Genomic DNA, 253871 nt, shown 5'->3' on the forward strand with positions numbered 1-253871 from the left:
TAAACTTTTATATACTGGTAATTTTTACTCCATTCTTGAAGAAACATAGAAACATAAAATCATGGGGCTGGAAGGGATATTGCAGATCTTCAGGTCCAACCGCATGCCCATTGCAGGTGGCCTTATACCATTGCGGACAAATGGATATCTAATCTTTTCTTGAAAACTGATTTTACCTTGAAAGCTCTAACTCAAGATTAGGTCCTCTTTCAAGAGACCCTGGCTCCATTTCTTCCAGAATAGGGTTAGGACAGTGTAGTTCTGCTCAACATTATCACTGGACATTATCACTGGAAGCTGGACAGGTGCGAAAGTTTTGCAGTTCCCTCCATGTGTGGTCATTTGTTTTTCTTCAAGAAAAGTGAAAACACAATGCTTAATTCAGATGAGTTGACTGCTGATTGTTTTCACTTGGTTGATTAGTTGGCAAGAAGCACATGACTAGTTTATAGACTATGAGGTGCTAAGAATCAGTTTTGGATGGTTGGGGAGTAAAACCTGTGTGGATGTGACTTTATTTTACTCAGGCACAATGGCACAATCAGGTTCTTCTGCTGGCAAAGTGCCGCTATGACTGGGGTAATTAAATGTTTAAGGCACAAGGTATTTGGGTCAACTTGCCACCATATCATAATGTCTTCTCAGAAACAGAACTCGGTGAGACAAATTTCCAAGTGTTGATCTGCCCCCTAATAGTGTAATTCAGCCCTATTTATACCTAATACAAAGATGAAAGTTCAGTAGTTCAATGGAACTTACTTTCTATATTACAGCCCTCATCCCCAAATTAGGCATAATACTGACTTGAAAATGATTTTGTCGTTGATTTGCTTGTTGACTGAAACTGAAGCTATTCTTCTCACCCAAAGTTCTACTTTCATTGCAAAAGGACCCATTGACATGTTTGCAAACTGGACTAAAAGGACAAACTTCTAAGAATGTTCTGATTAAGCGTTTAATTAGGGAAGGGTGGATGGTCTCTCAGGGCCTTCAGACCGAAATGCAAATGAGCAGTTCAAATGGCACTTTTCCCTTTGTGGAAGTGAATATGAAATAGGATATGGAGAAAAGAGGAAGACCATGAATGTGATTTACAGATTTGGTTTCTGTTCTTCTTCTTATTGATACCTGGCTTTGACCTTAGACCTTAGATACCTTAGAACAGGGTTGTCAAATTCGATTTCATTGAGGGCCACATCAGGGTTGTGTTTGACCTTGAGAAGGGGGTGGTGGTGGCCAGGGTGGGCGTGGCCAGTTGACGTCACTTGTGTCAGAGCGCCTGTGGCCCATGCACTCCCAATTTCTTTTTTCAGCTGGGACAGCCTCCTGCAACCCTCTGCCGGTGAAAACGGAGTTTGGAAGGGCCGCGCACCACCCTGACAAGCTCAGTTTTCAGGTGCAATGGCCTCCTGCAACCTTCTGCCAGCAAAAACAATTTGTTTTTGCTGATAGAGACACCATGGGATGGTCATTTCCTGTTTCCAGGGTGCCCCATGGGCCAGATCTAAGCACCCTGCAGGCTGGATCGGACCCGTGGGCCTTGAGTTTGAGACCCCTGGCTTAGAAGGAATGGAGCACACAGTAAAAGAGGATTCCTTGCCCCCTGATTAAAGAGTAAATGACAATACAAAAAAAAAGTTCAGCCTAAAGAACTCCATCCAGAGAGGCTCTTTCTGTTTAAATAATCACAGAACAAATCCTACATTTAATATGCTTTATCAAAATAATAAAGACATTGGGGGGGAAAAAAGAACCACTCACCCTCTCCTTCTCAAATTATCTTTGGCAACTATACGGTCTCAATAATAGAGAGTTGTGATTAAAAATGCATAGACTTTTTCAGAAGTAAATCGATGCCCTAGACAATATGATAGTGGTGAAAGAAAACAAATAAATATAGGCGGCGGCAGCATCCTGTTTGTTTTATATTTATCTTGTAGAATGATAACTGCACTGCTAAATTGATCTAAAGATGGAACATGTCCAGTGATGTCTATTCTGATAGCTAGCAGAGACCTAGGGTTTCAGGTAAGGCCTTTGGTGAATTGCCTGAGATTCTTCCACTTGTAAATGCCCAGGCTGAGCTGAGGTCATCCCAGTTACAAAACATCTGGTTTACAGCTCACTTTTAGTCTTTTCTTGTGTAGCTTGGGATCACATTGAAAGTTCACAAATAGAACAATATGGAAGAAGTCCTTTCTTGTTGCTCATTGCAGCATTTGATTATAGGTTTGTTTTTCTGGTGAAGAAAACAACGCTAGAAAATTATGGAGAAATGATAAAAATATAGAGCAACATAATTTACCTCATCAGAGTCTCTGCATCAATACCAAAACAGGGATGATAGAAATTTGAAAGAAATTCAAAGGCATCTTGAGAAGAAGTTTGAAAAGCAGAAGCCGTCTCTTCAGTGATAGCAAACATTTGGAACGTGAGGGCAGATTTAAAAGCAGTATGCAGTATCAACAAATCTGTTTTTAAAAGCAAAAGATCAAAAAGAGACTACAGACTATTATAACTCTGCAGATATTTTGTTTCATGGAACATATAAAGAGATTAGAAAGTAGTTTTTTGCTTTTTCTTGTAAAGTCAGAATGAGGAAATACTAAATCCAGACCGAGGGCCTTTATTAGATCAGCTGAAAATATATAAAATAACTGCAAGCTTTTGAGTTTCCATAATGCTGTATCATGCAAAATATTTCATGAGCCTAATATAACCGTGTTGTGCGGGGGCAATGGAAGCAAAATAGCAAGTGAGGAGGTTACATCTTCAGCCATTTACAATTCTAGATGAATTGTGGGACTAATTTGGAGACAGATAGTTTTGGTCCCATTCATTTCATCTGTATCATCTAGCAAAGATAGTTCCCCCCATTTTTGAAAATATAAATCTAATTATTATTTCCATGTTATTTAATTGCAATGTCGGAGAGATTACAATGCATTTTGATGTATTTTTACTTCTTCTCTATGGTCCAATCTTTATAGTAATAATTTTCTGGATATGCATATATTTGTTACATTCTTTTATAGTAAGATGAAAAAGACGAGTCCCATGTGTTTATATGTGTTCAAATCTTATTTGTGCACAACTAGTCTTTGGCTTAATAATCATTTGTTTAGTAGCCTTACAAAGGAAAAAAATGACAACCAGTTTCACACTTATGGCCATCATGGCATTCCGTGGTGGCGCAGTGGTTAGAATGCAGTACTGCAGGCTACTTCTGCTGACTGCCAGCTGCCTGCAATTTGGCAGTTCAAATCTCACCAGGCACAAAGTTGACTCAGCCCTCCATCCTTTCAAGGTCAGTAAAAATGAGGATCCAGATTGTTGGGGGCAATAGGCTGACTCTGTAAACCACTTAGAGAGGGCTGTAAAAGCACTGTGAAGCCATATATAAGTCTAAGTGCTATTGCTATTCCCACGGTCACATGATCAAAATTTGGGCCCTTGGCAACCAGCATGTATTTACAATAGTTGCAGTGTCCCAGGGTCATGTGGTCACCATTTATGACCTTCCCAGTGGGCTTCCGGGAAACAAAGTCAATGGAGGAAGTCAGATTTTCTTAATGACCACATGATTCATTTAACAACTACATTGAGTCACCTAACAATCAGGGCAAAAAGATTGTAAAATTGGACGTGGGTCGCCTAACAATTACCTTGTTTAGCAATGGAAATTCTACTCCCGACTGTAAGTCACCTGTATGTATGTAGGTGAGTTGTCTTACAGTGGAAAGACCAGAAAAATAAAAGTCTTCTGGTGATAAAGTTTTGAAGGGAAGGGAGAAGGGCTGTTGTGAGTAATGTGTGATGTAAAGTAGGTGAAGTTGTAACACACACATAAGTAATTGGTTTTCAGTTTGGGGAAGGGCAGCTTTTAATTATTTTTAAGTCTCTTTTGGAGCTTCAGTTTTCATGTGTTTCCACCTCAAAATGATCTGAAACTTTCAGAAATTGTCATCTTATCACCTGCTCAGAAAACTCTGGGATTCTAAAGGTGGCAGCTCTAAAACTAAAGGACCCTTCTTTGGTTTATGTGAGTGAGTCTATTTGCAAAATGTTTATAAAACTTAAACTTTTAAAAAGTGACAGATTAGTCCTCCATTCTGTAATAGTCCTCCAAAACCTAGCGATTGATCAAAAATATAAGAAAATGGAATTACATAGAAGGCACTGATTGCTCTGATACAAAAACACTAAAAATAAAATGCTAGCAAAATGCTTCAGCAAACTCTTCAGCTCAAGATGAAATTGATTCAGTAGCAAAAACAAAAAAGCCAGGAAATTGGATAAATGAGAAAGTAATGTTGGTTTACTTACCTGTTCTAAAAAGCTACTTTCAGTTTTCTAAAAGTAGCACTAAATTTGATTCTCCAAAAATAGCTGGATTTTGTTTACCATTTCATTTTACATGTATTTTCGCAAGAAGCCCAGACCAGTATTTTAGCACACAAGAGCCCCATGTAGGTGGGTTACCCAGCCAATGTCATACTTGACTTCAGTGCAAATTTCCCCATGGCAAAGTACCCACCTGCACTGCCAGGGCTCCATGGAAACTACAGTAACAGAATGGTGGGGTCTGGAGAGAACAGCAGGCATGAAGACAGTGTAAACAGTCAACCATCAACAACAAATGAAACTTGGGGGCAGCAGAAGAGGAAGGTTTCTGTGCGTAGGACACAAGAAAACTATGTATAGGGTTTGTATTGTCTTCCTACCCATTCACAGATTGTCAGCTGTTTAATATTGCTAATATTCCAGAATCAGAACAGTGATTTGGTTCAATATCTATGGAGATTCTCAATCATCCAAATCATTGTTGTTCCAAAAGTGCTTTTTGCAAAAGGCAACTGGACTTTGATTTTTTTTTTCCTTGAAGACATTTCACTTCTAATCCCAGAAGTTTCTTCAATTCAGAGAACTGAAGTTCAGAGAACTGAAAAAGCTTCTTGGATGAGAAGCAAAATATCTTCAAGGGGGGAAAACCAAGTCCAGTTGCCTTTTGAAAAAACACAGTGATTTGGTTCATGCTTGCATGAATCCAAATCCTTAGGTAGTTACATCCTAGGGTCAGGGAAATCTCTGCATTTTACAGAGATATTCTGCTTTGTCTCTTTGAGAAACAAGAGTGCCAATGCCCACAACAGTCACATCTGTGTCTGGGCCATTGAAGAACAATCAGCTTTGCACTGGGAGCAACTCATTGATGCCATATCTGTGTTTCTGTGTCTTTGCTTCCTGACTTTCAGCTCTTTGACTTGGAGCAGCTGATTAATCTGCTTGTCATTTGACTCTAGGACTGTCACTGACTAAATTGCTTCATGGAACCTATGCACTGTCTGAACTCTCAGCCAAGACTTTGCTCTTTTCCAGAGCATGTATGCTCATGCACAGTGACTCTGCCTGCCTGTTAGACTACTTCTTACTCACCAGTAAACCTTTTGAAAATCTGTCTGGATCTATGTGTACTAACATCAGTACAAACAGTACTGGGGGAGGGGTGTTTTTGTAAAATTGAGGTGGTGCCTGTCTGTTCAAGCCCTGGCATATTTTTAAGTGCATGTATTTATTCATCAAATTTAGATCCCACTTATCTCACTCCTTGTGACATCCTTGTAGATGCTCCTGGCTCATTTTATTTTGTTTTTTTCTCCAACAAAAATAATATCAATGTTATGTGGCCATGGAGATGGAATATGAAGTATTGGAGATAATTATTAATTTTTATCATTAGGGCAGCATCCCCAACCATTATGGCTTGGTTGCCTGGCAGGGTGAGGAGAAGGGAACAGGCACAAGTGTGATGCATTTGCCAGCCAGCCACTTGCATAGCCTGGTCCTGAACAGGGTCATGGCCCAAGAATAGACCATGGGCTGGAGGGTTGGAGACCCTTGCTTGGGGGGGGGGGAGATTTTATATGCTCCATAATTATGGGGTTACCTTTAGTCTGCATATAATTGCTCTTGAATGTTGCTAGTACTGATTTGACTACATAAGAAACAGACATTGCATCATGCATTACTAGAAAAGGAATGAATGAAGCTTCTAATAATATATTATTCTGGTTCAGAATCATAATTTAACTAGCAATGTCCTCATATAATTACTTCTATCCTTCCTGGAGCTTAAATGCTGCTGTAATCCAGCAGGACTTTGAGTGGCTTACATTCTCTTCTTACAGTATTAGGGTTAAAATAAAAAAACATTATGTAACATAAAGTAATCAAATCACCAGAATGGTGTAATAGTAATGATGTGACAAGGTACAGTGTGGTAATTTAGTATAGAGCCAGATTGAACAAGTAGATATATGTCTAGTCATTGGTTCTTATTTACTTTATTTTTTAATTACTTCATTAAATGTATGAGCCACCTAATTCTATTGCAACAGTGAAACGTAGGAAATATTGGAAGAATTTTCTTTTGCTATATCCATTTGTCGTTGTGATGTACACAATCTTGTAGCATCTTTGTGTCATCACTTTACTGATAGATCAGCTACAAAAACAAGATTTATATAATCACAGGGATGACTGGATAATGCTGTAGGACAGTATAAACTACAATTTGGGGTTGGCCCAGGTCTTTGGGCGCTGGTTTATTAGATGGCCTGCTCTTTGTACTTGCCAGCAGGTTTTCATAAAATAAGTACCAATATGGTATATGAGGAAGAAATGAACGATTTAAATACTTGTAATTTAAATATTGTTCCTCAGCCATGAAGAGTTTCATTTTCTCTAAATGGGCAATCCAGATATTTTAAGATGTGAGAGTATTTTAAAGAAAAGCACCTTCTCTCGCATACATCCAAATCCACATACAAACCCAAAGATTCATGCAATCTGTATATTTAGATTCACACATTTATAAACATTTACTTACTTCCTAGGGATGCAGTGGCTCAGTGGCTAAGATGCTGAGCTTATCGATCAGAAAAGTCAGCAGATCGGCAGTTCGAATCCCTAGCACCGCATAATGGAGTGAGTTCCCGTTACTTGTCCCAGCTTTTGCCAACCTAGCAGTTCGAAAGCATATGGAAATGCAAGTAGAAAAATTGGGACCACTTTGGTGGGAAGGTAACAGCGTTCCATGTGCCTTTGGTGTTAGACATGCTGGCCACATGACCACAGAGATGTCTTCGGACAGCGCTGGCTCTTCGGCTTTGTAACGGAGATGAGCACTGCCCCCTAGAGCCGGAAACGACTAGCACGTATGTATGAGGGATGCCTTTACCTTACTTACTTCCAGGTAATCCACGACTAATCACTGTGCATTCTGTATGCTTGGCAACTGGCCTGCATATGTAGCTATTTGCAGCATCCTGTGGTCACAGAAACACAATTTACAACACTTTTTCTTGGAAACTGGCCTTTATTTCCAGTTTTTTTGCAAAAAATGCCCATTGCAGACAATGGGTTTGCTTAATGACCTCCACAAGAAAAGGCCATAAAATCGGTCATAGTCACATAATCACCCGCTTAACAATCGACACAACTTACAACTGTAATTCTGAGCTCAGTTACGATTTTAAGTGGAGGATTACCTTTACTTATTTATCTATTCATTTATTTAGGCCTCTCTAAAAGAATAGAGACTGGATGGCTTAGAATACCTAAACATAATATCAACACAACAATCCCTCTTTTAAATTTGCAATTTATTTTTATTTTATTTATACCCTTCCGCTGTGAATCTGCTTTAATGAATCATATTAAATGCAATGTTGGTACCCTATTAATAATGCATGTGAATAACTATTAATCAAAGTAACATGCTAGGATTTTTTAAAATTAGTCCTATGATAATGAAGGTTAAGATAGCCATTAACTGGGTTTCTGTAAAATGTTCTCCAGTAAGTTAAATTTAGTTCTACACATTTCCGAAAACAGTAATGACTGCTGTCTTTAGGAAATGAGTTGGAAATTAGCCCTCAAATGTTTTATATGTCTGTTTTCTCTTTTGAGCAACACTGGATGATTTGGCAGACAGGGATAATAGAAAATTCCTGTGTTTCCCCAAAATTATAGCAAGCTCTTAACACAAATTGCTGACAGCCCATACAATTATCATCAACTGAGGAAAAATTAAACAATTGAAGCCAAACCTCCAATGCCACCCTGATAGTGTTAGATCACCCGTGCTTTGAGTTATTTCTATTTCCAGCTGAGCAATAAAGAGAGATCTTGATCTTTCCCCTCTGGCTCACCCAGATTGTGACCAGACCGCCTCTAATTAGGGACAGAAGCTTCAAAGTGTGTGTCTCCTTTTGCCAAATTTAGGGCAGTGTAAACAATCTGCAAGATGGGAGACCGGGGCTGAACTTTGTGTAAGAACAAATCCATCATGTTATGTAAATAGAAATGAATCTGGTAATTGGCTTTGGGTAGGTATTTTGCATAGATATTCAGTGGGGTTAATCAGAAGGATATGCAGAGGGCATCTGAAGACAATCCCAAACCAAAGCACTCCTGGGGCAGATATAAAGGTAAGTGGGGCTGGAACGTAAAGGAGCAATCAATTTGGTTTTCTTCAGTTTTGCTCAAAGCTGTGGCAGCTTTGATAAGTAAAAGGTGCTTTTAGGTGGCCAGGTAAGAAGGTGCGATATAATGGAAAAGTGTGGGTTCAAAAACATATTTCAGACCACCAATTCATTGCAATTAAATGATTAATCTCCCACTCATAACCATCCTACATCCTTGAATAGACCAAAATAAATTAGCATGTAATTTTTCTTTGTTTAGTCAGTCCTAGAGACATGTGGAATGGAGTGGTTTTAGAATAAAATTTCCTCAAATATTTGTAGTCTCAGTGTGCCATTTCTAAAAGACAGATAGAGAAGCATATTATTCACATGTAATCCCCTATCAAACCACAAAAAATGAGAAAAAAGATGCCTAAAGAGTTAATTATTATTCCAATAGTTCATCTCGAAAGGACCTCCATAAAAACTTTTCCAGCTATGAGGATTCTAATCAAAGATTCTGCTTTTCCCTGTCTTCCAGGGAAAGCCAACCTTTCCCCCAGTGTGACAATCAAGCTTCTAAATGCTCAAAGTCCTGTCTGTTCATTGTCTTATTACTGCCTTTTTAGTTTCTTTCTTCATACATTGCAGAATTAAAGGATGGTATACTAATAATAAACATACTGAAGGTTCCTAGTGGGTATTAGGTAAGTTATCAGGAACTCAGTTATAGTTTATTAATCATATCTGAAGCAAGTTTGTCGCATCAGAGACAGAATACCTACCAACTATGGAAGAATAAGAACGCAAAAGTGTTATTTAGTTCTTGTCTTATTGTTGATTTTAGTTTACAGATATTTTTTGCCCACTTTAAGAATTGAACTCTATATGCTAGACCCGTGATGCCAAACCTATGGCATGTGTGCCGGAAGTGGCACGCAGAGCCATTTCTGCCAGCACGCAAGCCATCGCCCGGAACAGACCTACTGCGCATGCATGCGCCCCCTGCCAGCCAGCTGATTGTTGGATATCTGCCACGCATGCACAGGGGGTGCACGGGGGTGCATGCACAGGGGGATGGGTGCACACAGGGAAGCATGTACAGAGGCACGGGGGCCGTGCACGCATGCGCAGGGGGCAGGGGTTGTGCATGCATTGCATTATGGGATACGTGCACACATGCATGCCTTTTCGGCACATGATGATGAAAAGGTTAGCCATCACTGTGCTAGACAGTTCTTATATGTATTCCAGCATAGCCTTTATTATACAGTCATAAACATTTTTTAAATACCAATTCTTGTTTCTTTTAAACATATGATGGGCTCTTTACTATGTCTATACTTATTCCCAGACCCATCATTTGTTCCATCTACATCAAATTTTATCAGTGTTGTTGTTTCATTGTTTAGAGAAAAACAGTATTTATCTTGGATGGTGATTTCTTTTTCGTGCTATGAAAATGGAAATTGTTTTAAAAATTCATGATTCTCATTTTATCCAGAAAATGCTCTTTACTATGCTAGCATGTTTAAAGCTTTAGTTTCATTGAATTAAAATCAATCAAATAAATAAATGTTATCTCAAAGTAAATGAGATTGTAAAGCTATTTAGTCATGATAATTCTGGGCTAAGGTTGTTTCACGATGAGGTATGTGATAGCTTTATTCATATACTTTAACAGGATCTGATTCCAACTGATATTGTCTTTTAGTTTAATTCTTCTACATTTTCTTGGGGGGGGGAAATAAACATCTTTGGTAGCAGTTTCTCATTTATCCTTGTTAGACTAACTTAAATGACATTTTTGAACAAGGATATATATACATAGCTAAAAGATATGCTATTGGCACCAAACTGTCTTTCATAGGAGCACTTCCATTTAAAACCTACATTTTAAAGATTTATCTTGGAAAATAATTTATTGATCAATTTCTATGTGTTTTTATTTTTACTTTTATCTTTCAGCCCCATTTTTCCAAGTATAATAGCTGCAGGCGTCTTTATAAATTGTCTTAACAGAAATCTCTTATTTTCTCATTTCATTTCCTGTAAATCTGTTTCTAGCACCTTCTCTCTCTGGAGAGACTTTATACCTTTTTTCTCACGTTATGAAAATAATGAAACTTTTGTGGGGGAATTAAGAACATAAATAAATCTTGCAGTTCTATATTAAATTCTCCTTCTCCCTCCTAACATTCACCTTTAAAGGCAAACCCAAAAAACAACTGACGGGCATAATACATCATTCTCCCCCAAAAACACAAATCACCCATGACTTAACACAATTTTAGAATTGAAGGGTCTTTGTTCTTCCCTGCACCAGAAATTACATATGCGTTAAGGTAATAATTCAATTCAACAATATTGGATATCTAACATTGCTACAGTTGGAAGACTAGTGCACATCACTAACTGGGCTTTAAGTAATATATAAGTGGGCAAAACTCTCCAAGGGCCACAGATAATTGCAGTCTTATTTTTGTGGCCCCACAAGTTCTCCAGAATTGATATTCACATTCACTGATGAATTAATCATGAAACCTTTATTTTATTTATTTTTTATTTATTGATTTGATTTGTCAATCGCTTACAAGTTAATAGGTATAAGTATAAACATGAGTAAGAATACAGGAAATAGGTACGAATAAATGGGGACAATAGGACAGGGACGGGAGGCAGGATGGTGCACTTATGCACACCCCTTACAGACATCTTAGGAATGGAGTGAGGTCAAAAGTGGATAGTTTGAGGTTAAAGGAGTGGGGGTTAGAGGATGTAATAACAGAGTCAGGTAGTGCATTCCAGGCATTGACCACTCTGTACTTTCTGCAATCGTAGTTTGCAATCGGTTAGCGGTTAACATTGAGTTTGTATCTGTTGTGTGCTCTTGTATTGTGGTTGAAGCTGAAGTAGTCATTGACTGGTAGGACATTGTAGCAAATAATTTTGTGTGCTACGCTTAAGTCTAACCGTAGGCGGCATAGTTCAAGGTTGTCCAAGCCCAAAATCTCAAGCCTGGTGATATAGGGTATTCTGTTGCGAGCAGAGGAGTGTAGTACTCTTCCCGTGAAATACTTCTGGACTCGCTCGATTGTATTAATGTCTGATATGCAGTGTGGATTCCAGACTGATGAGCTGTATTTGAGTATTGGTCTGGCAAAAGTTTTGTATGCTCTAGTTAGCAATTCAATATTTCTGGAGGAGAACCTTATTTGTTTGTTTATTGTCCTTGTCCTGACTCTGAAACAACTGAAAACATTTTGTCATTATCACATTTCTTGTAGAGGCTGAAAATTAACATTTTAAAAGAAGGACATCTCTTTTTCTAGGAAAGCAACTTACTGACAGTACAAACTGATTATAGTAGCTCTGTTAAATGATAGAGGCCATTTCCTTTAAAACAAAACAAACCCCCTCCAAAAAAACACAATTGCACCATTTTACATAGCCAAACCAGTAGAGGGCAGCTCCACCATATTTTAAAAACATAAAGAATAATTGTTTATGGAGCAACAGCTATTTACAGCAGGTTCCAAATCAGGTTAAACCTCTTTTAATAGGATTAAATGGAAGTAGTTATTCCAATGAAGGAGATGACCTGTGTTGACCTGTTACAGACATGACCTGTGTTGCCAGTCAGAAGATCAACAGTTGTTCTATTCTTCTCACCTTAAAAGAGTTTATTATGAAAGGGTGGGGGGATACAGATACAGCTATAGAAAAATTTAGGTGTGTTACATCTGGAAGTCAACACTGTCTGGGCTTCTCATGTCATTCTGTGAATGAGGCAGGACATTGGTTCATTAAAGCTTCACTTAGAAATAGTTGCAAACTTGTTAGCTTCAGCAGCTCACATTTTATATTCCCCTTTTGCGTACACTAAGCTAAATGCAGATATACACATGCACTATGTCAGAGTCATGGTTTTCAGGGTGTGGATTTCTAATTTCCCTGTTTCTGAATGCTTTCCTATGTAAAATTACCTGGATATTATAAATTGGCATGTTATGGAAGAATCTGTAGGACTTCCATTTCTCTGTGCTGTGTTAAATAGCTCCTACCACAGGTAACATATGTTGTGGTTTGACATGGAAGTTTTGTTTGCAACAGAATTTAATATCTGTGGGAGAATAAGTACTGAAGTGAGTAAATAAGATTTATAAGACTTGGAGAACAGGGAAAGAGGCTAGGGGTCAGAATCAGGCTGGAACCAGAATGTGAAAGAAAAAATGGAAAAGCAGAAAAATACACGACTATGTTGGAGAAAAAGAAGGAACAGAAAGTAGCACTAGAATGGTAAGATGATAGAATGTTTTGAAATGTAGCTGAAGTCTTCAAAAGGAACTAAACTATGATGTGAGAAGGCAAAAAAGAATATTGCTAAAAATGTGGAGATACATGTAAAATAAAAGATGAAAAGAAGGATGTATAAGATTGTTGTTAGAAGTGGAAGGAGTGGTTCGATAGAAGTAGGTTGGAAAGAATTTCATTGTTTGAGTATGATCCTATTCTCCTTGAAGGAAAGGGGAATACTTCTTGAAGAAGCATAGAGTACTTTGTAACGCTATACCATTCTGAAGTGCTCAGCCAAGAACTGTTTTCTTTCAACTATGTTTGATTTACCAACTTTTTTTCTTCCTCCATTATTTACTTACTGGCTACTTTCTGAATATATTACTGCAGTAAGTTTTACATGACGGTGTCCTTTATAGGAAATTCCGAAACTCCACTGGATCTAGAATGTGATAGTTTGGCTTCTGATCAATGTGATGTTTCTCATTGGGAATATACTTTGCCTCATTTTCCATGGTTTTCCAAGTCAAAATCAGTGTTTGTTGTACTATATAAATCCTTTTATTGCTTGAGTCTGTATTCCTCAAAGAATATCTTCCCTAGTGTCTTACCAATCAGAAGCTCTGTTTACCTTCTATGGCAGGGTTCTCCAAACTTGGTAACTTTGAGACTTGTGGACTTCAATTCCCAGAATTCCCCAGCCAGCATGCCTGGCTGAGGAATTCTGGGAGTTGAAGTCCGCAAGTCTTAAAGTTGCCAAGTTTGGAGACATCTGCTTTATGGCTTTGGTAATGGTGCCAGCTAGAAATAATTAGGGTCAAGACTTTTTCAGCTGTGCCCTTGTATCTATGGAACAATCCCCCTTGAGGTGCAGACATGACCCTCCTTAGCCAATTTTAAGAGAAATCTGAAGCCTCCTCAATTGCTTTCTATTATTGATTAATATTCGTTTGGTATTGGATTCCATACAGTTTTCTAGTTCATTTGCCAGGGAATTCACAAGTGGGACATCTTTCCTCAAAGCCCAGAATGGAAGTCCAGTTAGTAGCACCAGATGTTATTTTGTAAACTTGGGTTATAATATACACATGGATCAGTGGGATAGGTGGTTGAAAGGATTGAAATTTACACTATGTTATAATCTTAAAGAGAATTTTAATGTAACCAATGTCATTGGGGGTCAATCATCCTCTAAACTGGATGGATAGATGGATGGATAGAAGAAAGAGAGGAAGAACAAGTAGTCCTCCTTATCAATGATTTTGTTATCTATCATTGTAAATGTCTGTAGCTAATATGGATGACACCTCAATTTCTGTGCTAAAGGATTTTGCATATCTGCAGTTAGGAACACATGTTTTGTTATAGCTGCCATTTGTGTCTGCATAAAAGTGTAAATCAAACACACAACCTATTTTCTCAATGATCTGCTTCCAATCTGTCCATCCGCCCACTCAGCCTTGCTCTTCCTACTGTTTACCTACCAATCCTTAAACACTTCTCTTTCTTCCTTCCCTTTAGCTCATCTATCCTTATAGTCTTCACACTATGTCCATTCTTCTTCACAGTGCCTTTTTCCAGGGCTCTGGATTCTAACCCCAATTCCTCACAGACTCTAGGTCTCATAATCTATGGTTATATTATTCACAATAGCAGATAGTGGACTGGAATGCACAGAAAAAATGAAGGTCACTTGTTTATTTTACATATATGATCCGCTTGATGTAGGGAGCAAGTCCATTCCTGATTTTTTGGCTTTCTGAACCTAATATAAAACCTATTACCAGTACCAAAGTAAACAATGTCTATGTATTTGTTTACCCCAATATGATTTATAAAAGTATAAATCCTTTTATAAACCTACTGAGAATTAAGGATAAATGAAAGGACTTCCGAATAGGTTTCTGTAGGATTGTAATATGTTCCTGGGTTTTTAAATGGAATTTAGAAATAATCACATAGTGTGAAAATCTTTCTCAGCTTAATTTAAACAAATAAATATGGTAAAGCAGAGCATTTGGATTAATGTGAAAAGAAAATCTATCCTGATACAAACTTCCTTTTGTTCTTCTCTGATCCAGCATTAGATGAGAAGGGTCATATTGAACAGTGTCTCTGGGCCCCCTAAGTATACTTGTATGTACTAAAATAAGATTAAATTGGACTTATGTATATGGAATAGCAGTAGCAATAGCACTTACACTTATATACCACTTCACAGTCTTTTACAGCCCCCTCTAAGCGGTTTACAGAGTCAGCCTATTGCCCCCAACAATCTAGCTCCTCCTTTTATCGACCTCAGAAGGATGGAAGGCTGAGTCAAGCTTGAGCCTGGTGGGATTCAAACTGCCAAACTGCTGGCAGCTGGTGATCAGCAAAACCTGCAGAACTGCATTCTAACCACTGAGCCACTATGGCTCGAACCACCAAATAGGTTGAAATGCTGTCTTTATTTTGTCTGGGGCAACAAATATTGAGTCAGAACTATTAACATGTTATAATTACTTTGTTTTCTTTTTTCCTAAGCTAATTATAATTGTATCGTTGTGCTTAGTCACACAGTCAGAAGTTTAGAATGGATTTGACATTTTTGTCCACTTACTGACTCCTTTCCAAAGACCTGAGATAGGTAGATGTTATTCTTCTTGTTGTTGATGATGTTATTATTTGGAATGTTATACTTTAGAATAGATTCTAAAATACTGTTGCAAAATAATTCAACAATAATTGAGGAACTTCTGAGCACAACAGAGATAAATCCAACAATTTACTTCTGTAGGTGACAAGGATCTTCTGCACTTCAGATCCAAAAACAAAAAGGTGTTTTGGAGTGGCCCATGCCATACATGTCAGCACCTGCTTTAAAGAAACAGGATTTACCCCCAGTTCAAACGGTAGCCATACACTCCTACAAAAATATGTATTTCAAAGAGATGCCAGCAGTGGACCAATACTCTCCAGAGAGCACCTTATCGCTTGCTGTCAGCACCTTCACACAGCTGAATGTAATACTCTATATAAACCACTTGTGCTCTCTTGAGTTTTATGATGCTATCACCTTTTCACAGAAAAACATCTTCAATTGTCATGACAACCTACAAGAGAGAAAGTAAATAGCAGAAACCAGTACATTAGCCCGGATAGCAAAAACTGTACAGAGGAAGAAGGACATATTAATATTTTTAGATTTCATCTTTGGGGATTTAAAACCCATATTAAAATTCAACTGAATCAGTTTTCTATCACAAATGAAGATATAAATGAAATGCTACCTTGCCACTATGCCATTGTTACATTATTCCTATTGATACAGGAACTTTGTTCTCTTGCTGATTAATCAGGGAGGTGACCAAACTGTATTATATGGGTGCTCAGTTAAGCACTTTTAAATATTTTTACATAAAATTGACAAACCACTTCACATTAAGAGAATTCTGAAGATAACATATGTGCCCCCTTTAGCAACTAGTTTCAACTGTAGCCACATTTTGAACTGAACCAAATTGGTTCCAACCATCAACTTTCTGTCATGCCGGCAAATAGCCAAGTGATTTAATTTTTGCCCTTTCAGTGCCCCAATAGCAACAATAGCAGTTTAGAAAAGCTCTCACCAACTCCCAATTTTGATAACTTCCATTTGCCTGTTCTAGATTCAGAAATTATAGTGATCAGCCAATGTGTCATGCCCGTCGGAATCTGAGGAAAGGCAAAGTCCAGCTGGGCAGAGCAGGGGAGAGGTAGAGCAAGGCAGAGGGAATTCAGAGGAAGACCCAGGCCCACCTCCTCTTCATCCTAGGGCACGCAGGGAGGAACGGAGAAGGGAGCAATGTGAGTTGTGTGGCTTATGGGGAAGGAAAGGGCCCTGATTCCCTTCATTAGCTGCAGCTGGGAACACAGTGTTTAAAAAGGGAAGTTGTGCACAGCCAACTGTTGAGAGCAAATTGTGAATTATCTGGTATTGTTGAAGCTTATCTGGGTTCCTGGCATCTTCCCAACTGTGTGTGTTTTGCTAGCCTCACAAGTCTACAATTCCTTCTCCTGCCCTGTCAAGTTCATTGCTTCAGCATGGTTTGTGTGGATTTTTATTTACAGTTTGTATGTACTTTGTTTTCGGACTGAATTTCCTCCACTTAAAGATTCTTCTTGGGAGAGTTTTTTTCTCCAGTCGAAGGTAACCTAGACATTGGGAACAAAATTGGAGGTACTAAAGGGACTCTTTTTACTTATGTGACTGTGTTGCCTTTGTGCCAAAGCCCAGGTCATCACACAACATATCAAAGATTGGTTCCATACTTCATTTATTCTTTGAGACTACAAATGTCAGTAATGCCAAGCCCACCAAATACAATCCTTTAAAGTAAGGGTGAGCAATTAATTTTCCCAAGGAGCCATATAAAAAACTAGGACCATCCCCATAGGCTGAACAGGGACAATCAAAGGGACAGTTGTGGCCTGTGGGCTGTAAAATGTCCAGGTCCACCTTGAAGCCTGTAACTGCCCTCAAATTAGCCAGCCAAAGGAAGTATTGTGTACCTAGCCTAGTCCTGGTCTCCTAGATATTACCTGATCCCTCTTCTAAAATTTGAGACTGGAAGCAATTGTTTCAAGAATTGGAGAATATGAATTATGATACACCCTGAGGGGTGGGGGGAAACCAGAGTCAAGGGTGACAGTGAATTATGTGTCTCAGAATTAGCTTGCTGTCAGGATTCCAGCAGTTGCCCTAATTAAACCATGAGCCTCGAGCCAAGCTTCAAAAACTTCAAAGAATTTATTAGGAGCGAACATGTCAGTATGATCTGTATGAAGCCGATTCTGAGACATGTAATTCACTGTCACCCTTAATTCACTGTCACCCTCTGGGTGTATCTTAATTCATATTCTCCAACAAAACACGTTCATAGCCAAGAGTCATCAATCACATTCTCCAATTAGAGATTTGTGCAGCAGAGATTCTGGTAGCTTAGTTATAATCTCTGCAATTTAAGAATGGAATGCACTTTCGGTTCCAAACTGCTGCATTGCTTTTTCAAATTTCTCCCCTCCTGATAGTGTCCCTTGAAGATAGCTTGTGTTCATAAGCCATGGAAACCTGACCAATGTACATCATGCTGTCAATGACTAAAATGATGAAACAAGTCCTACTGATTGATGCTTTATCTTTTCCTCATAAGTACTCAAGATAAATTACAATGGGAAGAAATACATATCCAATATCTACGCAAACTCTGAGTGCTTTCTTAAAAGCAGAAAAAGTGATGGCAAAGCATAACTGGGTCTGTGTAACATAAATTGAGAGCAGTGGAGAAGTCCCAATTAATAGATTTTAATTATTGCTCCCTAGAAAGCAAGAATCAGTAGAGCTGGATAAAAGGCTCCAGTCATTTTGATACAACAAAGAATCAATACGTTCAATCTCAAAAGAGTTAGATAATTCCATTCTGCTGCATTTATGAACTCATGCACAGCAAAACATTCATATCAGGCCCGCCCTACCATGAAGCAGAGTGAAGTAGTTGCCTAGATTTCAATGGCGGGATGGAAGGAGCACTGGCAAGGGATTGTATGTTCCATACAGCATCTCTTCCATCCCTCACAGGTTGCCTCTACCGCCTTGGCTGTCCCCTTCCAGTTTTATTGAGAAGCAATTGTTGACATTTGCAAGTGAACATTTCCAAGGAGATAGCTTTGGGAAAATATGAGATATAAAAATATGAGACATTACAAGATCCTGGCTGCTTCTGAAAAGAAACCAACCGATTCATTTAGAGCCAACAGCCATTAAAACATCTGTTTGTATCATTTGCTGTAGAAGAGTATTATCAGATAATACGAGATTCTGGTGCTTTACATCTTAATTGTCATAGCATTAATCTTCACAATATGAAGATTCCTCAACACTTAAGACTTGCATGTGTGCTCAATGGAACCGAATGAATCAGAGTTAATTAATTGGACAAGGTAAGAAATTTTGTGACCTTAAAAAAACAATTATCAAATGACAGACATACTTTGAAGGTTAGATTCCCTTCCATGTGTACTTGGAAATATCTTACATATAACTGGTTTACACATCACATGAATCAGTGGTGGGGTGCAATTTTTTTTACTACCGGTTCTGTGGGTGTGGCTTGGTGGGCATGGCAGGGGAAGGATACTGTAAAATCTCCAGTCAGAGGTGGTATTGGCTGGTTCTCCGATCTACTCAAAATTTCCACTACCGATTCTCCAAAACTGGTTAGAACCTGCTGAATACCACCTCTGACATAAATTGAGGACCTTAAGTCTGTCTGCCCGATCTGGTCTATTGGGTTGAGCTGTGATTATATTACTAGACGATAGAGAAATGATTTAAGTGTATCAATGCATTTAATACAATTTTATTAAACATGCAAACAGTAGGAATTCTAAGCTACTGCTCAGCAGAAACGCTTCCAATTATTCAACCCAAGTCTGCTAAAGTATATACTACTATGTTATTTCTGAATAATATTAATAGGAAAACAACTATTTCAAGAAAGCCCCTGGGATATGATGTGGAAAATATGAATGAACACAGCCAGAAATCAGCATGTGGTTTCTGCCTTTACAATAGAGACATACTCATTATGAAGAGCGTTTGGCAGCAAACATCGTATTTATTCATGTAATAGTTTTAAATATTGCTCTGAAAATATGTATTTCACAACATAATACCATGTGTGTGTATATATATATGTGTATGTGTGTGTAGTCATAATGTATGCCTCAACAACAATGAGCTGTTTCTGTGCTGTTGCATCTATTCTGGAAAATCCCTAGATGATTTATATGCCACTGTCATTATAATCTTTTCAAACTTTTCCACAGTGCATGTATTTTGCCGCAGTGTTTCAGCATCCAGTCACTTTATTGTATTGTTCCCAGAATAAATATTCAGATGATGGTTATCTTTAGACCCCAACAGGTTTACAGACATTTACAACCTGTGGGATCCATAAAATATTAAAGAAAAAAATCAAACTAAAATCTGAACGAAAGTTTTCCACAGCAAAATTTCCTCAGGATTTTGGTTCTGACTGTCATCCCAAACGTAGTAGAGGAGGACATCCTTTGGAAGTGATGGGTTCCATAATGGCAGTGATGAAAAAGGGTGAAAGCAGAAAACGCTGGGCTCTAGCACACCCTGGCTCTGATCTCAACAGGGACAAGAATGTTCTGTGCTTTTTTTAGCCATTGTATTAGATTTGTTTCAAAAAAATAAATTAAATAAAATTAATAGATCATTCTGGACTTTTTGCATGAAACGGGGGGGAATAAATGTATGACATATGGATTTGATGATTCTGAAAAATTAGTATATAATAGAAAAAAAGAAAGTTATAGTGTAACAGTTTAATGTCAATTTTTACTTATATCTGTGGTAAAAGAAAAAGTCAGAAGTCATTTCTTTATATTTCTTTCTGTCTCCGCATTTTTGGCTTTCTTTTTTATTCTTTCTTCTCTTCTCTTTTCTATCTTAATTATTCGTTTTGTTAGGGCTTTTTATCTTTATATTTGAAAATAGGGGTAGGAATTCTCCATATGCCCCTCTTGACTTAACCTTCCAGATGATTCTCCCTTTAAAAAAGACAATCATTTAGATACTTCATGCCAAGCCATTAAAGGCTTTATAGCATAAAACCTGCTTATGTTTGATTTTTAGCGTCATTTTGTTGCAACTGGAGTGGGGTGTGTGTGGAATTCATTTGAGATCAAACGTTTCTGGGGAAAGTAAAAAAACCCAAACAGTTCAGTGGTGGGATTCAAATTTTTTACTACCGGTTCTGTGGGCGTGGCTTGGTGGGCGTGGCAGGGGAAGGATACTGTAAAATCTCCAGTCAGAGGTGGTATTTGCCGGTTCTCCAAATTTCCGCTACCGGTTCTCCAGAACTGGTCAGAACCTGCTGAATACCACGTCTGGAATAGTTCCAAGGTAGAATATCTAGTTTAAAATGTACTAACTTCAGTCCTCCACAACTAGACTTAAAAGGTAGGGAAATTAGGCAGATACTGGCTCCTGAGGTCTTTTTTTTTTATAACGCCTTCACAGGTAGTCCATGACTTACAACAGTTCATTTAGTGACTGTTCAAAGTTACGACACTGAAAAAAGCGACGTATAAACTGTTTTTTACACTTACAATCCTTGCAAATATCCCCCTGGTCACAAGATCGAAATTTGGATGATATTTATGATGGTTGCAGTGTCCTGGGGTCCTGTGATCCCCTTTTGCGACCTTCTGATAAGCAAAGTCAATGAGGAAGCCAGAATCACTCAACAACTAATTTAACAATTGGGAACTATTCACGTAACAACTCTGGCAAGAAAGGTCGTAAAATGGGGCAAACCTCACTTAACAAATGTTTCAATTAGCAACATAAATTTTGAGCTCCATTATAGTCATAACTCGAGAACTACTTGAAATGGTCATGAGGCTTCTGTATTTCCCCCCACCCTGCATAACCAAGTAACATTTGTGTCTATGTTTCTGTCCTTTTCTACCCAGGAACTAATCTGGATGTGGGTATATAAACACACTGTATTTGCTCTATGTATGAGAGCGAGAGAGACTCTAATCTGAGCAGGTGGATATTCTGATGCATTTCTGCTGTCCTATCATGGGGCACCTAAGCTTACCTGTGTAGGGGCACACTAGGAAACACAGCACAGGTTACACACATCTGTTCTGGATCACAGGACCAGGATTGGGAGGGGGGGAAGCTTAGAATGGCACAGATCACAACATTCAAGCTGCTATCTCTCCCACAATATTTTTGAGGATTATTATTTTTCTGAAATATTTTTCTCTAAAACTCCCATCAGATCTGGTTTATCTAAAAAATATGATGGGTTCTTCTGCTCAATTTCCCTACCCAAAAACCAAATTCATTCAGTTACCCTTCTTATAGATCAGGGGTGTCAAACTCATGGCCTGCGGGCCGGATGTGTCACGTGCTGGCCCCGCCCCCGCCCAGTTTACAAAGTGGGGGGAAGTCCCAATAGGTCACGTTTGAACACCCTGTTATAGATGGATAGACAGGGTCTCCATCCCCTTAATTTCTTTCCATCATTTCATTGGGTTAGAAAGAATAAAGAGAAACTTGGGAAAGGAGAGGTTCCTAACCTGAGATTCTGAACCGGGGTCAGAATAACATTTGGTCCCACGGAGATTGCTGGATTAAAACTGTCAGCATCCTTACTTTAGTGATCCTTCCAGAAATATTCATTCAGCAACTTCCTGAGACTTCATCTCTACATTTGAGAACCTCTCTCGAGGAGAAAATATGCCAGCCTAAAGGAAGAAATTGCCTGATTTTTGGCAATTTTCTTTGAGCAGAAAAACTGTCTCTAACTCTTCAGTATCTAATGTTGGCAAACCTTAGCAAGAGACAAGGGAATTTCTGCCTGTTTCTCTGGAAAGTACCTTGGGGATGTATTATGACTCAGCTCTCATAATTTCCAATCAATATTCCAATGGGAATTGTGAGAATTGATGAACGTCCAAAATTCTAGGGAGTATCAGATTGACTGAAACAAAAGACATATTTTTTTAAACACAAGATAGGACTATTCATGGGCATACTATTGTGTGATTTCTTAGCTTGGATACTGCTATGTTGCCCAGAAGTCCTTTGTGTAATTTATTTAGTTCAAATGACTTATATTTATAACTCTTTCTTAGGGTTGCTATGGTTTCCGTTACATTCATCGCCAGCTAATTTTCCTTTATCTCCATCACTACAATCTTAGTGTGATTTCTTTTTAGTTATAATTTGTGTCATTCCAGACCAGTATGGACTAAAAATCCCCATTAAGCCAAGGATTGCAGAAAGCATTACAACAGAAAAGCAGTAAAACCATTAAAATAGTAATTTCAGGCAGCCATAATGAGAAAGGGCAGCATTCTTACCCATTCATTGACCAAACCTAGTAAAGTTAAAGGGATTGGTTTCTTCTAATTAAAACAATGTCTTTAGAGATTTATGTATCATTATAAGCTGCAGCAAAGTAATACACTGCAATTGCATCTCCTTTATTAGATAATTGAAAAGCTTAAGTAATTCCTAAACTTTGTAAAATATTATTGAAAATATATTTGAGAATATCTATGTTAAGAGAAAGTTAAAGAAAAAGAAGTATTAGCTGAAAAAAAATCTAGAACAGATACTCACCTCCCCTGGGAGTGCAAGATGATATTCCAGGCAGTGTGAAAACTTGAGTTTAGAAGTTTCAAAATTATAGAATATATGTATAATTATATGCATATAATTATTTATTTTTTTAAGGGGTGCGATATCAGAAGCGTTCCAGGGATGTGGGGTATAGAAAAGGTTGGGAACCCCTGATCTAGAGCTTTAAAAAATACAAGAAGAAAAAGTATTTTGTAAATACTTGAAAAAGTATACAAGAAGAAAAAGTATTTTGACGGTAACTTGAAGGGAGTGATCCAAATTTAATGAGTTAATTGGAGTTAGCTAGAATTTTATTGTATGTATGCTAAGAGAAAGTTAAAAATAAGATGCATTCGAATATTTTAATTTTAGAAATGTTTTTAAAGAAAAGCTTAGTGTTTTAAAATGGATAAAAATATTTTTCCTTTTAAGGTTAAAGAAATACAGTGAATTTTGTTAATATAGTGATAGTTTGTAAAGATCATTAAGTACAAATAGAAATACATATTATTTCAGTAGCAAGGAAGATAAAAGCAGTAATGGTTAAATTGATAGAAATGGCTAGTTATATACGAATGTGTACAAGTAAAAAGTTGAGATGAGTTGTACTGTGCTAAAGGTTGACTCAGCCTTCCATCTTTCTGTGGTTTGTAAAATGAGGATGCAGATTATTATTGTAGATCTGCTGGGTAAGATTGATTGGAATGAGAATTAAGCACCAACCAAAAAACTAAAATTATAATGCATGTTTAACATATCTGTACATGGTTTATTCAAAATCAAACACAATTAACACCTTTTTCAACACCTTTTTCTTTCTTCCCTTGTACTACATTTTCTTTCCCTCTTTCTTTTTTATCTTCCCATAATTTCTATTTTTCTTTGTATTTTACTCATTTGCTCAGTAATTTACTCATTAGTAATTTTAGGCATATTGTTTATCAGCTGAACTTCATTATCTGTATAAAATAGAATTAATTATAAACCAAGAAGAAAGGGGAGAACAGGAGTGAACAATTCTAAACATATTGAATAAATGTTTAGTAATTCTAAATGATACTATATGTTTTAAAAAATTAGATATGTTTTATAAAAATCTTGAAAGTACAAATAAGGAAATATTATTCTTGGCAGTTAATAATATTAAACATTGTTCTATAATGTTTCACAATAAAAAAAAACCTAGTACTATGGTAATATTTAAATTATTCTTTCCATTCCACACTGATACATTTTGAAATTGTCCTCAAAACTGTGTTGAAAATGCAAATAAAAATAATAAAAAATAAGTAAAACAATTTAAAAAGAAAGCAAATATTAGTTCTATTGGTACTAATAGGTGACTTGGGTGCAATCCCAAAACTGGAGCACCTCTTAAACTCCATCAGAATTGACAAAAGCACCAATCATCAATTGCAAAAGATAGCTTTATTTGGAACATCTTACATCCTTGGTCATCTTTAACACTAGATCAAGCATCAACATCTGCCTATCCCAGATCCTTGGGAAGGACTTCACGGATAAAAAATGCCAAATCCAGTCCAAATATCTGGCTGATTGTGCAACCAACCATAATAATAAGGCCCAGATTCTAGATGGTTCAGCACTCCTCCAGGAGTTGGTGTGCAATTCAATGAGTCCTCCTAACACTCATAGGTGGCAACTATGGCTAGGAGGGGCCTTTGGATAGATCTATCTGATTTACCAATTGGGCCCTTTCCTTGACTGGGAAGCCTTGTTCAGAATCACTCATGCCTTGGTCACCTGCAATGAACTCTACATGGGGCTGCCCTTGAAGACCACCTGGAAACTACAACTGATCCAGAACATGATGGTGCACACTGTGATGTGTGCTTCTAGGTTTACCTGTGTAACACTGCCATTGCATGAGCCGCACTGGCTGCTGGTTCCCTTCCAGGTGCAATTCCAGGTGCAAAATGCCGGTTCAAGATGACATTTAAAGGACAGAGTTATCTGTGGGACCAGCTTTCCCTAAAGACATATACTTGTCTTACCAGGTTTTACCAATATGAGCCAGCAGTGTGTGCATCAGCAGCCAAAAAAACTAATGCAATCCTAAGTTGCATTAACAGAAGGATACAATCAAGATCAAGGGAAGTACTAATACCACTCTATAAAGCCTTAGTAAGACCACACCAAGAATACTGCATCCAGTTTTGGTCACCACATTATAAAAAAGATGTTGAGACTCTAGAAAAAGTACAGAGAAGAGCAACCAGGATGATTACGGGACTGGAGACTAAAACATTTGAAGAACAGTTACAGGAACTGGGCATGGCTAGTCTAGTGAAGAGAAGGACCAGGGGAGACATGATAGCAGTCTTCCAATATTTGAGGGGCTGCCACAGAGAGGAAGGGGTCAAGCTATTTTCTAAAGCGCCTGTAAGCCAGACAAGGAACAATGGATGGAAACTGAACAAGGAGAGATTTAACCTGGAAATAAGGAGAAACTTTCTGACAGTGAGAACAATCAACCAATGAAACAGCTTGCCCTCGGAAGTTGTGGGAGTGCCATCACTTGAGACTTTCAAGGAGATTGGACTGCCATTTGTCAGAAATGGTGTAGGGTCTCCTGCTTGGGCGGGGGGTTGGAATAGATGACCTATCAGATCCCTTACAACTCTGATCATCTGTTATCTGTTACAGGTTAGATAGGGGTGGGCATGGTTCAAATGCCTTCCCTTAAAGATTGCCACTTTATGGGAGTTAGGAAGCATGCCTTTTCCGTGGCAGGCCCTGCACGAAGGAACATTCTTCCCCCTGAAGTTCAACAGGCTTCTCTACCTTCTTAGCCTTCCAAAAAACACTGAAAACATGGCTTCCCCTCCACCCCCAAGTGCTGGGATAGGATGAGGTGACTGCATGTTGGAAACTAAACCTTGGTGCCAGGTTTTTGTTTATGATTTTATTGCCAATATTTTAATTCTTGATTAGGAGCCATATAGAGGTAGTCTGTGACTTACAACAGTTCATTTAGTGTTCGTTTAGTGTTACGACGAAGTTACGACACTGAAGAAAAGTGACTTGCAACCGTTTTTCACACTTCCTACCATTGCAGCATCCCCATGGTCACGAGATCAAAATTCAGGCGCTTGGCAACTGACTCATAGTTATGACGGTTGCAGTGTTGCGGAGTCATCTGATCCCATTTTGCAACTCTGCAAGCAAACTCAATGGGGAAGCCAGATTCACTTAACAACCGTGCTATTAATTTAAGAACTGCAGGGATTCACTTAGCAACTTGTAGCAAGGAAAGTTGTAAAATGGGGCAAAACTCAACAAATTTCTCACTCAGCAACATAAATTCCAGAGACAATTGTAGTTGTAAGTCGAAGACTACCTATACAAATGTTTTAAATAAATAAATAAAAATAAAAATAAAAATATGAGGTTTGATTAGATGTTCCCTACTACAGGATCAGGGTAAAAATTGTCTAGTTTTCAGATTGAAGTATCTTCAGAATTAGAATCAGAATTAGAACAGTTGCAATGAGCCCTGCAAAGAAACATTTACATCTGTGTTAAATCAGTATTTAGTGTTCCTGTCCCAGTATTTCCATCAAAGAAATACTGATAGCTAACTCCTCCTATCGTTCCTTTAGCAAGGGACTAAAGTGGTAATCCAGAACATCTGGAGTACACAATTGATTTTCCAGAAGATGAAACAAAATAGAGCAATCCAAATCAACTGGGAGAAACTAGCAAAGATGCCAAATCCAGGAAATAGATAGGCAGGTAAAATTTTAAGTATTATTTTTACTTTTCACATACAAGGTCTTTATTTTCAACTTATTTATTGTACTATGTTTTCCAAAAAATATTTATGTGTACATATTCTCAATAAATTATCATGGTGATATTTTAGAAAGATTTCAAAGATTTCCTCTATCTGTTTTTTTTCTCCTTCTAAGTACAGAAAACGTGAGCGCAAAAAAGCAATGCAAATTCTTTTTTAAAAAAACAGCAGAAGTTCCTAAAAGAATTTTATGTTTCCTATGAGAGTCCTTAGTTTCCTTGCAAATTACAATGCCAGGCCAAAGGAAAACAATGAATGGATTTAATAGAGATAATGTTGTTAAAACTGGAAAATTTATGAGTTACTGATTTCCTCATATGTTTTCAGAGCATCACTTGGCAACTAAGCTACAGCAGGAGTACAAAATCTGTCACAGAACAAAAACTGCCACATGAAGTGAGTCATCATTAGGATATTTATTATGACTTCTGTTCAAGGTAAAAACTGTCTTTTGTTGGAAATGAACACAATGCACTATTCACAGTCCTAATACCAGATGACTTCAACTGCATTTAAATTGGAAAAAAAATCTGGCTTGAACTGATCCATCCTGTAAATGCTTATGCTGCTTGATCATTCCTACTTGGCTCCTCCCCCAAGTGGGTGTGGCTAAACAAAACAAGAAATCCATTTTGGGTGGCTTAGCATTATGTTTGTTTAGCACTGATTGGGTTCTTTTTTCTAACAAGCCAAAGAAGTAAGTTTGAAAATGTTTGGGTTATGCTAATGAATTTTAAGGGAGAGAGAAAACGACAACTCTCAGTTCTCATGTACAGATCGGACATTCTGATTTGTTTACCTGATTCTACTGGTAGAAGGAGCAAAACACCAACAAACATTCTAGATTACTTACATTTAATGTTAGGTGGGAATTGGTGCAATATCTTGTAAACACAACCTGCATAATTTGTCATATATAGTGTAACAGGTCTCTGCCATTGGATCACTGGTCTTTCTCTTCCCTACTGAGCCAAACCAAATTTGTCTCAGCTATTTTATTATCTCTTTCCTGGGTGGAATAGCACTGTACAAATAAAATTATTAATACTGATCTATAACCGTAGACATGACCAAAGATTCTGCCAAAAAAATGGTTATATAAGCAATGACACATGACATCATTGTAAAGCAAATAAAGGCTAAGGGTTAACTGAAATTAAACTAAAACTGAACCTAAAGTACATCAATAAAGAAGAGATGTCAGCTAATTCTTAATATATGCTAAAGAGGGCAGAAAGGCTGACAGGGATCTATTTCCATTTTGTTGCTGGTATAAAAATGACAAAAAAGAGCAGCTTTGGGGTGCTTTACATCCAAGTGAAAAAAACACCTGGAGAAGCAGAACAGAGTATCTAAATAGTGTTCTGACAACAAAACCTTAAGCTTGGATATTCATAGCATCTGAAACAAACAGGATGCGATCCCCTGACATGTAGACAGTTTGGTTTGGAAATTCCAATCCATGTTAACTTTTCTAGAGCCACATTCAAAATCAGAATCTGCCAGGAATTTTTATCACACATCTTTCTTCAACAATAAATAAATAAATAAACCAGAACCACTCATTCAGAGGATCACTTCAAGATCTCATCCGTACTTCATGTCTACATAGACCTCACAGATGATTTGTTTTGTAACTTCCCATGTACATCATTAAAAAAAATATTTAGACATGAATATACATTGCTACATCTGAGAACAGCATAATGTTATACAAAACCAATGACAAATATTAAAATATTTTTTTCTAAAAAAGGAGAAGGAACAGAGTACTTCTGGATTTCAAGAACAACAATTCTATAGCTTCAAGTTTGGAGCGTCACTGTGCTCCAGTTCAATATTGTATATTGTAAACACAAATATAAATTAAAGTAAGTTAAATCAGTAGCCATTGGAATATAAACACATACAGTCTTAGAATGACTAAGATAGTTGAAGAATTAATATTTTCCTCACTCACAGTGGTATGCAGAAATTGCTATAGTTTTATATCAGTGTAATGCAGAAATAAGAGCAACAGTGGTTCTGAAATTTCAAATAACAAAAGTATAAAGCAAATTGTCAAAACCCAGTGCTTCCAATTTTGATGCAGCAATTGAGCTAATTGCATTTAATCTGCTGCTGGCTACAGTAAACATGCACAGATCAAAATTGTTTTTCAACTTCCCACAAGTGATGGGTACGATGTCAAGAGCTGTCTTTGGAGACATATATCTTCTTTCCCTTATAACTTACCTCTTCCTGAATTTTGTATCCTCCCAATATGCTTGGAATTCAATTACCAGAATTCCCAGTCTTTCCCAAACGTTTCTGGAAATTCTGGGGGCTATAGTCCTGATATATCAAGAGGACAGCAGATAGGGGAAACTAAAACAGTTTTGCTTTATTACTGAATTCTAGCAAATATCATTGTAACCATAGCAACCTGAATGCAGCATAAAATGATCCCCAATATTTTTGGTCGAGATCATACTGATAATCTCTGCATAAAGGAGGAAAAGACAAAATTAAAATCTTCCACCCACATTCAAGTTAGTCAGGTTCTGATGTTAATCTTACAAATATAGCCTAATATTAAGAATGCAGTATTATCTATTTTAAGTTCTTCCCATCCAATCTCATGTCTGATTAGCAGATGAAACAAAAATAGGACACAGGCATTCACTGTTAAAGTGCAGAACACCAAAACTAGACAAGGATTTCTCAGTTTCAACATTCTTCTATGGAATACTATGATCTCATTATATTACATTTCATATGTTCCCCATAAAGTGCAAAAAAGAAAAAAAGGGGGGGGTGGGGAATATTGTCCATAAGAAAACCGCAAGCCTACAAGGTTTCAAAATCCTTCCAACATTTTATAATTAAAAATCTAAAATCCTTCATAAAGAGATATCTCCAGGATTAAGCAGAGCCAAACTCTGACATCCACTTCTCGTACTTCTCCAGATCTGCGGCTGAAACCGATTTGGAGATTTTCTTCAGAGCCAAGTCAAAGTCCCCCTTGGTGACAGGCATCTGGAGCTCTTCTTTAGAGAGGGCCCGGATCTCTTCTGGTGACAAGCCGTTAATGCGTCGCCTCATCGCCATCAGTGAGGCATCCCTAAAAATAAAATCCAAAAGCGCTACATATTAGTTCTGACGCATAACAGCAAGGCTAAAATACCATTTTACTTATTTATAACCTCCGCAAGTCTGGAAATGTTGTTTAATGGTATGCATGTGTATGTGTCTGTTTGTAAACATTTCCAAACCTGGAGGGAGGATGAGACCCTCTAATAATAGTACGCAAAAAGTTATTTAGAAAATGGAGCTCGTTGGCTTGTGAAAAAGTTCCCTGACCTAATTATAATGATTGGTTTGCATGGAGAAAGCATGAGATGGAATTTTTGTAAGTGAAATTGTTTACACAAGCAGTCTCACTGCAGTACAAATGTGTAAGTATGTTGATGGTAAAAAGTTGGTGTGAATGCCCGTGTGTTCACCCCCACCACCAGACTGAAACAGTAAGTTGCAATGTTGTTGTTGTTGTGAAGTAAGTGGAAAGGCAGTAGCAAGTATGTAAGTGGTAGTAGCAAATTTGCTTAAATCTATAAAGAGAGACTATAATGCCATCTCTATATAGGCCGGTTTTTTTGCTTGCACATTATCAATAATCCAATTTGTGTTCCAATATAGTGCATCCAGGTCTCCAGTTTAAATGAAGTCTCAAGGGAAACTATTTTTACTGCACTGGGAGCAGGCAGACATCATACTGCCCAGCTTGTAAATAAGCATAGTAAGTGGAACTACAATTAACATAAATGCAAGAAATATATAGATGACTGAATATCTTTAAGCAGAAAATAACACTTTTTCACGAGGTGCATATTAAGAAATTTTATCTTGGAACAAATCGTAGAAGTAGACTAAAACTAATGATTTCAATGGGAACAATCTTTTTTCTAATCCTTACTCAGTAATTTACTTATCACTCTGACAAAAATATGCCAAATCTTCATTCGTTAGTTCTAAAACATACCACTTTGCAAAATGTCAATCTCAACAGTTTCAATGACTTTCAGAAACCATTTTATAATTAAAAACATAAAAACAAATTTATATTACCAAGATCAAACCATTTGGCTTTAGTCATAAAATACTGTTAATCTGATTATTCTTTCATTTTCAACCTTGAAAAGTAGTATGAATAGTAAAAACTATTTAACCTATTACTCTTCCACAGTTTTTGCAAATATTGAATTTTACAGAATTCAATATTTCACTAAATAAATCTGCAGATTTATTAAAGATATATTATTTTTAATTGAATCCAACCAATATGTTGGTGAGTTCTGTTTCCTCAAAAATATCTTAGAGAGCCCTCAATTAGAAGAGAAATGCAGAGAAATATGAATATACTTCACTAACTGTTCATAATAAGCCATAATAAGCAAGAATAGCACTTGGTAAACTTGCTCAATTTCCTTTGTGTAGAAAGTGAATATCCTAAAAAAATCCCAAAGATTTTCTTTACAACTATTCCAAAGATTTTCTGTTTTTTTATATTATATAATATTATATTATGTAAAAAACATACTTGTTCCTGGACAAAAAGTGAGAGGGCAGGAATTACCAGAAAAGTATGAAAAAATGTAAATTCTGAAAAATTCAGAGTTTAGCAATGTTCTTGGAAAAGGTGTATTCTGACTGGTCTAGACAGGAAAACAGGGTACCTGCAGACATTAGTGATATCAGCACCAGAGTAGCCTTCAATCTTCTCAGCAATTTCTTCCAGACTAATGTCAGGATCCAGTTCAACTTCCCGGAGATTAATCTTAAGCAGCTCCACTCTGCCTTTTGCTGTAAAAATAAATGTCATCTGATTAGAGGCAAGTGACAAATAAGTCAATATTTCTACCACATCTAAAGTTATAATTTGGTTTTCTCTGCAGGGAAAAGAGTCTCTTGATTAAAGGAGTTCTGAAAGCAATTTTGTTAATGGCTCTAGAATTCTCTTCCCTAAATTGGTGCTCGTGATGTTGCTTCGGAAGCCACAATGGTTGCATGTTCCAAGAGTAAGCCCCAAATCCAAAGTGAGGAGATTGGATGGGAGGTTCTAACTCTCTTAAAACTGTGAAGTATGTTTAACAGTTTTTTTCAGCAAGAAATAACAAGTAGATTTGTGGATTAACCTAGAGTTCTCTAACAACAGGTAAGTTCTTTTTTTCTTTTTAAAAATTTATTAAAATGTATTATTAACTAACATTATAGAAATGTAAACACATATAACTTTATTTCATTAGAAACAAAAGATATATAATCTTATTTCATTATATTACCTAGGAACCTAGAAAAACCAGATGAAATAAAAACCATCTTCAATGTTACTATGTGATTTAGTTTTGGGGATATCAGCTTTTCCATCAAAACTATTTTCCAGCATATTTGCCACCAAATTGAATAATTCAAATTTTCCAGTATCTTGCTACTACCTTTCTGGCTTCAAGCATTAAGAAAACTATCAACTTTTATTGTGTGTTTCAATATGATGTTGGAATTATTTAAAAAAAACTTAATAAGACCAATTTAGGATTTAATATAATGGCCTGTGTGCTGATCTATCCAATTTGAGTAAGGTTTTGGACAATTTTACAAGATCCAACATACAACATATGATAATATGTTTCTCCAAACATGGGACTTTTACTAGAATTTATTGTGTTAAATTTTCTTGGTGTTAAGTAAAATTCTTTTATTATGGTTTCCTCAATTTTGGCTGAAAGCAATGTCAATAGTTTTCTGTGTCAGTTGGTTTACCATAAAGTCAATGGTAAACGGGGCTTTTATATTTTATTCTTATATGGAAGTTTTTCTTCTCTTCTAATAAATACACTACTGTAACTTTTTGAAAATTGTTTTTCTTCTTGTTAGGTGATGAATTTAGCTTAACTTCAGCTTCTGCAATTGTTGTTGTATTAGTTTCTAGAACTGCGGTTAAATGTATTTGACATCATGAATGAGTCAAACATTCTAAAAACTTATAATTACTCTCTAATTTTTGAGTTGTCCCCATCATATACATCTTTTAAATAACAAAGTTCCTTACCAACAGTCCTTGTCTAAAAGCATAATGAAATATAAAAGGTTGAAACAGTAAAAAATTCCAAGTTTTGAAAATATTCATAACAAATGATTTCTGAGTAAGTTCCAATTCTTAATAAATATTTCTGAGAAAAAGAAGTGCCCTAATTTTCACTGATGTTATATTTATACATTCCATTTCTAGTCATGATGTTAATTTGTCTGAATTTTTCAGCCTACAAATGTTTGTGATTAACATTCTAAAATTATTTAACATTTGGAATTCCAAGTCTACCTTCACTGACATATTTATAGAGAATATTTGAATTCTTGTTTTTTTGCCCAGCACATATCCTTATTATCTATTTTCGGTCATATTTTTCAGGGATATATATGTACACATCAGGGAGGAAGGTGTTTAAGAAAGAAGTACGAATTTAAAAAGTAATGACATTTTACTGCTTTTATTTAACCAAGCATTGTAATTTTAATTTTGACCACTCTTTCAAGTAATGGTTTCAAGTTTAACTTGAAGTTCATATTTTTAGGAATGTGGACTTCTAAATATGTAAAAGAGCATTTGCAGTATTTAATTCCTAAATTATATAATTTTTGCACTATCATAGGTGTATTTATACACATAAGTTCTTAGAAAAATTAATAAAGTTGCTAATTTGCAAAAACAGCAAAATATTCTAGAAATTATCTTAAGGGGATTTGAAACGATCAATGTAAATCAGTGCAGTAACATACAAATGCAGGAATTTATGAATACATAAGAATAATTTATCATCTATCAAGATGGATACAGAATTCCTCACTCCATTAAACAGTAACAAATGTGAAATGGAGTAGGGAAATTCACTTCAAAATCCTTCTGTGGAAAATGACGGATTTTTGTTCTTTTGTGCTTTATAGCTAGTGAAATTGCAGAGCCAAGACCAGGTGATAAGAGAAGCAGTTCAGGATGACCAATCCCAAACTGACAGACTCATTATCCACTTTCTGCCTGTTCTTTGTTGTGTTTACTTCTAATTGCACAAGGGCTATCGGTCTCTCTGAATTTGACCAGGACTTTGACATATTTTCTAGGTTGCCCAATTCTGTAGTCTTAAGGTAAAAAAAAAAAAGGGGGACAATGCACTTGTTTTAGCTTCTCATTGTTCCCTACTTGAAACACTCTTAGGTGCGTTTTTTTTCATTAGAACCAAATGGGAACATTTCAATGGAATGTAAGGTTTTTTGTTCAAACCTTGAAACAAACTGATTTTTTTTTTCATTAAATGCACACCCTTAACAAGCAGGAAAAATAACGCATCAAGGTTAAGACAGTTCTCCTTTCCACCAAATTTCATTAAAACCACTGTCACGCTGTGTTCTTATTTAGAGTCAAGTGGTAAAAAGCAGGTAGTATACTACCCTAAATCAAGAGAAGAGACAGCTTAAAAGCAAACCTAAGATGATACAGAATCTTGAAGTTAATAGCAGTTCTGACTGACAACCTGGAGAGTCATTCTGCAATGAGGTTTCCTCAAGCAGGGAACTAATCAGCCAACCGCTCTATGAAGAGCTCAAAATCTAGTCATAAAGTTCAGGCAGGAGTTGATTTACAACATGGCAAGCTTGAAAGTTAAAATTAATGGTCTCACTTTTCTGTATTCAGCAATAGGCACGTAGGAAAATGCATTGGCAATAATTCTTTAAAGATGTCTACAAGGCTCAATCTATGCTTGTTTAAGGAATGCCTTTTAAACATTCAAAAAAGTTTACAAGTTCATTAAAAAGCTTGATTCCCTCATTGAGTCTACATTGAAAGACTGCTACAGCTCTTTCATTCTGCAATCGCCAGCAACTTTTTTACTTTCTTCCCCAATGATCAAGATAATTATTAAAGCCTGAAAATCCAATGTTGTTGCATAAATTTCAATGTGTTCTTTAACAGCTCCCTGAGGAAGTGTCAAATAACAAGTGCCAGACAAGCACATTTAAAAAGAAAACCTACCTGTTGGCAAAGGTATATAAATTCTTTTTTCCAGTCTTCTTCTCAAAGCTTCATCAATATCCCAGGGAAAATTTGTAGCAGCAAGCACCATCACCATTCTTGAAGGGTCATCATTCTCCAGAGCTCCACCTACACCTAAAGGAGCAATAACAAAGCTAGAGTACATGGTGCTTTTCTATTGTTGTTCACTTTAATTTGAGGTTTTACATGTACTATACTTTACTCTGAATCTTGGAAGCAAAAAAAGTGTAACATCTTAATGTCAGCAACACCACATATTTTAGTGGTAGAAATGGATGAGAGACACCACACGTTTAGAAGGGACAAAGAAATCTCAGAGGCCAATCCTAAATACAGTAGGAAAGAAGAGACTTCCTGTAATATCTATTACTGTCAATGCTTTATTATCTCCTATGCTGTGTATGAGATCCCTACATTTTTCCTGCCTTTTCAAGCTACTTTCTGGTTCTAGACATAGCTGGCTGGGTGACTTTGAACTAGTGTCTCTGTCTCTGTCTGTCTCCTTGTCTGTCTCCTTGTCTGTCTCCTTCCCTCTCTCCCCTCTCTTTCTCTCTCTTATATATGTTCAATGACCCAAGTTACTTAGGTGGGATAAAAATCTAAATAAAGAAAATAATAGGGAAAAGAACATACAATAGCCTGAAGATCATGTACTTAAAATGCCCTGGATCTGAGAAAGATGGAGCAAAACCCACCTTCATTTGAAAACACCCCTCCCAACTGCAAGAAGAGGGACTGGCCGAACATTTTCCATTGAAGAATTATCTGTTGTCCTTACTTTCTAATTGCCAGGAGGGTGTTGTTTTATATGATTAACCCATTGGTATCCTTTTGCAGTCTAACTTATGTTCAAAAAGCCACTGTAACTGCCATTATCTATTGCAGGGGTCCCCAACCGCCGGGCCGCGGACCGGTACCGGGCCGCGGAACAAGTCTTACCGGGCCGCTGGTTGCTGGGCGCCGCCATCTTTTTGGTAAAAATGCTTCCGGTGAGCTTTTCGGGTAGAAAGCTCACCGGAAGCACTTTTCATCAAAAAGATGGCGGCGCTAGCGCTCGTGAGCTTTTCGGGTAGAAAGCCATTTCTACCCGAAAAAGCTCACGGAAGCTAGTGCCGCTTTTTTGACGAAAAAGTGCTTCCGTGAGGTCACTGGAAGCACTTTTTCGTCAAAAAAGATGGCGGCGCCAGTTGATCGTACCGGACGGGCGCCAGCTGATACCGGTACCGGGCCGTGGCGTCAAAAAGGTTGGGGATCCCTGATCTATTGGATTCAGATGCTGAGTTTTGGAACGAAAAAGTCATCATGAATTATTGTACGTTGTTAAAATATAAATCAAAAAATAGTATGTGGCAAATATCAGAATTTGTCTCAAAAACACATTAAGAACTGTAATATTAACTTTCAACAAAATGCAAGTAATTATGATTGAAAATATGCGATTAAATCATCTGTGATTTCTAAAAAAAAATCATATAAGCCTCAGAGGTCACTGAGCAATTCTAGCAGCTTTGGGAAATATCACAAGAGGAGCTAAACCTGACTATTATCCTTCCCCTTCTCTCCCATCTCCAATCTGATCTTCAGAGCAACCTCTTGAGCTTCTTAATTATAGAACAGGCATAGGAAAACTTAACCATATGCTTTCTGCATCATGTTCACTGCAGTCTTTATGATGATTTTCATGCATACTTCAGATATCATTTTTCAAATTTCTCTAAAACTGTATGGGTCTTCATTTTTCCAACTTCTGCATTTATTGACATTATTCTTACACCATTCAAGACTGTAACTCCAGGTGTTATAAGTACTACCCAAATCTCAGCCACTATGCCTCTCTGCCACTGTCCAGTAAACTTAAAAGAACAATGGGCAACCTGGGAGAGACATGTAAGTTTTCTGGAACTCCTGAGGGCCCTTCACATGATGTCCTCAGCTTTGTATCTGTTGGGATGGACATACACTCCTGATATCTGCTTGTGTTCCTAATATTGGAAAATGGACATATAATTCAAAACTGAAATAACAATATTGCAAGAGCTACATTAAATATAGGTAGTCCTTGGGTTACAAACAGTCATTTAACAAAAAGTTAGAAAGGTGCTGAAAGAGGGGGACTTATGTCAGGGCGCTGAAGTTCTGCCCATTGCCATAACTTTGTGATCACATGCCTGTTATTTGGATGCTTGGCAACCAGCTTGCAATTGCGATTGCAGCATCCCACAGTCACATGATTGCCTTTTTCAACCTTTCCCACAAAACAACAGGGAAGCCAGCAGGAGCTTGCATGTCACTCAGATTTCTGCTGATTTTACGCCCGCCTACCCACCCACTCACACTTCGTACCACTTGCCGGTGCTACCCATTCACCTGCTCACAGTTCTTACCCACAGTTCTCACCTACTGATCTGCTAACCTGAGACTCCCTCTTCTTCCCACGTCAGTCACATGAAGTGTTTGCTTAATGTCAGCATGGTCCTGGGATTACGACAGTTTAATGGCTGCATGGTTTAGCAACAGAAATCCCAGTCCCAATTGCCATCATAACTCAATGACTACCTGCATGTTAAACATTTTGAAAATTATGCCACCAGAAGGGCGACATTTTCAGCCCATTCCTTCAGGGAACTCCACAATTCCTGCAGTTCTCAGAATCCCCAAAGGTCAGTTTTTTAAAAGTGGGCTCTGGATACACAGGTTGCCTGAACCAAGTTTAAAGAATGAGCATATGGAGCATTTTCTTTCAAGTCCTTCCCTCCTTCACTGAGTCTATTCTACAACAATGTATGAAAGAGGAAAAAGACTCCCCAATGCAGGCAGGACAAACCCTATTTACCATCCATCTGAACCAGCAGCTCTGACTTGACTCGGCGGCTTGCCTCGTGTTCATCCACAGTGCCTCTGCGACTACAGATAGAGTCTATTTCATCAATGAAAACGGTCGTAGGTGCATAAAACTTGGCCTTAAAATGAAGACAAGCATTTCTTATGTGACTTAGGGATTCAGAAGGGTTTTTTCAATCATATACAACATCCCTCAGCATTACAGTCATATTTAACAAAGATAGATACCAATACATTTTCTTAAAGACCCTGTATGTTTCTTGCTAAATCAAGGTGATTGTGAATTTAAGGAATTTCCTATGGATGCACAAAAACAAATAGTACATCAAGTTAAGACATAGATACACAGGAAATTGGTGATGTTGTCCATTTAAACCATCAGCTCCAAACCAATTCAGTATGCACGTTTGTAGTATGTATTGTATGTATGTAGTATTTGTAGGACATTTGTAATACACTCACTGTAATGTATATTGATTGCCCTGAAATCATTTTACAAGGAAAGGGAACCAGGAAGAAATTATGCAAATAAGAGTTTAATATCTGAGGGAATCAACAATACCTACCATTTCAAACAGCAAACGAACTAATTTTTCCGACTCGCCTCGATATTTTGATGTTAGAGTGGAGGAAGACACATTGAAAAATGTAGTTCCACATTCTGTAGCGACCGCTTTTGCTAGCATGGTTTTACCAGTCCCAGGAGGGCCAACCATAAGCACTCCCTGAAATTAAAATCCAAACAGCTGAAGAAACCACAAGTCTGATGCAAGCATATAACAACCTAGTGCAATTAAATTCATCTAAATATAACTTAGATTGTAGCTCTTCAGACTTAGGCTTTCTCAAACAAGGATATGATGAGGCTTGACTATCTACAAATTCTGTATATCCTGGATCTTTTGGTGACTTTCGCTACCATCAGCCACAGTATCTTTCTGGCCTGGCTGCAGGGATTGGAAGGAAGAAGCAGTTTTGCAGTGGTTCTTTTCCTTCCTATGTAGCCAGTTGGTGTTGGTGGGAAGGGAGAGGTCCAGCCCTAAGCCCCTATAATGTTGAGCACCTATACCCAAAACCTGTGGGTGGAGCCATCCAATGGAATGGAATGGAATTCAACATTCAAACAGCAAATTATACCCAGTAATGATACCCAAGTGATGTCATCACAGTGCTCACCCAGTGTCCAGAGGTTGTGAGGGTCTGGAGGCTGAGCTTCTTTCTGAGTACAATACAAGGTGCCGATAATCTTTTAAAGCCCTTTATGACACGGGGCCAGGTGATTTGAGGAACTACTTCTTTTTGAGGGTATCTGCCTGCCTCACTAGATTGGATAAAGTGGGCGTACTCCAGGTCCCTTCCCTTAAATATTGGTCTTTACTGCAGCTTTCCAGTTTGGCAGACCAGTGGGGATGGTGAGGGGATGGTTCAATGCGAGCAGCCATTTGAGTAAGCGCTGGGCGTGCGCACCTGCCTCTCACAAAAAAAATGGAGCTTTGCACACGAGCACACCTACTGCTTGTGTGGCCCAGTTCTGAACAGACCGCAGCCCAGTAGTGGGCATGGCCCAGGGGTTGTGGGACTCCTACCTTAGTGGACCTAGGAAGCCTGAATTTGTCATAGCGGCCTCTGCCCAGTGAACACCCTTCCCTTTGAGATCTAGTAGGATCCCCACCTTTTTAACCTTCCAGAAAGCTATTTAGAGGTGGCTTTAATCCCAGGTATTCAGATAGCAAGGATAGAGCCTGGAAACTACATTGCGAGGGGGATATAATTATTGGACCAGGTGTATGATTTTTCTTCTTTATGTTGTCTTGTTTTTAATGTATTTTCATTACTTTGTTAGCAACTCACAGTTGTGTCTCACAAAATGGGCAGCTATATAAATCTTTTTAAAAGTCACTCATTCACACTCCTGTATCCTGGGGTTTCCATTTGCCTTGTGAATAATTAAAGATAATTAAACACTGGGCCAAATTGTGTTTCTTTGATTATTACTGCTCACTAATAAAATTATTTTCAATAATTTGTTTCATTTATAAAACATCTTTCTGTAAAAATTGAATGTTTCAACTAAGCGTTTCTGGCACTGAAAGCATTTTATATTTAATTTATATTGATTTATTTTTATCCCATCATTATTTTTTTTATAAATAACTCAAAGTGGCAAACAAACTAATATTCCTTCCTCTTCATATTTTTTCTTCAACAACCTTGTGAGGTGGAGAGTGACTGGTCCAAAATCATTCAGGTGGCTTTCATGTCTAAAGCATGGCTAGAATTCAGAGTCTCCTGGTTTCTAGCCTGGTGTCTTAACCACCAGACCAATTGGACTAAACCTTTAGACAAAGCAGAATATTTTATCTACTTATTAATATAAGAACTAGATGTGCTTAACAACAATGGGAATCTGAAGCCTTGAAACGGGAGAGAAAGCTATATCAGTTTTTAAGAAGGGATTGGACAACCATTTATCTGGAATGGCATAGGGCAGGGGTACCCAAACTTGGCAACCCAGAATCCTAGGAGTTGAAGTCCACAAGCCTTAAAGATGCCAAGTTTGGAGACCTCTGGTATAGGGTCTCCTGCCTGAGCCAGGGGTTGGATTAAAAGACCTCCAAAGTCCCTTTCAACTCTGTTATTCCATTAAAAATCATTTGACCTGGCAGTTTCTAAATTTTACAGAGCTCTTTCTTCAGATGTCGAACTATATGCACCTTATAATTTTAAAAGAAATGTCAACTAAAATCCTATTTATGCACTGGCTGCCCTCCTATCAGGCAGGATCCCTACTCAGGCTCCTGAATTTAATCTCAAGTCTAGTGTTGAAGTTCCTTCATCTTTGAAGGTTGGGTGACTTTAATCTCCATGCACCAGCTAGAACCAGGACAGCTGGGATTTCATAGCCTCCACCCATGACGATCAAGTAACCATGAGTAATCTTTGGCACAGCATACTCAGGCTGTTATATTTTTAACCTCATTTTGCTTCAAAGCGCTTGTTACATCATCTTGATATGGCTAGCATTTCTTTTACCCCACTGGTATGCTTAAATAATCTAAATAAAATTCTCATCCAGGTCAGGGGTGTCAAACTCAAGGCCTGCGGACCGTATCCGGTCTTCAGGGGCTCTGCCAACGAAAACAGAGCTCGGGAGGGCCACCCCGAGCTCCATTTTTGCTGGCAGAAGGTTGCACGGGGCCGTAACAACCAAAAACAGAGCCTGGGAGCCCGTTTTCGCTGGCAGAGAACTCAGGCCGCCACAGAAACCCCCGACATGAATAATGTCGAGCTGGCTACACCCTCTAGCACCCCCAAGGTCAAACACAACCCTGATGCAGGGTTGTGAAATCGAGTTTGACACCCCTGATCCAAGTGACCAGGCAGATTAAGATAAACCACATCATGCATATTATGGAAAAGAATGTATTCAAGCAAAGTGTCAGGAAAGTTCCCAGGAACCAGGGCCTATTCTGTTCAATGCCTGGTGAATTGAAAGCAACAGGAGGTGACATAGGCTCTTGACACTGATCGCTCCCAACCGGCCTTGACTCTTGGTTTGTCTTTTCATGGGCATGGTCTGTTGTAGAGGCAGGGGAACATTTTGCAACATTAGCTAGATTCTGTTGAGGTTATGGATTCTGACGAAATGTAGAGGATGTAATCTTCCAGGCCCTCTGCCATTTACAGGCTAGATATATGCCTTAACTGAGTCCTCCTGGGGAAGAATAAATACAACTGGCTGGTGTAATACTGTGTTTCTCCAACAATACGACCTCCACCAATAGGAAGGCCTAGCATGATTTCTAGGCATGAGGTGAAATTAAGCCCCACCCCCAAAATTTAGGCCTATTTAATCCATGCGTTTCCCCGCCATTTCTCACATCATTCGTTAGAACTACACAAGGTGAAGAGAAATGGGGGGAAGGGCAGGGGGGAGAAAACTTGCCTTTAGGAGTGCCCTGCAGGTAGCCTAGGCTAGAATACCCCGATCTACTGATAGAACATCAGCCGATAGAAGCTCCCCGAAGGCAGAATCCCCAGCCGCTTCGGGGTGAGGCATGGCTGCCCGTGTCCCCTCGCCATTAGGCAGTGTCTTTTGGGCAATGGAAGCTCCCCAAGGGCAATCACCAGCCACTTCGATCTGCCAGTAGAAGCGGCCTCGGGGCGAGCACACACACACACTCCCCTTGCCACGGGGCCACTTCTACCAGCCGATCGAAGTGGCTGGTGATTGCCCTTGGGGAGCTTTCATCGCCCGAAAGACACTGCCTAATGGTGAGGGGACACGGCAGCCATGCCTCGCCCTGAAGCGGCTAGGGACTCTGCCTTCAGGGAGCTTTCGTCAGCCGATAGAAACAGCCTTGTGGAGAGGTATGTGCGTATGGGCTGCTCTAGGTGGGGGAGGAAATTAAGTCACCCCCGAAAAGACGGCCTAGCCGTTTTTTCGGGGGTCAAAAAAAAATAAGGCCTGGCCTTATTTTGTGAGAAACACGGTAGTTTCCCTCCTGGTTTACAATAAATGGGCAGATCCTAACTGTATTTAGGTTTCTGGGACAATTCTATCTGGTCTATGCCTGTCTTGGGAAGCTTCACAATTATATATCTTAAATGATAAGTCCACAAGACAGCACCAGTGTGCCTTAGTTCTCTCCAGACCCCACAGATCATCTGATTTTATTGTTTTGTTTAGACTTCTTTTAAATAGCTGGTGGTTGCCAAAAAAGGAATAGAGAATATATTGAGAGAAAGATTTATCTTTTGCTAAATGTTTTGCTAAGCCCACCACGCTAATCATTTTATGAGGTGCCCACAAAAGATTTTGAAAAATTCCAAATATACCCAATGGTTCCAAAAGTTAAAACTCCTGATTTAAACTTCTCTTCTTCTTTTGCACCCAACTTGTAAAGAATTTAGAATTTACTCTGGAGAAAGTATGAAAGAGACATTGATGGGGGAAGAAAGGACAAAGCCATTAAGGAAGGACTTGAAAAAGAGACTGCACACTCTAGAGACTGAAATAAGTGTGAGAAAGAAACTCAAAATAATCCCATTTTGATTTTGTTTATATAAAATGAGACAGAGAAAAGCTTGGATATATTCCTTAAATCCCTGAGGTATCTATTTCTTGATCTTGTCAATCTCAAAGAGCTAATTCTATTTGTCCTTCTGCCTGGTGCTCTAACCATAATCATTAAAGTTTTGCTGTTCTGACTGTGCAAGGTAAATTTTCCATCTTGGTCTGTTGTGAAATGTGACTCATGAATGCTTAGAATGAGCATTTCATGATCTTTTATCTTTTTTTCATTCACACTATTCATTAATGCATATTCAGAGCTGTTGAAAAGTCACATATAATTCATGTAGCAAAGATTAACTGAGTCTGTGTAAAACCAGGTTCTTAATTACAGACATTGTATTATTTCATAAAAGGAAAGCAATGAATAAAGACAATACACACTTATCAGTTTTGCTACTGTTACTGAATATCTTTTATCCAGCGGAAAATTACTATCAAAAGATTTCTAAAGGAAAATGGTACTTTTAGGATAATCACACCAGACATCAAAATGAACTTTACACCATTAACATCTTAAATATTTTCACAATAAAAGAGCTAATAAAAACTAAAACAAACAAATTTTGCAAAATGTGTCCTTCTTAAGAGTGAAAATTATTCAAAATTATTTTTTGAATTATAAAAATAAATATAACAAAATCAATTATTTAAAAAAAAAACCATATTCCTTCATAATATGTTGTATTCTCCTTAAGAAACTCCTAAACCAGTATCTTTCCAAACTAGTAAAAGTTAACCACCAATGCTATCTCTATCCTGGAACCCTATCTACATCAGGACTTTGCAAATCAAGGCAACAAACCCATATCTCAGGGGGGGATTTCCAGGCATCTCTAAAAAACCACTATAATGGGGAGGTTCCACAGACCTACCAGAACATCAGTCCAGTCATATGCTCAGCCAAGCTGAAGAATTCGTGCTGAATTCTTGCATGAGGCTTAAGAACTCACAGAAAATATACTTTTCTGTGCAAACACTGAAGATTTTTTTCTCCACTTCAGACTTATGAAATACTCTCAAAGCAAGAAACAAGACAAGCTATTTTAGCGTATTTGCCACATCCTGGGAAAGCATACAACTGCAGATCACTTTTTAAAAAACCACATTGATATGTGATTACATCATACCATGTCAACACAGCACAAAACACAACATGCTTTGCTATTGGACTCTGTGTCCGTGTACTCACTCATAACAACTTCACCATTGGCATAACATATAACTGCAGATTAGTGGCAAAACTGTAGACACATTCATGGCTCCCAGATATTCAAACATCTTCAAAGCTATCTAGAACAATACTTTCTCAATTATTAACTCTCAAAGTAATCCTTTATTTGAGATTCCTTGATGACATTTAATCTTCTGGATCTATGAAAATGAGTACCTTGCTAAAATCCTTCATTATTTCAACAACTTCTACCTCACAATAGTCTTCAGCCTCAATCTAGCTACAGAACAAGCCCACTTCCATGATATCATGGCAAAACTAGAAATTGGGCACATAAACACCATGGCATACAGGAAACCTACAGATCAAAACAGTCAAAACAGGAAAAAGCCTTAGCAAACGCCTACCTTACTATTTAAGCTTAAGTGGAGGTAAGTTGCATTTGCTTAGATTTAGCAAAATGATCCTCATAGGCTTATCCAACTAGCGGTAGAATGGATTACTTTATAGGTCAGCTGTGTGTTCACTCAGATACATTAGGGATATCTAGAAGCTTGGCCTGCTGGAGGTGTCCATTACAGAATCAGATAATAAAGCAGTAATTTAAAAAGTCTGAAAATTAGACTGGCAGGTGTCTGAGAAATGAATGATAGCTACATCTAAAACAGGATTGGTTAGCTAACATTGTATAAAAAGAAAGATATTCAGTGACACAATAATTTAATTTAAAATGAAAACAAAGGGGTAGAGGGAGCAATATGCAGCCATAGACTTAAAGCTTTAAAAATAGTTTTCCTAAGAAAATTACTAATTGATAATAACCATATTCTCAACTATATTCTTCATTTCAACACAAGACAGATAGTGAACTTGTTTCAAATAAAAACATTTGAACCATAACATGTCCCATAATTTCAATCACCTCTACAAACTTGTACTCCCTAAATAAAATCAAACATGAGTAATTTTATCAGTAAAAATCTTGCAAATTCATCCGCAATAAAGATACCTCATATTTTAGAAATGGTTTGGAGGGAGGGTATAGTACGTTTTACTTGGAATATATCCACTGAATGAGATTTGCTAGATAAATGGCAATGGAGAAGCTGTTAATACTATTACAGCAACAAGATAATCTGATGCTATCTTAGAAATAGCCATTCTGGTGACCTTATCATATGACTTCTGCCCGGGCCATCACACAGCTCAGCTCTATTATGTGTAGTAATCACGACTTCTTCACTCATGGTTCACTCTCTTGCTTGGACCTATACAAGCACTTTAAATGAGCTATTCTTAAAAAACATTTGGAAGTTACAGATGATTCAGAATGCAGCAACTTGGGTAGTCATGGGCACACCTTAACTCAGTCATATAATTCCATTACTTTGGGATTCAATTTTAGATGCAATTTCAGGTTCTGGTTGGACCTTTAAAGTCTTGTATAGCTCAGGACCAGGTATCTTTGGGACCATCTGTGTATCTACCCATCCAATAATATCTCTCTATGTCTGCATTCTGGGAATGTCACAAAAAGACATCACAGAAGTGAGCTTTGTCAATTACTGCCCCCCCCCCCATACAACACCATACCCCCTGAAATCCAAAATGAAAAAAGAGAAAAGAGAAAACAGGAAAAGACAAGACAAGACTGACAGAAAAGAAAAGAAAAAAAATAATTTTAGAGTTTTAGGAAGGCCATTAAAATGTGGCTTTTCCGGAAGACCTTGGGAGTTGGGATATCCTAATGTTATTACCTCTGGTTTTGGAATATTTGTTCAGTGTAATTGACATTTCTAGAGTGCATATTTATAGACATATTCTATTTTTTATTTTGGAATTTTGTTAGTTTTAACCTTGTTAGGAATGATAGTCACCTAACAGTTGGGTTGGAAATATATAAACCAGGATAGTCATTTAATACTGTATCTTTAAGAGAATGCTGAGTGTGATTGGTTGAGATTCCTCCAACGGCCATAAGATGGAGGAAATAAACCTGGTTTCTTTCTTCTTGTTTCCTGTTTTGCCGTATTGCCTGATCGTTGTTCTGCTTGGATTGCTGTGAGTCTTGCAACTGTTAGCAAACTCCGTTTACTGAACTTTGTTTATGATATTTGACCGTTTTTGGATTATCCCTGGACTAATACTAACTGCTTTAACCATGTATGATTTGCACTGTTTGTTGGACTTGTTTACCCGTTTACTGGAAGTAAAACCTACATTTTACTATTCAGTGTATCTGTATGCTGGTTGTGTGTTATTCAACATCACTCTCACTATGTTTCCCTGAGTGCACTCATTCTCCTAACGGGGAATACCTCAACAAACCTGATTTACAGAGGACATGCATGATGCTCAGAGTCATCAGTAACTAGAATGAAATAAGCACAGTAAATAAATAAATGAACAAAATTCTAGCCTTATGTCCTGTACAGGAAGAACAGGAGCCTCAAACAGATTTCCTTCCATGGTTTAGCATCACCTGATCATATCTAATAAGTAGATTCAATTCTTTATATCAAAAGACATACTCCTCAACTTATAAACAGAATTATGGTTGTAAGTCATGTGGGTCATTAATTTTACAAACAATTTTTCCAGTGGTCCTTCAGTGAATCACTAGTCGCTAAGTGAATATGTGACCGTTAAGCAAACTCATTGTCTGCAATAGGTATTTTGCTTTTTTTTAATTGGAAACCAGAAACAGACACCATTTTCCAGCAAAAAAAAAATCATAAATCAAGGTCATTTGATGACAGGACACTGCAAACAGCCATAAATGTGAGCCAGTTGCCAAGTACTCAAAATAGGAATACATGACTGTGGGGAGGAAAGAATCAGAACTTCAGATCCGGATTGTAACTCCCATTTTTTGGATCCATGTTAACTAAGAAGTCAAGGACTCTATTCAGAATATTTCATTTCCATTTTTTAAAGTAATACAAAAGATTACATTTCATATACACCCCCAAATTGGTAGATGCATTGCAAGAGAAAACGTTTGTATATACTATAATGTTATACATGAGTATATTTTCATAGAGACAGCACACGCATATAATAGCTAGAGGGCTCTTACTTTCCAAGGTCTTCTGATTCCTTTGAAAAAATCTGGCATCCATAGTGGAAGAACAACAGCTTCTCTTAATAGTTTTTTGGCTTCTTCTAAATCTGCGATATCATCCCTATGGAAAATAAAACTCAGTTTTGGAAGGATAATATACTTTTTTTTTCAACAACAAATATATAAATAAATGTTAAATGCTTGCACTTCATTGATAAAATATATAATGACAAGTTCTTGCACAGGATGCTAGCACAATTCAGTGTTCTGAAAAATGACCTTCCATTTAAAAGGCATGCGGAAAATGACTTGCAGCTAATTGCGGAACAGAATGTTCAGTTTAAAAATAGGTTTCTTGAAAACATGATAATCAAGGCAACACCTAAAAAGCTTTTCAGCATTATTGCACATTTTAATGAGTGTCTGTAAAGAGCCTTTTGTTTGTGGTACTATTTAGACATGAAGTGTGCTTCGTAAGCAAAACAGCACTCACAATTAGCTCAAGAAGTTTTTCTGCTGTAACAGAACTGGAACGAACTCTAGTCTGATATGGATCTGCCATATGGACTTGCTTCATGTCTGCTTTCAACCGTCTAGATTTGGCTACCATCTCCAAACTCTAGGGTGACACTCAAAGCTGGCCCATCTACTGAGCACTTGAAAAATCTATATCTCCTTAGTCTTTCAATAATTCCCTGCTTTAATCATAATAGCTATTTTAGTCAAGGACAGGAAATCTGCATAGCTCTGAAACCCAGGACCCAGTGTATGAGTAAAGTAAACTGGCAATGGTTTTGCACAATAAAGATAATTAAGATGATATTGTTATTTTAGAGACAGGCAGAATGAATAGGAGGAAACCCTATTCAAATGGCAGAATTGCTACTGTTCAGGAAGCTCCTTAAAACATTACAAAGTCCAGTTCCCTGTGATTCACAGAGAAAATGAATAATATGGGAAATGATAACGAAAGATTAAGTTTTTAGGTGCTCACATAGCTCACCTGCTAACTTTGACAGAAACACAATGGCTGCTAAAATAACTTGAGAACTAAAGATATTTCTGGAAATCTTATTTGAGCTATTTTCAACCCTTTTTCAGTTTCACATGTTTATGATCCCATCTAAACTTAACAGTAATTATTGTACTATTATGGGTGCCTTGTGAACAGCTATAATGCTTTAAGGCTAAAGTATCTCCATATGGTGTCTGTAACTTGCAGATTTCTCCAAGTAGATATTTATAGCTGTATAAACAGCTTCTAACAGCACAATCTTTCATAAAACAATATGCAATAATATATTTAAAATGTAACATCATCACACTTTTATATAACGATATAGAAAAATATTGGTAATTATCCGTTTTTCAAATCTCAAAATTCTATTATGCATGCTTCTCTCAGAAGGCAAGATTTTCAGAACATACTCAATATACAAACTGCCCAAAGGATTTTAACTGATAAAAAGACTATTCCTATTTGATCTTCTCTTGACAATAATTTGCTATTTTAAATGTCATGCATCTATGAAAGATTATTCTATCCTTTTAAAACAGAAAAAATACTGCAAAGATATCCAAAGTGTTATCCAAAATAACCACAGCAAGAAATAATTGTTATTATGTATTATACTCTCAATTTATTGTTTTGCATTTGAACTAATCCATCAAGCTTTACAAAACCATTAATCTTTAATGTGCAACAAATCTCTTGAGTTTTTCCTAATATCAGCAGTTACTACAAAATAAGCACAATTGTTGCCCAAATGTTAACATCTTCTGGATATGTATCCTCAATAAATGTTAATATATCTCATTTTACAGAAGAATTACTATACCAATGAATACTTAGATTTCTTGACACAATATCTCTCTCAAGAGCTTCAACCAGATCTTTATCATATCCTGTTCCATCAAATTTCTGAATTTCACTGTCACCACCACCATCCTGAGGGATCTTCTTTCCCTGGATAAAAGAGTTAGAAGCACGTAAGTATTCATCTACATTTCTTTTTCTTCTCTTAAACAATTACCAGAGTTCTACTCAGATAAATTTGATGAATTGTAGTTGTGGGATGAAGGAACCAAAACTAGTAACCAGACATCATAAATACCAGGGATTTCGAATATTATCTTTCATAAAAAATGGAAATTTGAAAGATGGCCAGATGACCATTATGGGAAGGACAGAATAAGTAGCACTCAGGAGTTGTTTAGATATTCCCAGTTTAATCAGAACAGAACAGAATTATTTTCTGAGTAATACTTTTTTCTTCTTCTTCTGAGGACTGTATTTCCTTTGAGTTACTTTCAAAACATAAATGCCTATTATATGCAAGACCGAATCCACCCAATGTTGACAAATACATTATTAGGGGAAGGAAGGAAGGAAGGAAGGAAGGAAGGAAGGAAGGAAGGAAGGAAGGAAGGAAGGAAGGAAGGAAGGAAGGAAGGAAGGAAGGAAGGAAGGAAGGAAGGAAGGAAGTCCATTTCACTTGTTTCTGGACTATTTATAAATTAAATATAGCATACTGGGATGATGATAGGATAGTAGCTATAAAGAGCTGACTCTACCCCTTGCCCTGTCTATGATACTTCTTGGTTTACCCATTCTGAGAGCCTCAGTCCCAATTTCTTCTCAGTCTAGAGCCAATGGTCTTAGTATCTATGATGAACCAATGAACTCAGTTTTACAATCTGTGCCAATGCCTGGCTGAACTTGGCAAATAGCTGCCCTAATTTCAGCAGTTGCTCTCTTGGTGTGTGTGCAGTGATTGTGGTGTTTTCTATTGTTCTGGACTACATTCCAGGTGGCACCCTTTCTTGTCTGTTGCCCATCTGTTTAGTCTGCTTTCCCCTCACGTCATTTTCACAACAAATGGGCAGAGAGCAATGCCTCCTTCTGTTGACCTTGATCTCACCAGTGAATAAACATAAGCCTGTATGGCTTATTCTTTCATTCTTGTGAGTTACAGAAAATGCCTTCAGGGTGCCGCAGGATGTAAGTTGGAAACCTCTGCTCTAGACCCTTACCTTATCATCTTTCCCTTTTCCTTTAGATTCCCTCTCTCGACTACTAGCAGGTTTTTCATTTTTTGATATTGGTTGAGCTCTGCCCACAGGTCCCCGTTGTAATCCTGGCAATTCTCTCCGCAGAGGTTTCACTTCTCGATTGGGTCGTTTTATCTGAGGTGGGACTCTGTGTCACGTAAGGAAGCACACAAGAAACTGCTAAGATGAGTAAAATTATTTCCATCTTGCACTGCTATTCAATTTTAATCTTCTCAACAATGTCCTCCAGATACATATATACTATATCCAGAATTTCAAAACAGCACAGCCACTACTGAAAACTCTTTATGAATTCAGTTTTGCAACTGAGGAAAGCTTCTCAACTCTGGGAGAAAGCTAATGTTCAAATTGCATTGATAATGCATATCTTGATCTCTAAGGAGCCAGGTATGGCTAAGCTTTGGGACGGAGGGTATGCTACCTCACAGCTACACAGTTCTTTGTATCCACATAATCCCTTTCATTGCTGTGCGGATGATGATGATAGAAATTAAGTGAAGACAAATGGAGCAGGAACTAGGAAATTGGAGAGATTGTAGAGACAGAGACAGAGACAGGTGCTGGGGGGGGGGAAGTAGAAAGATGAAAAAAAATAAGGCTGAGGAGTTAGCAATACAGTCTGATGACAACAGCTCCAAGAAAAAAATGGACTAGAATTCAGGCATTGCACCAAACTGCAATTTAGGAATCTTAGCTACAATTCTGTGTGAACTCCAAACTAAATTAAGGTTTTCAACAGTCCAGCATACTGGAATCTAGGAACTGTGGTTAGAAGTGGTTTTGAAAAGAATGGTATTTTGGCAAAGTCTTCCATGAAAATCTGTAATTATAACTGAAGTTCCATTTTTAGCAACTATCATACTAACATCAAGTCAGCAGAAAAAAAACAGACCTTAACATTATATTTGTAATGCAAACTAACATACTAGGTTATCAATAATAGTTCAAATGTTTGATGTAATTTTATAGTCAATGCTCACATTTTAAAAGGGGAAAAGGAGGAATAAGGTAAAACAGCTCTTATCTCAATCATTATACTACTTTCTCTCTCAAAAATGTAGTTGCTACTGCCTGCAAGTAAACCTGCCATCCTATTTAAACCCAATTACCTGTGCTCAGCTGGAACAGGAGGTGGCCACACAATTGGATCTCTAAAATGTTCATCTTGATAAGATACAGGAATATCTGTAGGCTTGTCTATTTTAAAACTCTCTAAGGTGTTGACAATGCTCTTTACTTGTTCAAATTCTTCTAATAATTCTTGCCGAACCTGAAAAACAAATAAATGTGAAGCCGTTCAAAAATTAAATTGCAAGGTATTATAGCAAGCAGTTTAAAGTAGAGCAGATAAAACTGCTGTTGACATAAACAAAAGCCAATTTGGAGGAGAACTGTTGATTTCTGGTATTCTTTGCACAAGGCAAACAAAACTGGATAAAACTCAAGTCAGTCTAATACAAGGGCTGGGCCAGTCTAAGATCTGTATCATACCTGTGTTTTATACACCTTATATGAGCAACTGGACAGGACTTCCCATTTGCTTGTTGTTTTGTTTTAACCAGCAGAGCTGGAAGGTTTAAAACATAAAGTGAATTTTACAATTCTGCTAGATAAAACATTTCCTTAATTTTCAATTAGAAACACAACTCCCCAGGCCCCTGTAAGTACCCCAAAAACTCCACCTCCCTCAGTTTTGCTTCTTTTTGCCAGAAGATCAAAATTGCCAGAGCACTGCTGCCAATCACAGTAAAATAGAGAGTTTCTCCCACTTCCCAAGAAGAGGGGAAAAATGAGCCCATAACTTTATTCTTATTTTAGAGCAGAGGTTCTAGAAATGTCTTGCTTTACTGCCAATGGTACAAAGAGTCGCAGAAAAGAAGATTCTTATCAAGTTATCACATAAATTTCTTTGCAATTTTTTTGCAAGGAAAAAGATTCAGTTACAAAGATCTCAAGATTCCTTTCATGTAGCCCCTATTGCAGGGGTGTCACATTCAAGGCCTGTGGGCCGATGCGTAGATCTGGCCCACGGGGCCACCCTGGAACAGCGAAGGACTGGTCCACAGTGCCTCTCCCAGTGAAAAGGGAGCTTGGGAGGGCCACGTATGGCCTTCTCAAGCTTCATTTTCACTGGGAGAGGGTTGCAGGAGGCCATTGCAGCTGAAGACGGAACTCGGGAGCCTGTTTTCGCTGGCAGAGCACTTGTGCCATCACATCCCCCACCTTGGCCATGCCCACCCTGACCCCCCAAGGTCAAACATCACTCTGATGCGGCCTCAATGAAATTGAGTTTGACACACCTGCCCTATTGTTAAAGTGCTGTAGAACTTAGTCCTTCCTTCTAACTATTTGAGATATGGAGAGGTATCTTAGCATTTTCCTGAATATTCAGATGTTTTAACTGGATATTGGAAAGCATAACTTGCTTTCTCAGGTTTCAAAAAGTCTGTAAAATGGGCTGTTTGTGTAAAAACCTGGGTGTATAAATATATGACTATATATCTGCAGCATATACATTTTTTAATTTCCATGTATATTAACATGTAGGGAAGTTACACATTTTAGGTTATACTTTAGGCTATAGGCTATACTTTTTAAATGTGTACCCATTTTAAATATACCAGCATATGCATTCATTTGTTGAGCTCAGTGGCAGGTGTGCCTATTCTCTGTACCCCATAGGGTACAGAGCATGATTTGATGTCAATTCCTTGAAAAGACTGCCTTAAACCTTTAATTCTCACTTCTAATCAAAGCAATTGTAATCAAAGCAATCAATTGCATTTTCTCTTAACTTATGTTCATCCCTGCATTGCATTGCTATTTCTTTCCGGCATTTAACTCTTGACTTTATTGAATTTATATTTAGAGGTATACACAAAAAGGAGAATATATTTTGTTTCAAAACCAGAAGAAATCGTTACATCCTTGTTTTGTCAGGCTATTTTTGGGCAACCATTATAGTTTGTTCACTAGAGCTGGGAGGCTAATAAATTCAAATAAAGATATAAATAAATTCAGGTCAGTAGGCTTAAATCCCCAAGTATATTTGTTGTTCCAGAGAAATCCTTGCATGATTTCATGAGGCAGATGCCAGCCTTCAGGCAGCAACCTGGACTGAAATTGATTACTGTAATTCCAACAAGTTTGACTTGAAATGAATACAATTGTTAAGGAGGTTGAAATAAAAAGAATTCTGGTTTTCCCGTAAGGATTTTAAAAGAGGGGGGGGACTCATCTTTTTTGTGAAGGAGAGGCAGCCCACACTTACTGGCTTGGAGAACCATTTTTACAGCAAGTAGGCTGATGTGCACCTTCACCTCTCTCTCTTCTCTTTAAGCAGCTCCCAGAGAAGCAATCCCAACCCGTCTGTCAATCCCCTTAGACTTCCCAATGCATTCCCTTCCCTCCCATCAGCCGCTGCCAATGTCTCAGATAACATTGCTCCCAATATCCCAAGTGCCTTCTTTTTTCTCTGGTCCTTCAGCCTTTTACCCACGGCAACCATTGATGTCAGAGCACAGTTGTCAGATCTTTGCTAGCTGCCTGAACGGAGGGTTTTTCTTCCCCAAACACAAATTATTGTGGTGTTTTTTTTCAAGCTTTATTCAAATGAAAGCAGCACTGATACGTGAATTCCAACAAGTGAATTAATTATCTTCAATTTAGAACCAATATCTCTGTGTACATCTGGACAAAAGATTTCCTGGGTCATTTTTTCTTTACTCTCTGTACACAGGGAGGAGACAAGTCTCTTCTGCAGCCATTCTTGCCAGTCAAGAGAAGCAGTATTTTTAATTTATTCTGCTTTGATGAGACCCCACTTCGAATACTGTATCCTTCTGGCACGTCAGTTTAAGAAGGATTCAGAGAAGGACAATGGGGATGAAAAGAGGACGAGACATAAATCCTATGAAGAAAAATTGAATGAATTGTGATTGTTTAGTTTTAAGAAAAGCGAGGGGAGATATTACAATACCTGAAGAACCTGAAAGCAGAACACAAAAAATACTGTAATGTTAACTTGCAAGTAAGAGGACTCTAGTGGATTTGTTAGAAATTTTTTGTAACAATAGGAGGTTTTAACTATCCAAACAGATGCTGGATCCCCCTTCCCGTGATGTATTTAAGCAGAAGTTAGACAGTTTTCTAATTTACTGTGTTTGCCTTTTGGATTTTTGCAACAAGCAAGGGCTTGGACTCTGTGGCTTTGAAACTCTTTACTGTAAGTATATTATTCCATGATGGCATCTCAGTGGGGCCGTTCCATGCTTGAGATGGCTAGTGAATTAGGAGACAATTCTGCTTCCACCATTTTGTATATCACTTGCTTCTTTAGCCATCTTTATTAATTTTAATTTCAACATTTATAATTGTAATATTTTGATGTTTTATACTGTCATTTTTATGTTGCTGTAAGCTGCCTTGAAGAGATGGGCAGCATATAAATGTAACAAACAAATAAATAAAGTTATCACGATTCTAGAACAGATATTTATTAAGAAGCATGATTGGTCTACTGTTTAGGGCACCAGATTAGAAACTAGGAGATTGAGAGTTCTATTCCTGCTTCATGCATGAAAGACAGCAGAGTGAGTTTAGGCCAGCCACTCTCCCGTAGACCAACTCATCTCACAGTGTTGATATTATTGTAAAAACAGAAGGAAGGTGTTTTAGGTATGCTTGCCACTTTCAGTTATTTTCAATTAGTAGCTATGATACCAAGCAAATAGTCATTTTAAAACATTTGTACAGGAATCTAGATGCAGTCTAGATTCCTGAACAGAACATACAATTGGACTCAGTCTCATAAAGTTCAGGTGGGAATTCAGTCACCAAATGCCTAAGAATGTCCTGAGTAGCTTTCAATTGTGGTTCAAGCATGGCAAGGAACAGGAACAGAACTGATAATATTGGGGGATGAACCCTAGGAGGACTTAAAGGACTTAAAGCTTTTGGCCATATTGGATTTCTCGATAGCCTTCAATTCCATCAATCACTGTGTATCACTCCTTCCTTCGTATGCAGTTTCAGTTGGCCTAGTAAACCTTAGGGAGGTACCACAGGATTACGTTAGTTCACCACCACCCCAGCTCTTTTTTAACATCTGCATAAAGCCACTGTCAATTCATGATGAGGTCATCAATGTGCTGATGATAGTCATGCTGCTATGGAAATCTTGTCCTAGTATCAAGAGGGCATAAGGGTCCAATTGGGGCAAAAAAGGCTGAATATAACCCAAATAAGATGGAGTTACATTTCATTCATCAAGGTTCTTGGTCGGCTCCAGTACTGCCTCTTGAGGAGAAGCACTACACCAAAAGCTCTGGTTTGCCACTGGGGGATTCTCCTGGACTCATGTTTACAACTGAAGGAAAGGTAAAAAATGTTGTCAGAAGGATCTTTTTCCAGCTTTGGCTGATACGCCATTTGCAAGCCCATGGATCACAAAGATCTCACAACTATGACTCATGTCCTCATTACAAACCAGTTGGACTACCACAATGCACTCTACTTAGGGCTGTCTTTGCAAACCACTTGGAAATTGGTTCAAAATGTGGCAGTCCATTTATTGGTAGATATCAATCTCCAACTGCCAACAAATATTTCAAAGTACTGGAACCGACCTATATAGCTTGGTGCCCTCCTGCAGGATGGCTTGGTGCCCACCTGCTTGGTGCACACTTGCAGGATGCCTTCTCCAACCAAAATCGCTCTGTATTGTAAGTTGAGCTTAGAAGAAGCACTTGGTTGGTTGCTTCCCATAGGTACTGTTCTCCTGTTGGAATTGTCTGTCTTACAGAAGAGAGGCTCCTTGAAAGTTAAGTATGGCCCTACTGTTACAGGTTCCAGAAGTTATTTCAGATGGATGGCATTCAGCAATTAGCATTTTGTTGCCATATTTGGTATCTTTATTATGTGTTATTTTTTAATAATGATTATACAAAATAATAAGCGTGGTCATTATTTCATTATCGTTCTGATTTTTACTGGTTATTGATTATCGTGCATGTGTCAATTGCTTTTATTGACATTTACCATGATATATTAATTACTTATTTATTTATGATTATTAACTTCTGAATGTCTGTGGCAGGTTTGGCAACACATAAATGGGATAAATAAATGAATCCTTCCAACCCCACATTTCCATAATTTGCATAATTCTTGAAGAGATCAACAGCAATACTATCAAATAATGTTGGAAAATAAAACAACATTATTTATAAGAAAAAGAAGTTGGAGAACAAACAACATAAACAGATAAAAGCGCCTAGAACAAACTGGTGTTAGATTCTGGCATATCATAAAGATGTCATTCTGCACAGAGCAGGCATCACTATGGAAAAAGTTCAACTCTACATCATTGCTAAATGAAAGCCTGCTTTCTAATTTTGGATGCAGAACAGCTGAAAGGGCACCTTCTACAAATGTCCTCCTCAGCTTATGTAATATATAAGGACCTGTATATTCCAAGTAACACTTCCTGTTCAGAGAGATTCCTTATTAGGCAAGGCAAATCTAGCGAGCTCAGATAAGAAATAAAATCTATTTTTTCTGTTAAGAAAAACTTTAATTTGACTGATGGTCAAGGACATTTAATAACTGAAGTGACATGTTCTGCTCTTAGTTTGTTAACATTATACAGGGTCATATTTTCTTTCAGTGAGTTCAATTTTCATATTGTTATTCTGCTACATAAGAAACATTAGCAGCAATTAAACATTTGCATTTAAACCTTTTGTTATTATACCTGCTGCCATTTGCTTTTTAATGTTGGGTCTCTGATCGATTGACCATGCCGTTGAATTTGCTGGATGACACCCTGGTAATAAACCATGGAAGAGTCATAATTTCCAAGAAGGGCATATTCTCTTCCTTTTTTAGCATTATCACAAATCTCAGCCAAATTCATCTTCTTTGAAAAACCTATAATACAATGTGAAACAACACAGTAAAAATTAAATTACCCTTTGTCACAAAAAAACTTTCTTTCACTTAGAATCATAACTGAATATTTTTATTAAATTGTGTGTTATTGTTTTGTTATACTAGTTATGAAACATATCAATCATTCTGGATAAGCTATGCAATCATTTTTTCTACTTTTGAAATTTCAGTAAGAACTCTCCACATTTCTGCTACTACAGAACTAGAAATCTGATATTCTGAAATAAAAATGACAGCTAAGTTCTTAGCACTATATATTATACTTTTTCTTCACTTTCCCACTTCCAAATTGCAATGCACACAATACATCCTTAAGAAATGGGGTTTTCAGCTCACTACAGAAACATCATGGGTTTATAACTAGGAAATCTGGCAAACAGCCATAGTGAGTTCTAGCTCTCTGATTTCCCTATTTCTTTTCATTCACTATTAGCTTTGGTTTTTTATATTTTTGTACTAATTGTAAAAGGTTAACATTTCTAGAGAATCACTTTGAATTTTTTTCATGAAAATGCTAAATACTAGCAACACAGTTTCTGATGGGGGATAGATAATGTTCATAAATAAAATATGTGAATGACCTACATATATAAACAATGTATTACATCACCAGGAAATGCAGCTGTAGCATTCATACATAAATGGAGCTGAATGACAAAGACTATTAGCTTCCTTCCGAAATTTAACTGTCCATAAAAACAATCTTCATCTCCTCTAATCCCAGATGTTTTTTTTAAAAATCCTCACAATCTCAAAAGCCAAGAAGTTTGTCCTATTTTGTTTGTATATGCTTTAGTTTTCCCAAAAAAAGTCTCGAAACATGAGCTACATGATATTGCAAACAAAGCTGTTTCATTTGAATGTACCGAACTATTAATTGCTGGTAGCTGGCGTCTGTTCAGAACATAATCCAAACAAATTAATTCACTTGAGATACAACAAATCCATATAGATAATTTCTCAGTGCATGGCTGAAGAACTGCTGATGTCACCCAATTATATTTGGTATTTGGCGACGCAATTCAACATTACAACTGATGTGATACAAAAGGAAATATGTCCTTACATTTTTGTACAGTTCAAGAACCATCAATCAATACATTCCAGCAAAATAAAAATATTCTCTGTCTCAAAAAGAATATTATCCATATCAAGAAATGTTCTAGGTCAGGCTGAGGACCCCATTAACCTTTGAGGAATGTGTCAGGGCTTCCCTTCAACAAACAGCACTAAGACAAAATTAAATTGGGGTTATTTTATTTATTTACCGGATTACTTTATTTACTGCCAAGGGGGTTTACAATAATAAGTACAAAAAAATAAATAAAACAACTACAGCAAATAAATAAATACATTTACAAAATTGTAACATCATAAAACCATAATTACATCTTAGGCATCAGACCCAACAGAGTGCAGACAGTTACAGTACAGGTAATCCTCGACTTACAACAGATCATTTAGTAACCATTCAAAGTTACAACAGTATTGAGAAAAAATTACATATGACCACTTTTCACTCTTACAACCACTGTAGTAAGTTTTGATCATGGTCACATGATCAAAATTAAAATGCTTCGCAACTGGCTCATATTTATGACAGTTGCAAGTGTCCTGAGGTCTTGTGATTACCTCTTTTGTGACCTTCTGACAAAGTCAGTGGGCAAACCAGATTCACTTAACAACCGTATCTCTAACTTAAGAACTGCAGTGATTCACTTAACAACTGTGGCAAGAAATATGTAATATGATTCTTCTCTCTATATTTTCTAGGCTTCTTTTCTATGACAATAAATGTTGCATTTCAGTTGATATGGGGTTTATTCCCTAGAGCCCTCAGGAACTAGGGGGGAGTAAATGTATGCTTGGAACCTCAAAATGTAGTTCCCTAAAATCTCAAACCACGGAAGCAAACTATCTCCTTGCACAATGGCTACTTTGACCCGTGTTTGCTAATACTGAGGTCAGGTTTATTTCTAACAGTCGTTACATCTCTTCAAATTGGCATAACAGAATTTAAAAGTAGATAGCTCTCAGTTTGTTAGTGGATAAATTACATGCATATTCCATGTTAGTACCTTAAATCAACCAACTTAGACCAAAGACTTGATAAATCACACATGGCAATAAGATCCATGTCAAAAATCCCTCTATCAGTGGAGTTGCATTAAGAGAGTTGTACCAGTTAATTGCATTCCCTGTCACTAGTTCCCATCTGTTTCTATTTCTTTACATACAATTAAGCCCCCGTTAGCACCTTTTTCAATAATTAAATCATGCAAATCAAAACACCAAAATCCTTGTTTGAAAATGAAACTTTTAAGTTTTTGAGATTATGGATCTAAACTGCAGAACATTATGCCACCCGTTTTCAGCACACACCACAGAATCTTGACAGTGTGATTTGAAAAAAAGATGTGGGATGACTCCCTCGGTTGCCAGTTCAGATGATGAGGATCTGGTAGGGCTTATGGGGAGCACCAGGGGGATTTCAGAACCCAGGAAAATTCATCATAACTTCAAACTGTCACTAAGTGACTAGTCACAAGTCGAAGATTATCTGTATCAGAAAGGACACACGACCAGATGAGCTAATTCTACTTTATTATAAGGCTACATTAACAAAATCTAGCAAGTCTGATAGTACAAACCTACCATCATCTCTTTTTCAGCCTAAGAAATCAGGGAGGTTCCTAAGTTTCTTTCTCTTCCCATTATGCAGCTATGGGCTATGCCCTCTCTTATCTGTTCCCTACTGTGAAGCTTCTAAACTGGTACAACGGTAGTTTACACTGTTTTCTCTAAATATTAGGTACAGGGAATCACTGATTTACAACCACAAATGAGCCCAAAATTTCTATTGCTAAACAAGGCAGTTGTTAAGTGAGCCATACCCCATTTTACAACCTTTTTGCCATACGTGTTAAGCAAGTCGCTACAGTTTTTAAGTGAATCATGCGCTTGCTAAGTGAATCTGGCTTTCCCCATTGATTCTGCCTGTCAGAGGTTCCTTAGGAAGGTTGCAAACAACAACCCTAGGAACCCAGATTACAACATCAAAAGACTATGTAAATATGATTTGGAATCTTGTTAGGACTCAGGATGAGAAAAGGAATACTGGCAAATTTTGCTTTAGGGTGTCACAGTACTGGACACAACAAAAGAGAAAATTCACATAAACATCAAATTAACATTCAAATTCAATTGTGGGATATAAATCCAAAATTTCTGTGATAATTTCAGTGGAACAGCAAGATCATACAATAAGAAATGACTCTTCATAACCAGATCACAAGCTATGTAGAATTTTAAATTTCCAAAGAAAAAAAAGAAAATTTTTTGAGGAACTCCCCATTCATTGATCATGGGTATAAGATTTGTTTACTTTGAATGTATAAAAAGATACTAATCCAATCTGATTTTTTAAAAAACAGCATTAAACCATCCACGGGGAACAAAATTTATCAATCTTCATTGTTTATAAAATACATGAAGATCCCCTTTAATTAAGCTGGAAAGAAACTGGTATCTCCTGATTGTAAACAATACTAATAAATGTTAAGTAGCACTAACGCTACAAATCGAAAAGATTTTCCTTCTTTGCATTATCTTCTCAAGTCTCTTTTATTTTAGAAACTTTCAAAAACATTGTATTATGTATACTATCTCAATTCCTGTTTCTACTCATCTAGTTTCCATTATCAGATTTTCTAATATGAACATAAATACACATGCTAATGAGGATCTTATTCAGCCTACATAACTAGTTCATTTTACTTAGTTTTCCATTATTTTTTCTTCTACGCACATAAAAACACATTAGTTACAATTTGCCATACATTAATAATTAAACTATTAAGAAATAAAGCAGTTCTCTTCAAGACATGCTGATTTGATATTAAACCCCACATGAATCTAGAGATCTTTTAAATATTTACATTAGATGTTAGAGAAAAAGCAACACAAAGTGAATTACCATATACAATTATAATATTAACTATCAGGTTTTTTAAGATGATATCTGAGAAATAATAATTTTAAGATAGTTTTGAGAAATTGAGTCATGAACAATGAACTCTAACAATGTACTTAAATTGTATGTTTGATTGTAATGTCTTCTGTCCCATGACATTTAGCAAGTTTTATCTGAGAAAGAAATTATATGGTACTGTACATATATACATACCCATCAGGCTTTCCTTTTGGGAATAAATCATAATATAAGTATAGAAATGAATAAAAAATAAGCCAAAGAAATTAAAGACATCAGATAAATGAAAGGATTCTAGCTAAAGAAAAATGAAGGATTTAACTATACCGCTCCTTATCTTTCGACCACTGCAAACCATCTTTGCATCCATTCCACCACATCTGTTTATACAGTCTTGAATCTCTTTATGAGCTCATTAATTTCTTTTAACCACAATTTTCTTCTCTTTCCTAGAACACATGAGCTACTTGGGGTAAAACTAGGATGGGCTGCACTTGTAGCATACTAGCCAGAATGCACCAAAACTGACCAGTATAGTATTTTTAGTTTTAGCAGAGATTGCTACCGAGTGGGCAGGTATACAAGTAAAACTGATAGTCTATACCTTCTCTACCTTCCTAAAATACATTATGTGAAAAATATGTTATGTTTGTTGACTTAGATATTAAGAAAGTAAATAGGTTCAAATTATGATATTTATGCTATTTGTCAAAATAGCAAATTGAAATTTGAATGCCAAATACAAAATAAACAGTATGTGATAAATATAAAACACTTCTGTTAATAAATATATGCACACACCTATATACATACGCACACACATATATACACACACACATATACATGTTATAGAAATGAGTCAAGAAACTAGAACAAGTAAAATGCTGTTGATCTGTTGTGTGTTGTTGAAAGAGACAAGTTCTTGTGTGCAAGAAAGTGCTTTTGTCAACTGTGCTACATACAACTTCTGCCCACTCTGTTCCATGGAAGTGAAAGTTGGATATATCAAGAGAAACATAAAAGAAAATTGAGTGCAGTGGGAATAGAATATTTAAGTTATAGTAAAACAATAAAACATAGGCTCAATAATGAATGGGGGATGAATGGATACACTAGTGAGCAAGCAAGCAAGCATGAAAGAAATGTATTGAAGAAAAGTCCAAATTGTAAACTTAAGAATAAGTAAACACGTCAAGGGAAAGAAGACACAAAATAATAAGATGGCGTTCATAATATCCTCAAAGAGATAAGACTTTTACAGAACAAAAGGCAGTGTATAAAGTTGTATAGATATGGTGAAATTAATTGATTGTTGGATTACCTGGCATCAAATCATTTCAGACACCTAGCAACCCATGGGCAGAAATAAAGGATGGCTGCAAAGGCTGAAAAACATGGAGCCTATGTTTTCGTGAGATGAGTCACCATATAAATAGGATACATAAATTAATAAAAACCAGAATTTCCTTCCTTATCTCATGCCTACAATTTCTTTTGCTGGTTATTTTTACTCCTTTACTTACTGCTTCATATAGCCTTGTTTTATCATGAAAGTGAGCATGATGACTGGTATGTAATTCCTCTTGTCCCCACTATTCCTTTCGATTTGCAGCCATTGCAATACTGCTCATTAACTTTCTGTCTCCTCACTATCACTGTATAACATATTTATCCTGAAGCCTCTAATCCTGCAGCCTCCCTGAAAGGTGCTGCATTGGCAGCCCCATCACCCTGTGTATCCTGTGCCACTAGCTGAGAATGGAGGGAACTGAGCTCCATAGATCTATAAGGAAATCCCAAACTTAAAACTGACGACCCTCCCCACCCCCCATCATTAAAGAGGGGCTTCTCTGCGCCGTTATACTTGGGATTCAATCCTAGTTACAACCGACTCGCGCCGAACTCCATCCATTGCACAGGTTAAAAAAAAAAAAAGCATCTTTTTCCTCACCCTCCCTTAGAATAAGCAACTGAGCATCCCAAACCTGATTCCCCCCCAACCCCTTCCCCAAAAGGCAGATGGGAATCGCCGGCATCTGTAGTCCTTAAAAGCTCGCTCTCTTCCAGCAGCCAGACAAATCGATCGCCAGCGAGACTACAACTCCCATCATGCTTCTCGAAAAGAAAATATTTTCTTTCCAAGCTCCCCCCCCACCCGCGCCCCCGCCAACTTGCTCACCTGGGGAGGAAAACGCCTGTTACGAATTCCGGGGGCTCGCGATTCCGAGCGGGGAGGGCGGGTATTGCATCCTCCGTCTTCGAAGCTAATCTTTGGGTCTAAAAACGCAAAAAAAAAAAAAAAAGGGATGCAGCTGCTGGGCCTACGGCAGGGAGGGGCCACCGCCTTCGCGTGCTCGTGCGCGCAGGGCGCGGAAAGAGTGGGGGGGCACCGCCTTCTGGGTCCCTCGGCCCGTTGGCGCGCGTGCGGGACAGTTAGCGGCGGCGAATTGGTTACCATGGTGGCAGAGGGAAGGCGGGTTGAAACCTCCTGACGCTCCTCCCCCTATTGGCGGGAGGGAGACCCGAATCTTTGCTGTGGAGGCGCTTCACGGCACCGTCCAACGTTGGTCGTTCCCGGGTTTTTGTTTTTCTTCCCCCTCGTCAGGGCTTTCTTTCTTCAACTTGAAGTGAATACTGTCAATTTTATCAAGCCACCACCACGTTTTTCCGCCTGTATAGAGAAAATTGCTCCTTTTTATTGGTGTGTGAATATACACTACCTCAAACCATTTGGTGTTTTTTTTGTGTGTGTGTGTGGACCTAGTCAGTTGGAACTCCTTCATATTAAAATAAACTACTGTATAACTAGGCGTAATAAGGGGATGACATCAGTGGGGCCAAGTTTTCCCTCATGGTTTCTTGAAAATAATTCCTAGTTGGCTGAGTTCATATGGTATCTCAAACTAGGAAGAAATGTGAACCTGGGGCCCCATTCAGATAAATAGCTTGGATAGCATAAAATCCTTCTCAGTCGTCCATGGGGTGGCATCTGCAGCAAACCAGAATGAGCAAATGCATGAACCCTGCAACAGTTAAACTCATCTTGACACCTAACACAAGTACGCCCCCATTCTTTCAGCATTTGAAGACGACTGTACACATAAATCCTCTTAATACATTGAGGCATACATTCACTGCTGGTTCTGTTCTGCAGTATTGGGCTTCAGGGTTTAGTGAACAGATTTCCTGATGTTTTGCCGACAGCGATGATTGGCATCTTCAAAGGATGATCCCAGCCACAGTTGTTGGCGAAATATCAAGAAATCTGTTTTTTAAATCAAGGTCACTAAACCCTGAAATACAACCGGGGTCAAACTCCTTAATTTTCTTTACCTGTTCACTGCTTCTACTATCTGTTTCCTGGAACAGTGGCGACTAATAAATACAAAGTAAATATGTAAAACCAAAAGTGGGATTTCCTCTTTTTTGGCTAGTAGCTACCCCAACCTTTGAACAGATGGTCACAAAATGCCTAGTATGTAATGAAAGTTTCACACTTTGCATCAGATGTTAATAATCCCACAAGTTTGGGATCACACAGGACGCAAAACAAAACTCAAATTCAAACAAACCACATGATGATTAGTATACCCATTTAACTTCAACATCAAATCTGCCTCCTAATAGGATCCTCAGAATTTTGTTAAACATTCCATGTGATTATTGTATAAACACAGGAGAAACATTTTCTTTATAGAACTATGTCAATTCTGTGCATGAATAATTAATTCATTAACCATTATTACTTAAATTTCCCCTGAAGCAGAGAATGGATTCCTGCATTTAATAATTTTAAATGTCTTTACAAATTATAATCATGCACTTTTTAATATAATTTTAATTGCTTTTTTAAATAATAAAAGTATACTCATGCACTTAATAATTACAAATATACCCACTAATTGAAAATAAAATAATAAAATTCTAGACATGTTTACCCAGAAATAAGTCCCACTGATTTCAGAAATGTCTACACAGCCCTCATTCACATATCATGCAAGTCATGGTTTGTATTTACCCTAAGGTTTTCAATAAAATACAATTGCCTAGATTGAAATACAGCGCCAAGCCATAGATCAGATGCAGGCATTTTTTTCAGCTTTGGGCTGTGCTGTGCTTCCTCTTTCTTCCTTGTCTAGGAACCTCAGGGAATATGACTGGTAATGTTATCATATTATCAAACTGGACAGAAATATTAAATGGTTTCCAGACTGGGAGAAATGAAAAGGGTAAAATTGTTTCTCCTTTTGGTCTTTAAAATCTCTCCAGAACAGAAAATCATTCCAATTTAGGGCAGAGTAATTCGTAAAACATCTGTTATCTGGGACTTAATCCTAGATACTTGTGTTGTAGTGCATATCATGGATCTGGCTGGCAGAAGAAGAAGAATTTAACTTTTCACAGATCTTCCTTTAAGTTTCTACCTGGTTCAGCAAGTTAGGACTGGAGGAGAGAGAGGTATGCCACTTGAGAATCAGCCAGTTTTGAGTAAATAGAGCTATGTTTAGGTTGCCAAGACAATTTTAGCTGTTGCAGTGCTATCTGCTCTGTTGCCTAATGGCCGCTGTTCCTGAACTGCCTGAGCTTTGGCATTACAAGACAATTCTTGTCTGAAGGACAATTCAATGTCTATGCTGAGCTTGTCCAGAGAGGAAGGGCCAAGAACTTTTTGTATTCCGTGAAGACCACAAACTTATCCTAATTAGTTGATGATCCCCTCCCCACCCCTTGTAGCAGGGCCCAGGCAATGGACACATTAGTCCCTGGTCAGTTTTAGCCCGACAACTGTTAAGACACCTTTGCAAAAGAGATGTCCCATTAAAGTGATCTCAACCCATTAATTGCTTCCTGACTCATGTCCCCCTGCCTCCACTGGAATTCAGTGACACCCCACATCTGAGACAGCTTAAAATACCACACTCTGAAGTGGTATGTTCCCTAATAACTCACCTTAAAAAACACTATGTGCTAGTAATTGATGAATGTGTATCAGAGAAGCAGTGAGGCCTAAAATGGTATGGTTTGTGCATGAAATGTTGAGATTCTAGGTGGTTCTGCTAATTTACTTCAGTCTGGTCCCACACAAATTCACTTACCACTGTAGAACCAGCTTCCACAGTCACTTTTATAACAACCAGGGCGATGATGATGATGATGATCTGTGAAGCCTTGAAATTGAGTAATCCCTGCCTGACTTAATGCACGTAATTGAAAGTGTGATTTTAAAAAATCAATTTTTATATTTCTGTAGCTTGTCTGCCTACATGCAATTCTATTTCCAGTGGCTTAGAAAAGCCCTGGATCCTCATGTTGTCTGTTCACATTGTGTTCTTAGGGGAACCTATAGCTGTCACACAAATCCCCACAGAGATTTTTCATCGAAGCAGTTATGCACTGAATTATAACTTAGATATATAAATCCAGACAATCTCTAGATAACAATAGCACTTATACTTATATAACGCTTCATAGTGCTTTAGAGCCCTCTCTAGACGGTTTACAGATGGCAGCCAAAAGTCATAATTCTTTGCAGTCTCATAGTCTTTGATGTATACTGTAATTAAGCCCAGAATTATAGTCATAAGTTCTTCGTTTGTTAAGTGGGGGCATCATCTAACTGGACCCAATTTTGTAACATTTTTTGCAGTGATCCTTGAGCCAACACCATGGTTGTTAAACATTGGTCTTTAAGTAAATCCATTATACCAATGGTTTTTCTGTCAAAAATCAGAAGTAAATGCGAGAAACTGGCAACAAACATCAAAAATCATGGTTATGTAATGCAGGTCACTGCAATTACTGTAAAAGTGCCAAAATGCAATCATGTGACTGCTAGTGTGTGTGTGTGCAGCTGTTGTAACTTCAAAATCAGGTCATTAAGTAACAACCATTGGTTGAGGACTACCTGTAATTCCATGAAATATGAGAAAGAAGAAAAGAGGGAAAGTTATAGTAATCAGACCATTGATCATTCCATTGGAATAGGGTTTTTATATGTTGAATAATGTTGGCTGGAGTTGTAATTTCAACAAAGAGAACTCCAAAGCACAGATGCTACATGGTAAAGCTATAGAGACATATGTTCTGGCTATGTGTAAAGCCACACTGAAGGGGTAGCAAAATCTAGGGTGGCATTTGCTTTTGCGGTCTAGCATGAAACAAATAGTCAAAGCAGCTGTGTGTGTGTGTGTGTGTGTGTGTCCTAAATCCTTTGTGTGTGTTTATGTGCCTTTAGATCAGTGCTAACACCTGGAGATTGGATCAATCCCTGCAGTTTTCTTGGCAAGGTTTCAGAAGTGGCTTGCCATTACTTATTTCCTAGGGCTGTAAGAAATTGACTGATCCAAGGTCACTTAACTGGTTTTGTGGTTAAGGCAGGGTTAGAACTCATGGTTTCCTGGTTACTAGCATGGTGCCTTAACCACTACATCATACTGGCTTTCTGAGTTTCCTTACTGCACTTGAGGAATTTCTCACACTGCCTGTCAGCGATGCTGTCAGCACCCTGACTGAACTGTAAAATACAGAGACATCTGAGCAGTTTTCATAATGTATTGGCCTCTCACTAAAACAAGGAAGATCACAGCTAAAAACAATTTCTTTACTGTATTCCAGAAAACAAGAAATAAGGACAGCAATTTCTGTATGAAGAGAATGGTAGTTCAGAAGTTGGACAGGTCTCAAATTGTCGTCGTCTTGTAGCAGCATCCCACAGAATGAGAGACTTGGATTTCCTATTTCTAATCCTCATGGTGTTCATTTATCAGAAAAATCTGATGCAAGGATTTCTGGCTTTCCACACCTTTCCCTCCAGGCAGTCTCTGGACCATAATAGTTCTCTGCCTGCTATCACTACTATCCCTGGATCCAAATTAGCTTGCCTATCCTGGATAAGCTGACAATCACCCTCATTTCTGCTTCCTTCCCTGCATAGTAGTCTGGATGTACAAGGTCAGGCTAACAGGACATTGAGCTATGATGGCAGCTGTTACTATAAAGATAGGGCAGCCAGAGAAAAGCACTCCACTCTGGAAGCAATTGCTATGAATCTGTGGAAGCATAATGTCCTGCCTGCCTGCCAAAGTGTGTGACCAGAGCTGACCCTCCTTCTCAAGGCCCATTGCAACTCAGAGCTGCCCCAGCCAAGCCACTACCCGGCCATTCCACTCCTGCCATTCATTCTACTACCATCATACATTGCTCCAGACTGAATCCTTCCTTACCACCTATTATGATTGAAGAAAGAATGCAAGAAGGAAGGATGGAACATGCTATCATGCCATCCTGGGCTGCCAACAAATGCCATCCAGGCCAAGCAAGACCCTTGTCCTTTCTCATTTGCTGTCTGGTACCTGAAGAGGGAGAGGAGAATTAGATAATGTAAATACTTGGTAGTCCTGATTTAGCAACCACAGTTAGAACCGGCAACTCAAGTCACCAAACACCAAGGTTGCTAAGTGGAAAATCACATGACTGCAACGGGCTTTTGACTTTATTTGCTCCCTGGTTCTTAAGCAAAGTGCCACACTCACTGAGCAAAAACTCACTTGACTGTAACTTATTATTTTACTTCCGCCTGTTTCATTAACTCTGCTTGTTACAAGCTAGTTGCAAAGCAAGCAAATGGTGGTCACTTGACTGTGGGATACTGCAACTGTTGTCAATGCAAGGATTGGTCACAAAGGTATTTTTCAGCACTATAGTAATTTGAAATGGTTGCTGCACCATGCAGTTGGTAAATGAGGACTACCTATAGATGTACAGATAGAAGTAATCAGGTTCTTGGTTATAAATAAATGAACACAAATATAGCACAAACAAAACATATAGACAAGAAGAAGTTGAAGAGTGACTGCAAAAGGCTGAAGACAAAAATATCAGAGGGAGATGTAAATTAATTAGAGGAAGAAATTATAGAATTGTCATGCATGATGCCCAAAGAAGTAAATAACTGTCTTTTTATACTCTGGATAAAATTGCTCATTTACATTTGAAACTGTAATCACTATAGTCAGAATTTTCTTGTGCATGTCTGTTTCAGTTGCTGTGACAAATCAAGGTTTTTCAAAACTGAAACTAATTAAAAAATTGTCTGAAATCTGCGATGAGTCAAGAAAAGTGATTGATCTGCCAGGAATTGCTATTGAAAATTACATCACTTATACTATAAAACTGGTAGTCTTTCTGAGACGGACAGCAAGGAAAATAGGTTTTAAAAAATAACAGCAATGTATCTCTCATTGCCAAAGTCGATACTTCTCTAAAAGGAATTTAAATTTAAATTTTAAATTAAAGGCATGGTTGAAGTTTTGTTTAGGTTCTACTATTTAGGACTATTTTCAACTTGTGGATCCAAGGATGTGAGCAGAAGGTGTGGAGGGAACCCTCTGCTGTCAACCAGTGTGCGGATCCAACAGTTGCAGATGCAACCCTGGGGTTGGCTGGTGACTTGAGGATTATCTCTCCATCTTTTTAAACATTGTTTATTTTTGTACAGATTTTTGTGTGGATTTTAATGTTTTTTAGGTGTAAACCACCCAGAGTCACTTAACTAGTGAGATGGGTGATATATACATTTGAATGAACGAGTGAGTTAATTAATTAATGATGTATATTCTTGCTTATTGCCTTGTCCTTCCTACTTATTTAAATTAGCTGGCATAAGGTTAGCTTTATGTGAAGAGAAATGGCATGTTAAGCATTCCCCAATGACCTAAGGAGATAGTTACAAGATTGTTTATTTTAAAAAGATTTCTCTACCTTACAAGAACTATACAATTATAGACATATCTCCAATACTGCATTTTGGGAAAATATAATTGGAAAGATACTAGCCTTACAGTTTCTGGGATATCTGAATTATACTAATTATCTGGACCTTTGTCAATTAAGCTTTCAGACAGAATACAGTACTAAAACTGATTTGATTGCCTTAGTAGATAACCTATTCCAGAAAGTGAATGAGAAGAGTTCAGCACAGCTAGTTCTCCTGCTCTCTTGGCAGTTTTCAGTACCATCCACATCTGCACTTAGGTCAGAATTGTGCCTTCAGGGTGCAATTCTACAGTGACTCCAGTCCTTCCTGTTTAGATTTGTTCAGAAAGTGATGCCATTTCAGTTTTGCTGGAAGCTGAAGCTTTTTATACGCGTATGTGAATGTTATTTCGAGCATGAATCTAACCTGAAGAAGGATCAGTGAAGCAGGTTTTAAGAGAAAGGAGATGTATGGACAGACAATGTATTGTAGCAATAGGGAAACTCTAGCTAACAACATCCTACAAGATAAAGGTTTCTATGTGCTCTGTGCATGAATGCTTAAATAAAAAGGCAGAAGAAAGTGACCTCAAATTAATTACCATCTTTTAGATAAAGAGCAAGTATAGAGTAGACAAAGAGGGGACCCAGGGTAAATCCTTAATCTAACTACATCTTTATGTACCATGACGGTCAGGAGACCATGAAGTGCTGAAAAGTCAGTGCTGTTTGCTTTGTAACCTCTAATGTGTTTCATAGGGCTCTGTCAACATCTAGATAAAATTGCTGGGTTTTGGAATGGAATCTCTTCAATATCAGCTCTATTGCGTCTTATCTCCAAGGATGCACCATATTTTTAGCACTATATGATGCACTTTTCCCCCTCAAAAAAGTGGGTGGAAATGTCTGTGCGTCTTATTGGGTGAATGTTGCCAAAGCCCCGCCCACCCGCCGGCCCCCACACTTTGGCCTCCTCTCCCAGCAATTTCCTCCAGGCAGCAAAAAGCAAACAGCCTGGTCAGCTTCAGCACAGCCTGATTTAGCACAAGCAGCTGATTGGCAGTTGGATCGGCTTCCTGGAATACTGCCGATCAGCTGTTCCAGGATGTGGGGATTGCCTTCACCCATCGCCACCATCACTTTCCATCACCACTGCCACCTATCATTGTCTCTGCATGCCCCATTTCCTGCCTCCATGCACCACATTTTCAGCCTCTGCGCATCCCATTTTCTGCCCATTCCAGGCAGGGATCGCCGCCACCACCTATCGCCACTGAACAATGGCGGTGGCAATTGGCAGTGATAGGCGGTGGCGATCCCCACTGCCTGGAATGGGCTGAAAACGGAACGCGTGGAGGCCAAAAATAGGGCACTTGGAGGCTGAAAATGGGGCGTGCGGAGGCGGCGATAGGCGGCAGTGGCGATAGGAGGCAATGGCAGTGATGGGTGGCAGTGATCCCTGCGGCCTGGAACAGCTGATCAGCGGTATTCTGGGAAGCCGATCCAACCACCAATCAGCTGCTCATGCTAATTAAATCAGGCTGTGCTGAAGCTGACCAGGCTGTTTGCTCTTTGCTGCAAGGAGGCAAATTGCTGGAAGACAGAGGCAGATGTTTTTTCTTGTTTTCCTCCCCTAAATCTAGGTGCGTCTTACGGTCTGGAGCGTCTTATAGTCAAAAAATACTGTAGTATGTAGGTACCCTCGAAGATTAGTGATGTTTGATAATGACCTAGATGAATAAACTGATATTAAATCCAAATAAGATGGAGATCCTGTTAACAAACAAGAATCTGGGCCCAGAGACTGAGGTTCATGTTTTGGATAAAGCTCCATTTGTCCTAAGGAACAGGGCTCAGTGGAAATCTCCTTGATACATGGCAGATGTGGCAAGGCATCTTTTTCCTTAATTATATATGTTGTGCCAGCTAATCATTTGGCAATAATTATTCACACATTGCTTTTATCCTGTCTTAACACAGGGGTCCCCAACCACCCAGGCCGCAGCCCAATGTTGGCCTACTTGGAACCAGCCCCTGTGAGAGGTGGGCCAGTGTGCATGCCCACTCACGTGGGCAGCAGGACAGTGCGCACACACATGCATGCATAGTTCCACTTTCATGAGCAGAGGGTCGGCATGCACATGCATGCACACACAGCTCCACTCACACAACTGGCAGTCCGGCACATATATGCATAGGGACTGCTGCTGTAGCAATATGTTCTGCATGAAAAGTATTTGAAACCAGCACCTCGTATAAAATGCAAGACTAGGGTGGTAACCCATGTAAGTAACAGTAGCCACATGATGTCTCTACTTAAAGATCTGTATTGGTTGCCAGTTCTTACCAGGCACAACTTAATGGGCTAAATTTTTCAGCCCTTAGCAATTTAGATCCTGACTATCTAAAAGTGAGTCTCTCCTGTTACCAATCCATCCATCTGGCTGTCCTGAAGTGCAGGAGGAGCCATTCTATAGATGCTCAGTGGCTTGTTCTTCTGGCACAAGGGAAGGAATCTAAAGTAGCAATTGACTTCCATTTTCATTCAGATATCTGTAAAGACAGTTTAGTAAAACATGCCAAAGACATACATCTTTGGCTAAATCTTTAACTATTAATTAGTTTTATTGTCCATATTATGTTTTTATCTTCGCATGTTCTGTTGTAGTCTTTATCGGATGACACAATGAGACAAATACTATCAGGACCAACTCTCTGCAAAGGCCGTTATTCATCAACATTTTGCCAGGCTCTAGAAAATACAAGGAAAACACTATCAGACTAAATTCAAGAATTGAGACACAAAACTGGTTTCTTAGAGAGGCAAAATAGAAATTCTAGCAACCAGCAAATATTTAAGGGCTAAAGGTTCCCTGAAGGAAAAGAGAAATGACCCAAAAAGAATGCAGCAGAGTCAGACAAGGTGTGAAGGTCATTCCATATGCCCAGCTAAAGCAAGCTGGCATTTATATAAGGCAGCAGCAATAGAGGAAGATGCTAGAGGCAGATGATCACATTAACGTCAACTGCAAAGTATCATTTCATATTGTGCAAGAAAATACACTGGAAAACCATGCCTGTATTTTACTAAGAAAACAGCATGACTAGAGACAAGATAAAGTGGTTGTTGATATAATGCCAAGTTATTGGCCTCTCAGGTCAGTTGTTCCTTAACATCCTTAAAAGCCATGGTGGCATAGTGGTTAGAATGCAGCTTTCAGGGTAATTCTGCTGATTGCCAGGGGTTCAATCCTCACTGGCTCAAGGTTGACTCAGGCTTCCATCCTTCTGAGGTCAGTAAAATGAGGACCCAGATTGTTGGGGGCAATAGGCTGACTCTGTAAAATGCTTAGAGAGGGCTGTGAAGCTCTGTGAAGTGGTCTATAAGTCTAAGTGCTATTGCTATTGCTATCCTGTTAAGAAACAACGGAAGAACAGTCTTTCACAATACTCGTTGTGCTAACGGCACAGCTATATTAAAGCCCCTGGATGGATGCAAGGATGGATGGATCGATGGATTATATGATGTAGAAAAAGAAAAGCTAAAAAGGGACAGCTTTTTTGGAAGAATGGAATCCAAGGATTATGAACATGGGGAAGCTCTCAACACAGTGAAATATGAAATCAATCGATTATGTATTGTTGTCTTAGGTATCAGAGAATTGAAATGGGCTAGAATTCAACATTGTCAGATCTTTGTGGTAGAGCAGATCACAAACAACCATTCTCATAACTACTGGAACTTTATTGTTACAGAGTATAATAGCAGAATTATACCACAGAGATTCAAGCTGGAGTAGTCATGAGTTTCTTCCTTGCCCACTCTTGTCTTTCCTGATTAAGTTGATATTTTTTGTAACAGCTGCCACATAACCTTCTCCAGACACTTTCAGTCAGAACATCCTACAAAGGACACGAAAAACAAAAAGGATAGTCAGAAAAAACAATGCAGTAAAATATAGTCAATGACCAAATAATATTAATTAGATTTTGTGAACAATTATTTAATATGATAGTTATCCACGTCAATTCTACAACCATTGATGCAGAAGAAAAAAGTGTTGAGGAGTTCATTCTGAAATTGACAGAACATGTAAGAGGATGTGGATGATTATGTTTTTCTGTATTTTTTTAGAGTAGAAAAAAATGTTATTTTTGTTACTTATAGATCTCCTCAGAACTGAAAATAGTATTATATTTTTTAATATTCCAAGTCAGTAAACTGCATCTATGCTGATATACAGAAAGAAATCAAAGTTAAGCCTTAATAAGTTCAAGTGCCATTTTTTTCATTAAGAAAATTAAAGTGTGATTTAAGAGAAAATACAGGAAAAGCCTGAGATTTATATCGTTTCAGAAAACAGTGGGAGAAAATGATCTGATCAGTAAATGCCTGAGGGATACACAAGTGTGCTGTAACTTAATAAAAAATAAGCAGACCATCTTCCTACATCAGGGATTGGCAACTTAAGGTACATACTCTACTCTTGACTGTGTTGACTGGGATTGAAGGAAGCTAAGGTCCCCAAAATAAGAAGGGCAGGGTGCCTATCCAAAACCTATGTTTGTACATTTTTCACAGAAAAAGTGTTCAGAAACAGAAAAGACTTGGGAAGAGGTAATGTTTGACAAATTATCTTCCAGCCAAAGTCAGAAGCTCCTATATATGCATTTTGCAGGAAGTTCCCACTGGTTTCTAACACTTCCTCCCTTCCCCACTAATGGTACTGAGAGAACTGCTATTTGCAGTTGCTATTTTGATAATGCACTTTAATGGCATTCAGTCAAACTTGTCTTTTTTGGCTCTGACTTCCATACAGAAGAATATGCAGTAGGATTGGGTATCCCTGTCATCTTTCAATTACATCGCAAAGTTATGTACCACCTAGTGGTGTGAACAAGAAATGCAGCTTGAGAAGAATGCTTATCCTACAATATACAGTATTTTTTTAAAGTGCCTTTCAGACAGTCTTGACTTCTGGCAACTGCTTGGACAAGACTTTGCAGTTTTATTTGCAACGTTTTAGAAAATGGCTTGCTATTGCCATCTTCCTAGGGTGAGAGGGGGTACTGACCCAAAGATACTTTAGCCTTGTGCCTAAGGCATATTTAGAATTCATGGTGTCCTGCCTGGTGCCTTAACTAACCACGACAACAAACTGGCTTATACACTATACTACAAATTACTTTATTTATTTACTTATTCATTTACTTACTTATCAAGTTATTAAATATATAGATCATCTCAATCTATTTCATCACACAGGACAACCAGTCTGAATGGTTCTTTTTTAATTTTAATTTTATTCAGAAAATTAAAATAAAAATCCTTTTGTATTAAGCTTGTATTAACAAGCAAAACTAGACAAGAATATTACAAATATAAATTAAAAAGAACAAAAGAAAAAACACATATTATCCCTCCTAATTGAACACTGACAAATTTATTGCAACAATAATAGCTCATCTCCTTGCAAAGGAAGTTCAAAATTATTAGCTTCTACATTTATTTGTAACCTAATTGATCTGTTATTAAGAGCCAAAGGAGGGTATTTGATCTGGACAGATCATCAGAGATAATGATTGGGACAATTTTTGGTAAATAAAAAACCATGTAGACTTTCAATAAAAGTAAATTATATAACAGACTATTAACAAATGCCTTGAACTTTAACTTGGCTGTTGTTTAACCTGTTAACTATATTTCTTTCATATATGCAATGTATGGATGACTTTTCATTGCCATGTATTTCACTTATATGTTTCATTAAATTCTATACTTTTGCAATGACCAACATTTCTGTTCTATGAAAAAGTAATTAGATATATTTATCTGACTTTAAGACAGGATTCGATATTTTCAGATATCCATATTATTTTACATGAAAAATGATGCTGAACAACATCTGCCCCGTTCAGATTGCTAAGAGACTCGTTTTTCAATATAAATTTATGGCCCAGTTACATAGTGGATTAAAGACCTGATATAGCATGCAACATATACATGAATTGTATAGATTTAGGTTATGTATGGATACTTACAATGAAATATGCTCATCCTTTGTTAGAATGATATGTAAATATAGAGACCCCTTTATATTTTTATAAACTTATTGTTATTCCTTGCTGTTTTTTTTCTTTTTCAATATTTTCCTGTTTTATTTTCTGAAATAAAAGTCAACAATATCTAAGATTTGTTTTATGTTGACTGTTCTCTCTCCTTTTTTTACTCTATCTTCACATATTTGCAGTAGACAATTGCATATAAAGGAATGATAAAAAGCAAGAGAGGTCTGCACTGCAGTGGATGACATCAGACAGCATCTTCTCACATATATCAAAGATATGGTGTGCATATTTGAGTGGGGGAAAGCTTGTTAAATAATTACCTCACATCAGAGGTGGTATTCAGCAGGTTCTGACCAGTTCTGGAGAACTGGTAGTGGGAATTTTGAGTAGTTCAGAGAACTGGCAAATCCCACCTCTGACTGGAGATTTTATAGTATCCTTCCCCTGCCACGCCCACCAAGCCACGCCCACAGAACCGGTAGTAAAAATTAGGTAAGACTGGCTGATATATGGCACTGAATGCCGAAGTAGTAACTGGTCTCAGCCTCCATGTGAAGACAATTTGACTACTACCCATATCAGAGGTGGTATTCAGCAAGTTCTGACCAGTTCTGGAGAACCGGTAGCGGAAATTTTGAGTAGTTCGGAGAACCGGCAAATACCACCTCTGACTGGAGATTTTACAGTATCCTTCCCCTGCCACACCCATCAAGCCATGCCCCCAGAACCACTAGTAAAAATATTTGAATCCCACCATTGAGTGTGGCAGGGAGGGAATGGGATTTTGCAGTAACCTTCCCCTGCTAGGCCCACCAAGTCACGCCCACCAAGCCACACCATGCCCACCAAGCCATGCCCACAGAACTGGTAGTAAAAACCATTTGAATCCCACCATCAACTGAGTCTCCACCCAAGCCAATGATCACAATGGAGAGAATTGATCAAACTAACTGTGCTTAGGGACTTACTTGGGCAAGAAAGCCTGAGAGTCCTGTCAAAACATGGCACCCCTTGCTGGGCAGAACATCAAGTTTGAGCCACAGACAGCTATCACTACTGGAGAAACACCAACCACAGTATGTCCAGACCCCTAATAACACTTAAGCTGCACCCTTGCGCGCCCCCCCCCACTTTAAGTCCAGTGAACACAGAACTGCATCCCACATTCAGATATTATTAATTTCATTTCATTCATTTAAATCTAGACAAGGTTTCATCCAAATGAGCCTGGAACTGATCATCCTCCATCTGCTCAAGCTTCTTGCCAAGAAAGGGAATATCCGTCACCAACCTAGAGCTGTTTTTATCCAGGTTAACTTTCTCCCAAAGCAGCCTGATCACGGACTTTTTTTAAAACAAAGACTAAAACAGCCCCTCTCTCAATGAGGCGTTTATGACTTTTTGGATCCCTAGACAGTTTCTCCCAACTGAATTTAATAAGCCAAGACTAGCAACGGTTGAGTACACAAGCGGCACACAAAGTGGTAAATCAAGCACTCTTCAGGCCTCAACTACTGAAATTCATGACCCAACAAAATAGGACAAGACAGTTTTTGCCAGTTCTCCGAACTATTCAAAATTTCTGCTACCGGTTCTCCAGAACTGGTCAGAACCTGCTGAATGCCACCTCTAGTACAACAGCATCTTTCTTTGGGCCAGGTTGCAACAGGCCCTTTATCACTTGACAAAGCTCCACCAGACTAGACAACCCTGAGAAGATGCAATGGAGGTGGAGAAGAAAAGTTTTTTTCACAACTGTTGCACCACCATCACATACAAATGATAATGGGTGCTAAACAGTGCTTAATTGTATTCAGCATAAATATTCCCCCACTTGTTTTCTCCCTGGCATTCTACTTCCTTCACAGCCCTCAACTCAGACATATGCCTGTAATGCTCAGGCTTTGCAGGCAGGGACAGAGTCAGGGGTAGGATTCTACCTGGTCGGACTGGTTCTATAGAACCGGTTGTTATGATTCTGCCCAGTTCGGAGAACCAGCAAATCGCACCACTGGCTGACCCCTCCTCGCCACGCACTCCTTACCTGGCATACATACCATCAAACTTGCCTGCTAAGTTGCTATTTTTCCTCCCCCCGCAAATCAGCTGTTTTGCTGTGCCAGGAGATTTATATTAGCTGGAAAGCAGGAAATCATTATATTTCTTGCTTTCTAGCTGATCTAAAAGCAGAGCTGAACCTTCCTTAGGACTGAACGTTCTATTTTTCAGTGAAGACTTAGGTAGCAGATTGCAGAAAGATATATCTCTGAATGAATCTGTGATTCTGTGAGCAACTCAATCTGCCTGCCTGCTTTGCCTGATTTTGGGTAAAAGTTGCTCTTTTTTTATAAAAAATTCAATATTTACATAAATATTTATAATATTTACATACAAGCCATGCCCAATCAGTCACGTGACCACCAGGCCACACCCACAAGTTAGGCCATGCCCACAGAATTGATTGTTAAGAAATTTGAATCCCACCCCTGGACAGAGTGTTTATGAGTGATCATGACTAGGAAATCTTTGTATCTGTATTCCACAGAGCAACCAGGGCTTTAAGAGAAGCACCCAACTATACCAGTAGAAAACTCTCCCAGATCCCTATGTAATTTAGAAGAATCTGTGAGACTCCAGGGTCAGATAATCTTAATAGATTCCCTTCTCCCCCTCCCCAACTTGCAGAGAGGATTAATTGCTAACACTCTAAATTTCACCGGAAAAGATCTGACCATGACATCCAGGTAATTATTAGGTTCCCCCCACATTCAGATCACCTTCTTTCTGACTGGTCAAAACCCCCGCATGCAAACTGTAACCTTAATCTGTGTTGGACTAATACTGGTAACATGTCATTGGACTGAACTGGATTCAGCTTCAACACCAGCAAACCCAAGGACAAGCTGGTATGGCAACCAGTTGGATGAGGGGAGGAGGGAACCTGAAGAAAAAGAATAAGCAAAAATGTCGAATCCTCCTTCTTCGCACTTCTTCTCCTCACCTGGCTAGTTGTCACTTCAAGTTATAACTTCCTCTACCATTGCTGTAGAGGAATCCATGTCTTCCCCAGGTTCTCCTACATATTTCTGATAATAATAGAATAGAATAGAATAGAATAGAATAGAATAACATGTTTCCAAATCCTTAGATATCAAATTAATCTTAATATTATACAGCATCAGCAAACCAAATTGTCTAAACCAGGGGTGTTAAACTCAAGGCCCATGGGCAGGATCTGGCCCACGGGGTGCTTAGATCTGGCCCATGGGGCTGCCTTGGAAACAGCAGACCAGCCTGTGGTGCCTCTGCCAGCGCCCTCCCGAGCTCTGTTTTCGCTGGCAGAGAGTTGCAGGAGGCCATTGCAGCCAAAAACGGAGCTCAGGACCCTGTTTTCGCTGGCAAAGCACTTGAGCCACCATAGGCACCCCTGACATGAGTGACGTCGAGCTGGCCATGCCCACCCCAGCTCCCTGAGGTCAAACACAACCCTGATGCGGCCCTCAATGAAATCGAGTTTGACACCCCTGGAACTGGACAGCTGACACTGTAAATTATTATTCATAATATAAAGTTATATGTGAAAAGAACTGTGAAAAGAGTGAAACAGCTGCATAAATAGGTGTACCACAAATAAAACAATTCATGAAAATGCAATCAGATTGCTCAAAAGTCTTTTTCTTTGCTTTCTGTCAGAAAAATAATAATACATGTGGACAACTGACATATACCTCTTGTTCACATACAATTCAAAGGGATATTTCTCCTATCAGAGCTATATAATAATATTTAATCAAATAATAAATCATGAAAAATCCATTAATTCTCAATTCCTTATATACTTTCAAATTATTTAGGATGTAACCAAGAATACTGCCTTTGATATGTAGCAATTGCCTTAAAGAGACATTGGCCATTCTGTTTAAAAAAAAGTGATAATAGTAGGGAAGTCCTGCTCATATTTTTGATATTCCATTTTTTCCTAAATTTATATATGATAAAGTGTGATTCCTTCTGCTAAGAATAATCTGGTGTGTACTGAATTATTTATTTATTTATTTATTACATTTGCCATAATTCGGCAAGAGGAGACTCTGGGTAGCTTACAACTACTAAACAGATATACAGTAGCTTATGAAAACTAGTCTTCAGAAATCATACATCTTTTCAGAGGCTATACAAAAGGCTGCCATGATTAATAGATAATTAATTACTTTGATTATTAATAGATTAAAATTTTAATCATTTGAACATTATTAGTTTAATAGTATATTATTAATAGAGTAATAATTAATTTAAACATTAATAATTAATTTCCATGTCTGTCAGTCTTTGTTACTTTTTGTGCGAAATGGAGACATACTATCTTTTTGCAAATGTGAAGTTATTTCAACATAGAGCAGAAAACTTTGACAGATTTCACATTTCCATGGGTTTGTTTTTACCGAATAAAAACCAAGTTTGCCCTTTCACATAGGCTCCATAAGCATAGCAAACCACCCCCGGTGTTCAGATATTATTTTTGATAATCATCTATCTGTAAACCTAAAGAATTAAAAAAAACAGAATTTCAACAGTGTAGTTTACTATACTACACCCCGTTGAATCTAGAGTTTTGAAAAATAAGTTTCACAAACAAGTTTTACAAACCTTCTTCGGTTGTTTTTTTTTTTTTTTAACAGTTTCCTGACTATACAAACAGTAGCCAAAGTGTATTGTGTAGTGTGGAAAAGCTGCGTGAAACAGTTACCAGCCCAACAGGAAAGAATCTTCACCCTTGGTAACCTCACTGTACAAATATAACAGTGCAAAGTCTGAGCAGGCGAGCTTCAATGAACAGGAGCCTGGGTGCTTCCCTACCACAAAGGGCCCGAAGTCGTAAAACAACACTAAAAAAAAAAAATTGCAGAGGGGGGAAAGACTGACTTTCTGATTTCATGCCTGGCTTCAGAACTACCACCAAACCAGATGTTTGCTTGAAAAAAACCTTTGCACCTGCCAAACCAGCAGCCTGGAGCTTCCTCCTTTGTCTTTTCTTTCCCTCCCTTTTAAAGTCTCAAACTACAAGCGGAAGTTTTGAGCAACGGCAAAGTGCTTTGTGGTGGTTGTTTTATTTCCTGAAGGCACACAATCCAACCTCTTTGGAGCAAAAATAAATAAATAAATCAGACAACGAAGTTTTCTGAGGCAAAGGAGCAGGATTTTGTTCAGAGGCTTTTATTTCATAATGGAAAAGAATTTGGGAAAAGAGAAAAGTGGGTGTTTCTGAGTATATAATTAATTTTACAGTCGAAATAGGGCTTTCTCGTTCTTCTTTCTTTTCCAGAGGGGTGATGTGTATCCCTGTTACTGGATCAGAACATTTATTTGTTCAAGATTTTGAATTCAATAACAAAGTCTCTGGTCCTGATAATAAATAGTTAATCATATTACCCGAGGGTATTAGGTAAATCTAATTCAATTTCAGATAGGGAACGTCACAACTTTGAATATGTGTTAATTAGCAGCTGGACAACAATTACAATAGTACAAAGACAGGACTTTTATTTAACTGATAGGCGTTTACAAATTTTTCAGGAGTCCTGAGCTTTCCTTTTCACCTCCAACAGACCCAATGTCTTTCACAATTCTCTGACCCCACCAAAATATCTTTTGGAAGAGTAGGGCTCCCAGATCTGGACTGCCGACATATGTATGACTTAATCTAATAATAATAATAATAATCTAATAATAATATGTTTTGCTGAGATCTGATGGTCATCCAGGCAATTGCAGCCCAGAATAGGTAGCCCTACAAGAAAAAAAAATTACAAGAAGTAACAATTGGAATGCAAGGTACTGTTACAATGGGCTCTTCCAGCCAACCACATCAGTGTTGTCACTCCTTGAAATGCAAAAAAAGAAGGGTAACACAAATGGTGCTGCCCCTGTTTTCTCATAGCGATGAGGCCAATCACTACAGATTTAATGCAGCCCAATTTCAGGAAAGTCCTTGACTTACAACCGTTCATGTAGCAATTGTTCAAAGTTACAACATCATTGAAAAAAGTGACATGACCATTTTTCATACTTACAACTATTGCAGCATCCCCGTGGCCACATGATCAAAACTGGGATGCTGAGCAACTGGTTCATATTTACGACGGCTTGCAGTGTTCCAGGGTCACGTGATCTCCTTTTGCGACTTTCTGACAAGCAAAGTCAATGGGGAAGCCGGAGTCACTTAATAACCAGGTTACTTCAGTAAATTAACAATTGAAGCGCTTCACTTAACAACTGTAGCAAGAAAGGTCATAAAAGGGGGCAAATCTGACTTAACAAATGTCTCACTTAGCAACAGAAATGTTGGGCTCAATTCTGGACATGGCTAATCTAGTAAAGAAAAGGACCAGGAGACACATGATAGCAGTTTTCCAATATTTTAGGGGCTGCCACAGAGAGGAAGGGATCAAGCTATTTTCTAAAGCACCCGAAGGCCAGACAAGGAATAATGGATGGAAACTGAACAAGGAGAGATTTAACCTGGAAATAAGGAGAAACTTTCTGACAGTGAGAACAATCAACCAATGGAACAGAAGTTGTTCTCAGAAGTTGTGGGAGCACCATCACTTGAGACCTTCAAGAAGAGATTGGACTACCATTTGTCAGAAATGGTGTAGGGTCTCCCGCTTGGGCCAGGGATTGGACTAGATGACCTACAAGGTCTCTTCCAACTCTGATTATCTGTTATCTGTAGTTGTAAATTGAGAACTACTTATAATGGATTGCATTGGTTTTGTTTTCCTACCCATCAAACATCATAACAGATAACAGATATCATCTGCCAGTGAGGGATAGGAGTACATCAGTACTGTACCATTTGTTCTGTCCACTAGGCAGTGGGTAGGGATAGACAACTGGACAACTGTGGATGACAGGTTCAATTATCTGTCAAGTGTCTGGTTAATAACTAGCTGGCACAAGGAGGAGCAATGGGGTAAAGTGGGGGAGAGCTTTCCCAGCATTCTTGCTCAGCACAAATCTTCTCTGTTCCTGTTATCTGTCTATTGGGCTATTTTTGGTTAGCACTCTTCTGAAAGAGCACCAAATCCTTGTTATAAAGAAACCTGTTTAACAGGTTGCGGGCACAGAAGAATAGCATGGCTAAGATGGGAGAGAGCTCACTTGAGGTTCCTGCTTGGTGCAACCCTTGCCCTGCCACAGGAGAAAGCAAGAGTATGATTGACGAGTAAACTCCAACAAGAAAAAAAAAATGCACCAGAATGCCGATTCGGTTAGTGGGTTATTAAGAGGTCTAGTTCAGGCCACATAAGCAGCAATTGTGACTGTGTTTTATGTAACAACAATAGTCATCAAGTCATCACCGTGGAACCTCCTGCAGCTGAAACCAGAGCGGAGTATACAAATGCTGCTGTTTTGCCATGGTGCATTGCACAGCTAGGAACTACGATTGCACGCTGCTAGTCCAAGCAGCATTGATCAATCTATGAAGCAGTTATAGCACCTGAGAGACCTCAGAAATAATAGAAGTAATTAAAAAGAACCACCCTTCCTGGCAGAAGCTGTGGAAAATCTGTAATGCACTCAACAATGACAGAGCTATAGCAAATACATAGCAAGCAGAATCTGACTCACTTTCCTGGTTTAAGTCAACCTTCCGTACAGCACAGATTATTCAAAGAGCACCAAATCTGTGTTTGAAAAGCACGCTTAGTACTCTTTCTTGCCAAACTCTTGGTAATAGAAAACAGTTTTTTACAAAGGCCTCGATAATTAGATTTAGTAAAAGAGAAAAGGGATTAAATTATAGAAAGCCTGATGAGTACTTACTTTCATTGTTAGAACTTAATTTATCTCAGAGTTGCTGGGTGAAGCTTTCTTCATTCTCTTGCTCACCTCCTCTGTACTGTATTGGTTCAGCTGCCACAGCCTCATGCAAAAGCATCAGGCCATCTTTTAAATCAACTTTTGTACACACTCCCTTCATAGCAACCAGATTTTTTTTCAAAGCCACCTGACGCTGTTCTTCACATGAACCAAAGATACAGAATGATGGAGTTATATAACTGGAAGGAGCTTTTTAGGCTGAGTTCAACTCATGCTGGCTGTCAGCGTTCCAAGTAATGCACCCATAGAAAATAAAACTCTGAGGCATTCCTCAAAGAACAGTTTACTGGATACATCATATTGGCACAACTGGTGAAAGCTGACTCTGAAATTTCCTGTGGCTTTCACCTGATTAAAAGTAAATGTTTTTCTCCCTCCCCACCCCCAAGTCACTGGTCACTTTATCCAATCCAAGTGCTGGCCAGTCTCTGAGCTACTGGCTCCTCCTCTGACTAGCTACCTGTGGGAATATCTTTGGTTCCCACAGGAAAACTTTATTGTTTTGTCTACAAAACCCCATCTATCTATTTCCCATCATTGTGTGGCAACCCTGGACCCTCCAAGATGGCTTCAGCCAGTCTCACTTCAGGGTTGACAATGGCTGGAGAATTCTGGAAGTTGAATGTTGCCAAGTTTGAGAAACATTGAATTAAATATATCATTAATTATTTATTCAATATATAGGTTTACAATCATTGTAGTTCACAATAAAACTAATTAGGAGTATACCTTTTTAGGTTTCAGTCAATTGAGAGTGATGTAAATTAACTGCAGAGTTAATATGAAAAATGATAACGAATTAAGGTTAGGGTTAAGGTTACTGAAGTGAGCAAAGGAATTCACATTGTAGAGAGTGTGTTTTTCTTCCAATATTTTTTTTAAAAAACAAAAACGTTCTGCAGTAGTAAAATCACCTGCAAAATAAAACAAACAAGCCCCAGGCAAATTATAAGTGAGTGGCATACTGCACACTAGTTATAAAATAAGGAAGCAACTTTTGCTTGAATTGCAGTGTTACCGTTTTTCATTGCTGCTTGTGCCATTGTGGCTTGATCAAGCTGTTCCTACTTGCTTTCAGACAGAATGATGAAATCTATAGCATCTGGAACATATCTAGGTAACATGTAGGCACAATTCACTGCCCTGGCATGCTTGATGTCGCCTGCAGGAAGCTTTACATGTCCGTGTTTCATTTTACAAAATCATTCTAAGAAAGAGTTGCTTTAGAAAATCTCCCAGCTCCAACGATCTTTGCAGCTGTTAAGAAATTAACTTCTCTCTTTTCATTTTTTTTTTCCTATTTTAAAATTCTTCATTTTGAAAAGGGATGGATTTAAACTTTTAAAAATCTGGTTGGCTAGATATAATAAAAGAGATGTTTAATACTTTACTTTGTATCCAATGTACTTAATAGGATCTGGACTTAAGGCTTGTTGTTAAGGCATCCTTCCTCCTCATCCCATCCAAAGCACTGGCGTAGATAGGCACATTTTTACCAGTACATTCATAAACTATACCAAAATATTCTGCAATAGTTTCTAGAAAGAGTTGGTTATCAGTTAAGAAACTGAGATCAAATTATGGCTGAAGAAGCTCACTAACTGTTGAATAACAACATGAGAGTCAATTTCTGTGAGATAGTTTATTTCATGACTATCATCATTAATTTATTGTTACCAAGGTATTTGGGCCACCTGCTGGGGGTGGATTATAAGCAGTGGAGGATATCATACCCTACCAAAATATTAGAATGATGTTGAGAAGTCTCTGCTCTCGATAAGAATCGGAAAGGGAGGAAGAAAAGGCATTTGATCCTGCCAAACTTCTGTGCAGCTACTGTGGAGTCATGATGGCGCACTGGTTAGAATGCAGTATTGCAGGCTCTCGATCAAGGGTGTCAAAATGCCTGGGGGGCAGATCCAGCCCGGGAGGGGGTGCTTAGATCTGGCCCGTGAGGCTGCCCTGGAAACAGTGAAGGAGTGGCCTGTGGGGCCTCTGCCAGTGAAAACAGAGTTCAGAAGGGCCACACGCAGCCCTCCCGAGCTCGTTTTTGCTGGCAGAGGGTTGCAGGAGGCCATCATAGCTGAAAACGGAGCTTGGGAGCCCGTTTTCACTGGCAGAGCACTCAAGCCTCCACAGGTGCCCCCAACATGAGTGATGTTGAGCTGGCCATGCCCACCCTGGCCATGCCCACCACAGCCCCCCCCCGAGGTCAAACACAACCCTGATGCAGCCCTCAATGAATTCGAGTTTGACACTCCTGCTCTAGATAGTAGGCTCTCTGCCTACTGTCAGGAATTCGATCCTGACTGGCTCAAAGTTGACTCAGCCTTCTATATTTCCAAGACTGATAAAATGAGGACCAGATTACTGGGTACAATTTGCTGACGCTGTACATTGCTTAGAGATGCTATTGCTATTCCAAGACTACCCTGTGTTGGATTATGTGGTTTTATATTATGAAGAGGGGTTTTTAAAAACGGGATCTAGGAATTGTGGGTTGGGTTGTGGGGAGTGTGGTGGATGGGATCAGATCTTCTCTGGCTGAGAGCCAGGTGTGAGGGCTGATGGAGTGAGTCCCTACTGGGTAGTGAGAGTGATCAGGTAGAGTGGTCCTCTGGCTGGCTGGAGTTGTGGGGGCGGGGTTGACTCAATGGCCCTGAGAGCTGTTACTGTACTATAGTACCTATTAGGAGCTACCTCTATCTTGTTATATGTTATTTTGGAATGGGATTCCTTAAGAGTAAGAGGGGAAGTTGAAGATGGGGAATGTAGAGACTGATGGGTGAATAAGGTAGAACATTGCATATCAGTAATAATGTGTATGAGGAGATATAATGGTGGGAAACGGCCAGGGTATTTCAGAGTTTATGGAGTTTATGGTATTTCAGAGTTCTATGGGCCCATCCCAATTATTCATGATGACCCAACAAGGAATAGCGGTCACAAACTCAATTTCATGTTCTTGTCAGAGTAGTGCCTTTAAAATCAGGAATTGATGGGCCTATTTTTGGTTCCTTTGTTATAATCACATTACAGTCTGCTGGCTATGAGCTTCTCTATGGCTACAACTCTTTGCTGGAAGGTGAACCTATTAGATGATCAGTTCACTCCTGGGAACTGATGGACCTTGCTGGGTTTCAGAGGGAGCTGATAGATAGAAGAGAGAGAGAGGGAGAGAGGGAGAGAGAGAGATTAGAGTTTTAGATAGGATTGTATCCAAGTGATCTCTCCTGCCATGTGGATCTAATGGTATACATTCCCTCCAGTGGTGGGATTAAAAAAAATTATTACCGGTTCTGTGCGTGTGGCTTGGTAGGTGTGGCTTGGTGAGCGTGGCAGGGGAAGGATACTGCAAAATACCATTACCTCCCCACTCCTGAGGGAAGGTTACTGCAAAATCTCATTCTGTCCCCACCCCGCCAACCTGCTTTCCAGCTCCGTACTCCTATGCAGGGCAACAAAATAAGACCCAGCTGATCAGCTGGGACCGAGAGGCAGAGAATAGATGGAGGAGGGGCCAGTCAGAGATGGTATTTGCCGGTTCTCTGAACTACTCAAAATTTCCGCTACCGGTTCTCCAGAACTGGTCACAACCTGCTGAACACCACCTCTGATTCCTTCTGTAGGGAATGGGATGGGGTTAGTGTCAATATTGATCAGGAATGAGTCTGACCCTCATCCTCTGCTTAGGAGGGTTCCACAGCGGTTAGGGTTCTCTTTGCTTCTATTTAGCATCTACGTAAAGCCACTAGCTTTACCATGATTATCACCACTGCATGAGGTATCATCAGTATGTTGATGTCACTCAGTTGTACATCTCTGCCTGTGTTGAGTTAAGCAATGTTGTGGCTGCTCTTTTATAGTGCCTGGAGGCTGTGGAAATCTGGATAAGGAACAACAGGCTAAAACTGAACCCTGGCAACATAGAGTGACTTTTGGTTTGAGGCTCCTTGGTTCTTGAAGAATGACCATTGTTGGTTGTGGATGGGCTTGTACTGCCCCAAACTAATTCAATATGTAATCTGGGAGTTCTTCTGGACTCTCAACTCCTGTTCAAAAAAAGTAATTACACCCTAGTCACCTGCCATTTAGGCTACTGGAATGTGTTCTACGTGGGATTGCCTTTGAAGCTTCTGTTGGTTCAAACTGCAGTGGTCTGCATAGTTCTACATAAGTAGAGATTTGTGCATGTGACAGCACTTATCCTGAAGCTGCATTGATTACCAATCTGCTTCACGGTACAATTCAATGTGCTAGTTATCACCTTTAAAGGTCTACATGACTTTGGGTTAGGTTATTTAAGATACTGTCTACTAGGCCTGTCAGAATAGAAAGATGGGGTACATTATAGATCCTGTCCATTAAGAAGATACATCTTCTAGGATCAAGGAAAAGGGTTTTTCCTGTGGTGACTCCCTCCCGTTGGAATATCATTCCCCAAGAGATAAGATTTTATCCTACCTTGTTACTTTTCCAGAGGTCCTGAAGACATGATTTTGGCAGCAGGCCTAGTAACCCCTTACTGATATGGAGCCAATCAAATGACTAAAGTGAGTATGTGGTCCCTGGGACAAGTAGTGAGTTTGTGGATTTTATACTGTGATATGTTGTCAGCCACCCAGAGTCACTGTGTATGAACAGGGTCATCGTGCATGAATTGGGTAGCCACAAAAAAATTGTTTAATGGCAAAGAAGAAGATTCCACTAGAACAGGGGTGTCAAATTCGATTTCATTGAGGGCCACATCAGGGTTGTGTCAGACCTTGGAGCGCCAAGGTAGGTGTGGCCACAGTGAGTGTGGCCAGCTTTATGTCATTTGTGTTGGGGTGCCTGAGAGCTCGGCCAGTGAAAAGAGGCTCCTGGGCTCCATTTTTGGCTGCAACGGCCATTGCAACCCTCTGCCAGCAAAAACAGCTTGGGAGGGCCACCTGTGGGGCTTGCATGCTCCATTTTTGGCTGTGATTGCCTCCTGCAACCCTCTGCCAGCAAAAACGGAGCTCAGGAGGACCGCCTGCGACTCTCCTGAGCTCTGTTTTCGCTGGCAGAGGCACCGCAGGCCAGTCCTTCTCTATTTCCAGGGCAGCCTCACGGGCCATATCTAAGCACCCCACAGGCCGGATCTGGTTCCCAGGCCTTGAGTTTGACACCGCTGCATTAGAACAAAAGTTTGTTGACTGATAACTGTTTATCCCTGGGATGGCTTTGATGAGACAGGGCTGCAGATAGAAGACCACAAAAAATTCAAAGAAGGTGGGGTGGCAACCTAAACTTTTAATGGCTTCAGGTTGTTGTTTTGTTTTTAGATGAATTGCTGTCCTTAGAAAACATGCTTTAAAGAGTCCAAAGTCACTTTAGAAACATGTTGATTGAATCAATCTCAAAATGCTCTTTGATTTACCATTTGAAATGGAAAATCAAAATCCTTATCTTTTAGGAGAAATACTCATTTCCTGAGGTGGCTTTGCTGGCGATTTATACAATTAAGTCTCCAACATTTATACTTAAATATGGTAAATATACCTTTAGAACCAATTCTGTGCTAGCATTTTGTGCTGGATAAAAACACTTATATAAGAAGAGAAAGCAGTGTACTTTGGATGACAATAGCTTCAAAGACTCGTGCATTATGACTCAGCTACATTCCAACTGAAAGGTCTTAAATGTGTTTTTTTTCTCTCTCTCTCCTACAGTAATGTTTACTAATGGCTGATTTTATCTGATATATATTCTGCAATCTGGCACAAAAACTAGCAATGCGTTTAGCTATATTAGTAATTAAACTAAACCGTTGGCAAGCTATAAACATGACTTTTTTGATCAAGTCCAACTTCAAAAGTCCTCAAACAAATCATTTCAAAGAAAGATAAAAATGCAAATTAACAAAAAGAAAAAAGATTAAAAGAAAGGGCGAGAGGATCAATGGGGGGAATTAAAACGTGTCAAGAAAAGAAAAACAAAAACAAAAAGAATGACTTCTGACTTTCTTCAGCGACATGTAATCAAGTAACCTCTTTAAATTAAAACAAGCGTTTGTCTTTCTTTCATGATGCTCAGTTCTCGAAGTATAATCCAAAGTCAGCGTAGGAAACACAAATATGTCACAGTACTTCTTATATCTTGAAAGACAGAAAAAAGAGCATTTATTTCTATAGGCAAACAATTAGCAACAACTTCCCAACAACTTCACTAAGAAAAGTTTCAAGAAGCTAGGCATTTGGATTTTATTCCTGCTACGGGAAATTAGTAATTTTGCTTGCAAAACTCTAGCAAAAACTAAAGAAAGTTCCAGTTCTTCATGGATCACACAAGGGGAAAATTGGTATATGAATGTAATGATATACAATGTCATAATCTCAAAATGGATTTTAACATGGTTTTTATAATAATCCAATGCTAGCGGGTGGTTTGTTTGGGTTTTTTTGCCATCTTAACTTTTTAGAAATTTTAATTCTCCATTGTCCATGCAGACCATCTTTTAGAGCCCTTCCAATCATGAGATAAAATAAAATTATTATAATCTAGAGCAGGGGTGTCGAACTTGCATCATCATGGCGGTGTCATATGATGTATCGCAACTTTTCCCCCTCACTAAACCAGGCAGGGGCATGACCAGCGCGTGACCCATCCGGTCCGGGGCCGTGAGTTTGACAGCCCTGATCTAGAGGTTAACTAAGTTATGAGTATCAATGGGTTTGTCCCAGGTCATGCCACCGCAGAAGTCTCATACTCAATTTATCAATGTGTGCCACCTCATTAGTTCTGTGAGGTGCTCGATACTTTATACCAGTGGTTCCCAAAGTGGGCGGTACCGCCCTAGGGGGCGGTGGGATGCCTTAGGGGGCGGTAAGAGGCAAGGGGGCCGGAAGGGAGGCGCTAAGAGGCGGCAGGGGGGTGCTGGAGGTGGGCCCCACACAGGGCACAATTCAGGGGTGAGATTTTACCAGTTCGCAAGAACTGTTGTTACTGTTCCAGTTGGTTGAAGAACTGGCAAAAAGGGCCCCTGGCTGGCCCTGCCCCCTCCTCCATTTTCTGCTGTCAGTCCTTATTGCGCATGCATGACATTGCGCACATGCGCAACAATCGCTGACAGCATTTCCCGCCTGCCCCGCCCAGTCACTCCTAATGCAGCGCATGTGCGCTCTTTTCCTATTTTCCCGCCCGCCATCGCTACCAGCACCAGCCAGCCAGCCCGCCTTGCCTTCCTACCACCATCTGATCTAAGTGAGTTACACTTGGTAAGCCCACTCCGGCTTTCCTCCACTTTCCCGACGTGCCTGCCTTGAACGCAATGGTGGCAGAAGTGGAGGAAAGCCAGAGTGGGTTTGCTCTCCTTTTCAAATGTCCCGCCTCTGCTGCATTCAAGGCAAGGCCCCGCAGGTCACCCCATTGAGCCCCATGCATTGGAGTGTGCAGCAGTCAATTGGGTGAACCTGCAGGGCCTCTCCTCGAATGTAAGGGCGGCAGGATGTTTGAAAACGGGAGCAAACCCACTCTGGCTTTCCTCCGCTTTCCCGACGTGCCTTCTGGATTTTCTCCGCTTTCCCGATATGCCTGCCTTGAATGCAGTGGCGGCGGGAAGTTTGAAAAGGGGAGGAAAGCCAGAGTGGCTTTGCTCTCCTTTTTAAACATCCCACCGCAGCTGCATTCAAGGTGAGGCCCCACAAGCTCACCCCATTCAGCCCCTTGCACCGGAGCGTGCAGCAGTCAATGGGGTGAACCTGAGAGAGGGAAAGAGAGAGAGAGAGAGAGAAAGAAAGAAAAGAAAGAGAAAAGGGACAGAAAGAAAATGGGACAGACAAAGAAAGAAGGGGGGGATGGAAGGAAGGGACAGAAAGAAAAAGAAATAAAGAAGGAGGAAAGGAGAAGAAAGATAATGAGATATTTATTCTAGTCCAATCACCTGCTCCATCAGGGTTAGAAGGGTGTGTGTGTGTTTGTGTGTGTTCTTGTAATTTACCAGTACATTTTGGTTTTGCCTTCTTCAGAATTGGCACTGTAATACATTGAGGAAAAGTAATTGTTTTAGGGTGAAGGTCTGCTCCAATGGATCCTGTTTAAGTCTTGGCCATGTTTCGTCCACAAAACCTTTAATTAATAGAAGCCAAAGATGTTTCAATGTGCTGGCAAAGATGTTTCAATGTGGGAAAGGGCCTCTAAACTAGGCCTCATTTCAATCTGATGCTTCAGCTCTCTCTGTCTCTTTCTCTGTCTCTCTCTCTCTCCCCCACCCCTCCCTCCCTCCCTCCCCCACTCTTTCTTTGTCCCTTTTCTTTCTTTCCCTTTTCCCTTTTCTTCCTTCTTTCTTTTCTCTCTCTCTCTTTACCTCTCTCTTTCTTTTCTCTCTTTCTCTTTCCTTCTCTCAGACTCACCCAATTGATTTGGTGCACCGCTCCGCTCGGACATAAAACAAATGAACAAGAATCAGCAAAGCATCTCTGGTTAGATTCTATTCACTACTAGAATCTAATCAGAGATGCTTTGCCGATTCTAGTCCAATGACCTGCTCCAGCAGGGTTAGAAGGGAGTGTGTGTGCATGTGTGTGCAGGGCTGTCAAGACTCCAAAACAGGTCAAGTAGCTCTGGGGAGGTCAGTCACAAATATTAGGACACGTGCCAAGCAACTGGCCATTAAGCAAGGACCACTTGTATTTGGTTTTAAAAAGCAGGTTTCTACTAAACCTCCCCCCTGTAACTGTAACTCTTTTCAAACCAGATGGGAACATACACATATTGTAAATATTCTGATTTTCAGAGCAGAAATGACAGAAGCAGAAAAATCAACGAAGAAATGTAGACAATATAGTGTGGAGTATCTGAAGTATGGATTTATACCAGCATCATCAAACCAGCAGCTGCCACAGTGCCTAATATGTGGGAAAGTATTTTCTAATGAGGCAATGAAGCTTTCCAGACTGAACGAACATTTGAAGAAGGCACATCCTGACAAGGCAGACAAGAATCTAACTTTTTTTCAATCACTTCGTGACAATTTCAAAAGCGCCCCACACTGTCTCACATGTTTTCTAATACTTCCCAACAAAACACTGACGGTTTGCGTGCATCATACAACATTTCATTGCTGATTGCTAAGTCTGGAAAGCCACATACTATTGGTGAAGAACTCATCCTACCAGCCATTAGTGAGGTTCTGAGTACTGTTTTGCATAAGTCACCACATGATATAATTAAGACAATTCCTCTCAGCAACAATTCAGTTCAAAGAGGCATAGATGAAATGGCTGAGAATGTGGAAGATGTATCGTGCAGCATACTACGGACAACAGACTTTGCATTACAGCTGGATGAATCAACTTTGCCAGGCAATGAATCTTTGCTTCTTACTTATGTGCGCTTTATTGAAGACGAAAGTTTGACTCAAGAGTTATTTGCGAGGCAACTAAATACAGATACTAAAGGGGAGTCAATATTTCATGTTGTTGAGCAGTTCTTCAAAGACAAGGAAATTCCACAAACCAACATACTTGCTTGTGCAACTGATGGAGTACCATCAATGACTGGTCACTACCGTGGGTGTGTTGCTTACTTGAAAAAAGCAGTGCCAAATGTCTTTATCATTCACTGTGTCATTCATCGCCAACATCTGGTTGCAAAAAACCTCAGTGATCGCTTGAATAAGTCATTACACACTGTCATTACAGCAGTGAACAAAATTAAAGTACCGTGTTTCTCATATAATAAGGCCGGGTCTTATTTTTTTTTTTGAGCCCCGAAAAAATGGCTAGGCCGTCTTTTCGGGGGTGACTTAATTCCCCCCCCCCTTGCATCTTCGGACGGGCGGCGACGGCTTGGATGTTGACCTCGGCGTTGGTGGGGCACTTCGTATCGGGGTCAACGCAGGCAGCACCATATCCGAGTGTGCAACGAAAGTACTTCCTAATGGCAAGCCCCCCCCACCATTCCCCCCATTTCGCATGTTTTAATATAGGCCTTAATTTGGGGGGAGGGGCTTAATTTCATTTCATGCCTATAAAACATGCTGGGACTTCCTATTGGGGGAGGCCGTATTGTTGGAGAAACAGGGTACATGTTCTCAATGATTGACTATTCCGAGAGCTCTGTGTTGAGAATGATGAAAATTTTGATCGTTTGCTGCATCATACAGAAGTTTGTTGGCTATCAAAAGGCAACTGTTTGAGACGCTTTTACAATCTTTTTGACACTGTTGTGGAGTTTTTTGAAGGCAAGAATGCTTTGCTAAGTGATGAACTCAAAGAGATCAGGCATGACATTGCTTATTTATCAGAACTGTTTACAAAGTTTAATGAAGTGAATTTGCAGTTGCAAGGAAATGAAGTCAATCTTATTAAGGCCAAATCTGTCATCTCTACATTTATTTCGAAGTTAGCTCTATTCAAGCGCAATATAGGCCGTTGCAAGCTATACCAATTTCCAAGCTTGTCTGAGCTAGAAAAGAAAGGTGGGATACAAGATGATGATCTGCATGTTTTTTGTGACCATTTGGACATGCTGCATAAAGATATGTCTGAGTGGTATCAGGATCTTCTTTTGATGGAAATTCCAGATTGGGTGATAAATCCATAAATGGGGTAGTGGAGGAACAACTAATAGAACCGGAAAATGACATTGAGCTGAAGCCAAAGTTTAAGAAATCGTACCAGGAGTTTTGGTTACAGAAGGAAATTTCTGATCGCTATCCTACACTATGGACAATAGTTAAGAAGCTCCTTGTTGCATTTCCAACATCATATTTGATGGAACGTGGTTTCAGTGTGGTCATCCAACTTCTCTCCAAGCAAAGAAATCGACTCCAGATTACTGAACATGGTGATTTAAGACTCCTGCTGAGTGACTTAAAACCAGACATTAGGAAACTGGTATCAACTAGTAACTGCTTCACTGTTCAGTAAATTCTTAAATTGATAAATGACTATCAGACTTTGAAAACCTGGTATCACTGGATCCTGTTCAACCATTTTGTTGAATTAACATTAACTTAAAAGATTTTTAAATTGGATTTTGAATAAATGTGCAATTAATTGTTACAATTTTGAATTGTACTGTTACTATCTTCTTTGGTGGGTCGTGCAAACCGCTATTCCGAATAATGCTGTTTATAGGGGGTGGGGGTGGGGAGCACTGAGGATGAGTTTGTAGCACCAAGAGGGAGGTGGACTGAAAAGAAAAGAAAGAGAGGGAGGGAGGAGAAAGTGAATGAGATATCTTGTCCAACCAGCTGGGTTAGAAGGGAGAGTGAGTGTGTGTGTGTCTGTGTGTGTGTGTGTGTGTGTGTGTGCATGGCTTCAAAACTCCAAAAACAGGTCAAGTAGCTCTGGGGAGGCCGGTCATAAATTAGAACACTTGCTAAGCAACCTGCCATTAAGTGAGGACCACTTGTATTTGGTTTGCTAGTCACCAAACCATGCCCACCCAGTCACGTGACCAGCAAGCCATGCCTACCCAGTCACATGACCAGCAAGCCACGCCCACCCAGTCACGTGACCAGCAGGCCACGCCCACCCAGTCACGTGACCGGCAGGCCACGCCCACCCAGTCACATGACCAGCAGGCCACTCCCACCCAATCACATGACCAGCAGGCCATGCCCCCAAATTAGGCCACACCCACAGAAATTTGAATCTGGGGGGGCACTGAGGATGAGTTTGTAGCACCAAGGGGGCGGTGGATTGAAAAAGTTTGGGAACCATTGCTTTATACAATGAAAAAAAATTATAGAAGCATTGGACCTGTTGGCTCTGCCACAAGAAACTCAAGGAACTCTGTGGTAATGTGGTATCACTGAAGCTCCAGATTAAGATGCTTTCCCATTTCTACTTCATCAAGTTCTTTCCTGGAAGGGCAAAGGAATAAAGCCATCTCAGCCAGAACAAGGGCTGAGTGTGGCTTCAGGCCTGAACAGGCTAGGTCCTTCTGTGGTACTTTAATGTAGAGCTAGAAAGGCAGATACTCTCAGCTGCCCTGCCCAGTGCAAAGTCATCTTTTCTTCTCCGTCTAAAGCAGTGGTGGTATTCTACCAGTTTGGCCCAGCTCTACCTAGCTGGTAGCAGGGGTAGGATTCTACCAGTTCACACCTATTCGCTAGAACTGGTTGTTAACATTCTAAGAAGTTCGGAGAACCAGTTGTTAGAAGAAATTACTGGCCTAATCCTGTAAGGAAGGCAGGAAGGAAACATTCTGGTGTTGCTTACAGAAACTGCCTCTCCATCAATCCTTATTACATTCTTGGCAGGACTAGACTTCCTGTCTCTGGAACTTCTCTGGAGTATTTTTCCCTCCTTTGCTGGTACTTTGTTGTTAAAAAATTTGAATCCCACCCCTGGCCAGTAGCGGTGATAAGCAGCAGAGACCGAACCAGTTTTCTCCACCACTCTGCTGTTGGGCCCACCCGCCCGGGCTCTCATACTCCCCTTTATCCTGTGCTTTTGAAGTGCAGCTGCTTTGCACAGCACAGCAGAGTGGTACGCGGCAGCTGCTGAAGCTACCGGGAGAGTGCAGGCTTGAAGAAGGTGAATTTGGCACGCATGCGCATGAAAAGTGTGTGCACGCGTGCAAAGCATGCCCACCAAGCCACGCCCACTGAACCAGTGGTAAAACTTTTTGAATCCCATCACCGATCTAAAGCCATGCCAAGGACCAGCCATAATTTTGGCAGGGAGAACAGGCCTGACTTGTCTCAATTGCTATCTCTATGTAGGCCTAGGAGTGCAACTATCCCTCTCCTCTGGGCACTGTTCGTTATCAGCCTAAGAGATGTACTATAGCCAAAGACAACCATTTTCACATTTGCTCTCCTGCTATGGTATTCTAGGCCCTCTTGCTTTCTATTATTCTAGGCCCTCTTTCTTTCTTCTCCCTCCTGTGTTTAATATGCTTTGCCTCGCTTGTTACATCAGTTAAAATGGGCAGGGAGCACTCCTGTCTTCTTTTGAGGTAACCTCAGCAGCTGAGAAACTGACACCCAGTAGGCCTCACTTCCTCTTAATATTATTGTAGCCTTGAAGAAAATGAGTCAGAAAGCCATAGAGGGCAGGCAGGGCCTGCATTGAGGCCCTGCATTAAATCATAGTGCAGTTTGGTTTTGATTTGGCATATTAGTATTAAAAGTGAACCAGACAGCTATAGATTCTTCAAGGACTACAGTTTGAAAGTCCTGTATTGGCATTTAGCGTGACTCCTACCTAATGTCTAAATTATTCAGAAAGGCTTTGACCTGCAGGAGAAAAGATTTGGGAAATCTTGAAAGTAAACTCTACTTTCTATCCTTTTCACTCCGCAGTTGTGCTACGGTCTTTCAATATAAATAAATGCATCAAATCAATCTATATTTGATAAATCAATAAAAAGGAAATATAATTACTTATATGTACAACCACTTAGCAGAATTGTTTCAGGAATGTCATAGCCTATCCAAGAAATATATATTTAAGAAATAAACTGGCATTGTACAGAGAACATTAATGAGGACTGGAGATGTAGATAGCTTTGTATGATGCCTAAGAAGGCATTGAATCTATTGTTAGAGAATTCTGGACGCTGAATTCCTGGTATACCTCCAAAGAGGGTAAAAGATTGAGGAAGACAAGAAATAATGAGAGCACCTTAAGGAATTAGATGGCCGGTTTTACAGTCTGTCTAATGCCCACAGAGCCAAATGGAAAGGTGATTCTTTCTGCTGCTGAAAATCGCAATTTCCCTTTTTCTCACACTAAAACGTATCTGCATTTTCCCAGAGGAATGATGATTTCACTTGGGGTTGCAGATATTAACACAGGAGACAATCGTTACTCCATGCCCTTGGTGTGTGCCAGGCAGATAATAATTTCTTCTATTACCTGAATGTACTTTTAAAAGATAGAGGAATCTGTATTTCCCCGGAAGTAGTATATACAACTGCTGATGCAAATATGAGAAACTTGCTTTACAAAATAAACTTCAGCTTCTTCTCAACACTTATCATGTACACATTCAGAAATAGAAGACTTTATTATCATATCTGTACCAAGTTAATTATGCTCCAGGAAACATGTTTGGTCAATAAACAAAATCACATAAGAGATGTTTTTATAAAGATTTGAAGAGAGGCAGAAGAGGGCTGATGCATAGAGGGTTAAAAATCTAATTTAAATATTTCAATTGAGTTCAGGTGTACTACTGAAAGAAGTCCACATAATTGCTGGTTAAGAAACTTAACTGGTCTGAAAAGTTTGGAATGCTTTCTCCTAGGTTACTTACCACACTGAAATCATGAAATCAAATAGTATTGTTTACTCTTGTTTTAGTTAATAGTCTTTAGCTGTGCGGACAGGCAGAAGATCCAATGTCTGTTGTATATATTTGATGTTCCTGTTCAGTTCCTATGTCACTGATAATTAAGTGGCCACTGGTTGTTACACCCAAAGTAATACTTTTGGGTCAAAAGGGAAGGAAACAATGAAGGAGAAAATGGTACAGGAACGAATCCAAATTAGTAGCCTGAAGATTAGGGTCCTTAGGTTTTTTTCCTTCATGTCAAAAAAACACATTTAAAGTAATAAATATATAAGGGAGCAGACTATGAAGTATCCATTGTAGATGCAAATGTTCATTATAGACGAAGAACTGACTTTGGAGCTTTTACAGAGTGTTTTTCAAATTTGGCAACTTTAAAATGGATGGACTTCAATTCCCAGAATTCTCCAGCAAGCTAGCTGCAGGTTTCTCGGAGTTGAAATCCACACATCTTAAAGTTGCCAAGTTTGAATATATTTTTTTGAAACATATTTTTCAATTAGTACCCCAAATATTTTGCCAGACTCTCAAAAATTCAGCAACAACTCAAATGTGCAACCTGGGATTTCTGGAACTTTATTCCAAATATAATATAAGGTTGGGAAGAATTGGGGGAGGGGGGCAAGAGAGGCAAAACATTAAAGCAAAACATTAAGCAAGGGAGGAATTACATAAACAGAGGTGACACTTTATAACATTGAAGCCTGAAACCAATCTCTAAATCAGTGTTCTTGTACTGATCTATTAGGACTTTTGGAATTCCTTAGTTCTGAATTCTGGGAGATCTAAACATTTCTGATGAGTGCCAGTTAGAGAAGACAGGTCAAAATCATGTTTTTAAAAAGTAAGGAATATTTCACAGAGAAGCAGTTGCATTCTGATGTCCAACAGAGAGTCAGCTATCTGTCTTTCCACATTTCTCACTCCTAGACCTAATTCAACCACAAAGATAAACATTGGAATAACCATTGCTTACATTCAGCTCAGATTTCTGGAAATGGAACAAACTTCTCTGAAATCCCAATTGCTTGCCAAATGATCAAGCATCTGGGAATATTTTCTGATACTGCCTGAAATAGATCGTTGCTCTCCCAAGAGAAAGTGGAGTTTCTCATTGCCCTTCAGGATAGGAAAGCTATTTAAACCAGCATAATCCCCGGAGACACTAATCCCCCTCCACTCCACTTCCTATTTCTGCAGTATCATAAACACATTTGTGGTACAAAGATAGACTGCTAAAACATACAATTTTCTACTTTGCTAATAACTCTTTTATCCCCAAGTCAAGGCAATTTTTACTTGTGCAATGTAATCAATAATTTATTTGCCCTCCCAGGGTAAGTTGCCCCCCAAATTAGAAAAAAAAAGTCTTCCAATTTTTTTTTTCAATGGAATGCTTTTCTTAAACTTAATTGCTGTAGGGAAGAGCTGTAGCAGAGATCATGTAAGGAGAAAATTAATGCTCACTTCACTAACTTGTTAAACCCCACCCCCTTATATAGCAATTCCACTTCCGAGGAAAAGTAAACTTTCAAATGAAACCAGATGACACTTACAGCACTTACTGGTTATAGATGTGAGACCTTGAAAAATAAATTCCCGGGTTCATGCCTGGAGTGCAGGACAAGCAATACCTCTGCTTGTGATTTTCTGTTCCCAATCTGTATAAAAAGCAGCAATGAAGGCAGAGGGGGGTGGGGGGAAATGAATGGAAACTATGAAGCTTGCCATACCATAAGCCATTCCCAAATGCTCTGGAAATGCCTCCTGTTTTTTGTTTGCTTTGTCATCACCAACATCAGATCACAGATGTTTTCAGGAGTTGACTCCACTGGATGAATGGATGTGAAATCTGAGCCGGGATTGGGGGACGGGCAGCCCCCCCACTCCCGTGGCAAGCAGGCAGTCTCCCAATGAAAACAAAACAAAAACGGTTGCTGCTGGCAAGGGGCCAACACCACCGATTGACTGCCAGCTCCATGCAGTTTGCCCGGGAGCGAACACAAGGAAAATCCTTGGTGGCAAGTCTCATTTATACTGCATTGGATTAGCCATGCATTCAAACCCATATTGTGGGTCACATTATAGATAGCTTAATGATCTTCAATCATGAGTTGTTGTTGTTTTTGTGTATCGTTACATGTCCTCATGTCAGTCTTGACTCCTGGACAAGTCCCTGCAGTTTTCTTGAAGTAGTTTGTCATTGCCTGCTAACTAGGGCTGAGAGAGAGTGACTGGTCCAAAGTCATCCAGTTGGCTTTGCAGGCAGGATTAGAACTCACTTTTTCCCAGTTTCTAAACTGGGGCCTTAACTGCTACGCAAAACTATCTCTCTTTGATGTCATAAATCCAGATTAAAGGCCAATCTACAGTTAATTTTTAATGCAGAAAAAAACACCCTGAGGTGATTCTCTCATATATATATGAGGGGATATGTACATCAGGCAGATGAAGGAGATGAAAGGGAAAACTAGCTTCTTCCTCTCCTGTATGTAGTGCCACTGATTCTGATCCAGGCTGCTGCAGGGGCTTTATGTTTCAAAAAGAAATAAAATGTCAATTGACAAGTCACCGTAATGCTGCTAGAAAATGGATATGGGGAATGGCAAAGCACAGCAAGCTCTGGTTTGCCATCTGGTATAGCAGGCATTTGTTGTAGCTCCTTGATCAGTGGTGGGATTCATCCCACTCTGGGTTTCCCAGGCCCACTGACAGAACCACGTCTTGTTCAACTATACGAACAAGCAACATTGTGATGCATGCTTTTCCTTTTTGAGGGGTAAAAACAAAGGGATTTTATTACTCTAGTGATGATGGAGGGAAGATGGTTGATTCTTTGCAGTCTGATTAACTCCTTTGTGGTAGACATGAAGACATTTAAAACTGCTTTTGAGAGAGGGGAAAGCAAAAATTGGGGCGGTTAGGGTTAGAGTTAGGGTTAGGGTTAGGTAGTATGATAACAGTCCAAACTGAAGTTCCAATCTTAACTGCAATTACAGAGAGCAAGTTTTGCTTTCAATATAATTCCCTGTTTTGTTTTGTTGTCTAGTTTTATAAATTCACTATACTGTTTAATGGCTTTTTAAAACAACAACTTCATTTTTGCTTTGAAGCTGCAGGCAAGAATATGTTGTTCAACGCTAAATACTTGTGCAATAACTACAAGCAGATGTATGAGATATGCTTTAAGGCAACATTTTGCCCTGTAGATTCTAGGTAAAAAACACCCAGAAAGAATATACAGAGGTTGGATGCTTAGGCAGGGATCCAAAGTACAGATATGCAGCAGAGCTGTGTACTGACATGCAATTCATATACTTTACTATTATACTGCTGACTAAATGATTCTCCTCCCAACCAGGGCCATTGGCCATTTTTACAGCTAGAAAAGAAGAAAAGATCAGTCTTCCCCTTGTGGGGAAGGAATGACATCCTGTCCTCAACAACTCAAGTGTCTGAACTCACAAACATAATCTAGCAGTAAAGGATAAATGTCTTCAGCTATTTGGCCGCCATACTGCACAGGAAGGGCAGGGTAGCATAAATCTATCAAATGTAGGAGTTGATCAAAGACACTGTTACCTTCTGCTTCATCAGTGGTACTGGATGATCATATCTTAAGAAGCACAGTGGCCTAAAAGAAGCACTCAAGGAGAACTGGCTAGCTTATGAAATGCAAGACAGGCTGGAAACTCAAACCATTTTTATTCTTGTAGTATGCTGGCTTCTTTCAATAACTTCTACTTCACGCCGCTACTCACTTTGAATAATGGTAGGTCAGCTCTGGAAGAAAATATGGATCCCTGTGTGCATTTTGAATTAAAAATAAAAATGGAGAAGGAGAAATAAATTTAGAGTTTAGGCTACATGGAGCAAAACATCTCAAGATGGTCCGGGTGGGTGGGTGATTGATTGGTTTTTATTATTGTTGTGAGCCACACAGAATTGTGTTTCATGAGGCGGTGGCCCTATAAGTCTTTTAATCAAATAAATAAATGATATGGCCTACAGGAATTTTTTATTTTATGATTTTCTAAAATACAGTACTGTAGATGCCACACCCGGGGTGGGGGACATCTTGTTTTTAGTGTATCTGAAATATCTGAAAGACGTGAGGCATATAATTTGCTACTTAAATCTGCCCTAAAGCCCTCAAAACACAAGTGAATATGTACACCTGGCTAGTCATGAAGTAAACTTTATGTAGCCCGAAAGTGGCTTTTTTTTTTTTTTTTTGGATCCCTGTGCTGATTTGTATTGTGGTATATCTGTTTTTACTGTAGGTAATGGAAAACTTGCAAGCCACATATGTCTTTTAAGCTAATTTCATGACGAATGTCAAGATATCAGTAAGATGCCTGGTAAAAGGGATCTACAGCTTGGGTTAGAGTGAAGAGACTATCAAAAAGAGGTGTCCGAAAAAGTATGTTGTCCCCCACACTTTTGATTGTAATCCGGCCACAGGTAGAGGTTATTTTTTTCACCAGCCTTGAAGTAATTGTGGCCATTGTAAACTCAATGCATTAATGGTGGTAGTAAGAAAGTCCTTCCATAGAAATTACTATCTTGAACTATATTTTGGGCAAGGTGGATTTTAATAGTTAGTATTTTGGGGCAGGGCTTGTACCTCAAAGTAAGACAAAATGTGATCAGGCATTGGTTTAGCGTGTAGGACAGTGGTGGGATTCAATTTTTTTTACTAGCAGGTCTATGGGCCTGCCTTGGTGGGTGTCGCATGGCTTGGTGGGTGTGGTTGGTGGGCGTGGCAGGGAAAAGATACTGTAAAATCTCCATTCCCTCCCCACCCCACTAACCTGCTTTCCAGCTACGTTCTCCTGTGCAGGGCAACCAAAGAAGACCCAGCCGATCAGCTGGGACTTGAGAAGTAGAGAATAGATGGGAGCAGGGCCAGTCAAAGGTGGAATTTGACGGCTCTCCGAACTACTCAAAATTTCTGCTACTGGTTCTCCAGAACTGGTCAGAACCTGCTGAATACCACCTCTGATATAGGGTGAACTGAGCCAGTGTGGCTTATTACATAATTCCTTGCTAAGAAGCCAAGCTATAGTATTATATGTGAACGCAGCATTTGTGTTAAAGTATTGGCTCCTTATCCATAAGAGAAGAATAAAGCCAGGACATACTGTGAAAACAGATGGTTTTGAAGGCCACATAGATTCTGTTTTCTAAAATAAAATGACCACAAATATTTTTAAAGTGATTTTTTAAAAAAATAATTAATACAAGCCTTAAGATAAATGCTGACTTCCTGCTTTGTCTTTTAATCCCCCAATGGGGATAGTTCATTTAATTATAATTAGAATTGCATTATTTAATATACAATTGGTGCGATTATAGCATTTTCAAATATTGCTTCTGGCCAAGACATACTTTCCACAAATTATTTTGTGATTAAAATCTGAACTCTGAAAAACTGCTACATCTATTCATATATCAAAAATGGATGCAGCAAATATTTAGAAGTATCTGGATATTGACTCGTGGAGTGTAAGAGTTGGGAAAGGATAGATGGAGGTCAGCTAATTCAATCTCCTGTCTGATGTTGGATTCCATTACTACTCTAGAAAGTTAGCACCCATCCTTCTCCTAGAAGGATAAAATATTCTAGGAAATATTAAAAAGGCAGATTATTATACCTTCCTGGATGAGAAAAGGAGAAACATTCTCTTGGAAACCAACCCCCACCTTTGTTAATAGCCCCAGAAAGACTGAGCCACCCTATCTACAAGACAAAAGGCCTTCAGTTCCAGGGTGATAGGATTAGCTCAAGATCCAAACCGAGACAAAGCCATTAAGCCATAATAGGAATTACCCAACACCCTTTCAGAACACAAGCCTCTTCATTACATCATCACCCAGAAAGACTCAACCAAGCCTGGGACACAGACAGCCTACAAGATTAGCTGGGCCCCCACATAGCCCCCTGGGAGTCTGACAACCAATAAGATACATTTCTTGCAAGGCCCAAGAGAGGGTATAAATATATCTCACTCTCCACTCCATGTGGTCATCTACCTAGAATCACACATGCTTGATGGTTCTGCTTCACCATTAAACCATCCTTCCAAGCAGCCTCCATGTTTCCAGTGTCTTTCTTCCCACATGGAACTGAAGTCAGATGGACATTTCTTCCAACACTACATTGTCTTGTGGAAAAAATGTTTAGCACCAGTACTCTAATTTCTGTGTAGCTGCCCATCAGATATTTGATATACCTACAGTAATGGCTCATAGCTTAGGGTCCACCAGTACATCTAGAAGTGTTGTTTTTTTCTTGTACTATTGTCTTGCATAGCTGTCTTCCCAACCTATATAGTACTTATGCCTTATACACTTGTAAGACAATAGCTGTATTACTATTATGGAATCTGCCAATCCCTGCCCTGAAGTTCTCTCATAGTAAAGATGTAAGCGTAACGCCTCTTGCAAGCCTCCTTACTGGGACAATTTGGAGTCTGGCCTTAAAAGTAGCACAAATTATGCTATCATAATTTTATCTGTTGACTCAAAGACTACATACTAGCACTATTATAAGGAGAACTAAAATTATGTTCATCTTCCTATCTTAAGAGCATATTAAGAACATCCGATTCAGAAGTAAACACAGGTGTGATCTGGTCCACCACTTCAGATTTTCTCCTCTTTCAAATAACTGATAGAAAGGAATGTGCTTTGCTCCCATCAGTGTTCTCCTGGCATTGTTAAAACTTAAGGTTTCCTTCCTTCTAAATACACCAAAGATGTATTTAGTCATTCAAATAATAAATATTTGATGGATGACCATTGTTTGCACAAAATATAATAGACACCATCTTGGAGGAAAATTTAAAAAACTCAAATTCATGGAAGACATTTATTAGCAATTAGTTGTGATGTCAAAAGAGATCTTGTATCTTCAGAAACTATATACATATATATCTTTGAATACTTGCTTAGTTATTCTGCTAGGGAAGACTGGCCTTCAGATTAAGGATTTTCTGAAAGCTTTTTTCTGGCTTCTCTGCTTGTGCTGATCTGGCAAGCATCTTCTAACAAAGTTTTTATCAACACCTCACCAATTCCCGGAGCTACACCATACAATCTGGTTTTCCCTTACTTTCACTTAGAATGCCATACACCTACCTTTCCCCAATCTGGAATCTTCTAAAAGTACCCAGTCATCACACCATGGCTGCTGTAATCTGTAATCTTGACCTCTGAAAGCTGGAGAAAGTGGTCACAGACAATATTATGGTTATGGTTGCTGAGCTGGCTTTGTGCCAAAGGTGGGACTCTAACAGACTCCTTGATTCAAGCTTGTGCTTTAACCATTACACTACACTGGGTCTTGACAGATGAGACTATAGTAATTCAAGTCAAATAACAATAGAGTTTAGAATAAGGACCATGCTAAGTAAATATATACTTAGACTTTTCATGTTTGAATTATGCTCAAAGACAAATGCTCATAGACAATACTTTTAAGGTCATTATTTTAAAATGTAATATATGTTATGCTTTTTCAATCGATGTTAATGTTCATGGATTAATATATATTATGTTTTAACTGAAATTAATCTAATTATGTAATTTGGATCCAATCTTTATGGCATTTTGAGTCAAAGATGGGTTATAAAGGGTACAGTAAAATTCCCAACAAAATTCCCAACAAAGTGCAAATTAATATTGTATAGTCTTTTAAAAGCACATTTTACAAAACCATTGTTATTATGTTACTGTCTTCCCTTTGTAGGTATAATTAAGCAAAAACAGTATAATTTAACAGAAGATTTGTAAAAGTACTTGCTTGAAAACAAGATCTTCATATTCTTTGAGAAGCTTAAGGTAAAAAAATCAAAAAGTATGCAGAAGTTAAAAGAAGGTTGAAAAGCACTAATAAAAGTTGTTTATTTGGGGTGAAGGAGAGAGAAAGAAGTTGCAAGAAGTTCTGTTTCTTAAACCATTTTCAAAAGTGTGAAGAAAATTCTTGACTCTAACAATCCTATAGCTGCTTGCACAATAAAAACAGATCACTCAAAGAGCCATTCTTGTTTCTCCACAGCCTGACGTAAGGCAAAATGAACTCCCTGCATTCAAAACAAATTAAAATACTTGGAAATGTCTTTTAAAAGCCACAAAAGCAAAACAAAACTTAGTAACTCAAAGCAACAGCATCTTGTGTATGTACTGCTTGTCCTTGCCCTGCTTACAGCTGGATAACTTTTACAACAAAATAAAAGCAAAAAAACCAACACCGTCACTGACAGAGGAGCATGGTTTTTTAAAATATTCTCTTCCTCCACAGTTCCCCTCCCCCTCCCCCGCAGTGCTTATTATTAATCTATGTTGCCTTCCTTATTCAAGCTGCTGAATTAGGGTGGCACAAACTTGCCCTACCTGACATGGGCAGATCAATTTTGAATTTGTGAAACACCAGAAAAACTTGGTTCAGGCCTGCCCTGAGGATAAACATTTTTTTCTCCTTTGAGACAGCTTCATTGTACGCCTGCTGCGGAAGAAACATCCTCTCTAATGACATATTTTGCAATATCCTTATTGGCATACAAGTGGGTGTTACCAGCACTCTTGTTTTTCCAGCACTGCTACTGCTTTTGTTTTGCTATTTGACCGGGGCCTGAGCTTTACAGGGAAAAATCAAGCCTCCAAAGTGAACATGAGCCTTTCCACACTTGCATTTAACCGTGACACAAATATGACCCACCAACCTATTTTTTCCTGTCCTCCCGTGGCCTCATGACATTGCCTTCATGTGATTCCCCAGCCCATTTCTGTGATATCCTTAAGTCAGCCAAAGTTGTTCTTATGTGGAAGGACTGTTCTTCTTATTCTACTGTACTTACTGCTATGAATATAATCAAACATGTTTCACCTCATGCCACCTCTGTAACATAATACGTGGGCCCCTTTGGTTGAGATTAGCCCAACAAGGACAAATAGGCTGAAAAACAGCTTCTATCCCAGGGCAGTAACTCTATGGAATTCTACTGTATAGTGCAATATTACTGCAATATCAGGGGTTTTCAATTCAATGCATAGAATGTGAAGGATGTGTGTTCGTGTTTATTTTCATAGTCATAATGTTTTATTTGTTTATTTTGTCAAGCAATTATAAGATAATAGGTATAAGTATAAACATAGTTATGGATACATGAAATGGATACATATAAGAAAAATAAAAAAGAAACAATAAGACATGGACGGTAGGCACATTGGTGCGCTTATGCACACCCTCTACAAACCTCTTAGGAAAGGGGTGACATCAATAGTAGACAGTCTAAGGTTAAAGTTTTTGGGGTTTGGGGAAGAAAGCACAGAGTCAAGTAGAGTATTCCAGACATTGACCACTCTGTTGCTGAAGTCGTATTTCCTGCAATCAAGTTTGGTGCGATTAACCTTGAGTTTGTATCTATTGTTTGCTCTTGTGTTGTTATGGTTGAAACTGAAGTATTCATTGACAGGTAGGACATTGCAACGTATAATTTTATATACTATACTTAGATCGGACCAAAGGCGGCGTAGTTCTAGGTTTTCTAGGTCTAGAATTTCAAGTCTGGTGGCATAAGGTATTCTGCAAGAAGTAGCAGATGATTTAGTGATACCATCACTGAAGATGGTATTTAATTTCATTATACGAAGTGCAATGACAATAAAGTAAAGTAAACTAAACTTCTATGGGCTCCTTCTCGTCACTGGATAATGTGCTTGAGGCCACTGTGGCTTTGGTGGCAAGACAGTATGAATCTTCCAACCAGCTCTCTTCCTGCTCCCTCTAGATTAGAACAACGTTTCTCAACCTCAACAACTTTAAGGTATGTGGACTTCAACTCCCAGAATTTCCCAGCCAGCACTGGCTGGAGAATTCAATGAGTTGATTGAAGTTCACACATGTTGTGGTTGCTGTTAAGTTCTGGGCGAAGAATGGAGACGGTGTCAGAGTGATTTCTAACAGCTCTTTATTCAATACTGCCTGTGAGGCTACTGAACTCCCTGGCTAACACAGCTCCTTTTATAGGAAACTGATCAGCCAAACAACCAATCAGGAGAAAGTATTTTCTCACTCCAATAAAGGACCAGAATGAGAACTTCAACTGACAACTATATATACAATACATAACAATTGCCAGAGTTGAGAAGCACTTCTGTAGAAAGCAATGACAAGACATATCATGAGTGCTTCCCTAGAAAATAGCAGGAATACTTCTGCATGGTCAGCAGGAGATTGGTTTGGGAGTATTTGCATAATCTTTTTTCTTGGATGAGGCAAACGAATAAGTACTCTTTAAAAAGAAGCGGCAGGATGAAATGACTTCTGAGTTAGCAGCAAACTCTTGGCAGAATATGACCCTCTGCAGTGAACCAGAAATATTAAATACTGAATCTATATCAGTGTTTGTCAGCCTTGGCAATTTTAACACAGGTGGACTTCAACTCCCCAAATTCTAGGAGTTGAAGTCTTCCCTTCTTAAAGTTGCCAAAGGCTGAGAAACATTGCACTAGACTAAATCCTGTTCTTTAAGGGTATGGTACTTTTGGTTTTCAATGAAACTGCCCACCATAATATACATTGGCTAAAGTGAGGATGAGCTAAGTTCAGGAAACACTGCTTTAGACCAGTGGACCCCAACCTTTTTTGTGCCACGGCCCGGTACCGGCATCACAAAATGATCCGTGGCCCGGTACCGGCATCAGCACGCATGACAAGGCAAGGCGAGCTGAGCGACCGGCCAGCCAGCCGTCCCCCGCTTCTCCCCGCCACCTTCAACTCCTCCTTTGTACCTTTTTTGTGCTTTCTTAATCTCCTCCGCCATCGGGACGGCTCTTTGTTCGAAGCCGCCCCCCCCTTCGATGAAACTAAGGCGCGAGGATTCCTTCAGGACCGAAACGCCACTTTCCAACCGGAAAAGCTCACGCGGAAGCACTTTCTCGTCGAAACAAGATTGCGCCGCCCAGCAAACCGGCGGCCGGTAGAAAATGATCCACGGACCGGTACTGGTCTGGGGCCCAGTGGTTGGGGACCCCTGCTTTAGACCATTGAACAGCAAGTAATCCTCAACTTAAATCCACAACTGAGCCCAAAATTTCCGCTGCTAAGCAAGACTGTTGTTAACTGAGTTTCGCCCCGTTTTACGACCTTTCTTGCCACTGAAATTGTTAAGTTAGTAAGATGGCTGTTAAGTAAATCTGGTTTCGCCATTGACTTTGCTTGTAGGAAGTCACAATAGATGATCACGTGGCCCTGGGACATTGCAACCATCATAAATGCATGCCACTTGCCAAGCACTCAAATTTTGATCATGTGACCATAGAGATGCTGCAATAGTCATAAGTGTGAAAAATGCTCGTTAGTCAGTGTTGTAACTTCAAATAGTCACTAAACAATAAGTTGTTAAATTTTTATGCTTGCTGGGAAACAAGGGCAATACTTGGTTTTTTTTCTTGTTTTTTACTTTTACTTTTTTCTCTTTTGTAGTTTGTATTTGTTTTATCTCTATAATGCAATTTTTAATAAAAGGTGCACATTTTTTGCTGGACTGTATCACATAAGAGCACCAAATATGTTTGATGAGCTCATCCTACAATGGTGGACACTAAATATTGCACATGACCAGTGCCCAGGAGTAATTATCAGCCAGTGAGACATATTCCTACAGGGTTTGTAGGATTTACCAGGATTTCTGAGGGCGCTTCACAACAATTGCAGGCGCTATCAGGATTTTTGAGGGGGACCTTTGAGGCTTGATAAAATCCTTTCTCCCCATTTTAAAATAGGAACAGCAAAGAATGGAGGAGGAAGCCTGAAAAAAGTGAAGTCATCTTTGAAAAGCTTACAGCAGGGGTGTCCAACCTTGGCAACTTTAAGCCTGGAGGACTTCAACTCCCAGAATTCCCCAGCCAGCTTTGCTGGCTGGGGAATTCTGGGAGTTGAAGTCCTCCAGGCTTAAAGTTGCCAAGGTTGGACACCCCTGGCTTACAGGCTGTTCCTCCTACAGCTCTCTAGGAAATACTTTTGAAGAGCAGCTGCTTCTTTCAATCAGATGTGAGACTATTAAAATCACACAGATATTTCCCTAGCTTTACAGATGCTTTGGTTTTATTTTAATTGCAGTATTTCATTAACTTTGCAACATAGAACAAAATAAGTTGAGGCAAAACATGCTGGAAGCTCTTCAGTCTTTTCAGTCAGGCTTGAAATTCACCATCAATAGTTAGCATCTGGATAGAAGGTCAGGCAAGCTCCTGAGATTGTAACTTTTTTTTCTTCTCATTGCTTCTGGACCAACACTCAGGACATTTAAAAGAAAAAGATGTAGATGTATTTACTTATCAAAGGAAATCTTATTTGCTTACCTAAGGAAATATTTAGATATTGCATAAATTTATCTTCATTATTACTGTTAGTTCATATACATGGTAAAAATGATTAACTAAAATTTCAGTTGTCATGTAAATACTGTAGTTTTAATCACTTAAACCCACTTTGGCTTTGATGTATTGTAATGGAGACTGAAACTGAAAATATTTTTAAAATGACCATTGCTTTCCAAATTGATTATTCAGATTATTCAGTTATTTTTTACAATATTGATAATTTGGTTGCGTACAAACATGTACTATACATTCCCTTAATAATAAACTCAAATCATGAATGACAAAGGATATGGAGTCAATATATAACCCCTAGGCAATATAATACAAACAAATAGAGAAGAGTTTAATGAAGTAGTTATTTTAAATGGTTACGGCCAGCAAACTATTTGAAGTATTTTATAATCTCAGAGGAGGTTTGACTGACCATAACGCTGAACAGAAGTTCTCCTATTAAAAAAAAGAAAAGAAAATGTAAAACTACAAAACACTTGGTTGCAATTGCTTCATTATTAATTAAATTTATTATTGTAGTTCAAAATGAACTGATATAAGTATTAATATGTTCCCAGTTCTAATTCAGAGCAACATGACTGCTCTTGAGTTAGCCACCTTACTTTACATTACAAGAATAATGTGGTAAAAATAAATACAATCTGATTTTCAATCTTCCTAACAGCCTGGTTAAGATTGCAGCTGTTTTTTCACAAGTAATTAAAGTAAACAACTGAAGCATATGCTGAAAGTATTAACGATTTCCTTTTACAGAGCATGCAGGAAAGCCAGTTTAATAATATCCCTCTCTCACGTTGACTTTAAGTCTATTCACCGGAAGGTTAAAAACAAACTGGACTATTTATATTCTTTACTCTCTTTTTTAATTACTAAAACATTCAATCCAAAAAATTAAAAAGTACATTTATAGAACACTATGCATGTCTTCTATGTTTCATTATTTTACAATAGAAGAAGAAAAAGAAAAAAATGACACATCAAAAAGCATATTCAGATAGATTGACAAATAGTAATGATGGAGTGTCAGTTGGTAACTAGAAAGTGAATATATAAAGTCAGAATAGTTCTGACTTTGCAATGTTGTATGATTGTCTTTATTCTTGCAAATAATTAAAAAAAAATGTTCCTCACACAACCCACAGATATTTACGTGTTTCTTTGATGTATGGAATTCTTTACTGAGATATTCTTAAGTATATGTAACTTTTGCTAATTCCAAATCATTTGCAGCAGCCAATATCAGCTAATGTATATATAAGCAGGAAACATGCTTGCTTTTCTTTCAGAAAGTTCACACACTGTGCATCATTTTACAAATTAGATAACAATCAGTACCAATTTGTTACTGATGTTTCCTCAGGAAGGAGAACTGAGCCAAAGCCAGTTCCTTGATTACAGTAGTATATTTGCAGAACATGTTATCAAATATTTGCTAGGACTTACACTTTAGGGCAGGGGTCTCCAACCTTGGCAACTTTAAGACTAGCGGACTTCAACTCCCAGAGTTCCTCAGCCAGCTTTAGGGTGTTAGGCATACATTTTACATTTGAAGCAATCTATATATAAGGAGGTTGATGCTGTAATGTACATTGCTTGGGGGGGGGCTTTTTAAACACAAATCTGAAACATCGTTAATCTCATCATGAAATTTCTTGACTTGTGCCTTTTGACCTTCATTAGTCATCTCCTTTTGTTATATCTTTATATTCCTCCGTCTCCCATATACTGTTTTCTCTTCACCTTCTACTGTGTGCTTCTTACAATTTGGGTGTCCTGGGCAAATACTGTTGTGCGTCTCCTGTGATTTACTACCCCGCAAAAAGCTCTATTCCTGTCCTGGGAATGTTCTTATACTCTTTCCCCCATCTTGTTACAACTTCCTGCTCTTCTCAGAAAATGAATAGTGAAAGTGAAAGTAGCAACTTCCTTTTACTTTATACACTCTCCTTTTGTCTACACAAACCCCCAGAGCCCTCCTGGAATAGGAGTGTCTAAAATTATAGGAGCTTTTAAAAAGAAAATTTCAAGCATCCATCTCACCTTTAGCACCCCTGAATCTGCCTACCACAAGGGGCTGTGACTGCACCTACTTTTGAAGTGGAGCATTCAAATGTGCAATTTTTGAGATAAAGGAAATTTCATACCCCTGCCTTATGTTGTCACTCTAAGTGGCTGCATGGTTAGAGTCCAAAGGAGAAAACGAGCAATAAGAAAGCCAGAGAGGCAAATCTGCTTAACAAGGTTCCACTATCAGCATTTTAGCCATGATTTTCTCAACACATTTCCTCCGTCTCTCTCGTCTTCCAAGATCCTCATCATTAAATTTTTCAGTCTACCTGCTTTTCCACTATAATTGATTTCCAAATAGGTGAGCCAAATGTTACGTTCCACGCTCCTTTATTTGAAAGTGTCCTCTTTGAAGGAACCTTCAAAATCTGCCTTAAGAAGGGATTCTGAATTTATCAATCAGCATTCTGAATCTTGGCAGTGGAATGAATAAACTACCTGGCCACAGTGAGATACTTTATATTTTTATTTCCACTATAATCATCTCATCCATATCTGCAATCCATATATAAAACAGCAAAGCATATTTTTATTTTTTAAGATAATGATTGTTTAGTTTTGGGGGGAATTGTTTTTGCTCTCCTAATTTTGCCAATTCTTTTGGTATTCTCTGATTACTGTTCCAGATTTGTTCATATAAACAGTGAGGTAAATCTTCAAGAGAAGGATAAATTCAGGCGACTTTGATTTATTTATACTTCATCTGTAATTATGTATATTACTATTCACTGAATAGTACTTTAAAGCAACTCAAATGAATTTGTTGAATTCTAAAACATATGTATTTGAGTTCTCTCTTTTATTATTTAGATATTTTATTTCTTGAATTGAATTTGGAGAAGATTGCTCCCACAAATACTGTTTCAATTACCACTGGCTGTCTCATTATTTGGATATCCTTTTTTTTGGTTTAGGATTAGGACCAAGAGATAGACAAATATTTTTTTTAATTTATTTTATTTAAAACAGTTATAGGGATACCCATCTTTAGCACTTCTGGGGGGCTCACAATAACCATGTTATGATTATATAAATGTTACATTGTTGCAATTATACAAATTATTGTATGTTTATTTGTTGCTATTTAGTAGGGAAACTCTGGAATTCCAAATATGTTGCTCCAAATAACAAAAGGACCAACATGGGTCATCTCATCCAACCTTCTGCTCATCACAACAATTGACTAAATCATTAGAAATGGTGGAAAAAGCAGTCCCAACATATGGCCATTTAGCTCACATCCAAAAACCTTCACTAAAGAAGAATCCATAACAGTCTCATGAAGATTATTCCATTGTTCAACAGCTCTTATCATCAGGCAACTACTCCTAATATCTTACCTTTTTCTTTAATTCAATGCCTTTGACTTGCCCTTAATTTTTAAGTCAGAACTCATACTTTCAAATGGATTGCCTATTACTAAAAATGGCAGACACCATCCTCCTTCCTTTCTTAAATCGCTGAAAACTGCTGAAAACAGGCCGTATATTTAAAATGTGCAACTTCAGAAGGACATGAAAACATGGGGTGGTTTCAGCAGTTTGTCTTCTCAAAGAAGGAGTATGCTGTCCATCATTTTTAGTAATAGCAATAGTTAGTCTGTTAGTAAGTACAAGTTGTTCTTAAATTCTTAACTCAGGGACTGCCTGTAGCAATTAGTTAAGAATACAGTATAGGACTGCTCTTTCCTGCAATCTGGGCACAGTTCTTCTCTTAATTTATCCCAAACTAGCCGATAGCCCAGCATTGCCCAGGTATTTGTTTATCCCAATCCTCTATTAGACAGGAAAATCCTGTAGTCAGGACTCACGCTATTGTACTGTCTCTCGCATAGCGTCACAAGTCTTCTATTCCTCTCGGGAGTTTTTTGTCTATGCTGGTGTTTCTTTTTTTTTTTATTGCACTTGGCCAATCGCCTGACGTTTCCTTGGAGAGCTGAGAGGGAGCCCCTTGTGGAGTACTGTTGTATTGTGAAGCCGTTACCATGGTAAGTCCACTGTGCTGTACAGTGGAAGCCATTTTAAGGCACACACCCCCAAGGGGTGTCAGGGGCATCTTACCCCCACAGTATTTGTTTTCAGAGGGTAAGTCATCTGTGTACCAAGTTTGGTTGAAATTGCTCGATGTGTTCCAGAGTATGCTGGAACATACACACACAGCCCTTTTTATATAAATATAAGTATAAGTATAAATATAAATATAAATATAAATAAGATTTGCATTGGATTTTTAAGCAACTACATCATATCACTCTATAGTCCCCTAGAATGCCCACTTTCATCTCACATGCACTTTTGCAAGCCAAATCAATATTTACTTACACATTTTATTTTTCTTTCCAATGAAAACTTGGTGATTATTATACTTGTCACCCATTCATCCTATTGAATTTGGCCCTTTACTCAAACTTTCACTGGAAAGAAGCACTTCAAATAAGTTAAATCCAGGTTTTAATTATACAAAAGTGTTATGAATGATTTTTAACTGAATTAAATAGAATTTAGTTTGGCTTCTTCTGTTTAGATATTTAGGAATAAATTGACCAAAACTATAATTATGACTTCTTAAAGATTAGGCAGTATGAGAAATCCAGAAAAAATATTGTATCATATTGTTCTTTTTTTCATTGTGAATTTTCTCTGCTCAATTAGCAGCTGTCCTTTTTTGTAAAAGATGTGGCAGAAAATTCAATCGTGACTAAGAGATTTTTTTTTTAAGTACTTTAGTTGCATTAAACAGTGCAAGGTCATTCTGCTCTCTTGCTATTTCCTTCTGCATTTCCTGCAAGCTTCCTGCAGTTCTTCTATGTATTTGAAAACTTATTTTTCATGTGTGATACAGTAAATTATACAACAAATAGTAACCTCCCTTCTATAATCTAAATGTGTTTTATCCATTAGCTATGGATTTACAGCTGTTAAAAGTTCTGGAATTTACTATTACAGAATTCTTATTTATTTATTATAATATACTGGTCACATTTCAAATGCAAAATACATTTACCAAAACAGGCCCTGTTACCAGGAGGCTGGTAGGTATGCGAGTGAATAGAAAGATAAATAACAAATTATAATGTAGATAAAATATATTGTGATACCCTGGAAAATTCATCCTGTTTTTTCCCTAATATTCTTTCATAAAAACTTGCTATAGAACTCCAAATTCAGCACTTTATGTAAGCAAATTCAATATAAATGTTATATTTGCTCCAAGTTGGACCAAGCTATTCTAAATTCTATGAGTCAATCCATTTAATAGGCAGCTTCTGATACTCAGAAAAATTGTTTTAAGAGACAAGGCAATATTTTCATATATTAGGGATTAGCAACATGTTGTCCAAAGTCATTTAGAAGTCATGAAACCCTTAACTGTGCTTAAAATAAAACAACAACATTAATAATAAGAGGTCAAGAGAGCTAAATCTTGATCCCACCCATGAAATGTTATAAGACGAAGGTCCTTTCAATTAAAACAAATATATTTTATTTATTTGTATACACGCTGGTATCCCATCTTTATTAAATATATTTAATTGTAAAGTATAATTCATACAGTATATGGTTGCCTGCAGCAATGATGAAATTGCATATGACGCTTCCCACATAAAAAGATTGCTGATCCTATCATAAATTTGGATATAAAATCTGAAATGATAGAATTTGAAAGCTGTGGATGAACATTTCATCTTAGATGTTAGTTCAATGCAGTGGTGGGATTCAACATTTTTTACTACCAGTTCTGTGGGTGTGGCTTGGTGGGCATGGCATTGCTTGGTGGGCATTACTTGGTGGGCTTGGCAGGGGAAGATTACTGCAAAATCCCATTCCCTTCCCACCCCACTAACCTGCTTTCCAGCTCCATTCTCCTATGCAGGGCAACAAAAGACCCAGCCGATCAGCTGGGACTCGTTAGGCAGAGAATAGATGGGGGTGGGGCCAGTCAGAGATGGTATTTGCCGGTCTCCAAACTACTTAAAATTTCCGCTAATGGTTCTCCAGGACTGGTTAGAACCTGCTGAATACCACCTCTGGTTTAATGCATGACTTAGTGGCTTTTATTTTGAAAGTCTTTAACGTTTATCAGAGCAATAAACACAGCAGAGAAGACTTTGACACTTAGAAAAAACACAGATTATTGTTATTTGCCAGTGACTCTGGTTCTAATGATCAAACCATGGGTTGCAATACATACTACTGATTCCTTATGACATAAGCTCTTACTTTTTATACACAGTATATTACTCAGGCTAATTTGTCACTACAATCATAAATGGATTTGTAGGCTTTTGATGACTGAAGTCTACAGAGAAGATTGTTTAGGGTGCTGTATTTCGCCCCCCCCCCCAACATTTTTATTTGGAAAGATTAAACAGCTACCTTTCTGCAAATTGCTTGGAACTTTGCCTGTTTTATACACAAAGCAGAAAGAAATGGCTTGAGGTGAGCTAGACAAGACCAGACCATTTCAGACAGCCATTTCTAAATTCTTCCATACATGAAAAACTTTATACAAATAAAAAAGTAAGACAGCCAAGGTTAGAATCTTTCTCTTTGCTTCTCAATCTTTATTTGTGGGGAAATAGCCACTTCAAGATTTCTCTCGATGCCTAGACAAAAATACTTCTGATCAACAGAGAGTGAACCCCTGAGTATATATGAGCAAGCTGAGATGGTATAAATTGAATGTGTAAATTCAGATACAGATGTGGGATTTCATTTTTGAATGCTGTACGTGAACAACCAGAACTAACTAGAGCATACAAAACATTTGCTAGACCAATAATCGAATACAGCTCATCAGTCTGGAACCCACATTATGTATCTGATATTAACACAGTTGAGAAAGTCCAGAAATATTTCTCCACTCTTCTACTTGTTGCAGAATACCTTATACCACCAGACTTGAAATTCTAGACCTAGAAAACCTAGAAATGCAATGTCCTACCTGTCAATGAATACTTCAGCTTCAACCATAACAACACAAGAGCAAACAATAGATACAAACTCAAGGTTAATCGCACCAAACCTAATTGCAGGACATAAGACTTCAGCAACAGAGTGGTCAATGTCTGGAATACTCTACCTGACTCTGTGCTTTCTTCCCCAAACCCCAAAAACATTAACCTTAGACTTTCTACTATTCACCTCACCCCTTTCCTAAGAGGTCTGTAGGGGGCGTGCATAAGCACACCAACGTGCCTACCGTCCCTGTCCTATTGTTTCTTTTTATTTTTCTTATATGTATTCATTTCACGTATCCATAACTATGTTTTTACTTATACCTATTATCTTGTAAGCAATTGACAAACTAAATAAATAAATAAAAAACCAGCACGGTCAACAAAGAAACTGAAAGAATTTTTACTGAGATTTTGTTGCATCCTATAAGTATGACGTTTCTATAGAAAACTGGCGTCTATCACTTATATATTATGCAGCAATTTTATTCTGTTGGCATGCTATTTTTCAGCCATTCTTTTGAATAGGCAGCCAAATGCTTACATCTATCAACCTTTTAAACTTTACACGTCTCTTGTAAGTCAACTAGTTCCTATAGGTCCATGCTGGGGAACCTATGGCACATGCGCCGAAAGTGGCAGAGCCATTACTGCTGGCACACGAGCACTTGCCCAGAAAAGGTGTACTGCACATACGCGCACACCGCTCGCCCATCAGCTGATTGTCGGGTATCTGGCGTGCATGTGTGGGGGGTGGCAGTGCGCAGGACACACTCGCGCATGCACAGAAGCCCGCAGCAAGCCTTGGGGGGTCATGCGCAAATGCACAGAAGCGCTGGTCACGCGGGTCGTGTGCGCATGCTCTGGAGGCATGGGGGGCCCTGCGCGCATTACCTTCTGGGTGATGGCACATGAGTACGAGCAGGCAAGTGCACATGCAATTATCGGCACGGGAGCCCAAAAAGGTTAGCCACCACTGCTATAGGTTTCCTTGTCCAGTTGTGTCCGAAGACATTTTACATGGTGCTCATCTCCATTTCTTGGCTAAAGGAGCCAGCATTGTCTGAAGACATTTTACATGGCCATGTGGCCAGAATGTCTACATGCATAGTTCCTGTGCATATTTCTTATAATGGACATTTTCAAAGGATGGTTCATTTTATTGAAGTTGGGCAAAATCAAATCAAAAGGAATGAATGAATGAATGAGTGAGTGAGTGAGTGAGTGAGTGAGTGAGTGAGTGAATGATTCTAGATTTAACATTTAACTAGGGGACAAATCTTTATATTGTGAAAGTAAATGTATGACAACTGCCTCTTCTGTAAGTAACTTATGTTTCCTCGAAAATAAGCCACTGTCTTATTTATTTCTTTTTTTGCCACCAGAAAAAAGGCACCAGGTCTTATTTTGGGGGTATGTCATCCAATGACTAACTTCACTTGCACGCATCATCCCCGGCCTCCTTTTTGCTTTCAGAGGCGTTCAGGAGCTTCTTCTGACGCTGGCAAGACTTTCCTGAAGGCCTCTGCAGCCAATAACAGAGTTCCAGATCGATCTGGAGCTCTGTTATCAGCTACAGAGGCCTTTAGGAAAGTCTTGTTGGCTGCAAAAGAAATGGGCCGGCAAGGCAGGTGTTGGGGTGTGCAAGGCCTGGCTACAACTGTCCAAAGGTAAGTAGTAGGGCGACTTCACACACACACCCCATTCTCACCCTAGCTTAATTTTTACCCATGCACTTTGGAGTGGGCAGGATCTTAATTAGGGCTTATATTGGGTGCATGTGTAAAAATCAAGCTAGGACTTACTTTCAGGGTAGGTTGTATTTTTGGGGAAACGGGGTATATATGCATAGACATATTAAGTTTACAAGGAAATCAATATTACCTACTTTTAACCACCAACTTTTCCTGCAAGCAGGCTCAGTTAAAAAGCATGCCATATTTTATAGAAATTATTTAGAATGCCTTAATGTTGTAATGCATTTTTTTCCAGACAGAGAACCACGAGAAGCAAACAAAAACAAATCATAGCTTTATTTTATTGCTTTATTAAATATGGCACATGAATACAAGGTGGAAATCTTTTATTTGGAAGAATGTGTTATATTTCTCTTGCTTTGTGTTTCCTAAGAATTTTCTGAACTAAGCCTCAACTTGAATTGGCACCTGCACTCAGAATGTGTTACAGTTCACGTGTGTGCATTAAACAAAGACAAAAAGAACCCTGTTGCCACGATATCAAGAGTAAGGGTTAGGAGTGGAGCTTTTAACTTACAACCTTTGGGTGATATGCAGCCCTCCGAATAGGTTGCTACTACTCACAACAATACTTAGGAAACAATATTTAGGAAACTTTGCAAAATTCAATCTCTTTAGTGGTAAGGAGTACACGAAAGGAGAGCAGCGGTATTCCTGTCTATTGCCATGAGGGTAACCAATGAGGTGAGAGCAAGCCAGACTGACTGAGTCAAGAAGGAGCAGCTTACAAGTAACCAGGCACTATAGATCCGTCTTTAGACCGAGAAGATGATCTCCACATCTGCACAGGGCAAACCAAGGAATTTTTAAGGCCGGGGGCCTAATCATCCCCACATGACTACTACTCCTTCCACCATCATGGGTTTTCCTTGCTCTAACTTTAGACTGCAGAGAAGTCTGAAGCCTGCATCCAAATGGGTCAGGCCGAAAAGTGTTTGCCGTTAGCCCTGCATCAAGGCACTCAGTTAAGACTGTAGGAGTGACTAAAGTGACTAAATTAGGAGACCAGCAAAATACTGTGGACATAATATATTTAGCAAGGCATTCGACAAAGTAGACCACAACCTACTTCTTAGTAAGCAAGAAAAAAGTGGAATAGATAGCACCACCATCAGATGGACTCGTAACTGGCTGACAAACTGTACTCAACGAGTAGTCCTTAATGGGTCTAAGTCTACATGGAGGGAAGTAAGCAGTGGGATGCCACAAGGTTCTGTCTTAGGCCCAGTACTCTTCAATATCTTCATGAACAACTTAGGTGAGGGAATAGAAGGGGAACTTACCAAATTTGCAGATGATACAAAGCTGGCAGGAATAGCTAACACCCAAGAAGATAGGCTCAAGATCCAGATGGATCTTGACAGACTAGAACACTGGGCCATATCTAATAAAATTAAATTCAGTGTAGAGAAAAGTAAAGCCCTACACTTAGGCAAGAAAAACCAAAAGTACACATATAGTCTGGGTGAAACCAGACTCAATAGCAGTAACCGTGAGAGGGATCTTGGAGTCTTAGTGGACAATCAGCTAAATATGAGCCAGCAGTGTGCAGCAGCAGCCAAAAAAAGCTAATGCAATCCTAAGTTGCATTAACAAAAGGGATACAATCAAGATCAAGGGATGTACTAATACCACTCTATAAAGCCTTAGTAAGACCACACCTAAAGTACTGCACCCAGTTTTGGTCACCACGTTATAAAAAAAATGTTGAGACTCTAGAACAAGTGCAGAGAAGAGCAACCAGGATGATTAGGGGACTGAAGACTAAAACATATGAACGGTTACAGGATGGCTACTCTAGTGAAGGACCAGGGGAGACATGACAGCGGTCTTCCAATATTTGGGGGGCTGCCAGAGAGAGGAAGGGGTCAAGCTATTTTCTAAAGCGCCTGAAGGCCAGACAAGGAATAATGGATGGAAACTGAACAAGGAGAGATTTAACCTGGAAATAAGGAAAAACTTTCTACAATGAGAACAATCAACCAATGGAACAGCTTGCCCTCGGAAGTTGTGGGAGTGCCATCACTTGAGCCTTTCAAGAAGAGATTGGACTGCCATTTGTCAGAAATGGTGTAGGGTCTCCCGCTTGGGCGGGGGGTTGGACTAGATGACCTACAAGGTCCCTTCCAACTGATTATGTTATCTGAGTTCTTGATCTGGTTTATGGACAAAGAGCTCCATTTTCTTCAGTCTAAATCCCTAAGTTATGGGGGAGCATGCAAACAGGAAAAGGCACCTCAGCTCTTGCCCAGTCTGGGATGGTCTTTCATGCCCCTGGTACCTCAGGAAAAGAGATACTGCATGTTGGAATCTATATGCCCAGGGTGCAACAGTGAGCCCAGTGGCTGTCCAGGGCCAGTTATTAATGTATCAAAGGTGTTACGTCTCTTGGGCTAATAAACTGATTCTCGTGCACTGTTTGTGACCAATTGAGAGACATCTGGTCTGGGAGATTAAACAGAAATGCTGTAACACAAGAAGCTACCTCTTGAAACTAGCAAATTGATTCAAAATATGCAGAAAATATTGAAAAATCCACTGGATTCCCTCATCTCCTTTTGTAAAATTCTCTCATCTCTGGTTTCCTCAGTTTAAAGATTTTTTCACTAAAAAGTATATTTTAATTTTAACAGAACTAAAGTATTCAGGTTTATAAAATCACAAGAGCTCTAGAAGTATCACTGTGATAATAAGTACGAAAAAGACAAGTGCAGTGTCCAGTATGTGGTTAAAGTCAAGATGGTGCAGATCAAAGCTCCACCTGGTTACTTTGTATGTGCATGTGTGCGTTTCAAGACATGAACATTTTAAAGTTATCGGGTCACTTTGTAGCACTGAGGAAAAATGGCAGAAAATGGTAACAAGAGATAATTAATATTTGGAACTATTCAGACCGAAAAGGAACTTTTTCAGACCAAAGAGAAAACATTGTTTTTTCCCAATGAATACTACAATTTATGGTCATGTAATGAATTCAGATTCAGGATAGAAAAATAATTGTGCACTTATTAAGTCTAAATTACGGCCTCACAACAAAATTATGTAAGATAATGGCATTACTATCATAATGGCAAAACTTTTCATGTTGGGAGACAAGATGTCTCTCAAAACTTCTTTCCAAGGATATACAGGCAGGTGCTTTTGTCACAAGTATTCAGCTGCTGCCTGAGAAAGGTGCTTAGTTTTTACCGCTTACATTACAGATGGCTAAAATATTACTGTAAATTTGAAATCTTTACAAAAATCTTTTGAAACTTTAATTTGAAAATCAATTTTAGATTTTTGAAATTGAAGACTTGACATTTGTTCATTAAGACACTAAGAGCATACATTTCCAAATACCTAATCTGACCAAAGGTATTTTACAAATGCCTGGTGCTACTTTTTGTGTCAGAAAATAAGCACTTTGAAAAGACTGGATTCTCATCCTAGAGGTATTTGCAAGGTACACCTAGAATAATGGTTTATTCTGTATCATTTTGGGGGAACAGTAAAATCCAGGTAGGATTCTCACTTTAGACTATTATGCAAATACAGCTCTTTCTATCAACTTATTACATGAAGTGCCTTACCTCCAACATTTTATAACTAAAAACTTGTTATAGGTCTCTTAATCCTTTAAACAATTTATCCTTTCACTTCAGTATGAGTTTTCTATACTTTGTCTGCATAACTGGGATAATTACATTACAAAATCTTGGAAATAAAAATGGTGCTTCATTTCACAATATTCTTAAGTGGGTTACTTATTTACATTACTTGATTAGCAAGTACCACTATTATTACTTATGCCAGTATTTATAAGAGCTGGTGGCTCTCCTAAATGTGCAATAAACAAACTGCTAGGGCAAAGAGAAATTACGTAGAATTAAGCTTGGTTTTAAAAGTTAACAGGGAATGAAATTTGTAGCTATCTGGAGAAATGTTGACTTGAGTTTTATTTCTTATCCGATATTCATAGGCTTACATTGTCTACAAATTACATAAAAATATTTTTTTTGTCCCTTCCACAACAGACTTAGTATAAACTGCAGACCCACTGAAACAATTTTATGGAGTCATGAAACGCCTTCCTTGAACATTTTTTTGTATTTCTGAAGGTTAATAATACTATTGCATGTTAAGTGACAAATATTGCTGCTTATGGAATTTCAATAGTGTAGGTATATATATACTGGAGTGGTTTAAATCAGTGAAAATTATTTTAAGTAAAATAACTTAACTAAATATATAAACCTCTGTAATTATTATTTTATTAGTATCAACCAGGAAATCAGATGTTCAATATTCTCCTGAGGTTATACATAAACAAATGCAAAATTGAAGTAAGAATTTTAAGTCAAAATTGTATAACAAAACAATACTCCATCAAAAAAGTGTGTAAAATTACAAGAATGCTATTTTTTAAACACTGGCACCATTATTTCATAACTACAGAATTCTCAATCAATCCCCAGATTATTCCGCCGAGTTTATAACTGCCAGCATTTTTATTGAAAATGCAAAAAATTTAACTTTGGTTTTCAAAGCAATCTATATTTTATCAAATCAGAGCTTGGAATACCATGTTATATTTCACAGCTAAATGGAAAAAAAACGTACTTTCCCCCTACTGCTATTTTAACTTACAAAATGGGCAGACATCAAAAATGTTATAAAAGGTAACAGAAAAAGATACATCTCATTTTAATCTGAGACAATACAAAATTTTGAAAATGGGCTAAAACTAGTAGTGGATTGAAAACATGAATTTATACAAATCAATCAATGGTATCACTTATAAAAAACATTAGCAAAGTAAAGTATTTTATTGTGGGATGTTTACTACCAGGAGTATCCATGGCATAAAGCCCACAATCACTTGACATGGTATCCTAAAAGGATTACAGTAATTTAGTATTTAACTTTACCTGCTTAGATAAGAGTACTCTCCTCTGTATTAAAGTATTTGCAAATTCAACTTACTACTAGCCAATGAAGTCATACATGTAAATTCCTTGCAGATCAACTTGAGTATACTTAGTGGTCTCAGAAGCATCCTAAATTATTTTTCACCTAGACGTACTTCATGCCACAGAAATGGTATTTTAATTCTCATCCTTCCAAAACTGGCAAATTTATACAACTCAGTAGAATATTGTACATAGCAAAAGCTGAGCAAATACAAATTGGTTAAGAACATTTTTTTATTGTGACCAGTTACATGGGGAAAAGCATGTTTTGCATATTCCGGTATATATTTATTTCTTACCCTATCATGATTATATAGGGCATGTTGCTCAAAGCTCTTGTTATCATTCCATCAACTTATTACATGAAGAGACAAAATTCTGACGTGATCCCAAAAGGGCAAAAACGTAACAAGTTAAGGTTTCCAGAGGGAAAAAAGGGAAATGTTGACTTTACAAGGGCACCTATTAAAAGGACAACAATACTAAATTTTTTAAAAATGTATTTACTTAGAAGCAATCAGAATGTCAACAGCTACAACTTTTTTTTCTTTTTCAATTACAGAGTGGTATTTAGTTAACAGAACAACTATTTTATGAGGCAGACAACTCAAGATGAATAATAAACTACATCTGCATGTATAACTAATTTGTGCTGTGCACCAACAAGAACCTTGCTTTAAACTTCCATGCCAATTTACAACCCCCATTCTGTACTAGGCAACATTAGTGGCCACTGTGATACCACTAAAGGACAAGTCTACCAAAAGACATATTTGGTAGTTTGGAACTATACAAAAAAAAGAAAAAGGAAAAAAGACACTGTACAGTTTAAAAACAAATCTTACACAGCCTTATGCTTAATTTTTTTCCTTTCTTTAAAAGGAGTGAGTTGTGTACAGGGGGGTTAAATGCTTTTATAGACAAGAAAATCTGATCGAAAAGACTTATTCATCATCTTCTTCTTCCTCCTCCTCCTCTTCTTCTTCCTCCTCTTCCTCGTCGTCCTCATCATCATCATCATCATCATCTTCCTCTTCTTTCTTTTTCTTGCTTTTCTCAGGCTTAGGAGCTACCTTTTTGGCTGTATCAGGCTTTCCCTTAGCTCGGTATGCAGCAATATCCTTGGTTTGAAAAGAAAAAAGAATTTTGTTTACACAAAAAAAACTCTTGTTTATAATGGGATCAATAGTTATTCAGTTTAAATGCAGATCAGTCAAAATTGTAATTCCGAATGTAAAAAATGTTTGGATGTCACAGAAGGCTGGTTGTGATTACACTTAATAGTTTAAATGAAAGAATTCAACTTTTCACACTTCACTTAGAGTAGATGGTGCCACCTTCAGCATGTATAAACTATATTCCTTTGAACTGCATAGTAAAACCCAGTAAGCCAATCCTCCAGTAATTAATTTTTACTTCATCTGTTTTTAAAAACTTTTTTCCACTGCCAAGTCTGTGTTTTCATATTCTAAATTGTGTTTTATATTTGAGAAATATTCAGAGTGCTCTAAAGTGTTGATGTTCAACTCAAATTCATCATGCTAATACAAAGCCATCATTCATGTTATTCAGTCCTTCCCTAGTCCCTATCCCCAGTTGAAACCATGTGTTATAATCCCACAACTTAAAGTGGTCTTATATAGTATATTTTGGCAGTACCACAATTTACGTTCCAAATTTATAAAATTCCTATTATGGTTGTGACAATTCCATAAATACTTCTTTCACATTTTCTAAAATGGGATCCTAATATTTTATATGAATCCATATGCAGTAAAGCCATAATTATGAATTTATTAAAGTTGTTTACAAGATGCAATTATTAACCCAAATTACTTTTAAAAATTACTAGAGTCTTCCTAATATTCCAGCTTCCACATTTAAAAATATATTTTTATTTAAATTCTGCCTTCATATATTTTTACAAATAACTCAAGATGGCAAGCATCCTTCCTCATATTTTCGGCACAACAACCCTGAGGTGAGAGGTTGAGAGAGAAGAACTGGCCCAGCTGGCTTTCACGACTAAGGTGGGATTTGAACTCACATGCCACTAAAAGCATACAAGACTACATGCACTGATTTCATTTTTTATCCAAATTGGAATTTTAATATGAAAAGAGAAAATAAGCATTTAATACTCTGAGGAAAAATGCATAAACATATGGCCATACTGCTAATGAATGTCTGGAATTTATTATTCCGATCTAATTATGTTAAAATGGATTTGTAATTTACCTTTTCATATTTCTCCTTCAGTTTAGCAGCCTTCTTTTCAAAGGGCAGTTTATCCTCTCCAGATGTATTATTCCACATCTCTCCAAGTTTCTTTGCAACATCCCCAATGGAAAGACCAGGATGTTCTCCTTTGATTTTTGGACGATACTCAGAACAAAATAAGAAAAATGCTGAACTGAAAATAGATTTACAGAACAAATAAGGTTTAACAAATGGATTTTGCATAGCAAAATACTAAAATAATTAAGTGTTATTCACAAATAGTACATTATAACAGGACACAAAATAAGCATAGCATTATTTTCCAATTGTTAAATCTTCTGTGTGTGCATAAGTGTAATACTACTACATATATACAAACTATAAAAATCTACTTACGGAGGCCTCTTTGGTGCATTTGGATCCTTGAATTTCTTTTTTGACTCTCCTTTTGGGGGTACATAAGTTTTCATTTCTCTTTCATAACGAACCTTGTCAGCTCGTGCCATATCTTCAAATTTCCCCTTTTCCTTAGCGGACATTGTCTATGTATAAAAAAACATAACCAGAAAGCATCCTTAATGAACGTTTATCCCCTTCTAGTTTGGATAAAAATATTTTTAAATGACATTTAAATAATCAAAAATGATATATGTGTGCTTTGTATTATTATTTTAGCAAGCAGTACCTTCCACCTTTCTGAACATTTCTTTGAGAACTCTGAGAAATTCACTGACGCTTCTGGATGTTTCTTCTTGTGCTCTTCCCGGCAGGTTTGCACAAAATAGGCATATGAGGACATTTTACCTCTTGGCTTTTTAGGATCACCTTTGCCCATTTTTGAAGATTTCTAAAAGACAAATTGAAATTCCTGACAAACTATTTTGGATTTCATAGTAAGCAATTTAATTAAGAATGCTAAAATTTACATTCTGAGATAAAGCTGCACTCTTATCTAACTTTGGGGACAACTATTTATTTTAAAAGTTATAATCAAACCATATCTGACTATGTAGTCTAGAAATGCATTAACTCCTTAAGTATGTGCAAAACCCCAAAACCCTCCCCTCCGACAAGACCAGAGAATGAATGAATGTGTGTGTATATGTATATATATGCGTATATATGTATATGTATATATGTGTATTATATATTATAGTATATGTATATATTATATATATATATATATATATATATATATATATATATATATATATATGTATATATATATATGTGTCCTTGAAATGTGGCCTTAGCCTGAACGTTTAGAATAGAATACTTTATTGGCCAAATGTGATTGGACAAACAAGGAATCCAACAGTTATAACAATATATGCAAATCTGTAACAAATATTGGGAAATCCTCTGGAGACATAAGGACAGCAGAATCTCAGAAGTCTGCATATGCTGTATAGTACAGTTGAACCTCTGGTCACCACCACAATTCGTTCCATAACTTTGGTTGCAACCCGATTTGGTCGTGACCCAAACCTAATTTTGGCACTTACCAAAAAAAAAAAAAAAAAATGGTGCGAAAGGGGAAATGAATTTTTTGGTTGGAACTTGATTTGGTCATGGTCAGAGATGTTCGTGACCAGAGGTTCTGCTGTATTAGGTTCCTGGTACTGTAGTTGCCAGCACATTAGGAGATGAATAGTGACAAATGCTCCATTTACAAAAAATGTTACAGGTGAATGTTTTAGTGATAATTCAAAAACAGTCTGGGCTTATACAAATTATCACAAAATGTTACACTAGTTTCAAAGTGTATTTTCCTTAACTGCAAGGAATGTGTATACATAACATATATCTATAAATTTTATGACACATAACATAAATTGATACTAAATCCTAGAGAAAAATTTTTTTCTACTTATTTGGCCAGAAGTCAAAAAGTCTGTAACGTTTGAATTTTGTTTCTTTCAAATTAAATTCAAACACACCTTGTTTATTGTATAACCCAACTACCCTCCATGCACAGGCATGTATATACATTTACCTGAATCAAAGATTTTCTTTGCCATGTTACTTTGCAATTTTTCATGAGACCTCTCCAGATGATATTCATGCAGCATTGTCCTTTACTCAACCTTCTTATGGTGTAGTACTTAATCACAAATACTAAATTGGTACTAAATTATCCAATTTTCATGTGCAACAACCAATTTCACCAACAGATGGAAACAGGTCTCAGCCTGTGAAGGGGCATGCCACATTTTAGAATGCCAGAACATTTTTGGCAGATTAAGGCCAGACACAACATTTCTGGAGATGTTTTGAAACCAGACTGACAATTCTTCACCAATTCACTGGATTATGTGAATATAATTTTTCTGAGTTCTACAATATTGTGACAGAGGAATGCATGCATCATGGACTTTTCCAGGCACATAAGCACACAGTGAGCATATTCATAGACAGAATTTCCATACTTCAAAACAAGTTTATAAGGAATATTAAATCTGGTTAAGAAAACTGTGGATTTAAAATAAAGGTTTGTGAAGAGTTCTGTCATTATTTTTACATAATAGGCAATAAAATAAAGCTGTAGTTCTGCAGGCTTTTATAACTGAATCAAAAAGAGAAGTCCTGCCTCTTAAAAGCAATTGAGTTCTGAGCTGCCACTAACAGACAGAAAAAGATGTTGGTAAAGCAATAAAAAACTGTCCCAGTGTGAATTAGACAAGGGCTTAAAATATAACTACAGTAGTTTCCTACTAGATACTTAAATTTGATCCAGCAATATTCAAGTTAATGTCTATAACTTAAATATTTTGTTTTTTCAAGTGTTTAAATGGTTTTCCTTATTTGTATTAAACTTGTTTTTTAAGAAACAAAAATACTGTTTCTGACTTTTCTTAGGTATTCAGGAAGTATTTCTGCCTTAATTGGCACAATTTAAATATGGAAATATGTTACAGTTCTGGCCAGTGTTGCCATAAAAGCAATTTTCTACCAGTTGGCCTGTGGACACAAAAATATTTTTCCCCCTCACTAAACATGTCCAGTTTGAAGTTTCTGTCAGGTAAACAAGACTCAAAAATCAAGTACTCATATCTATATGGAAACAGAGGTCAGAAAAACTCCCAGGAATAAATAAGGATATATGAGTAATTGGACTCTATAATAAAAAACATAAGGAAAAAGATAAACCTATAAGGAACATGTTACTATATTTAATTTGCCTTACCCTAAGAAAATATTATTTTAAATAAATTTAATTTCCAAACGTACAATATGAAAAATGTAATACATCTTAAACTTTGTTAATTTACATTCTATAATAGAGCATTTTTAAAAGTACAACAGAAAAATAATCACACCATAGTAAACATTTTAACGTGCTTTATTAAGTGTTTCCAACGTAGGCAGGCAGGTAATTTTAGAAAAGCTGTGGGAAAAAGTAACGCGAAGTCCTCATTATGGGTAAGTGAAGTTATCACGTGCGAGTTGTTTTTTTTAAGGTTGAAAAATTTACCTAATAACTAACAGACATTCTTTTACAAGGACGCAGCCGCCATAGCTAAAACCGTCCAACTGAGGGAATCCTTCTAATTCCATGTGCTTCAGTATTATATGAAGAAGCGGGTCGGATATTTTTTTTTTTTTTTGGTACAATGGCGCAGGCTTCTGCTTAAGAAGGTCACCACCGGCAGCAGCGATTCTCCTTCCATTTTGTGCGAACGCCTTGTTGATGAGAGAAAGTCCCCTTGAAATGCGATTCGCGGAAGCTCCGCTACGGCGGAAAAGCTCGGCTGGCAGCCGGTGCGCGGGACCCGAGCCCTGCCCGCTGCGTGGCGGCGCCTCTACATAAGCGAGAGCGCTGCTGCCCGTCCATTGCCTTTGCAGCGAGCCGTTCAGCAGGAAGAGAGGCCGCTTCTCGGAATGGCCGCTGCTTCTGAGAGAATATGGCTCCTTCCTTCCGCGCGCGCGTGTGTGTGTGTGCGCGCTCTGTTAGTCTGGCGCACACACTCAGCCATTTGTGTGTGTGTGTGTGTGTGTCGGTGCGCTCTGTACTCTGGCGCACACACTCAGCCATTGCAAGCAATGCGAACGCGGGGGGGTGGGGGGGGAAGTGTCTCATTTCTCCTAAAGCCCGCCAGAACATTTCCTTTCAGTTTTTTTTTTTTTAAAGCCCCGATTAAGTCCTTGGCGGGGGAAGGGGAGCGGTTGCCGAGAGGAAGGGGGGGAAAAAAAAGGCAAAAATTCACCTGCGGCCGATGTGGACTTTTAAACGGTCGCCGGCGCTCTTTCTCGCCCAGGGAGAAAAGGCGCCTTGAAAAAGTTCTCCTGAACTGCGCCCCCGCCCGCCCGCCCGCCCGCGCCTCCCCCTTCTGCCTTGCGCGCAAGCCAGCCCTCCTCTCGCCTTGTTTTCTCTTGCTCTACACACGGCTCTCGTCAGCCATGTTACAGCAGGCGCAGTTCCCGAGGTGATTTATCGCCCCGAGGCCAGCAACGCCCAGAAACGCTCCTGCAATTCAGCATCGCGGGGCTTCCTGCGGGCGAGGCGACCCCCACACACACACAAACACCGCGCCCACTCCCCGTTTTTGCCTCGTTTTCCCCTCTCCTCGTTCGACCGACCACGGCGTCCGTGTGGAGAGTCCGCCGCTTTCTCCTCCTCTTCCCCCCCACCACCACCAACCCTTCACAGACGCTGCAGCAATGGCTTAGATGGCTCTGTATCGCCGTGCTATGTAAGCAGCTTATTCACACTTGGACCGCTTTCCGCCGCCCCGCTTGCCGGGCTAAAACGGATTCGAGTCCTCGTCCTCCTCCATTTACACGGATCGTGACTGTGGGGATCTTGGGGCACGACGGGGAGGGGGGGTCCCAGGATTTACGGTCTCTTTTCCCCCACTTCTCGAAACTCCCCAGGCGGCTTTATTTTATTTTTTTTAACGACTTAACCGCCTTCCCGCCACCCTCCTCCTCCTCCGAGGTGACGAGGGAAAGTGTTTACTCGGTCCCAGCCCGATTTCCCCCCTTTGTGTGTGTGGCTGTGAGGAACGAATCCTGCCCCTCGCACCCCATAGCCTCACCGTTGCCAGGCTGGGAGCGTCGGCCTCCTCAACTCCGCCTGGCTTCTTAGCCGAGGACCCCGCAATATACTTACCCTGTGCCACACTCTCGTACACTCAAGAACCGCAGTTCAAACAAGTCGCAAACACGCTCACACTGGCCACCAAGGCTGCCTGAATCTAGTATGTAGTCCAATTCACTGCAATGGCTGTGAGCTGGATCGATACGCAGCCTCCTCACTCTTCTCGGCACTGGTAACATTACTCTCAACACAGGCTTCTTCTTATTGGCTGCCGCCGAGGCAGGAGCTAAGCGGGTTGGAGGAACACCTTCCATTGTCCTGACCAGAAGAGACTGCTGATTGGTCGCGGCGGGAGATACGTCACTTGGGATTGAAAGGGCGCGCAAATGCAAAAATGAGTGGAAGAGAGATGGCTGAGGCGGGATGTACAGCTCTGAGGCTGAAACTGCTGCTCTAGTACAGTGTATGAAGTGAGCGGTTCATAGGCAATGGCATAACTTTCAGTGCAGGCAAAAGGAGCCTTACTGCTTTAGCCGCACCGTTATCCGCACCGTCAAATAAACCTTTTTGCAGCCTGAGTAAAGGGTTCTAAAAACACTCCTAACACCAATCCAGCCCTTGTTATTAAATACAGAAAACAACAACCAGGGAATCTTTAGTGTGATGCCCTTGTACTAACTTTAACCAAGCGGCTCATGGATCTTAAGTATACATAACTTGCCAGCTAAATACATTTGGTAATTTACCTCATTAGATCCAAAAGAATTGACCCAATCTTACAAAATAATCCCATTTTCTATATGAATAAACTGAGGTCTAGTTATAAACTCTGGTGGAACACATCCACACACTAAATGTATATTGTTACTATAAAACCCTGGTCTTAATACTTTTTGAAAACTACTTTTTATACAAATATCCTCTGATTTACATAAGCTTTATTTAGGTAGACAGCACATAATATGACCTAAATAGGAAATCTCTGAAATCCTTATATTTTACAGTCATTCAAATTCTCTGTGGACCTGCAGCTCAGCTGTGGATTTAAAGAACTCTTATTCACAGAGGGTACACTGAGATTCCACTGCAAGTCTTATTTTAAAGTGATTAAAACTTGCTATATGGGTACTTGCTTTTTTTCATAAACAATGAAAACGAAGTTATATCTTAATTTTATACTATAAAGACTTCCAGTTTTCAAAATTTGGGCTCAAAATGCAAAATGCAGTAGTTCTAGCATGACTTTTTGATGGATTTGACTTTCCACATTTCCCACTTGCTTATAATAGCTAACATGTTTCCATATGCAGAACCCAAGATCCTTGTAGTAGTTTGGATAGGTAATCCAAAGCCCTACATATTATTTTAACCATTTATTCTAATCTCACTTCATCCACGTCCATGGCATTATGGCTGAATAGATCCAATATTTTAAATATGGGAGATGGGGGAGTTTTCAATGCTCCAAGCAAGACAGTCCAAGTTCAAATGGAGATAACACAGAAATGTGCTTCAAGTATCTTGCATTTCTTCCGGGTAAAAAGGGAAAGCTTTGTACTTGTGACTATCTAATTATTTGAAGCTAAATCCTACAGTATATGAAAAAATGTTAGATCTAAATCCTTAATATTATCCTTGGAAAGGTTCAAGGTAAATTCGTGAGGACAGTGCTCCAAATCTCCAAGTATGTCCCAAATGCCATCCTCTAGGTGAAAGCTGGTTTATTTAAAGAACCTAGTGATTGTTGGCAATTTTAATTTTTTTAAGTGAAGTTAAACTTTATCCAATGTCCCTGGTTCCCTTAATAATTTCTGGCTAATTCCTATTTATCTGGAACCAGAACCTGTTGGATAAACTGTCTCCCAACACCATAAAGCTAAAGATTTTCCTGTCCATGGGTTCTGATCAAACTATGATACCTCTTAAACTAGAAATCCTGGAAATGAAAAGGCAAACTAAGCTTAATTTAGCTCCTAACAGTACTAGGCCTTGGAGTTAGAATCTGAAGCAAAGTCTGTAGCCATTCATATATTTTATCATTTTGGAATTACCTAACCTAGGAAGAACAGACACTCAGGCCTAAATTAACATCTTTTCATCTGCATCCTTGCCCAGGAAGCTCGGGGATAGTCAAAATGGTTGAGCAAAATGGATAAATACAGTATAGTACAGTATATAGAGATCTATATAGTAAACTGTTATACTCCAGTTGGTAATCTTCCCTGGCTACCAAGATGAATTCTTCCTTATTTGTGGACAGGCAACCTACTAAGAACTACTGAATTCAAGCACAACAGTCACAGCTAAGAGAAGGAAGACTGGGGAGACAAACATATGTGAGGCTGCTACAGGGAAGAAAGATGAGAAGGACAAATGGACTGGGCAGGCATATGGCAACTAAAGGAAAGGATCAGTAGTGGTATGTGTTAGGAATATAAGTCACCTAACAGGTATTTGGGTTAGAAATATATAAACCAGGATAAACATTTTAGTACTATGTCTTTAAGAGATTGCAAAAACTGCAATTGGGTGTGGTTTTTCAAACAGCCATAAGATGGAGCCAGAAACTTGGGTTGTTTAATCTTAGTCTCAGAAGAGAGTGTGTCTGAGTGAGTGTCTCTGTTTCCTTCTGTTGGAAAGTATTGCTGTTGCTCCATTTCTTCTAATTGACTGATATTACTGGATTTAATGTAAGTCTGATACTGAACTGTTTCTGACACTGGAATTTGATATTTGGATTATCCCTGGATTGAAAAACTGATTGATTTTACCTGTGAATGACTTTGGATTGCTTATTTTGGACTTTGCTTAAACCTTTTTGGAAGTAAAAACCTACATTTCCTGTACAGTGTATCTGTGTGCTCTGTGTGTATTATTCCAACACTACTCTCAAATACGTCTCCCTGTATGCACTCATTCTCCTAACGGGGAATTACCTCAACAGTATGCTGCACTTGAATTCAGGTACAATGGCAACAAATGGGAAGGGAAAGCAGACTGACACACTGGAAATGTGTGAGGAGGAGTTAGGAGCAGTACTACTTGCATCAGCCTTATCCTCATCATCTTGCACTACTCTTCCAGATTCTTTCTCAGACAAAGCCTGGAATCAAAATGATCCAGGTTTTGTTTTGGCTGAAGAGCAACTATTCCAGAAATGTTTTCAGAATTCCAAGATAAATCACACTATTTAATGCACCAATTTCTTAAAAAATTTCATAGACACCTATATCTAAATGCTAACAATATTGGGGTCATATGCAGCAATAATAAGTCACCAGCAAAACTGCTGTGCTCTCTTCATTTGTGGAGTTTTTATGTTACTATTGGGTATAGTAATTCATTAATAGGTTTTATTTACTATAACTTCTATGACACATCAATCAAACCAAGTTAAAAGATAGAGGAAATTTCAGCAAAACAATAATATTGTATATAATCATAATAAAAAATTTCCAAAAATCTTGCATTATTTCATATTTTATTATATATTTTCTATCATTATTATATCATTATTATATCATCTGGTATTATTATTATACCAGAAGGCTCTCTGAAATAGCCAACTGTTTACAAGTGTCTTATCAGGGAAGGAGTTTAAATTACTATTGGGCAAATTATTTCACAGGAGGAAGAGGGGCTTCAAAAAGAATGCTTATTTTTGAGCTTCCTTCCCACCAGAATTCCTAGTGATTGGGATTACCAAACATATCTGATTAGTGCAGATTGTTCAGGTAGTCTTTGACATATGGTTGGTCACTTAGTCATCATATAAAGTTATGACAGACTCCAAAAGGGATTTATGAGCCAAATTTGAAGTTCTGACATCTACCCTCTAGTCAGGGTATTTAGGGCATTTGGCAACCAGCCTGCATTACAGCCATTTGCAGTGTTCAATGATCATATCACCACAATTTACAATGTTTTGCTGGAAATTGGTGCTTCCATCAAAACCCACTACATGGTGAATAATGTGTTCACTTAATGACTGTGGCTTTCGCTTAATGACAAGTGCAAAAAAAAGGTAATAAAATCAGGTGTGGTCATGTGTGGCCAACTATATGATCATAACTAATGGCAAAAATTGTGGGCTCAAGTGTGGTCATAATTTGAGGGCTACCTGTATTTGGAGTGTACAGCATCAAAGATATCCAAGTTCCAAGCCACACAGAACTATATAGACAATAACCAGCACCTTTAATTGTATCCAGAAATAAACTGGTAGACAAGTACAGCTTACATTAAATAGGGATTAAAAGGTTGTACATGGTTTAATCCATTAGTTACAGGCAATCATATTCTGTACTATCTGAAATTTCTAGGTGGGCCTCATATGCAATATGCTGCAATAGGCCAATTAAGAAATGTCAAAAGTATGAGTGACTGTCACCAGAATCCCCACTCCAGGAAAGTCTCTTTTGCACAATCATTGACTGGCATTCCTAGGAAAGAAGAAATGGAACCATAACTGAACAGAATCACAGCAATTTGGAAGGTTGATAATACTGAAAACTGAAGGATTCAATAATATGAAGATAATCATGCTCCCACCACCCAATTCTATAAGAGGGCACCCATGAGACTAAACAATATGATTTTTATCACATGCCTAGGCTTCCTGGCTCAAAAGTCTTTATGTAATCCATTTCCTTCAGAATTGTTTGTAGCTACCATAACACAACTTTCTCTAGAAAAGAAAATTTGCAGACTGGACAACAATAATCTAAGATAGCTAGGTGCAAAGATGTCCTCTTAAAGATGGACAATAAATTCTTCTTTTAAAATTAATACTTGGTTTCCTTCCCACATCCATGAGGAAAAGTGGAGAGCAGTACAAGCAGTGATAGAGGGCAAAACCAATGTGATATCTAATTATCTGCATATTGAGTTGAGATTAGGAAGCTAGAAGTGGGAAATGATCATACATGACAATCTCTTTTTTCCTGTAACAGCTCATCCTTCCATACCCCCCTCAGTAATAATCTATTACTGCTTTTCATACTTTCCTACGTTCATCTAATACAACTCCCTCAACTTTACTTTTTTATAGCACACAACTCTAAACCTTCTTTTCCAATGAATTTTAATCTCATTCCAAAATTGGGAGCCCTCCCTGTTCTCTCCCTTTGAGTGGGAGCCTTTCTTCTCTATTCCCCATCTTCCACCAAAGAAATGAAACTGTCCTTTTCATCACTTTCTCTGCCATTCCTCCAATGTTCCCTTTACTAAGTCCTCACACCAAGCTATCATCCTGGAATAAAATGAAGCTGAATGGAGTCCATTCAATTACCTCCACATTTAGTACCCAGTTAATTCCCAGTCACAATTTTTCACTCCTTGTTCCTTCTATTTATTAATTCTATCTACTTTATTTATTAAATTTATACGCCACCCATCTTCTTGTCAAGATGTGCTGCTTGTCATTTCCTCTACTGCTCATGCTGGCTTCCACTTTCCCTCATGATGGATGCCAACTAACCTCCACCCACAAATACACTTATCTTTGGACACAGCAGTCACTGCCACTGAAAGCCCAATTTCTGGCCTCTCCAATCAGTGCTACCAGCCCACAGTTTGCAAAACTGATAAAATTTCCAGGGCATGTACCTGCTTTCTTCCTGTCAGCTAGACAGAACAGGTATACATGTTATTGATTATTCACTCTCTGGACTTTTAAATACTTGTTGCTGGCCCTACTCTTATGTCTGCAGAAATTCCTAATGCTAATAGAAACACCTTATATCCAAACATTAAAGACCTGAAAATATTTAACATAAAATATGTTATATTGGACAGCAAAAAAAAATGCAATAAATATCCATTGCTGGCATTCACAAAAAAAGCAGGCTTGAATGAAACAATAGATTTTCATGAACACATCTAGAATATCAGAGGAAAACCAGAAGAGAACACAAAACTTAAACCATGAAATATTTGATAACCCACCCAAATCTCAAATTCAGTAATGTTTTAGAAATATATCTAAAACCTATCCTGTGTATACATTGTTTTTCAAAACAGGATGTCCACATTGTGGCCATCTGTTGCCTGAGGATGTAAAGCTGTTTTGATCTTAAATTATTTCTCTAAACATGCATATCAAAAAACATGTCCCATTGTAGCCAGTGGTACACATATCACTAAGTCACCATATCAGTGTCTGAGATTACTATATACTGTAAAAATTCACAAGAATTTTGTGTTGCATTAATCCTAAAAGGCTTGGGCAATTTGTTTATAACTTTTAACCTATTACCAAAGACAAAGTAGTTTGTTTTATAACTTTTGGGCTATAAAACAAGCTCTTTCAAATTATACTTAAAAGAGTACTTTCTGGGAATCTTAGATAAGTTTTCAAAAATAGTCTGTCAAACTGAACAGATTTATTACAATAGATTAATAAATTATAAACACCACCATACTTTCCATATATTGTGTTTCTTTTTCAAGTTGTGTTTTGTCATTAAATGAAAACCCAGGCTTTCATAATTTTGTTATATTTAATAAAACTAATATTTAGTTTTATTAGATTTTTATCTCATCTTTATTACTTTATAAGCAACTCACATTGATGTACATACATAAGAATAGTTCTTCCACTTCCTCTTTTTTCCAGTAACAACAACCCTGTGAGGAGGGCTGGTTTGAGAGAGAGTGACTGGCCCAAAGTCATCCAGCTGCTTTTTCATGCGTAAAGTGGGACTACAACTCCAGTGTCTTGTTGCTTCTAGGCCAGCACATTAATCACCACTCCAAACTGGCACGTGTGCATTCAGTTAATTTGATTTTGTTAAAATCCATATGCAAAAGCAAACATCAATGTCAGAATAATAACAGGGAAATGTATTTTGTCAACATGTTTGCTGAAAAATCTTTATACCGGCAAATTGTTTTAGATTTTAAATTCTTCAGTAGTTTAAAGCTTGGCTATCTGAGGGACAAAAAATAGAGAGGTTTATCACAGATGCTTATTTTTGGGGCACACAGGATGAAGTCTCTGGCAGAATTTATCCCGGATGGAAATGAATTTCTTTTAGAGTTACTGTAACTCTCCATTCAGCCTTCACTCAAGAAGAATATCAAGATACATTTTAAATCTACTTTTTGAACAATTTTAATGTGTTACTATAGGTACTGTTTTATGTTTGTGTTGTTACTTTGATTAAGTGCAGTTAAACATAGTTGTTTTGTTATGTTTCCTGAGTTTGGGTTGTAAGGTAAAAAGATAGAATACAAATTGAACTAATAATAGTTTAGACCTACAAACATGTATGTCTGAAGGAACCTATTCTCTGCTTTCTAACAAACATAACACTGAGATTTATATACAGTACTTAGATTTAGTGTTTTTCAGCCCTGTGACAAGTGGTTTACAGAGTCAGCATATTGCTCCCAACAATCTGGTTCCTCAGTTTACCAACCTTGGAAGGGTAAGAATTGGGGCTAGAATTTCCATTGCTAATAGATGTCATTTATGAGTTCTTGCCAGCTGTCTCACTGACTGCTTATAGGGAATCAGCAAAGAAGGTTGCAAATGGTGCTCACATAACCTCGGGAAACTGTGAAGAGCAGAAGCGGTTGTAGGTACCACTCATTCAGCGCTGTTGCAAATTTGAATACACACTGAAAAAGTGGTCATTAAAGCAAAGACCACCTGTACTGACATTTATAAAAATATTCAAAGGCAGCCTTCTAAACACAGGAATGGATATAATGAGTCTACACTGTGCATTAATTTTTGTTTCTTTTACATGGATTATTGAAAAAGCTATGGGCCCTAGATTCATAAATTACATTAAGTCTACAGATCAGATTTTCTAAATGATAGTATCTGGATTCATACAATACACTTGGATAAATCCAAACAAGCTACATTATGATTTAACACAATTTCTGAAATTGATCAGTATTACAACATATTGTGGCAAGTAGTATTACAACAAAGGAGACAAAAACATTTCACATTACATACATATCAATAAGCAAAAGTGGCTTTAGAAGTACAACCACCTTTCAAATAGATTTATTTACTTTTATATGTATTTATTTTTGGGGCTCTTAAGCTGCTTTAACCATAGTAGACTGCGACTGCATACATACCTGATACAGCAATCAAATTAAAATAATGCATATAATAAAGAACCAAAATATTTCTGTACTACTAACAAATATCTCACATATAGATATCCCTTTGGAGAGAAGAGTAAGTTAACATATCAAGCTCCAAGTGCCAAGCATATACAACTTCTCAAAAACTCTGAACCATGGGTACATCAAATTTCATATCCAGTACAAATCAAGTATTACATGCACGATCCCATAAGCTTCTTATTCCTAGATCTTCTGTTTTATCTACGTTATTGTTTAGCTTATTAGCTTTATCCAGTCCATTATTACCTTTCTAAAGACTTTGTTACTATTTTTACCATCAACTACATAATATTATGAAACATTGTATTAAATATTCATGAATTTTATGTAATTCATGTGGCTATTTAATAATTTATTTTATGCAATACCTGTACTGAAAATCTCACAAAACTCAAGAAGACTAATAGCAGTAATTGAAGAAAAAAATCTCAAATTAGGAAGAGAAAACACTCCAAATTATATGAGAAGTCTGAACTGCTTTTGGTGACCTAAACTTCTGTTAGAACGGGGGTCTTCAAACTTGACAGCTTTAAGACTTCTGGACTTCAACTCCCAGAATTCCTCCTCCAGTCATGTTAGCTCAGGAATTCTGGGAGTTGAAGTCCACAAGTCTTAAACTTGCCAAGTTTGAAGACCCTTGTGTTAAGAGTTTTATTCTGTTCAACTTTCAAGTTTTCAGTCAAATGTATGTTTAAATTTTCCCAGTTTTCTAATGACATAAAATCCACAAATACAATAGACCACTATAGTTATTTATTTATCCAATTTATTGGCCACCCATCTTACCACAAGGTAACTCTGGGGGGCTTTTATTATTGTAATATTATTGTATTATTGTACGGTAGTGTTAACAGTAAGAAAAGTTGATATTTCAAATAGTTCTTTTTGCAAAATTTCTTAAAACCATCTTTCCATGTAGGAATAATTCCATATTATGTCACAATGAAAACATCAAAGTGAGCAGTTTTAGGTATTTTTTGTCCCTAATCAAACTTTAATTTAATAAAATATTATTTTTAAGTGACTAATGCCACACTTTTATAGCCAGTGATCTTAATTGTTCCTGCTCCTAAATTATTTTGGTCATTCTTTTTGGCATTTTCTCCAGTTCTATAATACTGTGTTTCCTTGAAAATAAGACCCTGTCTTATCTTTTCTTTGCCACTAAAAAAGGCACCAGGTCTTATTTTTTGAGGTGTGTGTGTGTGAGGATGTTGTCCACTGACTCACTTCACTTGTGTGCGTCGCCCCCAGCCTCCTTTTTGCTGTCAGAAGCCTTACGGAACTTCTTTAGCTTTGGATGATTGCAGCCAGACCTCACACCTTGGCCCATTTCTTTTGCAGCCAGCAAGGCTTTATTGAAGGCTTCCGTAGCCGATAACAGAGCTCTAGATCAATCCAGGAAATCAAGCTAGGATTTACTTTCTGTGTGGGCCATATTTTCAGGGAAACACAGTATTATTTCTGAGGTTAGTGAACTGATCTATACATATTATTCCAAGGACAGCTGCATAATAAATTTGTACACAGGCTCTAGCAGCTTCTTTTTTTACCTTTTTCTTAACAAGCCAAATATTAAATGTACTGTTGAACAGCAGTTATAGTTTTTAATTAAACTATGTACCAGAACTTCATTACTTCTTTTCTAGTCAGTCATTGACAAATCAGATCCTATCTGTATATATTTAAATTAGGGAAAGTTGTGTGTGTGCTTAAAATACACATTCCCTAAATTTTGAAAGAGCCTTTTGAGACTGCTTGAACTATCTTTCATTTTTAGTTATTTTAAATAATGTATCATATGACCAGAAAACCCAGAAAAAAAACCATTAATTCATGAATTTGAAAAGGACTGCTTCCAAAACAGTTCCTACATGGGAAGGGGTTACTTTTTTTGTCAACTGGCAGAACCTTCCATTATTACTATTCGTTGCTTTCTATTATTAATCAGGTATTAATCTGCATGTATTTTATTTATTATACCCAATTCTATCACCACTATGTATTTGTACTGCATATCTTCTTTTTCATGTAAAAATAATTACAGTAAAATTGCAAAAAACTTTTACTTCAAACTTAAATCTTTCTATCTATAAATAAACATAATACAAATTGAAAACTATAAAAAATGTACGGGAGATAAACCTGATTCAATGATATTGTACTGTATAACTTAAATTTGATTATTTTTCTAGACACTGAAATAACACACACCTGTTAACCTCTCATGAAGGAATAGATTCCAGAATGTAAAAATTATAATTATATATGTTTACTACTGCTGTTTGTTTTAGCAGGGCATTGTGTGATTTTGGTTAAAAAACATTGATGACTAGCTTCTGTTAATCCTTATTCAAGAGTCAATACTATCCATCCAAAGATGGAAAACAGAAATTGGCAACCTACAATTCATATTTGGTCCTTGACATAAAAATAATTCAACTATTTACCATGGTTTCTGTAGCCATGTACCTCAACAAGTGACTCTAAGCATCCTACATCATAGATATATATCTCACTGCTTTGGTTTTCTATTTTACTTTAAAAAAAACATTGAAGACAACTGTATAATCAGTTTGCACAGCAGAATTATTGAAGAAGAAAGCAAGAAGTAACTCAAGAGAATTTAGAAGATATAACCACCCAAGCTCTACCTATGGCTCCTAATCCTCCCCAATGCATTTATTTAATGCATTAGATGCATTACTGATTTCAGAATAATTGTTAAGGATTACAAAAGAAAGGAAGTATACACAATTTTTTTTTTTGAAAGATCAAGTTTTTTAAAGCAACATTTGTAAATTTGAAAGTTATAAATAATCAATCATCATCAAATAATCATCAAATAAGTAAATAGAGGATTACTTTTAAAGTTATCTTCCTAGATCCATTTAGATTCCCTATTGATAAATCTGCAAAACTATTAAAAAATTCTTATCAATCTTTTTTGTCTTCTTAGTAAGTATGGCATAAATCCCTCAGGAATGGAATGTGTCATCCAACTTTTTCAGGACAAATTGACCTATTTGATTCTATTTTGGAATAAGTAGTAGTTAATAAATGAATACATATAAAATTGAAGACCCGAAATACCAAAATACAATGTCTGTCTGTCTGTCTACCTAGAATTTCCCCCCCCCAAAACAGTGAATTTGGAGGGGAGGGAATGTCATGTTAAATTTACTAAGAGGGCAATGTTGAAAACAAGGGAGTGGCCTGAGGTATAAATGGCTACCTGCTAAAAAGCATGGATACCTTTGAAAGTGAACTAGAAGATCAGCTGTTCCTTGAAACAGGTATATGTCTGGTGAATGTAACCTTTTTGTTATACTTTTGTTTTTGTTATTGTCTCTATTTTCTTTCTTTTACCTTTAAAAAATTACCTCTTTACCTTAAAAGAATTACCTTTTTTCTTACCTCCCATTCATCTGGCTTTACTCCTAATTTCCTTTTTCCATTTGTGTTCTATATAGAAATCTATAGAGGAAAGATTGAGCAATTTATTTGTATATATCCCAATGGAAACAAAGACATTTCAAGATATTACTTTCAAGTACAGAGTCTTGTGACATCTTATTGACTGATACTTGTATTACAGCAAACACCTTCATGGATTACAGTCCACCTCACCAGACATTTGTTATGATAAAGTTATCAACTTATTAAAGAAATATGAATCTTTAAAATAAAACAACTGATTTACATATTAACAATTTATAATACATTTCTTTACTGCACTTTGTTGCAGCACTTTGTATCTGTATAAATTAGTTATACAATACTTAGTTAGCTTATTGTAATTTAAAATCTTATGGTCTTCTGGTTTCTAACCTGATATCTTAGCCTTAGCCACTATATCATACTGGGTTTTACATACGATTCATTTAGTGACCATTCAACATTTCAACAGTACTGGAAAAAATGGCTTATAACTGGTCCTTATACTTACAACAATCACAGCATGCCTATGGCTGCGATCAAAATTTGGACACTAGACAACTGGCATATATTTACAATGGTTACAGCATCCTAGGGTCACAACCTGCATTTGTAACCTTCCCAGAAGCTTCTAGCAAGCATCTAATGGGGAACTGGATGCATTTTACAACTGCATGATTTGCTTAACAACCCAGTGGTTTGCTTAACAATTATGACAAAAAAGTTGTAAAATTGCTCAAGACTCACTTAACTGCCTTAGGAATGGAAATTCTGGTCCCAAATATGGTTGTAAGTCAAGGACTAACTGTAATAATAAAACAATTGCAGATAAATAACAACATTACTACTCTGTCCTATTTTAGTTGGACAGATCCAGACAAAGACTATAACTGTATATTTATGCTAAACTCAGTGGCACTTCTAAATAAAAAGGTGTCAGCAAATCTGGGAAGATCAGAATCCACTAAATTAGAGATTGATTACTTAATGTCTTTTCTAGATGAACTAGTGAATTACTATTGAAATAGATGAATAAAGGTATAAATTATCAAGCACAAAAAGGAAATTTTCCTGATAAGCAACATGATTTTTGTATACATACAGATAGCCCTCAACTTACAGCCACAATCGGACCAGAATGTCTATTGCTAAATAGTTGTTGAGTGAGTCATCCAATTTTACAACTTTTTGCTGCAGTTGTTAAATAAACCATTGTAGCTAAGTGAATCATGTCATTATTAAATTAATCAGGTTTCCCTATTGACTTTGCTCTTCAGAAGCACCGAGGAAGGTTAGAATGGCGATCACGTGCCTCCTGGAGGATGCAATTGTTGTAAATACATGTCAAGTTTCCAAGCGTCCAAATTTTGATCACATGACCACTGTGACCATTGTAAATGCAAAGACTAGTTGTAAAATGTCATTTTTTCATTGTAATCTTAAACAGTTGTTAAACAAATGGATGTAAATTGAGGGCAAATAGAAATCCTTTTACAATTCACAACTTTAAAACTTCCTTTATTATATATTTATTTACTGAAAAAAGTATAAATTGGCTGATTTCATACATCCTACTGGATCAATGTTATCAAACCACTGTGGCCAGATACAAAGATACACAAAGCCATGACTCATATAATTCCATGTGAATACTGGAGTTGGGTAGCCAGTAAATTTAAATAAATGACTTATTGAACAAAGCACAGTGAATGGGATTCATATGATACTCTTAAGACATTGACCATGGTTTATAAACCATAATCTCTGTAGTTACCCAATATACAAAACTAAAAACCAAACAAATTACATTTTGTCTTAGCACAACACTTGAATTGGGATACAGAAATAAGCAATGAGATGACTAAGTTTGCAGACAACATCAGCTTATAAAGAATAAGAATTAGTGAAAGAATAAGCAAACATAAAATGAGTGTATTAGAGCAAAATTCTGACTTCACGTACATACATACTGAAATAAGAATAACTGACCACAAAAGGGATTTTGAGTTTATGGCAGATAGATCAACAAAAAAATGTTGCTTCACTTGTGCTCCTGATGTGAAAAAGACACAATACAAGAGCTTGGAGGTCATTGTGAATTAAAACCGAATCTGTCAATATCATAATGCTTTTTTACAAATCTATGATACATCCACACTTGGACAATATCTACAAGTTTGCTACAAGTAGCACAAAAAGGATACTATATAACTGGAGAAATTGCAAGTTGTCCAAGAAACTGGAACAACTACTCTGTGACAATATGACAATTAAGCGTCCTCACAATTCTTTAAATATTTTCTTCTCACAATTCAAACTCTAAATCTTAAAGTTGAACGCCCCAATAGCTTAGACACTGTAAGCTTCATAAACAGTCTATCTTGATATGAACAATAGTAGGAGAGTTCCTCTTGAAAATGCCTTCACTTTCTAAGGTCCATTTCTTGTACAAATAAGCCTTCTCTATGCCTGTCCCAATGTAAAGTAACTCTTTTTCAGTCTGTTTTTCTAATTTCAGAAAAAGCACCTGGATAATTTTCGTCAGTCAGAGCCTTAGAGTTTCAATTCAGTTTGATAATGACAATTTTGTAGTTTATATTTTAAGTGATAGTGCCTTCACTTTTGAGCATCTAAAAAAAAGGGATATGTATATTGTAAAAATAAGTAACAGAATCAAAGATGATTTAGAAGATTCAGCAATAAAAACGGGAAATGTTTCATGCAGATCTTAACTACAATGAGAAATTTTGTGTTTTCATGAGGGATGGGCAAACAACTTTTAAAAAAGTACAGAGAAATTCAAGAAGGATAAAGATTCCCAGTTGCAAAACAGTACTCATGCTATGCAGTCTTGTGTGCTGCATGCCCATTTCCCCAAACAACTAATTTTAACAGTTTATTGTTCTTAAGAATGACTGATTACTAGACCTAATATATTTAAAGTCCTCAAACTCTTGTCTCTTCCAAATAGCCTTTTATCTGAACAGCCAACTTTTTAATGAACAATTCCTGCACACAAGTCTTAAACACAGGGTATGCATAAAGCCTAGCACAAAAGGGGTCAGTCTTAAATTGTTATTTAAAATTCATTTGTTTACAATTAGTTTGCTTATCTAGTTCTTAACAAAACGAAATACCGAGCAGATAAACCATATTTAGGAATGCAGAATACCTCCGTTTCCTCTCGGCAAACATATGGAATGAATCAGTTTTGATACCATAAAATGACAATGAAAGAAACCCAACCACCAAGCAAAAGTTTAGAGGAAAAATACCTCGGGAGTTACTTTGCAGAAGATTATCCCCTCGGAGGCTCAACGGGATTTATTTTTAAAGAATTGCATCTAGGACTCATGCATGCCTCAAAGAAGCATACAGTATTTAGTAAGGAAAATTCTCCTGTGGAGGAATGAATCTGGAACCACGGCTTAAATCGGGAGTTTTAAATTCCTCACGCCCCAAAACTAAGAGGGGGGGGGAATCTTTTTTTAAAATCCCGCAGAATAACTTCCGCATTAGCGGACTCAACTTCCCCGCACCCTCAGTGGGCGTTTCCCAAGGAAAAAGAAAATTCAAACCCCCGTTATCTTCCAGAGGGCCTTTTTTCCCCCCTCCCCTTCGCTACCACCCAGCACCCGCCCCGCGCATAGGCTCGGAAGAGAAGGCGGGGCAGTTCGGGGCGAGGACTCTTTTTTCGCAGGGGACGGTTTCAAGAGGACTCGCCGGAAGTTGCACCAGGGCCCAGTCGGCCTAAACGCGCTGCGAACGTCGTCAGGGAAGCGCAGCGGAGGCTTGACCCGGCGTGGTTTTCGCGGGCTACACGCGTGGAGACCCAAGAAGGTGAGCTGAGGCCTTAAATCGTGCCCGGGTTACAGGTTTCCTTAAGGGGGGGGGGAGCCCGTGCTCCGGTTTTGCTTGCGTGGTCTGGCATCACCACGAATAATAAATAGCGTGTTATATGTGGTGTAAGTAATTCCTTTGCCTGCGGTCCTCCGCAGGTAGAGAAACCGGGCTTGGGGCATGCTTGAACACGAGTCTCACTGTTTTCTTGCACTCTCGTGTATGCACGTATGCATACGGGGCTAGGACGGGGAAGACGTTTGCACGAGCATCAGTGTTCAAGATAATGCCCTTCAGAACTGTCCGACTGCAACTTCCAGATGTTTCTAAGATCAGCTGGGTCTCGGAGTTGTAATTCAGTGCACCTGGAGTTCATCAGATGGGTGAAAACTCACCTGTCTTCTTTTCCTAATGGAAACCAGGTATTGAGTTGAATCTTAAGGGAGAGCCTGGAATTCCCTCAAAGAAAAGTCGATTGAACTCCATGGGATTTACTTCTGCACACCTGGTTTATACATGAGACAGAATTCCACTGTTCTGCCAATTCCACGGTGGATATCCAGTATATATTTAAAACCAACACTATCCCAGTTAAATGTTTAAGGAGATTTTCAATCTTCCAGGTCATTGTTGTCTTAAAGGTGCTTTTTCAAAAGGCATCTGGACTTTCTTTGTTTTTCCTTGAAGACCTTTTGCTTCTCATACAAGAAGCTTCATCAGTTCTAACTGGATGGCGGGGTGGGGGAATGGGAAGGATTAATTCTGTCGACAGATCTGACAGCATCTATTAGAACTAATCCTTCCATCCTCCCACCACCATCCAGTTAGAACTGATGAAGTTTCTTGGATGAGTAGCAAAACATCTTAAAAGGAAAAATATAGTCCATTTGCCTTTAAAAAAACAAAATGTTTGAGACTGTCCTGGTTAAATTATTTGTAAGTTTTAAGCAACTATTTCTATCCCAGGATGCAGATTTTAGCTAAACATATTGGGTTTAAAGATTTTACTTTTTTCAACGCTAAGGATTGTAGGGACACTAGTAAGATAACTAAAATTCCCTTTTAAAAGTGTGTCATCGATTTATAGTAAAATACCATTTTTATGTGGGGAGCATTCCAGTCATCTAGATTATATAAACATGATTATAGTGACCTTGCATCAGATACTTCCAGAAGAATGTCTAGTTTCACTTATATGGGGGACTTCAATAAAAAATGATTATAATAGACTTCCACTATATGGCGCATAGACATGTTGAAGAATACCTTCCCCCCTTGCTTTGTTTTTAGCATATGACTGGTATGCATTGTTTTTACTAAATCATGATACTAGTACTTACTGCTATTTTTATTCAATACTATATCCTTTAGTTTGGAACACTTTACTAAGGGTATAAAATCTATATATATAAAAGCAAAATACCACTCATGCATTCTCACAAAATCTCCATAACCGTAAAGCCTACAAACTTGAATTTTGGTACGTATGTTCCTCTTGGCTTCTAGGTGCTCGCTAAGAAAGGATTTTTTCGAAATGACCATCAGAGTATTAGTATTTCATACATATTATTATTAACATGCTCTGATGCTAAGGAGTTCTACTTCCCCTCCCCACCTGAAAAGAAATCTGTTCCAAATACAAAACACAAGCAGAGGAGAGGAGTTTCAGTTTTAATTTCACAGCAGCAACCAGCTTTAGTACAGAACAGTTGAGCTAAGCCACTCTCAGGCTCCTTGCTGTCTCCTTGCTCACACAGCAAATACTGTTTCAGTTTCCATGTTTCAGTTTCCAAACAGCCCTCAACTCTCACACACTGACAGATGAATACCAATGGATGCTAGTAGGCAGAGGCAGAATTTTCCTCCCTTATTTTCCTCCCCAAAAACTAAAGCTGACCATATAGTTTCGTAGCAAAGCACGGGTATCGAGCTAGTATTTTCTAAAGGCAATTTCAACATTGTGTATTTACTGCATGTTTCTTGGTTATCATTGGGCTAATATAACAGTAACGAGGACAGACATCATATTGCTTCAGTGATGGTTAGACAATGCTTTTAAGGGATTAAGTGGTAAATGCTGTAGCACAAAGGAGGCTGGAAACAGGTACAAATAGTGTTTTGTGTTATACAATTTTAATGGTATAAAATTGAATTCTTTGAATGCTGATTTATTCAATATGCAGGATGTCTTCAACTTACAACCACAGTTGAATCTAAAATTTATGTTGCTAAGCGAGATAGTTAAGTTTGTCCCATTTTGCAACCTTTCTTGCAACATTTAGTGAATCACTGCAGTTGCTAAGTTAGTAGCATGATTGTTAAATTAATCTGGCTTTCCCATTTGATTGCTTGTCAAGTTCGCAAAAGGGGATCACATGACCCTGGGACATAAATATGAACCAGTTGCCAAGTGTCCAAATTTTGATCATGTGATCATGAGGATGCTACAACAGTTGTAAGTATAAAAAATGTTCATAAGTACCATTGTAACTTTGGTCACTAAACAAATGGTTATAAGTCGAGGAATACCTGTAATTGCTATTTATGTGTTTATGGACTACATTCCTTTTCAGTTGCATAGTACTAATTAATCTGAATTGCAGGAAGCTTTCAAGGAAATGTAATACCTTTCAGTATGTCTTCTATCAACGTACATACAGAATAATTGTACTTAATCTATGAAAATTTATAGCACCATGTAGCCATATTCATTAATCCATAATACTTTCATATTGTTTAGTACTGAATAGGATTAATAGTACAGTTGTGATTCTTTGTCATCAGGGACATAGGCAAATATATTTGCTGTTTTGTGTCATGTATATGTTCTCATGGTATTTATTTGTATAAGTGCTTTATGTGGTAATAAAGTACATTATTATTTTAAATTGAGTGGAACCATTTCAGATAGCAACTGTAATACTGAAATTGATTAAACATATCTGAAAATGGCATTTCTTAACATGCATCCCAAACATCATTACAGTGGAGCAGTGACATTCTAACTCATATTTGTGTATAGCTAATACTAAATTCTGTTATCCTTCCCATGCCAGAAAGTGTATGAAAAGTAATTAGACTTTTAATATTTCGTAGCATTCTTCATGAAACTATTGTGCAAAAAATTGCTTTTGCTTTTCATATCCAACATCACTGTTTTTCACTTCCTTTAATTGTTCATTGTGTTCCACTGTGATAGGCTGCCAACGTAGTATTAAGAAGTTCCAGTATAGCCATGTTGTCTAACTTATTGTCAACCCCCACCACACACACAATATACTATAATATAAAAGAAATCGCTATAGTTCAATATGTACAAGATAGATATTTGTCATTGTTTCAGATAGGTGTTTTGTTTAATCTACAGTGATGATGATATTAGTAGTATTTTCCGTCAGAAGTTCACAAAGAAAGAATTGTAGCCCATGAGTTGGAGATAAATAGTGCTAATTGTAATCAAAATGTTTTTCCCCAAACTGTAGCTTTATATCTCAACCTTCCAGCTTCCACGACTAGCACTGATGATGTTACCTAGTTAAAATGAAACCTCTGCAATAAAACAAGCAAGGACCCCTCGTTTCAACCCTGAGCTACACATATTCTCCTTTATCTTTCAGCTTTGCCCAGTTTCTATAATAATAAAGTGTAGAGACAATACTCTTATACATACTTTTTTAACATAGTGATAGAGTTGTAACATTGGAACATAAAAAGTATAGCTCCTCTTATTTGAATTCTTAAGTCAATATGGCACAGAATAATCTTTGATGAAGATCAAAAGAATCAGAATCTTCTCAATAGACTTATAGTTTAAAGAGTCTTACCTTGTCCATTAGTTTGGATTTCTTGGAACTGTAACCACTCCTCAGGAGAAATGAACATTGATCTCCCACACAGACATAATTCAAGGTCATGCTTGCCGTTAAACATTGTGTTATGAATTATGGTATCCTTGCATGGAGCACCTTAGTGTTACGTTTTTATTTGCTCTGCATTGTGTGTACTTTTTGCACTATGTAAACATCTTGCAACAAAGTTATTGCAAATGCACCAGTAGATGAAAGAACCATTGTGATATTAATTTACTTATGTAGCTATGTAGGAACGATTGATAGTTTTATATATTTTTTCAATTTACATTTTTTATTTCATTGAACACCAATCCCCAGTTTCTTGAATAACTTTCATTTTTATCCAGTTGATTATATCAAGTGATGTCATTTGTTTTGATCATGATAATTTTATATTTATACACTTGTCACTTCCTGTGGGTTTTTTTTTTTGTGCAAAATATATACATGTGAGGTTTTTTTTAGAACAATTGTTCCTTCCCATATTCCTGATTTATGATGAACCTTTCATAAGTTCCATGAATATGGAACCAATTGAAATAAGAAATAACGCATTTAGATTTAGTATCCTGATGCAGAATAGGGCAACATTGCACCTATATTATAATATATAATAATATAATATATAATATTTCCATATTATAATGCCTGGCATTGTGTATACATATACTGCATTTCTGAGTGCCATAGCACCAAGAACTTCAAAACCTCAACCACATATTTCAAGTTCATCTAGATCTGATGCTTACATGAGTGTATATATTAATACACATCTTATCCTCTGTCTTTATCTTTTCAAATGTGCACAGAATTTGGAAGTTAATTTGGATAAGGCAAATTATGCAAATATGAAGGTTCCTATTTGCATTTTTCTCCTATATAATTATTTTTAAGTTTAATGTTTTCTTTACAAATAGTGTATTGAAATCTGTAAGATTTCCTTGGAAATAAAAATAAAAAGTGCATGTGTATGTACATCAGGAGAAGTGGAGGAGGCCGTAGGAGGGCTATAACCCAGCATCAGGACCGCTACCTCCGCCTTTGTGCAAGGAGGGACAGGAGGAGCACTGCTAGAGCCCTGCAAAATGACCTCCAGCGGGCCACAAATGTGCATGTGGCTGCTCAAACGGTCAGAAACAGACTCCATGAGGGTGGTATGAGGGCCCGACGTCCACAGGTGGGGGTTGTGCTTACAGCCCCAAACCGTGCAGGACGTTCGGCATTTGCCAGAGAACAACAATATTGGCAAATTCGCCACTGGCGCCCTGTGCTCTTCACAGATGAAAGCAGGTTCACACTGAGCACATGTGACAGACGTGACAGGGTCTGGAGATGCCGTGGAGAATGTTCTGCCTACAACATTCTCCAGCATGACAGGTTTGGCAGTGGGTCAGTAATGGTGTGGGGTGGCATTTCTTTAGGGGGTCGCACAGCCCTCCATGTGCTCGCCAGAGGTAGCCTGACTGCCATTAGGTACCGAGATGAGATCCTCAGACCCCTTGTGAGACCATATGCTGGTGCGGTTGGCCCTGGGTTCCTCCTAATGCAAGACAATGCTAGACCTCATGTGGCTGGAGTGTGTCAGCAGTTCCTGCAAGTCAAAGGCATTGATGCTATGGACTGGCCCACCCATTCCCCAGACCTGAATCCAATTGAGCACATCTGGGACATGTCTTGCTCCATCCACCAACGCCACATTGCACCACAGACTGTCCAGGAGTTGGGGGATGCTTTAGTCCAGGTGTGGGAGGAGTTCCCTCAGGAGACCATCCGCCACCTCATCAGGAGCATGCCCAGGCGTTGTAGGGAGGTCAAACAGGCACGTGGAGGCCACACACACTACTGAGCCTCATTTTGACTTGTTTGAAGGACATTACATCAAAGTTGGATCAGCATGTAGTGTTGTTTTTCACTTTAATTTTGAGTGTAACTCCAAATCCAGACCTCCATGGGTTGCTGAATTTGATTTCCATTGATCACTTTTGTGTGATTTTGTTGTCAGCACATTCAACTATGTAATGAACAAAGTATTTAATAAGAATATTTCATTCATTCAAATCTAGGATGTCTTTGTGTTCCCTTTATTTTTTTGAGTAGTGTATATGAAACAGGAAATAGATAAAGCTGGTTAAGGATTTGTGTACATTCTTTCATGTTTACATGCACAACCTAAGTATACATTTTATTCAAAATTGTTGAATACAACAAATGTGGCAGTGGCATTTAGACACATTAATTAATGTGGCAGTATATGATAGTTCTGCATGCAGTTAGTGTGTTGTACCAAAGACAGGTTGATTTATATAAGTAAACATGTCTCATGAGAAGAACACTTACAGAATAGAGTTTTAGTAGTAATAATAAAATAATGAGCTCTAAAGCTTCCAAATTAATTTAGATATTTTAAGTAGTTTTCTCAGTTTTACAGGACTGAGGGAAATATTACCTCAATGTGAATGTACTGTCTTGGGTTCCTAGTCCCTCTTACGTTTAATTTTCGGGATACATTTGCTGTTTTCTTGATTATTTTATAGTCCTCCATTATTCTACAGCCTCCCTATCTGTGTCCCTCTCTCTTTCTCATTTCTTATAGTTGTACTGCATTATATAATTCTTAAAGTTACCTTCTAAATCAGATGTTGAAATCATAATCATATTGGGGCTCTTGTAATGCTACACCATAATTAACATTCATTAAAGCTAACAAAAAAAAGGATATGAAGCTAAAAATGTGACCACAAACATAGTTCTAAAAAGCTGGTAGTATTGTGTGCCATCATGCATAATTATATCACATATTCCTAGGATAAGCAGCTGGAACTGGATCAGCTGTCACTTGCTTATTAGGAGTCTTAAGGAATGAAAATGTCATCCTGATGTAATTAAGTTTCTTATAGAGAGAAAAACATCACGCTCCTTCTAGATGAGACGAGCTCTGCACTGAACAAAGAACTGAGGCCAGTTCCCCCTGTGATGCCCTGTCTGATGTTTTCTGATTTACACAGAAAGATTTATGCCATCTCCACCTTTCCTAGTTGGTGGAAGTGCAGGACAGCAGGTTCTCCCTACACCCTTCTTGATCATCAGGGATTTTTTTCTTAAATAGCAGAATGCTCTGCCTGCTTGTATTTAGCTGGAGTTTGCTGGGGTTCTTGCAAAGAGGATTGATTATAGGAGGGATGGGTCTCAAAAAAAGGAGTGGAGGTATTACTCAAATGCCTGTGAGTTAGAGGAACAGCGCTATTGGGCCACATGAAGTCTAGCATAAAATGTAGGTTATTCTTTCTGCCTAAACTTAGTGGCATTGCATTAGTAAAACAAAATGTGAAGTTGTAATCTGTCATGCATTGGATCTGATAAAGAGCATAAGTAGATTGAAATATTTGCTTGTAAACACAGACCAAATGCAGCAATATTTTAAAGAGCGTTGAGGTGATTAATTCACCTGTTTTGTAAGAGATGTACGTTTCTAAATTTAGTTAAGTGGCATAATATCTCCATTGTAGTGTATTTCCTACATTATTCTTTGTTTTTATTTTGATATACAATAATTAAGCACTGTCCTCTTATCCCATTTCTACACATTTCTTCTAAACTATACTTTCTAAGAAATGAGAAAAATGCTTACATAACTTTTTTTCTGTCCACTTTTTATTTTTCAGGATATGTGGAAAAAAATCCTTAGGACTTGAAAATGTTACAAGTGACATGGTAATTTAGCCATTGCCTGAGAATGATGGATTCCCAGAAGATTGGAAATGGTTTGCAAGTGACTGGTGTAGGGACATCTGCACTCCACATGGTGGGGTATTTGGGAAAAGTCAGTTCAGTTCCTTTTCACATTGTGCAAAATTCCTTTTTATTCCTTCTCAATTTTGAGAATTTAAAAAAAAAAAGATTTTACAGGTCTAATTTTAATATATGACCTCTTAATTTCTTATAAAATTATTTTTTCCACGGAAATCTTACTGAAATGGCGAAAGATTTACTATTTTCAGATCTTAGTACATGAAAATATTTGTTCTAGTTCATGAAATATACATGGAGTTCAGAACTATAGTAATGTGTTATGCTTTATATAAATACAAGTGAACATTCTGTAAAGGTCAAATGATCAATGATATAACTTGTTCTAATTATTTGTTTTAATGTTATTTTGTTGATGTCAAATTCAGCTTTGCATTTTATAAAAATTATTTTGCAGTGTTTTGATCTTTCAGCTCAATACATTTGTTGTCTGGTATTAATCTTTTTAGAATTGTAATTCTGCTGAAGAAACTCCAGATGGATGCTGCCCAGTCTGTAAAAGGATGGGTTTGATGCGACACCTAAGAAAATACCACATCAATTTTGAAGAATCTCTTTTTCTGTGTGAAAATCCACAGGTATTTCAGTAGTTTGGGAGGTTATTGACTTAAAGTTTGTGTAACATTTCTATATTCTGTCCTCCTTAATCTGGATACCTTTTGTGATATGCCAGTTATTATTCTACTTCATCACTTAGTAGTTCTTTAACACAGAAAATAATATCAACTATCTAGGGCCGTGATGGCGAACCTATGCCACGCGTGCCGGAAGTGGCACGCAGAGCCATTTCCCCCAGCACGCGAGAGCTCGCCTGGAAGAGCCCCACTGCACATTTGTGCACACCGCCGCCGCCCAACAGCTGATTGTCGGGTATCTGGTGGGGGTGCGCGGGAGACATGTGAGCATGCGCAGAGACATGCAGCGTGCTGGGGGGGGTCACATGCGCAGAGACACGCGGAGGGGTCACGGGCACAAATAGATGGCGTGCAGGAGTGATCGTGTGCACATGCACAGATGCGCAGCGCTGCAAGGGGGTCACGTGCGCAGGGGATGGGGGGCAGCACGCATTGCCTTCTGGGTGCTGGCACGCAAGCGCACAAGCACACGCGCAATTATCGGCACAGGAGCTGAAAAAGATTTGCCACCACTGAAATTGGGTCTATTAAGGTCAAGCAGAATATCTTTCAGCAAAATGGTTTTCAAGAAAATCTACATATTTGAGTTATATGATGTACAATATGAAAGGAAACCGATTAGAAAGAAAAGTACCCATTCCACTCCCGTTATCTCTAGCATTCTTAGACTTCATAGATAATTTATAGAGCAGTCTGCTTTAGGATACCTAAAGTTATAACATCCCTATTGATTTTTAAATGTAAAATAGTGTAGCTAATTTCTAGACATATTTTTATATTAGAATTAGCATTGGTAAATCTCTGGATTTGTGCAGTTCCCCAACACATTTTGTAAGTCCCAGAATCACTTTCCCCAATTTGCATAGATGGTATATAAAATAAAAACTAAAACTGATGTTTAAACTTAAGATAAATTTAATGTGCTTATGTTGAGTTTAATTTCCCTAGACCACTCATAATACAAAAAAAGTTGGCCCTTTTCCTTAAGTGAAGGAATCCCCAGCTTCCCTCCCTCCACAGATTTAAACCCCTCGTGTAGTTAAACATCGCTTCAATTATGGATATTAAGTGTCTGCTTCAGTCCCTGCTTACCTCAGGTATATCTGTGAACATGAATCCTGCCTTTTAGTACTCACACCCTAATGTTTTATAGATTAAAAAAAGTTTACCAGAGAAAGAAGAATCCTTTATGGAGCCTTCACAATGTTCTGAATTGTAGAGACAAAAAATAAATTGCAGGAAGAAGAAGGAAGAACCTGTAAAGAAGGAAGTGTTGGCTCTTCTAATATTAAACCCATTCTCATCTTTTACTTGTCAGAGTAGGCTGGAACACTCAGTGAGAAAGAAGCAACAGGTACTACTTTGGCTGTGAATAAAGACATGAAAAAAGATTGCAGCAATGAAAGGGAAGGCTGGTTAATCAGTAGAAAAGAAAAAAAAAGAGAGCAGCTGGAGCCTACAGTCAGTAAAGTGTAACCTTGATTCAAGGAAACTAGAAATACCCTTCATTTATGTGGAGCACAGGAAGGAACCAGTAGCAGAATTGTATTTCTAAGCACAGAAATGTCTAGAAAAGTAACGCTTAAAAATAACCTTCAAAAACATGCTACCCCCCCATCTCATAAATAATTTTAAACAGACACTCCATGCAAAGGAAATACTTTTATAGATTTGTTGCTGTGCAGTATGAGGGATACTTTTTTTGAAAAAAATATTGTATCAGAGAACAGTACTGTTTAAAATAGACTGGGATTTTAATAGTTTTTAATTGGACGCCTAATTTCTGAACAGGAAGTTCTCTACTTTTAGTAACTCTTCAAAGTTACACAGCACTGAAAAAAGTGACTTATGACTGGTCCGCACACTTACAACCATTGCAGAATCCCTCTGATCACATGATTAAAATTTGGGCACTTGGCAACCATATTTTTATGATAGTTGCAGTGCCCCAGGGTCAGTGTGATCACCATTTGTAGCCTTCTCACCTTCTGACAAGCAAATCAATGGGGGGGACCTGGATACTGACCATGTGATTCACTTAACAACTTCAGCAATTTGCTTTAAAAGTGTGGCAGAAAAGGCCATAAAATCAGATGTGACTCACTTAACAACTGTCTTGCTTAACAAAATAAATTCTAGTCCAAATTGTGGTAGCAAGTTGATGACTATGGCTGTAGTTAATATTTCTGTGACTGTTTCTCCATTTCATTTGTGAAATGTGCTTATGTTGTTAATTACTCAGACTAAATGTAAGCGTAATGTCTTTGTTTTTTGTTTTTTTCCCAGTGCGTTTATCCTCTAGGGTCTGCACCACTAAGCACTATTATAATTCCCAGGGATGCAAAAGGTTATTCATCTCAGAGCACTTGTGGGAAAAGAAAGTTATCTGGCACAAACCTATTGACCTCTTCTATTGAACCATGCTTAAAATGGATTAGGACTGATGACTTGATGGACACTGAGGAGACATTCAGATCTGCTCTTATTCCCAACTGCAATGCAAATAATCTGATTAGGACTCAGTCAGGGCAGTCTGATTTTTCAGAAGCCAAGCAGGCAGCTTTTTCTGATGAAGCTGAATCCATCAGCCAGAAAATGGGCTTGGGAGCTCAAGAAAACTCGGCAGAAGTGCTCAGTGTGAAAACCCAGCTGTTATCAACCCCTGAGATGGTTCCATCAGAGTCTCAAGATCTGCAACAAAGCAAATCGTCTCTGCGAGAGCCTTTGTGGCTTCAATGGAGAAATACACATGCTCTCTGCTGGTTAGATTGCATTCTGTCAATACTGGTACATTTGGAAACATTAAGAATTCTGACTGGACTCTCCAAAAACACGTCGGTAATCCAGAGTCTGCTCACAAAGTATAACGAAGCTGCTGTACTTGTGAACACTTGCCAAAGGGGTAAGCCCAATCTGGGGGGGGTGTTTATTTTGAAGACATGTTATTTATATATTGTGGTATATGTAAAAAGTACATATAAAAAGTAAAAATCGTTGTAGTAGGGCTTAGGGTATCCTTGTTTCTCTCTGGAATCAGATTTGTTTGTAGAATGTACAGCAACCTTTAATACTGGAAATGAAAACTTAGGGTTCTTAAAAACCTTAGAATATTCAAATCAGCTCTAATGAAAGCTAGTCAATTAAAAAGCTGTCAAGCTTTACTTTTTTGTGGGTCTCATTTCCACTTTCAAATGCTATTCATACCATCTCTATCCTGCTCCCTATATAAACATTTATTCCTAAAGCTACATGTTTGCTGATAACTTCCCATGCAATATTAGCATCCAGATGTGACCAGATAAAATACAAATATAATGGTAGTTTGATATTGAAGATAATTTTCATTGAATATTGTCATGACCTTGAATTAGTCCAATGTAGCACATATGTTTGGCATATAATTTTGAGATTGATCTTTTGGAAATCCTTCCTACATCTATTTATCTGCTAAAGAGCCCCTAAATGTTTGATAAAGAAATCCAGGCACATTAGAATGGATTCTGGGATATGTTTCAGGTATCTTTGAACAAGAGTGAGGACAAAACATTGCAACTCTGTCTGGCTTCCTCATCTTATAGAGCCGTGATGGTGAACCTATGGCACACATGCCATAGGTGGCACACACAGCCATTTTTGTCAACATGCGAGCTGCAGGCAAACTTACCTCACTGGGCATGCGCACGCCTCACAGCTGATTTTCAGCCGATTTGAGGCCTTTTTTGGCCTCCCAAAGGCTTGAGGAAGGCTTCTGCAGGCTTTGCAGGCCAAAAATTAGTCCTGTTTCATCATTTCCTGTTTTTCCGAAAATACCGGAAATGACAAAACGGGGCTAGTTTTCGGCCTGCAGAAACCTTCCTGAAGCCTTTGGGAGGCTGAAAAAGGCCTCAAACTGGCCGAAAATCAGCTGTGAGGCGCAGTGCAAGTAAGGGTGGGGTGGGGGGGTGAGAATTACATGCGCATGCATAGGCGGTGTGGGGGCACATTGCCTTCTTGGTGCTGGCATGCGAGTGCAAGCATGCAAGTGCACGCACAATTTTTGGCATAGGAGCCCAAAAAGGTTAGCCACCACTGTTATAGAGAGTGATTATTAGTATTTGTAAACATTTTTCAAGAATGTTAATATATCAGTAATTCTGTTTTTCTAGTGGGTAACTAGGGAAATATTGGATCAATTTTTGAAGGATCCTAAGTTTCCTCAGAGTGCTGTTTAAAAAGCATTTCACAAGAGCAGAATACAAATTTGGCTTTGGCAAGCAGTATTAACTAATAGTTCTTAAGCAGCTTCCAGTCAGCATATTTTCTGATGGCTGTGGGAACCGAATTAAATCACACGCTATTTTCCATCTATCTATCTATCTATCTATCTATCTATCTATCTATCTATCTATCTATCTATCTATCTGGCATGCTGAACTGTACCTAGTTCATTGCTGAAATGAGGTGTTTTTTTGGGGGGGAAAGGTTATTGATTATCAAACTGTTTTGTACAGATGAACTTGCTTCAGAACTTCCTTTGGATGTTTTGTCAAGAGCTGAATCCCATTTAAATGAAATGAGGAATACTATATTTCTCCAACTTCAGCCATTGCTTGGGTGTAAATTTGGTAAGTAATTACTCAATGTGTATGTCTGTGTGGGGTTTTAGTTTGTTTTTGCAAATTTGGGAGAACAACAATTAAACAATGAACTGCATTTTTAACCACTGCAGTTTGCTTTCTTACATGTTCCTTTTCCCCCCAATTCTTTTGAAAGAGCAGCAGAAGAAACATATATGTGTACATATATATATATATATATATATATATATATATATATTTATATATATATATATATATATATATATATATATATATATATATATATATATATATTATATATATATATATATTATATATATATGTGTGTACATTATATATGTACATTATATATCAGAATCTTTCTTCTTATTGTTATATACACACACACACACACACTATAACTTGCTAAACTTGATCTTTTTGTTAGCTGGAAACTTGATTATATTTGTCATTAATTTATAAGGTTAGTGTTTATATTCTTCTACTTTTTGAGCCATGAGTACTTATCTAAATCAGTCCACACAGCCTATTTTCTTCATCTCATGGAAGTCAACCATTTGGTTCTGGGAAACACTCAAACTCAGCATGAAAACATGAGCTAATATTTTAGTAGCTAGTGTCTAATATCTGAATATTTAGCGGTATACTTCCTTTGAATATAAAGAATTTCTGGGGTTTTCAGATGAGTCTTTTTTCCTGGCTCTATATAAAAATGGTAGGGATTAATTCTGAAACATTTTTGAAAACAAACCTTGTGTTTTTACAAGACTGAATGGGGGGAAATCCTGGATAATGAAAAGAAAGTAATGAACTATGGCATTTGCCACCAGTCATCACACTGCCATCTTAGACTAGATGACAATTGACAGGTTTATGAAAAACAAAGGTGCTAGTCATGATAACCGTATATTACCTCCACTTTCAGAAGCACTGTTCCTCTGGATATCAGTTGCTAGGGAATCTGAAGAGAAAGGTGCACAAGCACTAAAGTTTCTGGGCTTCTTGAAGGGAATAGACTTTTTTTTTTTCACTCAATGCAGCATAGGTGCTTTAAGCATTGATAAAAAAGGAGGAGAAATCATTTGAATGTTGAAATAGTAAACAGGAACTGATAGTATTATCCTGCCTGGCTACGTAGTTTTGCACTTTAAGAGCTCAAGACACTTCATTCTTCCCAGACCCTAGGCATAAGACAGACTGTAAAGCAGCGTTGTTTGAGATAGCAAAGTATGGTTGCTGCTACGTCTACAAAACAATGTCAAACGTCACAGAGATTAGTTTGCTACTGTGTTCAACCTGACAAAGAAAGAAAAGGAAGAAGGAACTGTTCAAGGCAAGGAAAGAAAGAAAAATTATCGAACGTGAGCCCCACGAGCCCTTTATATTTAATTCTTGTAGCACCATATAACTTTGGCATTAGTTGTACCAGCATTGTATTAATATAAAATAAAGTATGTAGTTCATGAATTCCCAGAATGTTGGTTAACGTTAGCAAGTAATTTTCTGTTTAGTAAGCTAGTCAGTTTCGTACTTTTTATTCTGCATCAGCAATAGTATGTATGTGAACAGTAGAATTAGATCTTTTAAGTATCTGGTGGTTGTTTTTTTGTTGTTGTTCTCTTTTTATCAGAATTTCCTGCACCCTTCTATAAAGCAAGACTCACATTTCTTTCATATGGAGGTCTCCAATTCATACTTAAATCAGTATTCCTAGATAATTAAGGATAGGATTGGAGCCTTAAATACATACATACACACACACACATACACACACACACTATACTATTACTATTACTACGGTATTACTATTACTATACATCTGTAAAGCAGTGTGAAGCTACAACTTTATAAGAATTTGGCAGGATTTCTCCAACTCAAGAAGTTTGTTTAATTTATTTGCCACCCATCTTGCCATGGGGCTACTCTGGGCATCTTACAACAATAAAACGGGAGGGGGGAAGAGATGATAACAAAATGTAAACATTTTGACAATAGCAAAGGAATAAATAAAAATATTGGAAGTACAATAATATGAAATTAAAAAGATGGACTGAGGGAGAGCAGGAAGCACGGGGGAGGTGGGGTCAGTTAATTAGTCCAGTAGCCACCACCCTCACGATGTACTCCCCTATTTACATAATTTAAAGTTTATAGTGTTACTTAGTTTCTGAAAAATATTAAATATATTAGTTTTTCAACACTAGGAAACGATGTATAATCTGTAGTGTGAAAGTATACTTGCAGATCTTCCTAACTAGAAAGATTTATATTGTATAGATGTATCAATGCCTTTGATCCTTTCACCTCTTATCCTTTTATTATATGAACGATCAGCAATATATTCTATGCACGTTACAGTAATACAAACTGGTACACAAATACTTGTTAAAAAAAGAATTGGCTTTTACAATTTCTTAATATTTAAAATACATTTTTAGAGAATAGAGTATAAGTATATTTAGAATTATATACTTCACATCTCATTTCTTTGAAATAATCAACATTACATGTATTATAGCCACATTTTTGTCGTGTTTTTCTTCAAAGGGGAGGAAGAAAGTCCAGTTTTTGCTTTTCCTTTACTTCTACGGAAAGATCGTCCAATAGAGAATCTCTTTCTCCATTCATTCTCCTGGAAGTTTGAATGTTTGCAGTGTGGCTACCACATCAACAATAGGTTAGTTTCTTTAAGTTCTGAGCTTCCTTCCTCCTTGGTATAACCATGCATTTTAATCAGTGTTTAGCAAATAATAAATTATACAGGCAGGAGGGGGCAGCTGTGAGCATATGATTTCCTTACTGGGTATCTTGAGTCACGGCTCTGAAACAGCACAACCCTCTGCTGTAATATTTGAGAGGCTGAGGTTTTTATTCTTGCCATTCAGGATTTATCCTACCTGTTGTAATTGTATGCATTGAGACATAAACATAATTTTTTTAAAGTGTCATAGTATATGTTTTCTTTGAGCATAAAATAGGAAGCCAATTACAGGCTTCCCTTCAATATTAGCCTAAATTTACATCTTGGTTCAATCATTTTATCTACGATGTCAAATCAATTCTTACTACCCCAAATTAACATTCATATTTAGCTCTGCTGGATTTGTATTTGTTCTGCTCTTTAAACTAAAGCAAAACATGAAGGATGGAGAAAAAATAAGGAATAAAATAGCAGGGGAGGAAACAAAATAAGACAAATAAGTTGAGACTACATATACATAAAAATACAGTAATTTTCAGAAAAATCAAATGTCTTAACCATCCATATTCAATATTTTGATGCAGAAAAGCCCATTTGAATGAGGGCATCTATTAAAAACTTAAATTTTCAAACAGGTAGTTTGTACCAATTTGATTATAACCCATCTAAAATCTAAAGTAGTCCTAACTGATATGAGATTTATACAGTATTGTATCTTGATGGTTAAATTTTTATGTGTTTCTGAAATAGAAGTAAAATACCTTTATTTTACAAAAATTTTCAGGTGCATTTATTGAGTTCAATCTCAAATTATTCCTCCAGAGTTTAAATTTTCCAGAAGATACAACTTTTGTAACATTCAATACTATCTTATACTTTAAGTGAAGTAAATGGACACTATTCTTTAAATATTAATTGTTCCAACTGATGACATCCTGTAAATATAGGAATAAATTATTAACCTTGTTTCACCTGAATATATATTCATTTTATTTTTAGTTGTCAGCGGACAATGACAACGTTTACAAATATAATCCCAGAGTGGCACCCACTGAATGCTGTTCATGTTGCTCCCTGTAATAAGTGTAATCACACATCTCAAAGAAGAAAAATGGTTTTAGAAAAGTAAGTGAGAATTTTATTATAATCCCCAAATGAGGTAAAACTACATCAGTAGTTGGTAAGCAATAATAAGTGACAGCTAATGTAAATTTTAAAGATCTGTATTTCATCGTTGGCAGCATTATTGTTTGTATTCATCCATCAAGCCAAGCCATAACATATTTTTCACAGAGCACGCTATATTACATGAACTGTAGTTTATTTGGTAAATCATAGTTAATTAGCTAGCTTAACATAATGTGTGAATTCAGTCTTTGAATGACATTACATAAATACGAAGAAGTCAGTTAGGAAATATATCTTCTTAAGGGACTGCTCTTTAACAATTCTGAGTTACAATAATATCCCAAATAAGATTATATAAATTGTATTCATTTATATAATCTCACTTGGGATGTGATTTCCAAATGTTTTGCATTCCTTGAGGTCTTTGTGAAAACTCACAAATTGGTTACTCGTATTTAGCTTTATATCCCATGCATGTTTTCAGTTTTGGTGAGGTAATTAACACTAGTATCAGGGATGTGTTTTACTTCTAAAATCACAAATTTTTAATCTTTATTTGGTAGGATCTCCTCAGTTCTGATGGTGCATTTTGTTGAAGGCTTGCCGCATAACAATTTGTTAGCCTACTCATTCCAATTTCAAGAATATTCATATCGAGTAACAGCTGTGGTTCAATATCAGAAGGCAAAGCACTTCATAACCTGGATCTTGGCATCTGATGGTAAGTACACTGTTCCCTGTATCAGCTTTATCCTTTTTAAATATCCATCTATCTGTATCTGCTAGTAATACTAACAGTCCCAGTATAATTAATAATACAGTGGTATCTGAGCCACATTTGGAGGAGACCAAGGAATACAGAAATACAAAAGACATTTTAGGAGCCTAAAAATTGGGGAGGAGGAGGAAGAAATCAAAAGTGATAAAGGAGGAGGGGTGTGAATTAGCCAGAGAACATCACCCAAAAATAGTGTGTGTGATGATGAAGAAAGGAAAGAGCATCCTTGAAAGAGGCTGGTTTGAAATGAAAATATTCTGGAAGTCTCTCTTGCTAGCCTCCCCCACTACACACAGAGAGAGACAGAGAGAGTCCTTGGCTTACAACAGTCCATTTAGTGGCCATTCGAAGTGATTTATGACCATTTTTCACATTTACAACTGTTGCAGCATCCCAGGGTCATGTGATCACTTTTTGCAACCTTCTCACAAGCAAAGTTAATGGAGATGCCAGATTCACTTAACAACCTTGTTACTAACTTAACGATTGCAGTGATTCACAACTGTGGCAAGAAAGGTCATAAAATGGGGCAAAGCTCAATTAACAAATGCCTTGCTTAGCAATGGAAATTTTGAGCTCAATTGTGGTCATAATTCGAGAACTACCTGTCATGTCTCTTTAGATGTCAGTTCACAATTTCCTTACTGGCATTTTGGGCACAATTGTGGTCATAAATTGAGGACTACCTGTATGTTATCTCTCTCATGTGGTAATACTACCTGTATGTAATAACGGGACTACCTGTATATATCGGTTTATCCCTTTCATATGGTAATACGATGCTTCAAAGTATATGGGAAAGAACCTTCCAAATAATTCCTGCATCAACATGTCTTTACATGGTTTCTAGTCAGAGCCAACCTTGTGGAACTTCAAGTCCAAAGAAGAGTTGGTAGGTGTCTAGGGACTAGTTTAGTATTTGCTTCTTGGTTTAATTGTATACAATACATAAAGACCTTTAGGGTAAATCTTCAGAGCAAGCCAAATCTAATTAGATTTTAGCTTGCTTTTTCTGATTTTTGCATTCACAGAAATAGCTACCTATCTCAAAGAAGCAGAAAGTTCACCCTTACGTGAAGAAAATTAAAAGTAATAAAAAAAGTTAAAGGCACATCTTTTTGTGTGAATTACCTGATAGCCATCTGTACTTGTTGGAGACTTACGGGAGACTTTAAATAAATTATAAGCAACAAGTTTCTTGATCTCCCTTGGTGAGCACACAAGCCTCCAAGCAGTCAAGCAGAGATGGCCTTGCAAAATATCAAATAATGATGTTTTTCTTTTGAGACTCTCCATGGAATATTTGACTCATGTAGATGTTTGGGGAAGGGGAAAAACATTTGAAAGTGACTCAAAACTTTTGTAGATTAAAAATGCTGATTTATATGAGATACATATATTGCATTAGGTATAATGCAGTGTCAATGAATGAGCCACAGGCTTTTATTGTGAGAATCCAATAAACAAACTTGAAATCTTGAGCGTATTATGGTTGGCTAACTGATTTTCAGTTAAATCATGGAAGCATGGTTAGTGGTTGACTGGCTATTCCTAGTTCTCTTATTGAATTCCTAAAGCTGCAAGGCAATAGGTATAGAGGAAGAATGAAAAAACAAACCAGATATATTTCAGTACACACATTTCAAAATTATCTGTTTTCAACAAATCATACATAAATTATAGTTGAATATACATATATTCAGTGAGGATTAAAGGTTAGTTTATCTGAAATGTATAAGAACTGTACCCTAATGTTCTGAATTGTTCATATTTTATTTTTAGGAATATGGCTTGAGTGTGATGACTTAAAAGGGTCATTCTCCAGAAGGCATGATACCTTTGGGGTTCCTTCTGCAGAAATACATATTGTCATTTGGGAAAGAAAGCCACCACAAATGAACAGTTGTTTGGATTTACAAATTGAAGAAACAATGACATCACAATCAAAAACTCCAGTTAAATACGCTAATGATGAAACTGCAGAGGGAGTACCTTTAACTTGTCACAAGACAGTTGGCATGCTGAACACGCATATAGAGGAAATAGAAAACATAGCAAGCAATCAGAAAAACAATTTGCTTCATGGCTTGGACAACCTGTCTGATGATGATGTTGTAACCCTGAATCTTGACTCAGGTGGACAGCTGCTAGAAGATAGACATATAGAAAATAAGCAGATAATCAAAACAGGTCCATCGCTGTTGCAAGAGTTGGATCAGAAAGATGTGTGCCCACTTACCCCAGAAGGAGATATTAAAAAAAAAAGTATAGTGTTAGGAAATACCAGTGCTCCCATGCATGAAGGACAGCCATCTAATGCAAGTAATCTAGTTACTATACCATCAGTTGCTTTAAGTAATGGCAAAATAAATTTCTCATCCGAAATACTATTACCACAGGGGACAGAAACTGCAGTCACCTTAGTTGCAGTAGAAGAGAGCAGCAATTGCCATCCAAAGAATGCTCAGAAAAAAACCAACAAAACAACATTGGGAAACACTGTGTTGGGAACGTCTAATGTTGTAGAGTTCAGTCAAGAAATAAAAATAAATTCCCACATTTCTGCTCCATCTCCCCAAAGTCCTACCTTTCACTCATCCAGTACAAATGGAATTAAGCCATCTGTAGCCAGTTGGGTAAATGGCTTACTTGGAAAATATTCTTCCTTTATGCCTAAAAGTGTGGTGATTCCTAATAAATCAAAAAACTGTAAAAAATCAATGCAAAAAGAAACAAATTCCAGTTCACTTGTTAGGCAAGCAGTCCACTTCTGTGGTTTCCAAACTAAATCTTCACAAAAAAATAAAGTGGCAACATTGCATTCTTCAGGTAGAACTCTTCCAACATCACCTCTGACCGCTGTTTCTTTTGCAAGCATTCCTGTCAAAAATCTTGCCCCAGCTAGAAAAAGTGAAGCTGTAACTAAAAGATCAGGTTCATTGGATGCTTTTACTAAGCAAGATTTGCTGAAAAATACCCCCCATGAAAACCAGAATTTTATATCTGTTGAAAATACTGGGTCATTTATTGATAAAACTCATCAACTACGCTTAACACTTTTACAACAACTTAAGGCTAAAAAAGAGAAATTAGCTTCACTAGATAAACTGGTAAAAGCTAAAACAAAGCACAAAAACACTTGCAAAACTATCAAGAACCAGACACAAAAACAGATGGAACCCTTGCAGACAAGCGTGTTACATACCCAAGAAATGCAGACTGAAGTTTGGGATAGTAAATCTGTTAATTCTCAAAGCACTGACATATCCCAATGCAGCAGTTCAAATTACGATGACATTTTATCTGAGCTGCTGTTGTCTCCAACTACAACTGTTGGTTCTTTAGAATTTCCACAGGAAGAGGAATGTAGATACTTGGAAATGGGAGATGGCAATTCAGACATGCCGATATCTACTGACCACAATACCAGTTTACAGACCATAGATAATGACCTTAATTACTTCAGTCCTCTAAAGGAAAATGGACTTGAAGACCACAGAAACCCATCAATCAAACCACCTCTGAAGAAATTTGATTTTGAAAGTTTTGCAAAACAGGATTTTCTGGATGATCTGTTTCAGTGTTCATTGAATTCAGTAATACCTAACACTGAAGACTTGCATCACTTTGATGAATCGTTGTTAGCTTGGTGAATTGTGTTCTAACAATTTCAGTATTTTCCTTTGGTTGTCTTTAAAGGAGAGTATTATTTAAAATTCAACCTAATTTGCACATGACTTTATTTAAAATGATTGTTTTTTTATATTTTTATTCTTAATAAATTGGGTTTGTTTTTCTGCCTCAAAATCACTGTTTGCTGGAAGAGATTAGACTGATTCTTGTACAAAGTGGCAGTGATAAAGTTTTGACACTTAAAAAGCCATTGTAATAAAGTAATATTCACCTAAGATCTCTCATCTATGGATGAGCTAAAAAATGCTCTTGCAGGCATCTCAAAACGTAGAATACCATGGTGATCTTGGTATGGTAATTTCATTTATGACAAACCTCCCTTTTCAAAAGTAGGCCTGCAGGCTAAACTAAATTTTCTAAAGAAGCCATTTTATTTTAATCATTTTCTGTTCCAATGAAATGCCTATCTAAATTATGGCCTACATAACAGTGTGAATGAATGTTAAAATACTATCTGTCCTGCCTGGTGGTTTGTGTGTGTGTGTGAGTGGTTTGTTTTGCTAAACATTAGGCCATAATGCAGATCAATTAGGTTAAAATTCATCTCAGAGAGATTTCTGCTTAAAACCCAGGGATCTGTGAATCCTGTTAATCCCCAATACTTTGAAATGTGGTTTTGAAGTATTAAAGCATCTTTTGAAGTTAAAACCATATTTATTTTTCTTCTGCAGCTCTTTGGGTCTAGTGTGTTAAATATTCTACCCCATCACCTGGAATACAAGATGGCAATTCACTGCAGTTTACACAGACCTGATATAGATAAATACAGACTATTTTTTTAAAAAATGGCTAAGTTTACATATTAATTACAAATCGTATTGCTTAGTAGATTGTGTGCAATAGGATAGTCATTGTTACTCCAGGTCAGAAAAGTCCACTTTTAAATGTGCCAGACTATTTGCAGGTTACTAGCTTTAGTTTTTATTATTTAGCTTGCTCCAAGTGATGGCAACATCTAGCAATTTGGTTAATTCTGAAAAGTAAATAAACACAAACAAACACACCCCTAGAAGTTAGTCAGTTAGCCAATCTATTTTCTCCAAAAGATGGGAATTTTGTTGCTAAATAAATGCATTTATTTATGAGCAATCAAGCTTGACCCAACGAAAACTTTGCCTTACTTTCATTATAGTCTAACTTGATGTTTTAAAAGTACTGTTACCTAATTTTAGAATTTTCTTGTGAAAATATTATACTGGATTTTGTCACTGGCCTCTTGGGCAATTGTGTTTTAGTTTGATTTAATGATTAAGGCAACAGGCTATAAACCAGGAATATTAATCCTACAATTTCTGAAGGCAAGGCATTTCATTGGTTAATTGTTCTGTCAGAAAAATTCTCTGGTTCTCAGTTGGTTCTTGCCTTGATTAGTTTCCATCCGTTGTTTTTTGTCCTGCCTTCTTGTGCTCTGGAAAATAGCTTGACTCCTTCTTTGTGGCAGTCCCTCAAATATTGGAACACTGCTATCATGTCACCCCAGTCCTTTTCACTAGACTAGACATACCCAATTTCTGCCACCATTCTTCATAAGTTTTAGCCTCCAGCCCTGTAATCTTGTTTGTGACTCTTTGCACTCTTTCTCGAGTCTCAACATCTTTATGTTGTGACAACCAAAACTGGATGTGGTATTCCACGTGTGGTCTTACCAAGGCATTATAAAGCAGTATTAACACTATGTGATCTATCCCTCTGTTAATGCAGCCTAGGATTGCATTGGATTTTTTGGCAGCTATACACAGTGCTGACATATTTAAGTGATTGTCTACTACAGAAGAACTCCTAGATCCCTCTCACAGTTGTTGCTATTGAGCGAGGGTCCTCTTATTCTATATCTGCACACATTTAGTTTTTCTTGCCTAAAAGTAACCATTTCTCACCATTGAATTTCATTTTGTTAGATAGGGCCCAGTGTTCAAGTCTGTTGGGTCTTGAGCCTACCTTCTGGGGTGTTGCCTATTTCTGCCAGTTTGGTGTATGGAAATTTGATGAGTTCCCCTTCTATTTCCTTATCTAAATCGTTTATGAAGATATTGAAAAGAACTGGACTAAGACAGAACATTGGGGTATCCAAGACAAAAGACATTCAGAATCTTGGGGTATTCAAGACTGCAACTTACAATGGAAACTCTGGCATGTGGTATGTGTGGTATAAATTGTATGTGGTACTATAATTTCCACCATAAATTGTAGTTACAAGTTGAGTTACCATGGTCAGAATTGTAAATCCAGATTAACCAATAGCATTTAATGGTAAAAAAAAAAAACTAAATCACAGTTGCACGATCATGAGATGCTGCAAGCTGATTGCAAGGTACCTGAATTGCAATTCCACAAACATTTTTTTTCCAGAAGCCGTTATGCATTCCTATTGTCAATAAGCAAATGGTTGTAAGTTCAGAACTAGTATTAAACTGGCTGTTCTGAAATTGGGTTGAAGAAAAAGTGCATTTATAGAGCTCAAATTACTACAATGAAGATTACAAGTTGGGCAATGGGTGTAATAGTTCAAAAATAAAGATGCAGCACTAAAATCACAAGTCACTGCTGCACCTTAAAACAGTGGTATCCCTAGAACAGGGGTTCCCAACCTGGGAGTGCGAGATGATATTCCAGGGGGTGCGAGAAAAGTCCAGGTAAATAATAGGATATTGGCTATATGTTGGCATTTTTATTTATTATTTATTTCAGGGGGTGCGAGGTTCGAGTGAAATTTCTTTAGGGGTGCGAGGCGAAAAAAAGGTTGGGAACCACTGCCCTAGAATAATGGTTTCAGTGAGGCAAATGCACAGTTATTGGAAAAGATGGATCAAGAAGAATTTGGATTCTAAGACAAAGAAATCACAATTCCAGCAGCTAATGGGGCTGCTTCAAACACTACATTGTATAACAATTCTAGTTGCAAATACTTTTCTTTTGACCAATTGGCTACGTATAAATTATCAGAATGTGAGAGTCACAAGAAACTGAAGATTGTGTAGTCTAAATTACCAATGCAGGAATCCATTACAGATGACAGATGGCCATCAATCTGTTCAAACATTGCCAGTTTAAACAGACAGTTCATCAGCTTCTGACTCGTAATTCTTTTCTTTCTTGACCAGGTCTTACAGTTAAGGCTTTTTTTTTTTACACCACTGTTTCTTGTCCTGTCTTCTGGAACAACTGAACAATTCTGCTCCATCTCCCTCTGAAATTTAGAATTAAATTTGTTTAAGCTTTACAAAAAGGAATATAGCAAATAAGGGAAAGAGTAACAACAACAACAACAACAACAACAACAACAACAACAACAACAATCCTAGCAAGAGAAGACCATACCTGGTATTTGTCAAATATCAAACAACTCTGAAATGTTTCTAAGTTAAAATAATTTCTAATGTTCAAAAAGTCATAAAATCTATATATCACAGGGGAACATACAGGTGAAACTCGAAAAATTAGAATATCGTGCAAAAGTTCATTTATTTCAGTAATGTAACTTAAAAGGTGAACCTAATATATGAGATAGACTCATTACATGCAAAGCAAGATAGTTCAAGCCATGATTTGTCATAATTGAGATGATTATGGGTTACAACTCATGAAACCCCCAAATCCACAATCTCAGAAAATTAGAATATTGTGAAAAGGTTCAATATTCTAGGCTCAAAATGTCCCACTCTAATCAGCTAATTAAGCCATAACACCCGCAAAGGGTTCCTGAGCCTTTAAATGGTCTCTCAGTCTGGTTCAGTAGGAATCACAATCATGGGAAGGACTGCTGACCTGACAGTTGTGCAGAAAACCATCATTGACACCCTCCATAAGGAGGGAAAGCCTGAAAAGGTAATTGCAAAAGAAGTTGGATGTTCCCAAAGTGCTGTATCAAAGCACATTAATAGAAAGTTATGTGGAAGAGAAAAGTGGAAGAAAAAGGTGCACAAGCAGCAGGGATGACCACAGCCTAGAGAGGATTGTCAGAAAAAGGCCATTCAAAAGTGTTGGGGACTTTCACAGGGAGTGGACTGAGGCTGGAGTCAGTGCATCAAGAGCCACCACACACAGATGGATCCTGGACATGGGCTTCAAATGTTGTATTCCTCTTGTCAAGCCGCTCCTGAACAACAAACAACGTCAGAAGCGCCTTACCTGGGCTAAAGAAAAACAGAATTGATCTGTTGTTCAGTGGTCCAAAGTCCTCTTTTCTGATGAGAGCAACTTTTGCACCTCAAGGACCCAGACTCTGGAGGAAGAATGAAGAGGCACACACTGCAAGATGCTTGAAGTCCAGTGTGAAATTTCCAGAGTCTGTGTTGATTTGGGGAGCCATGTCATCTGCGGCTGTTGGTCCACTGTGCTACATTATGTCCAGGGTCTAACAGGAGATTTTGGAGCACTTCATGCTTCCTTCCGCAGACAAGCTTTATGGGGATGCTGACTTCATTTTCCAACAGGACTTGGCACCTGCCCACACTGCCAAAAGCACCAAAACCTGGTTCAATGACTGGGAATTACTGTGCTTGATTGGCCAGCAAACTCGCTTGACCTGAACCCCATAGAGAACCTATGGGGCATTGCCAAGAGAAAGATGAGAGACATGAGACCGAACAAGGCAGAAGAGCTGAAGGCCGCTATTGAAGCATCCTGGTCTTCCATAACACCTCAGCAGTGCCACAGGCTGATAGCTTCCATGCCACGCTGCATTGAGGCAGTAATTGCTGCAAAATGGGCCCAAACCAAGTACTGAGTACATATGCATGCTTATACTTTTCAGAGGTCCGATATTGTTCTATGTACAATCCTTGTTTTATTGATTGCATGGAATATTCTAATTTTCTGAGATTGTGGATTTGGAATTTTCATGAGCTGTGAGCCATAATCATCACAATTATGACAAATCACAGCTTGAACTATCTTGCTTTGCATGTAATAAGTCTATCTCATATATTAGTTTCACCTTTTAAGTTGCATTACTGAAATAAACGAACTTTTGCACGATATTCTAATTTTTCAAGTTTCACCTGTAATTGCTTCATTTTTTTATTGCTCCACCTACATAACCTTTCAGATACTGAAGATAGACCTGGGTTTCTTCCCCACCATGTTCTCCAAAGTTAGCACACCATTTCTCAGATTCCCCCCCCCCTTTAATCTTGGTAGATTTTGGGACCTCTTTCAAAAATCATAGGAGAGAGCTGTAACTGAACAGTAAGAGGGAAGGAAGATTGAAGAAACCATACAATGAAATAATGCCCATGTCAGTCAGGCTGTCTCTGACTTCATGACTACTGTGTGATTTCTAAAGCAACTTCCTTTTCATCAACTTGAATGAGAAATGGTTGGGGAAACATCCAGGAGAATTTAAATTAGCCTAGTTTAGTTTTAAAAGTTTAATTTGAAAGGTCCTTCATGGGCCATAGGGGTGATGGTAACAATAATTCAACATGTTTATGGCAATAAGTAGAAATGGCGTCACTAAGAGCATTTTAGCAATCTCAGATTTATTTAATCAAAATGGGAGCTCAGGTCTTATTTTGGAATATAAGAAGAGAATCAGTACAGGATGTAATTTTAGCAACTAAAATGTGAAGCATCAGCACTGTTACTTCGGCAACTACAAAATATGAAGTGTTAATGTTGTTACAATCTAGCTAGGATTAGTTTAGTTAGGCTAGTTTGACGTACTTGGGTATAGGATGATGGGATTTGCTCTCCACCCCGTAAAGTTGGAGAAGTCCCGTTTTCAACACTGACTAAGTATCTGTTTCATTCAAAGTCTGTGCAAGGCTTATGGGGAAACACGGGCAGACAGATATAAATCTCTGTCGGTCTCTTTATTAAGCAATGAAGGATTTCATTTGCAAGGAAGGCGCAGGAGTCTTACTTGGTTTCCGATGTACAAGTTTCCTGTAATGTAAGATTTCAAAGTGAGAGGAGACAAAAAGAAATGTTTCCGCCCGGTTTCGAACCGGGGACCTTTCGCGTGTTAGGCGAACGTGATAACCACTACACTACGGAAACTTCTGTGTTGCAATCCTTTCTTAAAATAGTATTTAGAAAACATACTGAAAACAATTTTACTGAATATTTTCTCAGTAATATTTTTCTTTCACGCTTTAAAAATATCCTATTTGTTTTCGCAAATACACCACAGAGGAGTCCCAGCTACCTACCCATCCAGCCTACAAATCTTCAAATAAATTTTGCCTGGCATTTTGTTTGTTCTGCTGGGCGCTTTTATTGGAGCAAAACAAGGGCACTTTCAGCAATACAGCATCAAGCCTAAGTAAAGTACTAGAAACCTAAGACCAGGATATAATCCTCAATGGCTTCTCTCCTAATCACGTGCTTTTTAGGCTCAAAGCAGATAAAAGAAACCCGTCCCTGGGTGGGCTCGAACCACCAACCTTTCGGTTAACAGCCGAACGCGCTAACCGATTGCGCCACAGAGACTGGCTTGGCGTTTGGTGTTTGCCGCAGACATACTAATACTTTCAATCCTCTAGAATTACCCTACATTTCTTCAGAGAGATTGAACAATCTATTTCCAAAATCAGTGCCACGTTAGGATTGCAACGTATGTATATTTCTTCCCGAACAACTAAAGGAAGACTGATGCATTCCCTGCATGAAAGCCTTTAAAGTTGTGAACAAAGAGAATTGACTGAGAACAGGTCTGAGACTGAGTCCAACATTTCTAAGGCCTCCTTTGTGATTACAAATTAAATCCGGGCTGTGTAGATTTTGCTGCCATCCAGTGATAATCCGGATTTTTGCAGCCTTGAATTAACTGTCCCTCCACACTCCACCCCACCCATGAGAGGGAGAAATAAAATTAAGCCAGGATTACAGGTCTTTCTGCAGAGGCAACAGTACCAGTGGCATCCTGGACACAGCAAAACAAAAACAGGGCTTGAATTGTAGGGTCACAGATGGAGGGGTTCATTTTTTTTAACCCTCCCTCCTCCCAATTCCATCAGGCAGAAGTAGCACAAACTAGGTTGAATTGGGAATCTTCTAGGTGCCCAACTCCCAGTCCGTGGACCGGCACTAGGCCATTGCAGCATGGGTAGGGGTCTCCAACCTTGGCAACTTTAAGACTTGTGGACTTCAACTCCCAGAATTCCTCAGAAAGCAAAGCAAAGCAAAGCAAAGCAAAACAAAGCGAGGAATTCTGGGAGCTGAAGTCCACAAGTCTTAAAGTTGCCAAGGTTAGAGACCCCTGTAAATAGAAACCAAACTGAAGCCCCATCTGCAGGATGCAGGAAGTACACGAAACCACGTGCCCAGTCCATGGCACCCCAAAGGTTGGGGGCTGTTGGCATGGATGACTTCTGTCTCCCAATCTTGCCTTAATGGAACCCCCGGTTCTTTTGGAGAATGTTTTTTTTTCTTTTGAAAAGCATGTCTAAGGAATCGTATTCAAAGCAACCAACCCTTGTAGGGCCAGAGGGAATGGCCTTGAAGAGCAAGAAGGAACACCTGCTGCCAAGACAACAGACTGAGTTTTAGTCTCAGCTCTGAAAGCCAGTTGGGTGACTTTAAACCAGTCATCTCTCTTAGCTCCACACACCTCACAGGGCTGTTATGGTGCAAATAGGAGTAGAAAGGGATATTAGGTATGTTCACAACCTTGGCTGAGTAGAGCCCAAGGAAATGATGATAGGAGTACCTTTCTGCACCAGAGATTCATTTCAGCTTGTGGGGTCTACTCAGTGGTGGGATTCAAAAATTTTTACTACTTGTTCTGGGTGCGGCTTGGTGAGCGTGGCGTGGCTTGGTGGGAGTGGCAGGGGAAGGATACTGTAAATCTCCATTTCTATCCCACTCCAGGGGAAGGATACTACAAAATCCCCATTCTCTCCCCACCCCACTAACCTGCTTTCCAGCTCCGTTCTCCTGTGCAGGGCAACAAAAGAAGACCAAGCCGAACAGGTGGGACTCGTGAGGTGGGGAATAGATGGGGGCAGGACCTGTTATATATTTGCATACTTGAAATACTGCCTTTTGATTGGTCCGTCAATACTGCCTTTTGATTGGTCCATCAATACTGCCTTTTGATTGGTCCGTCTTATATATTTGAATACTTGTAATACTGCCTTTTGATTGGTCCATCTGACGGCGGGAAATTCAAGGAGCCATCATTGGCCGCGAGTCGCGAGCAGCCGCTATAAAAGAGGCTTCCGCGGTTGTTCAGTTTTTGAAGAGACTAATAAAAGAGCTGAAGTCACACTGGTCTCGAGTCGATCTTTCCCGCGACATAACTGGACCAGTCAGTTGTGGTATTCTGAACTACTCCAAATTTCTGCTATCAGTTCTCCAGAACTGGTCAGAACCTGCTGAATGCCACCTCTGGTTCTACTCAGTGGTGGGATTCAAAAAATTTTACTACCAATTCTGTGGATGTGGTTTGGTGGGCATGGCAAAGGAAGGATACTGTAAAATCTCTAGTCAGAGATGGTATTTGCCGGTTCTCCAAACTACTCAAAATTTCCGCTACCGGTTCTCCAGAACTGGTCAGAACTTGTTGAATGCCACCTCTGGTTCTACTGATCTCAGTGAGATACTCTGTGAGATGAGAGCCACCTGGATCCTTACCTCTCCTACCTTATTTGTTTGGCCAGAGAGAAGCAAGAAGGAGCAGATTCATGAATGTGGATGACTCTTTGAAAACAGAAGTGGTAGCAATTGCCTTGTGAGGGGCAAGGGTAGTCTCCCTTCACAAGAGGCTGCCCTTGATGTGCAATTATGGACAAATTCCATTTAAAGAAAATAGCAACGCTTAGAGAGCGAGTGCCCTCACTAAGCTTTCAGTAAATCGTGTGCCTTTCCTTGGGCTCATGTGGTCAATGCCTCTTGAACCCCTCCTTAACTCAAGCATGAGATAGAACAGAACAGAGTAACAGTGTTGGAAGGGACCTTGGAAGTCTTCTAGTCCAACCCCCTTCTCAGGCAGGAAACCGTATACCATTTCAGACAAACATCAGACAAAGATCATAGGGCCAAGACAGCAAAACCCATGTATGCACAATATTTTAAAAGGAGAGCAAATGAAGAGGATTTTTTTGTAATGAATATAAATAGTCAGAATGAAGTAAGGATTCTCATGGGTTTTAGTTTTTCACCTCCAACTAGACCAGTGGTCCCCAACCTTTTTTATGCCATGGCCCGGTACCGGCATCAGCTGGGCGCGCGGCCCAGTGCCGGCATCAGCTGGCGCGCCGCGGCCCGGTGCCGGCATCAGCTGAGCGCCGCCATCTTGTTTTGATGAAAAAGTGCTTCGGTGAGCTCACGGAAGCACTTTTCATCAAAAACAAATGGCGGCAGCTTCCGTGAGCTTTCAGGGTAGAAATGGCTTTCTCCGGAAAAGCTCACGAAGCAGGCGCCGCCATCTTGTTTTAATGAAAAAGTGCTTCCGGTGAGCTTTTCGGTAGAAAGCTCACCGGAAGCACTTTTTCATCAAAACAAGATGGCGGCGTCCAGCAAACCAGCGGCCCGGTAGGATTTGTTCCACAGATCGGTACCGGTCCGTGGACCGGTGGTTGGGGACCCCTGAACTAGACGACTTCTTGGAGCATTACAGGCTTGTTGGTATTCCAGGCTTCAGTCCAATTGGACAGTAGATGTAGATTCAACCTGCTCTCACTAGGAGGGTAAGGAGGAGTCCCAATCAGGGTATGGGCTGCAAGTACACTGATGTAAGAACCGGTGCTTTCCCATTTGTCCTGGCCCCTTGCTGCCCTCAGTCTCAAAGGTGGTTTCCTGCTTCCTCTTTGGGTCCTCTGTAGAGACCCTAGAACTGGTCAGAACCTGCTGAATGCCACCTCTGTTGCATTCAGATGAGGATCCAGGTGGCTCTCATCTGTTGCTGTTGCAAGCTTTTGACAACTGCCAGCCACTCTCCCTGGGAATTAGACTTCACTTCCCCAAACTGGCATCACCAGCTTTGGGAAATGTGCTGGCAGTGGTGCTGGCAGCTTTGGGAAATGTGCTGGCAGTGGTGAGGACAAAATGGGGGAAACGCAAGTCACAGCTACTTTGAGATTGAGCCACTTGATAGACAGCTAGGTGGGTAAATAGAGTAAATGATTAGAGGAAAGATGATAGATAGATGATGATAGATTAAATTATGGATACCTAGACAGACCTAACAAGTTTATGAGGGAAAACTGAAGTGTTAAGCCCTCTTTCTCCAACAAAGCCTGCTAAATTTAGGTTCCAAAAAACAAGTGGGATGTATTTCTGCCAATGGACTAACCACAAGTTCTAAAGAACTACAGAATTTCAAGTGAAGTTGCAAAAAGCAGTACTAACCATAAGAAACTTTGCTCATGGCCTGACCTATAAATACTACAACTTGCCCGCACTCACGAGCTCCACTCAGAGCTTAAAAGATGCCAGGACCAAAGTGAGACAGACCTATACATCAACTACCACGCTGACTGTATCAAACGCAAGACCTACTTCATACGTCCCAACAACCACCACCCCTAACAACCAAAACTAGGCACAAACACTCCCAACTTCCTCCAGGTCCACCACAACAGACTGTAAATGCAAGCTACTGAACGCAAGAAACCTCGCAAATAAAATGCCTGAATTCCTCCTCCTCCTAAATGCGGCCCTTTTCGATCTAATCTTTGTCTGCAAGATGTAGTTGAATGTATCCTTTCCAGACTCCATTACCACAGTACATGACTATCATGTTTTCCAATCTGACCGTGAAAACCGTAGAGGGGGTGAGTGTTGCCATTTTCCATAAAAAGTCCCTAGATCTGAAAAAGATTCAAGTTACACGGGAAATCGATCTTCCTAAGACCATCATCTGCGATCTGTCCATAAACTTAGCTTCTTACTATATTACAGAGCCCCTGATTACAACCTTGATCATATTAAAAGCAATTGCATTCTCTTCACTGATGACGTAAAACTATTTAACACCACTGACAATACTTCTGCCCTACAAAGCAACGTTGACTACGTGTCATGCATAAGCGCACCAGCGTGCCTACCGTTCCTGTCCTACTGTTCCCATTTATTTGTACTCATTTATTATATATATACTTATACCTGTTTATATTTACACCTTTATATGTTATGTTCATACTTATACTTGTTTTCTTATACATGCTTGACAAACTAAATAAAAATAAAATAAAGTCTTGCAACTGAAGGTTGCAACTGAACGAGAAATAATTAGTTCAAATTTCAAATGCATTTGAAAGCAAAGAATTTCAGAAATCCAGATATATTTTCAAATTTGTACAGAGTTTTCAAAAAGACTCACCCTGATATTTAAAAATGTTAAATGAATACAGTATACATGTTTTCTGAATTGGGAACCCTGCGTTACCATTCAATAGTTTTGTGGAAAGGGAATTTCACGAAGGCAGTAGTGTCACAAAAAAAACAGGAAAAGCCCAAGGGAAACATCAGGTCAGCCAGAAAACAAACTTACATAGGAAAAGGAATCAAATAAAAAGTATTAAAGAATCCCTATAGACAAAGGCCTAAGTAATTAAGAAAACTAGACAAATAGGAAAAGGAAACAAAAGATAATTTAGAAAACCCTTACAAACACAGGACATACCAAATAAGCAAAACAAACAGACAAAAGACACAAAATATAAATTACAAAAGGGACAGACAGGAGATTGCCACAGAACAAATATGAAAAACTATCTTAAAGCTAAAAGAGATTACAGAAAACCAATAATACAATCTGGCCAGTTTGCCCTCCGGCAGAAATAAAGACAAACTCAAACAGGATTTGAAACATTAGGCACAAATACAAACACTCACACAAAATCAATTTACAAAGGGAGAAAAGGGTATAAAAAACCAGGGACTTACCATAAGAAGCTAGCTAGCCCAGGAACGCAGACTTCTCGCTGTTCTCCGCCTTCCTGAAAAATAAAAAGATCCAGCTTTCAAGCAGTTGTCCGTATCCTTGCACCGGAGCTCTCCCAGAGGGAAAATCAAATCCTCGAAAGAAAGGCATTTTGACACCTTTCAACAATTTTTTGCTAATTACACCCTCATAAATCATCTTAAATAATTATTTAAGATCCCAGACGCCTATTTGTGATTTGCTGCTTTGAAAAATTAACATATCCAATGCTCCAACTTAATTTTTCACGGATGACATAAAAAGGTTGCTCCCTACTAGATTATGTTAGTTGCCATCTTTTATTCCTAGAAACTCCATTGATGTTAGAGATAGGATTCTGCTACAATGCAAAAAGCTTTTTGAACCAACACATAGTGAAAACTCAGTTATCCTTTTTGCACTTCTGAATCTTTCTAAGCACTTTATCATTCAAGCAGTAATAATGCATACTCTATTAGTAAAAACCTGCACAAAATTCATACATTTAGGAAAACTATATAAAATTATTCCTATTTAACCAAAATATGCCATATTGCAGACAATTGCACATATTTTGAAAAGGTATGTATTAAAGTTAGTATACACCAACCAGAGATAAACTGAAATGGACAAATTGAAAAAAAGCTACAAAGAATGACAGGTTTTGAACATGGCAAGATTGATTCAAATTTATTTTAATTGTACATGTTAGGATATATTAAGATTAGTATATTCTTAAGAATGGTAACAATGGACTATCAGATGAAAAATGCCAAATAGAATGAGAGCTCTTTAACATGCAGCTGATCAATTTACTGTATTCATAAATGAAGACAGTTGAACTGAATATATTACACACTATCAAATTGCAGACTGTGAAGCCATAAAAAATTTCCATTATGCAAGAAAAGGGAGACAATAACTTCCTCTTTGTGTGGTTTGTATAGCTGAGTTGCCAAAGAGAACTACACAGAAAACCTTCACAAGACAAGCTGTCAGCATGGACCAAGACATGGTTGGATACATTGTTCTTCTGGTGATTGTCACCCTCCTAAGTGTCATCCAAAATGGTAAGGCTGAAGATTGTATACGAAACCAAGATTTGTATACAAACCCAAGAAAGAAAGATATATTTTGCTTTGGGTGGGTGGATTGATGTGTTTTCATGGACTTGTTTGTGAATGCCTTCATGCCTGTTGAAGTCATTTGAAAATTTCCAGCTATTTGCTTTTCGTTTCCTTCAGGGTTGGGGGTTTCCTGGATCAGACAGATTTAATTAACAGATAATCAGAGTTGGAAGGGACCTTGTAGATCATCTACTCCGACCCCCCACCCAAGCGGGAGACCCTATACCATGTCCAATCTCTTCTTGAAAGTCTCAAGAGATGGCACTCCCACAACTTCTGAGGGCAAGGTGTTCTATTGGTTGATTTTTCTCACTGTCAGAAAGTTTCTCCTTATTTCCAGGTTAAATCTCTCCTTGTTCAGTTTCCATCCATTATTCCTTGTCTGGCCTACAGGCACTTTAGAAAATAGCTTGACCCCTTCCTCTCTGTGGCAGCCCCTCAAATATTGGAAGACCTCTATCATGTCTCCCCTGGTCCTTCTCTTTACTAGACTAGCCAAGGCCAGTTCCTGCAACCGTTCATTGTATGTTTTAGCCTCCAGTTCCTTAATCATCTTGGTTGCTCTTCTCTGTACTTTTTCTAGAGTCTCAACATCTTTTCTGTAATGTGGTGAACAAAACTGGCGGCAGTACTCTAGGTGTGGTCTTACTAAGGCTTTATAGAGTGGTATTAGTAATTTGCATTAAGAAAGATTAATATGGATTAAATACAGAGAGTTATTTTAGTAGGATATCTCGGCAAAGCTCTTTAATAACCAATCCATACTCTGAATTAGAAATAATTAATGGAATTTATTTTGTCTGGCTCTTCAGACAAGAGGTGTAAGCAATAACCCTCTTTCCATTTTTCTCAAGAAAAAATAATCCTTCAGAATTTCCTTGATAGAGTCAGTGGAGACAAAATATTGCAAAGGCCTTCCTCATCAAAGAAGTCAGACGAAAATCCAATCAGATGCGTCTGATACTTTTCAGCAAAAAATTCATCAATTTTGAAGGGTGGCTGTTTCAAAATTCAATATCTTAATAGTAAACCATTTGAATATTATATTTACTTTTCTTACACTTGAGAGTTTCTTTAGAAAAAGACTGCAGTGGCACTACTAGTTTCCTAGCACCAACAATCTAATATGAATTGAAGCAGTTTTCAGTTATTATTATCTAAGATGTGGTATGCTTGATGTATTGCAGATCAAATTTCTTAATCCATTCCAGTTGCACTGGAGATTTATTTTCATCCTGCTTATCAGATTACTTTAATTAATTATATTAATTACATACCTTTGTTTGACTTGTTTCAATTTTGAGAAATGTGTAAAGATTTTATTCATACACACACAAACACACACAAAACATTTATTTTGGATTAAATGTATTGATATAATGATCAGACATTTGGGACTCCTTATAGATTTAATAAATACATGAGTTTTAGTTGATAAATTGCTGCTTCTTTTTTTTCTTGGCAACCTGATGGCTTCCAATTTTGTTAAGGTTGCACCTCCTAGGACCTAGAACACTACAAAGAATGAGTTAAGCAGTTCTGCTTTCTCTCTGTTGCCTGTTACTTCCTTGCCATCTTCTCACTTTAGTGAACCGACTGTTTCCTTGATTTTTTTCTTGTTATTTATATGTTGGAGGAAACTTTTTTTATTGTTTTTGACTTTTGATGCAAGTCTTTGTTCGTTCTGAGCCTTTGCTATCCTGACTTCGTCTTTGCAGATTCTGGCTATCTGCTGATATTCTGCCATGGTCATTCTCACCCAAGGTTCCCGCAGTTTCAATTCCCTCTACCACTTCTTCTCTGTTTGTAAGAATTAAGTCCAGTATGGCTGTCCCTCTAGTTTCACCCTCTACCTTTTGGACAACAAAGTTGTCAGCTAGGTTGGTTAGGAACTTATTTGATTTCTCACTTGGTGCAGAATTAATTTTCCAATTGATATCAGGATAATTGAAGTCTCCCATTACTATTGTTGTGTGTTTCCTGCATGTTTTTTAATTGGTTGGCAAAAAGGATCAAATTCAACAGTTTTAATATTATGCTTTTAAGTATTCAATATGGATTAATAGTATGCATCGTCAACTAAAATTAACTTGACAAAAATTGTAAGAGAAAAAGTTGGATGTGGCAAATTACGAACTGGACTAGAAATTTATTATCCAGCACTATATTTGCATTACTTGAAGCATTGACTTGGCCTTAATCCCTCAGCTCTCAAATATATGATTACCATCAGAGGAGTTTCTTAAAGATAACAGTTCTGGCCTTTCCTTCCTTCTGGAGGTTAAATTCCCTTCCTTTTTAATGATCCACCATTTTCTTTCAATAAGCCCATTCCTTTGATATTGTTGAAACTAACAACAACCCCTATGAGTGTTTTCTCTTTACAGCTATTTTAGTTTCTTGTGAGTTATAATAGTTTTTATCCATTTCTTGACGTTTGCTGCTTATTTTGAACAACATTTTTTTCAGAGGGAAAAAGGTATTTTTTTTAACAACAGCTATAACAACCATCTGCCTTGTACTGATTCAGGTTTGTTGATTCATAGAGTTGAATATCAGTTAAAGTGATGGGAAAGGTTCTATATAGATGCTTAGAGTGGAAATGCCAGGAATTAAGTCTAGAATTTTTGCATGTAAAACATGGAATCTACCACTCAGTTGCAAGTCTTCCATTTCCTTGTTCCCTGCTGAGCTGGGTGAAATGTCTGGGGAAGGCAAGGGGAATGAAGAGGAAGAAGGATTGGGCCATATTCTCACTAGTCATTTACAGCATCTTTTTGGATCATCCAACCATCCTTATACTAAAATAATTAGACATTTATACTGCCTAGCTATAGGATAATGGCCTTAATAATGCTCTCTTTTTAAGACTTTAATTTCAGTACACAGATGTTCATGCAAGCTTCATGTTCAACTCAAATGGTAGTGAAAATTCCAGATGAAAAGCTGAACACCAAAAAACAAAAAAGGGTGTTTTTTTAAAAAAAGAACCCCACTGCAGATGTATTGAAACAATGTATGTGTATTTATGCATACAGGAATAAAACCATACTGTACATTCCATTTTGTTTAAAATGAATTGGAAGTAACTTTACTGGCAGTCTTCTATATTCTCTCCTTAGGTTCAACTCCTTGAAATAGTAGCATGAAATCAGTGCAAAAGTAACTGGACACAATAATTGGCACCTAACCATGAGTCCTGGCATCATTTCTGTTAAGTTCCATGGCATTGCTTTCATCAAGTCCTTGGCCCATGAGTGGGCACTTAGCTAGTTTTGGAGTAATGCTTTCCCCCTTATTCCAAATACATCCAAAGCCAGCCTTGGTTGTACAAAATCTCATAGGCTCTATCAACCAATGCCAGTAAACAAAGGCAATAGAATCAGAATAAGATCATCACATTACATACTGGCAGAATTTCCAACTGATTCAAGGACCAGTGGAGGAGACATCAGCTCAGCCATGGGAAAAGACAGCTAAGGAGGATCTTCCTAGAACAATGTTTTCTAGTGCTAGATTGGAACCATTTACTTTACCTGACTCTTTTTTCCCTTAAGACTTATTGAAGAATCACATTTCCATTATTTTACAGGCCAGTATAATATTTTGAAGTTCCCAAATCATTTAATAAGAACAGAAAGAAAATGAAAGTGAGGGGACCTTGGTGCTCTCTGAGACTAGGTAACAAGCACAGATGATATTACCTGGTTTGGGTGATGAAACATCTGCAAGAAAACAATCAAGCTCAGAGAGCACCAAGGTCCCCTCATTTCAATCCTGAGCTACAAATATTCTTTTTTAAAAAAAGAGTATATAGAAGTGAAATTTAAAGCAGAGAAGAGAGATACCAGTCTTCTTCTGTTTATTGATTCAGTTTAATATTTTAATATGGCCATGGACCAGAATAAAAATTAAAACATTCAAATAAAATAAAATGGAATAGAAGATGATGTAACAATGTATTGCAGTTAATGGTGGAATCATCGAAGGGTGACCAATGTGCTAGACTTAGGGGTCCTCCTAAAATTTAGAGACAATTATATGATACAAATATCTTGCTGGTTTGTGAAGGGAGGCCTGACTGTTAAAGAAAACATTCTTGGGTAGAGCAGATGGATCCTGTTGGACTTCCTGGTTTTAAATACATTGTCTACGTGTACTAAGGCCACGCTCATAGCCCACCAATAGGAACTCCTACTTGCAGAAGCTGATATATTGGATTTTCAGTCAAATAGTCCTAATCCATGTTGACTTATAATTATCCTCCATAAGAAAAGGGCTGGGACCTGTGGAAAGAACAGTAATTTCAGCCAGCATGCTCTAATGCAGAATCCATGCATCTGTTTCAACCTTGCACAATCTGTCTCTCTTCTTACTATTGGGTTAGAAACATAGGGTGCTATAGCCCTTAGAAATTTGGATTGCACTTTTTTTCCTGTTAATTTTTGTATGTTTTCTCTCATTATCCACTCACTTTTTCATATACCTCCTTCCTGCAATGTTCACAAATAACCACCATTTTAAATTAAATGGATGAAATATGGAAAATTATTTCCAGCATTGAAAGAAAGTTCGTGTGTGAAAAGAGTTAAATTCATGATAGTGCTTCTTCCCTGAAATGCTCTCCAAAACTTTTAATTTTTTAAAAATGGAATCCAGGCTTTGTAGATATGTGCAAATAAAGTCCAGATGAGCTCAGAAGGACAAGCTGCAGGCAGGAACAGCTGAATTTTCTGTAACCTTAAAGGCATGTCAATGCACAGCGAGAGTGACACTTAAGTCCACCAATGCTCTGGTTTTGTGGATCAATCTGAACTGGATGCAGAGACATGAGTGCAAAGCACAGACGAAGGAAGTACAACATTGGGAAACAAAGTTGAGGTTTCTTTTCAGGAAGTTGTGATGCAACTGTGTAAATGGACCTTGGTTGTTTAGGTAGAAAAAAGAAAAAAAACTTTAAAAAAGGAAGGTGAACCTTTCAGTTAATTGAATTAAAGTACTTCCACCATGCCTTGAGCTGGCAGGAAAGCATGTCCAATTTCAATTATGCTGTCCCCTTAGTCATCCTTTAGTGTCACAGAAATCAGGCCAACTTTCCTTTTTCTGGGCCAAGTCAGAGATAGCAACTGAGGATTCCTCTGGTTCCATTTTCCCACCTATCTCATTTAAAATGTAATGATCCTGGTTTGGATACTGTTAAGCCCCCTGCTTAAGGAGGGGATGAAGTAGAAGGGAGCTTTTTCAGAATTCATGCTCAGGGTGACTTTTCCTCCATATGTATCTTGGGTGTTTCTAAGCATGTATTTATCACCATAGCACAATAGAAGCCTATGTTCAAAACTAGCCTGGGTTACAGGTCAGACATGCAAACTAGAATGTGGAGTGAAGCGAAATAAGATGATAAAAATGAACACAAACTAATATTAAGTAAAGAGAAAAAAAAGCAAGAGATCAAAGAAAAAACAAAAAGTGCAAGAAAAGAAAAAACTAGTCCTGTTTTGACCTCATGACCAACAATGTTCTGGAAGTGTCTGAGAAATACCCATTTAGATAGTCACAGTAATTGTTATTCATCAAAGCATAATAACAACAGTAATGATAAATGGCATCTTAGTATGTCAAAATTGGAACAGTGTTGAACATACAACACTCCCCACCCAAAACTAGGTTAGCAATAGATTCTCAGGGAGAAAATGTGGTCGCTAGGAATAAAAAAAAATTTAATGGCACATAATCAATCAGTCAAGGAAGGAAGCAAAAAAATTAAAGAACAGTCATGAGTCAAACTCAATGTTGGCAGAAGCAGTAGAAAAGTACTTAATGATGGCAGAATTAAGAACATGCTCCTGGCAAACCTGGTTCTCTTTCCTAGTTTAAATTCACTTTCTGGGTGGCACAGGATTAGTGTCCTCTCTTTAAATACAGGACTAGTGTTTTCTAAGCCTATCTTTAAGTGGAGCCCCAGTTAGACTGACAATACCAGTGAGGCGTTATAAGGATAGAGGCTTCTGAAGAAGCCAAGGGTGCAACCTATCCTATAGCCCCAGCTAAAATGGCCCTGAAAGGCAGATTCTAGCCATTGGAAGGGAACAGGTATGTCATTCTGAGCTGGATAGATCCTATCCCGTGGCTGCACCAGAGATCATATCATCAGTAAAGCAGGCTAAACATGGCAAGAGAAGAGGGAAAATGTTATTTAACAGGAGCACAGCTAAGGGGATGCCTCAGCTCTTTGTGCTGGGGATGACACAAAGACTATTTGATATGGACATGAAGAAAGTGGCCCCTGGGTCGTTGTCATGCATCAGTTAAGAGGAAGTGACAAAATTCCTTAGTAATCATTGCTTTTTCTCAATAGAGCAAATTAGTATCTCTCTTCCTTCCTTTGTTCTTTGCATGCAGATGGCTATATAATTGTGAGCTAGCAGCTTGACAGTAGTGATTTTCAAACTTCCCTTTCTGCAGAAATGTCAGCCTGGAAACTTCTGGATACAGGTAGTCCTTGATTTACGACCACAGTTGAGCCCAAAATTTCAGTTGCTAAGCAAGACAGTTGTTAAGTGAATTTTGTCCCATTTTACATATAATGTATTCAACAAGTCAGTTCATTTCATCCTTCATTGTTTTGAACTTTCCCATATTCAAGCTTCTTATATTCCATCTTCACATTGTAATTCCATCTTTCAACTTTTGGATTTTATTTTTCTTCATGGCAACCTGGACAACTAGGTATCTCAAAGGCTTTACTCAAGCTACCCCATAAACACCGTTTGTTTCGATATGATCTTCATTTCTTCCTTGTTCCACGTTAAGTGCTATCCAACCCAACTGGTTTATTATCCAGTACTATATTACTAATCATTTTATATTTTCTATCCATGTGATTTTCTTGATAAAATACAGGAGTGTTTTACCATTACCTTCTCCCATACCATATGAAATTATGTCTTTGCCATTGTTCCATAAATTATAATCTGCTTCCAGCATCTTCCTATATCGTTGTTGACCTTATAATGCTTGCTTGCTTTAGCTGGACAGCTAGGATGATCTTGCTGATTATATACTCCTGGCATATAGTCCTCCAATAAACAGCCCACCACTACCATAATGAGATGGTACAGCAGGACTTTGAGGGGATGGGAAGAAAGCTTTTAATAGGTTGGGTTGAGTAGGTTTATTATATCTCTAACCATACTATTTTGAATTTTTTTAAAAACTTATCTGTTGCAATGCAATATTTCTGTTTCATACTGACATTTTGCTAGCTAGCTATTATATTGTCATAGAAATATTTTCACGTATTTTAACACATTGCCATTTTAATAGAAAAACTAATAATTTTAACTGTGTGCTAAATACAAATATTTCACATTGCTGTTTTTGATATTATAATTATATTCATGTCTTAGTAATTTTGGTATTCTACATCAAGAAAAAGCAAAACCTGCAATAAAAATTCATTGTGCTTTTTTTTTTAAAAAAAAACCCTCAGCTTTTTTTGCAAGCAAAGTCGAACAAGAAAGCAAAAGCAACACAGGCAAAACAAATCAGAAGTGTTGTCCATCGGCTTTTGAACGTGTCTTTACTGCCAAGTGAGTATTACTTTTCATATTAATGTTCAAAGAGAGAAAAATTTCCATATACCTTATTTACTCTAAGTGTTGCAGATGTGGCTGCAAGAATGGCAAAATCTAAAGAGGTGTTTCTGGAACTCAAATCTGCTAAGGGTGTTAAATATCCCTGTTACAGAAGTGGCTTCCTTGAGAATTACTTGGAGCCAAGCTATACAGAATTTTGATTTTAAACACAATTGCTATCAACCTCATCTGCCTTAGAAGGCTGGCCTTCAATTATGAAGGTATTTCTTGGTTGAGTCAATGGAGATAACAGGGTATTTCGCTTATATATTTTGGCTGCAAGACTCCAGACAATCTTTAGTAGATAGTAGAGGGTTAATGTTTTCTATTTCTCTTTGCTGTCCTTTAGTGGTCATGCAGACTTTTGCAACCTAAATCTGGTAGCCTCAGCACCCGGTGGTCTGTACTGTGTGCGTACTGTGTCCACACAATCTAATTTTAAAAAATTAAGATGGGTGGCAACAGCAGTGCTATCAACACTCCACTTGGTTTCCATATGTGTGCATGTGTTTATCTCAATCACATAGAATAGAATAGAATAGAATAGAATAGAATAGAATAGAACGGAGCGGAGCGGAGCAGAGTAGAATACTTTATTGGCCAAGTGTGATTGGACACACAAGGAATTTGTCTTGGTGTAAATACTCTCAGTATACATAGGAAAAAAAAGATACATTAATCAAGAATCGAGAATCGTAAGGTACAACACTTAATGATAGTCATAGGGTACAACAAGCAATCAAATCATACTAGGAAACAGACAATATAAATCGTAAGGATACAAGCGACAAAGTTACAGTCATACAGTCACAAGTGGGAGGGGATGGGTGATAAGGAGTGATGAGAAGATTAACAGTAATAGTAGTGCGGTAGTCTCAATCACATTTGTCTAATATATATATTACAAACTAATAAAAGCAGACAAGAAAAGAGAGGCAAGAAAAAGAAAACAAAAGCACAGGAAGAAAAAATAAAGAAGAAACTTCTGGTTCTCAACAACTTTTGTTTTTGTTTTTTGCTTTGCCTCCTAACAAATAAGCCATATTCTGTTTATTAAACTTGAGAATAATTTTACTTTCCAATATTTCAGTTGAACTTTTAGTTTGAAATATGTAGTTATACACACACATTTGTTCAAAAACATCGTTTTAATAAGTTTCCCTAACATGTTGCATTTTATACATTATTTTCTTAATATATGCACATTTTATATTTCCAGTTTTTAAATTCATGTAGCTACGGACTGTTTCATTGCAAAATACAGACAAATGTAAATCATGAAAACAAGATAAATGCAAAATAAACAAATCTCTTATGCATCCTTAGCAATGATCACACCGTGTGATATATAAAGCAGAGCACTGAGTCAGACCTACGTTATACTAAACTTTGTGTAAATATTATTTATGCTGACCAATTTTATTTAAGATACTTAACAGATTAAGAGGTAAGACGGGATTTATTTTAGTTTATACACTACTTGTTAACTACTTTTTAAAATTTCATGGCTATGGATACATTCTCTTAATCTCATGGCATGTGCCCTCACTCTTCCTCTTCCTAATTTTTCTCTAGCCAAAATTGCAGAGATGCTTATCCTACCTTTCTTGCTGTCCTTTGGTGTGCTGGCCTGCTGTGCAGCCAAGGTGGGTAATCAATTCACTCTTCAGAGCCTGCTCTTCAAGGGTAGGCTGCAACCAGTTTAACAATCGGTTCTGTGAGCGCGCACGCAGCATTCAATAAACATCCATTTGAACCTCTCCAGCTTACTTTCTAGCCTTCCCCGATAAGTAGAACAGCTGAGGTGCGGCAATCCGCGAATCAGCTCAGCTGCAAAAGAAGGAAATGTAAGACATGATAGCACAGGGGTGAGTGGGCGGGGCCAACATCGTCGTTCATGAGGGTTTGCTAGAACCGGTCTGAACCTGCAGCAGCCCACCACTGCTGCTCTTCAGTCTGAAAAGCTCCCAGAGACAGACCTCAACTGTTTATGTAATAAAACATAACAAAAGGAAAAAGGGTGGAGAAAGGAAAGGGAAATAATAGATGCTAATTCTTATCATCACATGGACCTTACACTAAAATGTATTCCCCCAATCCCTTTTATTGTTGCTGAAGATTACAGAGTTGGAAGGGACCTTGGAGGTCTTCTAGTCCAATCCACTGCTCAAGCAGGAAACTCTATACCAGGGATCGCCAACCTTTTGGACCTCAGGGACCACCAAACTCATAATTTTAAATCCTGCGGACCAGAGACCCTGGGAAAATACCCCCAAAAGCCTGCAGGAAAATTCCCCACCCCGTTTGCCTACCGATCAATCGTTCTTTATTTGGGATCACAGGATTCCATCTCCAGCTCCGTTCTCAGGGAGAGAGGGAGAGAGAGAGAGAGGGAGAGGGAGGGAGGGAGAGAGAGAGACAGAGACCTTTGGCTTCATGGAAGGAAAACAACAGAAGCAGCAGAAGTCTTTCTTTCTCTTCCCCAAACTCCGCCAGAAATGAGTCTTTGCTGGCACAGCCTCTTGGAGCAGGAGGCCTTGCAGGGTCCCAAAGACTCATTTCTGGCAGAGTTTGGGGGAGAGAAAGAAAGACTGACTGCTTTCCTGCATGCAGCCAAAAGCAGAAGAAGAAAGAAGCTGAAAGAAGCAGCCTGGTGGCCAAGCGAGGCATGTGGGGTGAGTAGGGCAAGATCCCCCCCTCCGCCCTTCCTCCCCTCCCCTCACTACCTCATGTTGTTTGCAATGCAAGCGATGCAAGCCTTGTGTTCCCGCAGGCCATGTGGGCGGCGCAGCCTTGTGTTCCCACGCAGCCTGGATTAATTGCTTTGGGGGGGACATTTCTCTGTGGACCACCAAAATTTTCTCACAGACCACCAGTGGTCCCCGGCCCACTGGTTGGCGACCACTGCTCTATACCATTTCAGACAAATGGTTGTCCAATCTCCTTAAAAACGCCTAGTGTTGAAGCACCCACAGCTTCTGAAGGCAAGTCATTCCACTGATTAAGAACAAACAACAATACTAAATTTTCCTTTTGAAAGATTCTTGCTAGAGAGATCAAGAAAAGTAAGTGAGGTGGCTTCATTTAAAAGCTATGGGAAGAGATCTAATAATATACATATCATCCTAAGGCATACACCTAAAAACATATTTTATAGCACGATGTTGGCGTGAATGTAGGCCAACAGCCTTTTTCTTGGCAGATCTTTTATGCCTTTAATTATTCTATAGCAAGGACATTTTGGCATATCCTGACTAAAATGATGACTACTCAGATTCAAATATATGACGATGCAAATATATAATGCTTTGGAGAATAAGTTAACCCACTCTTCTCTATGACAGCCACTCAATTATCGGAAGACAGCTATCATGTTACCCCTGCACCTTATTTTTGTTAGGCTAGACATACCTAGTTTCCTCAGGCATTTATCATATTATTTAACCTCAAAAGCCCTTGTCATTTTTATTGCTCTTCTCTGTACTATTCCTCAGTATCTTTTTTGTATCATGATGACTAGAATTGGATGCAGTATTGCAAGTGTGGCCTCACTAGTGTAGTATAAAGTGACAGGGGTGGGATTCTACAGGTTTGCACCTATTCGCTAGAACCATTTGTTAACATTCCAAGCAGTTCGGAGAACCGGTTGTTAGAAGAAATTACTGACCTAATCCTGTAAGGAAGGCAGGAAGGAAATATTCTGGTGTTGCTTGGCAGACTAGACTTCCTGTCTCAGGAACTTCTCTGGAGTTTTTTCCCCTCCTTTGCTGGTACTTTGCTTGCAAGTGTGGAGTGACCATTCAAAGTTACAATGGCACTGAAAAAAGTGACTTATAACCATTTTTCACACTTACGACTATTGCAGCATCCCCACAGTCACGAGAGGCCAGGCGAGGAGATGCGTGCCTCGATGTGAGTGATGTTGAGTTGGCCACACCCAGCCAGTCACATGACCACCAAGCCACGCCCACCAACCAAGCCACACCCACAGAACCGGTTGTTAAAAAAATTGAATCCCACTCCTGTAAGGTGGTACTATAACTTCCCGTGATCTTGATGCTATCCCTCTGTTGATGCAGCCTAGGACTACATTGGCTTTTTTGGCAACTGCAAGCACACTTAACTCTAAGTAGTGGTCAGTTAGAACACCTAGAATTCAGGGTGTTCAATTCAAACTCACAACCCGCTGGCCGGATGCATCACATGCTGGCCACACCCACCCCTGGTTTAGCAAGTCATGATACATGACATGATGTGACATTGCAAGTTTGACACCCGTGACCTAGATCTTTCTAATTATTGAACCAGGTTCTGCCTATTCTGTACCTATGTATTTGATTTTTCCTGCCTAAGTGCAGGATCTTACTTCTCTCACCACTGAACTGCATCTTGTTGGCTAGGGTCCAATGTTCAAGTCTGTCAAGATCCTTCTGAATCTTGAGTCTACATTACAAAGTGCTAGCTGTTTCCCCCGGGTTGGTGTGATTTGCCTTTGAAACTGCAGTTTGATACTTCAACCATTTACTAAAATGTTTTGGTAAACAGCAATCTTCTGTTAACCATGGTTCATGGTTTAGCAGAGTACATGAAACCAACCAGCTGTGATCTAAGCAATAAGCTATCATCAGCATCTGCAGAAGGACATGTGATATCATGTGCATTATGACATCATTGTGGCTTCTATTACATGCTTATGTAAACCATAGCATATGTGACTTATAATGATGTGTGAAGCCAGCCTATCTAAAAATAGTTTTCTCCTTTCTTTATTTCAGCTCCGGCTGCCTTTGCTGGGTTGATGTATTTGTTTGTGAGACAAAAATACTTCGTTGGCTACTTGGGAGAAAGGACCCAGAGGTAAATCCATTATTTATCTTTTTTCCAGATCTGTCAGATGAGCATTTATGAGCTATTTCTCCTTTCTACCAGTGCTACAATTACTAAATTCATATTCTGTAATTCTAACTTGTCTCTCTCCAGATGTTTTAAACTACATCTCCCATAATCAGCTGGAATTGCAAGAGTTGTAGTGTAAAACATCTGGAAAAAACTAAGCCAGGAAAGACTGTTTCAGATTTGCCTTCTCAAGCTAATTCTGTCTGACAAATAAAAGGAGAAAAGCCTGCAATTCTAAATAGGATTGGGGGATTGCCAGGCAGAGGAGGAAATAAACAGAATCAAGGAAATAGATCTACCTTCTTTTGTTCTCTGCGGTTCCTTGTGCTTTAAATTCATATGCAAAAACCATCATATATTCATTTATTTTATTAAGTTTATTTGCTGCCCATCTTGCAGTTCTAAGAAACTCTGAGCATCTTATATGCATGAGTTACATATGTGCACCTAGTCACATATAGTTATATATGCATATAAAATGACAATTTATAGCACATCCAAGTGAACAGTTTTCTCTTTCACAAACTCTCCAACATTGTTCCTCACTATTCAGACAATTCCACATCCTTTCTGAGATCAGGATGCTAAAAATAAATTGGAACTATGCTGAGATCAGTAACTTATTTCTAAAGGTCACCATGTGCATTGGGTTCTTATTGGGTTCTTACAAAGGCGGAATTGTGGAACAGAATGGATGATTATATCCTGAAAGTAAGTCTTAACTCAAAATCAATTAACACAGAACAGTTGTATCTTAAATATTTAAGATCCCGAGTGTGCACTTCTGCAGAATGCATATGAAGAACATAATGTTAGATTACAAGGAAGTTGGATTTAAAACATAACCTAGAATTAGAAAACAACAAAAAGTTCATCAACCTTCATTGGGATTAGAACATCTCTTTCATCCAGTTTGCCTTTTCCAATGTCAGGCACCACAGGTTTCATAGTCAGTGCAGTGTTTTGTACGCAGGCCATAATCTTTAACAAGAAGCTATGATGTTAGCAGGAAGGGTGGTGTTGGAATTTTCAGTCCCCTATTGGGTGGGAGTGGGTACTGTTATTTGGATTCCTAAAACAGGCATTTTATAAAACTGTTTTCACAGGTTTACTGTATTCTAGAGATGATTTTTTTAAAAAAAATCACACTGCCAAAACTGTCAATGTCATCTTAAGTAGGCATAAATTAAGAGGCATATTAAATCGATCCTCATGTATTTTAAAATGTATTGCATGGGATTTATGTGCTTATCTTACAACTCTGGTGTAGAGATGTGGGTTCATGCAAAATTTTACTTCCAAAATGTCTAAGCTATACTGTATTCAAATGGCTCGTGCTTTGATAACAGCTGGAGAGATTTTGGTATTTCCTAATGAACTAATAATATTCTTCCATTCTCGTTTTAGCACTCCTGGTTACATCTTTGGAAAGCGCGTCATATTTTTTCTGTTCCTGATGTCTGTTGCTGGAGTCTTCAATTATTACCTGGGTGTTTTTTTTGGAAGTGATTTTCAAACGCATATAAAAACTGTAACCAATGCTATCTCTCCACTATTGCTCATCCCTTAAAATCCTTGTAGAATTGAAGGTGAGATGGGACAGAAGACATGTCTGTACTTAGCCAATCAATATTTGGAGGAAAAAGGTTGAAATGGATGCATAAATCTCCTTTTAGGTTGCCATAAATCTAATGCTCCTTGACTCTTGTGGTTTTGATTTAACACAGCTTTTTTTCATCCTACAAAAAAGTGATTTATTGTACCCAACCAGCAGATTTGTGGTAGGAGAAGAATAATTTCCTACAAGTTACCCGGGGCTAAGCCGCTTTCCAAAAGGAAGTTTTATGTTTTCATGTTTTGTGCTTTGTTTGTCTATGTTTGTTTATTGAAAATTAATAAAAATTTTGGAAGAATGTTGGAAGAGAACATATGAAATTGTAAACAAGACAGACGAAAGTATAAGTATAATGAATAAAAAGATATAGAATAGGTAAAAGAAATACAATTGAATAAGAAGAAAATGAGATAACCATAAAAGAAAATTAAGAGAAGTAAAGGGAGAAATAGGGAGAAGTTGGAAAAAGAGTAATAAGATATGAAGTTGAATACATAAGATGAATATGCATATGAAATTGTGTCTGTATGGAAATGTGATAACCTGGAACTATGCTGTACTCAAATAAGATGTTTTATTTGTTTTGTTAAAACTTAATAAGCAACTTTCAGAAAAGATGTTTTATGTTTTTATATTTTATGTTTGTTTGTGTATTGTCTTTGAAAATTAATAAAATTTGTTTAAAATAAATAAATAATTTCCTACAAGTTATTTGTTTTGTTAAAACTTAATAAGCAACTTTCAGAAAAGATGTTTTATGTTTTTATATTTTATGTTTGTTTGTGTATTGTCTTTGAAAATTAATAAAATTTGTTTAAAATAAATAAATAATTTCCTACAAGTTATTATTTTGGGTTTATTTACTTTGCTTTTAATATAAGATAAAAAGTAATGTGTCTGATTTTACATCAAAATGTCCATTGATTTTATATATCTATCACTGTCAATCAAATTCAGGTTTTTCTTCAGAGTGTAGATTCAATTGTGTGGTGGTTATCCTCAGCCCAGAGTGTTTAATTTAATAATAAAACCGAAAATATCTCTTTAGCTGCATTGTTCTGTATCATATTGGCATTTAAAATAAAGTTGTTCACAGTGATGAAATCAGTTCTTTAGTACGTATAGTATGTTCTTATGCAGTGGTGGGATTCAATTTTTTTAAACTACCGCTTCTGTGGGCATGGCTTGGTGGGCGTGGCAGGGGAAAGATACTGTAAGAGGTGGTATTTGCCGGTTCTCTGAAGTACTCAAAATTTCCATTACCGGTTCTCCAGAACTGGTCAGAACCTGCTGAATACCACCTCTGTTCCTTTGTATTTCTCTAAACATAGTACCAGATGTAATATTGTACACAAACACACAAAACAGGCAAATCACTCACATTGACATTGTTTTTTCAAATGCCCTACTGTATACTTTGAGATAAACTGATGCCATTATGTTTTCCACTATACAAGCTGTTCTCACATTTGCACGCCTTGCAAAATATGTCTTTGTATTTGCCTTTTCAAATGTGTATGAAACAATGAGAGTTGCAGAAGGAATCCACAAATTGCTAGCTGCAAAATAAATTATATTTTCCCCAAGATTATGTGATTTTGTTTCTTTTTTTTCTCTCTTTTTAAATTTGAAGCAAGCAAGATCTGCATCAATTTGCAGTGCAGTATACTTTTTCCCAGGGATGAAATTAAATGAGCAGCCATGCTTCTTTTGGGAAGATTTGAGATTTTTAAATTTTTATTTATCATAATAGAACTGGTGAGAAACTAGGAGGTTGTAATGACCAACAGTGATGCCATTTTGCAGGAGAGTGAATGCGGTCTTCTGTTGAGCAGTTACTCTTCCTGACCTTTGATTTAAGTGAAAGATAGTTGTTGTCTTCCCTAGTAAGAGTCACAGTTGCAGGCAGATTTCATTTCATCCAAAGAGCCAGACAAGAAAGAATACTTTGGAACTGCAGATAAAAAAAATCTAATTGTTGTGCTAATGAGACACTGGGATGAATGAGCAAAGCAAGTTATGACATCCCCTTTCCTGAGAGATGCACAAACATCAGCACAATACATCAGTGGCTATAACACAATTAATTCTGCCTCATGTCAGATGGCCTTTAAAGGTCACTGTGGAGATCTGAAGGCCTCTGTTAGTGAGAAGGTTATGCAGCATCACAATAAGGCCAAAAGCTCATATACATTTCAGGACTTGTGCAATTCTGAGTTATTCAAAATTGTTACAATCTGGATTAATCCAATGAAAACTGTACGGCACATGTTTACTTAGTTGCTGTTTTAAGTAATGTTTTAAGTACAGTATCTTTAGCAATTCAAACTTTAACCCAACTGTACTCTACAGTCATATCAATTTCTCCCAACAAGATTTATTTTGTGTAACAAGTAAACACAATCTGGAAAAGAGAGGTATTATATTAACCAATAGTTTGAGTCAATTTTAATTAGATGTAAATTAAATCAAACCTGGCTTTTAATTTTAAATTACATCCTTCTTTATCCAGGTCTTCCTGTTTTGAAGCACAATCCCTGATGTGCTACTTGGAGACCAAATGTGATTCCCCCATCTCCTGCTCCTCTAAGTCAGGGATGTCAAACTTGTGGCCTGCAGGCCAGATGTGTCACATACTGGCCATGCCCACCCCCAGTTTAGCGAAGGGCGAAAAGTCATGATATGTCACATGATTTATTTATTTATTTATTTGATTTGCCAATTGTTTACAAGATAATAAGTATAAGTGTATACATAGTTGTGAATACATGAAATGGGTACATATAAGAAAAATAAAAGAATAAGAGAAACAATAGGACAGGGACGGTAGGCACGTTGGTGCGCTATATGCACGCCCCTTGCGCTTATGCACGCCCCATGATGATGTGACGCTGCGAGTTTGACACCCTTGCTCTAAGTCAACGTTTGGAATTCTGTCAACTTTAAGCTGTGTGGGCTTCAACTCCCAGAGTTCCCCAATGAGCATGTCAGCTGAGAAGTTCTGGGAGTTGAAGTCCACACAACTTAAAGTTGTGGGTAGCTATGGTAACAATCTTTAACTAACTCTGAAGTTGTCAGATGGAAGATGGAGTGATCATCATTGTCTGTTGTCCCAGGGATGGGGCCAAAACTAAACCAAAGGGGAGGAATTACCTGACTAGATCAGTTATCAGCCAGAGGAAGAGGCTGCAACATGGTTAGTTCTTCTTCATGAGAGATCTTCAAAACAGATTGATAGTGATGCTAGTGATGCTCTGATTCAGTGTTTCTCAACCTTGGCAACTTCCAGAAGAGCTGGCTGGGGAATTCTGGGAATTGGAGTCCACATATTTAAAGTTGTCAATATTAAGAAATACTGCTCTGGTCAATCTTTCACTGAGGATTGCCACCTAAGCTCCCTCCCAACCCTACAGTTTTCTGATTGGCCACTATTCTGTCCTCAAGCATTTATGTTTTTGTTGGAAAGCCAGCAGCTTTATATTTGAATTTTTAAAAAAATATTTATCATCCTTTAACATCCTTCTCATTTGTGTCAACTCTTCTTGTAAATGTCAGTTCAGGTATAGGATGTGCCTGCCATTTTCCCAGTAAATCTGCAATCATGTTATATTCCTTAGCACCGTGATGGCAAACCGATGGCGCACTTGCTGGAAGTGGCATGCAGAGCCATCTCTGCGGGCACGCAAGCCGTTGCCCCAGCTCAGTTCCACTGTGCATGTGCACACGCCTCCCACCAGCCAGCTGATTTTTGGGTATCTACCACTCATGCACGGGGGTTGGGGCGTATGTTGCAGATGTGTGCGCATGCACAGGGGGATGGGGGAGTGGGGGGACGTGTGTGCATTGCATTATGGGTGCAGACATGTGTGTGCACGCATGCACGCTCACATACTTTTGGCACACGATGACAAAAAGGTTAGCCATCACTGCCTTAGCACCTCTGTTAATTCTAACTTTCAACTTTCAGACTTGTTGACTTCAGATCTCAAAATTTGCCAGTCACATGGCTGGCTGGGGAAATTGAGGTCCATAGTTGTTGACTTAGAATTGCCAAGGTTGGATACACCTGATCTACAAGATACATTCTAGTTAAACTTCTATTTTTGGTTTGAAAATCCCAAGATATTCTGGACAATGTGTGCTCAGACCTGAATCTTTAGTTCGCTTCTTCAGCTATCTAAAAGAAACCTTTGCAGATACTGCCTTTTAAAAGACTGTTAATAACACAGATCCTCAAAAGTAATTTTACCAGAGTTAGAAAGTGCCATCTAGAGGACATCTTGACATAGTAATTTCCAGACAGGAATTTAATCTGAATGTTCATCTGCAATTATGCCATATTCAGATTTGTTAATTTACCAAATGCATCTCAACTAGCTCTAGTTCACAGAAAAAAAAACCCAAATATTTCAATAGCAAGAATCATATTCTGCCACTAGAGGGGAAATAAAGAGAGCAGCAAATCTAGTAGTAATTTTTTTTACATAGTTTGATTGTTTTCAACTTTAGAAAGTAACTTGTTTACTACGTTCACACAGAATCAATACTCAGTGACCAACACTCAATTACAATCAATTATAAAAATATTTCTCTGTCCTCCCCCATTTTTCTATTAAATCTATACATCCTGCTCACCTATAGTTCAATCCATGATGTGTACTAAATAGGACAAAAATTTTTGAACAAGCAAGAGAGGCACAACAAAACTAATCTCAATCACATTATACCCTGGATTAGTATATAAACTAGGCCTTATGGGTTTGTTGTTCATCTGCCAAAAAAGTCTGAGATTTTTTTAAAGTTAGAAAAATGTTTGATTTTATCAATTTGCAACTGATAAAACTCCCTTTGCAATTTAGTTCCACATTCCAATTGAGTGTATCATTGATGCTGAAATGGCAAATTTGACTTCTTTGATAAGAGAAAAGACAACATGTTTATTGCTGACTAGAAACCCCTTATGGACTTTTTGCATAAAATGCGACAAAATAATGAATTTAGGATGTGCAGTTTTGATGGCTATATAGACAGGAAGAATAGAGTTATCTTGTAAATACAGAGAGAGAGCTAAATTAATTCTTATATTTATAATGGTTGTAAAGATGATCAGAAGTTACTTCTAAGTATCTTTTTTTCCCCTTTCTTTTCTTTTTTTACTTTTTTCCCTTTCTTGCACCCTTAGCTTCCTTTTTTATTTATTTTTCCCTTTTTATTTATTTTATATTAATTTGTACTTTATGTTCCTTTAAAAATCTATTTAATAGAAATGTCTATGGAGATTCTCAGTCATCCAAGCTATGGTTGTCCCAAAGATGCTTTTTCTTTTCTTTTTTTGTATAAAAGTTTTTATTTTTTTAATTATTTAAATACATCTTTGAGAGAACAGTGTGGTTCCAGGTGTTTTACATTTTAAATCAGTCATATCCATTGTCACAAATACAGCTTTCTAACATTACATCATTATCTATAACCAAGTTTTCTTCTTTATATTCTCATAAGTTACTTTATATCAGTCTCTTTATTTTTAATCAATCTGTATCTTCCTTAATCATATATTCTTATATTCAACTTGTTCACAATTTAATCTATTCAAATCGGCTTTCAACTCCGTCTGGAGCCCACAAGCTGCAAGAAGCCAGCGTAGGAATGGAGACCTCCGTTTGCTGCTTCTGGCCTCATCACTATGTCAGCCAGAAGTCCTAAAGGTGCTTTTTCAAGAGGCAACTGGACTTTCTGGTTTTTCTTTTGACGATGTTTTGCTTCTCATCCAAGAAGCTTCTTCAGCCCTGATAGGATGATGGGGAATGGTTTATACTTCATATTTAATAAAAATTATATAAAAAGAGTTATCGCTGATGAACTCATGAACTGAGTCTTCCCTCCGACTGGGTTTTCTTCTTTTAGCCATCTTATCAATGAAATGTTATTTCCATATGGAAATATGGAAACCAGGCTGTGCTCGCTTCTGAATTCCAATGAAAAATAAGGTATTCCTTAACTTTAGCCTCTTGTGGAGGTCTTTAATCATTGATTGCTCTACACAGCTAAGCAATATGTGATTTGATGGAGTTTGCCTATTTGTTGCTTATATGCTGCCCATATTCTTGAAAATTCCCCTTTTTAATCAGCCAATAGAGTGGTCAGAAGAAAATATAGTAAATGTCTACTGTTCATTTTCCTAAGATGTTCTGCCTTTTGATTAATGCAAACATATAGGAGAAACAGTCATGTGTCTACCAGAACATCATAAAATATAATCTATGAGTAGCAAACTAAAGAGTATATGTAAGAATCAAATGTTCTATCTATTTTTTCCACCTATCAATCAATCAGGCTGGCCAGCTCTGAGAAATCATGGGTCTGTTCTGATTGGCCAGCTGATCTCTTAATGAAAAGACAGATGGAAAAATGAAGGAACTGAGAAGGGATTAGGTTTCTGTCAGTCCTCTCAAAAAAGCTGGATCAAATGGACATTAAAAAAATGATGACCTTTCAAGTTGAGCATAACTCCACGTAAGTCTATTGGAATGTCTGTGCATGGTTTTGTAGAAGTACCAAAGATGTAGTTCCATTAGTGTCCCATGGATATTTTTTAAATTTCCCAGTCCAGTTTCAAGCTTTGGAATAAATTAGTGCAGTCTTGATTTGGACTTGATTTGAAGCAAGTATTAACTAAGCTCAATTCCATTTTGCTTCTAAGCTTAGATATATTCAGCCAATGATGAGATAGAATTTAGTTTGATTTAATTACGCATCCTTCATATTCTTTCCCTCCAGCTTGCTCATTTCTGTCACAAATACAGACAGCAAAGTACATTTTCATAAAATCTCTAAAATAACTTTCCTTCTTCCTCTTTTTCATTTAATTGCCAGCAGTAGCTTTTAACCAGCAGATGGTAGTACTTACAAAATTTCTCTCCATTTAAAATGTGAAACATCCAGGCTGGGTAATTTATTTTCAAAAGATACACAAGGGCAACAAGAAGCAAACCACAGGGAACAATACAAGAGGGAAATTTTCCCCCACACAGAATACTATGCAGCTACACAATGCAGACATATTTCATGTGAATGCCAAGTTCTCTTAATTCTAGATTGATATTGTGCAATTACTAAGCCTAAAGGAACAAAATGTATCTTAAGCTGCCATCTGAAACCAGGAAGCATCAACAGATCAATTCTGAACCTTGTGGTGGTTTAGAGACTGAAATGTTACACCAGAAAGTTCAATGGGTGATTTTGTGACAGTCTTTCTGTATGTCAGCAACTTACCTCAGACAACTGCTGTTGTGGTGAGAAAGATAGGTCTTGCGTTTAAGTATAAACGCAAACCAAATACAAATGCTGTATTTAATGGTGCAAGATGCCCAGAGTCACCTTGTGGCGAGATGGATGGCAAACCAATTTAATAAATAAATACATAAAAATAAACTACTACTACTAATACAGATAGTCCTCAGCTTACAACCATTTGTGACCATTTGAAGTCATAATGGCAGTGAAAAAAAATGACTTATGGCTGTTTTTCACACTTACTATTGTTTCAGCATCCCCATGGTCACATGACCAACATTCGGACACGAGCATGTATTTCTGATAGTGGATGTATTTATGATGGCTGCAGTGTCCTGGGGTCATGTGATCACCTTTTGTGGCAGAGGTGGTATTCAGCAGGTTCTGACCAGTTCTGGAGAACCGGTAGCGGAAATTTTGAGTAGTTCGAAGAACCGGCAAATACCACCTCTGACTGGCCTTGTCCCCATCTATTCTCTGTTTCCCGAGTCCCAGCTGATTGGCTGGGTCTTCTTTTGTTGCCCTGCACAGGAGAACAGAGCTGGAAAGCAGGTTAGTGGGATGGGGAGGGAATGGGGATTTTGCAGTAATCTTCCCCCAGAAGTGGGGAGGGAATGGAGATTTTGCCATGCCCATCAAGCCATGCCTACCAAGCCACATCACGCCCACCAAGCCACGCCCACAGAACCGGTACTAAAAATTGTTGAATCCCACCACTGTTTTGTGGCCTTCTGACAAACAAAGTCAAACACTTCCTGGCAGCACAATCTTATAAAAGGTTATGCTGCCTCATCTGTGGTTACGTGACTGTATATCGGTCACCTGGCAACTGGGCACAACCGATTGTGGCATTCCCCAGTCACGTGACCATGATTTGTGATTTTTTTTTTCCTGGTTTCTGGCAAATCACATCTATTCAATGAAGGTATTTGCATCTGCTGCTGAGATTAAGGACAGATACAGACTGAAATAGATCTCCAGATCCCTTGCTTCTACCCTGGACCTGCTAGGTGGATCTTTTGGTCTGAAAAGTCAAAGAACCAGACCAAAAAGGGGAAAGTATAATGTATTTGCCTAGCACAAAGAAGATAGTATTCCAAAAGAGAGGTGTTCTGACCCAGGCTTCATCAAACGGAATTAATATCAAACTTGTTTTAAAAGCAAAACCTATTTTATTGCAATGCTGGGAATTAAGTACTTTCCCAGCAAGAACTAATTATAAACAATTCCTCAGGTAAGCACATGCCTTTCAGTGCTATGGAATGTTGCCAAAAACAGAAGTATCCAATTTAATTATAACAGAAACCAACCGAAGTACCAGAAAAAAACCACCCAGAGTACACAGAGCTTCAAGGAGCACTTGGAATCTATTGAACTACTTTGCTTCCTGCAAAGCTTTCCGTCATTGAGGTCTGACTTTTATCCCTTATAGGAGGGACAATCACCTCCCATCCTTACTCCCGAGTTGCTCCTTCTGTTTCGGCTGCTCTCTCCTTCTAGCAGCTCTGTGCACATGCGCACTGGGAACAGGTTCCCCTGGGTCTTCTGCTTTGCTGCTGCCAGACTCTGAAGGCTCCTAAGGCAGCACCCCACTCCCAGATGGTCCTGGCCCCATCCCTGCATTGGACACAAGACCCTCATCCAAGTTCTCTCCAGACTCCCCGACTGGTTCCCTTTCTTCCTCAAGGTCCGATTCCGCTGCCGTTTGCACCAGTTGCTGGCAAACCACAACAAGAGGCCAAAAGATGTATATATGTAGATATAGAAGAAAAGTAACCATTCAAAAGTTAGCACATTACTAATGCTGACTTCATACTTTTAACAATCTAAGAAACCCTGATTCATACTCTAGCAGTTCAGAGACTATCAGTTATTAAAAGTTTTTGGGTTTTGGGGGAGTTTTTTGGGGTTTGGGAAGATTCATCAAACATTCATCAAACCTTTCTTAAACCAGCCCTTGGGTTTCTCCTTATGGCTTTTTTTCAGAACATCCTTTCACATTCTTCCCTATTATGACCTCCCTGACCTTTTTCTCAACTCACTTTCCTCATGAACAACTCACATGGGCTCACTACCAGGGTCAGGCATAATAACATCATGGCAGCTGTCTTGGTTTCTTATTCCCTACATCCCTTAGAGTCACCTCATTCTATCTAATAGCTACATTATAAGAAGTCTGTTCATTATGGTATCAGCTAAGAGTATTATTTTGGAAGGTATACTGCTAAATATCAGGTATGGAGGACTACTAAGAACTGGGAAGACAGACTGTTGACTTCATGCCCTGCCATTAGGATATTGGTAGAAACAGCATAGGATAGAAGGGTGGTTGGTTTGATCTAGCAAAATAGAGATATTGTTTATTTCTAAATAACTTTGTGTGTATCCATAAGATTACTTCATCTAGCACTGCTTTTTGAATTCAGTAGGGATCCCCAATTCTATAGGTTGGAGGACTAACAGTGACCTGGTCACTTATAATCAATTTTGGTTTTTACCCAAATAAAAACATACATGCTTTTCCATGTCTCCTTTCCAGTTTTTGTTTTCATAAATGCATGATCCTTAGGTTTGTAATTTCTTAAAGAAATCTAAAGTGCCAAGAATATTCCACAAAAGAGAAATAAACTTGTAGCCTATTAAACCTTATCATGCAAACTATAATAGTTGTTTTCAGAACTGCCTGAGATCTTCTCACTTATTTCTCATATATTTGATTCATATTTTTGATAAAGAAACTGAGGACATTTGGCAAATAGTCTAAGAGAACTAGACTATTAGAACTATTTTTAGACTATAATAGTGTACAATAGTGTAAAAAAATTAGCAATTTTATATCATGACATCACCATTCACACAAAAGAAGTTGTAGGCAGGAAGCAAAGGATCTTTTAGTAAGATTTGTTCCTAAGATCAACTAAGATTTGTGTGCTAAACCTAAGAGAACTAGACTATTAGATTACACTAACTTTTACTCTTTTGTAGTACTCTTTTGTACTCTATTATATTTAATGTTATCTTAAACTTGGCTAAGTCAGAGTCAAACACTGGAAAAGCAAGGCTTATTACTTGGTTAAACATTCATATATCCTAGTCATATGAACTTCCTCATTGCCAAATCACCATTCCCAACTAATCTTATAAAGAAAACTTCCACAGAACACCAAACAGAAAGAAAGCTTTGGATTTAAAAAGAGCCCCTTAAAAACTTTTACCAGCCTATTTTTAAATCCCATAAACAGGCATCCTCCAGCATTTTGTGTCACAGCTCCTTGTGACACAAAATGCAGATTCATCTTTTTTTGTGAGCTTTTTCCCCATAAAGAGGCATCATTCTTGCTGACACCCTTTTCTTGATTTGTCTTTTATGTTCCCATTTTAGCAATTTCAATTTTGTTGTCTTCCCTGCTTTAAAATTCAATAACATCTCTATCAGATAAAAGTTTCCCCCCCCCAAAGCTCCTGATTTCTGTCAAGCCATTTAATCTTTTCTAAATGCTCAAAAACTCATAGCTTTGTTTTGCCAGCATTAACATCAAGCCGACTGATCTCTGTAGATATTTGGATCTTCTTTGTTTATTTTTTTTGAGGACACAAATAATTTTCTCTTTCCCAATCCTCTGATCTCAAAGATCTTAGAAAGGGATTTGAGATGCCCTTCACAATCTCCTTCAAAACTCATAAATGTAATCCGTCTGATTCTGGAGACATATTTGTTATAAGTCTGGTAATCAACAACTGCTTAAGTATCTCTACTTATGTGCCTTGTGGCAACTGTTCTGCTTAGAAACACTGGAACAGAGGTCCCCTTTTGGGAAAAGCAAAGCAGTGAGAGAGTATTGAGTTGCCTGCCCTCTTCTTGCCATCTCTTGTTATTCTGTCATTTCTTCTGTTATTCTATCACCCCCCCCCTTCTTTTCTTCTTTTCCTTCTCCAGAGCTGAAATAGGAGTCACATGCCAATTTGGCCGTTTCCCATTCCTCTCTGCAGCAAAACATTTTGGCTAGACTCAGCAAAGCAGAACTATTTTCTTGGCCTGCTCAAGAAACAACAACTGCTTTATTATCTTAATGCAGAGTCTATAGCTCATGTGCAGATAAGAACACCACTTTGACTTGACATCATGGTTGGTCTCTGGATGTCACAGAGAATTTTTCTGAACAGTGGCCCCAGTTTAGCCCTAAATTGGTATCCAGCCACAGCCTTGCCTCTCATGCCCATCTGTACTTTAGGTAAAGGTAAAGGTTCCTCTTGCACATACGTACTGGTTGTTTCTGGATCTAAGGGGAGGTGCTCATCTACAAAGCTGAAGAGCCAGCACTGTCCGAAGATGTCTCCGTGGTCATGTAGCTGGCATGACTAAACGGCCAAAGGCGCACGAAACGCTGCTACCTTCCCACCAAAGTAGTCTCTATTTTTCTACTTGCATTTTTACATGCTTTTGCTAGGTTGGCAGAAACTGGGACAAGTAGCGGGAGCTCACTCCGTTACATAGCGTTAAGGATTCGAACCACCAAACTGTCGACCTTTCTGGTCAACAAGCTCAGCATCTTAGCCACTGAGCCACCACGTCCCCAATAAAGTCTGTACTTTATGATCCACTTATTTCCTCTCTGACTTTGTAAAAATGTGATTATTGTTGCAAGCGAAGTTTCTAAACCATCCCTGCTCATTAGAAAAACGGGTGACCTAACCTGGCAGAGAAGCTCAGGGTTGAGAGAGATTTCTCATATTGCTAAAACAAGAGCCATGCAGTCCATGTTTTTGCAAAAGAAGCTCAGGGTTGAGAGAGATTTCTCATATTGCTAAAACAAGAGCCATGCAGTCCATGTTTTTGCAAAAGAGGCAATTTGCCCCCTCCCCCTGTGCTGAACAAGTGGAACAAAACAAAGTTTTGCTGGTCTGGATTGCCCACCTAAAGCTGCCTCATCTGAAAATAGGAAGCTGTAATCTTAGCTTTTTTTGATAAATACCAGTAAGCAGAACTCCTTGACACTTCTTTGGATTAATTGTTTCCAGCCTAAACTGATCTAATATCAAGATACCAGGTGGTGGAGTTCCTGCCTACAGAGAACTATCCTCTCCCAAACTCCAGTCTCCCTGTTGCAAATCTGCATTTAGAAGCTATTCTGTTTCCACAACAGTTAACAGCTTAATTACATCAGTTGCCAAGGTAGGTTATGATATGCCCTGGCATCTACCCTGGGGGCATCACAAAGTGGCAACTTGGAAATGCCCATGAAATATTTATTTGCTGCCTCTTCCTGCAGGGAAGATACTTAATGGCTCTCTTCTAAACAGATCCATCCTGCAATCCTACTCATAAAGGTTGAAAGACTGCAATCAGCCCCAGAACCAGATTCAGTTCCTTACTGTTGCTCGGACAGAATATATTCTTCCTCCTGTACATGTGGAAAGTCATGCCTGAACACGGCCTTTACCTGTCCAGTAAGGTAAAGAAGAGGGTGAACAGTCAAAGCGGCTCTGCTCTGACTAAATGTGGAATTTGTTTTTCATATTCAGCAGCATACCTTAAGATGGTTGACTTAATTATGGGTTTCCCCATAGTGGGTTGCATTGTCTTGAAAGAGGGAAGTAGCAGCAGTGATCTGGCTCTTAAGTTAAGCACTCAGGTATCTTTGGGTGTTTCTTGAATAGGAGGTGCAGAATGGCAATTTAGTCTTCGCTGCCTTAGTGGGCATTTTTTTTTTTTTTTGGTAGAAAATTTTAAGCAAGAATTGGATAGGCAAGTTTTAAAAATGTTGCAATAGAGAATTTCCTTTCATTAGCAGGAAGAATCTGTTTCTAAATCTTAGCTGCTTTAAGATGTAGGGACTTCACCTCTCAGAATTCCCCAGCCAATCGATTTTTAAAGTTAGATTGTTGAGATTGAAAATAAACACTGAACTGGATTATATCTTTTGTACTTCAAATTCTATGATTCTAGGCTGGGTTCACACATTCTGCCAAGCAATGGAGCTGGGCGTGTTTGTTTTAAAGGCTAAATTGATTTTACAACTCAGTTTCACCTGCGGCCCTTTCAGTTATGACTATTCAACAAACATGTCAAAAAATGAAGTGAGCTCATTGTCCACCATCATAGTTGCCATTTTTCTAATGTGGTTTGTTTATTTTGTTTTGTTTTGTGGTTGGTAAACTAGAGTTTATGGCCCAACTTAGTGTAATGAGCCTAAGATCAATTTTTAAAACGTTGGCTTCCTATCTGAAAGGATTTCATGAAAGATGGCTGAAGAATATTCAGGGGTGTAGAAAAAGAAAATAACAGAAACAAGAGGCAGCAGAACAACAAACAAGAGGTTCTTAAACATAAAAGAGCTTTTTTTCTATTTTCTTTGTGATGTTGCAAGTCTGTGAGTCATTCTTGAAGGAAAAAAATATTACCCTGATGACTAATTCCTGGGCAGTGGAGAAGGGATTGAGTAAAATCAAGCTATTCTTCTTTCCAACTAGCCAGCCTCACCTCCTGCTTTGACAAAGCTGACTTAGAGAACTTGTGAGTAGTTTCTCAATCCCTGTGGTTAACTCTTCAATTGCAAATAAACTAACTTCCTATGCCAAATATATCCTCTGACTCCACTTTGGTCAAAAGCCACAAGCAAGGATTTGCTTGGTATGTCTCCCTTTAATAAAAGATCCCCAAATAGGTTAAACCAACATGCACTCCAACAGACTCACCCTTCAGAAGAATTTCTGTGGTGGAAACTGCCTTTATTGTTGTCTTTAAATTCTTCTCCATAAAAATACGTTTTGAAACTCTTTCATGAAATTGACAAACTTAAAAGCAGAAGAGCAGATGGAATCAAAGGGTTGAAGTATGCCAGATTTTATGTTGAATTATAGAAAAACTGTATAGAATAAGCATAATAGTGTTTGGTTTAATGCTGCATTTGCAGTTTATCAGCTTAGCTGGTTTAGACTCTCAGTAAAATGTCAAACTGGTCATTCACACTTCGGATTTAAAATACCATGAGGGATAGACAAGTAAAATGGTGAGCTACCCCTCATGCATCGCCAAAAAAGAGAAAATGCATGAAATGATTTGGATATGCTCAAGGATAATACATTGTATACGAGATGCGCTCTAAAGAAATGACACGTCTAGTTTTAAACACACTGCATACTAGACTATAAAGTGACTTGTTTGACCACATTGTGTTAGGAAAGCTGTTCTGGTTTTTAAACCAAGGTTTATGGCTTAGAATGTAATGTGAATGTTGCTTTCAAAACATGCTTATATTAAATATGACTTGGTGAATAAGTAATCCAGTCTCTATTTAAAATGTAATTCAATATACTGTATATGACTACAATTGGGAAAACCAGAATTAGATCCTGCTTTGGGGGTTTCTTTTAATGAACTACAAGTCAATGGATATAAATATTTAGAAGTAGATAGACTTTCAAACAGAACCAAAGAACAGTTAGTCTTTTGAAAACCCTCCAAATATTGTCTTGTCTGTGTAATCCATTGGTATAATCCCAAAGGTGTTTTTTCAGGAGGCAAGTGGACTTTTTTGTTTTTTCTGCTGAACACGTTTCGCTTCTCATCCAAGACGCTTTGAGTAGATGGTGGGAAATGGAAGGATTTATATTCCTTGCAGACAGCTGGTCATTTGCATTCTTTTAGAGAGTCCTTGAGGCCACTTGGAGAGTCACCTGAGTAGTGTAAATGGGTGTGGAGGCTTCTTGGCTGCAGGATGTTTTCTGCCCTGTGTCCTTTCTTTCACTGTTGAAGACAGGCAGAGGCTGTTGGGGATGAGTTTGTGTTGTTTATACTTCAAGGTGAAGTGCAAATGGTTCCTGTAGTCTGCAATTTTTCTGGAGATCCGTTCATGTTCCCATACAATTCGAAGGTGTTCATCCCAAAATGCATAGGTAAAAGTCTATGGAGATTCTCAGTCATTCAGGTCATGGTTGTCCCAAAGATTCTCCATCATCCAGTCAGAACTGAAGAAGTTTCTTGGATGAGAAGCAAAACGTCTTCAAAAGAAAAAACAAGAAAGTCCAGTTGCCTCCTTTGAGCCAACCATGACCTTGATGATTGAGAATCATCTTGCCATTTTCATTGAGCATCTGGCATATGGATTTTCCCCTTTTATTTCGAACATATCTGATGCCCCTTTGATTATTCTTGGTATCCTTTGCTAACTTTTTTTTCCTGTTTTTCTTTTTCTTTTCCTGAGATCAGCTTTACAGGTTCTGACTTTCTTTACTCTACTTGTATGACTGAATCCTCTTTTCATTCAAAGTTCTGCAGCCCAAACAGAACAACTATATTTGTTGGGTGGACAACTTAGCCATTGTGCCTTATTCAACAAACAAGAATCTAAAAGCTTCATGGCTCAGTCTCATAAATGACCACAATTATGGTTTGCTTGTAACAATGCTGGATTATAGATAAACAAGTCAGATCCATTGCTAAGAAAACTGCAGGAACTTGTCCAGGCAACACAATGGAATAGAAGAAGGAAAAAAGATGGTTTACCATTATCCCTTAACAGCACCATCCTCTATCCAACCCTTTTTTTTTCCATACTAAGATGTAGAACTGTAGCACATACATTTCCAGCTGAACTAGACTATTCAGAAGAACACTATTTTAGTTCAATGCTTTATACTGCTTTCCTAATTAAAATAGTGCAATTGTATTTTAACAGCATGGATGTGCCTTATTTAAAAAAAAACACCACTGATCTAGGATTTCATGGGTAATTACAAACTGTAGCTCTAAAATACTTAATCTCAAATGAAAATGTTTCATTGTCTTTATGTCACATTCTATCCCATCACACACACTTGATTTGCAGAATTTGTTCATATTTGAATATGTTTCATCCATCAATAGAACACAATCGAAAGGAGAAGTTCAACTATAAAATCATAAGTTAAATAAAAACTGAGGCATGTGTTTCTTTTTAGAAAGCTCCAAATGCTTTATTACAATTTAAATAAACATTCATTTCATTTTCCAGTCTATTATGACTGAAATTTAGCTGACATCACCCAAAAACATTTCCTGTTTTTCCTGTCTATACTTTTGCAATGGAATTTGTATGAATTGTTTAAAGCAAATCTGCTAACTCTGTAATAAGCACACATGTTGACAAACCAAATTTCTCAGAAAAGTTTATTAATGTTTATTCTATTTTTATTCCTCCCTTAGTCTGAGAAGTTCAAGGCAGAACATATGGTTCCTCCCTTTTATTCTCAAACCTTTAATAATCTTTAAATCAGACTACAGCATTGTGGCTAATAAAGGATCTGAATCTTCTTCTAACATTCCACCTGGCTGAAAAGTGCTTTGGGGTTCAAAGGTGAAAAATTAGTACCTCTCTGCAATTTAAATTAAACCCATCTTTTCCCAGGATTGCACAGAAGTTGCAAAAGGCAGCTGTGGCATTCCAGGGAAGAAAATCCTACTTCAAAGCAATGCATACAAATGGACTGCTTTGTGTCCCTGAAGCATCTTTTTCACATGTTTTCAGTCAACTCAGATATAGATTGCACGTCTCGTTATAATGAAATTGTTTTCTCATTAAAAAAAAATTAAGAAAAAATTAAGAAAAATTAAGAAAAATTAAGAAAAGAAAGCACAAATGTTTTCTCATAAGGTGAACAGGACTAACTAGTTACTGAACAGTTCTTTAGAAATTCACCATGTTGAGTATACAATAAGAAGTTGAAGTATAAAGTGATAAATGGGACAGCAAAAGTATAAATATTAATGATAGTGGCCAATGCTGACCAGAAAGCAACTGAATGAAACTTTAATAAATGAGGCACATTGCTGACTGGCATCAGTAATGCTTAGTTGATTTTTTCCAACTCAAAAACTATGCCAAGGGTTGAAGAGGCATAGATAACAGAGGCAATGTCAGACTACTGTACTGTGGCACTGTTCTTATTGATTATACTTATTATGAATTAATAAAGTGACTGAATATTTTTGAACAGGATAGGAATGATTTTCTAAAGAAACAAAAATATTTTTTTAAAAATAAGTGAAGAAATAAGTAAATTACTAAATATGATTATCCATAGATATGAGAACTGCAGATTAATGATTCTGATGAAATCTTATCAATCTAGATAAATACAAAGCTCATTTATACTAGAGACTGCATGATTCTTATGGACTACATAAGCAGATTCCACAATGTTGTTATAGAAACAATTTTCTTTTCTAGAAATGGCAAATTTAACAATATAGAGATGTCTTGGGAAAACACTGAATGTGACATATGACCTTGGTTTTCTCTTTTTTAAAAAAATACCATTTTACTAAATTTCAAATACAAGAATAAAAATACACATTAGAAACAAAGTTGAAAAGAAAGAAATGTCAGACAGAAATTAAAATTAAAGTGCAATAAGAAAAAGAAAAAAAGAAAAAGAATAATTTCCAACTTTCTTTGATACAGATACATATAAGATACATCCAATTCTTACCATAAGGTTAATAATTATATCACTTCTATAATCCCATTTAATTCCAATAACCTTGTTTTTCTTAATACAATACCTTTCTCTCTGGAATAGTTGCCCCATCTACAGAAACTAGTTGCATAGTTATTTCTAGAACTTGTAGAAAGTCTTCATTTTGATAAACATTATTTAACACCACATCCCATTTCTTTCCTGTTAGTATTGCCTCAAGGTTTGCACCAGCCTTTACATAACATGGTCACTGGCAAGGTAGTATGGCAATTGTAAATTAATGCACATGGAGGTTCCCTACAGTTGTTGTATTGGCCATTGCTGTGTGCATGTTAATATGAAAAGCCAAGGATGACTCTCTTGTGCATTTCAGACCCAGGACAGTGAGCTGTTTGGTAATGCAAACCACATGCCACTGGAATCCCTTAGTCGTGCAATGGGAGTGATCCATGCATTCCATTCAGATCCCCTAATCCTAAAGAATACAACAAATAGCTCATGGCTTTACTCATGGCATCCATCCCTTTCTTGACTTCCATACATCAAATGGAAGCCATGCATTCTGAAGGAAATGACCCTAAATATGCATAGTTGGCTTACATGTTTCTTGATCTCCTTGTTTATATACATATATCCAAGGACTCTTATTCTAAATTCTCCTCTCCAGCAACCTATAAATCTAAAGAAGTCTTGATGCATCGGGAATGGATGAAAAGGGCTAGCATTGCGGTGATCTTCACTATATGATCTGGGTACACTGAGATTTTATTTTCACAACTGAATGAAGTCATCAGTTTTCCATTTAACATTCCCTGGAGACCATGACAGAATTTACCATACTCTTGCTTGAGAACTTGTGTAAGTTGATGCTGCTTTATAACTTCCCATTTCACAGTCAAATCTCAGCGTCAAAAGCACTTGTGCAGGTCGTTCTCTACTTATGACCACAACTGAATCCAAAATTTTCATTGCTAAGCAAGACAGTTGTTGAGTTTGGACTCATTTTACATTTCTTGCACAGTTGTTTAGTGAATCAGCGCAATTGTTAAATTAGTAACACAGTTGTTAAATGAATCTGGCTTCCTCATTGACTTTGCTTGTTAGGTGATCACATGACCCCAGGGCACTGCAACAGCCATAAATACCTGCCAGTTGCCAAGCATCCAAATTCTGACCACATGACCATTGGGATTCTGTAACGGTTATAAGTGTGAAAACTAGTCATAAGTCACTTTTTTCAGTGCTGTCATAGCTTCAAATAGTCACTAAACGAATGGTTGTAATTCGAGGACTTCCTGCAGTCTTGAGCATACTGTGTAGCCTCTGAATGAGGATGTGTGAAAAATCAGCAAAGTTAATTTTCAAGCTAACTAATACCATTGCACAGGGCGGTCACAAACATACTATTTAAATATTTTTTAAAAAATAAAATAAAAGCAACAATTATACCTTATAGATTTAAACTGCATTAGTAATCCTCAATGAAGAATTGAGCATAATTTAAAGCACTTCACTTTAAATATCAACTTTTTCCTTGATGCCAACTAAGTAGGCACAAGACTGAAGCTTGTAACACAATTGATCTTACTCAGATGTAGATCTGTAAAACATAACAACTTGTTTGGGGGGAGAGACAAGGAACACTTAGTTCTCTTAAAGACCAACTACTATCAGGAAGGGACACAGTGGCTCAGTGATGAGACACTGAGCTTGTCGGTCAGAAAGGTCGGCAGTTTGGATCCCTAGCGCAGTGTAATGGAGTGCGCTCCCGTTACTTGTCCCAGCTTCTGCCAACCTAGCAGTTCGAAAGCATGTAAAAACTCAAGTAGAAAAATAGGGACCATTTTGCTGGGAAGGTAACAGCGTTCCGTGTGCCTTTGGCGTTTAGTCATGCCGGCCACATGACCACGGAGACATCTTCGGACAGCATTGGCTCTTTGGCTTTGTAACAGAGATGAGCACCGCCCCCTAGAGCCGGAAATGACTACCACATATGTGCGAGGGGAACCTTTACCTTTACTATTAGGAATAGTTTCCCAAGGATCCTGGCACTGGCAGAAGGTGGAAGTGAAGGATCCAATCAGGATCGGTCACCAGCCCGAGTCCGAAAGCTCGGAAGACAGAACCTCCGGTCCCAGTGACCAACACAAATTGGATCCTGTAACATTATTCTGGGACACATATTTTCGCCTTCATTCAATGGAAGTGAAATTGCTGGTAAATGCAATGATCAACATTTATCTCAAAAGTGCATTTTTTTCTTCAAAAGGCAACTGGACTGTTTTTTCCTTGAGGAAAAAGAAGAAAACATTTTGTTTCTCAAGAATTTCATCAGTTTTGATGAGGGAGGAAAGGGGGGGATGGAAAGACTCACAGACATCAAGATTTATCCTTTTCCACTAGTCAATCTTTTCTTTCTGTTACCCCATCCTCTCACTTTCCTTCTGCATTGAAGAGGTTGTCAGAAAGGGCCAGAAGGATGGGAATTAGGTTATCCATTGATTGCATGATGTTTCCCAGTTGTTGAGGTCTGCAGACTATTTCTTTAAGTTCATCATGCACATCCATCATTTCACGGGTGGAGTTTGTACCTGACAGCATCAACCAGACTGAGCAAAATTATTCCTCATGGGTCAAATAATGCTTGGTTGTAGAACCCAACTGTTTGTGGGTAAAAAATTCCACTGAGCTTAAAAGAAGCACAAAGCCAAAAAGGAAATAATTCCATTAGTCAGTACAGTAACCAATGTTGTGCAAAGAAATGATTATTTTCTTATTAAACTGGATGTGCATCACAAATTTTAAAAAATCCCTGTGCCAGGAAAACCATCTATTCAGTAAAATGAGGAGTCCTGGGTGCTCTCTGGGCTTACTTGTTTTCTTGCAGACTTTTCATTACCCAAACTAGGCAACATCATCTGGAATATAGTTTTTAAATAAGGTAAAGTTTACACAGCAGCCTGTAGCACCGTGTAATGTTTGACAACAGGTACAGAAACTAGTGTGCAACGAAGAGAGCAACACAGTAGACACCCTATCAGAAATCAAACTGACAACCATGAATTTATTTTTTTATTTATTTTTCACATTTCTGAACTGCTCAAAGAGAATAGCTTTCCCCCAACAAATTGCTATCAACAAATAATTTTTCATGTCCTTTCCATTCTGTTTACCTTCCTGTAATAATCAAGCCAGCACCAGGTTTGATACTGCCAGCAGGTACTGGAGGATAATGATGGGGTACCGTTAACAGTGCCACCCCCCTTCATTTGACTTGCATAAGGAAAGTTAAGACTTTTTAAACAGCTCTGCCCTCAGCCACATATTCAGCCAGCATGTGATAGGATACTTGGTGCATAATACAGGTATGCAGAGTTTCCCTACCTGAAGGGGAATTCGAGGCTGAACCTAGATTTCTCTTAAATGCAAAAAAAAAAAAAACCTTTCAGGTGGTTGTCAAACGCACCTTTAGAAAAGGGGAGAGCCGGGTCTACAAAGCGGGTTTATAATTCTTCAGCCCAACTTCACAGCGCCGCAAAGCTTTCCCCGTAACCGTTTAACACGTGATTACAGTTGAGCATGGGCCAGTTTCCCAGTTTTGCCTAAAACACCCTAAAATTCTTTTAACCTCTTAGTCTTAAACATCCTCCTCCGGTTAGTGAAAGGAAAGGGGCGCGTGAGGGGGGGGGGGAGGCGACTGCATGTGTGAACGAGCCAGTCTCCTTCGCGAACACACTTAAACGCGTAGTAAGGCCACAAAGCTGCCCTACCAAGGGTGCGAGAGGCAGGGGCAAGTCTTCAGATAGGGGAAGAAGAAGTCAACAGCCCTTTGAAGGCTACGTCGGCATCCCGCCCTCGCCAGTCCGGCGGACTTTCCTGCCCCGCAGCTGCGTTTTTCCGCGAGGCTGCGCAGGGTGACAAATTGAGGGCGAGTAGTCAAAGCGGTTTGCTCCTCCGCCCTTACTCCCCCGGCGGTTCAAAGGCGGGGCTATAATAGTGTTTTTTTGTGTGTGGGGGTGGTGGTGTTTTTTTTAATTTCTTCCCTGAGACCGGCAGCCAATTTCCAGCAGCGCCTTCAGTCTTGGCGCGCAAGCTGTTGGTTCTCGCCCCCCTCCCGCAACTCTTCTTCTCTCTCTGCTGCTCCCAGCGCAGAATTGCCATGGCTGTCTGGAGCGGGTCCGGTTCCGTCCCGGCAACCTTGGTCAGGCCCAGCTTGACCTCCGTCTCTTCGGGAGAGCTTCAGAACCTTCGGACGTGCAACTGCGAGATGGCGGTGTTACCGCTGCGGCAGTTGCTCTCCCTACAGCCAGACTCCTTCCTACTGCAAGGGGACGACACTCTGGCGGTGCTGAGTCCGCTCGACCGCCGGCCCGGGGGTGGCTTCACGGTGATAAGCGATGGGTTTTTCCAGCTGGATGGCCGGCAGCAGTGCAGGCTCACCGGCTACTTCAAGAGGTAAGCAGACGCTTTTCTAATTTTCTTTCCCCCTCCTCTTGATGCCTTCTTAAGACACCTAGTGCAGGGGACAGAAATCTCATCCTATAGGTCGCCGGAAAAGTGGGCTCTAGCACTTACAATTTTTATTTATTTATTTATTTTGGAAACAAAATCTACCTGCTGCTTTGCTACCTGCCGGGTGTTTGGCTAATGTTATTAGAATTAAAAGGTAATTCCACAAAACGGCTCCTTATTTGTGGGCCTACACCACAACGACTAATCACGATCTAAAAAATGAATTAGTATTTTGGTATCTCTCCTTTGCAGGTTATTAAATGCTAGAGTGGGTGAGTAGGTTACTATTGCTTGACTTGGAAAGATGGAGAGGGATTTTATTAGGGAAAGTAGGCTTGGAGGAGAGAAGCTAATGTAGCTTGTTTTCTTCTCAAAAATAACTGCTCTGCATTAAGTTTAATAGCAAAAGAACACCCTCTAACCGTAGTCCTAAACTAGAAGCCAGATTGAATAGATGTACAGGATCTAGTGAGAAATCAGACAAATATACAGTATTGCAAAAAGCAATAGCCATTTTCTGATTAATAAACATTGTTCATAGGATTGGGGAGTAAGCTTGCCAGTTGATGCTCATTAAATGTAGGACACCTCACATTCTGCAGTTTATTTTAAAAACTAAAAGCAATCCAGATCCAGTAGTAAGTTGGAGCATTCTGAGGGACCTTCAGCCAGCCTTCTCTGACAGAGTACTTACTTACTATGACTTGTATCAGGCTTGCATTTCACTATGTGGTTGCTGCTTAAAAGACCTGACAGCAAAAGAACAAGGACCCGGTAGATAGAAGAAATATTTAATATATCAGCTCTAAATATAGCAATAATCTATTACAATACAGTAATTATTGTATTTGTATTTCCAGTTGGATCAATCAAGACTGCCCCTGAGATAGAAACAGATTAATTTTCCAAAGAAGGACATTTGTGAGTGCTTAAAGACTATTGGTCCCACCTGAACTAGTTCTTAGTCTTATCTGTGTTATGCATACCACTCCTTCGCAACTTAGTAGAATGATTGCTCCAGGGCCTGCTTTGAAGGGAAAAATCAAAGAGTAGACCTAACTGAACAGAAGGAGATCTTGATAGAAAGGTCTTGTCTCATCTAGATAGTGCAGCCTAGAGGCACGGCTACCAACAGAAGACACAAAGTTTGGTGGATTGGGTGGGACAGACATTGGATGAGTGAGTAGATGGAAATTCCAGTTGCTGAGAGAGAAAAATGCAATACCATAGATTATCAGAGACTGTGCTATATACCACCAGGTTGTTGGTTAATGTTTGCTCAATGTGGTTCTCCAAGGTTGGTTAGATTTTAATAGAAATGTTGTGGATTCTGTTTGTTAGTATGAAATGAACTACAAATTAAAATATGCTTTTATTAATAAACTTACCTCCCCTCTCAGAGTGTGTAGTCACCAAAACAATGAGGCTTTATTATTATTGTATAGCTTCCTCTGACATTCTAAAAATTTCTGCCTAAGGGTTTGTATGTAAAACAAGGAGCTTATGGCTTCTTTGTTAATTAATCCTGATGTGTTTGACAGAATTGTGTAACAGGTTATTCTTGCATACTTTTGTTTTCTTTGTTGTCTGATAAGGCTCACAATATAAAAACTTGGCCTTTCAAAGATAAGTAAACAGATGTGACTTTTCCTCTGCTTTATGAAGGTATCTCTGCAAAGTACATTATTATGGCGTGTATCTTATCTTTGAAAACTTGCTGAAGCAGAGGAAGCAGCGTTTGAAGAGTACCTTTTTATTAAAGCAAATGAGTCATTGGTTCTCGTCCAACAGTACCAAGCGGTGACAACCTTCAGCTTATTCTTGGCATGATACCTACCAGTTAGCTTTAAGAGTTTTTTCTTCACAAGGCAATGTAATTTAATACTGTTATTAACAATCCAAAACCAACAAGACATTAAACAATGTTTAAAATTTTAAATGCATATATTAAAAATTATGTGAAAACCAGTCAGAATTGTGAAGGAGACACTTATTTTCTATGTTAAACCAGAAATTTCACCACTGCTAAGAGTGCCACTGAATAGGACATTTGAATAGGACATAGTAGTAGTAGTCGCTTGAATAGGACATGAGATAGGGATTCAACCTCTATTTCAGGGGTGTCAAACTCCCAGCCCGTGGGCTGGATGCGCGTCATGCACTGGCCACAACCATGCCCAGTTTAGCAAAGGGGGGGTGGGAAAGTCCCAATGTATCACATAACACTACTGTGATGACGTGAGTTTGACACCCCTGCTCTTATCTGAACAAAATCATAGAAATGTGATTTTCTAATAAGAAGCTGAATAAGAATTTGGCTCTATAGAGAGAGAAAAAAAGCATTAGATGTGTCTGAAATGTTGCCTAAAGAATTTGTATTGCAAAATGATTGAAGGTTTTCATCTTTTGGAAGTAAGAAAGACAAAAAAGCTTTTACATAAGCTCTAAAATTAATTTGGTATTTGTTTTTTGACTGAGGACAACTTACTTTTTTGTGATCTTATGTACATACACTATGTAAGTTGCAATCTTGTGTGACATCACACACATGTTGTCATTTGCTTCCATGCAGAGACCCATGAGATGAAGTCATTATGAACAAGGGCCTGTTATGGGAGCACTTTGTTGGGATCTAACATTGTAGGCAGGCTTAGGTATTCCAGAAGTTTAAAAAGGTACAATAAGTGTTTTTGGCTTGTTGGCCTGATCATAATAATAAATAGAGATGCAGTTTATGTAGGGAGAAGTAAACTAGGTAACAGGATATAGGCAAACAGGGAAGGAAGGGCAGTTATAAACAAAACAATGATTAAAAACATTTCTTAGCTTTTGTCACTAATAGCTTTTCTTAGTTCTGAGAAATTGGAGCTTGCAAATGGTGATCTCAATTTTCCATTACTTTTTCCTTTTAGAAAGCTGTACCATCTTAACTTGTTCCTCACATTTTATGAACTGCAAATGAATGGATAACCAGCATGTCTGGGTTAGCTGACTCATGGATGCCTGTTATTGCTTCTAGCTCCTTTCCAACTTTTCTTGGATCCAGCTGGCAGTATTTTATTCCATCAAACCCATTAGCCCTGGTATGAAACATTCAGTTTTGCTGCAATATGCTTATAAAATAACTAGTTCTATTTCTAAACAATAGAATTTTCCATAACTGAACTGTTTCTGGAGAGGAGAAAATATATACTTAGTGTTGCCAGCCATTACAAGGAAAATGTTACTCAATCTAGATTAACACATATTGTAGTATGCAATTCATAAATAACTGTCCATTTGGTTGTTTGAGCAAACAAAACTACTTGGCTAGTCCACAGAAATATCCACAATTGCTCCCTAAGTAAGATCAGGATCTCTTGGTTAAAATATACCTAGTTAACTAGGAAGTTTTTGAAGTTATGTATTGTGAGCTATTCACATTTAATTTTTCTGCTTCTTTGGCCTAGACATGGCATGCTGCACTGATTATTTGAATCTGTGTAAACTGAAAATTAAGCAGAGTTAAGGAATGCTGATTTTTCTGCATTATCTTGACTACAGCTTTTAGAAGTATCCTTGGATCTCAGCCTTAGTTTATATGAAAAGTAATTGCATATTAAAGTTGAACCAGAAGTTTTTAATTTTACACTAGTCTGTATGTCTTACACAGGAATAAAGTTTTTCTTTTAAAGATGAAGTATATTTCTTTCATTCATCTAGTTCACAAACAAATATTATTCAACCAAATAGGTTAGCTTAATTATGTAGATGCTCAGAAAGTTAAACAACTGCAGGGATCATTAAGTGGACAGAGCAAAACAGCTGTCTGCCAAAAGGAAGTCAGCTCCCCTCCATGCATAGAAGGGAATACCTACACTGGGCTAGAGAAATGACCCTCAGATCTTCAGGTTGCAAGCTTCATTTCTAGCCCAGTGCAGGAGTTATTGTCCTCTCTTTGAATGGAAGGGAACTCCTATGGTGGGCTGCAGACATTCCGCTTTGATTCCAAATATGAGCTTGATTTCTGCCACCACCACCCCTATGGAGGGGGGGGGAATCATTAATTGGCAGCAGCTGTTTGCAACCTGCCCTGCCGGCTTCCCTATTGACTTTCTGAGGAAGCTGGCAGAGAAGATTTCAAATGGCAATCACATTAACCAAACACCCAGCTCATGATCGCGTGACTGCAGGGAATGGATGCGAAGGACATTTTATATGGGCCAGAAGTATACAACAGACCACAAAGCATCTTTTCTAAGCTGTTGTAACTTCAAACAGTCATTAAACAAGCATTTATAAGTTGAGGACTACCTGTATCCAGAATTAGGCTAACAGCTGTTTGGAATTTTCTTCTAACATGCCTTTATCTCTGCCTCCCAACTGAAGAAGCTTGGAAATAGTGTTGCTAATAAATTTAGTATAAGGATGGAAAACCTGTGGCCCTTCAGATACTGCTGGACTTTGGCTCCCAGCATCCTTGAACATGAATCAGGCAGACAATGTGGGACTATAAAGTTGTAAGTTAACAGTATTTCCTCCCTGGTGTCATCTGAACCAGAGTTGCATGCATCCTGTCTTCAGCAAGACAGGATGATCAAATGATAAATGGTTTTCAGCTGTTAAACTTTTATGCCTACATTCTCCAGATAGGTGTGAACAGAATCAGTGTACATCCTGTTTTTATATATTAAGGTATGAATTATCCAAATTGGCATTTCCAAGCCACCCTGGTTGGAGCTCAACAGAGACTGCAATTTCCTATGGGCATGTTTCACGTTAAGTCATTAGATTGAATTACTGTATTTGCTAGGACTATTCAGTGCAAAGAGTTTCATTCAAATGTGCTTTGGAGCACATCAAAGTGCAGGCAAATCCTTAAAGCTGCTGTATCTTTTCCTGGGATCATGCAGTTGTCATAACAATCCTAGGAAAAGGGTAGTTGCTTCAAGTAGCAGGTAGGTGCTAAATTTGCATCCCAATATGTTTCAAAGCACTTCTTGGGGTGAATTTAAAGTTTTGCATAGACCTTCTATTTGTATAATAGTGAGTCTGCATTGCTACCAGGACAGGAAGGACAAGACTTCCCAACTAACAACAACTGCTACAATTTCCTCTTTTTCCAGTTATTTTTCTGGAGAAAGAGGAAGACTTATGGTCAGGACTAATGTCATCTCAGTTGTGACCAAAATGCTGCTTTTCCTAGTTGTCCTGCAATCCTCCAAAATTATCTTTTCCATTTTTTGCTCCTCCTGTAATTTTAACACATTTATTAACTCATTTTCCTACATAGGATGGGCCATACAATCTATAGTGGGACAGACTGTGAGATTTGAAAGAAACTAAATGAATGCTCTAATTGAGTTCTTTCAAGAACTTATCATGAGTTCATACAACATTGTATTTTTAAATTCTACATTTCACCAATGGCTGAATGTTTACACTTTATTTTCTTGAACAGGCATGTAGAGTTGAATAGCCATCATGATTACAAAAACTACAGAGAGACTATATTGGGTCGGCCACTGGTATTTTTCATTAACGTCAGAACAAAATATAATTCTTCAAAAGGTATGTACCATGAAGCTATTGTAAAATGTACAGACTGACCGCCTTGCTTATAAAAAGATAATTGGATTCTTACTTTAAAATGGCATGATTGAATTTGGATAAAAGAGCAAGTTGTGATGTCTCTGTGAAACTGGTATGATTAGATTGCAAGGGTATGAAATATTTAATTTTATAACAAGGTGGCTCTTGCTGTAATAGAGTTACATTTAAAAATGCTAACTTGCTAAAGGAGCATGTTGCTTATGAAAGTGTTTTTACATACCTTGAGTTCTTGCATATGGTTAAGTAGGTTGCTTTTCTGTAAGAGATTCTTAGTAGAACAATAGCACTTTCAGTTGAATCCAAGCCATTCTCTAGCCAGCTGCAACAAAATGGAGTAGTCTGTATAACTTTCAGCAGTTGAGCTTGTTATATCAACAAAGGTGCTATTCATAAGATTCACTAAAGTGAAACAGGATGATAGTCATTGCATCTTAAAAAGTCAGAGGAGAAGAATTCTATTTAATATTATCTCTAGATTAGAAATATGTAGCATAAAAGCAATGAAGTATAAAATAGACTTTAAATAAGAATTCTCTGATGTGGCTTATTTGTTTTGAAAATTTATAATTTTGACTCTCTTAAGATTAAAATCATGTATAGTAGAAGGCAATAAAACTATTTAGCTGACCAAGATCTTTGAAACATCACTAATAGACCTGTTAATAATTAAACAGAAAAACAGGGAAAAAAATCCTAGTGGGTTTATTTTTACTTATATTCCATATTCTTGTTTTAATAAAAATACTAGCAATATTAATTGTAAAGATATTTACAATTATAACCCTTTATAGAATAATTACAATTAAAAATTGATAATTGTAGTTTTATTAGAAAGCTCTGTTTAGTGTATTTCCAGTGCAACAGTCCCAATTTTCATCAGGATGCACCCCAAACAACAGGCAGATTGTTTAATCCTAAACAGACCAGATGCATTGTCATAAATTGAGATATATAATGTGATTTGCCTCATTTACCTTATGGCATCATTACACAAATCACAATTACTTTCATATGTATTATGTAGTTAAGAGGAATGGACATCCCCTCTCCCTAGGAACCTGTTAAAAATGGTTTCACTGTAATTCAGTATAAACTTAAAATGAAACAGAAGAAACCACATTTATTTATTTTTTGAAACGTTGTAAAACAAAGGCTATCCTGCTCAAATGCATAGTTGTCCAATTAAAAGTTTTGGAGAACTGAAATGTCTTAAACTGACTTGGGCTCAACATAATTGTATAGGAGGGAATTCAAACATATGCTCCCCTGTACTATATAAAATTGTTTCTAAACAACACCAAGATAAGAATATATTTTATAAGGAAGGAAGTCTGAAGATGACTGAGTTCTTCTCCATAAGAATGCCTTCTTAGGAATGTACAAGTTCAGAAAAGATATAAAACAAAAAGCTTGATTTGTAGTGAATAGAACCATCCAGGGACAAAATTGTATGATGTATAAATAAGAAAATATTTGAGATCTGCAAATGTTTATATTGTCTACATTACCAATGTCAAATCCCATTAGAAAAAACGTATGCTTTGCTTGTGAATACTCGACACCCAAAGATGAGAAGGCAAATCGAGAACAGCATGAACAATGTAATATCATCCGTGATTGGGGAAAGCTATAAGCTTCAGGTAATCTGAGCAGATTTTTTTTTGTTTAATGTAAGCTTGCTATCTTCAAGTTGGTATTTTGGATGAGTTTTAAGGAGGAAAAGGACATTGCTCTTTGGATAAATTAGAAAAGCAAAGCCTTTCCCTTGGAGGGACAGCCATAAATCCACCCAAAGACAGTTTAAAGTGAATGTAAATTCAAGTTTTCTAATGTTTTACTACATGGCAGCTCAGGCCTATTATCCAACATTTACTAAAACCATTTGTTCCTGGAGTTGGGGCTCAACTTGCTCCAAAAACAGCTTCTAATTAAGCTGTAGGATTCTTTGGGATAGAACATGTCCACATGTATGTTGCTATGTGAGTAAAATTCAATGGATGGCAAGGTTTCTGATGATCTGTATGGAGATAATGTGCTTTACTCCTCACCCCCCCAAGTTTTGTAAAATACAGGTGTTACTGTATAGTACTTTCTGGTGACCATTTTAAATAATGGTAACGGACAAATTGCATGTCTACAATATTTCCAGTAACTTGCCCTTAATTCTACTGTCATCTCTACATTGCTAAGCCCTCCCAAAATTCTGGAAGACTATATAATATTTGACAGTATGTATAGAGCAGAAGGGCAGAAGGAAAACAGTCCAAGAATGAGTTCAGGCATTATAATAGCCACAAGGCCTGTTGTTTAAAATCAGATTTCAAGCTGAAAAATGTGACAAATTGCATTAGTCACCTGTTAATATTACTGGTATCAGATTTTATCTTATTCTGGAACACAAGTGTAAATGCCAATCTTCAGTTCTAAAGATACAAAGGTTAGTTGAATCTCAAATGTTTAAGGCACTGGGATTTAATATTACTATAGTCATCCATGCTAAATACCTGTTTCTTTGTTTATATACCTGAATAATGGGGGGGGGTGTCATTTAAATTTTTGGGGGAAGTGGGGTATACTATGTCATGGATAGATATGGCTGGAATTTTGCAAGTTCTTTTCTAAGTTTCATAACAGTGGTGGGATTCAAAAAAATTTACTACCAGTTCTGTGGGTGTGGCTTGGTGGATGTGGTGTAGCTTGGTGGGCATGGCAAGGGAAGGATACTGTAAAATCTCCATTCTTCCCACCCCATTCCAGGGAAAGGATACTGCAAAATCTCCATTCCCTCCCCACCCCACTAACCTGCTTTCAAGCTCCATTCTCCTGTACAGGACAACAAAAGAAGACCCACCCGATAAGCTGGGACTCGGGAGGCAGAGAATAGATGAGGGCGGGGCCAGTCAGAGGTGGTATTTGCCGGTTCTCTGTATCCTTATGATTTATATTGACTGTTTCCTAGTATGATTTGATTGCTTATTGTACCCTATGACTATTATTGAGTGTTGTACCTGACGATTCTTGACAAATGTATCTTTTCTTTTATGTATACTGAGAGTATTTGCACCAAGACAAATTCCTTGTGTGTTCAATCACACTTGGCCAATAAAGAATTCTATTCTATCTATTCTATTCTCTGAACTACTCAAAATTTCTGCTACCGGTTCTTCAGAACTGGTCAGAATGTGCTAAATACCACCTCTGTTTCAGAAGCATAGAAGTTTAGAAGTTAAATGTAGAGTTGCAATTTTAATGCATTTCCTATTTCAAAACCATGGAGTTTTGGGAGGAAACCATGAAATTAGTTTTCAGAAATGGTAGCTGTAAGGGGCTGCAATGAGAAGGGGAAGAATAGGCTTTAAGGGTTGCATTCATTCCTGGAGTATTAGATTAATCAATAACAATTTTTCTTTTCTCTGTACAGTTTAACTTCCAAGATGTTGTAAAGAAGTTTTTTCCTTCAGACGCCTATCTGGTTCATGAAGAAAGTTTAAGTTTCTCCTATGAGTTCAAAACTGATGCCTTATTTGATTTCCTTTATTGGTTTGGGATCAGCAAGAGAACTGTTTCAATGAATGGGAAAGTTCTTAATTTATCAAGTACCAATCCAGAGAAGAAAGAAATTATAACTAAGTTTCTGGATAAAATGAGTGAACCAAATTTGCGTTCAAACAGCTTTTCAGACAGGAAGTTCAGCATTATCTCCAGAGGTGAGTTGGTAATAGATTATCACATTTTAAATATTACATTCTTCATAGGTAGAACAGGTTTATTCTGTGATTAAGTTCAGTATACATTGCTGTAAGGCATTGTTGTTTGTTGACACAATGGACTGTGTTTCTGCAAAGTGGTAAGACAAACTGGAGCTTACAAACCACTAGGTTTACATACTTCATTTTTTATAAATGTGTTCAGTTCAGCCAGCAAACTGGAATGCCTAGAAATTACAAGTATTTTGGGTCGTGAGTGTTTTAGTCAGGATGAGGAAGTTTAGTATTTCTTTAGACATTAATATGTATTTGTATTATCTTGCAGTTTCAATAGATGATGTGTTTAATGGCAACTTGACATCACAATCAACTTGGATGGAGTCTCCTTTAGCTCTCTGGACAGTTTCAGGGTCTCGGAAGTCTGGAGACAGGTCAAGTATCGAAGGCTGATTTTCTTAACATTGAGAAAGATATATTGAAAACAGAAGGAAGATAACCACATTGGGATTATCTTATTGCAGAATGCAAGGAATTTCTGCCTTTTGTTACAAATAATAGGATGTATCTGCATTCTATGTTGCTTTCATTGGTTCCAGGGTAAGATTCCTGATTACTAAAGTGATATTTACAGACCTGGTTCGACATTCAACATTAAAGGCTGTTGAAGCCTAGAGTTTTTGGTATTGCAGTTATCCATATAGTTATCCATATAGTTAGAATGATTTTAAATCCTGGATTATTTTATCAGTTTCTAAATAACTGCCAGGTTTTCAGAATCATGGAAAACTAAATTATTTTTGTGATTGCTCCAACATTTATCATACCCGGCAAGTTGATAATTCCAAACAGCTTTGAATTATAAGTAGCTATGACAGATAGTACTATGAACTGTACTTGGGTTTTGTTTTGTTTTGGGGTTTGTTTGTTTTTTTGTAAAATGGATGGTAATATAGAACTGGCAGAAGGAATACTCAAACCCATGTCTTTTGATTCAGAAGTCAGCTGCTATCAGAGTTTGGCTGTATTCTGGCTTGGAAAATTTTGCTGCGTGGCCTAACTTTCAATCATTGGGGATTATTTTCACAAGGGTTTTGCAGCACTTCAGATTTAATCCAAAAAGAAAATTCAGGAAAGTCAAAAGAACATCTGTCCAGTTCTTTAAAGCAGCTATATCTTTTCCAGGATTATGTGGCTTCAAGATGTCGTGCCGTCCTAAGGAAAATATAGACTGCTTAGATAGCAGCAGACAGGTGTTACATTATGCATTGCATATTTTGTTGTAATTGAATCCAAAGAGGTGTGCAGTGCATGCATTTATTTGTACCTCTCAAATATAGAATAAACATTCTTTTCAGATACTAGAATATGTAAACATAACACATAGAGGTGCTTTGAATCAGAGCTTAATATCTTGGAAGGTTATAGAAAATGTCAATGTGTTATGTAGTCCACAGTAAATGGGAAGCGCAAGGGCTGAATGGTTGTAATTTGAGGAGTCACTTTGGGGCTACCTTATGAATATTTTATTTTTTCTTTATGACATAACATTAAAACACTGTTTTGATAGATGAAGCATAATTTTTACATCATGAAAAACTGATCTTGTTAAATTTGAATTGCATGGTATATTTTGGGCTTATAGCAGCCTTTCTCACCAATGTCTTCTAGAGCTGCAGCTTCTAAATTTCCCACTGAATGGCCACCTGGCTGTAGGCCCGCCCAATCTGGAGAGTGCCAGCAGGTTTAAAGAATGACTGGAATGAATATGCCATAAAAGTATCTCTTTTTTTCTCAGTAGGCTTTTTCATTATCAAGTTAAATGTCGACATGTTAAGGAATGTAATATTCAGTCTCTCTATATTGAAGAGACCTCATGTATAAACAATTGCCTAATCAGTTCCTTCTATATATCATTATTTTACAATAAACAGAGTTATATGGATCTCTCTTTCTTTTCTCAAGTTAACTTTCCATGTTGCACAATGTCAAAACCACAGTTCATCTATAAACATTAAGGCAGATTACACAGCAGGAATTTGAATAAGAGTTGGAAGTAAGGGGGAAAAACAGCACTAAAAGCACTGAATATGTAAAATCCTGAGGTATAAAATAGCTGAAATTAGTCCTAAAACTAGAGGAGGCATAACTAATAAATGCTAAGAGCAATCTAATTTGAAAATGGAGAATAACATTGAGAGAAAAATTAGAATTAAAAGATTGAAGCAGAGGAAGGTTTATAAACATGATTGGAATTGCAATCCTCTATTTATTTATGTGAAACCCAGTGAAACTTAATGGCTATTTAGGCATTGAATCTGGCTGTAAGAAAGGCCACTAAGAGAAAGCTGAGAGTTCCCATAATGTATAAATACAGGTAGCCATTTAGCAGCTGTTCAAAGTTACAATGCCTCCCCTCAACACAGGTGATTGCAGGATTCTGTGGTCACATGACTCTGATTTATTATGTTTTTGCTGGTTTCCAACCTTTTCAGGCCATGGTAATACATTGGTTTGCTTAACGACCTCTGCAAACAAAAATAGTTAAATTGGGTCTGATCATGTGGGTGGAGCTCCATCACGGTCCTTAGTCAAGGATTTCATGCATTACAATACATTTATTCAAAAGGAAATTAACTGTAAACCACCATCATTATAGTGCTGTGCAAAATTCACTTGATTGGACATAGAGTGTTCTGTAAGACTTTGGAACTTCCCACTCTTCCAGCAGATGACATCAAACCTCTCTCCAGTCACACAGTTCTGGAGGCAGTTTGGGAGTTCCCAGAAGTAAATCCTGCAAACCGGAAGCAGATTAATGACAGGTAATTCTGGACAAAAAAAATGCTGTATCTAGGATACTTCAAACTGATTCCAGTTTGGAGGGTTTATTTCTGGAAATGATACACACCACCCTAGAAGAGCATGATATGGTGAGGGAATGGAATCTTCCAGATTCTCCAGAATGTTCTCATCCCAGATTGGTGCATTTTTTGTAACCCCACCTGATTGTTTTTACAAAGAAAAATGGGGCAAATTCAGTAGTAAATTAAAAACCCAAATTTAAGAGAATCCCTCCAGAAATGGAAATAAGCAAGAAAAAAGGATAAACACACAAATATTGTGCAATGCATTTTACCTAATCATAGCGAAAACCAATCCTGGATATTTCTTTCCATAACACATTTGTTGACAGAGGAGGAGAGTCTGATAGATATCAGATTAGAAAAAAAGAACTGGGTCAGAACCATAGTACCGTAATTATAGCAATAATAATAATAATGCCAGTAATAATATCTACACAACAAGGTATGCCATTTAAAAGCCGTCTTGTTATGCAAATAAATAACTGCTGAAAATCACTCTCACACCCTACATAGATATGTATACTTTCTCCCACCTCTCCTTCCAGCAGAAACAACAAAAAAGGACAAAATAGGATGAAGATAAAAGCAAAGAATAACTGCACTGGAAAGCAAAGAAAATAGAAAACTGGACAGATAAGAATAATTGATAAGGAAATACAAGGAAAGCAAATTAAAAGATGCTTTTAAAAGGACAAAATTCATCAAACACGAAAGTCTCTCACAAAAAACAAGAACACTTAATATCCAGACCAGTCTTCAAAATTCAAGCTTTGTACCACAAGTCCATTGCCGCCTGTACCTCAGTTCTTCCTTTGTTTTGAACGTCCTCTACTGTCCCCAACAATTTGCCAACTTCACAGGAGGAATTAATATTCCCCAAGCTAGCAATGGGAATCCCTTGATATTTTTAACAAATGCATTATAAAATGCAAATATGCCATACAGATAATTGTTATGCCATATTCCTGTTCACTGTTTCAGCCCAGCGACATTGTTTCAGTGGTACTCCATCCCATGTTAGTATGCTATGTTTTCTTCTAACACAAGCATATTCTGGCTATTAAATATGCTGTCTTTCTTTGGTTTTTCTATGTAATTAAAAAAAATATTTTTATTTCAGACCATTTTGAGGTTTCTTTAAGCATACAGCTAACCCTTTATTTCTCAGTCCCTTATTGAGGCTAATAAAGTACTTTTCTAAATTTATTATTAGGAAGAGTTCTAGTTGATGCATGTTTCCCTCCACACCACATTATATGAATTTTCCACTGAGGATTTCTAGTGACTCCTCTATTTAAAAGTGCTCTGAGTAAGAAAAATCTAGGACTGGGCAACCAGCCAACATCTGGTAATTCCCACAAGTAAAATCTTAAAAGAGTGAACTCGTATAGTAAATCTGAAAACAATTTGGCAGGATAAAAGGTTTGTATGAATGTTAATAGTTTTGAATTCAGCTCAACAGATCTTGCAATTAGCTATGCTGCATATGAATAACTGAAAAAAGATTTTAATTATAACTTCATTTTCTAATAGAACTTGTGTTCGTTTTTTTAAAATCAATTTTTAGTTAAAACCTACTATAGCACAGGCCATTTTAAGGGTTCCAGACAGAGAGGCCCACAAAGGACCTCCACTTACAGGCCTTGAAATAAAACAAATTCTGACTGAGTTACTCATAGTATAAATTTGGGCTGTATCATCAGACTAGAGATAATTTTCAGCAGAGAATTTCTATGTGCTTCTTAGTATCTGCCACTATCATGGTAGGCCAGGTGCTTGTACACCCTCACATAGCACTATCCATACAAAAATATCTCAAAGCAGTTTACAAAAAAAGCTGCAAAATCATAATTTAAAAAAATCAACCTATCCATGTAAAATAAAAGATGGAGATAAAAAAAAAATATCATCCAACATATAGGAGACTTGAATGTAGGTTTTTAATGGTTATCTACAAATGTCAAAATTTTAAGGAGAGAAGTTTTGGAGATTCTAATTCATCCGGGTCATAGTTATCTCAAAAGGTGTTTTTTCAAAAGGCAACTGGACATTTTTTTTTCTTGAGGAGGAAGAAATTTTGCTTCTCATCCGAGAAGTTTCATGGGTCACTCACCCCAACCCTACCATCCTGCCAGAACCAATGAAACTTCTTGGATGAGAGCTAAAATATCTTCCTCAAAGAAAAAAATCCAGTTGCCTTTTAAAAGAGCACCTTTGAGATTCAGGAACTTTACAGACCCCCTCAGGTGACCTGCCTATGACAACCACAAGGTGGCAATCTAGATTGGATGCAGACAGGAAACAGAAAAAGGAACATGCACCATTATCCTCTGCATCTTACAGTGCTTGTCTTTCTCCAAAACCTTGAATGGTTCTATAAATGCTGGTCACTGTCATAGCTAGAGAAGCTAGTGACTACACAGCTATCCTATAAAAAGGGCAGGAGCCTGCACTGCCTGCTCACTGAAAACTTTGCTTTGATATAACGGAACCCTTAAAAAAAAGTCTGCACAAATAAACAGCCCATTGTAGACACCTTTAAAGAGAGCTTACTCATTTGGGACTTGTTTTTAATGGCATTCACAATTAGGAGCTTGATAGGTTGATTAAGTCAAAGTATTCCTCTCTTTGAGGCAGATGGGTGGTTTAAAAATATGAAATATGCTTATGTGTAGGACACGACAGGGGAAACCTTTATTATTCCCTAATGCAACTCTGCTACTAAATTTCATATACTGTAATGTACGTGAAAGGGAATTTCAAATGATACATGTAATGATTGAAAGTGCAGAATAAACATTTGTGATCCTATATTTCATCTAATGTGAAGATTTGAAAGTGTCTATTAAGCACCCCCATATTTGTTTTTTCTGATGCATCTGATGAATTACGGGACAGCTCAGGAAAGCTTATACCTTTTAATAAAATTTGTTGATTGGGAAAAAATTATCAGATTCCTGATTTTTATTTTTGCGCCACAGACCAACACTGTTTCCTACATCTTTATCTTCAATCTGTCATAAGTTAAAAGCACATATATTAAATTCATTGCCATAAAGGCTTGCTTTTGTAAGTTCAAGCTAGTCATGGCTGTTTCACTACTTCCCCAAAACTTTTAATCAGAAACATCATCGTTTGTAAATGAACTTTTCTATTAATGTGTTTGCATGCCAAGAAAATCTGCATTACCTATTTTTCCCAACATGAATTTATTAAAGAATAAGGATCTTACTTTTAAAAGGTGACAACCTTAGCTTGCAAACCATACTATTACTGTATTAGATTCAATGAAGGTCTAAACTCCTTATAATTACTGTTTTCTTAAGAGGAGGAGGAATTTTGGCACCATGTGTTCCACTGGCTTCTATTCTAAATTCCTTCACTTCACTCACCACCTAAAGGCTCAAATTCCAGAAAAGTCAGCATGTTCTTCTTTTAAAGTATCGCTGAACAATTACAGAAGAAATAAAAAGAGAATCTAGTGGAATCTCACATAACTAAGGCATTGCAAACCTAAAACATTCTCTATATAAAGTGCTGTTCCTTGCCCCTTTCCAAGGTTAAATAATCCCTTTTTCCCAGACAACACTCTGTTTTATTTTAAGATGCCACAAGAGTCTTTGTACTTTTATCAGATTGCTCAAACTAGGCCAGATTACGTTTGGCTACTTTTATTGTGGGGTCTATATAAAGATAAACTCCAAAAAGAATTTATCTGATCATAAGAAAATGACAATTGTTAACTACTTGTTGTGGTGCTTGGGGTCAGGCCTCTGACTATTCACTACCATTTCTGAGTATAAGTGGTTGAAAACCTGGAAGCCGAGTTTTGTGCCACTTTCATTAGACAGACAGTTGAAAACTAGAGCATAACATTGAAACTGGAAAAAACGCAGAAGAGAAATGCAGAAAACTCTTTGAAGCCATGGCATGATTGATGGACATTGCAGTTTATAAAAACCAAGTAAGAAAAAGCCCATCTTCCCTCAAAACCACGTTTGAGGGGTGCCCCCTTTGCTGTCCCCAATTTTAAAGGAGGCCCTTTGTCACTAATAGGTTGCCAATCCTTCAAGGATCCATGCATTAGTGTCTATTACATTTCTTTCGGCACCCATCCCATGCCTTTGTTTTTATTTCTGCCCATCCTCCCTAGAGACGTCTGGAACTTCCCAAAGGTTCAGACAGGGAGCACACACGACTGGGGAAGAAGGTGTCCCCATCCCCTTTCTTCTTGGTTGGAATCCAAAAACCCAGTGATGCTGGCCTAAAATGCACAACCCAGTTTTGCTTTGCCTCAGCCAACCCCATTGCGGTCAATCCCCGATGCCTTGCCCAAGCCGGCGGGAGAGAAGTGCAGCCTGCTCGCTCCCTGGGTCACAATCGCAAAACTGGTGCCTGGGCAACAGGCAGGTCTGGGCGCAGGCAGGCAGGCAGGCAGCGGCATTTATTGCGTCTGCCACTTGCCAGCGGCTTGGTGACAGTACAGGCTCCCCGAGTCTCCCTTCCCAATTCTTCCCTGCACCAGAGCTATCGCTTTGCAGTCGGAGAGCCAGGAAGAACTGAGCTGGACTAGCCCACCCGCATGCAGTTGCCGGAGCGCGACAAGAGCGCTCTCCTTCCCCCGATTAATGGGGCCGCCCCAGCGCCTCCCGCGTCCCTTCCCGGCGCACCACCATGGAGACCCAGGTCTGCTCGAACGGCGCCGCCGCCTGCTGGTAAGAATTCCCCCTCTGGCCGATTCGGAGGGAGGGAAGAAACGGGGCCTGCGAAAATCCGAGCGCTGTTCCTTGCGCCTTGGGGAGCTGGAAGGCGCTCTGTTAAACTCTTGAGGCGAGGAAACATTGGGAAGGCTGGAGGCGAGGGTCGGAATGGAAGGGGCCAAGCCTCCCCACCCACCCACCCCAAAAAACCCACAGTTTTTGTTTAAGTTCTGCCTGGATATAGTCTTTTGTAACAGTTAAGAGTACTTGGATTTTAAAACAACAACGACAAAACGAAATCCACAATATTCCAATGTTCAGATATTAGCGGGCAGAAGGAGCCCTGGCCTGTCTCTCAGGGCAGCATTTCTCCAGCTTGACAATGTTAAGGTGGGTGGACCAACTCCCCAAATTCCCCAAATTCTGAAAGATGGTCCACCCATCTTAAAATTGTCAAGCTGGAGAAACGCTGTCCCAGTGAAAGCAAAATGATGCCACTCAACTGCTTGTTTCATGTTGTGTCACAATAAGGCTGAGATATTTGGGGTTATTATGTTGCTTCCATCAAGCTAATTGGGATTTCATTCAATAAATCATGATTAAACCAAGGCCCATAACAATGTGTGACACCTCTCAGTGTCTCAGTGGTCTTTGATTTGTGACCACAATTGGGCCCAAAATTTCCGTTGGTGAGCAAGATAGTTGTTAAGTGGATTTTGTCCCCTTTTACAACCTTTCTTGCCACTGTAGTTAAATTAGTAACATGGTTGTAAAGTGAATCTGGCTTTCCCATTGACTTTGCTTGTCAGAAGGTAGCAAAAGGGGATGACATGACCCCATGGCAACTCTCAAATACGAACCAGTTGCCAAGCACCGAAATTTTGATTGCATGACGGGGGGTGTTGCAACAGTCATAAATGTGAAAAACGATCATAAGTCACTTTTTTCAGTGTCATAAGATGTGTCACATGCTGGCCACCCCCACCCCCAGTTTAGTGAAGGGGAAAAAAGTTGTGATACATCACATGATGACAACATGGCATCGTGAGTTTGACACCCCTGCTGTACTGTAACAGGCAAGAACTAGCTCTCCTGTGAAGCTCACCAGGTGACTTTGGGGCTATTGTTTCTCAGAGAAGCCTGATAGGGAATGCCTCTTCATATGCTCTTTTGAAAGGAAAGATGGAATAGATTCCTCCCTGATTTAAAACAGATATTTTAGGTGCTATTCAAAACAGCAAGAAAAACCTGCATGTTGCTTTCCACGATTGAAGAAGAGAAGAACCCCAGAAGTCTTTTAGCAGAAGATCCTTTTAAAAATAAAAAGCTCAGGAAATGGGCTTTTTGAGATCGGTACACTGGCTGTACAGTATGGACTACAGTTGAATACAATACAGTGGTTGTATTTATTGCATTACATCTTGAAGGAGCAGTATGTAGGTCTTCCTCAATTCCTCTTGTTGGAAATGACTATAAGTCTGGACAGCTCCTTCAGCAGTTGATAATTTGTGCATTTATGGGGTTTGTTTTTGTCTTCTTATAACTCAGGTTTACGAAGACAGGAAAAACTTTTTTGCTCTGTTGCACTGACTGGATTCATACATTGGACTAAGTTAATAGTGTTTAACATTTTCCAGAGATTTGTGCTTCAGAAACATGCTGAGTAGTGGCTGGGGCAAGAAAAAAAACACCAATTTCATTTAATTTTATTTAAGAATAAAGTAATATGATTGCTCCTCTATCATGTATTTAATAATTTTCTCCTTGTGTCACATGAACGCTTACAATTTTATAAAAATTGTTAAGGGTCTTCTGGCACTATTTTCAAGACTTTGAGGATTCCGATGTAAACTCTATGAATTCAGATTGTGCATCTTTGTATGAAGTTAAAATGTGATTTGTTGCATCGAACTTAAATTATTGGGGAAATTCACCCAGGCATTGGGAGTATCCAAATCTTGTTCTTGATTTAGAATATAATTATATTCTAACCAAGTGTGGCTCCACAAACAATGGCATAGTGCAATATTTGAACCAAAATATATTTTCTCGCAGTGGAGTTGAGATAGTCAACTGTGAGGCTGGCATTTTAACAAGAATCTCTGGGCCCGAGTAATGCTTAAAGTGGAGCAAAAGATGCAAAATCTGCATTTGCCTCGTGTTTGCCTTTGGCCTGAAGTGCCAGGTGAGTGCGGGCGAAGAGGATAAGCTAAACAGAACAAAAAGAGCTTATTCCGAATGGGGATCCTAAGAGTGTTCTGGAATTGGAGAGGTGACTAGTTTAAGGAAGTTTGGTCACTGCAGTTCCACTGGAAGATCCCAGGCTAGAGAAGGAAAACTTAGAGGTCTGCCTGTTTTAGATTACTCTTACAAAAGCAACCATGATATGTGTGGCACTTTAAAGAGGAACATATTTATTGTTACCTCCTATGAGCCATTTTCATAGCTTTTTCCTACCCTCTCCCCCTCCATTTCTGGGCACAGTTAGGAGATATACAGTTAGGCATGAAAATCAGGTGGGTGACTTTAGGTCAATCATTCTCTCTCAGTCCATAATGTCAAGGCTCATTTCTGATGCAACCAATGGGTCAATACTCAGTTGATCCTCCCCAAAAAGTGGATCCTGCATTTGTGGAAAAAATGCTACAAAGAAATATATATGGATGAGTTAGTTTCTATCACTTTGATGAAGAGAAGAAAGCCTCTGTGATACTGTTACTTTAAAACAAGTCAGGTGAGAAGCCTGAACATTGTGTGGTAAAGGTTCTATAATTGCCAGTTGGCTATGAGAAACAGAAAAAGAAATGCAGGAAAGAGATTTTCTTCAGTTTGTTAAATTGTAAGTATTTTCTTTTTTTTCTTTAGAGATGATAGATAAGTTCTTACTGTTATAAGAAGTTGTTGAATTATTAATAGTATGATGAAAGTAAATAGTACCTTTGGGTGGGAGAGAAATGAACTGGATGAAAACGATAATATGGAGACAGATAGTGTATCTTTGTCTATCAGACACCTAATCCAGATTCTCCACCCAATCTGCCATTTACTTTTATAAGTAATTCCCATCGATGCCAAGACTCTTTTGAAAGGTCTGTTGCCTAACCATCATTTTGTTCATTCTTGGTTAGTAAGACAAGAAACCGTAGGGAGTATGTAAAATGTCTAGCGCTTAACACGTACTGTTTTTAGTAGGTAGACTAAAGTGGGATCCTTATGAATCGACAATGAAACATGATTTTGTCTTTAAATCTACAACAGATCCTGAAGCAGATTGGTAAGAATATACTAATTTAACTGAATTAAAGTTTTTAATCATATTTGGTTTATTGACTTCATTTGAAACATTCTCATTTTCTTTTATTAATCTGTTTTTAAAACTTTTATGGTTTGCTTTTCTGGTGGAATATATGGAAAAATATATGGAATATATGGAAAAGGAGACTAGCTTTAAAATTGGTTATGTTTTATATGTTCTGGAGACTATTTAGATTGAGAATAATTTTGCTTTCTTCTATTTTATCTATATTTTCTCACCAAATTAGTGTGTAATTGCAATTTCCCTCCATCTTAAGCTTTTAAAGTAGGTTAAATTAATATTTTCAGAATCCAACTGATACATCCGTTATGGTTTTTTTCAAGTGGATTTAAGCCACATCTCTGCTGAAGAAAAAAAAGCCACATAAATTCCTATTCTAGAACTGGTTCTGAACAGTTTCAGATTGCCATGGTCATTTCTTGCCAAAGATTACCCTCTCACACCTGCTGTTTGTCATGATAAATATAGCTTATTTCAACCAAAAGTCCATATAAAATGTAATTTCCCCCCCTGTAAATTCAGGGTGGTTTTTTTTCAAACCTTAAGCATATTTTCAATCAGAATTATTTTTGTGGAATAGAAGCCCCTAGTTTAAGCATGTAAATTGCAGCATGGAGAGAATATCAAAAACTCACAATACTCTTCTAGATCTTTATGACTCGGATATGATTGGAAATGAAGTCCTTACTCCTTAGTGTATATTTTGAATATATTTTGTTTAGGGTTGACAATTTTTTAGTCAGGAATGTTGATTCTGAGGCAGAAACATCCTTAGTTTATGAATTTTTCCATGACACACATTTCCAGAGTCTGGACCATCTTATTTTCATGTAATATGCCACTGCAAATAGCATTAGCTACATTTTTAACATTCAGTCCCAAGAGCTTTTGATTACTGTGAATTGGTATTAAATATCTATAATATTTTCATATCATTTATTGAAAATACACTTCTCAAAAAAATAAAGGGAACACTTAAACAACACAATGTAACTCCAAGTCAATCACACTTCTTTGAAATCAAGCTGTCCGCTTAGGTAGCAACACTGATTGACAATCAATTTCACATGCTGTTGTGCAAATGGAATAGACAACAGGTGGAAAGCATAGGCAGTTAGCAAGACATCCCCAATAAAAGAGTGGTTCTGCGGGTGGTGACCAGAGACCACTTCTCAGTTCCTATGCTTTGTAGCTGATGGTTTGGTCACTTTTGAATGCTGGTGGTGCTTTCACTCTAGTGGTAGCATGAGACGGAGTCTACAACCCACACAAGTGGCTCAGGTAGTGCAGTTCATCCAGGATGGCACATCAATGTGAGCTGTGGAAAGAAGGTTTGCTGTGTCTGTCAGCGTAGTGTCCAGAGCATGGAGGCGCTACCAGGAGACAGGCCAGTACATCAGGAGACGTGGAGGAGGCTGTAGGAGGGCAACAACCCAGCATCAGAAACGCGACCTCTGCCTTTGTGCAAGGAGGGACAGGAGGAGCACTGCCAGAGCCCTGCAAAATGACCTCCAGCGGGCCACAAATGTGCATGTGGCTGCTCAAACAGTCAGAAACAGACTCCATGAGGGTGGTATGAGGGCCCGACGTCCACAGGTGGGGGTTGTGCTTACAGCCCAACACTGTGCAGGATGTTTGGCATTTGCCAGAGAAGACCAAGATTCGCCACTGGCAAATTCACCACTGGCGCCCTGTGCTCTTCACAGATGAAAACAGGTTCACACTGAGCATATGTGACAGACGTGACAGAGTCTGGAGACGCCGTGGAGAACGTTCTGCTGCCTGCAACATCCTCCAGCATGACCGGTTTGGCAGTGGGTCAGTAATGGTGTGGGGTGGCATTTCTTTAGGGGGCTGCACAGCCCTCCATGTGCTCGCCAGAGGTAGCCTGACTGCCATTAGGTACCGAGATGAGATCCTCAGACCCCTTGTGAGACTATATGCTGGTGCGGTTGGCCCTGGATTCCTCCTAATGCAAGACAATGCTAGACCTCATGTGGCTGGAGTGTGTCAGCAGTTCCTGCAAGACGAAGGCATTGATGCTATGGACTGGCCCGCCCGTTCCCCAGATCTGAATCCAATTGAGCACATCTGGGACATCACATCTTGCTCCATCCACCAATGCCACATTGCACCACAGACTGTCCAGGAGTTGGGGGATGCTTTAGTCCAGGTGTGGGAGGAGATCCCTCAGGAGACCATCCGCCACCTCATCAGAAGCATGCCCAGGCGTTGTAGGGAGGTCATACAGGCACGTGGAGGCCACACACACTACTGAGCCTCATTTTGACTTGTTTGAAGGACATTACATCAAAGTTGGATCAGCCTGTGGTGTTTTTTTCCACTTTAATTTTGAGTGTAACTCCAAATCCAAACCTCCATGGGTTGCTAAATTTGATTTCCATTGATAATTTTTGTGTGATTTTGTTGTCAGCACATTCAACTATGTAATGAACAAAGTATTTAATAAGAATATTTCATTCATTCAGATCTAGGATGTCTTATTTTTGTGTTCCCTTTATTTTTTTGAGCAGTGTATATACAGGTATAAGAAACATTGTAATATGTCATACAAACTTTCCAGTATATTCACAGGTTTACCAATTTCCCAAGTGGTCAAAAGTTCAAAGTATGGGCTACCTGGATTTATTTCCTTTGGAAAAGAGAGATATTTATACATATAAATACACCATAAATAAATCAAGTAGGATAACCAGTCCTAAATTAGTTTTCTAGAAGTTATATATTCCATGAAAATATGCTTTTAGCCTTCAACTAATTCTCTGCCTGTTTGAAGATTCTGTTGCTATAATATATATCACGTGTTATTGATAGAAAGACAGAAGGCTATTTTATTGCCAACTTTTTGGTCTCATAGATCAGATGTCCTTGTATCCTAATGGCTATTCACACCCCAGGGAATACTGTTTTAGTAAATTATTACCCAGTGGAAACCATAGAATAAATCTATTACTGTACTGGCCATTCTCCGCTTTTAAGAAATTCACAAGTCAAAATCCATTGTTGTAATAAGCTTTTTCTATTAAAATTCTGTGTCAACAAAAATTACATTTTTTAAATTTCAGGGCTGGCTAGAAAAAATTAAAGTCATAGCGATATTTATATATAGATCACTAAATCAAGATTTTCTAATCTAGGGTTTGCTAAACAAGACCAGTTCAACACAATGCTGAGCTAGATGGAAACAGCCTGTATAGTGGCTTAGTATTATATACAATCCAAGTATTATGTGTCCTTTGCAGATCTTATGATTCATGCATGATATGGATCTGCTATAGAAGAAAAAGAAAGAATGGTTCACCAATAGCCCTATCCTGCCAATCACTTGTTTTCCTAAAGAATTATCAAGAGACCTGTGAATGGGCCAGAGGTTCATTTAGTCTAGCCCTCTGTTCCACCCAATTCCACCCTTTGCATTGTATAAATCATAGGTGTCAAACTCGCAGCGTCATGTTGCCATCATGTGACATTTTTTCCTTTGCAAAGCTGGGATGGGTGTGGCCTGCGCATGACGCATCCGCCCCACAGGCCTCCAGTTTGACACCCCTGGCATAAATAGTTCCTTTTATCAGTCTTGAATATTATTGCATTTAGTTTCATGGGTCTGTCTATGTTCTAACAACTCCTCTTTTTTATAGCATATAATTTTATAGGCTAAAGTCTCCTTACTTGCCTTTACCCCAAGTTAAAAAGCCCCAGTTATTGTCATCCTTTCATAGTCTGTATTCAATAATTCCCACAGAATTTGATTCCAAGTTGATGTCATGATAGTTGTCATGGTGTTATATTTCCTGGATCATGGTCATCTGGTTTGCCAATATTTCATTCTTTAGTCCAGTTGCCCATGGCCAAACTGAGTGGGAAATCCCAGCATATCAGGAGAGGTAGGTTGGGGAATGCTAATAAGGACAATAACAAACTAGATAAATATATGGTATCATTCAGTTCAAGCCAATTTCTTATGGGCCTATTTATTTAATAAGAGCTCATATGATATATAAATACACTTTATTGAAAAGAGACGTCTAGTAGAATTAGAGATAGCTGCAGGTTCAGGTAGTTCAGAGATAATTGGTGTGTGATTGCTTTGTCAATGCCATTGCCTTGTTTCTTGCAGTGCCAGAGCTGGGACAGGACATGTCATTCCCTTTCAAATAGATGAGCCAACTGCAAAAAGCATCTACAAAGATGAATTCTGCTGGAAGCCATATTCCAAGGCAGAGCCTATAACGAATGGCTTTGTGACAGTAAAGGACAGGAACAATCCTCAACCTGGAGAAGTAGGATTCAAGTTACATGTCTTTCTTAGGCTTCATATTTTAACTTTTGATTATTTTGGATATATTATAACGGTTTTGAAATCATTGTTCAAAGATGATATCATGGGAAAGGAAAGGCTTAGTTATAAGAAATACTTAACAGAGTTGTGAAAAGCATATGAAATGCAAAGCATCTTTCTTTGATGTGTTAAAACAGCTGGATCTGCTTATAAGAAAGGCTTGTATGCTTCAAAGACTTTTTTGTTTTCTGCACTTAAATTTGCATCTACAGACAACATTTCCACTGAACTGAAAAGTGCCAGTAGAGTGAAGTGGCTGCATATACACATCCACCCACACCTAGAGATGTGAACAATGTGCAAAACAGTCATGTGAGGCTTGTGAGCTTTGTAAAGGATTCAGCTTCACTCTTGCTATTATGCTTGCATAGAATTTATTTCTATTGCTTTGCATTGCCTGAATTTTGTCTCCAAATTTATATGTATTTATTTATCACTGAGTTTTATGGTGTCTAATGATATTTCCATCAAGTATGAAGCCTTCAGTCCTGATTAGAATTACACTCAAGGCAAAAAAATTAAAAACCTTTCTCCATTCAAACTTTACTGATTTTTAACAATATATATATATATATATATATATATATATATATATATAGGCACAGAGCCAGCGAAGTGCTTAGCATCATTTATGGCAAATCTATTAACAACCATTCATTCAGCAGCTACTTGAAGTTTTGATGATGCTGAACAAAGGGATTTATGACCACTTCCTGAAGGTGATGGCTATTGCAACATCCCCACAGTCATGTGATTGCAATCTGGATGCTTGGCAACCTATTTGCACTTATAGCTGGTTGACAAGTACTCTGTGGTCACGTGGTTCCTATTTGCAACCTTCCCTGCTGGCTTCCCTTGAAAATGGGGAAGCTGATAGGGAAGGTAATTGGGTTAAGCCTCCTTCCCCAGCCTTTCTTCATTTGCATCCACCGCATCCCCCTTCACTTGCACACCCACCGTGTCCTCTTTCCACAGCCTCCCTATACTTGCATACACATATGCCTGCACTCTACATCCTCTTTCCACAGCCTCACTACAATTCGACGTCCTGCACTGTCTTTCCTTGGTCTCCCTGCAATTGCACGCATAAACATGCATAACCCACATTTTCTTTCCACATCCTCTCTGCAATTGCATGCCACCCTAATCCCTCATTTCCTGGCATTTCTGAGCTCACATCACACCAGGCACCCTTTCCATGACTCGTGTGTGGCCTCTTCTGGGCCTCCCCCCCCCCAGTCCTTTCTGGGCAATTCCTCCACTATCTACTTAATGACCCACATGTCTTGGATTATGACATCAACTGGGACAGCCTGGATTGCTGAGTGATGTATTTATCTGACACATAGATAATAGGCACATCGCTTAGCAAGGGCAATTCCAGCCCCGATTGCTGATGGAGCTCAAGGACTATCTATAATGCTGCATATGTACCCAGGCAATTGTTCATCAATTATTTTACTGGCGTACAAAATTGTATTTGTGGTTTCATGGCATTCAGGTATACACGGGGTATGAAAGAGGAGCAGTTGTAGAGATTAAGTAGGGCAGGAAAGAAGCTAGGAAAGCTTTTTAGAAACAAGATTCTTTGCCTAAAAAAATTTCAATGGTCTGAAATTGCTATTCTAATACATATGTGTTCAATTGATGATGATGATGATGATGATATGCATTCAATCGCATCCGACTCCTGGTGATTCTATGGGCCAGGTCTCTCCATGGCTTCCAAACAATGCACTACTTCTTTGAGTTGCTCTATGCTCTTGCTGCTGTCAGCCTTGATGGTCTCCAGCCACCATGTTCTTTGGTGGCTTTTTATCCTTTTGCTGATAAAAGTTTAAAACAAGCAGTTCAGATGTATGGAAGATATAAATAATATTTATGATCAGAGACATCTTTTAGAAAGATAACAAAAAATTAAATTGCTTTAAAAATATAATTGAAAGCACATTTGGATGAATTCTTTTAAAAGAAATCAAAGTTTTTGTTCTTTATCATTGTTTTCTTTCTATTTTTTAAGCGTTTCCTAATATGGCAACTGCCTCGAGAAGAAACAGCACTACCAACAGATAGCTTTTCACCATGGACAAAACCTTTTAGTAAACAAGATTTGGAGGAGGTACTAAAGAAGCAGTACAAAACAGTATACACGAGAGATTATTTAGGAATACAACCAGGTGAACATTGTGATTTTCCTTCTTTCTCTTGAAATACGTAATGAAGTACACATGAAAATTTTTAATTCAAAGCTGAAAACATCCCCAGAAAACATTCTGATTAAGTAGGAGATTATAAAAAGTAACCACACAGAGAACTCCAGCCTTGAAAAACACGGGAAATAAAATTCTTTGGATGAAAGTAATGCACTGAACATTTATATGGTGAATTTGTGGTGAACTACATGTGGGGTATTTGGTAAGGTACTATCCTTCAATTTGAGCCCTGGTGAGATTAATAGGATTTACTCTCAAGTATATTTAAGACTACAAATGAAATAACGTTCTGCTATTTGCTTTTCACTTAATACCCCTTTCCCATTCCTTTCACAATAATTCTATTATTAAATCTTTTCAGGTGCTCCAAGGGATGATGTTGTTCTCCCTCCAGATTGGAAAGCATTACTCCCAAAGCCACCAGATACTGAAGTCAGGCGCCAATATCAGACACAAGTCCGTGCACCCGAATTAATGGATTTCACTTGGAAATACGGGTGTAATGCAAAACGTAAAGTTCCGGTCAAAGGTGCTGGTAAGCAGTGTTTTTTTTACAGCTGAGCTATAGAGTTCCATAAATTAACTATGCAGGTGGGTTTTCTTCCATGGTTAGATTTTTCTTTCCAGCTTCCAATGATCACAAATGCAGTGGAAAATGATCTTCACCAGAATGGACAAAGGTCAGATTTTAGGCCAATGTTCAGCATCTATAATCTAGGTACTTCTGCATTAAATTCAATGGACTCTGCACGAGCCATTTTGTCCCTTATTGTAATAAAAAGAAAGAAAGAGAGAAATGAGGTTGTAATCAGATTTGTCACCAAATTTCAAAAGAATAAATGCTGTGGTTAGAGGCACATGTGCTCCAGCTCTGAGCTAAAGAATGCTAGTCACCATCATGGTGCAAGTATTTCTACTCTCCTGGCAGAAGATCACCAGTCCACCGTGTTGCTCCTCATGCTCCCAGGCATCTTCTCCTTGGATTACTCTAAGAGTATCAATCTTAAGGGATCTGCTCAGTATCAGTTTTAAGCACTCTGCTCAGTTTCTCAGTGCACAAGTACAGATTTAGATTCCCACAGATTCAAGGGCTATAATTGTAAGAGAACAGAGAGTGTATGGGCAACAACATGCCACTTCTTATGAAGGAGGGACACAAGATTTTGTGATATGGAAAAACAGAAAGATTTAAAAATGTGGACAACACTCAGTTGTGTTGAATTTTAGTTTGACATGATTGTTATTGCTTTGCCTGCACAGTGCCTTCAATGACAATTGCTCAGATCTGGAATCACGAACATAGCAAACATCTGTCCACCTATCAGAAGGATTTTGGAAATGATTATCTTGATATCCTATCAGTTCTGAATTCTGTAGATCCAGAAGAAATTAAAGAATATGTGGAAAGAGCTCCTAAGCCAGGTAGATGATTTGGGGTGCGGTGGGGATAGGTGGGGAAAGTTTTGTATAGGACTTCATAATGTTGAATATGATAAGACTTTGTGATTGTCCTTTCTATCTACATGATAAGTTTTTTAATTCTTCCATTTGCAAAGTTTCTTTTAAGACCTGGATCTGTTGCCTACCTAAATAAACCTAAAACATACAAAGTAGGTCAGTCTTTTAATATGGCAGACACCATGACCCAACAAATGAATATTAAGAGCGCTATAAAAGATAATGTGTTTATAATAAAAGCTGTTCACCATTTTCATATAAAGACATCAAAATTAAGATTGTGAAAGCCATTGGTTTTTAAAAAAATGTTTGAGATTGGGTTTTACGGATGTCACATGGGTTGTTTGGGAATGGTTTAACTATCTTCAGGCACAGAATTATTAACTCCTCATATACTTGAGCAATAACTTCTATTTATTCATATCAACTCATCTCAAAGATCTTAGAGATATTTGGGGAAAATGAAAAACAATATTAGCATCTGGATCACTTGATACATGTAAGTCAGTAGAATCATCTGACCTTAGAGGAGACCTTGATAACCAACTGAACAGATAGAGAGAAGCAGAAGTGGAAATCCTGTTTGGAAGTATGGATGACTCCATGCCTAACAATCAGAAGCCCTTCGGTGTATATGAAAACAAAATGAATTAATATGAAAAGTATTACTGTATTATAGCTCTCCACTAGACTTTATTTAGATTATTACAGAAATTTGGGTAGCTAGTGTGTGTCGGGGGAAGGCAGGGAATAATGGGCAATATAATAAATAGGAGAATACAATTTTACAATAATTTTAACCCTTTCCTACTGTGGTTTAAATGAAAACTGTCCAACTGAAACAATTTGCTTTTAATAACCTGACATTATGACAAATACCATGATTTGAGGAATAATTTGTATAGATACCACAACAAGAAAAAAATGTTAATCCCTTTCTAATCATTAATTCTTGTCAACACTTCCTCAGTAACAAACAGATAAACAGATAATCAGAATTGGAAGGGACCTTGTAGGTCATGTAGTCCAACCCCCTGCCCAAGCGGGAGACCCTACACCATTTCTGATAAATGGCAGTCCAATCTCTTCTTGAAAGTCTCAAGTGATGGCACTCCCACAACTTCCGAGGGCAAGCTGTTCCATTGGTTGATTGTTCTCAACTGTCAGAAAGTTTCCCCTTATTTCCAGGTTAAATCTCTCCTTGTTCAGTTTCCATCCATTATTCCTTGTCTGGTCTACAGCCGCTTTAGAAAATAGCTTGACCCCTTCCTCCCTGTGGCAGCCCCTCAAATATTGGAAGACTGTTATCATGTCTCTCCTGGTCCTTCTCTTTACTAGACTAGCCAAGCCCAGTTTACTAGACTAGCCAAGCCCAGTTCCTGCAACCGTTCGTTGTATGTTTTATCCTCCAGTCCCCTAATCGTCCTGGTTGCTCTTCTCTGTACTTTTTCTAGAGTCTCAACATCTTTTTTATAATGTGGTGACCAAAACTGGATGCAGTACTCTAGGCTTTATAGAGTGGTATTAGTAATTTGCATTAAGAAAGATTAATATGGATTAAATACAGAGAGTTATTTTAGTAGGATATCTCAGCAAAGCTCTTTAACAACCAATCCATACTCTGAATTGGAAATAATTAATGGAATTTATTTTGTCTGGCTCTTCAGGTGTAAGCAATAACCTTCTTTCCATTTTTCTCCAGAAAAAATAATCCTTCAGAATTTCCTTGATAGAGTAAGTGGAGACAAAATATTGCAAAGGCCTTCCTCATCAAAGAAGTCAGACGAAAATCCAATCAGATGTGTCTGATACTTTTCAGCAAAAAAATCATCAATTTTGAAGGGTGGCTGTTTCAAAATTCAATATCTTAATAGTAAACCATTTGAATATTATATTTACTTTTCTTACACTTGAGAGTTTCTTTAGAAAAAGACTGCAGTGGCACTACTAGTTTCCTAGCACTGACAATCTAATATGAATTGAAGCAGTTTTCAGTTGTTATTATTATCTAAGATGTGGTATGCTTGATGTATTGCGGATCAAATTTCTTAATCCATTCCAGTTGCACTGGAGATTTATTTTCATCCTGCTTATCAGATTACTTTAATTAATTATATTAATTACATACCTTTATTTGACTTGTTTCAATTTTGAGAAATGTTTAAAGATTTTATTCATACACACACAAACACACACAAAACATTTATCTTGGCTTAAATGTATTGATATAATGATCAGACATTTTAATTGGGACTCCTTATAGATTTAATAAATACATGAGTTTTAGTTGATAAATTGCTGCTTTTTTTTCTTGGCAACCTGATGGCTTCCAATTTTGTTAAGGTTGCACCTCCTAGGACCTAGAACACTCTGCCATAATACTGATGCCAAAGCAGTTAAAAATCCCCAAAAGACAAAATTAAACAATTGCATTTGCATAGGTAGAATATATTTGCACATTTATAAACAATTACATTTGCACAAGTAAAAGCAAGAGGTATCATCTTAAAAGAACCATCTCAGAGTATGAAAAAAAAAATGAATGCCAAAAGAGTTTTTATAATTGCAATGCTATTTTTATCTGCCATTAGGTATTTACATATTTTTTTAAAACATTTCTCTCGTTAAACATTAATTTTTGTCTAGCTAGACCAGTGGTTCCCAAATTGGGCAGTACTGCCCCCTGGGGGGCAGTGGGATGCTAAGAGGCAAGGGGAGCGTTGGAGGTGGGCCCCTCGCAGGGCGCAATTCAGGGGTGGGATTCTACCAGTTCTCTCTCTCTCTTTCCCTCTCTCAGGCTCACCCCATTGACTTGGTGCACCGCTCCACTAGGACTTGCTTGGGGGGCAGGTCCCTCCGGTGCAGCGGGCTCAATGGGGTGGACCTGCGGGGCCAGCACCTTGAACGCGGCAGTGGCGGCAGGTTTGAAAAGTAGAGCAAACCCAGAGGTCAGTAATTTTTGCTGCAAAGAATCACAAAAGCTTCTGGGCTGTGCACAAGAAGGGACACACATGTCAATGCAATTCAGCAACATAAAATAAATAAATAAAATAAAATAAATCAACAAGAATCAGCAAAGCATCTCTGATTAGATTCTATTCAGTACTAGAATCTAATCAGAGATGCTTTGCCGATTCTAGTCCAATGACTTGCTCCAGCAGGGTTAGAAGGGAGTGTGTGTGTGTGTGTGGGTGTGCATGGCTGTCAAAACTCCAAAAACAAGTCAAGTAGCTCTGGGGAGGCCAGTCATAAATTAGAACACTTGCTAAGCAACCGGCCATGAAGTGAGGACCACTTATATTTGGTTTGACAGTCACCTGGCCATGGCCCCCCAGTCACATGACCACCAAACCACACCTACCCGGTCATGTGACCACCAAGCCACGCCCAGCCAGCAAGCCATGCCCAGCCAGTCATGTGACCAGCAAGCCACACCCAGCAAGCCATGACCAGCAAGCCACGCCCACCCAGTCACAATACTAGCAAGCCACACCCTCAAATTAGGCCACGCCCACAGAAATTTGAATCCAATCCCTGGGTGGGGGCACGGAGGATGAGTTTGTAGCACCAAGGGGGTGGTGGACTGAAAAAGTTAGGCTTTATAAATTAATCTGGTCAGAAACAAAAAAAACCCAACACCTCATTAGAAAGTATTTCTGTTGTATATGTTTATTTTATATTATTTTCAATCAATTCAGTATTCAGCTATATTGAAAACAAATACATCCAAGGCCATGTTACAAAGTTAGAAGGGGAAGTTAAGTCTTACAATCACTTGCATACTTTCCGTATTTGGAAATAAACCTGCTATTAGAAATCTAAGACCCTTGACATTATGATAGAATATATAATATCCCTGCTGTGCTTCATAACAGCCTAATCAAAACATATGCAAATTAGAATGTTTATGAAAACACTTATTTTCAGATACAGCTGTATGCATATAAGGATAGGGAAGGATAAAAATAAAATGCTGTGCTCTTCAGTGAAATCAAATAGAAGTGCAAGTAATTAAACACAAGGATGAAGCTAATACAGCTGCTTTGCTGCAATGCAAGAGGGACAGTTGTTTTAATACATCTAGGAAAGCTGGCTTGGTGCAACATGCTCCCTTCAAATGTTTTACATAGCTCTAGAATTAGTGCAATCCTAGCATAATATAGTCCAAGCCTGTAAAAATGACGGCCCATGGACCAGAGGTGTCACTCCCAGGCAACGCCCACCCTGGCTCCGCAAAGGCAAAAAACATCACGATACAGCATGATGACACAACATGACATGATCGAGTTTGACACCTGTGATATAGCCTGACTGATTTTGGCATCAGATTGTAAGAACCAGGTGGGTTGATTTGCAAAATTCTGGTTTATGATTTAATGTTTTGTGTAGATGCGGTTTGACAATCCTAGATTAGAATTATGCCAGTAGTGTCTCTAGTAAATTGTCAAGGCATCTGATACAGGTACATAGGTTGTGGTGTTTATGTGATTACATCATCATGTATCACAAAAATTTGTCTGCACAGTTTCTTGCAGGCATCACTTGCTGTATTCACACCCTTAACCTCTTAGTCAAAAATCTGTAGAGTGTTGGTCAGCAAAGAAGATATCTAGAAGATTCTTGAATTTGACTTGACTTTAATATATTTATTCTGTAAATAAAGCCCTACAGATTTATATCTGTATTTGTACTTCTTTCACATCATGGGTAACAAAATATTTAATATTTTATAGGTATGCAAAACTGAAGAAGTATCCAATAAATATTCGACATTAGAAATGAGAGAAATTTATTAGAAATGTATTATTAGGCCCAGTGCTCTTCAACATCTTCATAAACAATTTAGATGAGGGGGTAGAGAAGAAACTCATCAATTTTGCAGATGACACCAAGGTAGGAGGAATAACCAACATTTTAGAACATAGGCTTAAGATCTAGAAATATCTTTTTTTTAAAAAAAGTATTTGGGTTTTCAAAAAAAACACCATGTTAAAAAATAAAACATATTTTTTTAGAGAACAGCATGTTTCCAGGTTGGCACATCTCCATACAGATGTAATCTTAATTACATACTCATCTTTCTATATTCAATTTCATATCTTATCACTACTTTATAGATTTCATTAATTTTTTCTTCATTTACTTTCCTCCGCTTTATTTTACAACTTCTCATTCATTTCTAATTTTGTTACGTATCCTTTTCCAAATTTCCATATCTTCATAGTAATTATACTTATACTTTTATCTGTCCTGTTTACCATTTCATTGTGTATTCTTTTTTACCCATCATCATCCCAAAAAGGGAAAGAAAAAAAAATCCCTGCCCTTCTGGGCATTACAAAGCAAGGTTTCCCCTACAATTACCCAACAGAGTATGTCACCTTTATATCTTATAATTATTACCCTTTCAAATTCCATTAAACATTTTATTTATACAGTATCTCCTTGATCAATTATAACATTCAACTTCTAATAACTATTTTATATCATATATCTCTTTTCAGACAGATTCCGCTTGGTACTTTCCCTTTAAATTCCCCCCAATACCGTTTAGATTTCAAAAAGAAGAAAGAAAAAAATACAATAGGTAACATAGTTAATCTATTCAGATTCCTCCTAGAAACTGATATTGATTTCATTACAGATCTTTCACAATTCATTTCAATTATATTATATAGATCATTAAACATAATTAATATAGTCTTCTACAATAATCCTCATAATTTATTTCAATAAAATACTTTTAATTGCTATTTTCCTCTTATTTTCCCTTCTTTCACTTTTATTCCATTTATCTCTTTATTTAATTTAAATATTACTAGACATTCCATTCCTTAACAATACTGGTTTCACAGGGGTGGGATTAAATTTTTTTAACAACCAGTTATGTGGGCGTGGCTTAGTTGGTAGGCATGGCTTGGTGATCATGTGACTGGGTGGACATGGCTTGGTGGTCATGTGAATGGGTGGGCGTGGCCAATTCAACATCACTCACATCGAGACACGCATCTCCTCGCCTGCCCTCTCATGACTGGGGATGCTGCAACAGTCGTAAGTGTGAAAAATGGTAATAACTCACTTTTTTCAGTGCCATTGTAACTCTGACTGGTCACTCCACACAAGCAAAGTACCAGTAAAGGAGGGGAAAAAAACTCCAGAGGAGTTCCAGAGACAGGAAGTCAAGTCCTGCCAAGAATGTAATAAGGGTTAACAGAGAGGCAGTTTCTGTAAGCAACACCAGAATGTTTCCTTCCTGCCTGCCTTACAGGATTAGGCCAGTAATTTCTTCTAACAACTGGTTCTCTGAACTGCTTAGAATGCTAACAACCGGTTCTACCGAATAGGTGCGAACTGGTAGAATCCCACCCCTGCCTGAATTCATTATTTTGTTGCGTTTTTTGCAAAAAGTCCATAAGGGTTTCTAGTCAGCAATAAACATGTTGTCTTTTCTCTTATCAAAGAAGTCAACTTTGCCATTTCAGCATCAACGACACTCAATTGTAATGTGGAACTAAATTGCAAAGGGAGTTTTATCAGTTGCAAATTGATAAAATCAAACATTTTTCTAACTTTAAAAAAATCTCAGACTTTTTTGGCAGATGAACAACAAACCCATAAGGCCTAGTTTATATACTAATCCAGGATATAATTGATTGAGATTAGTTTTGTTGTGCCTCTCTTGCTTGTTCAAAATTTTTTGTCCTATTTAGTACACATCATGGATTGAACTATATAGGTGAGCAGGATGTATAGATTTAATAGAAAAATGGGGGAGGACAGACAAATATTTTTATAATTGATTGTAATTGAGTGTTGGTCACTGAGTATTGATTCTGTGTGAACGTAGTAAACAAGTTACTTTCTAAAGTTGAAAACAATCAAACTATGTAAAAAAAAATTACTACTAGATTTGCTGCTCTCTTTATTTCCCCTCTAGTGGCAGAATATGATTCTTGCTGTTGAAATATTTGGGGTTTTACTTCTGTGAACTAGAGCTAGTTGAGATGCATTTGGTAAATTAACAAATCTGAATATGGCATAATTGCAGGTGAACATTCAGATTAAATTCCTGTCTGGAAATTACTATGCCAAGATGTCCTCTAGATGGCACTTTCTAACTCTGATAAAATTACTTTTGAGGATCTGTGTTATTAACAGTCTTTTAAAAGGCAGTATCTGCAAAGGTTTCTTTTAGATAGCCAAAGAAGCGAACTAAAGATTCAGATCTGAGCACACGTGTGTCCAGGATATCTTGGGCTTTTCAAACCAAAAATAATAGAAGTTTAACTAGAATGTATCTTGCAGACAGGGATGGGTTTCAATTTTTTTAACAACCGGTTCTGTGGGCATGGCTTAGTTGGTGGGCGTGGTTTGGTGGTTATGTGGCTGGGCGTGGCCAACTCAATATCACTCACATTGAGGCACACATCTCCTCGCCTGGCCTCACATGCTGTGGGAATGCTGCAACAGTTGTAAGTGTGAAAAATGGTCATAAGTCACTTTTTTCAGTGCCATTATAACTTTGAATGGTCACTCCACACAATCAAAGTACCAGCAAAGGAGGGGGAAAAAACTCCAGAGAAGTTCCTGTGACAGGAAGTCTAGTCCTGCCAAGAATGTAATAAGGATTAACAGAGAGGCAGTTTCTATAAGCAACACCAGAATGTTTCCTTCCTGCCTTCCTTACAGGATTAGGCCAGTAATTTCTTCTAACAACCGGTTCTCTGAACTGCTTAGAATGTTAACAACCGGTTCTAGCGAATAGGTTCTAACTGGTAGAATCCCACCCCTGCAGTTTCATCTTTCACTTTGATTACCTATATTTTCTATTTTCTACTTTATTATTATTTGTGATATAACTACACTATCTTTTGTACCCTTGCAGAATCCTCTCTTTTAGATTATCTTATTAACCATTATCTCTGAGATCTAGAAAGATCTTGACAGACTTGAACGCTGGGCCCTATCCCAGTGGTGGGATTCAATTATTTTTTTTACTACCGGTTCTGTGGGCGTGGTTTGGTGGACGTGGCAGGGGAAGGATACTGTAAAATCTCCAGTCAGAGGTGGTATTTGCTGGTTCTCTGAACTACTCAAAATTTCTGCTACCAGTTCTCCAGAACTGGTCAGAACCTGCTGAATACCACTTCTGGCCCTATCCAAAAAAATGCAGTTCAGTGGTGGAAAAAGGAAGGTTTTTCATTTAGGCAAGAAAACCCTAATCTAGCAATGAGAAGGGCCTAGAGTTGACATAACAGTCTTCCAATATTTGAGAG

General features: G+C 38.1%; 6 protein-coding genes, 4 long non-coding RNA genes and 2 other non-coding genes across 24 annotated transcripts; 5 read left to right on the forward strand and 7 right to left on the reverse strand.

Annotated features, from left to right (window-relative positions):
* Nucleotides 1-8436: 8436 nt before the first annotated feature.
* Nucleotides 8437-28278, forward strand: LOC148130404 (uncharacterized). 2 transcript variants are annotated; one of them, XR_015749756.1, is made up of 2 exons: nt 8437-8492; nt 27101-28278. It is a non-coding gene; the product is annotated as an uncharacterized LOC148130404 (long non-coding RNA). The 2 variants fall into 2 exon arrangements; XR_015749755.1 differs by lacking the exon at nt 8437-8492 and adding an exon at nt 21343-21369.
* Nucleotides 28279-29131: 853 nt separating this feature from the next.
* Nucleotides 29132-63462, reverse strand: KATNAL1 (katanin catalytic subunit A1 like 1). Its single transcript, XM_026675034.2, has 11 exons — nt 63206-63462; nt 56839-57014; nt 51194-51354; nt 50046-50211; nt 48851-48978; nt 47028-47133; nt 38267-38425; nt 37693-37819; nt 34839-34973; nt 31489-31615; nt 29132-29876 (listed from the first exon to the last, which is right to left on the reverse strand). The coding sequence occupies exons 2-11, from the start codon at nt 56998-57000 to the stop codon at nt 29678-29680; spliced, it is 1470 nt and encodes a 489-aa protein (XP_026530819.1). The 5' UTR covers nt 57001-57014; nt 63206-63462; the 3' UTR covers nt 29132-29677.
* An 8553-nt stretch (nt 63463-72015) lies between these two features.
* On the reverse strand, nt 72016-99902 carry LOC113416911 (uncharacterized). 3 transcript variants are annotated; one of them, XR_015749762.1, is made up of 6 exons: nt 83677-84004; nt 83011-83040; nt 81921-82034; nt 78838-78935; nt 73558-73683; nt 72016-72532 (listed from the first exon to the last, which is right to left on the reverse strand). It is a non-coding gene; the product is annotated as an uncharacterized LOC113416911 (long non-coding RNA). The 3 variants fall into 3 exon arrangements; XR_015749763.1 differs by lacking the exons at nt 78838-78935; nt 81921-82034; nt 83011-83040; nt 83677-84004 and adding an exon at nt 99561-99902; XR_015749761.1 differs by lacking the exons at nt 78838-78935; nt 81921-82034; nt 83011-83040; nt 83677-84004 and adding an exon at nt 99570-99897.
* Nucleotides 99903-119461: 19559 nt separating this feature from the next.
* Nucleotides 119462-121896, reverse strand: LOC148130405 (uncharacterized). The gene is made up of 2 exons (XR_015749764.1): nt 119596-121896; nt 119462-119555 (listed from the first exon to the last, which is right to left on the reverse strand). It is a non-coding gene; the product is annotated as an uncharacterized LOC148130405 (long non-coding RNA).
* Nucleotides 121897-123418: 1522 nt separating this feature from the next.
* HMGB1 (high mobility group box 1) lies at nt 123419-131631 on the reverse strand. Of its 2 annotated transcripts, none has more exons than XM_026675033.2 (5): nt 131473-131631; nt 127045-127206; nt 126756-126901; nt 126378-126552; nt 123419-125260 (listed from the first exon to the last, which is right to left on the reverse strand). In XM_026675033.2, exons 2-5 carry the CDS (start codon nt 127192-127194, stop codon nt 125084-125086), a joined length of 648 nt encoding a protein of 215 aa, XP_026530818.1. In that variant the 5' UTR covers nt 127195-127206; nt 131473-131631; the 3' UTR covers nt 123419-125083. The 2 variants fall into 2 exon arrangements, with proteins under 2 accessions (XP_026530818.1, XP_087822459.1); XM_087966333.1 differs by lacking the exon at nt 131473-131631 and adding an exon at nt 130568-130648.
* Nucleotides 131632-135578: 3947 nt separating this feature from the next.
* On the reverse strand, nt 135579-146403 carry LOC113416909 (uncharacterized). 5 transcript variants are annotated; one of them, XR_015749760.1, is made up of 4 exons: nt 146265-146403; nt 142969-143028; nt 137968-142573; nt 135579-135842 (listed from the first exon to the last, which is right to left on the reverse strand). It is a non-coding gene; the product is annotated as an uncharacterized LOC113416909 (long non-coding RNA). The 5 variants fall into 5 exon arrangements; XR_015749758.1 differs by having other exon boundaries at nt 137982-142583; XR_015749757.1 differs by having other exon boundaries at nt 137968-142583.
* Nucleotides 146404-146676: 273 nt separating this feature from the next.
* On the forward strand, nt 146677-168113 carry USPL1 (ubiquitin specific peptidase like 1). Of its 3 annotated transcripts, none has more exons than XM_026675032.2 (9): nt 146677-146829; nt 154343-154391; nt 154937-155065; nt 157409-158024; nt 159613-159726; nt 162247-162376; nt 163400-163525; nt 164092-164249; nt 166089-168113. In XM_026675032.2, exons 2-9 carry the CDS (start codon nt 154389-154391, stop codon nt 167957-167959), a joined length of 3147 nt encoding a protein of 1048 aa, XP_026530817.1. In that variant the 5' UTR covers nt 146677-146829; nt 154343-154388; the 3' UTR covers nt 167960-168113. The 3 variants fall into 3 exon arrangements, with proteins under 3 accessions (XP_026530817.1, XP_087822458.1, XP_026530816.1); XM_026675031.2 differs by having other exon boundaries at nt 146704-146829; nt 154343-154500; XM_087966332.1 differs by lacking the exon at nt 154343-154391 and having other exon boundaries at nt 146696-146829.
* A 5813-nt stretch (nt 168114-173926) lies between these two features.
* TRNAV-AAC (transfer RNA valine (anticodon AAC)) lies at nt 173927-173999 on the reverse strand. The gene has a single exon. It is a non-coding gene; the product is annotated as a tRNA-Val (tRNA).
* Nucleotides 174000-174357: 358 nt separating this feature from the next.
* On the reverse strand, nt 174358-174431 carry TRNAN-GUU (transfer RNA asparagine (anticodon GUU)). The gene has a single exon. It is a non-coding gene; the product is annotated as a tRNA-Asn (tRNA).
* Nucleotides 174432-180796: 6365 nt separating this feature from the next.
* On the forward strand, nt 180797-195834 carry ALOX5AP (arachidonate 5-lipoxygenase activating protein). The gene is made up of 5 exons (XM_026675030.2): nt 180797-180917; nt 188467-188566; nt 190187-190257; nt 193387-193468; nt 194915-195834. The coding sequence occupies exons 1-5, from the start codon at nt 180848-180850 to the stop codon at nt 195075-195077; spliced, it is 486 nt and encodes a 161-aa protein (XP_026530815.1). The 5' UTR covers nt 180797-180847; the 3' UTR covers nt 195078-195834.
* A 20331-nt stretch (nt 195835-216165) lies between these two features.
* MEDAG (mesenteric estrogen dependent adipogenesis) lies at nt 216166-228626 on the forward strand. The gene is made up of 5 exons (XM_026675029.2): nt 216166-217328; nt 222826-222935; nt 224505-224617; nt 226399-226684; nt 227010-228626. Exons 1-5 carry the CDS (start codon nt 217033-217035, stop codon nt 227132-227134), a joined length of 930 nt encoding a protein of 309 aa, XP_026530814.2. The 5' UTR covers nt 216166-217032; the 3' UTR covers nt 227135-228626.
* A 5101-nt stretch (nt 228627-233727) lies between these two features.
* TEX26 (testis expressed 26) lies at nt 233728-248629 on the forward strand. Of its 3 annotated transcripts, none has more exons than XM_026674978.2 (7): nt 233728-234263; nt 237438-237522; nt 241703-241865; nt 243945-244101; nt 244499-244672; nt 245398-245559; nt 247298-248629. In XM_026674978.2, the coding sequence occupies exons 1-7, from the start codon at nt 234131-234133 to the stop codon at nt 247402-247404; spliced, it is 981 nt and encodes a 326-aa protein (XP_026530763.1). In that variant the 5' UTR covers nt 233728-234130; the 3' UTR covers nt 247405-248629. The 3 variants fall into 3 exon arrangements, with proteins under 3 accessions (XP_026530763.1, XP_087822462.1, XP_087822463.1); XM_087966336.1 differs by having other exon boundaries at nt 233992-234263; nt 237441-237522; nt 247298-247885; XM_087966337.1 differs by lacking the exons at nt 233728-234263; nt 237438-237522 and adding an exon at nt 236919-237087 and having other exon boundaries at nt 247298-247719.
* Nucleotides 248630-253871: the final 5242 nt, after the last annotated feature.

This window comes from Notechis scutatus, chromosome 5 (assembly GCF_049901735.1).
Source record: "Notechis scutatus isolate UNSWTSFEM ecotype Mainland chromosome 5, rNotScu1.2, whole genome shotgun sequence".
NCBI lineage: Eukaryota > Metazoa > Chordata > Lepidosauria > Squamata > Elapidae > Notechis > Notechis scutatus.

Excerpts from the sequence above, each read along its gene's own strand:
- KATNAL1 (XM_026675034.2), bottom strand. The coding sequence starts at position 57,000 with ATGAATTTGGCTGAGATTTGTGATAATGCTAAAAAAGGAAGAGAATAT. Across the intron at positions 38,426-47,027 it reads GAATCAGAAGACCTTGGAAA|GGAGTGCTTATGGTTGGCCC; the intron begins GTAAGAGCCCTC and ends TTTTAATTTCAG. Across the intron at positions 29,877-31,488 it reads GATATCACTAATGTCTGCAG|GGATGCCTCACTGATGGCGA; the intron begins GTACCCTGTTTT and ends TTTTATTTTTAG.
- HMGB1 (XM_026675033.2), bottom strand. The coding sequence starts at position 127,194 with ATGGGCAAAGGTGATCCTAAAAAGCCAAGAGGTAAAATGTCCTCATAT. Across the intron at positions 126,902-127,044 it reads AATGTTCAGAAAGGTGGAAG|ACAATGTCCGCTAAGGAAAA; the intron begins GTACTGCTTGCT and ends TTTTATACATAG. Across the intron at positions 125,261-126,377 it reads TGAAGGAGAAATATGAAAAG|GATATTGCTGCATACCGAGC; the intron begins GTAAATTACAAA and ends TTTCAAACCAAG.
- USPL1 (XM_026675031.2), top strand. The coding sequence starts at position 154,414 with ATGATGGATTCCCAGAAGATTGGAAATGGTTTGCAAGTGACTGGTGTA. Across the intron at positions 155,066-157,408 it reads TTCTGTGTGAAAATCCACAG|TGCGTTTATCCTCTAGGGTC; the intron begins GTATTTCAGTAG and ends TTTTTTTCCCAG. Across the intron at positions 159,727-162,246 it reads ATTGCTTGGGTGTAAATTTG|GGGAGGAAGAAAGTCCAGTT; the intron begins GTAAGTAATTAC and ends TTTTCTTCAAAG.
- ALOX5AP (XM_026675030.2), top strand. The coding sequence starts at position 180,848 with ATGGACCAAGACATGGTTGGATACATTGTTCTTCTGGTGATTGTCACC. Across the intron at positions 188,567-190,186 it reads GAACGTGTCTTTACTGCCAA|CCAAAATTGCAGAGATGCTT; the intron begins GTGAGTATTACT and ends ATTTTTCTCTAG. Across the intron at positions 190,258-193,386 it reads TGGCCTGCTGTGCAGCCAAG|CTCCGGCTGCCTTTGCTGGG; the intron begins GTGGGTAATCAA and ends TCTTTATTTCAG.
- MEDAG (XM_026675029.2), top strand. The coding sequence starts at position 217,033 with ATGGCTGTCTGGAGCGGGTCCGGTTCCGTCCCGGCAACCTTGGTCAGG. Across the intron at positions 217,329-222,825 it reads CTCACCGGCTACTTCAAGAG|GCATGTAGAGTTGAATAGCC; the intron begins GTAAGCAGACGC and ends TTTCTTGAACAG. Across the intron at positions 222,936-224,504 it reads AAAATATAATTCTTCAAAAG|AAAAAACGTATGCTTTGCTT; the intron begins GTATGTACCATG and ends AAATCCCATTAG.
- TEX26 (XM_026674978.2), top strand. The coding sequence starts at position 234,131 with ATGCAGTTGCCGGAGCGCGACAAGAGCGCTCTCCTTCCCCCGATTAAT. Across the intron at positions 244,673-245,397 it reads AGTTCCGGTCAAAGGTGCTG|TGCCTTCAATGACAATTGCT; the intron begins GTAAGCAGTGTT and ends TTGCCTGCACAG. Across the intron at positions 245,560-247,297 it reads GGAAAGAGCTCCTAAGCCAG|AAAAAATAATCCTTCAGAAT; the intron begins GTAGATGATTTG and ends ATTTTTCTCCAG.